This window comes from Malus domestica, chromosome 09, assembly GCF_042453785.1.
Source record: "Malus domestica chromosome 09, GDT2T_hap1".
NCBI lineage: Eukaryota > Viridiplantae > Streptophyta > Magnoliopsida > Rosales > Rosaceae > Malus > Malus domestica.
This window is the reverse complement of record NC_091669.1, coordinates 20270687-20559044: the sequence shown is the minus strand read 5'-3', so window position 1 is coordinate 20559044 and position 288358 is coordinate 20270687. Positions and strand designations below refer to the sequence as shown.

Here is a 288358-nt window from a genome sequence, read left to right as displayed (position 1 = left end):
AAAATAAGATACTAACTAAATTAGTAACGTTTTTCCAGAGAACTTAGATATGATACGCATCGGGATAGGTGTCTTTTGGACTTGAACCTTCTCTAGTGAGTACTTATCGGATTTACCTAATGAAGCAGTGAATTTAATATCTTGAACTGATCATTCTTTGTAGTAAATCGAAACAATTAGTATCACACATATCACATCTTGACACACTTCAATTCATACGATTGTGTTCATTTTGGTCCTGAACATATCCTGATTTCATGAGACCTTTAGAGAATTGTAGCCATATCAATTCTCAAAGATGCGACCCCACATCAATCTCATATAGGTAATGCTAATTAAGAATAGCCTGTAGTATTCATCTTAACCATAAGATATTAGCATTATTAAGAATATTGATTCACCCTTTACGTCTTACAGGCAACACACTGTTTTGCATCATATAAATGAGTAAGGATTGTGTGTTTCTTACTTTGAGTTTTCCTCAACTAGTTTGCCTATTGAACCTAGACCATAGAATCTCCAATTAGCTAGGTTAGGTTTCTGTCAAGTTATAACTCATTGAGGTGGCTTTAAACCTATTCCCCTCGATGTAAATGCCAGTTAATCCTTGGATAGGCCTTTTGTCAAAGGATCAGCAATATTCTCCTTAGATTTAATATAAGCAATGGAAATAGTTCCATTCTTGAGTAGTTGTCTAATGGTTTTATGTCGTCGCCTTATATGTCTCGACTTCCCATTATATTTAGCGTTTTTGGCTCGACCTTGTGCAGCCATGCTGTCACAATGTATACATACTGCAATCATAGGCTTTGGCCATAATGGAATATCTTCCAGAAATTTTTTATGCCATTCAGCTTCATCAGTAACTGCATCTAAAGCTGTAAACTCTGATTCCATTGTTGAACGTGCTATACACGTTTGCTTAGACGATTTCCATGACATAGCTGCTCCACCAAGTGTAGATACATATCCACTTGTGGATTTACTGTCTGTGCTTCCTGAAATCCAATTTGCATCACTATATCCTTCTAATACTGGGGGTATTGAGTGTAATGCAAGCCATAGTTCATTGTATGCTTTAAGTATCTTAATACCCTTATTAAAGCGTTCCAATGATTTTTTCCAGGATTACTTGAATACCTGCTTAATCAGCTTATTGAATAAGCGAGATCAGGTCTTGTACAATTCATAATTTACATCAAGCAACCTATAATTTGTGTATACTCCAATTGAGATACGCTATCTTCTTCATTTTTAGTAAGTTTATGAATGGGATCAAATGAAGTTACTGCAAGTTTTCAATCATAATGTCCAAACCTTTTGAGAATCTTTTCAACATAATGTGATTGAGTGAGAATATATGCATCTGAATTCCGTAGAATTCGAACTCCAAGAATCACATCAGCTATTCCCATGTCTTTAATATCAAAACTAGAATTTAGCATTTTCTTTGTGGAGTTAATCACATCTTTGTTTGTTTCCAGTATAAGCATGTCATCAACATATAGACATACAATAACACAAGCAATTTTTGTTTTCTTAACATAAATGCATTTATCACTTTCATTGATCACAAATCCATTTGTGATCATATTATGATCGATTTTTTCATGCCATTGCTTAGGCGCTTGTTTAAGTCCATATAATGACTTAATCAATTTGCAAACTTTCTTTTCTTGACCTTTGACAATGAAACCTTCAGGTTGTTCCATATATATTTCTTCGTCTAATTCACCATTTAGAAATGCAGTCTTGACATCCGTTTGATGTATCTCGAGATTGTACACATATGCTATAGCTATTAATAACCTTATAGATGTTATTCTAGCTACGGGTGAATAAGTGTCAAAATAGTCAATTCCTTCTTTTTGACGATATCCTTTGGCAACTGGATGAGCTTTATACCTGTCTATGGTACCATCCGGTCTGAATTTCCTCTTAAAAATCCATTTGTGTCCTATTGGTTTATTTCCAGGAGGCAAATTAACCAATTCCCATGTATTATTTTGCATGATGGATTCTATTTCACTTTGAATTGTTTATTTTCAATAAGGTGCTTCAGATGATTCTAATGTAGCCTTATAAGTTTGAGGCTCTTCTTCAGTTACAAAAGTGAGGAAATCAAGACCAAAATCCTTTGCAATTTTTGCTCGTTTACTCTTCCGTGGTTCCAAATCTTGGCTTTGAACTCTAGAAGTTGAGGCATGATTTTCGTCATCATTTCTTGTAGTATCATCATGTACTCTTTTGTTCAAAACATATGACCTATCTTTATAAGGAAAAATTTCCTCAAAGAACTCAGATTCGGCAGATTCAAGTATTGTATTTACATGAATATTTGCAATTTCAGATTTATGAACCAAAAATCTATCTGCTGAACTATTATTGGCGTGACCAATAAATATACAATCCATTGTTTTTGGTCCAAGTTTTTGTCTCTTTGGAAGAGGCACTTGAACTTTCACAAGACAACCCCACACTTTCAAGGTTTTATATGTAGGTAACCTACCTTTCCAGATTTCATAAGGAGATTGATTAGTCTTCTTATGTGGAATTCAGTTCAAAATTGTGTTTGCAGCAAGGAGTGCCTCACCCCATAAATTATGCGGTGCACCAGAACTGTTCAACATGGAATTAATCATATCCTTCATTGTACAATTTTTTCGTTCAGCCACTCCGTTTTGTTGAGGAGTATATGGTGTTGTTGTTTGATGTATTATTCCATGTGTTGAACAAAATTCTGCAAAGTCATTAGATTCGTATTCACCACCTCTATCCGATCTTAAGACTTTTATTATCTTGTCTAGTTGATTTTCGGCTTCAACTTTAAATGTCTTAAACATGTTTAAAGCTTCATCTTTACTGTGAATCAAATAGACATAACAGTACTTGCTGCAATCATCAATGAAAGAAATATAGTAGTTCTTTCCTCCACGAGTTGGTGTGGATTTGAAATCACAAAGATCACTATGGATTAAGCGAAGTATTTCATTGGATTTTTCCACTGATTTATATGAGTGTCTTGCATATTTAGATTTTGTGCATATCTCACATTTAGATACTTTGTTCATGGAACATTTGGGCAATAGGCCTAAGTTAACCATTCTTTGAAGAGAACGAAAATTAACATGACCTTATCTTGCATGCCATAATGTAGATGACTCAATCAAGTAAGCAGAAGAAGCACTAGGCTTGTTATTCTTATTAATAGCATCAGCAGAAATTACATTAAATTTGAAGAGCCCCTCAGCCAGGTAGCCCTTTCCCAGATACACCCCACCCTTGGTGATTACAAATTTATCAGATTCAAACACAATTTTGAAACTTTTGTTACTCAGAAGCAATCCAGAAATCAGGTTCTTGCGAATATCAGGATCATGCAGAACATTGGTGAGTGAAAACTCTTTTCCAGAAATGAGTTTGAGCATCATTTTTCCCTTCCCTGCAACGGCAGATGTAGTTGCATTTCCCATGTACAATTTTTCTCCACCATCAATAGATTGGTAAGTAACAAATAAATTCTGATTAGCACACACATGCCTTGTTGCTCCTGTATCAACCCACCAGTCATTGGAATTAGTCAATAAATTGATTTCAGATACAACTGCAACAAACTTGTCTTCTGCAACGTTTGCTTGATTGTAATTCTCAGAATTCTGATCCTTCTTATGGCGGCAATCCTTTGCCTAATGACCTGTCTTTCCACAAACCTAGCAACCTCCTTTGATTTTCTTGAATGTTTTCCCTTTCATAGTCGTGAGTGCTCTCTTTGAAACATCCTTGCCTTTGTTTTTCTGATTGTGCCTTGCCTTGTGTGAGTCACCTCCTTCCACAACATTGGCTTTTGCCTCCAACGATGAGACATCATACTTCTCATTTCTGCGATGATCCTCTTCCACACGCAGTTTGAGAATCAATTGATCCATGCTTATGTCCTCAGTTAGATGTTTTAGATAAATCTTAAAGTCCTTCCAATTCAAATGCAGTTTCTCTATAATAGAGCCAACCGCAAAACCTTCTTTCAGACCAAGATTTTCTTCATCTAACTCATGAACAATCACTTGGAGTTCTTCAACTTGTTTGAGAACAGACTGTGTGTCACTCATCTTGTAATTCAGAAATTTTCCAATTATAAACTTCTTGCAACTTGCCACTTCAGACTTATACTTCTTGTCCAGAGACTCCCATAGTTATTTCGCTTTCTTATATGATGAATAAACATCATACAAAGAGTCAGCTAAAGCATTCAGAATGTAGTTCCTACATAGAAATTCACTGTGAGTCCAGGCTTCTATAGCCTGCAGAATTTCGGCAGGAATATCTCCCTCTTCTGGCGCTTTAGGGGCCTTAGAAGTAATCACATGACTCAAGTTCAGAGTTGTCAAATAGAACAACATTTTCTGTTGCCAACGTTTGAAATCAACTCCCTTGAATTTCTCAGGTTTCTCAACATGTTGCTTGATGACACCAACATTTGATTGATCCATGGTTTCACAGCAAATTTCTGTCTTAGATTGTTAAAAACCAATCAAATGTCACTTATACAATATATATAATTTGCACAATTTATTTTGAATGAAAAGTTCAACAACAAATACAATAAATATCAAAATATAAACACTTAAGTAAATTGCATATAAAATCACAAATCACTGACTTGTTCTTTGAAGATAGAGGCTTGCAAATGCAATCACCTAAGACAGAAATTCGCCCCTACACCCGTGCAGTAGTTCAATGGACGTCTATTTTTCGTCCATTCGAGCCCCAAGGCCCAAGGCCCATCTTTGACATTTAATATATACATCCAAACCCTCCAAGTCTAAGGTCCAAGGTCCATGGCTTTGGCCAAATTCTTTTCAAACTATAAGCGAGTGAACTCACTTATAAAGGTGATTTACAATAAAGGTTTGGACGATGTGGGACTGTAAGTCCCTCACAATCACAAGTTCTAACAATACCCCACATCATTTAATTCACAAATTTAGTTTAAAATTTTGATCTTTCTAGTATTTGCCTTCTCCTTTCATACATCCTCACTGGCAATATTCGCAATTGACGTACATCAGAATGCTCAGAGTATTTATCCAATAGCGTGCCCTCCCGCCCATTGAGATTTAATAAACCCATACATACCATTCTCACTTATGTAAGGGCATGTGTTGGGTTAATCTTCAAGAAACCCACATGGATCTACACCATTCATTATGTACTTAGCATCCCATATTCGGCCATACATGTACACCATTCACTTATGTTTTGGTGATTAATCGAAGGAAAGTGCTATTCACACACTCATTTTTATCTTTCACATACTCTTGTTAATTTTGGTCATTGATTTTCTTCTATTCATTTCGATCTGACGGTCAAAAATTACAAAAAATATGTGAGAAATAAAAAATAAGTATGTGGATAGTACTACCCTAATTAAACCCTCTTCTTCGTCCTCCTCTATTTCTTTTCAAAAGGGAAGGCTTGATGCCTAGAGAAAACGGAAGAAAAGATTCAAACTCTAACAATGCATGTGGGATAGCACTCTATTAGCGAGACCTCCCGTCTTGCATGTCGATGAGAAATGCTTAAGCCTAGGGCGAAGTTAGAAACTTAATTGACGCGAATCATAATTAAATAGTAACGGATGTAGCTTCTTGTGGAGTTTTAAAAACAGCGATTGCCATGTAAATTTTTTATTTTATTTTAAATGAGACATTTTATCGAGCATTTGACAAAATGAACTTTAACAAAAAGCTTCTAGTACTGTTCATTTTAACGAAAAATCACATTTTTACACTAAAAAGTCAATCTTGGTACTATTCATTTTAACTTTTATTTTGTCCTTATCGTTAAAACTTAAAGTTTTCAAGCAATTTTCATTAGTTTTCCTTTTGACAAAGGGAACTTTAACGAAAAGCTCCCGGTACTATTTACTTTAACGAAAAACCATATTTTTACACTAAAAAGTTAATTTTGGTATTATTCACTTTACCCTTTATTTTGTCCTTATCGTTAAAACTTAAAGTTTTCAAACCATTTTCATTAGCTTTCATTTTGACAAAACCATAGATACAATGTGTGCCTAACGTACTTTCCCATCCTTTGTTCTATTTTAATTGTACTTTTTGGTCGATATTGTTAAAGTGAACAAAGATATAAATTATGTATGTAGAGGGATGGGAGGCCAAATTTTATAGGATGTACGACAAGAGGGAGCATTAATTGGCATTTTATTACTTTACGAAACAAAATTACTACGTTTCAACTTTTTTAGAAAAAGGTGTCATTTCCCTTAATACACAACCTATTTTCCTTTTTTCTTCTTCTTCGCCTTGAGATAGCCTACGGTAATCTACTTTGCAACTAAATTTTTTGTGTTATATAAATCACTTGGTGGTTTTGGATGAAAAGCGAGCATTAGAGTTGCTGAGTTGGTGGTGATGATGAATTAATTATTATTTGCAGTAGTCCAATTTAACGTTATATCAAGTGAAAGATGGTGACTATGATTTAAGCTGAGATTTAATTTTTATTTTGACCTTTTTTTTGGAGGGTGGGGGGATCGTGCTCTCTCTAGTCCTTAATAAGATTCCTACCTGGCTTCTGCTTCATATGCATACAAAATTAACACTATTCAATAATGTTGTTAGACACAAAATTGATTTTGTCTTGAAAACAAAAAAGATACCAAACTAATACACGTTTGTTAACATTCTCTAATACAATTAGAACTACCTAGCAGATAATATTATTTGGACATACACAACTAACGCACTTCACTTGAACACTCTATAATACACGTGAATCCTACATACCATAGTAAGGCATCCTTGTATTAGAGAGTGTCAATTATGTACGTATAAATAGGATTATTGGTGGTACGACTAAACTCTATATGTGTTAGTGCACGAGTATTATTCTTCTTATATCCATTCACTTTTCAAACAAATAAAAAATAACAATTCAAAACCTGTATAAATAGTGAGGAAAGAAGTGCCTACCTGCTCATGCGCTTTCTTTCTAGTTCTCATTGAGATATATCTTCTTCTGCAATCGACTCCTACAGAAAAACTTTGTGAGAAAATGGAGAAGAAGGGAGAGACACTGTCGGTGGCGATCGTTGGTTACTTGGTTCTAGGGTTGCTGGTGGGGCAATGTAGTGCCGTCGAGAATCCAGAATGCTACGCGGGCTGTCTGAATAAATGTAAGAGCAGCAGAGGTATGATGCTTCTCGCATGTGGTAGTGCATGCGCCCTTCAATGCCTGTTCTCAAGTCCTTCTTTACTCAGTGTCCCCAAAGACAATCACTATTTCTGCAAGCTTGGATGTTCTGCTTCCTTGTGTAACAGTTTCTTGGATGCAGAAAACCCAGGTATAAACATTCAAGGCCATATCATCGTCCATCAATATAGATTTCATTTTATTTTTAAACCCCATCGACTCCCTAATCTAACATCTAATCTAACAAATCTATTGTTTGACAAAAAAAAAAAAATGATGTGAATATTTTATGTTCTCACCTTTAATTGTGCGACAACAACAAGGGACAATACTTGCGTCCACTCATAAAAAATGTGACAAAATTATAATTTGACCTTAATTTAAAATATAGAAAATAGTATGCGTCAAAACCTTTTGATCGTTTTATTTATTTACATGAGTTTTCTTCTGTATGCAGAAATTACAGAAAAAGTTGGCGGATGTATGGATTCTTGCTCAGACAGATGCGCTACCATGAACACCATGAACTTACCACCTAATAACAATTAGGGTTAAGATAATCTTATTTTGTGAGGCTAATATGGAATTAAAATAATAAATGGCAAATCATATTAGGTAAGGCTACAATTTGTGTTGGACATTTCTGCTTCCTAAAGTCTAATCCAAACGTTCAAACGTCAATTTTATTATTTGAAATAACAACGTGTGGGCAATATGCGGGTTTATGATTTCTAAATACTAACAAAATCTAAATGAACTTATTAGATTCAGCCTACATGAATGATAGGCTGAGCCTACCTATTTCCCTTTTAGTATGGATATTAAAAAAAAAAAGCACTGTTTTTGATTAATTTGAAATCCAAAAAAAATATAAAATAAAATAAAATAAATTGTTTTTCTGTATCACTGGAGGGGAGAAACAGAGAGACTAATAATTCAACACAACCATTTTTCTTTGCAGCTTTGTAATATGGAGTGTTACTATTACAAGAATGTGGTTGTTTTATTTTAAGAAACAAGCCCGGATTAACCATAAGCACAGTAAAAGAGCGTAAACTTGTCTTAAAAACAAAATGTCTAACATTTGCTTCCACCATTTTTCAGATTTTTCCAATTCGTTTTCATGAGCATTATACTATTATTATTACTCTTCATATGCATTATGTTTTATGTTTAATTACATGATGATTTATTCATTTCCTATGTGATAAAAATATAGCAAATAAATCATATTTTTTTCAACAGTAATGTTGGTGTTTAGACTTTTTTCTTTCTTTCTTTTTTTTGGTAAACTGGAAATAGCATTCAGGGCAAAAACCAACAAAGTACAAAGATCAAGTATACACAAAAGGCCCAATTACATGATACTCACAAAGCAAAATATATGGACCTCAAAGCAAAACAAGAAAGGGCCCAAAATACACATTGAAGCCCAAAAAGGGAAACACTCCAAGAAGCTAATGGAAATACGTAACCCATTAGCGCCAATAAAGGAAAATGGAGTGAAGGTGGTAGTGTAAGCATCCGGCCGAAGCTCTACACACCTTCCGAAAGCACCGCAAGGCATGATGAAGAAAAGTGTATGCAGATCGGAATTGGGGTAGAAATGTTGAAGGACGGAGAAAAAGAGAGAAGGGTTGATGAAAGACGTAGAAATGGATGAACGGCAAGGGATGGAGTTAAAAGGGGATTTGATGTGGGGTATATAGAGATGAAATCGGCAGCAATTGAGATGGAAAGGTAGTGATAATCGAGATGGCAAACAGATGGAAAATGAGGCAGAAGGAAATAGAAAGAAAGAAAGAAAAAAAAAAGAAGGCAAGGGTGGACAGTCACCGATCCCAGCCACGGCTAGGGCCGGTGGTAACAACAGAGTTTGACAAGAAAGGAAAACACTCACACCGGAGAGAAGAACTCTCACAAAGAGAGAAATTAATAGGGACAATTTGGATGCGATCCTTGTTATCAATATTCTTTAACTGAAATCTTGTTTGTTTTTATTTTTTTATCGAAGTCTCTGACATTAATATAATAGCGTAAGTTACTATAATTTTTAAATTAAAAATTGTATTTGCTTATATTAATAAGATTTTAAATATAATCCATAATTTGTGGGATAATAAATATAAATTAAACTCTCTATTATATTGTGTGTGTGGTTACATTCATCAAAATTAACAAAAAAAATTATTGTACCAAAACGTCGTTACATTCTTCAAAACACACGCAAAAGGAGAGAAGATATTAGGCTTAATAACATTAGTAAATTTCTTCGATTAAACTTGACATAGATACATTCTCAAATCAACGAAAAAAGAATGTATCCATATGAGTTTAAAAATGGATTAAAAAATTTGAATGGAATTTGTATTAAAAAATTAGGTAAATTTTATATAAAAAATTTACATTTTATATTAAAAAAATGGTACATTATAGATATAACAAATTGGTATATTTAAGAATGGGTATATTTAAGATTAAAAAAAATTAAAAATTGTATGAATAGGTACATTTAAAATTAAAAAAAATTAAGAATCTTTTTATAAAAAACTAATGGGTACAAACTTATTCTAATTTAATTTTTTTTATTTTGAAAATGTTTGAATTGATAATTAATTAGGAGTTTAATAGAGGTATGAGTATTAAAATCCTAAATCCATTACTAATTTTTATTTTAAAAAATATGTAATAAACATGTAAATTCATTATCACATTAATGATAAGGACTTCAATCAAAATTTGAAAACTAATAAGGTCTTAGTCAATGAACATTAGTAACTAGGGACCGGATACTAATTTTTCCAAAATAATATGTTGGTGTTTAGACCTTGTTACAATATAAAGAGAGGGAGAACGAAACTGTAAAACATGGAAGTAATTCTCCCACATTTAATTTTAAATCTTTCATCAATAGACTTTGAATATATTGCATCATCCAATTCAATATAATTGTTTTGACAAAAAATAAAAAATAAAAATAAAAATAAAAATTCAATCTAATTTGTATACACCAAACAAGCACTTATGCTCACAATTATCCGAGCAAAATAACCTAATGGCTATCTCTACCTATATCATGTCATTATAAATACCAATTTTTATACAAACGGTCTTTAAAATTGATCAAACTCATTATTTTGATCGCCTAATTTTAAAATCAGTCAATCCCATCCTAAAAATTTACTATCGCATATCAATTTTGTCCTTCTAGCAATAATGCCTTTGAAAACTCTGGTAAGAGGCACATGTTGCACAAAGGTGGAACCCTCTGCTCTAATAATATGATGACATGAGGAATAAAAAAAAGAAGTGTTATACTTTAATGAAAAAATCTCAGTACTGTTCACTTTAACGAAAAACCACATTTTTACACTAAAAAGTCAATTTTGGTACTATTCACTTTACCCTTTATTTTGTCTTTATCGTTAAAATTCAAAATTTTCAAGTTTTTTTCATTAGTTTCCTAAAATAATAACATAAACCAAAATTAAAAATAAATTAAGTAAAAAACCGCCAAATCCCGAACTCAGCGAGTCGAAATCGAAAACCCAGGAAAAAGGCAAGGCATGAACCAATTCTTGAAAACCCAGAAAAAGCCAAGTCGAATTTCGGATCTCATGGACGTCTTCGCAAGCTCTCCTTCTTATTTTCCTCAAAACGCTGGCCTTCTAATGGCCTCTAAACAACTGGTGTCGCCATATGCGTAGGAATCCCAGTGTGGTGTCTTCACCGTACAGCACCATCAGCTTGCACCACTGCGCTTCTTTACACCATCGCATCTCTGAACCACGACCTGATTGTCTGCAATCCGACCCGCTGCACCTGCTTCCCATCACTGACCAAATCACTACAAACTCATGGCCAGACCTCCACCGAAATCTCCGTCGTGAACCTCCACATTTTCTTCGGTTTCAGTGAGTAACATTTTCCTCTCTTACGCTCTCGCTTTCATCTTCTTGTTTAAGTAATTTATCAATGCCTTCCCTTTTCATTCTTCTTTTGATTTGTTCAAGCTCACTCTTTTTCCAAATCCGCCACTCATCTTTTCGTTCTTTTGTTTTTATTGTTAATTTATTTTGTTATTTCAATTATAATAGGTAAAAGTGAAAGAGAGAACATTTGTTATAAATCGAAATGGAATGGGAACAATGTATCACACGTTTGAATGCAGGTAACGAGAGGGCAGGGAGATTGAATAATTTTTTTTAAGGAAAACTAATGAAAAGGTTTTGAAAACTTTGAGTTTTAACGATAAGGACAAAATAAAAGGTAAAGTGAATAGTACCAGAATTGACTTTTTAGTGTAAAAATGTGGTTTTTCATTAAAGTGAACAATACCATAAACTTTTCGTTAAAGTTTCCTTTATTTTATTGATGGGTTGGTAGGGCCCACTGTGTTTTTTATTGATTAATCTTTTTTATTTGTTTTTATCTACATGGCGTGAAGTTGGCAGCCAAACCAGCGCTAATAGAGGGCTAATGAAGTAATAGTAAACGTATGAGATTGAAATGTTTTAAAGATATTATATGAGGTTGCAATTTCACTCAAACCTGAGGTGTAACATGTAGTTATCCGAAAAATACCTACCATCAAGACAGATTATTTGTGATACAAGTTGATCATAACAAAAAGAATTTGTAATATAGTAGACAAACACAATTAACCTGTGATATATGTTGACTATAAAAATATAGAAATTGTTGTGACCTATATTTAACTGACAGGGGAAGGGGGGCTGGCGGCACAGAGAGAATATAGAGAGAGATGTGTTTGTAGGGTTGTATAGAGGATGTGTTATTCCCCATACGCAGTGCCTTTATTTATAGCAATAAGGGAGAGAAGAAATCGTTCTCTCCCAAAGAATACAAGTCCTAATATAGAGAGAGATGTGTTTGTAGGGTTGTATAGAGGATGTGTTATTCCCGTTCTATATTTATAGCAATATAGAGAGAGATGTGTTTGTAGGGTTGTATAGAGGATGTGTTATTCCCCATACGTAGTGCCTTTATTTATAGCAATAAGGGAGAGAAGAAATCGTTCTCTTCCAAAGAATACAAGTCCTAATAGGGAAAAATAACTAGAATCAAATCTAATCTAGGATTTACACAATCACACTTAAATAAGAAGTTTATAACACTATCCCTTGAGTGTGTAAATACTCAAGTAGATTCGACACCATGTACAGGTTAAGGAAGTCAACTCGTCAGCACTGATTCTGGTAACACGTTATTCTCAATAAGGTAGGAACTTAAGCCTTACAAAAAACCCTATGACTATGGTAAAAACCCGAGCAGGGACAAAGCCCATAGTCTAAGGGAAAATGCGTGAGTAATGAAAAGTTAAATGAAACATCTATGAGACGTCATCAGGAATATGATCAACCCAAGGCGGGTGCCTTTTCAAAACCTCGTTAGGTAGCAAAAAACCAGTGGGAAAATGCTCCTAATGATAGGAGAAAAAGTACATTAAGATCAAGCAAGTATACTTCATGATACTCCCCCCTGATTTTGACATAATTCCAAAAAAAAACTAGCAATGTTACAACTCATAAAGTTTATGCATACCAATTCCTTGAACAAGCTTATGAAATGTCGCATTCGATAGTGATTTGGTGAAGAGGTTGGGCAGATTGTCTTGTGAACGGATTTGTGTGACTTTAATCTTATCTGTTGAAGTGAGAAGAAGAACTTCGGCGCAATGTGCTTGGTGTTGTCTCATTTGACGTAACCCTTCTTGAGCTGTTTGATGCATGTTGCGTTGTCTTCATAGATCGTCGTGGGACATCAACGACGGGGTAAAGATTGCAGGACCTTCAAATATGGCCCACAACTGCTCTCAGCCAAAAGCATTCCTGAGTTGGTTCATGTAAGGCGAGAATTTCAACATGGTTAGATGAAGTGGCAATTAAGGTCTATCTAGTTGACTTCCAAGAGATCAGTGCATCCAACGGTAAAAACATAACCCATTTGAGAATGCGCCTTGTGTGGATTAGATAAGTATCCTGTGTCGACATAACCAACAAGGCAATAATTGACAAAGATAAGGGGGTGCGGCATTACTCGAGGATCCGTAAGGATAGAACAAGCCCAGATCTATAGTACCCTTAAGGTAGCGAAAAATGTCTTTAACACCAGTCCAGTGTCTGCATGTTGGTGCATTACTGTATCTTGCCAAAAGATTAATAGCGAAGGAAACGTCCAGTCTAGTGCATTGAGCTAAGTACAATAAAACGCCTATCGCACTTAGATAAGGAACTTCAGGCTCCAAAATCTCTTCATCATCCTCATTCGAACGGAATGGATCTCATTTTGCATTTAGCAATCGAACGACAATATGAGTACTCGAAGTTTTCGCTTTATCCTTGTTAAAGTGGCCTAACACCTTTTGGGTGTAATTCGTTTGATGTACTAAGATTCCATCTGAACGGTACTCTGTCTCGAGATCGAGACAGTATCGAGTCTTTCCTAGATCTTTCATCTCAAATTTCGACTTCAGGTGGGTGGTAGTTCTCGCGAGCTCTTCAGGAGTTCCGATGAGATTCATGTCGTCGACATATACTGCAACTATCACAAAACTGAAATGTGACTTCTTCAAGAGAATAGTTCGTTGTTCACATATCCCTGACTAGTCAAATATTCACTCAGACGGTTATACCACATTGTTCCGCATTGATTCAAACTGTAGAGTGGACGCCTCAGCCAAATTGAGAGCGTGTTCCGGGGTTTGGAAATATTTAATCTAGTCAATGTAAGTCCTTGGGGAACTTTCATATAAATTTCCATATCAAGATCCCCATAGAGATACGTAGTTACTACGTCCATCAGCTGCATACTCAGTTTTTCAGAAATTACCAAACTAATAAGGTAGCGAAAAGTAATCACATCCATAACGGGTAAATAAGTTTCATCATAGTCAATCCCAGGACGTTGTGGAAGCCTTGCGCAACAAGACGAGCTTTGGAATGCATAATTTCGTTCTTCTCATTACTCTTCCGAATGAAAACCCACTTGTAGCCAACGGGTTTCACATGTGGAGGAGTAGGAGCTACAGGTCCAAACACCTTACGTTTCGCAAGCGAATCGAGTTTGACTTGGATTGCTTGTTTTCAGTTTGACCAATCAGTTCTACGTCGACATTTATCAACGGAACGAGGTTCAATGTCATTGCTCAACATGATCTCAGTAGCTACTGCATATGCTAATGCATCGTCGACGATCATCTCATTTTTACACCAAACATTATCCAAGCTAGTATAATGGACCGAAACCTCACAATTCTTGTGAGGTGGATTCATCTCTTCAATGACGCTTCTGTAATCTAGAATTTTCTCATGAGTTGGATAGAATGAGTAGGTAATAGTCGGATTCACGATAGGCTCTTCAGGTGCCTTTGCCATGGGTTTCCTCTTCCGAGGGTGTGAATCCTTTGAACCAAAAGGTCTGCCATGCTTATGTGTAGGGGCAGATGATTGGCTTGCTGCTAATGTACGTGGATCAACCAAAGTGGCATCCCGGGCCTCCAGAAGGGAAGTTAGTCATACATTTGGTACATCCATCTTTGTAGGTACATTTGCAACCAGAATATGTGATCTTGTGTTGAAAACATCTGGCATGTTCTGATCTACACTTTGAAGATCTAATATGCCCTGCACTTCAGTCTCAGACAAAGTGGTGCGAGGATCTAAATGAGACAAAGTGGGAGTTGTCCACGATAATTCGTGTCATTTATCAGGAACGTTGACGTTCTTATCTCCCCCTAACGACGAGAAAATTGTCTCATAGAAGTGATAATCCACGAAACGAGCGGTAAACAAATCGCATGTCCAAGGTTCTAAGTAATGAATAATCGAAGGAGAATCATATCCGACATAGATTCGCATCCTTCGCTGAGGCCCTATTTTTGTATGTAAAGGCGACAAAATCGACACATAGACCACACAACAAAAAACACGCAAATGCAATATGTCAGGTTTGTATCCGATAACCAATTGAAGGGTTCTATATGGTTGAGTCGTAACAGGCCTCAAGCGAACCAACATGGCTGCGTGCAATATTGCATGACCTCAAGCAGCAATTGGGAGCTTGGTACGTATGACCAATGATCGAGCAATCATTTGTAAGCACTTAATGAATGCCTCTACCAGGCCATTTTGGGTATGAACATGGGGTATTGGATGTTCAACTTCAACTTCAACCAACATGCAATAGTCATCAAAAGTTTTAGATGTGAATTCTTCAACATTATCCAATCGAATAGATTTGATCAAATAATTAGGGTGGTGAGCCCTGAGCTTGATAACCTGAGCCAACAGTTTGGAGAATGCAGCGTTCCTAGTGGACAACAAGCACACTTGTGACCAATGTGTGGAAGCGTCAACCAAAACCATAAAATGTCCCCTTGAATCCTTTTGTAGAAAAATAGGAGGATTCAAATGAATCTTGTCATAAGAAGGTTTAATAATAAGCTTTCCCATGGAGTAGGTTTGACATGCGTTTCCTTGAATCGAACCTAAACTTCGGGTTAGTGGATGCTCGTGTGATGATTTGAGGATACGGCGCATCGTTGTTCGTCCAAGGTGTCCCAAACGATCATGCCAAAGTGTAATTTCATGCGTGGTCCCAGAGGTAGGGTTGGCCATATAGTGGCTTTCTATAGGGCGTATACAAACCACTAAGGATACACTCTATCTTCTCTAGAATAGGTTTCTGGCCATATTTGTAGGAAGTTATGCACATAAATTTAACTCCATTTTCTACATAGGTTTTAGTGTGGTAATTATTATCTCTAATGTCCTTGAAACTCAACAACATTCTTCCGGAACGTGGGGAATAAAGTGTCTCATCAATGGTCAAAATTGTACCATTGAACAACATTATACGTGCCTTACTGTATCCTTCAATCAGGTTGGATGTGCCTGAGAGGGTTGTCAGAGGTGCATTTTGAGGTATGAAGTTAGTGAAATAGATGTGTTCACGAAAAATGGTGTGTGTGGTTGAACTATCTGCCAGACAACTAACTTTCCCACTAGTCATACCTAGAATAAAAATTATTTTGAATAGGTCACATGCATAAAAGTTATAAAAACAAATATCCATTCAAAATAATTTAAGTATTCAAGGATGGTAATTAATTAAAAACTTAATATCCAAAAACAAATCACCAACAAATAATACAAACATAAAGGAAAAATTGATCAAAAATTAAACCAAAAACAAGGGGGTTCGGCCACTATGTGGAATTCGGCCCCATTGTCTAAATTTCAACTAGAAAATAGTTTATGTCTATGATTCTAATCTTCCATAAGGGTAATAGCCTCTTAAAAGTCAGAAACCTCCATCTTGGTACTCTCTGGTTCATCTACTTGCACAAAGTTTAATTCAAACGAATGATATTCAGCTACAATCTTATGGGGAGTTCGGGAAACACGGGACCAATGGTCAATTGAACCACAATGATAACACATCTGCATCGATGGTTTTAGATGCTTTGCCTTTATTCTTGAAGTTTGGGGCCTTGGGAGTAAGTTTAGGGGCGATTCTGGGTTTAGTTTCCTCTCTTAGATAGGCCTTGCCTTTGTTGACCTTGACGGGGTGGCTTCTGGCCACCCCTACCACACCTATTTTGGCGTTTTAGGTGTTTGCTTGTGCTATAATGTGCTTCAAGCATAGCAGTCATCCAGTAGGTCGAGCTTAATGATTTTTCATCAACAACTGATTCTACTTTTTAGCGAGAAGTATAAAAGAAATCAAATCTGAAAACTTAGTGAACTTATAAGCCCTATATTGTTGTTGTAGGACAATATTAGTAGTAGAGAAGGTCAAATGTGTCTTCTCTAGGAGATCCTCTTGGGTCAAGGTCTCGTTACAAAACTTGAGAAGTGATCGGATTCGACAAACTTCAGAATTATATTCATTCATAGACTTAAAGTCTTGGAAGCGCAAATGCTGCCAATCATGTCTTCCTTCAGGCAAGAAATATCCTTTTGGTGATCAAAGTGATCAGCCAAAGCGACCTAGAGTGCTCGTGGATCCTCCTCAACAAGGTACTCGGTTTGTAGTGCATCATGAATGTGTCCTCGGATGAAGATCATGGCAGTGGCTTTCTCAACTTTGCCAATCAGGTTGTTCGTTTGATCTTCAATGGCTGGACGTAAATTCTTTGCAATGAGGTAGAGCTTCACATCTTGGACCCACTTAAGGTAGTTTTTTCCAAAGACCTACAAGATGTGGTTAGTGCAATGGAGAAAAAAAAAATCAATGCATTCACATAAGAGTAGAACATTCAGGTTCTAATAGACATGTATTGATTTAAATTTGCATGAAAAAACTTTGGGTTTTCATGAGCGATGTTTTTAAGGAAAGCTTCAGGTTTTCAAACAAGGCATATTTCTATAAACTTCAAGTTTCAAAATAATTATGAACTTTAGGTTCATATTCTCCTGCAGACTAACACACACACACACACACACACACATATATATATACCAAATGGGGCGGAACTAGTGGTAATAAAAATGATGGGGACAATAATACCAACGACAATGATGATTATGATTGAATGGACTATTAAATGAATTGTTCATTGAATTATATGGAACTTGATGTGGAAGATAACCTAGATTAAAAATGCCATGAAACCAACTATTATAAACAAATAGAAAGAATTGAACAAATGATTGATCGGTCTTTACCTTGAATTTGAGATACTCGATGAATTGACTGTGAGTAAGAATTTTATGCCATTCAAAATCAGTTGTAATGAAAATATTCTTCATAATGAAAATAATGAATTTAAAGTAGTGATGCAGATATATTTGAAAATAAGTTTTATTGAAAACTTACTTAGAAACTTATAATTGATTTACTGACGATTGTGTTAGCAAATGGGAAAATAACTGATGAAAATGATATTAGTGCACGCAGGCATCCTTGACATTTGAAAATTAAAAGGGTTTACAATTTTGAATTGGGAAATTACAAGCTGAATATTGCTTCTATTCTAGGATGAGAATGCGCAGAAGATTCAGCCTTTCCTAGAATGAGACCTGAGGTTTCTTTTAATAGACTGGAAATAATTGAATGGAATGATTGAGGCCGAGAATCTCGCTGTCTTCTGAGCTGGAGGATGATAATTAAATCTGATGACTGTTGAATCATGCGACTCCTGTTGGGAAATAGAATGATGGCTTGCTTTTATTGCTGATGAATAATTAATTGTCTGGAATCTGGAATGATGGCTACTGCTTTTGGTGCTGGAAATGATATATTTCCTATTGGGGTCACATGCCTAGTTACTGTGTCTTCACATGTTTGAATAATTCAAAGATCGAATGGGTCCTGGGAATCCTGATAATATGCTGCTTGAGATTTTTGACTTGCTAAATTGGCTGGATACTGTGAGGATGCGTCCAAAGCATTAGAGTCTGAATCTTCGTTATGGAGCAAAGTTGCTTCTGCCATTAACTGTTGGGCTAAATCTTTAAGCTGGGATGATTTTTCTTTCTTCTTTGAACTTGTTGATTTGGATGACTTGGTTGTTTCTTAAAGGGATGAAGACGGACTGATGTCTAATAAAGATTGTTCTCGAATGGTTGTGTTGGAATAGCTAGAACTGGAGTGACAAGAAACTCTGAGAGGACCAGATTGATGATCTTCTGATGATTGAATTTATCCCACCACTTGACTGATCTTGCTCTGTAGACTTCACTGATTTTAACTTCTTAATTCAATTTTAAAATCCACAGGACTTTGTACTTGGCCATGAACAATAGGAGAAGTGTAATCCTATAATTAAATCGGCTTCAGTCAAATTTCTTCTAGAAACTAATTGATAAGACTTGCATGAGTTCTTTTGGTCAAAGGTTGGTTGTTGGGCCATGAACTGACCACCATTTTGGGAACCATGCTGGGAAATTCAACTTGAAACTCTTGTCAAAATTGATAAACCATGAATGACTAAAGTCTTCTATTTGGTGGAGGAAAATGTTAGTCTATGCTTGAATGTAATCAAAATAATTGTAATGGTTATTAGGAATGAGAACTTGCCGTGTATGAAGGGGTTTGGTTTGGTAGAAGGGGAGTCCCCATTCTGATTCAGTTAAAAACTTTCCAATATAAAGAGAATGGTAAAGGATTTTGTTTTCATGGGTTTTGCTGTAAACTGGTTGTATTGAAATGGATTCAGTCTCACTGAGAATGGCTTGGTAATATTTGAGAGTTTTATATGATTCGGTAGGCTGATAATGAAAATTGGGTGGAAAAACTGTTTTAGCTATTTTTTTAGGTGTTTGTTCTTGGTGGATGTTGAAAGGGATGCTGAAAAGATATTCACTAGGGTTTTTCTTGACATATGGTGATGTTTTGGTGTAACTGGCTAATTGGGATGAAGAAGATTGGTAAGTTGAAGTTGAATATGGATCATATTGACTGACTAATGCCGTTTGATAATTTGGACGGGGTGTTTGTAGTTTGGCCTGAGGTTTCCTATTGTGGAAGCTAATGGAGTAAAACGAATGGTAATGGATAAGGCCGATGAAGAATCTGGGTTTGATTCTTGTTTTACTGGTGGTGGTAGGGTAGCTGGAAGTCTTCTTTGATCAGTTCTTTTGTCTGTCATTCTTCGCCTGCAAAAATTCTCTGGTTATGAAATCAGGGATGCAATTTTGGCTGCCTTTAATATATTCAATTTCAAAATAAAAAATACTTAATATGGCTTGCCATCGTGCAAAAATCTATTTTGATGCAATGTTTTGAACATCTTTTTGTAAAACATGTTTTGCAAATTTGCAATCGACTTTGACTAAATTTTTTTGATTTAATAAATCATCTTGAAATTTGCTAATGCATAATACAATAGATAATATCTCTTTTTTAATAGTACTATAATTACTTTGTGTTGGATCCCATACTCCTGAATGAAAACGAACAATTTGTTTAAGAGATCTGGATGAGACTGACTGTTTGAGAATACCTCTGTAACCAATTTCAAAGGCATCAGTTTCAACAATTTTGAATGAATTGGGAGTTGGAATGCCAAGACAGGGCAAAGTCTTAACATGGGATTTGATTTGTTTGACAATGGAAGTATGAGTATGAGACCAAGGTGAAGGATTTTCTTTGAGGCGATCAAATAAAGGTTTGCATTGTTGTCTGAGATGGGGATAAAATTATGCAACATAATTTAAGGATCCTAGAAATCTCTGTAATTGGGTTTTGTCAGTGATTTCATTTGGAAACTTGTCTACAAATTGGATGACTCTATCTATTGGTTGAATCGTAGACTAGTGGATATTGTATCCTAAAAATCTAACTTTGGTTTGGAATAGTTTAATTTTGGTTGCTGAGACAACTAATCCATTTGACTTAATTATCCTAGCAAACATATTCAGGTGTTTCCAGTGCTCATCTATCGATTTAGAATAAATGAGAACATCATTAATGTAAACAATTGAGAAAATGCTATATTGATTAAATATTTCATTCATGATATTCTGAAATTCACTGGGTGCATTCTTAAGACCAAAATGCATTACATTCCATTCATAATGACCAAAAGGAGTGACAAATTCCGTTTTGTATTTATAATTATCATGAATCTAAATCTGCCAAAATATAGACTTCATGTCAAATTTTGAAAAAATTATTGCTTTACTTAGTCTCTTAATCAAATCTTTTTTGTTAGGAATTGAATATCGTATCTATTTCGAGACTTTATTAAGAGGTTTATAATTGATGACCAATGTAGGGGTTCTTCTTTCTAATTCTGCATTCTTTTGGACATAGAAAGCAGGACATGACCATGATGATTTGCTTTTCCTAATTATTCCTTTATTAAGAAGTTTCTGAATCTCTGTTTTACAAAATTCCATAACTTCTTGACTCATTTGAATTGGCCTAGCTTTGGTGGGTATTTTCTTTTCATCAAAATCCTTATTGTAAGGAAGTTTGACAATGTGTTGTTTTCTATGCCAAAGGGCGTTAAGAATATCAGAATAAATAAGAATTGAAGAACAATTAACAAATAAATCTTTGCTACAAAGCATTGACAACTTTAAATAGAAACTTGTAAATGCAATTTGTTCTGATATTCCTAATGCTTTTTGGCACAGAAAACAACACATTGTCAAACTTCCTTACAATAAGGATTTTGATGAAAAGAAAATACTAATCAAAGCTAGGCCAATTCAAATGGGTCAAGAAGTTATGGAATTCTACAAAATAGAGATTCAGGAACTTTTTAATAAAGGAATAATTAGAAAAAGCAAATCACCATGTTCATGTCCTACTTTCTATGTCCAAAAGAATGCAGAATTAGAAAGATGAACCCCTAGATTGGTCATCAATTATAAACCTCTTAATGAAGTATTGGAATGGATATGATATCCAATTCCTAACAAAAGAGATTTGATTAAGAGACTAAGTCAAGCAGTAATGTTTTCAAAATTTGACATCAAGTCTAGATTTTGGCAGATTCAGATTCATGAGGATGATAAATACAAAACGGCATTTGTCACTCCTTATGGTCATTATTAATGGAATATAATACATTTCAGTCTTAAGAATGCACCAAGTGAATTTCAGAATATCATGAATGAAGTATTTAATCAATACAGCCATTTCTCAATTGTTTACATTGATGATGTTCTCATTTATTCTAAATTGATAGATGAGCATTGGAAACACTTGAATATGTTTGCTAGGATAATTAAATCAAACGGATTAGTTGTCTCAGCAACCAAAATTAAACTATTCCAAACCAAAGTTAGATTTTTAGGATACAATATCCACCAGTCTACCATTCAACCAATAGATAAAGTCAACCAATTTGCAGACAAGTTTCCAGATGAAATCACTGACAAAACCCAATTACAGAGATTTCTAGGATCCTTAAATTATGTTGCAGAATTTTATCACCATCTCAGACAACAATGCAAACCTTTATTTGATCGCCTAAAAGAAAATCATTCACCTTGGTCTCATACTTATACTTCCATTGTCAAACAAATAAAATCTCATGTTAAGATTTTCCCCTGTCTTGGTATTCCAATTCCTAATTCATTCAAAATTGTTAAAACTGATGCCTCTGAAATTGGTTACAGAGGTATTCTCAAATAGTCAGTCTCATCTGGATCTCCTAAACAAATTGTTCGTTTTCATTTAGGAGTATGGAATCCAGCACAAAGTAATTATAGTACTATTAAAAAAGAGATATTATCTATTGTATTATGGATTAGCAAATTTCAAGATGATTTATTAAATCAAAATTTTTTAGTCAGAGTCGATTATAAATGTGCAAAACATGTTTTACAAAAAGATGTTCAAAACTTTGCATCAAAACAACTTTTTGCACGCAAGCCATATTAAATATTTTTTTATTTTGAAATTGAATATATTAAAGGCAGCCAAAATTGCATCCCTGCTTTTCTAACCGGAAAATTTTTGCAGGGGAAGAATGACAGACAAAAGAACTGATCAAAGAAGGCTTCCAGCCACCCTACCACCACCAGTAAAACAAGAATCAAACCTAGATTCTTCATTGGTCTTAGCCATTACCAACCGTTTTACTCCATTAGGTGCCATAATAGGAAACCTTAGGCCAAACTACCAAACACCCCGTCCAAATTATCCAACAGCATTAGTCAGTCAATATGATCCATATTCAACTCCAACTTACCAATCCTCATCATCCCAATAAGCTAGTTACACCAAAACATCACCATATGTCAAGAAAAACCCTGTGAATATCTTTTCAGCATCCCTTTCAACATCCACCAAGAACAAACACCTGAAAAAATAGCTAAAACAGTTTTTCCCACCCATTTTTCATTATCAACCTACCGAATCATATAAAACTCTCAAATATTACCAAGCCATTCTCAGTGAGACTGAATCCATTTCAATAAAACCACTTTACAGCAAAACCCATGAAAACAAAATCCTTTACCATTCTCTTTACATTGGAAAGTTTTTAACTGAATCAGAATGGGGCTCCCCCTCTACCAGACCAAACCCCTTCGTACACAACATGTTCTCATTCCCAATAACCATTACAATTATTTTGATTACATTCAAGCATAGACTAACATTTTCCTCCACCAAACAGAAGACTTTAGTCATTCATGGTTTATCAATTTTGACAAGAGTTTCAAGTTGAATTTCCTAGCATGGTTCCCAAAATGATGGTCAGTTCATGGCCCAACAACCAGCCTTTTACCAGAAGAACTCATGCAAATCGTATCCATTGATTTCCATAAGAAGTTTGACGGAAGTTGATTTAATTATAGGATTACACTTCTCCCATTGTTCATGGCTAAGTACAAAGTCCCATGGATTTTAAAATGGAATTATGAAGTTGAAACTGGTGAAGTCTACAGAGAAAGATCAGTCAAGTGGTGGGATAAATTCAATCATCAGAAGATCGTCAATCTGGTAATCTCAAAGTTTCCCGTCACTCCAATTTTAGCTATTCCAGCACAACCAACAATGGCGTTGCCAACCATTCCAAAACAATCTTTATCAGACATTAGTCCGTCTTTATCCCTCAAATGAACAACCAAGTCATCCAAATCAACAAGTTCAAAGAAGAAAGAAAAATCATCCCAGCTAAAAGATTTAGCCCAACAGATAACTGTAGAAGCAGCTTTGCTCCATGACGAAGATTCAGACTCTGACACTTCGAACGCATCCTTAAAGCATCCAGCTAATTCAGCAACTTAAAAATCTCAAGCAACACATTATCAGGATTCCTAGGACCCATTCGATCTTTGAATTATTCAAACATGTGAAGACACAGTAACTAGGTCATGTCATTTCCAGCACCGAAAATAGTAGCCATCATTCCAGATTCCAGACAATTCACTATTCATGAATAGTAAATTCATTTTTTCACTATTCATCAGCAGTAAAAGCAAGCCATCATTCTACTTCCCAACAAGAGTCGCGTGATTCAACAGTTATCAGATTTTATCATCATCCTCCAGCTCAGAAGACAATGAGATTATCGGCCTCAATCATTCCATTCAAGTATTTCCAGTCTATTAAAAGAAACCTCAAGTCTCATTCCAGGGGAGGTTGAAACTTCTGCGCATGCTCATCCTAGAACAGAAGCAATATTCAGCTTGTAATTTCCCAGTTCAAAATTGTAAACACTTTTAATTTTCAAATGTTAAGGATGTCTGCGTGCACTAATATCCTTTTCATCAGTTAGTTTCCCATTTACTGACTCAATCGTCAGTAAATCAATTGTAAGTTTCTAAGTAAGTTTTCGATAAAACTTATTTCCAAATATATCTACATCACTACTTTAAATTCATTATTTTCATTATGAATAATATTTTCATTACAACTGATTTTGAATGGCATAAAATTCTTACTCACAGTCAATTCATCGAGTATCTCAAATTCAAGGTAAACACTGATCAATCATTTGTTCAATTCTTTTTATTTGTTTATAACAGTCGGTTTCATTACATTTTTAATCCAGGTTATCTTCCACATCAAGTTCCATATAATTCAATGAACAATTCATTTAATATATACATATATATATATATATATATATATAGATGTATGTATCAGCCATGTGATCCCTTCACAGAAGACATCATTTGCAGTAGCAGCAATCATTCAGACAAGTTACTATTTATGAATAGTAAAATCACTTTTACTATTCATCCATCATTTTAGAAGCAGCCGCATATTTCCACAATGAAAAGAAAATCGTTTTTCCAGCTTTTACAAGTTAGTGGTAATTGCATTAACCCTCAAAGCCAAATAGGGTGTGGAAGTGCGACTATCTACTGATGATGGTAGAAATTTTGAGGACAACAATCAAGACTACAGTCATTATGATCATTGGGAGTGCAGATATCATACCATATGTTATAAACAGATAGGAAGAAGATAATGAACGATTGGTCGGTATTTACCTTGAATTTGAGATACTTAATGATCTGAATGAGAGTGAGGCATTTATGCCATTCAAAATTAGCTGTGATAAAAATATTCTTCATAATAAAAATAGTGAATTAAAATTAATGATGAGATATGTTTTGAACTCGATTTTAATTATGCCATTCAAAATTAGCTGTGATAAAAATATTCTTCATAATGAAAATAGTGAATTAAAATTAATGAAGCATATATGTTTTAAACTCGATTTTAATTATGCCATTCAAAATTAGCTGTGATAAAAATATTCTTCATAATGAAAATAGTGAATTAAAATTAATAAGCTTTTTCAACTGTCTTAACATGATGTTCACTTCTAAATATTACACTTCTACCATTGTTCATGACCAAATACAAAGTCCTATGGATAATGAACTGGAATTATGAAGTTGAAACCGGAGAAGTCTATAAACAATGATCAGTCAAGTGGTGGGATAAGTTCAACCATCAAAAGATCATTGACCTGGTCCTCTCTGAATTTCCCATTGATCTAGTTCCAAACCCAACAGCAGTTCAAACTACACCAACAAAGGCGTTGCCAGAAATTCCAGAACAATCCTTATCATACATTAGTCCTTCATCCTCCCTCAAAGGAAAAGCCAAATCATCCAAGTCAACTAGTTCGAAGAAAAAAGAGAAATCCTCACAACTCAAAGATTTAGCCGAACAGCTTATGGCAGAAGCAGCTTTGCTACACGAAGAAGAACCAGATTCTGACTCCGATTTATCAGACACCTCGTCACAACCTCCGACCATTTCAGCAAGTCAGAAAAAGTGGGCCGATTATCAAGATTCCCAAGGCCTGTTCGAATTGTAGAATTTAAATATGTAATAATTTGTGATCATTTCAAGTATTTTACCCAAGTAAATTCTACAGTATTAGCCATGTGATCCCTTCGCAGAAGACAACATCTGTAGTAGCAGCAATCATTCAGACAAGTTACTATTCATGAATAGTAAAACCACGTTTACTATTCATCCATAATTTCAGAAGTAGCCGCGTGTTTCCATAGTGAAAAGAAAATCATCTCTCCAACTTTTATAGCTCACATCACATGCATAATTGGGATTCCCGCTTCAGCTTCAATCATCTTCAAGACAGCGAGATTCTTAGGCTCAATCAATCAATCCATCCATCTCCAGCCTATATCAACACAACTCATAATTCATTCAGGGCAGGCTGAAACTTCTGCGTATTCTCATACGACAGAACAAAAGACAATATTCAGTCCACATTATCCCAGTTCAAATTTGTAAACACTTAAATACTTTTAATTATCATGTCAATGATGCCTACAAGCTCCATCCCCATTTTCATCAACTGTAATTGCCAGTAGGCAAATTGTAAATCTTCATTTCAAAGTTTAATAAACTTATTTTCAAAACATATCTGCATCATTAATTTTAATTCACTATTTTCATTATGAAGAATATTTTTATCACAACTAATTTTGAATGGCACCCTAAATCTGAATCGCCTAGCCACACCTAAGTCGCCTAGACCAGTATCCCCTAACCCATTATTCTTTATGCTTTGGCTTAAATCGACTCGGTCCTCCACCGCCCAACGCCTAGGTGGCCGTCTAGGTCTATTTTAGAATAGTGGATATGGATCAGATGAGTCCTAGGCAAATGGAAATTGCCAAGGACCAGAATAAAGCTTGATTAAATGCTAATTGTCCCAAGGATCAGAATTCATTCTTGATCAGATAAGAAGGAACTAATCACATAATGTGTCAATTTTAGAATCCTAGTTGGAATCAAAGAAGCCGAAACTGGATGAAGATGAGTTTAGGCTACGCAAGTAGGAAACCAACTAGGCCGAAACTGAATTAATCACATAATGTGTCAACCTTGTCTTCAAGTTCTAAAACCCTAGGGCGAGAGATGTTCCTTCATCGGCCGTAGTCGTTCAAGTGCAGAAGTCAGCACCGCATTCAACACCATCACCACATTTATTCTACTCATCAGACCAAACTCGGTTGTGAATTGGCACGCCCTCATTGATAAGAATATGACGTAGGATGACGTAGGCTTTATAATTTTTATGATCAACAAACTTATACCAATGATTTAATTAGCAAACATAAATAGAAATTGGCTTTTTGGGGGTTAGAGAAGGATGGAAGATTGGAGGGTAATTGAAGAAGCATGGGATCCGTTGTGCTTTTGTTAGATTATTTTGACTTTTGCCTAACCCAATGATATAATACCCTAGTAAAACACTATCATCTATATATAATCACTACAGATTCCGGAAGGATCTGCATCCTCACATGCTATCATCTTGTCTCGACCTTAAAACCAGCTCACGGGCTATATACTACTGTGGTACCACTTGTCCCCACTTTGGGTGTGTATTTTCAGAATATTGGTGAATTTAGTTTGTTTCGGAAGAAAAAAATTAATAATAAATCAAAGTATCACTCTTACGTTGGTTAATTCAGTTGATCAATAGTATATTCACTCTCCTTATGTACTTTGAATCTCATCTCTCAAGTTAAAGTAATTTAAAATATCATATGATATAAAACATAAAAATAAAACAACTTCAACTAAATATAATGATCCGTTTGGCCATGCCATGAATTTGGGGAAAATATATTTTAAAAGAAGTGGTTGATCATTACAAATAATAAACCCACATGGGTATTAGTAGTAGGTAAACCCGTGAACTTATAGATAACACTTTTCAAATAAACAAGTCGGATCAAGACAAATTATACAAATTGCAGGTAATGTATGGTTTTTAATTTCAATTTAGCTTCACATAATATTTTATCAATTTATGACCCATATGCAAAAATAATACCATTAATTTAAAAGAGATTTGAAACTGAAAATATAGGACTCGAATTGTATAAGCTCAACTCAATATCGAGTGAGTGTTCATTTATTTTATATATATAGGAGTACTATGGATCAGTTTGTTACATTGAAGAGATAAATACAAATAGTTGAAAGTATATCAGATAGGAGAGAGTTGTGTGGCTGATGGACTGTGGCGCTTCAATGTTGGAGATGAACTCAAACTCCAGGAGGAAGAGTCCGTTTGAATATGTGCTGACGTGGATGGAGGAATATCCGAAGTGGGCTTATCACGCCCCCGCAAGCTGACAGGACGTTGACGAACTGGCAGCTTGGAAATGAGGAAATTGAAACGCAGAGGTGATAAACCTTTGGTTAGGAAATCGGCAAGTTGATCTGTGCTAGCGACATAACCAACCTCTATTTCTTTGCGAGTGACTGTCTCCCGAACATAATGATAATCTACCTCAACATGGTGCATTCTGGCTTGATAAACAGGATTCGAAGCAACTGCGATTGCACTGATATTGTCTCACCAGAGAAAAGGTGGGGGTAACTGTAAATGTAAATCACGGAAAAGGTTGCGAAACCACGACAAATTCGCAGAAGTGTAAGCTAGTTGACGATACTCAGCTTCGGTGCTTGATCTGGAAACACCACGTTGCTTTTTCGAACTCCAGGAAATTAAATTATCCCCGACAAAGATACAGTGGCCACCAGTGGAACGACGGTCATCCGGATCGCCGGCATAATCGGCGTCAGCAAATGCGGTGAGATGAAGATTGCTGGGTTTGTAAATTAAGGCGTGATCGTGAATACCTTTTAAATACTGCAAAATGCGTTTCACTGCAGCCCAGTGTGCAGTAGTGGGAGAGTGCATGAACTGGCACACTTGGTTAACAGCGTAAGCAATATCAGGGCGAGTAAATAAAAGGTATTGGAGGGCACCAACAATACTGCGGAAGGTAGTGCCATCGGAGAGCGGCTCACCGTCATATAAACTCAAACGTCGACCACTGGAGACGGGCGTGGAGAGGGGCTTGGCGTCAATCATATTGGTTTTCTTGAGAAGATCCATAATGTACTTGGACTGAGTGAGATACATGGTAGAAGGCGTCCGTGAAACCTCCATGCCCAAAAAATAATGTAACGGCCCAAGATCTTTCATTGCAAATTAATGTCCAAGCTGTTTGATGAACTGAGACAACTGAGGACCATTGTTACCCGTGATTAAAATATCATCAACATAAATTAATAGATAAATGATGGTAGACCCATCAAAATATGTAAACAGGGAGGAGTCGGCTTGTGAAGAAACGAATCCCAAATCTTTAAGTTTGTGGGAGAAACATTGAAACCAAGCACGGGGTGCTTGTTTCAAGCCATATAAAGATTTTTGAAGATGACACACATGAGAAGGGAATTGAGGATCAATAAACCCCGCAGGCTGGCGCATGTAAACTTCCTCATTTAAGGTCCCATGAAGAAAAGCATTCTGAACATCAAGTTGACGAATAGGCCACTGAAAATGAAGGGAAATGGAGAGAATTAACCGAATAGTGGCGTGAGTAACAACAGGACTAAAAGTCTGCCCAAAGTCAATTCCCTCTTGCTGATGAAAGCCGTTGGCAACAAGGCGCGCTTTGAAACGCTCAATGGAACCATCGGACCGCTTTTTGATACGATAAACCCATTTATTTGGCAACACATTCATTGAAGACTTGTAGGGAACCAAAGTCCACGTCCCTGTGCGCTGTAAAGCGTTGAATTCATCTGCCATGGCCTGGCGTCACTGTGGAAATTTATTTGCCTGTGAGAAACAAGAGGGCTCAACCAAAGAACTGGTAACATCAGTGATGCAAGCATATCGAGGATTAGGTTTACGAATTCCCTTCTATTATGATTCCGTAATAAATTCTGTTAGTAAGCAGATATGGCACAAAAGGGGGATTCACTTCTTCAATAATATGGTTCCATGTGGAATATACAAAAATAAACTTATTAAAAATATTTTAAACAAACATTAATAAAATTTGATATATGTCCAATTTTTTAGCCAATATTAGGAATACTTCATCTTATCAAAAAAAGTCTCACCACTTGAATTAAAAATTATTTTATTGATCAATAATTATAACTTTAATGATCGCTTCCTAATAATCTATGTAATTGTTTTACTTTTTGTTAATTTTTTTCTCCCTCTCAAAATCTCATCTATATATTTTATTTCTGTTATAAACTTCTTATTTAAGTGTAATTGTGTAGATCCTAATTGATTCTAGTTATTCTTCCCTATTAGGACTTGAATTTCTGGGAAGAGAATGATTTCTTCTCTCTTACTATAAATAAAGGCATTGGGTAGAGGGAATAACACATCCTCTACACAACCCTACAAACACATTTTTCTCTATATTCTCTTTGTGCCACCGGCCCCCTTCCTTGTCAGTTAAATATAGGATACAATACGTTATTAACACGCTCTTACCGCTGCACTTAGGAATCTGATGTGGAAATTTTTCTACATCAAACCAGTTCACCAATAACATCACGCAATCAAGTTCTTTCAAAACAACAATTTTTATCTCGATATTTTTGCAGCCCTAATAGCATGAACGTTCACCATAATGCATGACCCAACTTTACGTTTTTTGAATTTTAGATTCCACATAAATTGTGTATGCATTATATCCATAATTGTTGAATTATGTGAATTTGATATTGCCATGAATTACATCAAATATATGTCCATGCATTAAATTATTTATTTTAGGGTTTGTCGAAATCAAACCCAAGCTCACGCGCCTTTGAGTCGTGAAGCACTGAAGCAAAACACTATGCTTCATCTAAGACAATGCTGTTTTGGCATTGAAAGAACCCAACCACCGCCTACAATTGGCCACAACCTTACCGCCGTCCCTGGGACATCATGACTTGCAGTCGTGTTTTTGTGACCCAACCATCATCAAAGATGATTATTTTCTTGAAAAAATATGATAACCATTGATGAATTGTTTGAAGGATTCTTCGAATCCTCACGATTTCCTCAGACCTCCCTCCTGACGTCGAAACTTAGGTCACTGTCCAAAACTAGGTTTCCAATTGAACTCATGCATCGAAATCCCACACCCAATGCCACTAGAGTGTCCTAGTTTTCTAGACCCGAGCCCTAATAGGCCTCGGACCCTCGAGCTTGCATCGCACAACACCCTCTTTTGGGCTACTAGTTGTCTTTGCTGACACGACCCAACTCTAAACAGCTTATTGGGCTGAACTGGACCCTCGACCCATAAACGCACCTGCCCAATTGGGCTTTGGTGTCCCCATGCACGACACTACACATGATCCCAACTTGCTGCTGTAGAATCGGTACATCGCACTGCGTCACACCTAATCCACGCCCATCTAGGCCTCTGGTATATTAGGTATGTTGCCCATATCTACTTACCCTAGCCCAATTCTTGAGTCTGGGCTGGAAGTTTAAACATTCTCACCCCACCTGTGGGCTTTGGTTCAAATTTTTGGGCCCCAAGTGTTAATTGCCTATTTTTTAGGTACTTTTGGGTTTTATAATTTTTCACCCAAACTTTAAATTTGGCCCGAAGTCCAAAATAATTAATTCAATTATAATTATAGACCTGAAGTTCTATTTTCACATTTTCTTGTTCCATATTTCTATCTATATATATATATAGTCATGCTTAGTGATTAAAAAAATAATAACTCAATTACTACTCACTTAGCTCTAATACCAAATGGGCGGAACTAGTGATAATAATAACGATGAGGACAATTATACCAAGGGCAATGATGATTAGGATTGAATGAACTGTTAAATGAATTGTTAATTGAATTATGTGGAACTTGATGTGGAGGATAACCAGGATTAAATATAACATGGAACCAGCTGTTATAAATGAATAAAAAGAATTGAACAAATGATTGATCGGTGTTTACCTTGAACTTAAGGTATTCAATGAATTGATTGTGAGTATGAATTTTATGCCATTCAAAATCAGTTATTATGAAAATATTCTTCATAATAAAAATAATAAATTCAAAGTAATGATGCAAATATAATTTAAAAATAATTTTTATTACAAAACTTACACTGGAACTTACAATTGATTAACTAACGATTGAGTCAGCAAATAAGAAAATGACTGATGAAAAGGATATTGGTGCACACAGACATCCTTGACATTCTGAAATGAAAAATGTTTACAATTTTGATTTCTTTGGGTACAGTGTGAACTCAAAGAAACTTTTGATTGAGAAATTGTGGAAATTCCAAACTTGAAACCTTCTCATCTGTAGTTTACTTCTTAAAGACATGGAAAAGGTCTTGGAACACTTGCTTTCACTATTGATGAATGATGACTTTGAATGATGACTCGCTTTCACTATTGATGAACAGTGAAATTTGTTGGAATAATTTACTGTGGAAGAATATTTGCTGCCATTACTGTGGAAGTACGGGATGGATGAATGAATGAATGACTCCAAACTTTGTCAAAATCATTGGTGAGAATAATTTCTGAATGCTTCACATGGCAAATGACCGTGTTCACATGGTGACTTGACATGATGACTGAAGTTTTCACTTGGCTTTAAGCAATTGGGTCCTGGGAATCCTGGTAGTCGGCCCACTTAGCTGACTATGTTTTTTGGCTTACTGAGTTGGATGGTTGATGTGAGTATGCTTCTGAAGATTCGAAGTCTGCGGCTTCTTTGTCTTCAGTATGCTGCTTTTACAAGTAATTGTTGTGCTAAATCTTCAAGTTGAGTGGCTTTATTTTTCTTTGAACCTGTCGATTTGGTAGACTTGACTATTCCTTTAAGGGACAAAGATGGACTATTGTCTGATAATGATTGATTGTTCTGGGATGATTGGGAATGATGGCTGTGCTGGTTGTGCCAGAATGACTGGGAGTAGAGTAATAGGAAATTCGGTAAGGACCTGACTGATGGTCTTCTGATGGTTGAATTTATCCCACCACTTGATTGATTTGGCTCTGTAAACTTCACCTGTTTCGACTTCATACATCCACTTCATGATCCATGAGACTTTGTACTTGGCCATGAATATTGGGAGAAGTGTAATTATGTAGTTGAATTGACTTCTGTCAAATTTTTGTTGGAATCTGGCAGAGAGGACCTGCATAAGTTCTTCTAGTAGGAGACTGGCTATTGGGCCTTAAGTTGACCACCATTTTGGGAACCATGCAGGAAAATTCAATCTGAAACTCTTGTCAAAATTAATGAACCATGAATGACTAAAATCTTCTGTTTGATGGAGAATGATGTTAGTCCATGCATCAATGTAATCAAAGTAATTGTAATGGTTATTAGGAATGTGGATATATTGGGTATAAAGAGGTTTGGTTTTGTATAGAGGGATTCCCCAATCTGATTTGATTAAAAACCTTCCAATGGAAAGAGAATAGTAGAGGATTTTATTTTCATGGGTTTTGCTGTAGAGAGGATTGATTGAAATGGACTCAGTTTCACTGAGGATAGCTTGATAGTATTTCAGTGTTTTATGTGGTTCTGTAGGATGATAATGGAAATTGGGTGGAAAGATTATTTTCACTAATTTTTCTGGTGCTTGTCCTTGATTGAGATTGAAAGGGATACTGAAAAGATATTCACTGGGTTTTTCTTGACATATGGTAATGTTTTGGTATAACTGACCGGTCGGGATGATGATGATTGGTATGTTGGGGTTGAATAAGGGTATTGACTGACTAATGCCGTTTGATAATTGGGATGTGGTGATTGGTAGTTTGGCCTAAGGTTTCCTATTATGGAACCTAAGGGAATGAATCGGTTGGTGATGGCTAAGGCAGATGAAGAATCTGGGCTTGATTCTTGTTTGATTGGTGGTGGTGGTAGAGTGGCTGGAAGCCTCCTCTGATCAGGTTTTCTTGCTGTCATTCTTCCCCTGCAGAAATTCTCTGATTAGGAAATTAGGGATGCAATTTTGACTACCTTTGATGTGTTCGATTTCAAAACAAAAAAAATACTTATTATAGCTTGCCATCGTGCAAAAATCTGTTTTGATGTAATGTTTTGAACATCTTTTTGTGAAACATGTTTTGCAGATTTGCAATTGACTCTGACTAAATTTTTTTTATTTAATAAATCATCTTGAAATATACTAATACATAATACTATAGTTAATATTTCTTTCTTAATAGTACTATAATTACTTTATGTTGGATTCCATGCTCCTGAATGGAAACGAACAATTTGTTCAGGAGATCCGGAAGAAATTGACTGTTTGAGAATACCTCCATAACCAATTTCAGAAGCATCAATTTCAACAATTTTGAATGAATTGGGAGTTAGAATGCCAAGACAAGGCAAAGTCATAACATGTGATTTGATTTGTTTGACTATGAAAGTATGAGTATTGGACCATGATGAGGGATTTTCTTTTAGATGGTCAAACAAGGGTTTGCATTGTTGTCTCAAATGTGGATAAAACCTTGCAACATAATTTAAAGATCTTACAAATCTCTGTAATTGGGTTTTGTCAGTGAATTCATCTAGGAACTTATCAGCAAATTGAATTACTCTATCTATTGGTTGAATGGTTGAGTGGTGGATATTGTATCCTAAAAATCTAACTTTGGTTTGGAATAACTGAATTTTGGTTGCTGAGACAACTAATCCATTTGACTTAATTATCCTAGCAAACATATTTAAGTGTTTCCAATGCTCATCTATCGATTTGGAATAAATGAGAACATCATCAATATAAACAATTGAGAAATTATGTATTGATTAAATATTTCGTTCATGATATTTTGAAACTCAGTGGGTGTGCTCTTAAGACCGAATGACATTACATTCCATTCATAATGACCAAAAGGAATGACAAACACTGTTTTGTATTTATCATCCTCATGAATTTGAATTTGCCAAAATCCAAACTTCATGTTGAATTTTGAAAAGATTACAGCTTGACTAAGTCTCTTAATTAAATCTCTTTTGTTAGGAATTGGATATCATATCCATTCCAAGACTTCATTAAGAGGTTTGTAATTAATGACTAACTGGGGATTTCCTCTTTATAATACAGCATTTTTCTGGACATAAAAAGTAGGACAAGACCAGGGTGATTTTCTTTTTCTAATGATTCCTTTATTGAGAAGTTCTTGAATTTCCTTTTTGCAGAATTCCATAACTTCTTGACTCATTTGGATTGGTCTGGCTTTTGTTAGTATTTTCTTTTCATTAAATTCCTTGATGTAAGGAAGTTTAACAATGTGTTGTTTTCTGTGCCAAAAGGCGTTGGGCATATCTGAACAAATTTCATTAACAAGTTTCTTTTGAAAGTTATCAATGCTTTGTAACAAAGATTTTTTTGTTAATTGTTCTTCAATTCTTTTGTAATTAATTTCTTCCTTTAAGAAATTAATTTGTTATGATTTTTTGGTAACGAAATTGATGGTTTTTGAAATGCTATCTTTTTGTAATTGTCTTAATTTTTTGAGGTCTGTTTCCATGCAGAACTTAAATGTGATTTTTTGTCCTAACATTCTAGTGGTTATACTATTATGGTGTACCTTAAAATGATATAGGAGAGCTAAGAAGAGGAGACCTAGAATGACTGGGTCTGAAATGTTTTTTATCAAAACATATGGAGTTTTAAAACAAACATTGTTTAGACAGACATGGGCTTTTGGGATTTCATATTTTAATTGCATTGGTGACTGATTTGCATCAGTAAGAATTTCTGTTGATTTATGAAAATACTTAGTGAGAATTAAACCTTCTTGAATACAATTCAGGTATGCACCTGAGTCAATTAAGGCAATTGTTTCCAACTGAAAGTCTTCAATTATTATTTTTATTTTAGAGTACCGTTTCTGGATCCTAATTTTTTGTAGTAATCCTAAAACTAGGTTTTCTACAAACTTGGATTCTGATTCTTGGTTGGAGGAAGAGTTATTGTGTTCTTCATCATTATTGCCAAGGAGTGTTTGTGTTTAGATACTACTGAGATGTGAGAATATTTCTACATTTTCTTATTTTAAGGACTTAATTTCTTCCTTAATTTTATTGACTTCTCTTTGTAAATCTTTGATTGTAATTTCTTTCGTTGCCTTATTAAACTTTTCCAAGGTTGTGCTAAGACATATTTTTTGGGCCCCTTGGGGTTGACTAGTACTGGCTTCTTCAGGAGAGACTAACTTCTTAAGTTTCTTTAAATAAAATGACTTTAATTCAGGGTCATCGACTTTGCTAATTAACTCAATAAGAAGATCTTCTTGTTCTTCTTGTTTATTGAGGATTGAAATCTTTTTACAACAAGTGTCAGTGCATCCTATTTTAATGTTGGGGGATGAAAGACTACTTGAGGAATTATTGGAAGAAGACGAATTAGAACTTAAATCATCTTCGGATTGACTATGGTCTATGTCTCTTAATTCTAGGACCTGGATTAACTGGGTTTTCTCTTCCTCAGAGATTTTCAACTGGTTGATTGTTTTCTTAACTCTACATTTATTTGCATAATGACCGAATTTGCCACACTTGTAGCAATTTCCTTTTTGTTCTTGGTTTTTGGAGTGGAATTTTCTTAAGGGTTTCCCCTTCCTCTTGCTAGGCTTCGGTTTCTAGTAAAATTTATTTGTTTCAAAATTCTTATTTTTATATTTGGGATGTCTCCTACTTGAGTACTTATTTGGGTACCTATTGTAGACTTCTGATTTTTTCTTTTTGTTGGATGGAGCAATAGGAGGTAATCCATATTGTTCACAAAATGTTCCTAATTCGTATTTGGCTATTGACTTGTCTTTGTTGACTTGTTTTGTAATTTTCATATTAATACACATTTTCAATCCTTCTTTTTGGATAATATTAATAATATTTCCATAAGTAAGGGTGTGATATGGTATGATACCTTCTTCATTCACTAAAACATTTCTAATTTTATGGGCTAGATTTGGTAATCCGTTAATGAATTTTTCTTTCCAAAATGGTTGATTACTATCCTCTCTAAGAATGACTCTAGACATGAAAACATCTTTGTACCATCTAAAGTCGCTTAGGGTTGGACATCTTAAGTTACTAAGTTGGTCATGAATTATGTAGGTGACATTACTGGGTGTCCCTATGAAATGTTCTATAATGGTGAAAAGTAATGTGTTGACTGCATCTGGGACTCCTCGTCCTATATGCTCATGAAATATGGGTGTTCCATCTTCGTCTCTTTTGACTGCATTTTAGTCCTCTCTGTTGGGTTTTTATGGCTCAAAATTCGGATGATGCAAAGAATTAGGTTTGTGTTACCTATTTGGTTTTGGTGTCCTATTTTGGTTTGGATTTTGACTTCTTAGATGGTTTCCTTGGTGGAGAGATTTTGTTAATTACCTATTTGATTAGGATTTGGATTTACTTCCTATTAGGATTCTTATTGTAACCTAAGTCCTATGCACTATAAATAGGACCTTAGGGTTAGTGTATTTTGTGTGGCTCATTCGTGTGGCAATTTGGTGAGAGTCAATTTGTGAGTTTGTGAGTTAGAGAGCAATTTGGGAGAATCTTCTCCGTTAGTTTTGGGTTCTCTACTCGTTTGGTTTAGGGTTTGTAATTTATGGGATTTGGGTTGTGAGAGTTTAAACACTCTTTTGTAATCTCCGTTTGTTTAGTGAAATTCCTCGCCGTGTTTCGCTCGTGGACGTAGGCTTTACGCCGAACCATGTAAATCTCTTGTGTTAGTTTGAGATTGTTTGTTTTAGCGTTCACCTATGACATTGATATTGGTACTTTGTTAGAATTCGCTTCCGTTTGCGCATAAAAGTACAACACTCTTTGCCAGTTTCCAACAAAAATTTGACAGAAGTTGACTCAACTACAGAATTACACTTCTCCTAATATTCATGGCCAAGTACAAAGTCCCATGGATCATGAAATGGAATTATGAAGTCGAAACAGGTGAAGTCTACAGAGCCAGATCAGTCAAGTGGTGGGATAAATTCAACCATCAGAAGACCATCAGTCAAGTCTTCACCGAATTTCTCATTACTCCACTCATAGTCATTCCGGCACAACCAACACAACCATCACTCCAGTTATCCCGAAACAATCATTATCAAACATTAGTCCATCTTCGTCCCTCAAAGGAATAGTCAAGTTTACCAAATCGATAGGCTCAAAGAAAAATAAAGTCACTTAGCTTGAAGATTTAGCACAACAATTACTTGCAGAAGCAGCATACTGAAGACGAATAAACCGCAGACTCCGAATCTTCAGACGCATCCTCACAGCAACTATCCAATTCAGCAAGCCAAAAAACATAGTCAGCTAAGTGGGCTGACTACCAGGATTCCCAGGACCCATTTTCTTAAAGCCATGTGAAAACTTCAGTCATCATGTCAAGTCACCATGTGAACACAATCATTTGCCATGTGAAGCATTCAGAAATTATTCTCACCAATGATTCTGACAAAGTTTGGAGTCATTCATTCATTCATATATCTCGTGCTTCCACAATAATGTTAACAAATATTTTTCCACAGTAAAAGCAACAATTATTCCAACAAATTTCACTGTTAATCAATAGTGAAAGCGAGTCATCATTCATCAATAGTGAAAGCAAGTCTTCCAAGACCTTTTCCAAGTCTTTAAGAAATGAACTACAGATGAGAAGGTTTCAAGTTTGGAATTTCCACAATTTCACAATTAAAAGTTTCTTTGAGTTCACATTGTACCCAAAGAAATAAAAAAATGTAAACACTTTTCATTTTAGAATGTCAAGGATGCCTGTGTGCACCAATATCCTTTTCATCAGTCATTTTCTTATTTGCTGACTCAATCGTCAGTAAATCAATTGTAAGTTCCAGTGTAAGTTTTGCAATAAAACTTATTTTCAAATTATATTTGCATCATTACTTTGAATTCATTATTTTCATTATGAAGAATATTTTCATAACAACTGATTTTGAATGGCATAAAATTATTACTCACAGTCAATTCATTGAATACCTCAAGTTCAAGGTAAACACTGATCAATCATTTGTTCAATTCTTCTTATCCTCCACATCAAGTTCGACATAATTCAATTAACAATTCATTTAACAATTCATTCAATCCTAATCATCATTGCCCTTGGTATAATTGTCCTCATCATTATTATTATCATTAGTTCTGTCCATTTGGTATCAGACCCAAGTGAGTGGTACTTGAGATATCATCTTTTTAATCACTAAGCATGACTATATATATATATATGGGTGTGTAACCTGGGAAGTTGTTTCTACTGATTTTAGTTTGATATTAATCAAATCATTGATTAATTCTTGTTGAGTGACCGAAGAACTAGTATCTACTAATTTTAATTTCATATCGGCTAATGAATTGATTAACTCTTGATCTTGACCCATCCTATCGGCTGGTATGGATCCAAAAAAAGAATTTCTGCTAGGAGCAAATGATTTGTGTGAATGGACTGACTCACAAGACCTTCTAGCTGGATGATCAAAATTAATTTTGATAGTCCCGTCAAAGTATTGTTCTATGTTGTCTAAATTAACTAGACTGTTTTGGATAGCTATTGGCTTACTTTCGTTAATCAAACACCAATCTGAAGGGAGACTGATATCTAACCACCTAATGGTTTTTAGAACTTTAATATTTGCATTTTCTTGGTTGGTTTGCATTAGAAGTGTATGATCTCTCAGACTTTTAGTTAAAGCCTGAAAGTTCATGTTTGTGCCAATGACTTTGTAATAGACTGGATATATTAATGCCAAAAGCTGAGTTCCTTCAAGGACTTGATATCTTGAAGTTTTGATGTTTAATGTGAGTGCTTTCAGCATATAGGGGTCTAAAAGACCTATGGTAAGATCTGGAAAGCAATCAAAATGGATAGGTCCATTATATAAGCTTGACTCAATCATTCCAAGTATGCTATCACTAAAGTTAGTGAATCTAGCATCTCAGAGACATAACAAAATAGAGGTATTAAGGCATTTACGTGTTAAGGGTTTTATGGCTATTTGAACTAAGCCTATGTGAATATAGTTATGACCATCTTTCCTATGGGATTTAATTTGTTCTGGTGAAAACAATTGACAAGTCTCATGTTATTTACTAAGAGCATAAGCCTTTTCAACTGTCTTAACGTGATGTTCACTTCTAAATGAGGCTACTGACCATTTCTTTTTGTAAATATTTTTACTTGAAATCTTGGGGATATTCCAATCTCCAAAGTCAACACTTTCATCAATTTGAAAATCAAGTTTTTGTTCTTCATTGACAATATCTGGTATAATGCCTAGACTAGACCTAGAGCTAGTGCTATCCTTTGAATTAGATCTAAATAATCTACTCATAGGGTTCATAAATCAAACAATCAAAATACAGAAAACTTATACTGATTCACCTTCCTCGTGCGCTGGCTAAACCCTTTCCCCGTTCATGCGATCCGCTCATGCCTCTCTTGGGTCTTATTGTTTGGAACACGCCTTACTATTTGGTTGGGGAGTTGAACAAACGATTATGAGGATTGACAGATAAGATAGACTGTAAATGGAAAGTTCAAAAATGAACTTAACTTGCAGACTATGTAGATGCTAATGCAATTACCACTCACTTGGCTTTGATACCAAATGGTACGCGGAAGTCAATATGACAATGGATAACAAGATATAACCATAATTGGTGATTATTGAATTTACCTTAACGTTGAGATACTCAATTGGAAGAGATACTATAATGGAAACTGAAGCCAAGATGGTTATGATCAAGAGAAGAAATATAAAGATAAATGAACCAATGCATTTTATAATTAAATTATTTTCATAGTTAATTTTAATGAAAATATTATCCATGATGAATTTAAATTAATGATGCAGATAAGTATTTGAAAATAATTTTATTTCAAATCGGAAACCAACTTACAATTTCGTCTACTGACGATTGATAAGGAAAACGGTGGAGTTCACAGGCATCCTTGATTGAAGATTAAAATATAAGTGTTTAATAAATTTTGTTTGAGGAATGGAGTTGAACTATGACTTCTGTCTTTGAGGGAATTCGCAGAGAGTCTCACCTGTTCGACTAGAGTCCCCTTCCTCTGTGAATGAGCTCTTCTTTAGTAGGAAGAGGTAAGATGATTGTGATCCGGGAATCCCACTGCTGATTGCCTTCTGCATGTGCCAAAGGTTGTAAAGGCTGGCGAATGATGATGCTTTTCCTGTGTAGACACACTGATGCTGGCTGAAATGATGGATAAATAGTAAAAAGTGATTTTTACTATTCATGAATAGTGCTATGTCGGAATGATTGCTGCTACTGCTGATACTGCTTTTACTGTGAAAATCACATGGCATCTACTGTGCGGTTTACATGGGTAAAAACTTAAAATGATTACAAATCATTACATTTTGAATTATTACAAATCAAACGGGTCTTGGGCATCTTGGTAATCTGCCCACTTGGCCGGTTGAGACGAAGCGTCTGATGAGTCGGAGCTGGGTTCTTCATCCTCACTATCACTTTGGAGCAAAGCTGCTTTTGCTATGAGCTTATTTGCCATTTTCAAAAGTTGTGAGGATTTCCCTTTCTTCTTCGAACTTGAAGTTATGGAGGACCTGGATGACTTTGGTTGTTTTCCTTTTAAGGATAATGAAGGACTAATGTCTAATAGAGACTGGGTATTTTCTGGAATTTCTGGCAATGCCTGTGTTGATGTTGCTGGTGGAGACACCATTGGAACAGGTACAGTTGGAAATTTTGATTAGACTAAGCTGATTATTTTTCCGTAGTCAAATTTGTCCCACCATTTAACCGACCGGGCTCTGTAAATCTGACCTATTTCATATTCATAGTTCCATTTAAAAATCTAAGGGACCTTATATTTTGCCATAAACAACGAAAGAAGAGTGATTCTGTCGTCGAATCGGCTTCTATCAAAATGCTTCTGGAAACCAGATGAAAGGAATTGCATGAGTTCTTCTGGTAGTAAGTTGGCTGTTGGACCATGAGCTGACCACCAATTTGGAAACCAAGCTGGGAAGTTTGACCCAAAACTCTTATCAAATGTAACGAACCAAGAATGACTAAAGCCAGGTGATTGGTGTAAGAATATATTGGTCCATGCTTGAATGTAGTCAAAATAACTATATTTGTTGTTTGGGATGAGATCATGTTTGGTATGAAGTTGTTTGGTATGATAAAGGGGAATTCCCCATTCTTGCTCGGTAAGAAACCTTCCAATATGGAGGGAATGGTAGAGGATTTTGTTTTGATGGGTAGTGCTATAAATGGGTATGATAGAAATGCTTTCGGTCTCATTGAGAATTGCTTGATAAAATTGGAGGGTTTTGAAAGATTCAGTTGGAACATGATGGAAATTTGGAGGTAAGATTCATTTGGCTATTTTATCTGGTGCTTGTTTTTTGTTGATATGGTTAGGGATATAGAAAAGATATTCCAAAGGATTTTTCTTAACATATGGAGAGGTTTTAGCAAAGCTAGGTGTCCTGGGGTTTAAAGGTGATGGCATTGATGAATGTGGGTCATAAGGACTAGCTAAAGTCGTTTGGTAGTTTGGTCGGAATTGACCTACAGTTGATCCTAAGGGAGTAAATCTGTTGGTGACGGCTAAGGCCGATGATGAGGAATCGGGAATAGATTCTTTTTTTGGTGGTGGAGGTGGAAGAGTGGCTGGAAGCCTTCTCCGGCTATTGTTGTTCCCTGACATTCTTCCCCTGCAGAAATTCCCTTGTTAAAAAATCTGGAATGTAGTTATGGCTGCCTTTAATGTACTCAATTTCAAAATAAAAAATACTTAATATGGCTTGCCACCGTGCAAAAATCTGTTTAGATGCAATGTTTTGAACATCTTTTTATAAAACATGTTTTGCAGGTTTGCAATCGACACGGACTAAAAAATTTTGATTTAATAAATCATTTTGGAATTTACTAATGCATAATACAATAGATAATATCTCTTTTTTAATAGTCTTATAATTAGTTTGTGCTGGATTCCAAACTCCTGAATGGAAACGAACAATTTGTTCAGGAGATTCAGAAGAAGTTTTTTGCTTGAGGATACCTCCATAACCTACATCAGATGCATCAGTTTCAACTATTTTAAAAGAGTTGGGAGTTGGAATGCTAAGACAAGGCAATGTCTTAACATGAGTTTTAATCTGTTTGACAATAGAAGTATGAATGGTAGACCATGTTGGAGGATTATCTTTAAGATGATCAAACAATGGTTTACACTGCTGACGAAGATGAGGATAGAATTCTGAAAACATAATTTAATGATCCAAGGAATCTTTGAAGTTGAGTTTTATCAGTAATCTGATCTGGAAATTTATCAGCAAATTGAATGACTCAATCTATGGGTTGAATGGTAGATTGGTGAATATTGTATCCTAAAAATCTAATTAGTCTGAAACAGTTTAATCTTAGAAACAGATACAACTAATCCATTGGACTTAATAATTCTAGCAAACAAATGCAAATGTTTCCAATGTTCGTCTATTGACTATGAATAAATAAGCACATCATCAATGTAAACAATCGAAAAATAGCTATATTGATTAAAAATCTCATTCATAATATTTTGAAATTCACTTGGTGCATTTTTAAAGCCAAAAGGCATTACATTCCATTCATAATGTCCAAAATGAGTTACAAAAGCTGTTTTGTTTCATAAATTTGTATATGCCAAAAGTTTGATTTCATATCAAATTTTGAAAAAATAACTGCTTGAGAAAGTCTCTTTATCAAATCTCTTTTATTGGGGATCGGATACCAAATCCATTCCAAAACTTCATTCAAAGGTTTATAGTTAATAACTAATCTGGGAGTTCCTCTTTCTAATTATGTGTTCTTTTGAACATAAAATGCTGGGCATGACCATGGTGACTTACTTTTACGGATAATTCCTTTATTAAGAAGTTCTTGGATCTCTGTTTTGCAGAATTCCATGACTTCTTGACTCATTTGGATTGGTTTGGCCTTAGTAGGTATCTTAGATTCATTAAACTCCTTTATGTAAGGAAGTTTAACAATGTAATGTTTTCTATGCCAAAAGGCATTGGGAATATAAGAACAGACTTCATTAATAATTATTTTTTTCTGAAACTTATCAATAGATTCTAGCAAAGATTTATTTGTTAAATGTTCTTTAATTCTTTTGTGATTAATTTCTTCTTTTAAGAAATTAATGTGTTGTGACTTATTAGTAATAATACTAATAGTTTTTGAAATATTATTTTTCTGTAAATGTCTTAATTTTTTTAGATCTGTTTCCAAGCAGAACTCAAACGTGACTTTTTGTCTAAGACTCTAGTGGTAATCCTATTATGATGAACCTTAAAAGGATATATAAGTGCTAAGAATGGGAGACCTAATATGACTGGATCAGAAATATTTTTTATTAAAACAAATGGGGGTTTAAAACAAATATTATTTTGGCAAACATGCGCTTTAAGAATTTCATAATTTAGATGCATTGGTGATTGGTTTGTAGCACTAAATATTTTTGTAGACTTGTGAAAATACTTAGTAGGTATTAACCCTTCTTGAATACAATTCAAGTCTGCGCCCAAATCAATTAAAGCTATAGTTTCTAAATGAAAATCTTCAATTATTATTTTGATTTTAAAATACCGTTTCTGGATTCTTATCTTGTCTAAAAGACCTAAGACTAGATTCTCTGTGGATTGAGAACCTGACTCGGAATTGGAGGAAGAGCTAGCAAGTTCTTCTTCATGAGGGTTTACTAATATATGTGTTTGGACTTTACTAACGTATGTTCGGACTTCTAGATTTTCGGACTTTAGAAGCCTATTTTCGTCTTTTACTTTGTTAATCTCCTGCTGGAGATCTTTGATAGTTATTTCTTTCTTAGTCTTATTAAACCTTTCTAAGGTTGTGCTAAGAGAGATTTTTGGAGTGGATTGAATTTGGCTACTGCCAGCTGAGTCTGAAGAAACTAACTTCTTTAGTTTCTTGAGATAAAATGTTTTAAGTTCAGGGTCATCGACTTTACTTATTAATTCAAGTAGAAAATCTTCTTGTTCATCTTGTTTATTAAGGACTGAGATCTTATTATTGCAACAAGAATCAATACATCCGATTTTGATGTTTAGAGATGAGCTATTGCTCGATGACTTATTATCAGAAGAGGATAATTCCAAATCATCTTCTGATTGACTATGGTCTGTGTCTTTTAATTTCAAAACTTGGATTAACTGAAGTTTCTCTTCCTCAGAGATCTTCAATTTGTTGATAGTTTTCTTTACTCGACATTTGTTGGCATAATGACCAAATTTGCCACATTTGTAGCATTTTCCTTTCTGGCTTTGGTCTTTGGGAAATTTCTTGGAAGATTTCTTCTTCCATTTAGAGTGTTTGGGTTTTTCATAAAATTCATTTCTTTCAAAAAATTTGTTCTTATATTTGTTATATTTAGGATGTCGTTTGGAGTATTTGGTTGGACACCTATTGTAGGTATCTGACCTTTTCTTTTTGTTGGAAGGAGCAATAGAAGGTAATCCATATTGTTCACAAAACGTTCCTAATTCGTATTTAGCGATGGATTTATCTTTATTGACTTGTTTTGAAATCTTCATATCGATACACATTTTCAAACCTTCCTTCTGGATAATATTAATTATATTCCCATAAGTAAGGGTATGGTATGGTATGATACCATCTTCATTTACTAAAACATTTCTGATTTTATGTGCAAAAAGATTTGGTAATCCATTTATAAATTTTTCTTTCCAAAATGGCTGATTACTGTCTTCTCTGAGCATGACTTTAGACATGAACATATCTATGTACCATCTAAAGTCGCTTAGAGTTGGACATCTCAAATTGCTGAGTTGATCATGGATCCTAGAGGTGACATTACTAGGTGTTCCTATGAAATGTTCTATGATTGTGAAAAGAAGTGTATTAATTGCATAAGGGGCACCTTGTCCGATGTTTTCATCAAAAATGGGTAATCCTTCTTCATCTTTTTTAACAACGTTTAATATTTCATTTCTGGATTGTTCAGTGACATGTTTCTCCCACCAGGAATGAAGCATTCCAGTAAATCCAGTGACCAAAAGGTCAACAATTTGGGGTTGGCTGAGATTATGATTGGTAATATAACTATTAGCAACCATAGAGATATACTGAAGTTTATTGAGAAGTTCTTATTTTGACAAACCATCTATATTCCATTCATATAGTTTATCAGAAGAGACTGAAAATTGATTTTGAATATTCCTTTCTTCAAATTGAATATCAGGAGGAGTTGGTCTAGGATACTAGTTTTTTGTGAGAGATGTTGGATTGACTCGTCTGTTATTAATTCTTTTGAGTTCAAGATTTTGAAAAAACTTGTTCAACTTTTCGAAGAGAATCCGAACCAGTTTCTGATTCAGAAGATGTAAGAGATGATTCTGTCCGAGAATCATAAGGATGGTTTATGGTTTAGACAGTTTTTTCTTTCTTTAATTCAAGTAATAACTGATCAATTTTCTGACTTGTGGAAGTCAATGATGATTTCAAGGCTACTGCCTTTGAAGAAGATTCTGGAAAATTAAGCAAGGGCTTTTCCCTGATTGTAGAATTTGTTTGAGAAATCTTATCAATTTTAATTTCAATTTTATCTAGTTGCTTATCAATGGTATGAAAACTTTGATTAGTAAAATTGTTTTGTTCAATGAGAGGTTTGGTTCCTGCATCTTCTTTCGGGATTTTAAAAGGAGTTGCTGGAATCTGCTTATTAGCAGTTGTGATGAGAATAGTTCCTTGTGGAAGGTGACCAGAAGAGACAATAGTCTTGTCTTCTTTGAGCCAATTTTCGTTGGTTATTACCTCAAGTTTTTTTATCAAACTCGTAATACTTTTCAACATAATCGAAGAAAAATACTTCGAATCTGTGTGTTTCCATAAATTTATTCCATTTTTTACATATTTCTAATTTTTCTTCTTGGGTATATCTGTTTCGAAAAATATTCCTTCGTGGAATATTCTCTTCGGCTACAATATCAGCATTGAGTCTTTTACTATTCTTTCTGAATGGTTTGTTTAAAACTAAAAGTTGGTGATGAACATGACCTGCTTTGAAGTCAGACTCTGTAGGAGAAGTTCGTCCTCCTTGTTCTTGGGTTTGGGGTTGGTAAACTGGGACAGAAATATGGAACAAGAAAATGTGCAAATAGAACTTTAGGTCTATAATTATAATTGAATTAATTATTTTGGACTTTGGGCCAAATTTAAAGTGTGGGTGAAAAATTATAAAACCCAAAAGTACCTAAAAATAGGCAATTAACACTTGGGGCCCAAAATTTTGGACCAAAGCCCACGGGTGGGCTAAGAATGTTTAAACTTGCAGCCCCGACTCAAGAATTAGGCTAGGGTAAGTAGATATGGGCAACAAACCTAATATACCAAAGGCCCAGATGGGCGTGGATTAGGTGTGACGCGGTGCAATGTACCGATTCTCCAGCAACAAGCTGGGATCGTGTGCAGCGTCGTGCACGGGGATACCAAAGCCCAATTGGGTTGGTGCGTTCATGGGCCGAGGGTCTAGTTCAGCCCAATAGGTTGTTTGGAGTTGGGTCATGTCAACAAAGACAACCATTAACCCAAAAGAGGGTGGTGTGCGATACGAGCTTGAGGGTCCGAGGCCTATTAGGGCTCGGGTCTAGAAAACCCAGGGCACTCTAACGGCACTGGGTGTGGGATTTCGATGCACGAGGGTTCAATTGGAACCCTAGTTTTGGACAGAGACCTAAGTTTAGACGTCAGGGGGGAGGTTCGGGAAATCGTGAGGATTCGAAGAATTCTTTAAAATATTCATCAATGGTTATCGGATTGTTCTAGAAAATAATCGTCTCTGATGATGGTTGGGTCCCAAAAACACGACTGCAGGTCGTGATGTCCCAGGGACGGCGGTGAGGTTGTGGCCAACTAAATGCGGCGGTTGGGTTCATGGGTTCAATGCCAAAACAGCATTGTCTCAGATGGAGCATAGGGTTTTTCTTCGATGCATCGCGACGCAAAGGGCTCGCGTGAGCTTGGGTTTGATTTCGACAAACCTTAAAATAAATAATTTAATGCATGGACATATATTTGATGCAATTCATGGCAATATCAAATTCACATAATTCAACAATTATGGATATAATGCATACACAATTTATGTAGAATCTAAAATTCAAAAAACGTAAAGTTGGGTTATGCATTATGGTGAACGTTCATGTTATCAGGGTTCCAATCGAGATAAAAACCATTGTTTTGAAAAAACCTGATTGCGTGATGATATTGGTGAACTTGTTTGATACAGAAAAATTTCCACGTCAGATTCCTAAGTGCAGCAATAGAAGCGTGTGTAAGATCCCACATCGCCTAGGGAAATGGATCATGTAAGCCTTATATGTATATTCTTATCTCTACCTAGCACGAGGCCTTTTGGGAGTTCACTGGCTTCAGGTTCCATCGGAACTCCGAAACTAAGCGAGTAGCGCGCGAGAGCAATCCCATGATGGGTCACCCACTGGGAAGTTCTCGTGTGAGTTCCCATAAACAAAACTGTGAAGGCGTGGTTAGTGCCCAAAGCGGACAATATCGTGCTACGGCGAAGTCAAGTCCAGGATGTGGTGAGGGCCCGAGCCAGGATGTGACAGCATGTTAATAACGTGTTGTGGCCTATATTTAACTAATAAGGAAACGGGGCCGGTGGCACAAAGAGAATATAGAGAGAGATGTGTTTGTAGGGTTGTGTAGAGGATGTGTTATTCCCTCTATCCAGTGCCTTTATTTATAGTAAGGGAGAAGAAATCATTCTCTTCCCAAGAATACAAGTCCTAATAGGGAAAAATAACTAAATCAATTAGGATTTACACAATCACACTTAAATAAGAAGTTTATAACAGAAATAAAATATATAGATGAGATTTTGAGAGGGAGAAAAAAATTAACAAAAAGAAAAATAATTACATAGATTATTAGGAAGCGCTCTTACTTCTATAATAAATTTTATCATTAAAGATATAATGATTGATAAATAAAATAATTTTTAATTCAAGTGATGAGATTTGTTTTGATAAGATGAAGTATTCCTAATATTGGCTAAAATATTGGACTTATATCAAATTTTATTAATGTTTGTTTAAAATATTTTTAATAAGTTTATTTTTGTATATTCCATATGAACTATATTATTGAAGAAGTGAGTCCCCCTTTTGTGCCATATGTGCGTACTAACATAATTCATTATGGAATCATAATAGAAGGACCAAATTGATATGCGTTGGAAAATTTTAAGGACGAGATTGATTGATTTTGAAATTGAAGAACCAAAATAAAGAGTTTGGCCAATTACAGTGACCGTTTGGGATAAAAATCCTTATAAATAGGCGTAAAGACATGTCCTCTGCCACGTACCTAGGTTTCATTTGTCATATCTTGGTTTTCACTAGGCAAAGAGAATAATAGTAAGATGGATAAGAAGGGATTGAGGCCAGTACCGGTGGCTTATTTAGTGTTGGGGATGTTGATGCTGGCGGGGCAGTCCAGTGCTTCTTTCAAAAGCTGCTACGAGAGTTGCTTCATCCTCTGTGTCATCACCCCAAACCACTCCGTTAGCTACTGCAGTTTTCAGTGCTTGAAAGATTGCATCATACCAAGTAGGTCTCCTTTTGATCATAGTAATATCCACAAAGACAATGTCTACTTCTGCAAACTTGGATGTGCTTCTTCCTTGTGTTCCAATCTCAGCACTAAACAAAACCCAGGTACCAAATATTCAACATTTGAAGCCCTCACTACGAATCAATATTTGAAGCCCTCACTACGAATACTTTCTTCTCCGCAATCAGTTATATATAATTATGTGTCAATTTTTGTTATTATTTAATTTAGCACGTAAAGAAAATAAACATTCAATTATATACAACAATCTTTAGAAACAACTTTTCCCTTGTATATATATATATATATATATATATATATATATATCTGTGTAGATTTAATTTGGAAGCTATTATTAGTACTCAAATATATCCTATGGCACTTCTCGTTCATGAACATATAGGTAAAAATATTCATAGATGAGTGCATGAAATCTTTTGATATTGCAAAAAGAGCAATTCCCTTTTAATTTCTTTAATTTGCTTAATGTAATTTATTTTCATTTCTTTTACATTGAGCTCTCATTTGAGTGTAGAGGTTGAGAAGGTAGGCGGCTGCGTGGATTCTTGCTCAAAGACATGTACCATCAAGAATACATGAGACCAGACGAGGATCCCTTCCGGATTCTTTTTGTGAGGATCCAAGGGATTTTCATATTCTATTCGTTTATTGTATATCGTACGATCAATTTTAGTTATGTATTGTTTTTGTTTAATTTTAAATAAAAGATTCAAAGTGATTTCTGACCCCACAATATACGATGAACGAATATGAGAAGAGGATCCAAATCCAAGCATCGAAGATTAGGGTTTGGTTAATTAATGGTATTATTTTTGCATATGGGTCATAAATTGATAAAATATTATGTGAAGCTAAATTGAAATTAAAAACCATACATTACCTGCAATTTGTATAATTTGTCTTGATCCGACTTGTTTATTTGAAAAGTGTTATCTATAAGTTCACGGGTTTACCTACTACTAATACCCATGTGGGTTTATTATTTGTAATGATCAACCACTTCTTTTAAAATATATTTTCCTCAAATTCATGGCATGGCCAAACGGATCATTATATTTAGTTGAAGTTGTTTTATTTTTATGTTTTATATCATATGATATTTTAAATTACTTTAACTCGAGAGATGAGTTTCAAAGTCATACATAAGGAGAGTGAATATACTATTGATCAACTGAATTAACCAACGTAAGAGTGATACCTTGATTTATTATTAATTTTTTTTCTTCCGAAACAAACTAAATTCACCGATATTCTGAAAATACACACCCAAAGTGGGGACAAGTGGTACCACAATAGTATAGCCCGTGAGCTCGTTTTAAGGTCGAGACAAGATGATAGCATGTGAGGATGCAGATCCTTCCGGAATCTGTAGTGATTATATATAGATGATAGTGTTTTACTAGGTTATTATATCATTGGGTTGGGCAAAAGTCAAAATAATCTAACAAAAGCACAACGGATCCCAGCCTTCTTCAATTACCCTCCAATCTTCCATCCCTCTATAACCCCAAAAAGCCAATTTCTATTTATGTTTGTTAATTAAATCATTGGTATAAGTTTGTTGATCATAAAAATTATAAAACCTACGTCATTCTTATCAATGAGGGCATGCCAATTCACAACCGAATTTGGTCTAGTGAGTAGAATAAATGTGGTGGTAGTGTCGAATGCGGTGCTGACTTCTGCACTTGAATGACTACAGCCGATGAAGGAACATCTCTCGCCCTAGGGTTTTAGAACTTGAAGACAAGGTTGCCTAGTTCACTGCGAAGTTCAGGATCACCTGTACCAGGTTCGGCTGCCTCAACTATATTCATGAGAATAGAAGTGCGTTGAATTGGTATCAAGCTATAGGGGCACAGATAATCAAAAGAGATGATCGTTTTTATGGTGAACATGGTTCGACCGTCTAAATGTCGAACTACAAAACGCACCTGAGAGTAATCAATCATAGAAAACTTCACTCCAATGGGAAGCTAATGAAGTGACCTTTTGCAGCAAAGGATTCGAAGATTCTCCTCTGAACTAAAACTTGGATAGATAATCGACTGGACTAGAAGTGATGTTCCACCGAACTGAAGGTACTTCCAGAGCGATTAGTTCTATGGCTCCAATGATGTTCTAACAAATTGAATATGTGCCGATGGAGGGGTTAGGTTGTGAGAATGTTCAATATAGAGTGAGGGTGTTTAAGTTGCTTGTTGAGTTAAAGGGGATTTTCAAGTTGCAGAACCTCTTCTATATATAGGATACCTTCGTGATAAACAAGTATGCCTAGGTAGAGTCCTAATGGGACCATGTCACTCGTCATTTTCCTGAATATTCTTTCTTTATCCCATTTAATTCCTTGAATAGCCTAAACTCATCTTCATCCAGTTTCGGCTTCTTTGATTCCAACTAGGATTCTGAACTTGACACATTATATGATTAATTCCTTCTTATCTGATCAAGAAAGAATTCTGATCATTGGGACAATTAGCATTTAATCAAGCTTTATTATGGTCCTTGGCAATTTCCATTTGCCTAGGACTCATCCGGTCTATATCCACTATTCTAAAATCGACCTAGACGGCCATCTAGGCGTTGGACGGTGGAGGACCGAGTCGATTTAAGCCAAAACATGAAGAACAATGGGTTAGGGGGTAGGTGGTCTAGGCGACTTAGGTGTGGCTAGGTGGTTCAGATCTAGGGTTCCATTTTTTTGTTTTTAAATTAAGTTAAAGGGTTTTTTTGGGTAGCCAACCCAAAAAGAACCCATATTATTTCTCTTGCCTTTTTGTGTTTCTCTTCTCCATGTCTTTCTACACGATCCTATTTACATATATTGATTCATTGAATCATTGATTAATCTATGATGAAAGATGTTGTCAATTTTAGATTACGAAGTATTGAATTTTAGAATTTGGTTTTGGATTTTTCTTATTTGTGTTGCATTAGTATGTGATAATGCCAATAACATAATGGCTTAAGTTTTAACTTTTCTAAATTCTCAATACAAGTATATTTTTTTAGAGTGTAAGTAGGCACCTATTTATATGTTATATAATAAATTTAACTAAATCTGTCTAGGTCCCCACCTAACCACCTAGGTGTCAGGCCCCAGCTTGCCACCCGGCTAGTGGCTAGCATCTTTTAGAAACTTGTCCATATCTGATATTAATCCTCACACAGTCCTATTCTCATAAGGACTCGATCAAATCAACTCTTTCGTTGGCTAAAACACTAGTGGCCTGAGGGATCTTTACTGAGTTGGCACATGTGGTATGCCCCATCTAATTGATTATTTGATTAGTCAGGGATATAATAATAAACTATGCCCTTGCGTGTTAAATTAAGAAGTATTCTAAATTGCTAGATTTTTCGTCTACGTAGATAACATAAATTTCACTAAGATTTTGGAAGAGCGTGATCAATCTGCCTTGCACCTAAAGACGAAATTTGAGATAAAGGTTCTTAAGAAAACTCATTTATGCCTTGACCTGAAGTTCATTGTTCTAACGTTATTCTGGTTCATCAATCGAACTACACCCCAAAGGTGTTACATTCTTAATATACCCATGATCATCCACGCTAGATACAAAGGAGACCTTTGAAAAAGTTGTGGAACCCGAAGTTTTGTATCTAAGTTCAACATTGCGCTTTGTTGAACTTAGCTCATTGCATCAACAAGACATCTCCTTTGTTGTTGATCTATTTACAAGATACATCAATGCACCAAAACGAACCATTGAATTGCCATTAAAGACATTTTTCTGCTACCCTGAAGGTACTACAGATTTAGGCTTATCCATACACATCCTGAGAGGATCCAACCCTCATGATCTTCAGAACGATGCTTGCCTTGCTTGTTTTGCTGATGATGATTACTTATCAAACATGCACAAGGCACGTTCCCAAATGGCTATGTTTTTACTGTTAGGGATACTGCAATATCTTGGATGTCCACAATATAGGCCTTAGTTGCGAAATCTTCGAATCATTTCAAGCTCACTGGACCTTACTACGCCACGCATGAGAGGTATGGTTGAGAGCTCTTGTTGAGCAAAATCGAAGTACCTACGATTTTTTATCCATCATTGAGTTCCAATAACAATCTATAAAGACAATGCTACATTTTATCGACCAAAGCAAGACATGATGCATCAAAAAAGTCAACATCAAGCATATTGCGCTTTCTTACATCAACAAAGCATCGGAAGATTGAAATCAAACAAATCAAAAGATAAAAGACAACCTTGCTAAAGTAGCTTATATTCTTCCCACTCAGGGCGATTAAAAAGAACCAATTAACCTCTCGATAAAGCATCCTCCTACCTCTCCCGACACATAACACAAATGAAATCAGGAGACTCTTCGAATCAAGTGAGAACATCTTAAAATACAACAAAGCGACATATAGATAATGCGCTACTTTGTTTCTTATATCATTGTATCACATGTTTCGCCTCTTACATGTTAAAAAATATTTTTAATGCACTAATTAAAAAGGTTTAACTTTTCAGATTTGACCATGCCTTCATCAACAACCCTTGATCAGAGAAACTATTTACTAACAGAATTATGATTTTTAATTTTAACTGTTACTAGCAGATTCATTAGTGATGGCAAGTGTCTTCGCCTATGAGCGGTAGGTCTCGGGTTCGAGACTTGGGAGCAGCCTCTCCATAAATGGGGGTAAGGCTAGCCGACATTCACCTCTCCCAGACCCTGCGTAAAGCGGGAGCCTTGTGCACTGGGTACGACTAGCAGATTCATTAGTAATCACATCTGCTATTCTCCAACCAAGCTTAAGCTTCTCCAGCACCATCTCGATGCACTGGATTGTGCTTTAAGCCTATTTATCTCTTATATTTAAGAGCAGTGAATCTTTCCAACTTTCGTTTTTGAGTGGCAGTTGTTCAGAGCTTAGGTGATGGTTTTTATGTTTCTTGAAGTTTGTGCACATGACAAAGGGAACAATAAGAAAGAAGCTTGATCTTTATTGGAGATAACTATCGGCGACTGCAAGACAATCATAAGGTAGTGTGGTCTTTTGCTTGTGATGCCTTTACAACGAATCTACCATTTGTAAGATTTATTTGAATGTTGGTCTTCCATGACTACTGTTCTAAAAGTTTTCGCCTAGCGCCGCCTAGGTTCTATCTAGACGCTAGATGGCTGGTCACTGTCCCAATTAATGCCTAAGGCGTTTAAAAATTAAGAAATGACGTTTAGACCTGTTAAGGCACCCACCTAGGTCACAACTTATTTAGACAAAAAATATATCACTTTCTTTTTGCATTTTATTTTTTCAATAAAATTGTAAGAGATTTGTTGCATACTTAAATAAACACATTATATTTTCATTATGTTCCAATACTTTAATATATATATATCATTATCTTTTGCAGTTTATGATGAAATTATATATATATTTTAAGTATAAGTAGACACTTTATTACACGAAATATAATAAATTTACTTAACTCCGTCTAGTCCGCCTAAGCCCCGTCTAACCGCCTAGATGCTAGGCCCCAGCCCGCCGTCCAACTAGCACCTAGCATCTTTTAGTTACAAACTAGAGTCACGTTCTCTTAGTCACCTAACTATTAAGGATTTATGGCAATCTACCTTTGAATTAGATATCTAGTGTTGAGACTAAAATAAAGCATATACATTTTATTCTTTATTGTTAGATCAAATTTAATAATGAACGATCATGTGTTCCTTGGCCAAGAGGTGACCAAACGAACAAGACTCTAATTATAAAAAAAAAGGGAAGCGCTAGAAAGGAAAATGAAAGGGTGGGTCAAGAGAAAGGAGGGTGGTAGGAGTGATCATAGATCTCCAAGAGCACAAGGTAAAACGGTAAGGGTATCTCACAGACGGCAGTTTTAACACATTACATATGAAGGGACCAACCAACTATGAAACTCTGTCGAGCATTCAACGTCCCAAAGAGCTTAACACAGTCTGACTTTAAGTTTATCCAGAATGTGTTAATACGGGTCTTCCGAATACTAGACTGAAATTAAAACTACAGCAAAATGGGCAGGACTCTATAACTCTGCTACAAAAGGGCTTCGGAACTGCCGGACTCTAAAACAACTTCGCTTTCTTCCCAAAATGGGGCAAGGACAACAACAGGGCAAAGTCGCTATAGGAAATGAAACTCAGCAAGCATTGACATAAGCTACCTTTTCAATCATCTGATGCCTTGGGAGAATTTTCTGGAGTCTTCATAGCTGTAGGTGCCTTTCCTTTATCTTTATGTGCTGTAACAGCAGCACGAAATTCCTCGACTACGGAACCATCCTTGAACTTCAAAGCAAAGGTGGAAAGCCCATCCTTCTTTTCATCGATGCTGTTCATGCAGGCAAATGTAACACCTTTCTTCTCCATGTTCGCGAGCTTCATGTCTGGGTAAAGGCTTGCATTCAGAATTACCTTTCTAATTCCCTTCAGTCTCATAACAAGTCTGGCTTTCTCAGATTCAGATACATTAACTTTCAGATCTCCCTTTCCACGTTCCTTCCAGCCTCCATCAATAAACTCAAACAACGCAGCATCAGCAGTGAAAACCACTTTCTCATTTTCTTCCCCAGTCTCAACTGCAACCTCTTGCATTTGCGGGAAGGCAGCACCATCACTCTTAGGTACAATTGAGGGGCCTGATGTGCCAAAGAGTGAAGAACTTCCATTACTCGAGAGACCAAAACCAGAAGGCTTATCAATATTTGATCCAAAAAGTGAACCAGAGCCAGTACCCAATGTGGACCCATCCTTTGAAATAAGCCCAAATGAAAAACTAGATGTGGAGAACCCGGTTCCAGAGATATTTGTGAAGGCATTTTGGCTACTCGAAAGCTGTTGGAATGAGCTCAACGAGTTACCTTCCGGACTTGGATCTACATTTTCGCTTTTGTTATCCTTGTTATCTTCATTATCTTTCTTATCTTTAATTTCAGCCTTTTCCTCTTCCTCATTTACCGTCTCACCCCCATTTGTCTTATTTTCACCCACATCTGGTTCAGGTTCCGTTGCCTCACTGGAAATTTCATTGTTCTCCTTCACAACGTTCTCCTTATCTGCTGCAGAGTCATCCCCAACTTGATCAGCCTGTTCAACCTTGCTTTCTGGCTGCTTATTATCCTCATCTGAAACTCGTGTCTCACAGGCAGGTGGTGAGCTAGCTGCAGCTTCAGCAGGGGCTGGACTTTCTTCTGTTGGAGGAACCAAGCGTATGCCAGCAAAAGGATTGGAAGTATTAGCAGTGGGGGCAGATGTAGTCTGCTGGCGACGAACCTTAACAATTCTTCTGGTTGCCAGCACCTCCTCACTGGCCCTCTTGAAAGTTCCTGCCTCTGGTTCAGAAGCATCGTCCTCGTCATCAAGGCCTGGGTTATCCCGAGAGAGTTCCCTCCCAGCAGCTCGCTTCTTATTAAGTGGAAGAGCATTTTCCAAATCCGCCATTGACAAATGAATTAAGAAAATAGGATTAACGAACCAGGATAACGAGTATTTGGGAAGCCAATATCTGCAAATCATCATAAATTATACTTGGTTCACAGAACCCAGATGAACAGAAAACCAAGGATACTAAACACATAGATTATTTACGACCAAATGCAGATAAAACTAAACGGGTAAATTTATTTGAAAGAACTAACAGCATTGAGTAAAATTGCCAAGAATTGCAATACACCGTGTCTAATCAAAGAAAGCTCCGATTATAAGAATCTTAAAGTGACAAACAAAGGAAAGAAAATTCCATGTCATTTGAAGAGTCAACCACATTTATCAACAGAACACCAGAATCTTTCCATAACAGAGTTCAACCAACGGTGGACTCCATATAAGAGGGCAATCAGCTACAAAAGAAATTCATATCAGAACAACAGAGCTCGTGACAGCTTGGGATATAATGTTTTATAATTTTTTCCAATAACTTAATAACGGAGATGCGACTTTTCTCCTCTTCACATATAACTTGAAGCAAAAGACATTAAACATACGCGATTACAAAACAATACATTTTTCTTATCCAAAATTGTTTTATCATATGCATACAGGCAATGGACGATACAAACTGAAGGCTAATAACTGAACCCAAAAACATATATCAGAACAGAATACAAGTGCACATATATTAAGATATCAAGCCAAACCCCTCAACTGAAACATCGGAATTTGAAATTTGGAAAACGCAACAAAACATCAAATGAATCGAATACATCCACAAATTCTTATAGCAACAAGGGCGCGAGAATGCTAAAGAAAAAGTCTCCAAAACTCCATTTAACTGCCCGAAAGGTACTTTACTCAAGAGTAGAAGTATTATAAAAAATAGTTAATTTGGTACTAATCAATTTTTTGGTTCGTTCCCAAATAATAAATAATTCCAAAACCTAAAATACCATAAATCCTAGCTAATAACAACATCGAATTAAAAAAAAATCTCTATCATTTCTTGGCATACTCTTTTAGCTACCGACAATTTCCTCAGCCACCAAACAGGGAGTTAACAGCTAAAACCCTACTTTCCCACAACATTCCAAAAACAAAAACCCTAATGTGCTGGGTGGTCATGATTCAATAAAACCACAAAGAAGCCATATAAGCCACCAAGAAAAATGAATCCAAATATCACAAAAAATATGAAATTACATATGAAATCCCAAAATATTACTCAGAATCTAAGTGTATCAAACTGAAATTGCAAAATCCCCAATTCAAAATTGGGAATACAAGGATATGGACTTACCGGGAGGCAAAGAGACGCAGAAGCAGAACCTAGAGAGAGAGAGAGAGAGAGATCCAGAAATAAATAGGTGATTTTAATTTGTGTGCTTTTCGAATTGCTTGTGTATATAAAATGTTGAATTGCAGAGATTTACTGGGAAATTTTTGGATACGAAAGGTTTAATTTTTTGATTCAAGTGGGAACCCAAGGGATTTTATTGTGCGTGGAGACATCTTTCTCACATGTGGTTTTATAGGATTTGCGTGTGATTTCAGGGTCAGTGCTAAGTTCTTGGTCCGAAGATTTTTTATTTGGGCTTCCGGAAACTACTGGGCCGGGAACAGCATATGTTGGAAGGCCTCCTTTTGTGTATTTTTAATATAAAGCATTAATTCACACTAAATTAGCAAAGATCAGTGATGGAAATGTGTTGAGCATGACGGCGTGTTTTCGAACTTCATTAGTGGCTAATCTAGCAAAATCTATCGTTTGACAAAAAAACAAAAAAACAAAAAAACAAGTAGTTTCTCTATCTATATTAAGCTAAAAAATGCAAGTTGCACCATTGAATAACAACTCTAATTCCACCTCCTGGTCAAATATAGGTTCGTGCTGCATAGCTGGGGAGGAACTTTAAGCTCAGGACTACGTTTATTTGCTAATATGATGGCAGTTCATAGTTCAGTAAAGATTTTAAGTGGGTTCGCTTGGACTATGCTATGTATGAATGATCTTTTATTTTTTTTATAAAAGATCATGGTCCTTTATTTATAGTTCTTGCATTAACCGGTCAGGAATTAGGTGTAGCTATATCACAAGCTCATGTTTCTACGATCTCAATCTGTATTTACTTGAATGATGCTACAAATCTCCATCAAAGCGGTTATTTATTTATAATTGAACAAAAGCGAGGTTCTGAAAAAAAAGAAGGTCTACTTCTTTTTTAGAGTTGAAAAAGCACTCAAGGAAACCGTGAAGTAAAAGAAGAAAAGGTAGACGACTCCTACTAAGAACCTAACAGAACAAGTAATGCCCCACGCCTTTCTTTAAGAGAGTCTAGTATGATTACACTCCTATTTAGGATATAGTATGTTATCATTGTTTCCTATGATAATAGATCAATAAAACGAGGTTTCGAAGCAAACAAAGTGAAGAAGTGAATAAGAAGTGAAGTGGTAAAGAGGTCGCATTAGAGAGAGCCTGAGTCCTTGTATCTAGGACTGATTATAGACTAGCTAAATGCAAATGCGAAGCTTAATGCCTAGCTCCAGGAAGATTGTTTTCCACTCTTTCCCTTGTCCGTGATCTCGGCTAGTAATTGATCTTTCCGTAACCGACCTTCCCTAATCATAATTGATTAATCTTCCAAGCTACACACCTTTATCCATCCCAAGTTAATTAAGCAGTTCCAATGTGAATTGAATAACACTAACCCTTTGAATGTTTTAGTCGCTAATGGGGCAAGAATGAAAACTAGGGGTCACACACCTAGTTTAACATTGAGTCTGTAGAACTTTCAGTGGGAGATGACTTTTTACATATTACCAATGACTGGGTGTGAAGCTTTGCTGGGAGCGACTTGGCTAAGAACATTGGGAGACATTGTCTGGAACTTTGATAAAATGACAATGAGATTCGGAATTGGAGTACAAAGTTACAAGGCATTCTACCACATGAATGCTAAGTTAGTAAGCTTAAAGAGAATACCAAAACTTCATTAAATGAGATGTACCTTATTCACCTGAATATAAGGATTAACTCTTAACTACCCACTATGAGTAGCAAAACCATAGTTTCTCTACCTTCTTAACATTATATGTTGATGCACAAAATCAGCGAGGACTTTGGTACAACAGAAAGTGTTAAGTTTGTGACTTTCGCTAGATTGCTCCAGTCACTAGTGTGGATAAGTAAGTAAATGAATAAAGACAGGGAAGCAAACACAAGATGTATGTGGTTCACCCAGATTGGCTACGTCCACGGAGTAGAGGAATTCTCATTAATTGTGAAGGGTTTACACAAGTACATAGGTTCAAGCTCTCCTTTTGTGAGTACTAGTGAATGATTTAGTACAAATGACATTAGGAAATATTGTGAGAGAATGATCTCTATTTATAGAAGAGAGTTTCTAGTTTCATTCTAACATTGACACGTGTCGTGTTATGATTCGCTTCTGATGTTGACACGTGTCGCGTTATGATTGGCTTCTGATGTCGACACGTGTCGCGCTGTGATTGGCCTCCTGGTTAAAGGGAAACTCTTCTGGGTCTTTGACGGTATAACGTTGACCGGTGCTCAGTAGTTTCGGAATTGGTCAAGTATGGTACAAACAGTGCTCCCCTAAGTTCCCGAGTGAGGGAAGCTTCTCGGTTGGGGACTTGCAAGATCCAAGCCATTGAATAATCACGAAACTTCTAAGTACCGAAGTGTGGTATCATTTTCACTTGCCTTATCTGTCTCATACGTACATGTGGCATCTTCTCTGGAAGTACTTTTCCTCTATCCAGGGGTGGTATCTTTAACCGATGAAGATGCACAAGGTAATGTATCAATTTCACCTGAAGCTTACTTGTAGTTTTGGGTTTGATCAAGTGCGATACAAAACCTTATAGTAGGAGTCCCCTAAGTCGCCGAGCTAGGAGATTTGCCGAAAGAGGTAACAGACAAGGTAAGCAATCAGACTTCCAAGCAAGCAACCTGGATCGGAGGTTCGACTTCGGCTTCCGGTTGATTGTTCTCCTTCTCCTTGTGTCGTAAACACCAACAAGGATAAGGAGAAGCAAATGGAGAAGAGATGATATGAGATACTTTTTCTTTTAAAGGAGTAACTTTCCACAGGCTTATTCTTGAACTAGGCTGGAGGGTTTTCTGGTTTCCTCCAGAGTATAAGGCCGACTCAAGAATTTGAGGGTCAAAACAAGTCCATCAAATCAAGAGTGCGTTCGACCTTGATGATATGGGATACTTTTGCTGTTGACGAAGTAATAGATGAATCAGCACGTGTTTTGTTGCGCTTGTCTCCACATGCTTCCTTGTATCCTTCTCACTTGCCCTATCTATTCCTCAGGCAGATATGGTATCTTTTTTTGAAGCATAAGATGTTGAAGATGAGTACTCGAGAGCAATGCCAAGTAAGTAATCAGGCAAGGGGTTCCAGGCAGTCAATTCCTGACTGGAAGCTTGATTCCAAGTGCTGACTGATTGCTCTCTTTCTCCTTGTCTGGCAGGTAAGAACAAGGACAAAGGAAAAGACAGGGAAAAAGCATGATATGGGATACTCTTGCTTTTGACCCTGATGATATGAGATACTCTTGCTTTGGTGTGGCTAGTTTGCATAGGTATTATTGGGGGGAGGAAAGCTGAGTATTTCGAGAGGCTTCGTTGGGAGTGCCCTCTTAGATATGAGGAAGGGTTAAGCATTTTTACAGGTCTGCCTGTCTGTGGAGGATGGAGGTCGACATATATAGGAGTTTTCCTAACAACAAGTAGTAATGTTATTTCTTTACCCTTCTTGGTCGTAGCAATGTAGTGGGAGTTGCAAGCTTCACATGTTTTAACTTTGTCAGAGCACTTTGAAAAAGTGGTATGTGGTATCTGGAAAGCTGATGTTGCGTGTGAAGATTGTAGACAAGCATTATCCAAGGAAATCTGGCTCTCGAAGTTCGGAGAGCGATGCCTCTTCGGTTTTCGAACAAGCAATCCTGTCGGGGATCTGGCTCTCAAGATTCGAAGAACGGTGCCTCTTCGATTTTTTAGAAAGCAATCCTATTGGGAGTCTAGCTCTTAAGATTCAGAAAGCGGTGCCTCTTCGATTTTTGAGAAAGTAATCCTGTTCGGAGTCTGGCTCTCGAGATTCAGAGGGCGGTGCTTCTTCGATTTTTGAGCAAGTAATAATGATATTCCTTTACCCTTCTTGGTTATAGCAATGTAATGGGAGCTGCAAGCTTCACATGTTGTAACTTTGTTAGAGCACTTTGAAAAAGTGGTATGCGGTATCTGGAAAGCTGATGTTGCGTGTGAAGATTGCAGACAAGCTTTATCCAAGGAAATTTGGATCTCGAAGTTCTGAGAGCGATGCCTCTTCGGTTTTCGAATAAGCAATCCTGTCAGGGATCTGGCTCTCGAGATTCGGAGAACGGTGCCTCTTCGATTTTTGAGAAAGCAATCATGTTGGGAGTCTGGCTCTTGAGATTTGGATAGCGGTGCCTCTTCGATTTTTAAGAAAGTAATCCTGTTGGGAGTCTGGCTCTCGAGATTCGGAGGGCGGTGCCTCTTCGATTTTTGAGCAAGTAATAATGTTATTCCTTTACCCTTCTTGGTCATAGCAATGTAGTGGGAGCTGCAAGCTTCACATGTTGTAACTTTGTCAGAGCGCTTTGAAAAAGTGGTATGTGGTATCTGGAAAGCTGATGTTGCGTGTGAAGATTGCAGACAAGCTTTATCCAAGGAAATTTGGCTCTCGAAGTTCGGAGAGCAGTGCCTCTTCATTTTTCGAACAAGCAATCATGTAGGGGATCTGGCTCTCGAGATTCAGAAAACGGTGCCTTTTCGATTTTTGAGAAAGCAATCCTGTTATGAGTGTTTTCTCGAATGTGAGTAAAGGTTGGGCATTTTTGCCAGTCTGCCTTGCCACGGAGCACGGAGGTTGACACACATAGGGACTTTCCATTTATCAAGCAGTGGTGCTGTTCCTCTACCCTTGTGGGTAATAGTAGGGTAGCTGGACCTTCAAAATTTATGTGTCTAAACTTTGTCAAAGATCTTTGGCAAAGTTATCTGTGGTACCCGAGGAGCTAATAGTGCGTGTGGAGAGTGGTGCCTCTTCGAAATTCGAAGAATGGTGCCTCTTCGATTTTTGAACCAACGGCTTTGTTACCCTTTCTTTTATAAGGACACCAATTGTGTGCAAGAAGTACATTCAGAGAGTTATTGCTTGTAGGAATTTTCCCCTTATTTTTGTACTTAAGAGATTTATTGCACCTCATTTCTCCTTCATCATTTCTAAGAATGTCTGGCCCATCCGATCGTCGTTTTGACTTGAACTTTGGTGAAGAGGCAGCCATGCCTTCTCAAGACAACATATGGCGCCCATCCTTCTTATCCCCTATTGGTCATCTTACAGTTGGGGACTCTGTGATGAAGAATGATATGACCGCTGCGGTGGTGGCCAGGAACATTCTCACTCCTAAAGATAACAGACTACTTTCCAAACGGTCTGATGAGTTGGCTGTTAAGGATTCTCTGGCTCTCAATGTTCAGTGTGCAAGTTCTGTGTCTAATATGGCCCAACACCTATTTGCTCAAACCCGCCAAGTTCAATCATTGGCGGCTGAAGTGATAAGTCTCAAACAGGAGATCAGATGGCTCAAGCATGAGAATAAACAGTTGCACAGGCTCGCAAATGACTATGCTACAGACATGAAGAGGAAGTTTGACCAGTTACAGGAATCTGATGGTCAAATTTTGCTTGACCATTAGAGGTTTGTGGGTTTGTTCCAAAGGCATTTATTGCCTTCGTCTTCTGGGGCTGTACCGCGTAATGAAGCTCCAAATGATCAACCTTCGGTGCCTCCTCCTTCTGGGGTTCTACCCAGTACTGAGGCTCCGAATGATCACCCTCTGGTGCCTACTCTTTCTGGGGCTCTGCCGACTGCTGAGACTTCTCATGAGCAACCTTTGTGAAGGGGGTGGTGAAGGGAGGGCCCCAATTGGTAGAAAAAAACCCGCAACCCCTTTCCTCTTGTTTGTTTATTTTGATTCATGTATATATACATATTTGTAACTTATCGGAGATATCAATAACCAAGCTTTGCTTCATTTCAACGTATTGTGTTAAATACACCAAGCCTTTCTTCACTAAGTTCTTTGAATTTTTTTCTTTTGTTAAAGCTTGTATGTTAAAGCTTTGGGAGTGAAGCATGTATGTTAAGGTAGTGCTCCCTTAATTTCCCGAGTGAGGAAAACTTCTCGGTTGGAGACTTGAAAAATCCAAGTCACTGAGTGGTCGTGAGACTTCTGAGTATCAAGGTGTAGTAGCATATGGTAGGAGTCCCCCAAGTCTCCGGTCGAGGGAGTTGACGAATGAGGCATTTCCTTTCTAAGTGGTAGCCCAAAACTCCTTCTTCATATATATTTGTTATGAAAGTTGTTAGGCCCAAAGAAGAGGAAGCCTGGGCAATTTTTTTTTTTCAAAATTTCGATTTTTTTTTTTCAAATTTTTGAATTTTTGGATTTCCAAAAAAAAAAAATATATATATATATATATATATATTTTAAGCTTTGGTGTTGAAGCTTTGTAAGTGAAGCTTTAAGGTTGAAGCTTTGTTGGGCACCATGAATTGATTTTGCTTCACACTATCTTGATCAAGATAGTGTGAAGCTTTTATAGGTGAAGCTTTTGTGTTAAAGCTTTGTAGGTGAAGCTTTTATGGGTGAAGCTTTTATGAGTGAAGCTTTTGTGGGTCAAGCTTTTGTGGGTCAAGCTTTTGTAGGTGAAGCTTTTGTGGGTCAAGCTTTTGTAGGTCAAGCTTTTGTGGGTCAAGCTTTTGTGGGTCAAGCTTTGTGGGTCAAGCTTTTGTGGGTCAAGCTTTTGTAGGTGAAGCTTTTGTGGGTGAAGCTTTTGTGTTGAAGCTTTTGTGGGTAAAGCTTTTGTGTTAAAGCTTTTGTAGGTGAAGCTTTGGAGTTGAAGCTTTGTAGGTGAAGCTTTGGAGTTGAAGCTTTTATTGGGTACCATAAATTGATTTTGCTTCACACTATCTTGATCAAGATAGTGTGAAGCTTTTGTGTTGAAGCTTTTGTAGGTGAAGCTTTGGAGTTGAAGCTTTGTAGGTAAAGCTTTGGAGTTGAAGCTTTTGTTGGGTACGATGAATTGATTTTGCTTCACACTATCTTGATCAAGATAGTGTGAAGCTTTTGAGAATTTGTAGTTGTCCTCCATTGATGAAGCTTTTATGTTGAAGCTTTGTAGGTGAAGCTTTGGAGTTGAAGCTTTTGTTGGGTACCATGAATTGATTTTGCTTCACACTATCTTGATTAAGATAGTGTGAAGCTTTTGAGAATTTTAGTTGCCCTTCATTGATGAAGCTTTTGTTGGCACCATAAATTGGTTTTGCTTCACACTGTCTTGATCAAGAGTGTGTGAAGCTTTTGAGAGTTGTGGTTGAACTCCTTTGATGAAGCTCTTGTTGGCACCATAAATTGGTTTTGCTTCACACTGTCTTGATCAAGAGTGTATGAAGCTTTTGAGAATTGTGGTTGCCCTCCATTGATGAAGCTCTTGTTGGCACCATAAATTTGTTTTGCTTCACACTGTCTTGATCAAGAATGTATGAAGCTTTTGAGAGTTGTGCTTGTCCTCCATTGATGAAGTTCTTGTTGGCACCATAAATTGGTTTTGCTTCACACTGTCTTGATCAAGAATGTGTGAAGCTTTTGAGAATTGTAGTTGCCCTTCGTTGATGAAGCTTTCGTTGGCACCATAAATTGGTTTTGCTTCACACTGTCTTGATCAAGAGTATGTGAAGCTTTTGAGAGTTGTGGTTGAACTCCTTTGATGAAGCTCTTGTTGGCACCATAAATTGGTTTTGCTTCACACTGTCTTGATCAAGAGCGTGTGAAGCTTTTGAGAATTGTGGTTGCCCTCCATTGATGAAGCTCTTGTTGGCACAATAAATTGGTTTTGCTTCACACTGTCTTGATCAAGAGTGTGTGAAGCTTTTGAGAATTGTGGTTGCCCTCCATTGATAAAGATCTTGTTGGCACCATAAATTGGGTTTGCTTCACACTGTCTTGATCAAGAGTGTGCGAAGCTTTTGAGAATTGTGGTTGAACTCCTTTGATGAAGCTTTTGTTGGCACCATAAATTGGTTTTGCTTCACACTGTCTTGATCAAGAGTGTGTGAAGCTTTTGAGAGTTGTAGTTGCCTTTCATTGATGAAGCTTTTGTTGGCACCATAAATTTGTTTTGCTTCACACTGTCTTGATCAAGAATGTGTGAAGCTTTTGAGAGTTGTGGTTGAACTCCTTTGATGAAGCTCTTGTTGGCACCATAAATTGGTTTTGCTTCACACTGTCTTGATTAAGAGTGTGTAAAGCTTTTGAGAATTATGGTTGCCCTCCATTGATGAAGCTCTTGTTGGCACCATAAATTGGTTTTGCTTCACACTGTCTTGATCAAGAGTGTGTGAAGTTTTTGAGAATTGTGGTTGCCCTCTATTGATGAAGCTCTTGTTGGCACCATAAATTGGTTTTGCTTCACACTGTCTTGATCAAGAGTGTGTGAAGCTTTTGAGAATTGTGGTTGAACTCCTTTGATGAAGCTCTTATTAGCACTATAAATTGATGAAGCTAATGGGTTCACCTCCTCCCTTTTTTTTTTTTTTTTTTGAGGGGGAGAGGGGGTGCTGCAAGTTTGAAATTTGAAAAGTCCCTAGCTTGTGTGGAAGTTTGAAAAGTTTCCATGTGTGGTTTTCTCATGGTTTGAATTTTGAATTTTGAATTCTTTGGCCATGTTGAACCCTATAAGAATGAGAAGTTTCCACTCTTTTCATTGTCTTCATTTGCTCATTTTGTAGTGATTTTTGGAGATAGAGTGCTCTTATAGTTGAGAGGGATTCCGGCATTGCTTTGCACCATCTTCAGGTTGGTAATCTTCTCCACTAGATCACATGCTTTCATTCTTGTTGAATTGTTTAAGTGTTCATGTATTTGGTTGAGAACATAATGAATTGATTGAGCTTTTCTCCACGCCCTAGGAATTTCCTTATGTTTCGATCTTTCATGTGGTGATAGAGTTTGTTTCTGTTTGTTGTAGATGTCAGAGTTTGGAAGTCCTAGTGATGGGGGCTCCCCTAACTCTAACTCTAGGTTTGAGCTTGCAATGTTGTAGTCTTCAGGGCCTTTGTTGGAGTCTTGTACAAAAAATTCGAGATTGGGTGATCTTCGCAATTGCCAAGCCTTAGCCAATATTGGTTCTTCCTCCTTAATATCAGTGGGTAAGGGGGTTGTTTGTGACGTCATACCCATATTTTGCTCTGAGTTAACAGCAGACCATTTAGTGCAAAACTTGTTAGATAACGAAAAGCAGCTTGAGGCCCTAAGGCAGTCATGTAGTATCCCCCGTAGTGTAGGAATGCGTTTGGTGCATCATGAAGAATTGTCCTTTTAACCACCCAAGGGTCATGTTATGTTCTATACCCAGATATTATTGACTTTAAGGGTGAAGCTGCCTTTGCACCCGTGGTTGCAACGGATGCTGTCTTTCATTGGATATGCGTCTGGGCAACTCTACCCTGGTTTTTGGGATACCTTGATCGGGTTTTATATTATTTGGATGGAATGTAGGTTAAGTGAGCCTTCCTTTCATTAATGGCGCTACTGCTATAAGATGCGCCCGGTGAAAGCATGCACTGGGTATGCCGAATGTGCATGTTGGAATGAGAGATAGCGTATTGTCTTTGGTAAGGAAAATGTGTACCGCACTTGGAAAAACCGTTGGTGCTTTCTTTATAATGATTAGGAGTATGCTAAAGGTGTCACGCCTGAGCGACGTGTTCCTACTCACTTCCAGACTGTAGGTTGTAATGTATCCATTGTTTGCATTATTTGCTATTTGTTGTGATTTTCTCTTGCTTCTAACATTTTTTCTTCGTGCAATGACACGAGGGACCATCAAGCTATCTGGACGGGAGCTAGCTGACATAGAGAAGGTGTTGAGTATGCCCAAATAGCATAGACATTTAGGCAAGCTACGACCCTTATTTCAAAAGTACGGTTTCCAGCCCCTAGTGTCAGAGTGCTAGAGACGAGCAAGTAAGTTGTGTCTTTCATTTCGCCCCCTCTTTCTTTTACAAAGTTGCATTCCTTACTTTGATTTTTCTTGTTCAGTGGAGAAAGTGGGAAAGAAAGGGGAAACTAACGCTAAGAAAGGGAAAGCACCCATGTTAGTTCCTGTAGACGACATTTTGTTTCACAAGGGAGCTCATAAGCACCGGGTGAGGCCAACCCCTAAACCTAAGTAGCAAGAAGAGGTCTTCAAGATTGCTGCCTCAAAAAAGGCTGAAGCTGAGGCCATCGAGTGTGCTGCTACCATAGTTGTAAGGGAGAAGAGACGACTGTTGCCTCATTTTCCTACCATCAATCTCATATTTCCTCCAACCATGGAGTCTACTGACCAAGAATGTGGCCCTAGCTGTAGCCGTAAGAGAAAGTACAAGGAAGAGGTTGGCAGCATTCATTGGAAGGACTTGAAGGTTGCCATGCAGCCAAGTAGTTTTAGGTATGTCAATAATTGCCTGACAGGACGTCGATCCACTGTTGATGAGCTTGGCGAGCCGCTAGATGAGAACGAATGAGATCGTGACCGGATAATGAGGCTATCTTCTTATGTAAGTGTTACTTTGTCATTTCTTTGCTTTCTCCCCTCTTTTTCCTGGTAGTGACGATTATCTTGTCATGTAGGTCATGACCGACTACGATGACAAATTACGAGAAGTCGAGCGGTACAAGGCAAAGTTTAAAGGGAATAAGCAGCTTGTGAATGACGCTAGAAAAACCAGCAAAGCTTTGGCTGATGCCATCCGCCTTAAGGATGAAAACTTTGAGAGTTTGAAGAGGCAGAATGGTGAGAACGTGAGGCTTAAGAAACAATTGAAAGCAACTAAGGAACAGTTGGAGACAACCATCCTTGAGGTTTTCAAGGTTAAAGGGGAGTTGGATAGTGCCTTGGTTGAGGTTTCTGGGCTGAAGATGAGTATCCCAACTGAGAGGGATGCTGTTGTGCATGAGTTCTTAGGTTCCCAGGCCTTTCACGATGCTTTTAGACCTCACTGCATCCGAGCGGCTAATTTTGAGAAAAGGAAATAGATGGATGTCCTTAAGCGTTATGACAATGGAAGCATTATCCGAAAGTACCGTGATGAGATGGATGAGTACCGACAAAAGGGTGAAGCCTTCATCCTCGCAGTTGATCCTAATAGTGATGATGACTCTGATAATAAGGCTAGTATCAGTGAGCAGTCTCAAGAGAGTGAGGATCGTTCTGGAGATGCTGAGGAAGGTGGTGATGACGATGGGGTTGAAACGCATAGTGATATTGTCAGGGGTTCGGCCTCAAATGAGGATGACTCATAGTACTATGGATGTACTAGTTTGTTGTTTGTGTGGCATGTGCCATGTGCTCTGGATGTACTAGTTTGTTGTTTGTGTGGCATGTGCCATGTACTCTGGATGTACTAGTTTGTTGTTAATTACCAAGTATTTGCATTATCATTGATGAATGTCTGGCTATGTTTGAGCAAATCCTTTGTTTAGATATAAGCCATAACTTGGATGTACTAGTTCTGTCCAATACTGTTTGTTTATTTGTATAGTCTTGTTGACATATACTTAGACTTGATTTCCTGTTGGAAGCATTCATGTTGAAGCTTTGAACCCGAGTGTTTCATTACTAGGAATGTAAGAGGATTAGGACCGAGTTGTCTAAATCACCTTTTTATTAAATTCATGCCAAATAGTCTTCGTTACATAGGATGTCGAACGGCTTAAGCTTAACACTTGTACAGTGTGAGTTTACTTGTAATAGTATTTTAAGTGATCAGCGTTCCATGGATGGCCAAGGGTATTGCCATCGGAGCTTCTAAGCTTGTAAAAGCCAGGGCGACTGATGCCAACAACTTCAAACAGTCCATCGCAATTTGGACTAAGTGTTCCCTCACTCAGGACTCTATCGCAGAGTAATCTTTTCTTCAATACCCAGTCCCCTACTTTGAAAGAACGAGGTTTAACCCTAGAGTCATAGTAGTTGGAGATGTGCTGCTTGTAGGCTACATTCCTCAAGTGAGCCTGGTTTATGTGTTCCTCGACTAGATCTAAGTTGAGGGTAAGTTGTTTGTCATTTTCGCTTTGCACGTAGTTCTGGACTCGGAACATTGCTTGCTCAAGCTCAACTAGGACAACTGCCTCTGTACCAAAGGCAAGTGAGAATGGGGTTTCTCCTGTTGATGTCCGATACGAAGTGCGGTATGACCAAAGAACTTGGGGTACAAATTCTGGCCAAGTTGGTTTTCAAAGTTCGCTTGATTATTTTGTTAATGGCTTCAACTTGTCCATTAGACTGAGGATGAGCTGGGGAGGCAAAACATAAGTTGATGTTGAATTTAGAGCAAAACATCCTGAACTTATTGTTGTCGAACTGTCACCCGTTGTCAGTGACTATCGCATTAGGAATGTCGAATCTGCAAAGGATGTTCTTCCATACGAAGTCTTCTATTTTTACCTCAGTAATGGTTGCCAAGGGTTCTACTTCAGCCCACTTTGTGAAGTAGTCAACTGTAACGATTGCATAGCAGACCTTGCCCTTCCCTGCAGGCATTGGGCCGATCAATCAAGTCCTCATTGGGCAAAGGGCCAAGGGCTGATCGTGGGAATGAGCAGCTTGGGAGGGGAGTGAGGAATAGTTGCATAGCGTTGACACTTATCACATGAGCGGGATATTCTAATGGCATCTTGGTGGAGTGTTGGCCAGTAATATCCTTGGCGAAAAGCCTTGTGTGCTAGGGATCGAGATCCAGCATGATCTCCGCAGACTCTTTCATGTATTTCCCGAATGACAGTTTCCGCCTCTGCGGGCGTAAGGCATCTTAGGTATGGTAGGTTAAAACCCTGTTTGTATAGTTGGTCATTAATGATCAAGTAACGGGTAGCCTTGTATCGAATCTGCTTAGCTTGGACTTTGTCATTTGGAAGGGTGCCATGAGCAAGGAATCTATAAATCGGGGTAATCCAACTATCCCCCTGTTGTAAGTTGCACACTTCTGTAGCCATGGTGTTTGGTGCTGCCAACAATTCGACTTGAATTTTTCTCCCAATCTTGTCTTTCACCGTTGAGGCGAGGCAAGCTAAAGCATCTGCATGACTATTTACCGCTCGAGGAATATGGGTGATCTGGTAGTGGAAGTGTTGGAGCAACAATTGTGTTTGTGCCAGATATGCTGCCATCGAGCTATCCTTAACATCAAAGTTGTTGGTGACCTGGTTAACCACCAATTAGGAGTCACTAAAGATATCAATTCGTTTAACCCCAAGGTGTTTGGCCAAACGTAAGCCTGCTATGACGGCTTCATATTCGACCTCATTGTTCGACGCCTTGAATTTGAAACGAATAGCATACTCCATCGCCACTTTGTCAAGGGTCGTAAGGACTAGTCCTGCTCTACAACCCTATTGGTTGGACGAGCCATCAACATATAGACTCCATGCTGGGGTTGTTGGTTCTATTTTCTCAGCTTCCGAGGGTAATGAAACCACTTCTTTAGGCATAGAAACAATGTCAACAGGATATGTGAAGTCGGCGATGAAGTCTGCCACTGCTTGGCTCTTCTCAGCTGGCTTTGGTTGGTAAGAGATGTCAAACTCACCCAATGCTATCGCCCATTTAATCATTTGCGTGGAAGTGTCAGGACTTTAGAGTATCTGTCGAAGAGGATGATTGGTAAGCACGATGATGGAGTGTGCTTGGAAGTAAGGGCGAAGTTTTCGAGCAGACATGACCAATGCTAGAGCCAATTTCTCAATGTTGGAGTATCGTGTCTCTGCATCTTGTAAGGCCTTGCTAGCATAGTAGACAGACCGTTCGACATTACCATCCTTTCGAATGAGAACGGAACTTACTGCTGAAGCCGATATCGACAGATAGATAATGAAAGTGTCACTAACCTCAGGTTTGGAGAGCAGATGGGCTTTACTCATGTAGTCTTTGAGGTTCTTGAATGCCTCAGCACATTCATCAGTCCATGTAATGTACTTTTTACTTCCCTTAAGTGCTTTGAAGAAAGGAGCACATCTGTCTGTGGCCTTAGAGATAAACCTAGTTAAGGCTGCCACCTTGCCAGTAAGGCTCTGGATGTCTTTTGAAGTTACCGGTTCCTTCATGTCGAGGATTGCTTTGATCTTCTCGGGATTAGCCTTAATGCCTTGTTGGCTTATCATGAAGCTTAAGAATTTACCATAGCCTACACCGAAGGCACATTTGTTGGGGTTCAACCTCATTTGATACCTCTTCAGAATGGTGAAAGTTTCAGATAGGTTGGTGATGTGTTGGTCAGCATGTTTGCTCTTGACTAGCATATCATCAACGTAAACTTCCATGCTCTTCCCAATCTGTTCGGCGAACATTGAATTGACCAGTTTCTGATAAGTCACTCCTACATTCTTTAGGTCGAAAGGCATGACTTTATAGCAATATAGTCCTCTGTCAGTAGTGAAGGCTGTGTGTTCTTGGTCTGGAGGGTTTATGAGGATTTGGTTGTATCCTGAGTAAGCATCCATGAAGCTCAGAAGTTCACACCCTGTCGTAGAGTCTATAAGTCTGTCTATGAGAGGAATAGGAAAACTATCATTCGGGCATCCTTTGTTTAGGTCGGTGTAATCGACACACATTCTCCACAAGACCTTTTGGAGCATGAGACTTTCCTTGGTCGGATTCTTCTTAACAAGGACAACATTTGCTACCCACGTTGGATAATTGACTTCGCGGACGAAGCCTATGCCTTTGAGTTTTTCAACTTCTACTTTCATTGCCTTGTACCGTTCAGCGTCATAAGATCTTCGCTTCTGTCCCACTGGCTTGGTCTTGGGGTCAATATTTAAGCGATGACAGATGATATCAAGAGAGATGCCTGGCATGTCCTCGTATGACCAGGCGAAGACCTCAGTGTTCTTTTGCAAAAAACGATCAATGCCAACCGAATGGGTGGTGACAAGGTGGTGCCAATCTTTACCATATGATCCGGATAATCTTTTGAGATAGAGACCTTCTCCAACTCTTCAGCGAGTTGTGCTTGCTAGGTGAAAGAGTCATCTCGAGGATCGTCGGGTTGATTGTTGCCACCGTGAAGATCCAAGTTGGCTTCGTCTGGGCTGGTCTTTATGACTTGGTCATGTATAGAAAAGGTTTCCTTGGGCACAAGCAGGTGGTGTTGCTTGACCGAAGTTTTGTAACATGATCGTGCACTAAGTTGATCTCATCTGATGTAACCATTGCCATAGGGGGTTGGAAATTTCATCAACAACATATGTGTGAATACCATGGCTTTGAGATCATTGATGCCTATGCGTCCAAAGATGACATTGTATGCCGTTGGGCAATCAACCACCAAGAAGTTAGTGGTAATGGTAGCTGTGTAAGGGCTTGTACCAATGGTGAAAGGTAAGTGTATGCTCCCGAAAGGTTGCACGATATCACCGGAGAAGCTTATCAGAGGGGAAATCGAGCGATCAAGCAAGTGTTCAGCTACATTAAGTGCCCTAAAAGCTTCAGCAAACATGATATTGACCGAAGCTCCCGTGTCTACCAGGATTCGTCGTACTTCAAAGTTGGCTATGTGAGCTTCCACGATCAGTGGGTCGTTGTGAGGGTAGATGATACCTCTTTCTTCCTCAGGGTAAAAACATATTGGATCCCAATTAGGCTTTTGATGTTTACCCCTCCTGATATCTTCCACGTGAAACACTTGGTGGCCAGACCTTAAAGCTCGTTCGCTATTTTTCATGGCCCTGTTGGAAGATTTAGATATGGGTGTGCCACCACTTATGGAATATATCACATTCACCTGGCGTTGGTTACGGTTACCCCTTGGAGGGTAAATGAGGAATTGATCAAATTTTCCTTCACGTACCAAAGCTTCAATATGATCACGAATGGTGATACACTTCTCACCGTCATGGCCGTTATGCTCGTGGTAGCAGCAAAACGTGCCTGTGTTCTTCGTGGGCTTGTAATCCGGGTGCCTTGGCTTTGGCTTCGGTATCAGGTGTGCTATGCTGGGGTAAATGGCCACGCATGTGGCATTTAAAGGTGTGTATGCCTCATACCTTGGGGTAGGGGCTGTCCTGACACGAGCTTGACCTACTATGTTGACTGCCTGAGGTCGAGGATTATCATGGCGATACTCTTGGTTATCGCAGTAGCGTCCCTTACTCCTTTTACTAAAATGAGACTGGTGAGGATGAAAATCTTTCCTTTTGCCCTGAGATTGATATGTCTGTTGACTTGGCAAAGTATTAAGTAAGGCAAGGGGAGGCATCGCTGCCGTTTGGAAGGTCGAGGTTTTCTCATTTGGTTGGATCTAGCTTCCATTCCCTACTTGCTGATAAGGGGTGGCTGTGGGGGGTTTCCCTTGATATGTCCTTACCTCGACGGAGGCATGGTTGTAAGCCTGTGCTATCACCTCAGAGTAAGTCTTCCAAGTGTTGGCATTGATCATGTACTTGAAGAAACAATCATGTAGGCCTGCCGTGAAGGCCTTGAGGGCGGTCTTGTCATCTGCCTCAGCGCAGCGAGAATACTCATTGCTGAAACGACCGTCATACTCTCGTAGTGACTCATCTGGCTTCTAGCGAATAGTGTACAAGTCATCTGCAGAATGCAAGCGATCGGTCTGGAAGATGTGTTGAGAGATAAACAGATTCCTCAGTTCCTCAAATGAGTCTATTGTCTCAGGTGGAAGACGGCAATACCAGTTTAGAGCTCCGCTAGAGAGGATGGAGGGGAAGAGAAGACATCGCTCTTCGTTGGTGTGCATCTGATATGCCATGATGGACTCAAAGAGGTTAAAGTGTTCAATTGGGTCTTCCCTTTCAGTATAGAGTTGTAAACCAAGCTTTTGTTTTGTCTTTGCTTGAAGGGGGTGTCAAGGATCCTTCTTGTGAGAGGGTCAGGCCTGGGTTGGTTCCAATCAGGTATCTCGACTTGAAGTTCGGCCTTCAACTTGTTTACTTCCTCAAAGAGTCGTAGGACAAGGGGATCCTAAGTGGAGTCATGTACCACTGGGATTTTCTTTCGTAAGTCTCCATCACCTCTTGGAAGTAGGAAAGTTTAAGCAAGGGCTTGTGATTTTTCCTTGGACTCGCCGTACTGACTTCTAGGGCGAGTCTTTCGGAATACCTCAGAGTCCCCTGTACCTTTATGTTCCTCTGGGACCTGTCGTTCCTTCCCTAGATTGGCAACTGGCCTAGGTCGTGGGAGGAGACCGAGTCTTTCAGAAAGCCTTGGGTCATTAATCTTCGAGCATATGTGGAGGGGATTCTCTCGACGTTGCTTTAGGAAGTCTTGGCAGTCATGATAAACGACTTTCGATCCTTCCAACCCTTCTGCAAGGAGGTGTCTTCCTCCACTTCTCCTGCTTCGGGTCGAAATAGCTGGGTTGAGAGAAGTCTCACGTTGATCAATGTTTTGATGATTAGCTCGCTCCTCATCAGGGATACCCATGTCGAAGGAAGGTGACCCTCCGTGTTGGAGGGCACCCAGATGATGGTTGATATCCACAGGGGCAACGAGCTCGCATGTTTGAGTACGCCTAGTTTCGTGGAGCGTCTCAAAGAGCTTCTCATACTGCTCCTGGAGGACCTCATTCTTCATTGCTATCTTGTTGTTCTGAGCTCCTAGCTCATCGACTTTAGCTTGAAGAGCAACCCTTTTTCCTTCCTTCTTTCGTTGCTTCACACTAAGTGCAAGAGGGGTGTCATTCTGTGTGTTGTGGCTTCCTTTGCTCCCCATGTTGGAGAAGGATGCCTAGTCAAAAGAGAGTGTACGAATGGTGGAAACTAGCTTGACAAAGCTGAAGAGAGTGGGAATAAGTGTCGTTCCCACAGATGGCGCCAAATGTTGATGCACAAAATCAGCGAGGACTTTGGTACAGTGTTAAGTTTGTGACCTTCGCTAGATTGCTCTGGTCACTAGTGTGGATAAGTATATAAATGGATAGAGACAGGGAAGCAAACACAAGATGTACGTGGTTCACCCAGATTGGCTACGTCCACGGAGTAGAGAAGTTCTCATTAATTGTGAAGGGTTTACACAAGTACATAGGTTCAAGCTCTCCTTTTATGAGTACAAGTGAATGATTTAGTGCAAATGACATTAGGAAATATTGTGAGAGAATGATCTCTATTTATAGAAGATAGTTTCTAGTTTCATTCTGACATTGACACGTGTCGTGTTGTGATTAGCTTCTGATGTTGACAAATGTCACGCTATGATTGACTTCTGATGTCGACAAGTGTCGCGCTGTGATTGGCCTCCTGGTTAGAGGGAAACTCTTCTGGGTCCTAAATAGTATAACGTTGACCGGTACTCAGTAATTTCGGGATTGGTCAAGTATGGTACAAATATTATCCATCTATATTATGCTGAAATTTTATAATAATAATAATTTGCCTTGATATATTTCCCTAAATCTCAGTAGCTGCTCATACCCCAAAAGTGAAAGGTCTTTGCTTGGTTGATCATTCAAAATAAAATTCTAACCAATCAACTTAGTTTTAAGAGGAAAATGACAGTGAATACCAGTTGTCCTAAATGTGGTGGTCCTGTTAAAATTTTTATTCAACTTTCGAGGGAGTGGTCTAAAGCTAGAGCTCTTTGGAATTTCATTGAAGGTCCCTAGTATTATTCTTTCTACTTTCAATTTAGACATGAAGGGATGGATTGTTATTGCTAACATACACTGTTACACTCTTTGGGCTGCGTCGGCTCAAAAGACCAAACACTTGACAGCAACCACTCTTTCAACCTTGGTGCTTACGCGCCACAGTGCAATTTGATTCCCACCGATCCTCTTCCTCCTAACAACTAACAATCTAATTAACGCGATCATCTGTCAAAAAAAAAAAAAAAAAAAGAACAAAAAACAAAACACCCACTTTGAACCGAAAGTCCAGTTATCACACCTATAGACAGATTCCATTTATTGCAAGGAAAGTGAACATTGGGAGAGCAAGATGCTACGATCACTGGCATTTCTCGAATGAATGAATGCATTTAGCGGGATACCATTTCCTCATGCACATCATTGTTTATTTATGACATTTGGATTAAACAAGTCAAAGGATGATCAAGCAACAAATAAAAAAGGACGTGCATGAGAAAAACGGTGCATAAATCATTTCCCTTCACAATAATGAACATACCAACATCGTTACGGTCTTATTTGATGTCCCCCAAGGAACCGTAACAATGTTACAAGTAGAATGCTAACAGAAGCGAGGAGCCGAAGTTGGTTGTATCATATGCTAACAATGTATATACTCTTATGAATACTGTTTTACAATACAAGTCACATGAAAGAATTCCGAAAACATGCAAAAAGGGGGCAAAAAAATAAAACAAAATAAAAGTCTTAAGGGGGAACCAGATATCTAAAATTTGAATGGAAGCGGTCGACGTTGTATCCATCCGTAGCTCAATTTTTTCCACATTCACAATGGCACAAGAAAAACTTTATGATGGGAATATGGCCTCAAAGAATATGTTAAAAAAGGGAATCGGAAAAGTAAACTAACTACAGCTATGAAACTAATTTTATCTTGTGCCCCATGACAAAATATAACTCGGTTACAAGCCACGCCACCGGGTACAAGAGAGAACCGATCTGCTACATCACCTCTTCGTCAGCCTCTTCCGAGAGGCCTGTCGGTAACAAAACAATGGAAATAGAAAAAAATACATCACCATAATGAGCAAACACATCGGGACAATTATTACAAAACGCAACAGCTTTTTCATATGAAGTCGGTGCTACGAAGTTATTTCAAATAAAAATGGAGCTGTTTCAATTCTTACCCTAGCATCAGAAACAAGAATGCGTACGAAACACACAGCACAAGTGTATTCGAATAATCTTCACACACTTGATCGGTGAAACTAATAAATTAAATTTTCCTACAACACGTCAGTTTTATGGCTGACATTGCATGGAAAAGAGCAGCGTGCCGTGAATGGCTCCTGAATACTGGGTAAAAATGTGAAGAAATTTAATCTGCAACTTGCCGAACATAACCCATCCATAACACCAGCCCATCCCTTATAGAAGGGAAACTATGATTATTATAAAAATCTGATGGCATATCCCGAGTATATATGAATCTTTTCTCACCTCTGTAAAGGATCCATACAGCTGGACCGGCAGTCTTCATAAGGACCTAGTGGTGTGGTGTAAGCACTGCAAACAATAAAATATGAGAAAATTAGGATGCAAGAAAACAACCTGAACAGAGAAAACACAGGCAAACAAGGGGAAGGCCAAAGCAGCAAAAGGAATATCAAGTCACGTGAGAACTTATGACCAAAGAAAAGGCGCCACAAAATCCAATTTGTCTCTTTAGCGCTGAATTCTATCGAGTATTTGGTTTGAAAAGAATTCGGATGTCAGATTCCCTAGTCTCTCTCCTTGTATAACCACCACCCTCCCAACCAACAAGTACAATGGAAACTTCTTTTTCTTTCAAGTTTCTACACAAAAAAGGTTGTAATGGCACCGTAACTAGAATAAACTGAGGCCCCCAAGTACATATTGTAATTATAATATTGATTATAAGTACGTATAATATCCAATAATTGTTAGTAGAGAAAGTGGTAGAAGTAGTGAAAGCATAAAGTTGTCAGAATGGGAGTCAGAGATGGCGCTTCAGAATCAATTAATCACCAGAGACAAAATTGGATTTTCACACTGGCCCAACCAATAGCTTTTTAGGCTGACGAGGGTCCTTCATTATTCGTACCCCACTCTTCGTCAGCCTCGCTCCCGTTGATGAGTACAGCATCCGTAGAATCAGCATCCACCACAACAGCCTCCTCCTGGCTACCTTCTTCTCCATCATGTTCTTCAGCAGCCCGTTCCCCATTTTCTTCACTGTCCTGTTCAGAAACCTGTATAGAAAACAGATCAAAAAGGTAAATGAAGCGCTAGAGTTAAAAAGCCGATTCATAAAACAAATTGTTTTTGCAAAGGGAAAATTCAAACTGGTATAAAATTTGCATCCACTATGTATACCCCATGATTTGCTTCCCCATTTTCAAGAAGCTCTTCATCCGATTGCATATTCCTGAAAGCCTCCACAAGGGTGATGTGTGCTTTATCAACATGGTTTACGTACTCCTCTGCGGGAGGGTAAACACCCCTAAAATCAATCACACGAGAACAATTAATACCAGCTTAAGTTACTATAATAAACCATGACTAAGAGCAACTGACATCCTAAGGGAGATATCGTGAAGCCAAAAGAGAACATTTTCAGAAGAAGATATTGAGAAACTTGTGCCAACAAATACAAACACACTCATACACAATTTGCAGAGGTACCTTGTCTCTGCAGCTTTCGATTCAACAGAAAGGGCAACTTGCCAATCATCAAACAAATTGGGATATTCTTCAGGATCAGCCAAAGACTCAGCAGCTTTCGGATTAACCTGCAGGTTAATAGTAAATCAAAGTTATGTTATTAGACAAGGACACATAAGTGGACGCATATGTATGCATCCAATCCAATTACATATGTAAGTAATTAATATGCATCTGCACATGCATATGAGCGCTTCAGTGTGTGTGTACATGTATGGTATTTTCTACCGTTTGAGCAGAGTAGCGAAGATGGGAGCCCATCTAATGAATTATACTTGAGCATACCAGCATAAAGTATGGTGAAATCATTGCCGATCAGTGTGACTCCGTTATTTAAAACAACATAAAATACCGAAGGAAATGGAACATAAGAAATCACATAGAAAGACTGAGTACTGTGAATGGACAGATGCAAACATACAAAGCTGCAAGATAAACATAACAAACTGGTCCAAGCCAAAAGATGCAACAAACCAAGTTAACCAACTCTGGAGGAAGTTAATCCACAGGGATGTTTTTTGAAACATGAGATGTAGAAAAACTGGAAATAATAACCTTTTTTTTTATGAAAGTTTGTAGATATGTGTTTTAAAATGAGTCAAGTTAGCTTTTCCAACTTTGAAAAGTAGAAGTGCCGCCTGAAATTTCCTAAAAAAAGAATATTAAAAGATAATGTTTCCTATATATTTTCGGTAGCAATTTCTGGATTCTGAAAAACAAGATAGTTAGAAAAGAAAAATAAGTTCTGTTGCATGCCAACATGGTTCTGATATGTTAAATCTCTAACAGGTGATTTGAGACTGCCATATGGACAGCCAACCCAGCATACCTATTGTATCTAACAATAAACTGGTGCGAGGTTCTGATATGTTAAATCTCTAACAGGTGATATGAGACTGCCATATGGACAGCCTACCCAGCATAACTATCGTATCTAACAATAAACTGGTGCGAGGTTTCTATACAACTGGTGCGAGGTTCTGATATGTCAAATCTCTAACAGGTGATATGAGACTGCCAAATGGACAGCCTACCCATCATAACTATCGTATCTAACAATAAACTGGTGCGAGGTTTCTATACAAGTTGCCATATCTAATTCTCTTAACATCACATGAAGCCAAAATAAGGAATGCAAACATAAGCATGCAGTGTCAAAATTAGACAAGCAAAGCAAAATCATAATGTCACCTTGCTCAGGTCTTTTCTCCAAATAGCTACTATCTCGGAAACCTTGCCTGGAATATATGATCGAGCCATCAAAGCAGCCTCAGGTATCCGATTGCTGCATAGACAATGCTTTATTAATCATTAGCTTTACCGCGTTATTCTGTGTAGTCATACTTTGAGGACAATGCTTTATTAATCATTAGCTTTACAGCATTATTCTGTGTAGTCATACTTTGAGGAAACAAATAAGCAATTACCTTTCCACCAGTAAATCAAGGCACTCTTCCAATCGACCCAACATGAATAAACAAAGGTATGCAACATTATTCTTCCCTTGTTCTTTAGCAAGGGATGCAAGTTTTGATATTCCTTCAACATCTCCAAGAGAAGAATAGAGCAATAATAAACCACTCAAGTCCATGGCATACTTTAAACATTCCTCGGCCATGTCTAACTGCAAAATGTAATATAGACAAAGAGATGTAGTCAAAAGGTGCAAGTTAAACAGGGAGAAATATCAAAAGGGCACAAGACGAATGTGGTTGTGGTTAAGAAATTAATATGCACAATATTAAGAAAGAATAAGAATAAATAACCAACATACGCTTCCAGCAGACATAGCCAATTCACCTAACTGCTTCCATTTAGACTCACTTTGCACCTCAGTGGCAATTTCCTGCAAGAAACAAATGAAAATTCACTTGGAAATAAACCACATTATTCACTTCAACGACTACAACACATAAAAACCTAACATCAAAGTTATGTCTCCTTGGACTTACCTTCGCAATTTCTAATCTACCAAGCTGTATGGCTAGTTCAAATCTGTAATCAGGATCGGTAGCCACTTCAAGTGCTTCCTCTATCATACCTCGTGATTCCAAGAAACGAGCCACACTTCAAGAACCGGAAGTTTAAATGTTAAAAGGGAAACACCAAAGAATGTGTTAAGATAGTAACAACGAAGCATCCTATATGAGATTTAACTTTGCGATTGAAATCTGGAAATAAGTAAAAAGATTGCAATGGAAGTTCTATTATACAGTAAAAAATATTCAAGTACAATATAATCAGCGTACAAAAAGAAATACTACTGAAATTGTAATTTAGTACAAAGTATCGAATTTTCCAGGGTGTGCAAAGGATATTACTATTAATTTCATTTCAGTGGTTGGAGGCTAAATTTGTGCATCAGAAGTACCGAGTGACAAATAAAGGGCTTAAATTAAAAACTATAAAACTATAAAGATTTAATACATAAACAATTTTGAAATACTTCTATGTGATCCATTTGGAACACTTTCATGGTAAGTTGTATCAAACCAGTGGTTTTCCTATTGACTGAAATGCAGTTATATTCTCATGCCACAAATACAATATTGCCCAGTAATAAGGGGACATCTGATGCCATTATGCCAAAGAAACTAATAGGTACCTGTTATGGTGCTCTTTAGGAATTGAAGGCAAAACTTCATTGGCCCTTTCAATGTCTCCGCGCATTACAAGAGTCTTATATTCAATCAAACTCAGAAGTAGTGTGTATCCCATTACACTGCACAGTTTAAATTTAATAAGAACAAACAAAAAAACATAATAGAAGTTGCTAATAGATGACTGTCTTGATTCACAAACAAAAAAGTGCACTCACTTGAACTCTTTGTCTATTAGAAACACCCGACTTTGATTGGCAAGATAACCCAACAAGTACATTGGTCGGTCTAAATGAAACATTGTGGTTACCTCGCCACCAACACAGTAATTAAGCCTCCAAGAGGAGTTGTTGTAAATGAAACAATCCCCAACCCATAAACCAGTCCTGACACGTTCATTCATTTCATGAAGAAGCTCAAAAGCATCTTCAACACCTTGTTCATCTACAGGTCTTCCGCTATCTAAGTAAGAAGAGACTATGTCCCGCTGCACCATTATCATATGCAATCTCACAAATCATTATACCAAACCATTTTATGAAATATGAATGATGAAAACTAAACAACGGGGGAAGGAAGAAGAACCCAACTAGCGAAGATGCTTACATTGTATTTCAAGATGTAGAATGATGTATCACTGGCAACAGCCACTAAATCACCACTATCAGCCCAATAGAGATTCTGCCAAGTTGCAAAATATAGAATTATAGAAAAATGAAAATACCAATTACAGGCTATTTGAGATAGGTAGGGGAGACTCACTTTAACAGTTACATCAATTCGGCGAATCAACCTACATTCAGCCCAATCATAAAAGCAAATAAAGTCATTTGAGCACATTGCCAGTAAAATTCCCCCGTAAATATGTTCAGCCGAAAATGTAGGTCGAATACTCCTCTTCTCCTGAAATATGCCATTGCCATCAATAAAAACACATGCTCCCTAACAGAGTTATCAAGATCTACAGTCATAGTAATAGTAGTTTTAAGGTGACATCTAAGAGCCCATAAAAACTATAACCCAAATGCAGTAATTACTAACAAGTTGCAGTACAAAGAAATTACAATAGAAGCACAGAACAGCTATTAGTATATTCAAGAAAAACATTTTGATACACAAAGGCAAGAAAAACAAAAAGGAAGCCAAATTCCAGCAGAAAAAAATAATAAAGAAAAAAATCTTGTGTTGAACTTTTAACATGAAAACCATACTGCACGGTTGATAAACTAGAAAATTACAAACCTGGAAGTTTTTAGTGAAAATCTTAATCTTTGAAGTACTCTCTCTAACAGCGTATTCTCCATCAGTTGACCAAGCAAATTCCAAAGCAGAACCAAATGAACGATTTCTCCAGGCCAAAGCAGTATATATAATGTACTCTCCATCTCCACAAACAACAACAAACCTCCCATTGGGATTATGCCTTAAGCTCTGTAAAACAAAAAATTGAGCAAAGATAAATCAGGCAATGCATTTATTGCACACTCACAGAACTGCAAAACAGCAAACAACATCCAACACACAGGAAAGCTTGCATCCAGCAACTTAAAGAAGGAAAACAAGATGCCAGTATGAGGATACTACAATAGAAGATTTTGAAGTCTATCACCATCCATTCAAAACAGGATTGTCTGGAAACACATCCCATCAAGATGACAACATGTAAATCTCACTTCAATTCAAGCACATCTTCCCTTACCAAGTAAGTAAAAATGATAGGCTGTAGCAGAAATTATTGAAACTGAAAGATGTAGATCTCAAGAAAGGAACATGATTGAAAAATAAGAATCAAAGAAAGCCTTACCTGAGGGTAAAGATCACATGTGCCCAACTCCTTAACAGCCAAAGGCAATCTCTCTCCATCAGTAACCTATAGAGTATAGCAAACATAAATGACTGATGTTGACTACCAAAGAGGAAGGGGGAACAGGAAGCAAAGAAAAAGAGTTAATCTGAATGTGCTCAAACCTCGAAATCAGCTCCCACACTCTTAATGTTCACAGTTTGAATTTCATTATGCTTAGCCCAAATGATCTTTCCACTATTGTCCATACTTGCCACAGGTACTTCACGGCCCAGTTTTACCATAATTGTTCCTTCGTCATAACCAAGTACAACCCTGACCAAGTTTATGAGTAGAACAGAATCATTTTGAGTACAGTTTTCTTGTACGACATTACACGTGCAGCATTGAAATTTGAAAAACATACTGCACAACCTAAATGGGTCCATTTTCTCACAAACTTCAAGCAAATAATAAAAATTTAACAAAGAATAAGGGGCCCCTATTGATGTTAGTCCAATAAAAGGGTAACTATCTATGATTTCCAAACTCACCGCCTTGAGCTCTTCATGTATCCAATAGCCCAAACTCTTTCAAGCCCATAATTCAATGTATTCTCAAGCCTGTAGATGAAGCACAAAATTATCATTGGCCTCGCCATTCAATGATTTGAAAATAGAGGAATTAGTTTGAAAATAAAACATTCAAAAAGTTGTTTCAACTTTTTAAAAGAACAAAAAAAAAAGGCTATAAATTTGAAAATTCACCCAAAGTATAGCATCCTAGGATGTGAGGTTCCAAAATGTTGCAAGGCACCAGAATTACCTGTAAGTGGTTGAATGCCATATTCGAACTGTTCCATCCTCAGACCCTGTTATTATTATAGGAAGCTCAGGATGGAAACATACAGCAGAAACATTGTGTGTATGGCCATCAAGTGTCTGGACACAACTTTTGGTTTGATAGTCCCACACCTGTTTCCATATTATTATACATGAATTTTTCCAAATCATAACAACGATATACAATCAAAGAATTACTGAAGAAAAAGGTTAACTTGTGGGAGACCTTAGCAGTGTGATCATCAGATCCAGTAATTAGATAAGGCCTATCACCACCCGTAAAGTAATCGACACAATTAACTCCTTTCTGATGGGCATCCAATGTAAAATTTGGGTCTGGGGAGCCTAGATTCCATATCTAGGAAAAACCATTAGCACAATTAGCACCATTACACAAAAAACGTAGTAGAATATGCAGGAAATCCAGACCATGCCAGCGTACCTTTATGGTGCGATCAAGAGATGCACTTGCAAATGTGTTGGTATCTTTCGGATTAAATGTCACTTGCATCACATAATGGGAGTGTCCTTCAAATATCTGAGTACAAACCCAACCCTTGTCCCAATCCCAGAGCTTGATAAGCATATCATCGGATGATGACAGCACATACGGGAGTGTAGGATGAACAGCCACACATCTAATGTAGTCAGTATGTGCCTCAAATACTTTAACCTTATCCATTGTATTGTAATTGTATACACGAATGAACATGTCATCAGCTCCGGCAACAACCCATTGCTTGCGAGCAATAAATTTGGCTGACCTAACTGCAGACCAGTGACTTAGACATTAAAGCATGATGATGATCTTACTGAGGAAAATTCCAAAAAGAATATCTATCAAGCATAAAAATTTGCAAAGAGGCAAAGTAAATACCTGGTAACTCTGTGACCTCAAAAGACTTAGCCAAGGTCTGAAACAGTATCAAGAAAATTCAAGTTAGCAATCCTTACTGCAACCAAATAAAGAAACCTAAATTTCAAAAGCTTACTTTAAGTTTAAGACAACTCTCCAAGGAAGGAATGCTAAACATATGTTTTTTTTTTTCATAGCAGAATAGCACAATACCACAAAAGATACCGTACCAATCACAACAAACGAACTTTTTCTAAGTAGATCAAAATACATTTATGTACAGCTCTAGGAAGAGGATTTGTGAAATGATCAGTGTAATTATAAAGTTTCTGCCAGTAGCTATATCTGCTCAGTGTCTAAGGCTACATCTGACAAAATAACCAAATTGAATTCTAAAATGTAGACAAATCATGTCATGGGACAGTCCAAGATCAGTAAATCACTAATTGCTTCCTTCCTTTAATTTGCCATTTGGTTCATGTACACAATTAAGGATGTGCATGTATGATCTCACAGTTGTACAAGTTCAATTACTTCATTTCTAGCTCTTTCAGTTCAACCCAAAACATTTGTTTAACAAGTGATGAAACACCGACCAACAAGTTTAGTTGTTATAGTACAACAATCACTCTTAAGATAGTTGCATATTCCTCTTAAGATCAAGCTTTACATGTACTTTCAGAAATGGTAACTTGTGGTAATAGATCTAGATCATACCTGCGTCTGGTAGTTCCAAATACACACAGTTCCTGAATATAAACTTGCCAAAATCCTGCAGTAAAATTATCATCATTAGTGGTTTATCACAAAACTACAGTTTTCACCAAATTAACTTGGATCCTATCGTAACTAAGTGGCAACTGGTAAGAGAACCAATGTGTTCATCCCAACTCCATTTCTAATGGGGATTCAAATTATAGTTAAGTCCTTTTATAAAATTAACTACAAAGACAACTTGGAATTTGAAAACAAAAATATAAGAACCTAGCAATGTCATGGCAACCCAGTCAACGGTTGCTGCCTCATGCAAAATGCAGGCCACATCCTTACACTTAGTATGAAAAATACTATGCTAAAGGAATACTGTGTTGGCACCGCTACTCTCACTAACGAGTCGTCAATAGCATATTGTAAGATGTACAAAAGAAAAAATAAATATGAGATATCAGGAAGAAGAGCTCGGGTGCATGGCATTGCTCTTGTTACTTGCTAATCTGTTACAAATTTCATTTTTTATATCAATTTTAACAGAATACTAATACAGAAGACAATGTAGTTACCATGGTTCTGTTGGATGCAGATCCACAGATTTTACTCTCTCTGATCTTTGAGCGAGTTTTCTCTGAACCAAAAGAATAAAATTAGACCATTTTCCGCACAATTCAGAATACAACTATTAGGATCATGATCTGATCCACATATCGAAACGAAATAAAAGGAATTCAAATAAAAATTACCTTGATTTCCAGTCTGAGAGGCTGTTAACACATCGCAAAAACAAAGAAAACCAATCAGTGCAAAATTAAAACACCAAATCTCAAATAATATTACAAACTCCGATATATGCCGAATTATACAATAACAACGCAGAATTGATATTTAACCACATTGAACACCAGATCTCGATGAAATTCAAGTTAAAAAAATGCCACGTTTGGTTGCCGATAAACGAAGTCAAACGAACTATAGAGAATTGTGAAAACGTCAAATTCCATGCAACCAAACAGAGTCTACGAAATTGCAAGAGTCTCAGTGAAATTGATACGCTTGGTCAAACAATGAGGAATTGGCACCAAATCGAAACGGATTTGAATCAGATCTAAGATGCAGTCTAATGTGGGCAGATTGCAGGGAAGCCGGACGAGATCAAAAGACTCACCATTTTCGCAGAGCTCCGGCCGAGATCAGAGTTGGACAAACCTAGCGATCCAGGTGATCCGAGCTCAGAGACGGAGGGGAAGGAGGAAGAGAGCGAGGGAGGGAGAGAGAATTCGGTGTTTTAGCACACGGAGAGAAAAGGGCTCTATGTCTGTAAAATACGAGAGCGAGCAAAAGCTTTGCGGTTAAGTGAGTAATTTTACGATAGTGCCACTGGTGGGGCAAACCGGTTCGCGGTGTAGGGCCGCAAAGGTTGTTGATGATGGCGGTACGTGGATTTATGAACGGTGGAGATTGCCGAGTGGTAGCTCATTTGGTGTAAAGTGTGAACAATGTGATGGAGTGCATTTTTGCCCATCATCTTAAGATATTATTTGGTAAACCGAACAAGATGAGTTATTTTCAATTAAATTGGATTTGTAGCCCATCCACGTTTGGCGAGAAAATTATAACGCGGATTGGAATGGCTACAAATCCGAAATAGGAAAATAAGACATGCGATGCAGCACATCCTCACATACAGGTTACAAGTCTTATAGTCATCCTCCAACGCTCACGTGATTTGTCTCGCATGTCTTTTGCTTTAGTGAAGCAATTTTGTTTCTTTGCCGCCTCACTCTTATGCTTATGTTCCTTTGTTTATTTTGTTGCAATCATGGTGTTTTTTAAATGCTTTAAGAGCAATACCATCATCATTCTTAAGAAGGAAGATGATTTTCAAGATAGGGGAACGACGTTGAAGCTTTGTGCGCCGTTACTAAGGCACTTGTTTTTCCTGCAAAAGACAACTTGATGCATATGAAGTCGTGATCTTCTGATGTATCTTCAAAGGTTATAGATTTTGGTCAACCAAATACGAAGAATAAGGTGTGTGCATCGAGTATTCTTATCTTGAATCATTTGCACCATGCTCGTGACAATTCACTAGCTTTGTTTGAGCTTCTTGCCGATCATGTCCGTAGCGAAGCTGCAACTTGGAATAGTACTTTGCCGACTACTGGACAAGCCGTCTTTGTTGAATTTTATTGGGAGTGGCTTGAAGATGTCTTGAGTCGATCCAAAGATGTACTTACCAATGTAGACCTTTATCATGTTGTGTACGCATCTTTGTTTAGTTATGATCACTATCCTTCCGTCCTTCATGCATTCTTTCAGCATTGGTGTTCAACGACCAACACACTTCACACAGCTCAAGGGGAGATGTCAATTTCACTTTAGGATCTCCACAAGATAGAAGGCTTGCCGATCCAAGGTAAGTTTTAAGATGAGGTTATTCTTAGCGTGGAGCAATTTTCTCATCACAATAGTTGAGGATTGCCTGGAAGTTGCCGCTATTTGTTTTGGGCGTATCACAAGCCTTCCCATGAGGCTCAAGGTAAGTTAGGTGTGAAGATTTCATGGATCCGATTTTGGTATTAGGATGCCATGAAGTACAAGAAGCCTTCGAAGAAAAGTGGCCGCAACAAGACCACTAAGCCAAAAGGAGACTCAAACCCGTAAGGTGTCATTGGTTCAGCTAGGCATCGTGCCCCTGCCGAGTTGAAAGCGTTTGATGAACTTGGCATAGCATCAGAACATGCGGGAGAATCTTACCTAGCCCATTTCTTAGCTTATTGGCTTTGTAAGTTTGTTTTCCCCAAAAACGACGTCAACTTTATCTGTCCCAGAGTCTTCAAAATGGCTAGCAAGATGGCTGCAAGTGAATTTTTCAGCCTTGCTATTCCCGTTTTAGCCAATATTTACAATGGCTTGGGTATTGTTTCGAACTCAACGAGCACTGAAGATCGTGTTGAGGTACTTCCCTACCATTATGTGTACGATTGGTTAGGTGAGTACTCCGACAGAGTGGAAGATCATCCCTGCCATGAAACCACCGTCAGAATTCTAGCAGAGGCAGCAATGCCACCTCTAGAAATCCACAGGGTTTGTTTGCCACCGAAACAGACTACCCTGCAGAAACTCCGGCAGAGGTTGGCTGACATCTTTTTCCCAGATAACCCACTTCACATATTCAATAACCAAACTTGGTTCACAAAACTGCTTCTGGGTCTCCAATTCTTCTTCCCAATCTTCCAATGGGGCCCTGAGTACCATGTTAAGCTTCTCAAGTCTGATTTCATCTTTGGCTTCACTATTGCCAGCCTTGCAATTCCTCAGGTATTTTAACCGGAGGAGGATTCTCTCCTTTCCTATTCTCATCTCCTTCCCTCCCCTCCTCTCACATTTTGTTTTGTCTTATTGTCTCTATAAAAAAAATTAATATAAGATGTTAACGTGGCTAAACCGTAACTGTTCAAATAGGATGGGAGATAAGAGAAGAGAGATTAGGAGGAGAGAGAATCCTCCTCCATTTTAACCTCTCTCTCTCTCGCATGGTAACTTCAGTGCAAAGGGCCGGCATGCCTCAATCATTGATCTAACCCATATATGCTTCTCTCCTTACTCATTTGTGGAGAAGATATATGAATTTGGGTCCATAAAACCCGGCACACCGTTATGACTAACTGACTTAATTAATATTTGTGATTTACTTGGACAAAAAAGACCAGGTTGTTGTGCTCTGCATTTATTCCAATTGTCTTTTTGGACATTAATTAAAAGGTGGTTTGATTAGTTCTAATCCTCATTGGCTTATCCCAATTGAGTTGATTTTAAATGATTTCCTACTTAATATTATACTAAACTGCATATGTTTTTGTTTTTAACCTTCATGTGAATTGTATTTAATTTTTTTTTTTCAAATGTTATTTGACTGTATATGTTTTTTTTTATTGGTAGATAACTACAAAATAAAAAAAGACAACTAATATTTTCTGGTGATCTAATCCACAATACCTGTTTTGCAGGGCATCAGTTATGCGAAGCTTGCAAGTTTGCCTCCAATTGTTGGGCTATGTTAATACCAATTTCACACTTAACTCCTATTTTACATAAATTAAAACATAATTAATTAAATAATTAACAATTTTTTTGTTTTGAACAAATCGATATTATCTACACTAAGGGGAAAGTGTGTCGCCTTTGGCGAGAGTTGAACCTAAGACCTCTCACTAATCAGTGAAGAGGAATACCACTAGACCGTAGTACTAGTGGCTATAATTAACAATTAACTAGCCTAATTTATTTATTTTTATTTGGAATTTCCATGCAGACTCAAGCTTTGTGCCCCCACTGATATATTATGTGCTGGGGAGTTCCGGGCATATTGCAGTTGGTCCAGTTTCGATAGCATCTTTGGTTATGGGATCAATGTTAAGTGAGGTTGTTTCTAGTACTGAAGACCCCATTCTTTATCTCAAATTGGTTTTCACTGCTACATGTTTTGCTGGTCTTTCAGTCTTCTCTGGGTATTCTGAGGTAATAAGTTCACTAATGTTAGATATTGACAACGTTTACTACTCGGTCTTCATCTTTTTCTTTATTTTTTTAATTACAATCGATGTTACCACTTTAAGCTACATTATGCTATATTACTTGCTATTCACTTTTTCTTTTGTAATAATATTAATAATTACTTTTTTACAATTAAAAAAAATCTACTAAACTTTTAGCCCTTTCAATATCTTATTATCGTTCACATAAAGTCAAATCATCTTTATATATGTTGGAGCTCAATATAATACGTCCAACTCTAATACGCAGTATGTGGAACAATGGATACTGTCATTAGAGCCGGACATGTTGGACTGGGCACATTCTAATATTTTTTTGTTATGTAGTTTATAATAATTTAAATAATGAATTCAAAAGGGTGATTTTACAGGTTCGGTTTTATAATTGATTTTCTGTCAAAGGCGACTTTGGTTGAGTTTATGGCGGGTGCTTCAGTGATTGTGATACTACAACAGCTCAAAGGGTTGCTTGGAATTGTTCACTTCACTACCAAAATGCAATTTGTTTCTGTCATGTCCTCCGTTATCACCCACAAAGGAGAGGTCAATTTTTCTTACAATAGCAAACAACTCAACTTTTTCTTAGAAAATGAAGTATTTATTTATTTTAGAAAAACAATAATCACATATTTTTTGTGATTTACGTGTCCTTCTGTATTTATGATTATCATTTTATATAATTTAAATGAAGACGATAAATATCTAGGAAGAGAAAAAATTCATGTGACTAAATTACCATTTTCACTGTTCTAGTGTAATTAACATTTCGAGACTTAATGGCAAGCAACATCATGGAATAAAAATCAATCAAAGGGGGGTGCTATTTTTTTTTTATAACAAAGGGATATATACTTTCTGATTGCCATCAAAGGTTCAAATATATACATGTATATTAGATTATCTTATAAAATTGGTAGATATCTAGATGATACTTTTATTTTAACCAAGCAGGTGTCTACCTTTTTCAATTATTTAATTGAAGAATCTGTCACTTGTTTGCATTATGTTTCCATTGCATTAGTTGGAGGAGAATTTCAGGTCAATTTGTACATCCTAGAAAATCAACATTTTATTAATGTTCTCTTATATATTTCTTATTTTTCAACTTCAGGACATATTTAACTGTTGAAACAACCGTTAAATTTAATCTAACTAAATTATTTAAACTAAGTAGTTAGATTAAATCCAACGATTAAATAAGTGTTGGCGTTAGTGTCTGTAGACTTTGTACATACTCGAGAGAAATTGTTTTCTCTTGACTAAAGTTAAACAAAATTGTCGAAAAAAGAATATACACCCAAAAACGTGTCTCTACAAATCACTTGCTTGTGAATATTAAAAGGTACTTAACTTTTAATAAAAAAATTATATTCCGTAAGTATTATTGAGTAAAGCACCTTAGACAAAAACATTTCCGGACAAATTCTGAATTTTGACTGTGTTTATTATAAATTTAGCGTCACTAACATTAAAGTTTTAATGGTTTGCAGTGGTCATGGCAAACTATTGCAATGGGCTTCAGCTTCCTGGTGTTTTTATTCACAACGAGACATATTGTAAGCTTCGCTACTCTACTCCATCACCCACAAGTATAGGGTAAGGGTCACCTGCGCATTATTTAAAGAAATGAAAGGTTGAGATTTAACTATAGCTCATTTAGTAAAATTTCAACCACTCATTGGTGATGAAAATAGAGAATTTTTAAACAATTAGTTGTGAGATTCACTCCACATCAAACTTCAACGACCCTAACTGTCTATTTTTAGGTCTCAATTCATACATCGTCGGTACAAAAACTCAATTGAATCCTAAACCACTTGCCCATTTATTTGCTGCGATGAAAGTTCAATGTTTCTTAGAACATAGTGTTCTTCAATTTTTTTTGAACTCAATTGGATCCCTCAAACATTTCTGATTTGACTAATATTTTGAAATGATGATCTATGAGGTGCAGCTTAAAAAATAATCAGTTCGGATTGTTAAAGTTCGATGTGAGTTGATCCCCACAACTAATTCACAATTTTTTGGAAAAAATGGAAATCTATTTCCTTAAAGAACCTGCAAGCATATATATGTCATACTCTTCAAATTATATGTTTTATTAACTGTTACTGTTATTATTTGGATACAGAGCAAAACAAAATCAAAGCTCTTTTGGGTTGCAACAGCAGCTCCATTGACATCGGTTATCATTTCCACACTTGTAGTCTTCCTCCTCAGTTCAAAAGCTCCTCGAATCTCAGTTGTAAGATCTCATGTCTGAATTTGGAAATTTTAGTTATGAACATTGCTAGGCTCCTTCCATGAATTCCTTTATGATGATCACAGTTTGACACATGCATAAATTACTAATTAAAAATGCTAGAACTTTAACTTCTGCATGTGCATCATATTGTGTTATAACGACTATAATTCTATGTCGTCACTAAATTGAACGTTTTATGTAACAGATTGGCCATTTGCCAAAGGGTTTCAATCCACCCTCATCAAACATGCTATACTTTAGTGGCCCTTACCTTGCTCTTGCTATTAAAACTGGCATTATAACTGGGATTTTGTCTCTCACAGTAAGTCACCCAAATCTTGGATCCATCTCTCTTTTAACTGTGTCACTTACTACCGTCACCATAGTACCAACACTCTTCGAAGTTTTTCTCCTTGCGAGGCAGTCCTTCACCTATAGCTATTAAACACGCGTTCGCTTATCATTCTTGCATTGTAGGAAGGGGTTGCAGTAGGAAGGACTTTTGCATCTTTGAAAAACTACCAAGTTGATGGAAACAAAGAAATGATGGCTATTGGGCTCATGAACATTTGTGGTTCTTGCTCTTCATGCTATGTTTATAGAAACAGAAAACTTCAACAGTAAGTTTTCTTGATTGTATTGAATCAATAATTCAGTTGTACAGATGTGAATATATATAGCCTTAGCTGCCTTAGGCTAATTACAAGAATACCCTCAACTACCTTGACTAACTACAGTTACTAACAAAACTGATTACATTTAGCTTTAACAAACTATTTAACAGTAACTATATTTGATGACTTGTCATTCTCCCTAATACACCCCCTCAAGCTAAAAGAGGAACCAGATAGGATTCCAATTGGAAGCTTGGAACACAAATAAAAGAATCTGCTTTTAGACAAAGATTTGGTGTGAAGATCAGCCAATTGGTCTTCACTGCAAACATAGCAGACTTTAATGAGATTTGCTAGAACCAACTCCCAGATGTAGTGATAGTCAATCTCAATATGCTTGGTGCGAGCATGAAAAATAGGATTAGATGCCAAAGAGATTGCTGAAATATTATCACACCATAGGGTAGGCAGGGTAGGGAGATGAGAATGAAGATCTTTGAGGATTTTGCAAACCCAAGTTAGTTCTGCAGCAGAATGTGCTAAGGAACGATATACAGCTTCTGTGGAGGAACGAGCAACAGTGCTTTGTTTCTTTGCACTCCAACTGACAAGATTTTGACTAAGAAATACACAATATCCACTGGTTGACCGCCTATCAAAGGTGCAGTCAGCCCAATCAACGTCAGAGTATGCTGAAAGGTTAATAGGACCTTTGGTGAACCATAAACCATGAGAAATAGAGCCTTTAAGAAATCTAAGAACCCATTTTGCTGCTTGAAGATGTTGTTCTCGGGGAGCATGCATAAATTGACATATCTGATTAACAGCAAAGGCAAGTTCAGGTCGAGTCTAAGTGAGATATTGTAAACCACCAACTATAGAGCGATATTCAGTGGGATTTGACAAGAGAGGCCCACTGTGATCCAGTTTCTAAGAACCAAGATGAGTGGAACAAGGTTTGGCACCCTCCATATTTGTTTTCTTAAGAAGATCAAGTAAATACTTGGTCTGATGAAGAAAGATGCCTTTGTTGGATCTGTGGACTTCTAACCCCAAGAAATAGTGTAAAGGACCAAGATCTTTTACTGGAAATTGAGTACTAAGTTGTTGGATAAACTGTTGACAGAGTTGAGAGTTGGGTCCAGTAACTAAGATGTCATCCACATAAACAAGGACAATAACCAACTAAGGTCCATTAAGGACAAACAAAGAGGCATCAGATTGAGATTGATGAAAGCCGAGTGTTCAAAGAGCTTGAAACAATTTATCAAACCAAGCTCGATGAGCTTGTTTGAGGCCATATAAGGATTTCTTCAGCTTGCAAACAGAATGGGGAGAGTTAGGATCAATAAAACCAGGAGGTTGTTGCATGTAAACATCCTCCTTTAAATCACCATGGAGGAATGCATTGCTAATGTCTAATTGATTCAAGAACCAATTATCTTGGACAACAAGTGTAAGAAGAATCCGAATGGTAACTGGTTTAGCAATAGGACTGAAGGTTTCTTGAAAGTTAACTTCTTCTTGCTGATGAAAGCCCTTTGCCACCAAGTGTGCTTTGTATCTGTCAATGGTTCCATCAGGATTTTTCTTAACCCGGAACACCCATTTACATCCAACAACATTCTGAGAATGATGAGAGGGAATAAGAGACCAAGTACCTGTGGTTATTAAGGCATTATATTCAGCCTGCATTGCAGCTCGCTAGTGAGCATGCTTTGATGCTTGTAAATAAGTATTAAGAACAAAGTCAAGATCAACTGGAAGTGGATGTTTTGTTGCTGCATAAGCTATAGATTTGTATATTCCAACCTTAGATCTTGTAATCATAGGATGTGTATTCCCAGAAATAGGTGGATTACTAGGCTGAATAGGTAAGAGAGATGAGTCATTGAAAGAGGCAGAGCTGGAAGAAGTGTGAGAATTATCCACTGACTGATTACAGAAAGAAGTTTCATTGGAAGATGTAATCCGATTGACAGGATGAGGTACAGAAGAACACTGTGGTGCTGAATAGGTACTGACTGGAGGATAACTAGAAAAATGTTTGCTGAATTTAAGGTCAAAGGATGGAGATGGTGTAGAAAATGAAATCTCTGAAGTGGGACTGTTGGGCGGCAATGATGTAAAAGGATAAGTTGTTTCATCAAAGACAACATGTCTTGATATGTAAATTCTATTAGTGACGGGATCAAGACATCTATAGCCTTTATGTTGAAGACTATAGCTAAAAAACACACAACTTTTGCTCTTAGCATCCAATTTGCTGTGAATGTACGATTTAAGCCAGGGATAGCATTGACAGCCAAATACTTTCAGTTTAGAGTAATCTGGATGATGGTGGAAAAGAAGTTCCCACGGTGACTTTGTAAGACCAGAAATAGGAAGTCGATTTATAAGATATATTGCAGTGGAGAAGGCTTCAACCCAAAAAACCTGAGGAACTTGAGAAGCTATAAGTAATGTGCGAGCTGTCTCAACAAGATGTCTGTGATTTCTCTCTGCACAGCCATTTTGTTCAGGCGTATGTGGACAACTAAATTGATGCAATATACCATGATCACGAAGAAATGAAGTAAAAGAGTGACTAGTAAGTTCACCCATTGAATCTGAACGCAGAATCTTGATTTTATTGCTAGTGAAGTTTTCTACATAGGTTTTGAAAGTAACAAATGTAGAAAATACATCGGACTTAGACTTCAATGGAAAAAACCAACTGTACTTGCTAAAATCATCAACAAGAAGTAGATAATACTTGAAGCCACTATTAGATGTTACAGAGGCAGGTCCCCACATATCACAATGCAGAAGTTTGAGACTGTGAGTTGTTGATGAAGAAGCCACTCCAAAAGGAAGCTTGTGGTTCTTAGCAAGTGCACAATCTGAGCAGAAAAAATCAACAATCTTCTTGCCTTGTAGTGCAAGATTATTGGTAGATATGACTCTTCGAAAAATTGAGGAGGAAGGATGTCCGAGGAGCTTGTGCCATACAATGACTGGTGTTTGAATGCTGAAAAACACTGAAGGTGAAGAAGAAGAACTGGTGGAACTGTTGAGAGGATAGAAACCATCCCTAACAGGTCCTTGCAAAAACATCTTCCCCGAAATGCGATCCTTGACAATGGATCCATAAGGGTCAAAAGTCAATGAACAGTTATTATCCTTAAGAAACTGATAAGCAGATAAGAGATTATGTTTCATGAAAAGAACATGTAAAACATTGCTCAGTTTAAAGGAAGAATGAGGAGTGTGCAAAGATGAGGAACCAATATGATGGATAGATAATCCTTTACCATCTCCAATGTACACTTTGTCCTCTCTAGTGTAAGGAGTTGGAGAAGAAATATTGGCTACATCATTGGTGATGTGGGAGGTGGCGCCAGAATCAATTAACCAAGGCTGAGCCGATTTTGCTGAATGATGCACACACATTGCAGCAAGTTTGGCTGGAGGAATTCGACCGCAGATATCCGGATTCATACGATCAAAGCAGTCAATTGCCTCGTGACTGGTAGAACCACAAATCTGACAAGGAACTTTGAAAGTAGAAGAACCTTGATAATTGCGATTGCCACGATTGTTGGTGAAAGTGCCCCTATTATTATGAAAATTGCGATTGCTGCGATTAGAGGAGAAATTACCTCGAGCTGGCTTACCACGATTTGAGTTAAATCGGAAAGTAGAGTGAAATGGTTGATTCTGAGCAGCAAAAACAGATGGAGTAGGAAGCAAGGGAGGCTGAGATTGCACTGAGAAGGCCTGAAAAGGTTCAGTTGCAGATGAGGAAATAGCAGCCTTGCGGCGAGCCATAGACAACTCCTTGGTGAGTAAAAGGCCATGAAGTTCATCAAGAGATATAGAAGAGAGCCGCAGCATGATGGAGTCAATAAAAGACTCGAATTCATCAGGTAATCCATGTAGAGTGGCAGTAATTAGGTCACGATTAGACACTTAAGCACCAGTAGCGTGCAAGGAATCAACAATTTCCTTGATTTGTTGAAGATACGCGGAAATGTACTGAGATCCTTTCTGAATTGATTGAAGTCTTGATCGTAATTGGTGAATATGAGCCTCTGAAATTCCACCAAAACGTTGTTCAAGCTGTACCCAGAGTTCTCGAGAAGAAGAAACACCAACTGTGAACGGAATGAGTTCTTCTGATAGGGTAAAATTGAGCCAGATCAATAGGTTTTGATCTTTTTCATACCAATCCTCGAAGGCAAGATTCATCGAGCGATCGGGCAAGAATGGTGAAGGACAAATCTCAGTGCCATCAATGATACCAAGAAGCTTGTATCGCCGGAAAATTGGAGCAAACAGTGCTCGCCATGGCAGATAGTTGGAACTTTTCAGCTTGATTGGAACCATACTATCGATGTTGTGAATCGTAAGAGAAGTATACGAATTCAGAGGACTCGGATTAGAAGAGGAATTAGGGTTTTGGACCGAATGAGAGATAATCGGAGAAGAAGACCCAGTAGGTTGCGATGCAGATTGAGTAGCCATAGCTTGCAGCAATCAAGATTCAAGAGAGATCGGGAACGAAAAAGTGAAGAATCAGAGAGAATCGATCAGGAATCGATCGAGAGGTCGAGTGGAATAGAAGGTTAGTGCTATAAAGCATGATGGCGTGATACCATATAGAAACAGAAAACTTCAACAGTAAGTTTTCTTGATTGTATTGAATCAATAATTCAGTTGTACAGATGTGAATATATATAGCCTTAGCTGCCTTAGGCTAATTACAAGAATACCCTCAACTACCTTGACTAACTATAGTTACTAACAAAACTGATTACATTTAGCTTTAACAAACTATTTAACAGTAACTATATTTGATGACTTGTCATACTCCCTAATAATGTTACCACAGGTGAAGATCCTCACATTCTTATTCGACGTCAAAGCAATGCAAATGCAGTAATTAGTCGAAAACCGTAATTTTCTTTTTCATTTTCAGGTTCGTTCTCTAGATCTGCAGTAAATTACAATTCCGGAGCACAAACTGTGGTTTCGAACATTATTATGGCATCAGCTGTGCTTATCACTCTGCTGTTTCTAATGCCATTGTTCTACTACACCCCCAATGTCATCTTAGCAGCAATCATCATAACCGCTGTGAGTGGATTCATCGATTACCAAGCTCAATACCGGTTGTGGAAGGTTGACAAGCTCGACTTCATGGCCTGCATGTGCGCCTTCCTTGGCGTTCTCTTCATTTCCGTCCCTCTTGGTCTTGCAATTGCAGTACAATTTCTAAGATTGTTCTGTATCAGGTTGAATGACGTTTGTCAACTTTCGATCTCTTAACATCTTGCTGTCAACTTTCAGGTTGGAGTATCGATTTTCAAGATTCTTCTTCATGTCACCCGGCCAAACACTATGGCTCTAGGGAACATTCCAGGGACACAAACATACCACAATCTCAACAGATACAGAGAAGTTTCAAGGATTTCTTCATTTCTCATACTAGCAGTTGAGGCACCTATCTACTTTGCAAATTCAACTTACCTAAAAGAAAGGTATGTATCCGGCAGACATAGAAAATAGTACAGATATGATCATCTTCTTGCTTTCATCATCTGATCTATGGGTTCTGCTACTGGAGGATAATAAGATGGGTTCGTGAGGAAGAAGAAAGGATCAAAGCAAGCAACGAAAAAGCGCTGAAATGTATAATTTTGGACATGACAGGTACGATATTTAAGAAATCATTGCTCAGTCTTAGAACATAAAAATATGGTCGCGAATGTTTTTCCGCATCTTGCTTACAGTTTTTCATCTTTTTCTCAGCCGTGACAGCCATAGACACGAGTGGTATCGACATGATGTCCGAACTTAGAAAGATGCTGGAAAAGAGATCACTTCAGGTGAGAATTAGCAAAGCACTCGATTGAGTTCTGAATTTTCAGTCAGTTCTAGACATGCTTTCTTATCTTCTTGTTTTGGGGCTTGTTTACTCTCCCAGCTTGTGTTGGCAAACCCTGTGGGAAGTGTGATGGAAAAGCTACAACAATCGAAAACTTTGGAGGCGTTCGGATTGAACGGGCTCTTACGGTTGGAGAAGCTGTAGCTGACATTTCATCAGACTGGAAGGCTCAACCATGACGCGCTTTTTTCTTTCATTTTGTTTTGAATTAAGAAATTTTGAAGTTTATTGTCCGAGTTCTGGGTAAAGATTTTAAGCGTCAACGAAGTGTTGCATGATGAAGGAAAGCTCAGCAATAAGTAAAATCACACCACAAAAAGGTAGTCAGATGTTCGGTTAAGTGGCACTAATCCAATCTCTATGAAAGGGTTCAAGATCTAGTTCTCGATATAAAAGTAGCGAAAGATTGGCCACAAAGGAAAATTTTTCATGTGCAACGGTTGCTACTAATTCATGCGTTATAACATGATCTGATGACATATTTATCGTTTGGGGGTATTAGCAAATACACACGTGTTATAAAATAGAGAACCAATAATACCACGTGGCGGTGTTACTCAAATGCTGAAATTTTCAAGGCTAAGGAATAGGTTTTGGCATTCCTTAAGAATACATTTTGCAAGCCTTTCTGTCTATTCAAATTCCAAGTTGAATGAAATGCGTATCATCGAGCGCATCGGGAAGCAAAGCTTGTGTCTGCAAATGCAATAGGTTTGGTGGAACCACATAGAATTTGTTTAAACCCTAAAGCCTAAACTTTTTGGCTTTTGGTTTTTTGTCTTCAATTTTTGCACCTGAGATATGGAGAAAGTATAAAGGAGAAAGGAGGGAAGAAAATGGGGAAAGAAATAAAGAATGAACGAAAACAAAATCTTTGAAAGTGTAGATAACTTTAGATAGGTTTTGGCTTTCTTTTTGTATACCCTTTATACATTCCGTCTACATTTCTCCCAACATCCTTACACCACTCTTCTTTGTCGCTCCTTTCAACCATATTTCCCTCATATCTCAAGCACAAAAAAATACAAACTAAAAACCAAATGGTTATCAAATGGGCCTTACAACTTTCTGATGCGGATTAATTAGAGAAACTATGACAATTCTAGAGATATGGAGTATGATAGCAGAGTTAGATATTCAAGCAACAGCCAGGAGAAAGTGAAGAGACATCTTTCAACCCTACACTTTCTTATAAACTAACCAAATTTCTGTTTGATTAATCTCATTAAGAAAATTCTTGACCTTGCAACTCGTGATTTTAGGTAAATTAGAAAGCATGCCTAAGATCAACATAAACAAACAGGGAAAGAAAAATTGCTATCGGGTTCAAGCATTCTGTATCAGAATCCTAATTTATTAATCCTATAATAGTCTGACCGCACGAAAGAATTACCCAAAAAGGGTAACAAAATAAGAATATTGCAACCAGAATTGACAAGGCGTATCATGTTTATAGAAAATAATAGAAGGAACAATGATCTCAAGAAACATGGTAAGCGTTACTCTACTCAAAACCACCTAAATTGTACATTAAGATTTCCGAACACAATGCATACCTAGTCTCATGTGCTTAGACCTCCCCATCATTTAAAGCACCGTGTCGAACTTTACACTTGTTCCCTGTAACAGCCACCGTCAGAGACAAAAGCATCCACACATAGTTTCTCTCCTCATCACAGATCGAATTTGGTATTCATTATCTTTATCCAGAAGCTCCTCAGCAACGAAAGAATAGCTGTAATAATCCCACGTGAATGTTTGTTCTTGCCTGTAGAGTTTCTCGTCAGTCAAACATCTGCATGGAGATAGTTCCATATTAATTTTGTAGATACAACGATTTGAGAAGAAAGAAGAAAAGGCAATCATGCAATTGCTTGACCAAATCTTATTTCTGCATCTAAAAAGCTATGACCAATCAAAACATTATCCAGAATACGGATTAATGCAAGCAATGGAATTTTTTTAGAATGTAAAGCAACCCACCAGCAGGCCCAACCTTCGGCAAACATAAAAGATCAACCAAAAAGACATACATAAATGGGAAGTCTAAATCGTGATTGCTTAACAACTAAATTTAGAAAGAAAAAAAAAAGGCAGACGATGTATAACTCATTTAATAAGCAGGAACGCAACCCATAGTATTATCATATTCTTTTCATCTAGGAAATAACAGAAAGATTCTTTTTGTGGAAAGAACAGCAAATGGTTAAAAACAAAATGAAAATAACAGAAAATGGAAAAGAAGTGCAAGTTCTTGATGCATACAATAAAAAATAGCAGAAATAGCACAAAGACACCACATACTTGAACATAAAATTGGCCCCACAAAAATAATCAAGGGTTTCTTCATAAAATAGCCCGCTTGCATAAGTCCATTAAGAAACTAACCCTTTTTATAGAAAGGAAGAAAATAAAAATGTTTCAGAATTGAAAGAACGAAGACAGGGAAGATGTGTGAGTCAAGATGTGAGACAAAATCTTGTGTTTCGGTCTCAACCCAAATCTCGGCTACATAACCCCCTTGAAATAGCTCATCCAAAATAGCTTCACTTTCTCAATTATGAAAAGTTTCTATTGGGTCTATCTGCAGGGGTTATGTAAAAAAACCCAAATTCTTCCAAATGTAAGTACTCCCAGACAAAAACTATATTCAACAAACAAATGAACATGACAACTTTATGTTGGTATATCTAGCTAGTTAAGGGCGGAAAACCTCTTACTTGCACGATATCGTGTTATCGGAATCTCGCGCAGTTCACGTCTAATGCAGAGATATTCACCTAGCAAAGCCATCAAGGCAAGTCCAGTAACATTCACAACCCACCATGTTATTGACGAAGGCCAACCCCCATAAGCGATGCATAGAAAGAGATGTACAATGTATAGGGTGGCTGAAAAATCTAAGCACTTCTTTGCCCTCTCAATCAGAAGAAGCAGATATCCAGCGCTGTAGACAAAAAGATGCACAATTCATAATTCACACAAGATTAATGAGCTCCATCTACAAACAGAAAATAAAATCAATTTGGTATTCTGACAATACTCAATGTAGATGCAGACACTGAACAAGATGGAAACACAACAAAATAAAATTGAACTGCAACTGAAAATAGAAGTAGAATGAGATTCTCACCCTGCAAGAGCACTGAGCAGAAATGAGCCAATGACGCACCACCCGGTGACGGTGGAGACAGTAAGAGTAGCATAGTCAAAGAAATACACAAGGCTCATTCGAGACACGCGAGTGCCAACAAGCATGGACAAGAAGAACCCCAAAGTGAGATAGTATAAACATTGAAGGCACACAATTTGGACAACAATGAGCCAAGGGTCCCATACCAATGTACCATAGAACATTGTCTACTACAATAATCAAATTCTCACACCAAAAGGCCCTTCAAACTCTCAAACCAGTAAAGACTTCTCCAAAAGCATGAATAACCCACTTCCCAATTGCTCTCAAAAAGCAAACCCAAACCCAAGTCTCCAACTTCAGGAACAATTAGAGCTCCCCATAATCCCAATGCTTAATCAACAAGGCTGAACCCTAAAAATTCAATCTGATTTTACAAAATTCTGGATTCTACACTAACATTCATGTCACTGAACCCCGAGTTGAAACCCATGAACAATAAAAAAATTGGATCTGAATTTAAAAACCTAGAATCTGAGGGATTTTCCCAGTAAAGAAATAACAAAAAAAAATGAACATTTTCTCGAGAAAATTGGGAATTCAAAACCTAATTAGAACTCGTACGAAATTACACGTGTACGGGAAGATGCAATCTGAAATCGAACAGGAGGCAGAAGAATTGGAAAACCTAGATCGAGAACAACGAAGAACTTGAAGCTGACCGTTGAGAAATCGGCGATGGAAATTGCAGTCTCTAAGGAAAGCCTTTTTTTCTCTTCTTCTGGACTCTGTTGTAATTTTACTGTTTAACGAATAAAGATATTCGTTTGTAAAAGATGCTTGCCAATTCATTCAAAAAATCCTAATTCTTTCTTCTGTTATAAATATGTAAAAGTTATAGAGATAACCTTTACTAATAACAGGAGTGAAGTAGGTGTAAAATATCACACTTAAGCTATAGCACAAGAGGATGACAAATAAAAGAGGGAGGAATAGATACTGAAGTTTTTCTTTATTCTCTGTATATTCTCTATATCCTTTACCTGCAGTCGGAGCGCTCTATTTATAGAGCGGCTCCATATAAATAGGTTCTTATAGTTTGAAATTTACATCGCATGTTTTGAAAAACAATCATTTTGTTTCCAAAGTCTATTTCAATTTGCAAGGGTATTGACAATGTGTGTGTGGGCATTCATAACTATGCCAATGTTTTCAACACTTTCCCTTGGATGCCCACATATCAACATGAGTTGCCTCGTTAAAACCTTGCTTGGAAAAATCCAGTGGGAAAAAACCATAGCGAAGGAAAAAGAGTACAACTTTTCCTGGATTGTTGATTTAGTGTTAAATATGCTTATGTTGCCTCGTTAAGACCTTGATAGGAAAAACCCAGTGGGAAAAATCCTAATCGAAGGAAAAAGAGTACAACAGGCATGTATCATGGATGTTCCCCCTGATATATATCTCCCACTGATTCCGCATTCTCCAAATTTAGCTGTTTGGTAAGTCAACGTAATCCGATACTTTGCACTAACTTCTGAAACGTCCATTTTGGTAGAGATTTGGTGAACAAATCTGCCAGATTTTCATTAGAACGAATTTGTCTGACTTCAATAACTTTAGCCTTCTGAAGCTCATGTGCACTGAAAAACTTTGAAAATATGTGTTTAGTTTTATCGCCCTTAATGAATCCTTCATTCATTTGGGCAACATAGGTTGCATTATCTTCATGAATGACAGTTGAATTGTCTGTCTCCGAAGTTAGACCACATGAATTCTAGATATAATGGATCATTGATCTTAACCAAGAACATTCACGACTTGCTTCATGTAAAGCAAGTATTTTTGAATGATTTGAAGATGTAGCAACTAGTGTTTGCTTTGTTGAGCGGCATGAGATTGCTATATCACCATTCTTGAACACATATCCAGTTTGTGAGCAGGCTTTATGCGGATCAGAGAGAAAATCAGCATCTGCATATCCAACAAGGACCTGGTCATTTGTTGATTTCTCTAAGTAGAAGAGACTCATGTTTGTTGTCCCACGAATGTATCGTAATACATCTTTAACACCCTTCAATGACGAATTGTTGGAGCAGAGCTATACCTTGCTAACAAGTTGACTGAAAAAACTATATCTAGTCTAGTACATTATGCTAAATACAATAAAGCACCTATTGCACTCAGATATGGTACTTCTGAACCAAGGACCAGTTCATCATCTTCTTTTGGACGGAATGGATCTTTATTAATGTCTAGAGAACGAACGACCATTGGCTTGCTGAGTGGATAAGCCTTGTCCATACCAAATCACTTTAGGATTTTTTCAATGTAAGCTGATTGGTGGACCAAAATTCCACTGGCACAATGCTCGATCTATAGGCCGAGACAAAATTTCATTTTTCCAAGGTCTTTCATTTCAAATTCGCTTTTCAGATATTCAATAGTTTTATTGAGCTCTTCAGGGGTTCCAACTAGGTTCATATCATCGACATATACTGCCACTATAGCAAATCCAGAGTTGGATTTCTTAATGAACACACAAGGGCAAATGACATTGTTGATATACCCTTCTTTGATCAAATACTCACTGAGATGATTATACCACATTTGTCCAGATTGTTTTAGCCCATACAATGATCGCCTTAATTGGATCGATAGCATACCTAGTGATTTGTTAGTTGTTTCAGGCGACTTAAGTCCTTCCGAGACTTTCATATATACGTTAGCATCTAATTCTCCATATAGATATGCGGTGATGACATCCATAAGTCACATGTGAAGTTTTTCTGAAACCACTAAACTTATTAAGTAACAGAACGTAATTACATCCATTACAGGAGAGTATGTCTCCTCATAATCAATTCCAGGTGTTTGCAAAAAACCTTATGCAACAAGTTATGCTTTATATCTTGCAATCTCATTTTTCTCATTGTGTTTCCTTGTGAATACCCATTTGTAACCCACGGGGTTTACACCAGGCAGGGTTTGGACTACTGGTTCAAAAACATTTCGCCTTTCCAAGGAATTTAATTCTGCCTGGATTGCATTTTTCCATGTAGGCAAATCTTGTCTCTGTTTACATTCATCAACAGAGCGAGGCTCAATATCATCGCTTAATATGATTTCAGTGGCTACTGCGAATGTGAACATATCATCGATGATTATTTCATTATGATCCCACAATTCATTAGTACATGCATAATATATAGAGATTTCTTTGCTCTCATGTACTGCTGTCTCTTCAGGAACATGTGTCTCATCAAGGACATTTTTTTCTTTCTGGAAGTCCAGAATCATGAATTGTAGATTTGTCATTCATTCTCTCTTCCTGAATGATTTCATTTGGATTCAGTTGTGCCCTTGTCTTTCTCTTTCGAGGGGCTGAATCTTTTGAACCTGGAGGTCTACCACGCTTCAGGCATGCACCAGATGAATCATTTGTTGCCACTTTATTTTGTCAAATAGGGATATCAATTCTTGCAGGTGCATTTGCAGTTGGTATATATGATTTTGTCACTTTCATAGCATCATTAAATGCATTTGTCTCATCAAAGTGACAATCAGCAAAACGAGCTGTAAACATATCACATGTCAAAGGTTCCAAATATCTAACGATAGATGGTGAATCAAAACCCACATAAGTTCTCAGTCTACGCTGAGGTCCCATTTTAGTGCGTTGTGAGGGTGCAATAGGTACATAGACAGCACAACCAAAAACTCGTAAATGTGAAATGTTTGGCTGATGCCTAAACACAAGTTGTACTGAGGAGTATTGGTGGTTGGTTATAGGTCTCAATCAAACCAATGATGCAGCATGTAAGATGGCATGTCCCCATGTAGAAACTGGCAATTTTGTTTTCATGAGCAGAGTGCGAGCTATTAACTGAAGCCGCTTGATCAATACTTCTACTAGACTATTTTGAGTATAGATATGAGGAACATGGTGTTCAACATCAATGCCCAATTTCATGCAGTAATCATCAAAGGTTTAAGACGTAAATTCACCAGCATTATCAAGTCGGATTGACTAAATGGGGTAATCTGGGAACTGTGCTCGTAACTTAATTATCTGAGCAAGAAGTCTCGCAAAAGCTACATTTCGAGTAGACAGGAGACAAACATATGACCATCGGGTAGATACGTCAACCAAAATCATAAAATATCGAAATGGTCCACAGAATGGTTGAATAGGCCCACAAATATCACTTTGAATTCTTTGCAGAAATGATGGGGATTCAGCATCAACCTTTAGTTGTGATGATCTAATTACCAACTTCCTTTGAGAACAAGCCTTGCAAGGGTTATCATTTAAGATAGCAATGTGTCTGCTTAATAATGAATGTCCAATAGAGTTGGTAATGATCCTATGCATCATGGTAGATCCTAGATAACCCAGACGGTTATACCAAAACATGTAAACTTTTGAATCAATGAATTTCTAGTTCATGACAGTATGTGATTCAACTGTCTTTATGTATGTATAATACAATCCACTCGACAAACCATGCAACTTCTCCACTTCTGGGTATCATTGGAGGTAATGCATAGATACTTCACATTTTCTGCACTTTTTGTTTCAATGTGGTATCCATTTAAACGTATGTCTTTGAAACTCAACAAATTTCGAGTAGATCGAGTAGCATACAACGCATTTTGTATGGACAATATTGTTCTATTTGGAAACATAATATGGGCTTTCCATTAGCCTTCAATTACATCTGAAGGTCCTGATATTGTTGTTACCCTTACTTTTGTAAGCATCGATCTTGAGAAATACTTTCGATCTCGAAGTATTGTATGCGTAGTTGTGCAGTCTGCAAGACAAATATCTTCGCCATTTCTCATGTTTTGAGAATGACCATAGTTTTTATCCATACTCTCTGAGTAAGGGAATCAGAGTTAGAAGCAAGTTATAACAGGAAATTTACATGCCACTTTTATTGAATCTGAAATGCTAGTTTTAAACTACAAGTTCAGCATAATAAAAGTACATCAAACATAAATGATTCAGTCAAACCGATACACTTTATTCCCCATTTCCAAAATGAAGTCCGAAACATCTAAGTGAGTTGTGTTCAATTACCCTAATAAGTCGTACATTGGATCAGGTATATCCATTGGTTTAGCCTGGTCGAGAAAATTAGTCTCGACACTCTTCTCCTTAAGGGAGACTTGATATAGATCTACCAGATGTTTTGGGGTACGACAAGTACGCGCCCAATGCCCATTGCCACCACACCTATGGCAGGCTCCTTCGGAGTTCCTGGGAGCATTGTTCATGTGAGCTTTACCTTTGTGGCGATTCACATTTTTAAAACTTGGGCCTGAATTTTACCTTGGAACCTAGTTATGAAACTGACCACCATGGTTCTTGCCTTTCTTGTTCCATCGACCTCACTTGTGGCCACGTCTTCATTTATGATTATCGCCACCAGAGGATGTGGCGTTCACTTCGAGGGAAGCAGCATTCACTTTTGGGAATGGTGCAGATCCAGTAGGTCGGGACTGATGATTTTTCATCAGGAGCTCATTATTTTGTTCAGCTACCAAGAACACATATATTAGTTGGTTGTATTCAGTGAAGCCTCGCGCTCTATACTGCTGCTATAGGAGCACATTAGAGGCATGAAATGTGCTGAAAGTTTTTTCCAGCAAATATTCCTCAGTAATAGTATCCCTATAGATCTTCATCTGAGATGTAATTCTGAACAATGTAGAATTGTACTCTACCACAAACTTGAAATCTTGGATCCTTAGGTGAGTTCACTCATAGTGAGCCATTAGAAGAATCACCGTTGTTTGGTGATTGTATCTGTTTCTCAATGCCTTCAAAAGGGCTACCGGATCTTCGACCGTTAAGTACTCGCTCTTTAGTCCCTCATCAAGATGGTGACGAATAAAGATCATAGCCTTCGCCCGATCTTGAGAGGATGAGCTGTTCTCTTCCTTGATGATATCTCCAAGATTCTCGGCTTCCAGATGGATCTTGGTATCCAATACCCAAGTAAGGTAATTCTTCCCAATAATGTCCAGCAGCAAAATCAAGCTTCGCCCAGTTTGCCATTTTCTTTTCTAAAAGAAAATGAGATGTGTAAGAACTTGCAATAATATCTATTCCTGGAGGAATATAGTTTTAGAACTTCTGGTTCTTACAAATTTTCATTTTGATCTTCAGGCCAAAATGATAAGCACTCAAAACTTCAGGCTCGAGATTTTCAAGATGAATGAGGAGGGCGATTGTATCGCACCATTCTCATTGAAATAATGTAACATAGGATGGATGATTATTCCGCACCACTCCAGTAGTAGGAAAAATTTAAATACGCATAGCAAGGTGGGCAATTAAACCGCACCACCTAAAATAGCAATGAAATTAAACAGCAGACAAATTTAAATATGCAGGGTAGGGTGGGCGATTATGCCATACCACCTAAAATTGCAGTAAAATTTGATCTGCAGTCCAAGATAGGCGATGATACCGCACCATCTTGGATTGCAGTAAGATTAAATTTGCAGTTCAAGATGGGCGATTGTACCGCATCATCTTGGATTGCAGTAAAATCAACATATAAATATTGGGTTAGTAATCAAGATCTACACCAAACAAGAAATCAAAGATGTATGTAATTGTTAGGTTGAGAACTAAAAGCAGGCATGGAGCAAATAGTTCATCGCGATGGTATATCGCGCAGTTGAGGTAGAGGAAGAAGATGAACAGTAAAATCCTTAGAGGAAACATTTTTTTCTTTCTTTCGTTCGGCAAAAAAAATGAGAAATGGTTAGGTTTTAGAGACTCGTGTTGATAACATGTTATAAATATGTAAAAGTTAGAGAGATAACCTTTACTAATGACAAGAATGAAGTAGGTGTAAAATATCACACTAAAGTTATAGCACAAGAGGATGACAAATAAAAGAGAGAGGAATAAATACTAAAGTTTTTCTTTCTTCTCTGTATATTCTCTATATCCTTTAACTGCAGTCGGAGCGCTCTATTTATAGAGTGGCTCCATACAAACAGGTTCTTACAGTTTGAAATTTACATTGCATGTTTTGAAAAACAATTCTTTTGTTTCCAAAGTCTATTTCAATTTGCAAAGGTATTGACAATGTGTGTATGGGCATTCATAACTATGCCAATGTTTTCAACATCTTCTTCTTTTTTTTTAATTTTTTGTTCCTAATTCTTTCTTCTTCTTTCTTTTTGTAATTTTTTATTCCTAATTCTTTCAAAAATCCTTTTTGTTATGTTTCCTTTTTGAACTATTTTAGTGTAGAGAATTGTGATGATTTTCATATTTGTAGTTTGATAACTAGATAACTAATAATATGATTCATACGAGATTTTTCATCTTCGAAACAATATTTTATGATCTGAACATTTCATTTCTATATTTATAATTTTACATGTACATACATATCTTATTTGAATAATTTTTTGTGAGTTGATCTAAAATTCTAGTTTGTGCCGCTTAATTTACTATACGCCCCCCGGGCCAACACTTTTAGTTGATATATGGTTAGCTTGATTAACTTTACAATTTGATTACTTTGTTTCTTGTTAAGAGAATGGAGTGAGAAATTAAGAAAAGAATATGTGGATAATATATTTCAAATTTTTAAAATCATTTGTTTTTTGAAGATCAACCTTTGGATTTAGTGTTATACTATATTATTCATCATTTTGTTTTGTTTGGTTTCTTTTATATGTTCACTATTTATTTTGTTGATTGATCACATAATTTTAGTTATGAATTTTCTTTTGATTATGATACTAATACATGTAATATTTATTTGTTTTAGTACATTTTGGTGAGATTATGTAATAATTAATAAGGCAAAGAGCAAAATGACCCATTTATAATTTCTGCACAAGACTTCCGAAATCTTAAAGACGACCCTGCATAGAACCATAGTAAAAACCTTTCGTAAAATCTCATTGTATGCAACTATTTTCTCAATTAATCGGAAGAAGCTTATCTATATTAGGATACTATTTGTTTGTACCATACTTGACCAATCCCGAAACTACTGAGCACCGGTCAACGTTATACCGTCAAGGACCCAGAAGAGTTTCCCTCCAACTAGGAGGCCAATCATAGCATGACACGTGTCGACATCAGAAGCCAATCATAGCGCGACACGTGTTAACATCAGAAGCCAATCACAACACGACACGTGTCAATGTCAGAATGAAACTAGAAACTCTCTTATATAAATAGAGATCATTCTCTCACAATATTTCCTAATGTCATTTGTACTAAATCATTCACTAGTACTCACTAAAGGAGAGCTTGAACCTATGTACTTGTGTAAACCCTTCACAATTAATGAGAACTCCTATACTCCGTGGACGTAGCCAATCTGGGTGAACCACATACATCTTGTGTTTGCTTCCCTGTCCCCATCCATTTACATACTTATTCGCACTAGTGACCGGAGCAATCTAGTGAAGGTCACAAACTTAACATTTTCTGTTGTATCAAAGTCTTCACTGATTTTGTGCATCAACATTTGGCACCGTCTGTGGGAAACGACATTTATTCCTACTCTCTTCAGCTTTGCCAAGCTGGTTTCCACCATTCGTACATTATCTTTTGACCAGGCATCCCTCTCTAACATGGGGAGCGAAGGAAGCCATATCACACAGAATGACACCCTTCTTGCACCTAGTGCGAAGCAACGAAAGAAGGAAGGAAAGATGGTTGCTCTTCAAGCCAAAGTCGATGAGCTAGAAGCTCAAAACAACAAGATAGCAATGAAGAATGAGGTCCTCCAGGAGCAGTATGAGAAGCTCTTTGAGACGTTCCATGAAATTAGGCGTACTCAAACATGCGAGCTCGTTGCCCCTATGGACATCAACCATCATCTGGTTGCCCCCCAACAGGGAGGGTCACCTCCATTCGACATGGGTATCCCTGATGAGGAGCGAGCTAATCATCAAAACTTTGATTAACATGAGGCTTCTCTCAACCCAGATGCTTTGACCCAAAGTAAAAGAAGTGGAGGAAAACACCTATTTGCAGAAGGGTTGGAAGGATCGAAAGTCGTTTATTGTGACTGCCAAGACTTCCTAAAGCAACGTCGAGAGAATCCCCTCCACATATGCTTGAAGATCAATGACCCAAGGGTTTCTGAAAGACTCGGTCCATTCCCACGACCCAGGCCAGCTGCTAATCTAGGGAAGGAACGACAGGTCCCAGAGGAACATGAAGGTACGGGGGACTTTGAGGTATTCCGACAGACTCGCTCTAGAAGTCAGTATGGCGAGTCCAACAAAAACCACACGCTCTTGCTCAAACTTTCCTACTTCCAAAAGGCGATGAAGACTTACGAAAGAAAATTCTAGTGGTACATGACTTCACTCAGGACCCTTTTGTCCTACAACTCATTGAGGAAGTAAACAACTTGAAGGCTGAACAGGCCGAGATACCTGACTGAAACCAACCTAGGCCTGGCCCTCTCACAAGAAGGATCTTCGACATCCCCCTTTGAGTGAAGACAAAACAAAAGCTTGGTTTACAATTCTATACTGGAAAGGATGACCCAATTGAACACCTTAACCTCTTTGAATCCACCATGGCATATCGGATGCACACCGACGAAGAGCGACGTATTCTCTTCCCCTCCACCCTCTCTGGCGGAACTCTAAATTGGTATTGCCGTCTTCCACCTGAGACAGTAGACTCATTTGAGGAATTGAGAAAATTGTTTGTCTTTCAACACATCTTCTAGACCGATCACTTGCATTCTGCAGATGACTTGTACACTATTCGTCAGAAGCCGGACGAGTCACTAAGAGAGTATGCCGGTCGCTTCAGCCATAAGTATTCTTGCTGCGTTGAGCCAGATGACAAGACCGCCCTCAAGGCCTTCACGGCAGGCCTACGTGATTGTTTTTTCAAGTACATGATCAATGCCAACACTTGGAAGACTTACTCTGAGGTGATGGCATAGGTTTACAACCACGCCTCCGCTGAAGCAAAGATATACCAAGGGAACCCCCATATGGTTAACCCCTATCAAAAATGGGAAGTGGAAGTCAAGTTCTACCAAGTGAGGAGATATTGGCCATTTAGACACCCATTGCATCATTTCCTGCCTCATTTAGCTACTCGCTAAGTCATTAAATGTATTTGTCTCTTGGTAAGAGGAAGGATTTTTACTCTCAGCAATCCCATTACAATAAGAGGGATAAAAGTTCGTATCAAGACAACCAGGGGTGAACGTACCGTCGACTATTATGACTATTGGGCCAAGCCTCATTCTTTCAAAGTGGAGGACTAGGTACTGAAGGAAATGCTATTATAAGAAGGCATACACATTACAAATGTTTTGACTCTCAACTGCTTGAGATCTTTTGTCACATAAGCCATTCAGCAAATATTTAAAGAAGAGGGAATTCAGACAACTTCTTCTGAGTCTTTTGCGTCCTAACACTGGAACACTTGGTCTACGCTAACCTACCCTTATACTCCAACTCAGAGCTTCAACATGCATACTTTGACACAAAATATGTGATACTAAGTGTTACAACCAACATGGTTCACTTATCAAAAGCATGGATCCCTTCATGCATAGCAAAACATTCATAAACATTACTCATATGAATCAACATAAACATCATACATTCCAACACTCATACATAAACATTATACATTCCAACACATTCATACATTCCAACACATCCATACATAAGCCAATTGTGCTTCGAAAGGGTTCAACATACTTTGTGTCTTTGACACTTGCTACAATGTGCCTCGACATCTTGCCCTTATTCTCACCAACCAGGTGATGAAATGTGAAGAAAGAACTCATCTTCATGCCACCAACCAGGTGATGAAATGTATAACCCGTACTCTCCTTCATGCCACCAACCAGGTGATGAAATGTACAACACATACTCTAATATCATTTGGCAACTTGCCACTCATGCCACCAACCAGGTGAAAAAGGAACTCATCTTCATACCACCAACCAGGTGATGAAATGTACAACCCGTACTCTCATTCATGCCACTAACCAGGTGATGAAATGTACAACCCGTACTCTAATATCATTTGGCAACTTGCCACTCATGCCACCAACCAGGTGAAGAAGGAACTCATCATCGTGCCACCAACCAGGTAATGAAATGTACAACCCGTACTCTAATATCATTTGGCAACTTGTCACTCATGCCACCAACCAGGTGAAGAAGGAACTCATCTTCATGCCACCAACCAGGTGATGAAATGTACAACCCGTACTCTCCTTCAAGCCATCAATCAGGTGATGAAATGTACAACCCGTACTCTAATATCATTTGGCAACTTGCCACTCATGCCACCAACCAAGTGAAGAATGAACTCATCTTCATGCCACCAACCAGATGATGAAATGTACAACCCGTACTCTCCTTCATGCCACCAACCAGGTGAAGAAGGAACTCATCTTTGTACCACCAACCAAGTGATGAAAGCAACTCACCATTCATTCTACCTACCAGAAGACGAGTGGTACAACTTGTACATGTGAACTCGTAGCATTCACAAATAATAAAAAACCCTCAAGCTTGACAACTCAACTAGGGGAGCACTTATGCCCAACAAGAGTTATAGTCACCAACAAAGTCTTATTGCAAGCCAACAACAACTTCAGTGCATGGCATACAAAAATCAAGCTATTCAACCCTTTTGCATCTGCTTCAGAACTTTTCCCTCTGTAACAATGTAAACACTACAACTCGTAGAAAGCTTCACACACTCTTGATCAAGACAACGTGAAGTAAAACCAATTTATGGTGCCAACAAGAGCTTCATCAAAGGAGTTCAACCACAATTCTTAAAAGCTTCACACACTCTTGATCAAGATAGTGTAAAGCAAAACCAATTTATGGTGCCAACAAGAGCTTTATCAAAGGAGTTCAACCACAATTCTCAAAAGCTTCACACACTCTTGATCAAGATAGTGTGAAGCAAAACCAATTTATGGTGCCAACAAGAGCTTCATCAATGGAGGGCAACCACAACTCTCAAAAGCTTCACACATTCTTGATCAAGATAGTGTGAAGCAAAACCAATTTATGGTGCCAACAAGAGCTTTATCAAAGGAGTTTAACCACAATTCTCAAAAGCTTCACACACTCTTGATCATGACAGTGTGAAGCAAAACCAATTTAAGGTGCCAACAAGAGCTTCATCAATGGAGGGCAACCACAATTCTCAAAAGCTTCATACACTCTTGATCAAGACAGTGTGAAACAAAACCAATTTATGGTGCCAACAAAAGCTTCATCAAAGAAGTTCAACCACAATTCTCAAAAACTTCACACACTTTTAATCAAGATAGTGTGAAGCAAAACCAATTTATGGTGCCAACAAGAGCTTCATCAAAGGAGTTCAACCATAATTCTCAAAAGCTTCACACACTCTTGATCGAGACAGTGTGAAGCAAAACCAATTTATGGTGCCAACAAAAGCTTCATCAAAGGAGTTCAACCACAATTCTCAAAAGCTTCACACACTTTTGATCAAGACAGTGTGAAGCAAAACCAATTTATGGTGCCAACAAAAGCTACATCAATGGCGGGCAACTACAATTCTCAAACCTTCGAAGCAAATTCAATTTATATGGTTCATCCAAACCTTCGACTACTACAAGGTGTGACTTGCATCATAATGTCTTGCTCAACAGTGTGGAAGCAAAATTTGTATATGTTGTCTCTCCCACATTTTCAAATTTCTAGTTTCCCAAAAAAAAAAAGAAAAAAAAAGGGAAATTCAACAAAGCTTCATCAATGGAGGACAACTACAAATTCTCAAATTGATGAAGCTGTCATATCATTCTAGCTCATCGGTTGGGAATTTCTAGTTTCCTAATCTGTATATGTTGCCACCATCGCAGCTGTCATATCATTCTTCATCACAGAGTCCCCAACGGTAAGATGACCAATAGGGGATAAGAAGGATGTGCGCTATATGTTATCTTGAGAAGGCATAGCTGCCTCTTCACCAAAGTTCAAATCAAAATGACGGTCGGATGTGCCAGACATTCTCAGAAATGATGAAGGAGAAATGAGGTACAATAAATCTCTGAAGTAAGGGGAAAATTCCTACAAGCAATAACTCTCTGAATGTACTTCTTGCACACAATTGGTGCCCTTATAAAAGAAAGGGCAACAAGGCCGTTGGTTCAAGAATCGAAGAGGCACCACTCTCCGGATTTCGAAGAGGCACCATTTTCCACACGCAACATCAGCTCTTTGGGTACCACAGATAACTTTGCCAAAGATCTCTGACAAAGTTTAGACACATAAATTTTGAAGGTCCAGCTACCCTACTATTACCCACAAGGGTAAAGGAACAACACCACTGCTTGATAACTAGAAAGTCCCAATGTGTGTCAACCTCCGTGCTTCGTGGCAAGGCAGACTGGCAAAAATGCCCAACCTTTACTCACATTCGAGAAAACACTCCCAACAAGATTGCTTGCTCAAAAATTGAAGAGGCACCGCTTTTCGAATCTCGAGAGCCAGACTCTTAACAGGATTATTTTCTCAAAAATCGAAGAGACACTGCTATCCGAATCTTAAGAGCTAGACTCCCAATATGATTACTTTCTCAAAAATCAAAGAGACACTGCTATCCGAATATCGAGAGTCAGACTCTAAATAGGATTGCTTTCTCAAAAATCGAAGAGGCACCACTCTCCCCATCTTGAGAGCCATACTCCTAATAGGATTAAGTGCTCAAAAGTCGAAGAGGCACCACCCTCCGAATCTCGAGAGCCAGACTCCCAACATGATTACTTTCTCAAAAATCGAAGAGACACTGCTCTCCGAATCTCAAGAGTCAGACTCCCAACATGATTACTTTCTCAAAAATAGAAGAAACACTGCTCTCCAAATCTTAAGAGTCAGACTCCCAACATGATTGTTTTCTCAAAAATCAAAGAGGCACTGTTCTTTGAATCTCGAGAGCCAGATCCCCGACAGGATTGCTTGTTTGAAAATCGAAGATGCACCACTCTCCGAACTTTGAGAGCTAGATTTCCTTGGATAAAGCTTGTCTGCAATCTTCACATGCAACATCAGCTTTCCAGATACCACATACCACTTTTTCAAAGTGCTCTAACAAAGTTAAAACACGTGAAGCTTGCAGTTCCCACTACATTGGTATGACCAAGAAGGGTAAAGGCATAACATTACTACTTGTTGTTAGGGAGACTCCTATATATGTCGACCTCCATCCTTCATAGCCAGGCAGACCTGCAAATAAAAAACAATGCTCAACTTTTCTTCACATCCGATAGGGCACTCTCAGCAGAGTCTCTCAAAATACTCAGCTTCTTTTCCTCCCGATAATACCTCTGCAAACAAGCTACACCAGAGCAAGAGTATCTCATATCATCAAGGTTAAAAGCAAGAGTATCCCATATCATGCTTTTTCCCTGTCTTTTCCTTTGGCCTTGTTCTTACTTACAAGACAAGGAGAAAGAGAGCAATCAGTCAGCACTTGGAACCCCTTGCCTAATTACTTACCTGACATTGCTCTCGAGTACTCATCTTCAACATCTTATGCTTCCAGAAAAGATACGACATCTACCTGAGGAACAGCTAGGGGAAGTGAGAAGGATACAAGGAAGCATGTGGAGACAAGCGCAACAGAACACGTGCCGATTCATCTATTACTTCGTCAACAACAAAAGTATCCCATATCATCAAGGTCGAACGCACTCTTAATTTGATGGATTTGTTTTGACCCTCAAATTCTTGAGTCGGCCTTATACTCTGGAGGAAACCAGAAAACCCTTCAGCCCAGTTCAAGAATAAGCATGTGGAAAGTTACTTCTTCAAAAGCAAAAGTATCTCATATCATCTCTTCTCCATTTGCTTCTCCTTATCCTTATTGCTGTTTACGACACAAGAAGAAGGACAACAATCAACCTGAAGCCGAAGTCAAACCTCCGATCTAGGTTGCTTGCTTGGAAGTCTGATTGCTTACCTTGTCTGTTACCTCTTTCGGCAAATCTCCTAGCTCGGTGACTTGGGGGACTCCTACTATAGGGTTTTGTATCGCACTTGACCAAGCCCGAAACTACAAGTAAGCTTCAAGTGAAATTGATACATTACCTTGTGCATCTTCATCGGTTAAAGATACCATCCCTGGATGGAGGAAAAGTACTTCCAGAGAAGATGTCATATCTACATATGAGACATATAAGACAAGTGAAAATGATACCACACTTCAGTACTTAGAAGTTTCGTGATTACTCAATGGCTTGGATCTTGCAAGTCCCCAACCGAGGAGCTTCCCTCACTTGGGAACTTAGGGGAGCACTGTTTGTACCATACTTGACCAATCCCAAAACTACTGAGCACCGGTCAACGTTATACCGTCAAGGACCCAGAAGAATTTCCCTCCAACCAGAAGGCCAATCACAGCGTGACACGTGTCAACATCAGAAGCCAATCATAGCGCGACACGTGTTAACATCAGAAGCCAATCACAACACGACACGTGTCAATGTCAGAATGAAACTAGAAACTCTCTTCTATAAATAGAGATCATTCTCTCACAATATTTCCTAATGTAATTTGTACTAAATCATTCACTAGTACTCACTAAAGGAGAGCTTGAACTTATGTACTTGTGTGAACCCTTCACAATTAATGAGAACTCCTATAATCCGTGGACGTAGCCAATCTAGGTGAACCACATACATCTTGTGTTTGCTTCCCTGTCCCTATCCATTTACATACTTATTCATACTAATGACCGGAGCAATCTAGTGAAGGTCACAAACTTAACATTTTCTGTTGTACCAAAGTCCTCACTGATTTTGTGCATCAACACTATTGTTAGTGTGCATGTATCTAAAGTTAATCATATATTGTCGTGTGTTGTAACATTTTCACATGACCGTGTATTGACTTTGAATTCAACCACATCAACATTCTTGTTGTAAGAGCATCTCCAATGGAATCCTACCACCATTACATCAGTATGTTTTTAAATTTAGGGACTTTACGACTTCCGATGGGGCGGAGCTCCAATCTTTATAATAGAAGGACTGGCCTAAGTTTTTAAAATTTTCCTCACATTTGAGGACTACATAGGGACAACTTTGAGTGGGAAAGGGAGCCCACCCATGCGAAAGCTTGCATGCTTCTTCCAGTTGTTGGCTTTGAGTGGTGTTGATGTAGCTCATCCACTTCCTCTGGCAATGCGAGTCTACACTAGTCGCCAGATAGCTGCTGACATGTTGCAAGCCTAGGTCCCACATGCTTTTTTTTTTTGGAAAAATTACACATAGAGTATACTTTTAATACTTAATTGTATATTGAGACAACACTTTTTAAACATTTCAAAGAGAGACAAAAGTTAATACATGTGAAAAATGATATCATTGCCTTTTTTTTTCTCTAGAGTGTAAGTTACAAAATTACCCTTTATACTGGAAAAGTCTTTTTCACACTTATATCTCTTTCCTTTTCTCTCTTCAAGAAATATTGGTTCCATTTAATTATTCAATTTAATTATTCAAATGAATGAATGAACTCGTGGATCTATGACCTCTACCCAGTTTACCATCCCATTCCCATTCCTAGTTGGACAATTAAAGTTCCCATCTAATTTTAATTATTTGTCATACGGGTATAATTCCCTTCTTTTTTCCCTTTTCAAGTTAAATGTGCCTTGAAATTGGATTGAAGGATGTTATTGTTGCTTTATAATATATGATATTCAAATCAAACACAATTTATCACAGACAACCTTCCATTGACCAATTTAAGATGAGTTTCAAATCAAGCAAATTCTGAATTAGAAGACCTTTGCCTTGCTTCTCTCCCCCAAAATTCTACTATTTTATTTCAATCTTTATTAACGAAAAAATTCTATCAAAAATTTGAATTTGTAACATGAAAAAAAATAATACAAGAACTGGATTTTGCAAATGAAAATTTATCGAACACACCTACGACTTAATAAACCAAAAGATGAATTAGTGAAATTTTGTAAACATTGTTATTTATTGAAGACGAGTTGAACTGATTCTACAAAAAAGGTCGAGGACAGGTTACACTGCTACAAAAATGGTCGAAGATGGGTACTGATTCTAAAAAAAGGTCGAACATGGGTACTGATTCTAAAAAAAGGTCGAAGATGGGTTGAATTGATTTTGTAGAAACGTTGAACTGATTCAACAAAAATGGTCGAGGACGGGTTGAACTGATTCTGCAAAAACGGTCGATGACAGGATGAACTGATTATGCAAAAACGTTGAACTGATTCTGCAAAAATGGTCGAGGATGGGTTGAACTAATTTAGCAAAAATGGTCGAGGATGGATTGAACTGCGTTGAACTGATTCTGCAAAAACGGTCGAGGGCAGGTTAAACTAATTTTGCAAAAACGGTCGAGGACGGGTTGAATTGATTCTGTAAAAAGGGTCAAGGATGGGTTGAATTGCAAGAGGAAGGGTTGAACTGATTCTGAAAAATGGTCAAGGACTGATTGAACTGATTCTACAAAAATAGTCGATGACATGTTGAATTGATTATGCAAAAATGGTCGATCAATGATTGAGCTGATTCTGCAAAAATGGTTAAGGATGAGTTGAATTGATTCTAGTAATAAAGGATACAAACTGATTATTGACACACCCCGTCCCGAAGGAGGGCGTGCTGGCCATCACGTGAGAGTGACGTAACCATTTACACAGTTCGGAAGCTTTAAAAAAATTTCCAATTACTAAGATAACACACCCGAGGGTGAGTCTTACTTTTGTGAATTCTGTCAGAACACCGTTGGATTCCTCGTGGCCACCAAAGCTCTGCTAACTTGAACCTGGAGGGGCGCAAAACAAAATTGAGTGGGTCAGTAAAACAAAGTTTTTCGAAAACTTTTCATTTAAAACATTTCTAACCCCTCACCGTAAAACCTGTATACTTTCCCAGAAAATAGCATATATATAAACATATATATAAGCAAAAATCTCAAATCTCAAACCTTTAACACTTTTCAGAAAAAAAATATATATATATATATAAAACCATATGAAATCTCAAAACTTGAATTCCAAATCTTTAACATTTTTCAAGAAAAACATGTCATGCCATAAATCAAAATATAAATCAGGTGAAATAAGGAATCAATCGGAGACCCTGCAGTTGGTCCTATACGATTAATTCAATAGCTCAATATCTCACTAAGCCGGAGTCACCACAGTGACCTATACGGCCCTACTCTGCACATCACTCGGAACTACGTAAGGTAGTCTATACGATGAAAGGTGTAAAAATACGCTCTAGTGCTTCTCTCATCATATCATCAGCGCGCATAACTAAGGTCACCCACTAGTCGGAATCACGCCTAGTGATCTATACGACTAGCATGTCGGAACCCTCACATGGTCTGTACGACATCCACCTACTTGGATCCAAGGCGAGCGTGCGGTGTGGTGAATAAAATAAGCACTAACACCTAGGGTGCAGGTATGAGCTTAAACATCTTATCAACAATCAATTAAATGAATAATGAACTCACCTGACTTACCTGTGCCTCCACCGCACCATGCAACATGTATGCATCATATATCAATCATATAACTCATACGCAATTCACATTTTTCAAATAATTCTATGCATGGCATTTTTAAAACATATTTTCATATAAATTCATTTTCTGGGAAAAATCAATAGTATAAAGGTAGTACAAAAACAAAACTGCCCACTCACCTGGAGTTCGCCCAACAACTCCCTAGCACCACACATCAAGGCGTCATGAAGATTAGCGCCTAGAACAATAATCAAACCCAACCTCAGAAATCCTGCCGATAGAATACATAACTTATATAAGACACGTCACTACGTAATTCGATCCGGATGATTTACAACTCAGATTTCAAATCCGTAACTTCCAGAGGTCCACAATATACCTCTAGGACAACATCCTAAAATTTCAGTACCATCCAACGGTCGGATCTCCGTCAATTTCCAAAACTAAGTGACTGTTAACATTCTATTTTATGAACTTACAACTTCAATTCCGGAAGATCCGTAAATCGGATTCTCAATCCGTAAATTCCTATAATCCTCAAATATTACGTATTACAACGTATCAAAGTTTGGTGACGATCCAACGGTCGGATCGTCAATTCACATTTTCACCTAACCACGAATCGTAACCAACTTAGGTTCAATTATTCAATTTACGTCCATCAATTATCAAAACAGAACCTAGAACCTTAATCACAAGCTAATAATGACATTGGCGGGCCATTGGCCACGCGCCGCCGCGCGGGCCGCCGCGGGTGGCGGTTGGCCGCCCCGGCTCGCCGGAAAATTCAACTATTTCCAAAAATTACTAAAATTTGCAGATTTGAAGATCTCAATGAGTAGAACAACTTTCATACCTGAGGCCAAGGCCAATTTGGCCTGGAAGTGCTTCAATTTCACCAAAACCGTGAAGAACCCTAGAATTGGGTGTTTCCAATTCGACCTTCAAACTTGTTCCAACGCCTCAATTACCTCTTGGGCTTTGTTTTAGGTCCTAAAGGAATGCTAATGGTGTTAGTAATTGAAAGAAAACATTTCAAAATTTGGAGAATTTAAACAAAAGGGTCGCGGCACCCGTAGGGGTGTTCTTCGCGAAATCACAACGAAATTCAATGATTCTTGGGGTGAAACGTGAAGAGGGAAGGCCTAGATGATGATTGGGAGTGGTACCTTGATTCAATTCGTCGGAAAATTGGACGAAAATGGCGAAAACCCGCCGATTGGAAGTCGCGGGTTGCACGGGTATACGGGTTGGGGAAAACCCATTTCTTCCTTCTCTCCTCCGCTTCTCGCCCTCTCTCCTTTCCTCCTTTCCTTCCTCTAGTTGGTCAGCTTCTCCCTCTCTCTTCTCCCCATTCGGTCTCTCCTCCTTCTTCTCCGATTGGGCAGCTTTGCCCAATCCCTCTTCTTTTCTGTTTTCTTCTCACGCACACACACACACACAAAACTTTCTCTCATCCCAACCATCCATTTCATTCATCATTAAATCTGGGCCGTCCATTTTCATAAAAGAATTTCTATATTTTACTAAAATTATAATTCCTTAAAATCCCAACTTCAAACTTTAATAACTTCCTCGATATAACTCCAAATCACGAACCGTCTGCGCCCACGCGTCCGTAACGACGAGTACTACGGGGATATATCAAGAAAACAAATCTTAGATGGCACGACATGGTGATTAACCTCGAATAATGCACGTACCTTCAAAGGGCATTTTTGTAAAATCCTTTATGAAAACTTTAAAAATTCTTAAAATTAGGGACGGGCTGTCACAATCTACCCACCTTAAAGAAATTTCGTCCCCGAAATTTACACAATCTTTACAATCCAGCAATATCCATAAAACAGCCCGAAACACAACTCTCTCATTCGATTCTCTGACTTTCAAGTAGTTTCTTCCACTGAAAGATTCCTCCATAAATTTTCACCAAACTCAGAGTCTTGAATATCATCCGTCCCCAATTCTAACAATTTCGAAACACAAGACATAGCTTTCAACGGCCTTATGGCGTTACTCTAGGGAACAAACTGAAGGGACCAACATACCCAAGAAGTTTAACAGATCCCAATCTCCTTTTTCCATAAAACAAATAAATAACTGTTGCGCTTATCTGGAAAGGTTGATGTTCTCATACTGAAGTAACATACGCTGACGTCACAAGTCGATCAATTATTATTCAAATTCCAACCTAACTATTTTGTATACGAGGAAGCTTGTCCACGAAATCCATAGTAATATTCTCCCATTTCCGCCGTGGAATGGGAAATGACTACATTATTCCAAAAGACTTATTTCTTTCTGCTTTAACCTGATGACTGATGATACGCCTACTAACATACTTCGCCATTCCTCTTTTCATACCCGTCAATAGTACATGAACGAATGGTATGATAAATCTTAGTACTTTCGGGATGCATTGTAGAAGTGGAATAATGTACATCGTCAAAATTGCTTTCTTTAATTCCACACCATTAGGCATAAACACTTTGTTCCCTTGCATAAGCTTGTCATCTGATTCTCTAACTCTAAGGTCTTTCTTTTTCCCGTTATTCCTTGCTTTAAATAAATTCTTGAATTTCTTCGTCAAACGCTTGAGTCTCGAGTACGATCTACCAAATGGATCCAACTTGGAAATTAGCAAATAAGGCTTCTTCTCGATTTTTCGATACCCAACTTTACTCTAGTAGATTTCAAATCCACAAGAAGATGAACATAGCAAGCGTACCAAGCATTAATTCTCACTGGGGTCTTCCTACTAAATGCATCAGCCACAATATTAGCTCGACCACCCTAGTCGCACAATCATAATCACTAAGCAACTCAATCCACCTTTGTTGCCTAAGATTAATATCTCTCAGCGTAAACATATATTGGAGACTCTTATGATTCATTAAAATCTTGCATTTCTCACCAATAATATAATGTCTCCATAACTTCAAAGTAAGAATGATAGCCGCCAATTCCAAATCACACGTAGGGTAATTCATCTTATGAGATCCCAATGGCCATGAAGCATAGGCAATCATCCTACCATGCTGCATCAATGCGCATTCAAGAACATTCAAAGAAGTATTACTATAGACCACATAATTACCACTATCGTCTGGGAGTGTGAAAACAGATGCATGAGTGAGGGAATACTTTACTTGCTGAAGCTCTACTCATAATTTTTCATCCCACTCAAACTTAACCTCTTTTCTCATCAATCTCGCCAAGGGCGAAGCAATAATTAAAATCTTGGACGAACTATCGACAATATCCTGCTAATCCGAGAAAACTCTGAACCTCAGTCACAGTTCGCAATTGTTCCAAATTCTCAATCGTTGCTACTCTTTTAAGAATCCATTTGAATACCTTAAGTAGATATAATTAATTTATCCAACATTAGCATTTGCTAAACTTAGCATACATCAACGTTCCCTCAATCTTTGCAACACCAACTTTAAATATCTAGCATGCACTGCTCTAATCTTATCAATCTCGTCAATGGCAAACAATAACAACCCGGTCCAGATATCACTGGAATACTTCCTTCAGCAAACTCATAAAAGTAGCAGGTGCATTCGTCACTCCGTATGGCATCCTAACTTGAAATGACCATAACGAGTCCTGGATTCAGTCTTTTGAACATCCTCACTGTTAATCTTCAACTAATATCATTCAGACCTCTAGTCAATCTCAGAAAGTACCCAGGCGCCTCAGAGCTGATCAAATAATCATCAATACACAACAATGGATAACAGTTCTCAATCGTTACCCGATTCAATTACCTAATATCAATGCCTAGCCTTAATGTCCACTTTCTTCCTCACAAATAAACCGAAGCTTTTCCAATGTGATATAATAAGTTGAATGGAACTTTTAACTCAACCTGAACCAATCTCTAACATAGGATTTGTACCTAAAAACAATTCAATAATGGAACCCACATCTCTGCCTGGCGGTAATCTAGGTAAGTCATTTGGAAATACACCAGGAAAATGTCTAACCATCTTTACATCTTCCATACTATTAGGATCAACATCATTTAGCACCATATGAACTAAATATCTTGGCAGCCTTTTGATAACAATCTTCTTTGCTCTCTCAACATGAATAATGGCATGACTCACTCCACTTTACTTACCCCCAAAAGTAACCTCTGGTCATCCAGGTCGACAAAAATTAACTGATTCCCCATAGCAATCTAGCTTGGCACATTTATTCTGCACCCACTTTGTGCCAAAAATCACCTCAAAATCCACAATATCCAACGGAATAAAATTCACCGACATGACATTTTTCACCATCACCGGACACCCTAAATAGCACCATACTAACGTAGGATGACCTACCTGTTTACTTGCTTAACGAATCCAACAAATAAGTTATAAATATTACGGTATGCAGCCCGCAATACAAATAACCCAATGTTGTCTCGATAAGTAAGTAACAATTCCTGAATGTGTAATATTATCTTGTTCTTCCTTAGAAATACATAAATACGCCTCGATCGTGCTCCAACATTACTTTCTTTGGCAACATCATCCATAATAAGAAATATATCAGTTGGAGTCAGCTAGAATGACCTGTGCGACTGAGTCTACAACTTGACTATCCATGCTAGCTCATAAGTCGAAGTCACATATAGTGACCTGTACGACTTACCCGTCAATTTTCCAAGTGATATGTTAAGGAAGACTGTTGGGTAACAACTGATCTCAGGGACAATTCATACCTCTATGTCCCATCCGTCCACATGAACACATTCACTGATTCCCACACTCTCCAAAGTGTCTAATATTATACCTATGGCACAAATATACATTTCCTCTACCAGAGTCATCTTGTCTCAGAAATCTGGGATCACTAGTAAATCTATCACTTCGCATCTGACCAGTGGCAGTAAAACCTAAGCTGGGAAAATTAGCTCTAATTTCACTTCCTTTGAAGCTCTGAGTCCTCCGAGGTCTTTGATATGACGAATCTTTAACTTTATCGTCTTATTCTGATTCTCATTCCTTTCTTATTCCTCTTTACTCTCGCTGATCATATTCTCAAAGTCTTTAAAGCCCAACAACATCTCGTAAACTCTTGGTAAAAAGTACAATGGATTGTGGTCGCCAAAGAACGTCACTTCTTCTTATTATCCAGCCAAAAACGACATAACACCTCGACCGGATTAGTAACAACATCCGAATGGAAACAAGGCAAGTCTGTATTCAAATTTAACTTATAACCAGTCTCAAGGTTCCTTTAGATAATAGACTGAATCACAATGGCAATAGTTCCCCCCCAAACTACTATATCAGGGAATTTAGGCTCATCCGAACTACGTGGCTCGCTACGAGGCGGTATAGTTCTGACAGAAAACACTAGGAAATTCTCAAGATGTCCAGAATTGCAACCTAGGCTCTGATACCAACTGACACACCCCGTCCCGAAGGAGGGCGTGCTGGCCATCACGTGAGAGTGACGTAACCATTTACACAGTTCGGAAGCTTTAAAAAAATTTCCAATTACTAAGATAACACACCCGAGGGTGAGTCTTACTTTTGTGAATTCTGTCAGAACACCGTTGGATTCCTCGTGGCCACCAAAGCTCTGCTAACTTGAACCTGGAGGGGCGCAAAACAAAATTGAGTGGGTCAGTAAAACAAAGTTTTTCGAAAACTTTTCATTTAAAACATTTCTAACCCCTCACCGTAAAACCTGTATACTTTCCCAGAAAATAGCATATATATAAACATATATATAAGCAAAAATCTCAAATCTCAAACCTTTAACACTTTTCAGAAAAAAAATATATATATATATATAAAACCATATGAAATCTCAAAACTTGAATTCCAAATCTTTAACATTTTTCAAGAAAAACATGTCATGCCATAAATCAAAATATAAATCAGGTGAAATAAGGAATCAATCGGAGACCCTGCAGTTGGTCCTATACGATTAATTCAATAGCTCAATATCTCACTAAGCCGGAGTCACCACAGTGACCTATACGGCCCTACTCTGCACATCACTCGGAACTACGTAAGGTAGTCTATACGATGAAAGGTGTAAAAATACGCTCTAGTGCTTCTCTCATCATATCATCAGCGCGCATAACTAAGGTCACCCACTAGTCGGAATCACGCCTAGTGATCTATACGACTAGCATGTCGGAACCCTCACATGGTCTGTACGACATCCACCTACTTGGATCCAAGGCGAGCGTGCGGTGTGGTGAATAAAATAAGCACTAACACCTAGGGTGCAGGTATGAGCTTAAACATCTTATCAACAATCAATTAAATGAATAATGAACTCACCTGACTTACCTGTGCCTCCACCGCACCATGCAACATGTATGCATCATATATCAATCATATAACTCATACGCAATTCACATTTTTCAAATAATTCTATGCATGGCATTTTTAAAACATATTTTCATATAAATTCATTTTCTGGGAAAAATCAATAGTATAAAGGTAGTACAAAAACAAAACTGCCCACTCACCTGGAGTTCGCCCAACAACTCCCTAGCACCACACATCAAGGCGTCATGAAGATTAGCGCCTAGAACAATAATCAAACCCAACCTCAGAAATCCTGCCGATAGAATACATAACTTATATAAGACACGTCACTACGTAATTCGATCCGGATGATTTACAACTCAGATTTCAAATCCGTAACTTCCAGAGGTCCACAATATACCTCTAGGACAACATCCTAAAATTTCAGTACCATCCAACGGTCGGATCTCCGTCAATTTCCAAAACTAAGTGACTGTTAACATTCTATTTTATGAACTTACAACTTCAATTCCGGAAGATCCGTAAATCGGATTCTCAATCCGTAAATTCCTATAATCCTCAAATATTACGTATTACAACGTATCAAAGTTTGGTGACGATCCAACGGTCGGATCGTCAATTCACATTTTCACCTAACCACGAATCGTAACCAACTTAGGTTCAATTATTCAATTTACGTCCATCAATTATCAAAACAGAACCTAGAACCTTAATCACAAGCTAATAATGACATTGGCGGGCCATTGGCCACGCGCCGCCGCGCGGGCCGCCGCGGGTGGCGGTTGGCCGCCCCGGCTCGCCGGAAAATTCAACTATTTCCAAAAATTACTAAAATTTGCAGATTTGAAGATCTCAATGAGTAGAACAACTTTCATACCTGAGGCCAAGGCCAATTTGGCCTGGAAGTGCTTCAATTTCACCAAAACCGTGAAGAACCCTAGAATTGGGTGTTTCCAATTCGACCTTCAAACTTGTTCCAACGCCTCAATTACCTCTTGGGCTTTGTTTTAGGTCCTAAAGGAATGCTAATGGTGTTAGTAATTGAAAGAAAACATTTCAAAATTTGGAGAATTTAAACAAAAGGGTCGCGGCACCCGTAGGGGTGTTCTTCGCGAAATCACAACGAAATTCAATGATTCTTGGGGTGAAACGTGAAGAGGGAAGGCCTAGATGATGATTGGGAGTGGTACCTTGATTCAATTCGTCGGAAAATTGGACGAAAATGGCGAAAACCCGCCGATTGGAAGTCGCGGGTTGCACGGGTATACGGGTTGGGGAAAACCCATTTCTTCCTTCTCTCCTCCGCTTCTCGCCCTCTCTCCTTTCCTCCTTTCCTTCCTCTAGTTGGTCAGCTTCTCCCTCTCTCTTCTCCCCATTCGGTCTCTCCTCCTTCTTCTCCGATTGGGCAGCTTTGCCCAATCCCTCTTCTTTTCTGTTTTCTTCTCACGCACACACACACACACAAAACTTTCTCTCATCCCAACCATCCATTTCATTCATCATTAAATCTGGGCCGTCCATTTTCATAAAAGAATTTCTATATTTTACTAAAATTATAATTCCTTAAAATCCCAACTTCAAACTTTAATAACTTCCTCGATATAACTCCAAATCACGAACCGTCTGCGCCCACGCGTCCGTAACGACGAGTACTACGGGGATATATCAAGAAAACAAATCTTAGATGGCACGACATGGTGATTAACCTCGAATAATGCACGTACCTTCAAAGGGCATTTTTGTAAAATCCTTTATGAAAACTTTAAAAATTCTTAAAATTAGGGACGGGCTGTCACAATTATGCATATAGTTTCAAAGCTGATTATGCATATAGTTTCAAAGCTGATTATGCAGGAATAGTCAAAGATGAGTTAAGGTTATGACTCATTAATTTTGTTGGAGTTATGAGGGCTGAATTCTATTAATAGCCCAAAAGCTTTAGAGGTATGATTGATATTTTAAAACATTGGGCTAGGCTTTAGTTATTTTTATGTTTTTGTCCCTCCTTGACATGTTTAAAAACTAGTGAAGTTCCTTGAAATATAGTAAAAGTTTTTGTCTCAATATATAAAGCTCCTTTTATAATAATTTATAAATTATGTATAGAAATTAAATAGAAATATCCTTAATTGACTAACAGAGATAAAAACAAGGACCAATTGGCCAAATTGAAAGCATATGAACTAAATTGACATAATGACTAAAACACATGGACCATTATAACATTTAAGCCTAATTAAAAATTATTGTTTGATATTAGAAAAAGGATAATATAATTAAAAATGAGTAATGTTAGAGAAATCATCTATTTAAATCGAATTTTGTAAACCAATATGATGTGATTGTTAATGATTATATTATTATTTCATTGTTAATTAATGTACTTATTTCATATTAATAACATGTCACTTAATTTACAAAGTTGATCTAAAAAATGGTTTATTCAGCTTATCCTTCGAAAAAGAGGAAACGAACATGAAAGTTGGATGGTTTGTGTATCTTTCACCATCAGCCATAGAGACGCCAACTGAAACCGAAAAACTTAAAAAAAAAAGAGCAAAAGCTCTGCCTGAGAGCTCAACACACTATCCCCTTAATCCCAACCAGGCCAGAGGCAAACAAATCAATCAATCAAGAAACAAAAGCAATGGACTTTCTGATGGGGAGCTCTTGCTTTTTGCACTCTCCCCTCTCCCTCTCTCCTTTCCCCTCTTCTTCTTGTTCTTCTTCTCACCCCATTTTCCTGTGTTCCACCTCTGGGAGTGCAGAGACCAGGAGGAGAAGGACGGTGGTACCAATGGCGTCCCTGCGCCAGGAGGACTCGAACGACGGTGTGTGTAGCATGAGGAGGGCTATTCTATTTGTGGGTATTTCAGTTCTTCCACTCTTGCAGCTCAGGGCCACTGCTCTTGAAGGCTTGGCCACTAGTAAGTTGAACTTTCATTGTGATTCAAATTGGTTTCTTTCTTCTTGGTGGGTGGGATTGGAGATCATGAAACTTTTGGGAAATGGAAAATGGAAAATTTTCGCTGTAATCGAATTTTTAAGGCAAAAAGCTTATTGGGTTTGTTACTTGTTTGCCATTTTAAAGATTTGGGTTTGTTGCAAATAGTCTTTTGAGAAACTTATTAGAATTTGAATGAGTTCTTCTTATTCTTTACAAAAGGATATTCTTTTTCTGTTTGAAGTGACTGGTGAGTGTTGACTCAAGATTCTGTAAATGGATTAGGGGTTTTGATAATGCAGTTTTAGTTTAAGGGGTGCTATTGCCAATAAAGATCGAAAATCTGATTGTGATTAGGCAATTCTAGATTCTAGAATGGTTATGGTGTATTGCCTTTGCACTTTATCAAGTGGGAAGTTTCTACTTGTAAACATAAGTGATTGTAATTTGTATGATTGTTTTGGGGTTTAGGGTTTAGGGTGGTAGATGAGTGCAGAAACACAGGTAAACGAGGATGTATGGTGCATAAGTGTTATGGATTGTCTCGTCCAAAATGCCCCATATTGAAAGTTTGAAACAAATAGTGTATCGTTGGATAGTTTATAAGCCCTTGGACACCCTTCCCTTACAAGATGGTTTTGTAGGGGTAAGTTCTACCCATCATTCGTGACTTTGAATGCTTAATCAGGACTAAAGAGAAAATCTGACATGTTTTAGGTTGTTTTAAGCTTGTTTAGTTTGTTAGTTAAACTTAATGCCAGGCCAGCTACTTAAATTTATTGTCGGATCAGCTGTTCTGCGAGTCAGTTTCTTCTTTTAGCAACTCAAAATAGCAGCAGAATTTGTGTAGTTTAGCAGATTAGCCAGGCACAGCACAAGTCCTGCCCCAAGTCATCCAGGTAATTTTAAGTGAGAAATTGATGATATCCCAAAATTTAGTCCATTTTCTTTAATATTTGAATACTAAGTGGAGCATTAGTGGGCCTAAAAGACACCTTTCATGTCGAGTATCTGCGATATGTGGATTGGTATGGATTGTCATGTTGGAGTTTTAGTTTCTTTGTTCATCATTTTGCCAACCAAAGTCATGTTGGATTTTTAGTTTCTTTGTTCATCATTTTGCCAACCAAGCTAAGGGAAAAGGATGCAGACAAGCAGAATTTAAGTAGAGTTCCACAAAACACAGCTCATATCCTTTAAATGTGCGGAGTTAGGATATATGTGCGGATCCTATTAATTAGGCAATAATATTTCAAGGGTAGTTTAGGGTATTTACTAAACCTTCTCTTTATATATTCTTTTTACGAAGATTCTTACAATGTGCTGCATTTTTAGTTCTTTTCTTAACATGGACTGGTGTTACTATAAATTATTATCTTTTGTAAAAAGTTTCCATTTCATTTCATGCGGTTTATGCATTAGTTCCTTTATTTCCCTTTTTTTTTAGAAGAAAGTGAGCTAAAGACACCAGATGGGAGTAAAAACACAGAGGTACGAAGTTACGAATGTCTACTAGACTCCCTAAAAAAATCTGTATATAATACCCTTCCTTTTTATTTTGTTACTTGTTTGTTATAAGGCTTAATTTTCTGAAGTGAGTTATTCATTGAACAGGAAGCACCTCAAACAAATGCAGCTCCAAATCCCGTTTTGTCTCTCCTGAATGGCATTGGTATTTTCAGTTCTGGTGTCCTTGGTGCGCTCTATGCATTGACTCGGTCAGAAAAGAAAGCCACTGATGCCATAGTCGAATCTGTAAGTCTCTATTCAATACCACAGAAAAAGCTTTTCTTTACATGCTGAGACAACACAGACATACCATAGATGCTGACGGGAGTCCAGTCTCTTTGAAAAGGAACTTCAAAATGTACAAAAAAATGTAATGCGTCTTTTAACTTGTTTCCCAATCTTGTGTTCTTAAATGCTTCCTTGAAAACAATCCCCACTCTGGCGGTCCCTTTTTCTTACCTGGTTTCTCTATTTTATAGAAATGCATACTAAGCTCTACCCGTTAATGTACGAGTCTCTGAGCTCGAAAGATCATACTCCTTTACTTTTGGGTTCTGTTCATAAAAATACTTTTAGATGCTTTGTTTGATTTAACCCACATTTACTTTGGTTGAAAATGCACAGATGAAGACCAAGCTGAAAGAAAAGGAAGCTGCTATTGTTTCATTGGGGAAATGCTATGAATCCAAGTTACTAGGTGAACAGGAAGAACGTAGCAAGCAACTTGCAAAGGCAAAGGAAGAGCAGAATTCTTTAACAAGCCAACTGAGTTTGGCAAAAAGTACAATTGCAAGCTTAGGAAAGGAGTTAAATGGTGAAAAGAAATTGATTGAGGAGCTTAAAACTCAAATTGACAGTATTAAAACCAACCTTTCAAAGGCCGGAGAAGATAAGGTAGTACTTGAAGAGAATTTGAAGGAAAAGCAAAACTCAATTGAAGTCCTACAGGGAAGGATTGATTTGCTCAATTCAGAAATCAAGGATAAAGAAAACAATGTCCGAAGTCTTGGCTCTTCTCTTGCCGAAAAAGATTTGGAGTTGAGGGACTTGAAAGCTACCTACAATCAAAGGAGGGATGAACTAACGAATGCACTTTTAGATAGTCAAATGTTGAAAGATGAACTCCTGAAAAATCAAAAGGAATTAGAATTGAAAAATTCCTCTCTCGATGAACTGAATGCAACAGTTAGTTCTTTAACTTCTGAATTAGATGATTCGAAGAGGGAGTTTGATGCTATTCAGGAGGAATACAATAATCTGAAAACATCCTCCTGTAGAAAGGCGGATTTGGATGCTAAGCTTTTGGGAGAAAGGGAAGAGAAATTTCAGCAGCTAAAGGAAAAGCTTGAACTTGCTCTGAGTGGCATGAGTAGAAACAAAGAATTAATTGCTGATTTGACCCGAGAGAAGGAAAACTTGAAGGAACTTCTGGATAGAGAACTGGAAATTGAAACGAATTTGAAACATGAACTCCAGAGCACTCAGGAAGCTCTTGCAAAATCAAGAAGTGAAGCTTCCAATCTGGAAAATCAATTAAAACAGTCAAAAACTTTGTACATGGAACTTGAAGCTGAGATCTCTAGGGTTCAGGCCAAGTTTACTGGAGTTACGGAATCACTGCAGAGAACCCTTGATGAGGCTACGTTAAGTGGTGATGCGGTTGCTGGTGAGCTTTCTGCAGCAAAAGAACTTCTGAAGAAGACAAATGAGGAGCTGCAAGTTCTGTCCCATGAACTAACAGTTGTTGCAGAAAAACGTGATAGCCTGCAGGAGGAGTTGGTTGATGTCTACAAAAAAGCTGAAAGAGCTTCAAGTGATCTAAAAGAAGAAAAGGAGCTAGTTTCTTCTTTGAAAAAAGAAGTTAAAGCTTTGGAGAAACAGATTTCGAAGGACAAGGAGTCTCGGAAATCTCTTGAAACAGACCTGGAAGAGGCTACCAAAGCACTGGATGAGATGAACCGAAATGCAATGGTGCTTTCCCAAGATTTAGAGACGGCTAATTCTCTAATTTCTAGCCTTGAAGATGAGAAAGAGGTGGTTTACAATTCCCTAACAGAGCATAAGATTGCGTCCAAAGAGGCCCGAGAAAGCATGGAAGATGTCCATAATCTTGTCATGAGACTAGGCGAGGAAAGGGAGGGTCTGGAGAAGAGAAGCAAAAAATTGGAAGAGGAATTGGCATCTGCCAAGGGTGAAATATTGCGGCTAAGAAGTCAAATAAATTCGTCAAAAGATCTTGTAAATAATCAGCAACCACCGGAAGAGGCTGAAGAGCCTGTCACTGTTACTCCAAGACGTGGTGGTAGGAGGAAAAAGGCTGCCGAGTAAAGATAGTGAACTATTTTAATTGCGGTAATCTTCTTTTCCCGATTATTTTGAGTCTTCCTATACCATCATCCTTTGAAGCCAGTTGTTCTTTGGCTCTCTTCCTCTTGGACTTCAAAAATTTTCCCCGATATCAAATGCATTATACAAGTAGGATGCTGAGGGAGAAGTGAAAATGATTTGTATGTAACACAGATCTTGAGTCCGAATGTGATTCCCTTGTACACACATGTTCAGTGTATAGTATCGATCGTGGAGTTCAGTGGATTTATAGAAGATTCAATATTCAATATGTTCTTACAAGTTTCTGCATCTCTACTTGACTATCTGTATGAATAGATTGTACTTGAGGACGAGGTTCTCGGATTATCCGTGTTTAACTTGAAAATCCCTACACAACCCTACTCATCCAATGCACGATTGTTTGTTTTCGTTTTTCCTAATTTGACATTGTTGGAAATAAATGTATCAGTACTCCGGCACCAATTCAAATTCTTCATGCAGTCAGTCAGTGACTGCACAGCACACTCAGAAAAAGAGTTGTAGTCTAATTCACTCATGTCTCTGATTGTCCGTTCTATTAAGGTCCTACATTTATGCTTAGACCAGGCAGCTCAATGCCTCAAACCCCAGAAAATTTACAAACTATTTCTTCTGCATTGTGATTGTGGAGATACGGAATTAAAATCCAATGGAAAGAATTACATCCACAAATTGAATCATGTGAGAATAAAGTGGGTGGTGAATAAACTGAACTGTAGGTAATTCACAAAAAGGTTTTTTTTTTTTTTTTTTTTTCCTTTTACTAAAATGGTCTTTGAGAATAGCATAACTTCTTATTTTGGTCATTTGACAATGAAAATAGATAGAAGTGGATCTATGAGTTTGTCCACTACAAATCATTTTAGTCATTTCGTGAACAACCATGTGACCACCTTCTTTAGGGTATTTTTATCAAACCAACTCCTTTACCTAATGGAGATATTAACAATTTTTAACGGAATGACCAAAATAATTTATGATGGACAAACTCAAGTACCATGGATTTTCAATGTAAAAAGTTATAATTTAACTAAAAATGTTTCATAAAATAAAATAAAAAATAAAAGCATGCAGATGACACAGAGTGATCCCTTCGAGTGGAAGATAAAACTAAGGTTGGAGTTGCTGTGGCACAAAGTAGTACAAAATGCTATTAAAAAAAGGGTAAATCTCTGTTTACTACCCTCATGTTTCGTGGTTTTCAACATTTAGTACATCTTTTTTCATCCCAGAGTCATACCTAAAGTGTAAATTTTGGGACAGTCTCATACATCTGTTAGTCAAATTGTTAAGTCTCCTGTTAAGTGATGATGTGGCACCCATGTGGACAATGACTGGGCACCACGTGTCATTAAGGGGTCCACATGCTTTTTTCTTTCTTTCTTTCTTTCTTCTCTTCAGAGGTGATGTGGATTTTTTTCTCTCTCTCTTTTCTTCTTCTTCTTCTTCTTCCTTTCTTCTCTTCCTTTCTCCCCAGAATCCCCACGTCCCACCAGCCAATTTGCCTTTCTAGACCAACCCATTTCTGAAACCCTACCTACGTGCCATCACTCCACCTCGCCGCCGCTCAACCTCCACCCATATGTGCAAATCCTAAATGTCAGTCGACGTCACCCATCCAGTCTTCACCCCTCGCCACACCCTATGCACCCAGCGATCCACTCAATCCACCAATCCAACTTCCGCCGCCTCTTCCTCATTCGAACATCCTTCCACCTTCACCCTCTCTTGGTGCTGCAAACTCCGCGGAAAAGACGCCGTTGTTTTCCAGCGCAAGTTTCGCGTCAAGCTTTTTGCCGTAGAACTAAAAAAACTGACTCTCCACCCTCTACCGCAGCCACCACACTTCCATCATCAAGCTCATACCTTCCCCCAACCCCTTCCCTTCGTTCTTTCCTTTGCAACCCCCACCCTCCCTCATCTCCTCTGCAACCCCCACCCATCTCTTATGCATTTATCATCATTTATCATCCATTGTCAAATAATAAATTTTTTTTTTTAAAATCTGGGCCTCGCCTACCCTCACCCACGCTCCCACCCAACCTTCCCTCCTGACCCTTCTCTGCGCCACCCAACCCTCCCTCCATCCTTTCATCCCTCTCTTTCCATGGCCGTCGCCGACATCACCTCCTACCATCCATAATAACCCGATTATCACCCCTAGATCTAACATAATGTTCAAAACAATCAGAAAGCACTCATTGATATCACTCCACACCAAGCACTTACCATTATTGGTGGTCTGCGCGGTGCCCGGAACTACACCGCTGCATTTCCATGGCCGTTGTTGCTAGGCTTTTGGATAGCGTCGATTTCCTAAATTGCCAAAGCAACGATGATTTTAGCAAATCTAGGGTTGGCTTCGAATTTTCTGGGTTTTGTCTTCTTAAAACCAAGTGTGAAGGTTTCAAGTGGAGGATTTGAAGGTGTCAGGGTTCGATTTGAGGGACATTTGAGGGACGCGCAGGTGGGGCATTCGGTGGCGTATGAGTTCGACGTGGAGGTGGACAACAAGGTCCTGTCTTTCAAGCTTCTGGAGGACGTCGACCGCTGGGACTACGTCCACTTGCCCATTTTTAGGGTCGAGGACAAAAATGGGTTGGTCTAGAAAGGCAAATCGAATAGTGGGAGGTGGGGATTATGGGGAGAAAGGAGGAAGAAGAAGAAGATGAAGAACGAGCTACCAAGTGAAAAGATTTTCTAGTTTACAAAAGATTTTACTTATTTGATTAATCAAATGAAAAAACATAAATAAACTAAACATTATGCCACCATACTTATTTAAGTTATTATACATTTTTTCATGGGAGTTTTGTTCCCACTTCAAGATTATCTCTTGTAAAAAATAATGTTTTAAAATATCAGCCATACCTTTAAGGCTTTAGGGCTAATAATAGAATTCAGCCTTCATAACTCCAACAAAATTAATGTGCCATAAGCTTAACCCATCTTTGACTATTTCTACAGAATCAGTTTTGAAATTATATGCAGAATCAATTTGTATAATTTATTACTAAAATTAGTCCAACCCATCCTCGGTTATTTTTGCAGAATCAGTTCAACCCATTTTCGACCGTTTTTGTAGAATCAATTCAACCATTCCTCCTGCAATTCAACTTATTATTGACCATTTTTGCAAAATCAGTTCAACCTGTCCTTGACCGTTTGTGCAGAATCAGTTCAACCTGTCATCGACCGTTTTTGCAGAATTAGTTCAACCCATCATCGATCATTTTTACTAAATTAGTTCAACCCGTCCTCGGCCATTTTTGCAGAATCAGTTCAACATTTTTGCAGAATTAGTTCATCCCGTCATCGACTGCTTTTGCAGAATCAGTTCAACTTGTCATTAACCATTTTTGCTTAATCAATTCAAAATTTCCACAAAATCAATTCAATCCATCCTCAACCATTTTTGCAGAATCAATTCAACCTGTCATCGACATTTTTTTAGAATCAGTACCCATCGTTGACCAGTTTTGCAACAGTTCAACCCGTCCTCGACCATTTTTGTAGAATCAATTCAACTCGTTTTCGATAAATGACATTGTTTACAAAATTTCACTAATTCATCTTTTGGTTTACTAAGTCGTAGGTGTGTTCGATAAATTTTCATTTGCAAAATCCAGTTCTTGTATTATTTTTTTCATTTTACAAATTTGAATTTTTGATAGAATTTTTTTTTCGTTAACAGAGATTGAAATAAAACAGTAGAATTTTGGGGGGGGGGGGGTGGGAGAGAAGCAAGGCAAAGGTCTTCTAATTCAGAATTTGTTTGATTTGAAACTCATCTTAAATTGGTGAATGGAAGGTTATCTATGATAAATCGTGTTTGATTTGAATATCATATACTATAAAGCAGCAAGAACATCCTTCAATTCAATTTCAAGGCACATTTAACTTGAAAAGGGAAAAAAGAAGAGAATTATACCCGTCTAACAAATAATTAAAATTAGATGGGAACTATAATTGTCCAACTAGGAATGGGAATGGGATGGTAAACTGGGTAGAGGTAGTAGATCCACAAGTTTATTCATTCATTTGAAAAATTAAATGGAACCAATATTTCTTGAAGAGAGAAAAGAGCAATGGTTGAAGAGATATATGACACATCCCGACCTAGATCGAGGCATGCTGGCCATCACGTGAGGGTGACGTAGCCATGTGCACAATGCGGAAGAAATAGAAATATAAGGGAAATGCGAATGGATGAAAACCAAACTACTAGCAGTACTAGCTAAGATAAAGTGCTAGAAAGAGATTAGGTGTGAAATAACAACCAAAGCATAAATAGTCTAAGTGCAATCAAGCAGATAAGTACTCATTATACAACACCCAAGGGTGATCCTACATTTATGATGCTCTGTTAGAACCACTGTTGAAATCGTCGTAATCCACCAAAGCACGACTACCTAAAACCTGGAGGGGCGCAAAACAGAAAGTGTGAGTGGGCAAAAACAAAGCTTTTCCAAAATCATTTCATTTATCAAAAGTTCTAACCCCTCGCCGTAAAACTTGTATAATTTCCCAGAAAATAATAATAATAATAATAATAAGATGTATCAGAAATCATACTCAAGATGAAAATCCATGGAAGTATACCATGCCAAAGTATCTTAATGCAATGTTATAAGTAATCCAGGCAAAATAAATCAATGTCAAATATCGCATCAGCCAAATCTTTCTAACTCAAACTGCATTGCTGAATATATAGCTCATAACAAATCTCAACCATATCAAATCAAATCCTGCACATGAGTTAGAACCACCTAAAGTGGTCTGTACGACAAGACTAGGTGTAAAGTAAATATACTCTAGTGTTACGATCACGTGAAGGTTGTGCGAATAATAGCAGGTCACCTACGAGTCGGAACCACCTAAAGTGGTATGTACGACAAGCCTGTGTACCTAACTTGGATCCAAGGTGCATATGGTGCGGGAGGTGAACATCACGTGAAGGATTGTGCTGTAACTTTGGGCGGGAGCACTAACACCGGGGTGCAGGTTTATGAGCTTTCAATACATCACATCATATCTCACATAACTGAAGTAATCTCATATCTTTAATTTATGAACTTACCTGGTACTTACCTGTGTGTCCGCATCACCAATCATAATTATATGCAACTACTAATGCATCAATAAAATAGGCAGATACTTTGCATGGCATTTCAAAACGCATAATCATTCAATTTCATTTTCTGGGAAAAATCTCAAGTATATAGGTATATACGGAAAACCAAAAGCCCACTCACTGATATGTCGAAGGGTCGTATCCCTCGAGCCTCGATTGATGGCGCTCGTCTTCAGGATAGGTCTCACCTATATGTAAAATAACTAAATAAACGTTATTTAAAGCACATATACAAAACTAGGAAATAACTTCTCATACAAAGCTCAAATGGGGTATTTGAATATACCACCATGACCTACTCAACCTCAGGAACATCCCCATATTTTTAGAAAAAAATTTCAACCTCTACGCGCCGGCCAAGGCATGGCCAGACGCTCCCCCACGCACGGCCAAACCCTAACTGAAGCTTAACTGCTTTTAGGAATATTCCGTTAAATCTTAACAAAAGTTAACAGCGTTACCTAATGCCGTTAGAATATTTCGTTAGACTTGATGGAATATTCCCCTTCGTCTTCCTTGGATTGCCGGAGATCGTCGTCGGCGCCGGTTTTTGAAAAAACAATCAAACCTTCATATCTTATTCGATTCTCAACCAGAAGTCACAAAATTTGTACCAATTTGAAGCTTAGGATGAGAGGAACAAAACCTTACCACTTTCAAACCTTGAAATCCACTGGATTTTGCTGGAGGAACCTCGATAATTCGACCAAACTTGAAACTTGCCAAACTCGACTTCCCGACATCCAAAACACTTCGTTTTTCCTCTCTGAGTTTCGTGAAGATGTCTTAAAGCTCACTAGCAGCTTAAAATCTTCTAAAAACTTTGAAATCACAAGTGCATGAACAGTGCTCAAATCAGAGATTATGGTTTTTCGGGTTTTTCAAGGTTTTCACGTCCAACCATCACTACCATTCGACTCCTAAGTTTGCAAGGAGTCCAAAAACATCACTCAGAACCTCGATCTGTGAAGTTTGAAAGGGTTTTGAGAGTTGTCCGTACAGGTTGTACGGAAATGGCAAGAAATCCGAGGGAGGGAGGAGTGAGAAAGGTCAACGGGAGTTTAGATGTGGGTGTGAGTGTGGTCCAATTTTGGGTCACTAATCATAACCAAAATCACTAACTTTAAGTTCCAAAAACTTAAGAACTAACTAATTTAGTTTAAAACCCAAACTCAAGCCCTAACACCACATAACGTACACGACGTCCAAGGGCAAATTAGTCATTTCACACCATCAATAACAATAATTAGGGATAGGCTGTGACATATAAGTGTGAAAAAGACTTTGCCACTATAAAGGGTAATTTTGTAACTTACACTCTAGAGAAAAAAAGAGGCAATGATATCATTTTTTCACATGTATTAACTTTTGTCTCTCTTTGAAATGTTTAAAAAGTGTTGTCTCAATATACAATTAAGTATTAAAAGTATACTCTATGTGTAATTTTTCCTATTATAAACTTATTTGATTTAAAATATTTAAAATGAAATAAAATTAAAAATTAAAAGAAAAATTATTCTCCTTCCAACTCTCCAACCTCCTCCCTAGTATTTTTACCCCCTATCTTTTCTATGTTACAAGCTTAACCATTTTTCAGATTGGAAGTTTTATTTCTTATATGTGTTATTTTTCATTGATTTGTATTTTCTGTAAAGAGAAAGGGTAATTATTTCTCATATGATTTTTCTTATGAATTTGTTAAAAGAGATTGAATGAAATGTCCTTAATTGGCTAACAGAAACAAACACGAGGACTAAATTAGCCAAATCGAAAACAATTGACTAAATTTGCCATATAGCTATAACACAAAGACCATTTTGACATTTAAGCTTTTTAATTATTTATTTGTGACGAGTTAGTGTTATTGTCTAGCACTGTTCTTATTAACTATATGTGATTCTTGAAAATAGTGAGCTCGATGCCAATTTATTGGATGATCCTGATCGTATAACTAATGTATTACTTTATCCAATTTCAAGGACAAACTCCAATTAATTTTGGTTCACTCATTATCGACTTGTCTTTGATAGGCATGCAAGGATTTTTCTCAGAGTGTTCCTTGTTTCATTTTTTTTATTATAATAAAAGAGTATCGAACACTTCACCTAGTTTTATTCTAACTCATTTTCCTACCATAAAATGGTTTTTTTTTTACCTTTCTCCCAATAAATAATGTATATCATGATAGAACATTTGCAATTGTAGTGATTTTAGGAGTTTATGTTAGTAAACAATCATGCTAGTTTTGTTTTGTTCATTTCCTTCTTCAGAAAAAGTAATAGTTTGACAGCATTGCCCGCCGTAATGCAGTGATAGCAAGTTTTATACCAATGAATTTTGAATTTTGCTATATTCTAAAAGCAATAGTCAAGCTCATTGAAAAGTTAGGTTGGTAGTTACTATTTACTTTGTAGGTGAACCGATGAGAAAATGTTAAGTAGGAAAATCTTCAATTCCTGTCACATAAGAGATGTTTTTGCACAAAACTACCAATGCGACTAGTAAGGGAGCACCCTCTCTTTGAATTGAATACAAGCAGCACCATTTTCAAAGAGAAACTGCAAATAATCAAGTAGTTAGTGACCACTTCTATAAAGACTATGCACACAAAACTGCCAATGAATATGTCAAGTACATAGAGATAAGAGCGCACCAACTTTATCATGAGATATGAACAAAAGATGTAAGCCCACAAGAAAAAAATTTGACACGATTAAAAGTATCACTAACATCTAGAAAACCCACAGTTAAGCCATCTCTTTTCCAAACCTTGAGAAAATGACATTTTTTCCAAATTTCTGAAGTTGGGAAAAATTTCAAAACAAAAATGGGTAAAAATCAAAGGCATATTTGTCAATTTGCTCCCCGAACTTGTATAGAGCTGCCAATTCCCCCTTGAACTTTAATTTTAGCCGATTATTCCCCTGAACTTTTATAAATAGTCAATTCTCCCCTTGATGCTAGATTTTAAAAAATTTCATCCAACTTTCCATCTATTTTCATCACGAGACAAACATGACAACTGTATTGGGGCAATAATGAAAAATTGGATGAAAGTGTTTAAAATCTAACACTAGGGGAGAAATCGGCTATTTATAAAATTTTAGGGGGTAATTGTCTAAAGTTAAAGTTCTAGGGGGAAATTGGCCAATTATAAAAGTTCAGTGGGAAATTAGCTAAAATTAAAGTTCTGAGAAAAAATTAACAGCTCTACAAGTTCAAAGAAACCGACGAAAACCCAAATCAAAATAAGAACTTTACTCACAACTACAAGAAGCCCAAATCCGCAAGGCCCAGCCCACCTGAATACAATAGTAAGGCATCTGCACCACAAGAAAAATAACGTACCAGGCAGTCAGGCATGCCGCATGCAGATGCATGCAGTGACCCTCTTTAATCCCCAATTCTCTCTCTCTCTCTCTCAGTTTCCCTAAAAAGACACAATTGATTGCAAATTTTTAGCAGATGTCAAGTTAAATCTCTTTAGGAAGCTTCAATTTGGCTTTCCACCCAACAAATTTATGGGGAAGTTTGGATTTTGAGGTAACAACTAAGGGTTTCATTCATTTCTTGTTTTTGAAACTCTTTGAATTTGAATTTAGCTCAAGAATCTTTGAAAATTGAATCGTGGTTTGTTTTTTATTTTAGATTTCACTAGTAATATGTTTGCGTGATGCTGCAGGACTTGAATGCACCAGCCTTAACTACATGAATAAGATACATTTAACCTGAAAAACATTCAACATAATCATGAACGATAAAAAATGATAGACCTAGGAAATTATAAAATGTTGTAAATATGGTGGATGTCTACACTTGCCACTAATCCACTAAGCTACAAGTGGGAATAATGTTTGCCAAAGCTTGCCTCATACGATTCTCATTTTCTATAAATACAATCCCACACAACATAAGAAAAGGTGGTGAGGTTCACGGGTGAGAGAGGAAGGAAAAGAAAGAAAGAAAAGAGAGGAAGGAAGAGGAAGAGAGAAAAGAGAGGAAGAAGAGATGAGATAATAGAAAAAGTTATATTTGTACTCTTATTATTTCAAATTATAATGAAAGCACCACTGCTGCCCTGAGGACGTACTCCAGTCACACTGATTGTAGAGGAACCTCGTAAATTTTGTCAGTGGAAAGCACAACGCCACAAATCCTGTTCACCTCCTTCATCTGGTATCTTACATATAAGAAATTTTTTTCATTTCATCTTCAAATCTCAGTACAATTGATTTTCTTGAAGCAACTATATATATTGTTGTATGACTGTGTATGCTTTGCAGAAGCAAAAGAGTACAGAATCAAAATTCGTAGAGAATTTGACAGCCATGTAAACAGCCTCGGAACTCCAACTTGCGGACCTCGGATTGAAATACTTTCTTCTTGAAAGTTGTTCGTCTGCTCAGTATCTACAACATATCAAAAGTTCTTAGAAAACTTTAACGGTGCGATCATCGCAGATGTCTGAAATACCAAACCAGTTTCTAATTTTCCGCAGAAAACTGGACAGCCACCTTATGAGTACCAAAACTCCATTTCAGTAGCTCAAATCAAAATTTTTTCTTCACGAAAGTTATTTGGTATCTTCTTATCCATATCATACTAAAAGTTGAACTAAATCTAACGGTTTGATCTTCTCATAAGTTACAGACACTCTTGACTTCAAAACTTATGGGAACCGTTTCAACTTTTTCGAAACTCACCGGAGGAGGAACACCAATTGGAACCTATTGTTACTATTATTTCCTGAGTAACCAAAATGACTTCAGAACTGTGAAATAAAAATAAAAATAAAAGGAATCAAACAAAAGAAGTGGCAGACCAAGAAAAAGAAAAAAGCAAAAGATGAGGACTTAATCATTGGATTTTCTGTTTTAGCATATTTATGTGCATGATGTTGGTTTAAATCCCATGTCACAAGTTATATTTATTTAAAGCAATTTATTTACAGTGGGTAGAATTATTACCCTTTGCTTTAAAGCTTTGATATTTATGTGCATGGTGTTGGTTTAAAGCCCATGTCACAAGTTCTATTTATTTAAAGCAGTTTATTTACAGTGGGTAAAATTATTACCCTTTGCTTTAAAGCTTTGATATTTATGTGAATGATGCTGAATCAAAGCCCTTGTCACAAACTTTATTTACTTTAAAGCAATTTATTTACCATTGACGGTTTTACCGCCTATTGCTTTAAGTTTTGATGGTGCTGAATTAAAGCCCTTGTCACAAGCTTTATTTACTTAAATGCAATTTATTCATTATGGCTGGAATTACCGCCTATTGCTTTAATTTATTTATTGCACTTATCTTTTGTTACAATGATCAGATCAGAACCTGTAGTTTCTTGATCCTCATCATATAAAAATGATTGGACCTGAAGTTCCATCACGCAAAAAAGATCAGGTATGAAGTCCCTTGATCATGAAGATCAGGACATGAAGTTCCTAGATGAGTACCTTAACTTAATTGTAATAAAAGCCATAAGAGTCTCAGTTTATAGACTATTAAATAAGGACTGGAAGTTCCTTATGTACATACTTAAAATGGTTTAGCAGAAGCCTTTATTAAGCGGATGAAATTGATTTCCCACGATTTGCTCATGAAAACGAAATTGCCAGTTTTCTACATGGGGACATGTCAACTTTACATGATGCATTATTAATTCGGTTGAGACATGTTACCAACCATCAATACTTCTCAGTACAAATCGGGTTTAGGAACCAGCCAAACATTATACATTTATGAGTTTTTGGTTGTGTTATTTATGTGCCTATTGCACTGCCACAACGTACTGAAATGAGGCATCATCGTGGATTAGGCATTGAGGTTGAACACCATCTATCATTCAATATTTAGAACCCTTGATTGGGGATATGTTTATCACATGGTTTGCAGACTGTTATTTTGATAAGATAATTTTCCTGCTGTTAGGGGAGAAAATATCGTTCCAGAAGAATGATGAGAAAATATCGTTCCAGAAGAATGATGAGAAAATATCGTTCCAGAAGAACGAAGAGAATTTATCTTATTTTGATTCACAAAGCAATCGATATGAAAATGAAGTAAGAATAATTGAATGATGCAACGAAAGTGATGAAATTGTATATACTTGCTGCAAATATGCCTACAAGAATTGATGTCCCTATTGGACAAAATAATATGGCAACAAATGATTGATCTATTGCACGCCTGAAGCGTGGCAGACCCTCAGACTCAAAAGGTTCAGTCATTTGAAATAAGAAGAATATTGCATTTCCGAAGCATAACTATTGCATACCAGAAGCATGACAGTCGCCGCATGGATATACGTCCCAGAAAGGACGATCCGCGGACATGGGAATGTTGATGTCTCATGTATGGAGCATAATAGACATATAGGTTCCAATGACTCAACTCCCCGGAAGTGGAGATTAAAATCCAAGCTCTATAACACTCAAGAGGAGGTTATGATCCACATTCTCTAAATTATGACTATCCTGGAAGAGATAGTGTCATGTCCTTAAAGAGGCAATGGATATCCAAAGAAATGAAAAACTTTTATGCATGCGCATGCACATGAGAATATGGGATCACTGATTGATGATAACCAATGGTAATTTTGGTTTTTACGAGTAGCTACTAAATTCATTAATGAACTGTGTTAATATTGAGTCACGTTCTTTTGTTCATCGACAAAAGGAAAATTATTGGCCAAAATGGAGAAAGGCAATTCCATTACAATTTTGTAAGAACGTGGGAAATGAACCTATATATTTGAATACAATACAAATAGCCAAAGGATGTTGAACCAAGGAGGTTACATATGGGCATTTGTAATAGAGTGTAATACACTCACATGATATGACACAAGGTTACTAATTGAAACCTGAAATTATACTCTAGTAAACACGTTCATATGAATGGAGAATTATATACGAAGGGTTGTGAGTCGCCCACATTATATCTCCATAAGTAAATCCCTCAAGTATACATGGGAGCAAATTGCTCCGTATAAATTCCAAAGGAAAATGTGTCATAAAGTGTAAAAAATCCTTGAAGGATTCAAATTGCTTGAAGTAAGCCCCCGAAAGGTAAAACATAAATTATGTACTCAATACCAATGGATGGTATAAATTGCCATAGTGAGTACTATTGATGTGAAATATATAAGCACACAAATTAAACCCTCTTTTTATCAATTGTAGCAAAGTATGTAAGTAGAGATCGTTCTAAACCGGGGATTAGGAGGGATTGCTAAACACTTGAAAACTGACTTAAAAACGTAAAAACAAAGTTTAAAATACTAAACTAGACTCAAAGAATGCAAAACTAAAATTTAAAACACTAAAACAAACCAAAAGACTCAAAACAGCAACCAAACACTCAAAACTGCCTTAAAAACACTTTCTGGACAGTTTTGAACACAAACACAAATTTGGACGAAATTGGGTTACAACTTGAATCAAAATACTTAAAAACACAAACTAAATGGATTTCTAACTAATCTAACACTTTAAAATAAAGGGGGATTTGGTTTTGACGAAATTGAAAACAAGACAAAACATTGTAATTAAAACAGATTGTAAAACGAATTGGGAGTTTAAATGGATGATGGATTAGTTAGAGGCTCTTTCTCCACACATGACACGTATGCAAACAACTCGATTTCCAGTTATTCCTTCATAGAATTATGAACGACATTGCCCCAAATTAACCGTGACATCACTAGCTAACTCTCAGATTTTCCTTGTATTATTGGATTGGATGGCATCATTCGACAACCCAATGCATTCTTCAAAGGTCCCCTACATGACATCATAACAGAGATACGATCAAAGATCATTACGTTCAATGAAAACCATAAGCAATGACAAAGCACTTGCAACTATGACATCATGTCACTCATGCTAGGAATTGAACTTAACGTGATTGTGACTAGCAACCTTCACTACATATGAACATAAATTTGTAACGATTATGTGAAACATCCTTATACTCTAGCATCAGATTTATGCATGCCAATCAAGTGTCGACCCCTAATTAACAAACACAAATAAGTTATTAATCAAATAGTTAAACCAATTGCATTCACGTTTCAAGAATTCATAACTGGAATTTATCAAATCAAATTGAACACATAGTCATGGCTTTGAAATCACCCCTAACCAATAGGGGTTTAGCCACTCATGTTCATAGCAAAACGAAAAGAAAAGAAATTACACATTGAAATCATAAAACGAATTACACCTATAATGCACCAACAATGAAGCTTGGACATCCAAGGGTCCTTCCTTCTTCCTTCTTGCTGCGGCACATGAGTGTATGTATTGTGTTTAGGGTCAGAAGTTATGGAGATTGGTGAAGGATGGGCATGGCAAAGGGAGGTTGGATGGTTTCTGCGTGAATGGGAGTGAACGGATGATTTGTGGCAGCAAAAAGGAAGTTTATATAAAAAGGGATTTCAGGAATTAAAACCCTAGGTTATTTAGGTAAACAGAAATTAAGTCAAAAGCTTCTAGAATTAGGGAAACAAATCAGAAATTTAAAAGAAATAAGCTAAAAGGTGCGGCATGGGATTAAACACAAAAGGAATGTGTTTTAATTCAGAAAATAGGAAAGAATCACTCTCCCTTGCACGGCAAGGAAGGTGGAATATGGGGTAAGTGCGGCAAAGGTCTCTAAGGGTTCTAGGGCCTTTGTTTTGTGTCCTTAAGTGCATATGAAGTCCTCAAAGTGGCTGGAACATAAGTATTTTTAGAATTAGGAAAGGTCAAACCAAAATAGGAAACCTTGGCTTAACTTTCCTACTTCAAGTAGGAATCCTTGTTGGAGTAGGAATCCTTGTTCTTCCAGGAATCCTCATGTGATTAGGAATCCATCTTCAATTAGGAATCCTTCGTTGATTAGGAAACCTAATTTCTTCAAGTCTTCAATTCATCCATTCCTTTTGCTTCAAAAGGCTCCAAATTACATCATTTTGCACACTTTGGCCTTAGAATCTGAAAACACACAAAAGTGACTTTAAACACTAAAATAACTAAAGAAACACAACGTAAAAGCACGAGAACAAGCCAATAAAGTCGCATAAATATGCTCCTATCAACTATCATTATGATATTGTTGCAACATACTAAAATCTCTTGCAAGAGTCAATGACATTAAATTAGAACTCCTGAAGAGTTGATAATATTAAATTGAGACTCCTGAAGAGTTAAGAAAGATTATAAAGTGTTGAGAGAATTATTGTCTCGAGCTGCAGATCGAACAATCTACCAACACGAATCTTATCCATAATGTTTATGATATTAAAAAACCATATGGATTGAAGATTATGAGTTGAATACTCAAATGATGTAGACACTAAGAATAATCATTTATCTTCGTGAGGGTAAAGATAAATTAATATTTGGTCTAGAAGTATCACATCTTAGTGAAATATATGCTTTATTGTATTTGGCACAATACATTGAATGAAATAAAGCTTATCTATTAATATCTCCAAGAAATTATAGATATGTACATACACATGAGTTAAAACAAACAAACAGGATGGAGCCTTCACAAAGGTTGCTCATGTGAAGCCTCAGTACTCGGAAGTACCCCAGAAGGGGGAGACACTGGAGATTGATCATGTGGCACCCCAATACTTGGCAAAACACTAGAAGGGGAAGGCATCAGTTGCTTTCGGAATCTAGCAACGAACCTCTGGTGATCACTTTGAATCTGACTTTCGGATTCCTGCAGCTGGTCGAGCTTTCTTTTCATGCTCATAGAGTAATTATTTGCAAGCACGTGTAACACTCTATTCTCGTGCTTGAGCCTTCTAATCTCTTGCTTAAGACTTGCCACCTCTGCCATCAATGATTTAACTTGGGGAGTTTGAGCAAGTAGGCGTTGGCCCGTATTGGAAACAGAGCCAGCACACTGAACACTGAGAGCCAAGGAGTCTTGAACGGTCGACTTATCAGACCGTTTTGAAAGGATTCTATTATCCTTTGGAGTGAGAAGATTCTTAGCTAACACTGTACTGGTTATGTTATTCTTCATCACAGAGTCCTCAACCATAAAAGGACCATTAGAAGATAAAAAGAACGGGCCCCATATATTATCCTGATGCTGCTCGTCTGTATCACTCCTAAGACTCAAATCTAAGTAAATGTTAGATGGGCAAGCCATTTTTAGAAAATGATGAAGGAGAAGGAGGTCAGATAAATTGAAATCTCAGAAGTGCAAAAAAAAGGGGAAAATTCTATAGGCAGTAATTTTCTGAGCCTACTCTTGAACACAATTGATGTCTCTATAAAAGAAGAGGCAACATAGCTACTTGTTCAGAGATCAAAGAAGCATCGCTCTCCGAATTTCAAAAGCCAGATTTTCCTAAATAAAGTTCGTTGGCATTTTTCAGACGCAATGTCAGCTTTTCGGATATCGCGTGCAACTTTGTAAAAAATCTCTGACAAAGTTGAAAATGCGTAAATCTTACTATTCTAATTACACAACAGTAACTGGCAAGAGTAAAGGCATAGCATCACTATCTGCTACTGGGAAATCTCTATATATGTCGACCTCAGTTCTCCATAACAAGGCAGACCTGGAAGAATGCCTAATTCTTCCTCATCTCCGAGAATGCATCTTCAACAAAGCATCACGAAATACTCAGTTTTCTTCCTCTCCGAGAATACCTCTTCAAAACAAGTCATACCAGAGCAAGAGTACCTCATATCATTAGGGATGAGAGCAATACTATCTCCTATCATGCAATCTCCCTGTCTTTTCCTTTGGCATTGTTCTTACCTGCAAAAACAAGGATAAACAAAGCAATATGTCGGAACCTCCACTCAAATTTTCAGTTAGGAACCGACTGCCTGGAACCTTTGCCTGGTTTCTTACCTTGCATTGCCCTCGAGTACTCATCTTTAGGGCAAAGGTTGCATTTCACTAAATACTACAAGAGAAGATGTTACACAAGCATGGGGGAAAACCAGGGAAAATACCACTTATGCAAGGGGAGCAAGTAAGGTAAGTGAAAATAATAAATTGAAGTATGTGGAGACAAACACAACAAAACATGTGTCGATTCATCCCAATGGAGCCAAAGATCACTTGTTACGTGGGGCTGCTCATAGTTCCATTTCATTCAAGAACAAGTCCTAAAGCCCTTAAAGGAATCACATGTCCGATTCAAGATCAAGTGTCCACCATCCTTGAATCAAATTCAGCTCCAGATAAAAGGAGTAAATTCAGACCTTTGGATCAAGTCTCGCAGAAGGTCATCCAGCCCAGTTCAAGAACAAGCCTGTGGAAAGTTAACAACAAGTAAAGCACCTCTTTCAGCAACTCTTCTCGTTAAGAAATTGAAGCAGAATGATCAACGATCAGCCTAAATGATTTGAAATCAGAGGGAGATACTCATCAGGGGAAGCATCCAAGACATATTAAGATTTAACAAGACAATCGAAGACTTGTGGCCATCCAATGGGGAATGTTGTAAATATGGTGGATGTCCACACTTGCCACTAATCCACTAATCTACAAGTGGGAATAATGTTTGCCAAAGCTTGCCTCATACGATTCTCATTTTCTATAAATACAATCCCACACAACATAAAAAAAGGTGGTGAGGTTCACGGGTGAGAGAGGAAGGAAAAGAAAGAAAGAAAAGAGAGGAAGGAAGAGGAAGAGAGAAAAGAGAGGAAGATGAGAGGAGATAATAGAGAGAATTATCTTTGTACTCTTATTATTTCAGATTATAATGAAAGCACCACTACTGCCCCGAGGACATACTCCAGTCACACTGATTATAGAGGAACCTCGTAAATTTTGTGTCCTGTTTCATTTATTCCATTGCACCCACCGTTGATTTTACAACATAAAAAGCATTGTAACCGTAAATCCAGGAAATTATAAAAATCCATCCAGTCAAGAGACAATATAATAGTAGTGGGAAGGTGAGTATGCAACAAAGAATGTAAGATATACTTGACTTGCAATTCCATTATAATTGCACACAAGAAAAAGATCACATTTTGATTGAAATATCACACAAAATAATCTCATCTGTTACAAATTGGACCAACTAAATAAAGAATCTATTAATATGACTTTCAACCTAACTATAAAAAAGAATGAGAGATGAGTACAAACTCTAGAGCTTCGTTTACCAGAATCTCCCTTGAACGGGAAGAATACCAATTAACCCCTTCTCTTCCCGCTACCATAACTCATTCTCCACCAATTTGACACTACCTTAATCAAATTCCCCAATTTTATCAATTCGATAATCCACCATTTAAACTCCGACTGTGTAAGTTTATCTTACATTGCCGGTCCCAAGCCCGGATAAAGGAGGAGGAGGAGGGGGAGGGCGTCAGGTAGTCGACAGCCGGCACTCCTCAGTTACGTCAAATCCTTATGAAAATGAATCCAGAACGAAATCACGCTAAGGCTAGGACTGTCACCTGTAAGTGGCGCGCTGTGTAGCCCGAGCACAGTGATAAGTGAGCAAGGGTCGCTGTATCTCCATCGGCACCCGGATGCAGTGTTAAATGAGCAAGGGGGCCATTGAAACTTCTTTTCGAACGACTCCACTCAAAGTTGTTTAGGAGCATATGCTCCTATCAACTTTACACATGACACACAAAAGAAGTACTTTGATCCTATTAGACGGGGGATGATGAAGAAGCTAGGACAGAAGGGTAGAGTTCAAGAGAGTAGAATGTGTTTAGGAACGTGGAATATAGGAACCTTAACGGGAAAATCTATGGAAGTAGTGGAAGTTATGGTGAGGAGAAGGATAAATATTATGTGCCTACAAGAAACTAAGTGGGTTGGTCTTAATGCAAATGATCTAGAAAACTCAGGGTTTAAGCTTTGGTATTCGGGCACAAATAGAACGAGAAATAGTGTTGGCATCATCGTAAACAAGACCTTGACACAAGATGTTGTAGATGTCAAGAGGGTAGGAGATAGAATCATGGCAATCAAGATTGTAATAGGACAATAACTCATCAATGTGATTAGTGCGTACGCACCTTAAGTAGGGTTGGATACGAGTTCAAAGGAGAAATTTTGGGAAGACCTTGGAGACTTGGTGCAAGGAATTGCTCAGACAGAGAAGTTATTTATAGGAGGAGATTTAAATGGACACGTGGGCAGGGAGACAGGTAACTATGGAGGTTTTCATGGTGGCCATGGTTTTGGGGAGAGAAACGAGGATGGGGAAGCTATCTTGGATTTTGCAATGGCATATGATCTCTTCTTAGCCAACACTTTCTTTAAAAAGAGAGAAGAACATGTGATCACCTACAAGAGTAGGTCGTCAAAAACACAAATAGATTTTCTTCTAATGAGGAAAGGGGATCGTATAACTTGTAAGGATTGCAAAGTTATACCAGGGGAGAGCTTGGCTAATCAACATCGCTTGTTGGTGATGGATGTACATATCAAAAGAGTGAGAAAAAAGAACAAGACTTGGAAGTGTCCAAGGACTAGATGGTGGAATCTAAAAGGAGAAAAACAAGCAATTTTCAAAGAGAAAGTAATCACCCAGTGTGTGGGATAGAGAGGGGGAAGCTAGCCAAAGGTGGGATTCCATGGCTAGCTGTATCCGAAAAGTAGCAAAAGAGGTATTAGGAGAATCCAAGGGTCTTGCTCCACACCAAAAGGAATCTTGATGATGGAATGAGGAGGTACAAACAAAGGTGAAGGCTAAGAAGGAATGTTGTAAAGCCTTATACAAGGATAGGACCGATGAAAATGGTGAAAGGTATAGAAGAGCGAAGCAAGAGGCGAAGAAAGCTGTGAGAAAAGCTAAGTTAGCGGCTTATGACGATATGTATAAGCGACTAGATACCAAAGAAGGAGAGTTGGATATCTACAAACTAGCTAGAGCAAGGGAAAATAAGACAAGGGACCTAAACCAAGTGAGGTGCATCAAGGATGAGGATGAAAAGGTTCTTGCTACAGAGAACGCGGTCAAAGACAGATGGAGAGGTTATTTTCATAATCTTTTCAATGAAGAACATGAAAGGAGTACTTCTTTAGGGGAGTTGAGTAACTCAGAAGAGTAGAAACTACTCATTTTATCGTCGAATCAGGAAGGAAGAAGTGGTTGTAGCTTTGAAGAAGATGAAGCATAGAAAAGAAGTGGGCCCAGACGATATACCGATTGAAGTGTGGAAAGCCTTGGGAGAGACAAGTATAACATGGCTCACTGACCTTTTCAGTAAGATTTTGAAAATGAAGATGTCAAATGAGTGGCGAAAGGGCACTTTGGTGCCTATTTACAAGAATAAGGGCGACGTACAAAATTGCATGAATTATAGGGATATTAAGCTAATGAGTCATACAATGAAGCTCTGTGAGAGAGTCATTGAGCATAGATTGAGGCAAGAGACATGGGTTTCGGACAACCAATTCGGGTTCATGCCAGGGCGCTCAACCATGGAGGCAATCTATCTCTTACGAAGATTGATGGAAAGATATAGAGATGGGAAAAAGGATTTACACATGGTTTTTATAGATTTGGAAAAAACGTATGATAGGGTCCTAAGAGACATTCTTGGAGGATTTTAAAGAAGAAATGAGTACGAGTAGTATATATCCAAGCTATAAAGGATATGTACGAAGGAGCAAAAACTGCTGTAAGAACTCATGAAGGACAAACCGAAAGCTTCCATATAACTGTAGGATTACATCAAGGCTCATCCTTAAGTCCTTACCTTTTTGCGTTGGTAATGAATGAGTTAACAGGACATATTGAAGATGATATTCCTTGGTGTATGCTTTTCGCAAACGATATAGTGTTGATAGATGAAACTCAGGAAGGGGTAAATGCGAAGCTTAACCTTTGGAGAGAAGTGTTGGAATCTAAAGGTCTTCGCCTAAGCCGATCAAAGACAGAATATATGGAGTGCAAGTTCAGTGCAAATAGAGGCCAAAATGAGTTAGGGGTGAGGATCGGAGATCAGGAAATACCAAAGAGCGACCGTTTTCGCTACTTAGGATTTATCTTGCAAAAGAACAGAGAATTAGATGGAGATCTCAACCATAGAATACAAGCTGGATGGATGAAGTGGAAGAGTGCATCCGGCGTGTTGTGTGATCATCGTATACTACTGAAGCTCAAGGGAAAATTTTATAGAACAGCAATAAAGCCGGCGATGTTGTATGGCATAGAATGTTGGGCGGTGAAACATCAACAAGTACACAAAATGGGTGTAGCGGAGATGAGGATGCTTCGTTGGATGTGTGGGCACACGAGAAAGGATAAAATTAGGAATGAGGATATCCGAAGTAAAGTAGGAGTAGCCGAAATTGTAGTAAAGCTGAGAGAAAATCGGTTACGGTGGTTTGAACATGTGCAAAGAAGGCCTACTGACGCTCCGGTTAGAAGATGCCACTACGGGACAGAGGTTCAGGGCCGAAGGGGTAGAGGAAGACCTAGGAAAACTTTGGAAGAGACGATAAGAAAAGACTTAAGAGTACTTGGATCTAACGGAGGACATGACACAGGACCGAGCACAATGACGTTCTAAGATTCATAAAGTTGACCCCACTCAGTAACTTGGATTTTTCAAGTCTCCAACCGAGAAGTTTTCCTCACTCGGGAAATTAAGGGAACACTACCTCAACCTACATGCTCCACTCACAAAGCTTCAACATACAAGCTTCAACAAAAGAAAAATTCAAAGAACTTAGTGAAGAAGGCTTTGGTGTATTTAACACATTACGTTGAAATGAAACAAAGCTTATTTATTGATATCTCCGATAAGTTACAAATATGTACATATATATGAGTCAAAATAAACAAACAAGAGTGAGCCTTCATAAAGGTTGCTTAGGAGAAGTTTCAGCAGTCGGTAGAGCCCCAGAAAGAGAAGGCACCGAAGGGGGATCATTCGGAGCCTCAGTACTAGACAGAACCCTAGAAGGATGAGGCATCGGAGGTTGATCATTTGGAGCTTCATTACGCGATACAGCTCCAGAAGACGAAGGAAATAAATGCCTTTGGAACAAACCCACAAATCTCTGATGATCATGTAAAATCTGACCATCAAATTCCTTCATCTGGTCAAGCTTCCTCTTCATGTTTGTAGCATAGTCATGTGCGAGTCGATGCAATTGTTTATTCTCATGCTTGAGCCCTCTAATTTCCTGTTTGAGACTCATCACTTCAGTCGCCAATGATTCAACTTGACGGGTTCGAGCAAATAGGCGTTAGGCCATATTAGACACAGAACCTGCACACTGAACACTGAGAGCTAGAGAATCCTTAACAACCAACTCATCAGACCATTTGGAAAGTAGTCTGTTATCTTTGGGAGTGAGAAGGTTCCTGGCCACCACCGCAGCGGTCATATCATTCTTCATCACGGAATCCCCAACGGTAAGTGGACCAGTAAGGGATAAAAAGGATGGGCGCCATATGTTGTCTGGAGAAGGCGTGACTACCTCTTCAATAAGGTTCAAGTTAAAACGACGGTTGGAGGGGCCAGACATTTTCAAAGGTGTTGAAGAGAGAAGAGGTCGGACAAATCAAGAACTTAGAAATGCAAGAAGGAAGCTTCTACTGGTGGAGATTCAAGTGTGATTTGGAACTTAATGCCAGCCTCTATAAAAATCTGCACTCGACGGAGCTTCAGAAATCAGGCGCCTGCTCAGAAATCGAAAAGGCGTTGCTTTCTTAAAAGCTGGGCTGCTCAGAGACCACGATGGCCGATCTCAGAAATCAAAGAGGCATTTGCTTTCTCAAAAGTTGGGCTGCTCAAAGACCACGAAGGCCGATCACAGAAACCGAAGAGACGCTTGCTTTCTCAAAAGCTGGGCTGCTCAGAGACCACGAGTGCCGATCTCAGAAATCGAAGAGGCACCCACTTTTTCAGCCTTGTCAGCACCTGTCATATGTACACTCAACTTTGCGGAAATTACGGGCATTCTGTCGAAGATTTCTAGTGAAGTAGAAAGCACGTGAATGTTACTGTTCAATAATCCATTTTCCACAAGCAACATCAGCTCACGGGTACCACATATAACTTTGCCAAAGATCTCTGACAAAGTTTAGACACGTGAAGCTTGCAGCTCCCATTACATCGCTATGACCAAGAAGGGTAAAAGAATAGTAAAGAAACAGCACTAACAAAGTTTAGACACATAAATTTTGAAGGTCTAACTACCATATTATTACCCACAAGGGTAAAGGAACAGGACCACTGCTGGATAATTGGAAAGTCCCTGTGTGTCAATCTCTGTGCTCCGTGGCAAGGTAGACTAGCAAACAGGCCCAACCTTTACTTACATTCGAGAAAACATTCCCAACAAGATTGCTTGCTTCAAGATCGAAGAGGCACTGCCCTCCGAATCTCGAGAGCCAGACTCCCAACATGATTACTTTCTCAAAAATCGAAGAGACACCGCTCTCCGAATCTCGAGAGCCAGACTCCTAGCAGGATTGCTTTCTTAAAAATTGAAAAGGCACCGTTCTCCGAATCTCGAGAGACAGATCCCCGACAGGATTGCTTGTTCGAAAACCGAAGAGGCACTGCTTTCTCAACTTCGAGAGCCAGATCTTCTTGGATAAAGCTTGTTTGTAATCTTCACATCGCTTTCTCAACTTCGAGAGCCAGATCTCCTTGGATAAAGCTTGTCTGTAATCTTCACACGTAACATCAGCTTTCTAGATATCACAGACCACTTTTTCAAAGTGCTCTGACAGAGTTAAAACACGTGAAGCTGGCAGCTCCCACTACCGTGTTATGACCAAGCAGGGTAAAGAAATAGCATTACTACTTGTTGTTAGGGAGATTCCTATATATGTCGACCTCCATCCTCAATGGACAGGCAGACCTACAAAAATGCTCAACCCTTTCTCATATCTGAGAGGGCACTCCCAACAAAGCCTCTCGAAATACTCAGCTTTCTTTCCCCTCGAGAATACCTCTGCAAACAAGCTACACCAGAGTAAGAATATCTCATATCATCAGGGTTAAAAACAAGAGTATCCCATATCATGCTTTTTCCCTGTCTTTTCATTTGGCCTTGTTCTTACCTGCAAGACAAGGAGAAAGAGAGCAATCAGTCAGCACTTGGAATCAAGCTTCGAGTCCGGAACTGACTGCTTGGAACCCCTTACCTGATTACTTACCTAGCATTGCTCTCGAGTACTCATCTTCAACATCTTATGCTTCCAGAGAAGATACCACATCTGCCTGAGGAACAGATAGAGTAAGTGAGAAGGATACAAGGAAGCATGTGGAGACAAGCGTAACAGAACACGTGCTGATACATCCACTACTTTGTCAACAGTAAAAGTATCCCATATCAGCAGGGTCGAACGTACTCTAGATTTGATGGACTTGTTTTGACCCTCAAATTCTTCAGTCGGCCTTATACTCTGGAGGAAACCAAAAAACCCTCCAGCCCAGTTCAAGAATAAGCATGTGGAAAGTTACTTCTTCAAAAGCAAAAGTATCTTATATCACCTCTTTTCCTTTTCTTATCTTTATCCTTCATGCTGCTTGCAAGATAGGGAGAATGAGAACAATAAGCAGGAACTCGAAATCAAACTTATGATCTAGGACTGATTGCTTGGAGCTCTGATTGCTTACCTTGTCTGTTACCTCTTTCAGCAGATCCCCTAGCTCGGCGACTTGGGGGACTCCTACTACATGGTTTGTATCGCGCTTGACCAAGCCTGAAACTACAAGTAAGCTTCAAGTGAAATTGATACATTACCTTGTGCATCTCCACCAGTTAAAGATACCACCCCTGGATGGAGGAAGAGTACTTCCAGAGAAGATGCCACATCTATCTATGAGACAGATAAGGCAAGTGAAGATGATACCACACTTCGGTACTTAGAAGTTTTGTGATTATGAGATCATTATCCCACAATATTTCCTAATGTCATTTGTACTAAATCATTCATTTGTACTCACTAAAGGAGAGCTTGAACCTATGTGCTGTGTAAACCCTTCACAATTAATGAGAACTCCTCTACTTCGTGGACGTAGCCAATCTGGGTGAACCACGTACATCTTGTGTTTGCTTTCCTGTCTCTATCCATTTATATACTTATCTACACTAATGACCGGAGCAATCTAGCGAAGATCACAAACTTAATACTTTCTGTTGTATCAAAGTCCTCACTGCTTTTGTGCATCAACAATCCGTAAGTCCTTACCTTTTTACGTTGGTAATGGATGAGTTAACAGGACATATTGAAGATGATATTCCTTGGTGTATGCTTTTCGCAAACGATATAGTGTTGATAGATGAAACTCAGGAAGGGGTAAATGCGAAGCTTAACCTTTGGAGAGAAGTGTTAGAATCTAAAGGTCTTCGCCTAAGCCGATCAAAGACAGAATATATGGAGTGCAAGTTCAGTGCAAACAGAGGCCAAAATGAGTTAGGGGTGAGGATCGGAGATCAGGAAATACCAAAGAGCGACCGTTTTTGCTACCTAGGATCTATCTTGCAAAAGAACAGAGAATTTGATGGAGATCTCAACCATAGAATACAAGCTGGATGGATGAAGTGGAAGAGTGCATCCGGTGTGTTGTGTGACCGTCGTAGGCCACTGAAGCTCAAGGGAAAATTTTATAGGACGACAATAAGGCCGGCGATGCTGTATGGTACAGAATGTTGGGCGGTGAAGCATCAACAAGTACACAAAATGGGTGTAGCGGAGATGAGGATGCTTCGTTGGATGTGTGGGCACACGAGAAAGGATAAGATTAGAAATGAGGATATCCGAGGTAAAGTAGGAGTAGCCGAAATTGAAGGAAAGATGAGAGAAAATCGGTTACGGTGGTTTGGACATGTGCAAAGAAGGCCTACTGACGCTCCGGTTCGAAGATGTGACTACGGGATAGAGGTTCAGGGCCGAAGGAGTAGAGGAAGACCTATGAAAACTTTGGAAGATACCCTAAGAAAAGACTTAAAGTACTTGGATCTAACGGAGGACATGACACAAAGCCGAGCACAATGGCGTTCTAGGATTCATATAGCCGACCCCACTTAGTGGGCAAAGGCTTTGTTGTTGTTGTTGTTGTTGATAATCCACCAGTTAGAAAAATCCAACTTACAAACCGCATAATGATCAATTACCTAGAAAAAGGAAAAAGGGAAGTTGGCACTTGCAATTAACTCTGGTAAAATTGAAGAAGAAAATATGCAAAATTTTTGCAACAAAAAATAAACAACACAGTTTGGGCAACAAAGAGCATAAAAAGGAACATAATTTCCAAGCAAGCAAAGTAATTGCAAAGCTATAAATTTTGTGCTGAGCTAAAATAGCTATCGGTTAAAGTACATACAAAGTTTTCTTAGGATTCAAACAGAAAAAACAATTAATCAAAAGACAAATTTTAAAGCTCAAAGGTACCTGTCGGGTGAAGTGCAATGAATTCGAAGATGGCGCAGGGTAGAAGGACCTTGTTTCAGAAAGGAAAGATGCCTAGGCGAGTGGGAAGCTCCACCAATTCCAACATATTTGGAAGTTGCACAAAGAGAAAAAATAAATAAAAAATAAGAATCAGAGGAGGTAGAGAATAGAGGCATTACCATATAAGTGCCTAACCGAAAAATAAAAAACTTAACACAGAATTATGGATGTTGTTGTACACCATTTTAAATGAAACTAAAAATTCATGACTACAACTTATTTTCTAAAATCTCCAAACGGAAAGTTAACCACCGAACATTTGAATAACCCGAAGAACTTCCTTGTGCACCACAAAGTTCCCAAAACCAGTCCCTTGACAATGATTTAAGGTGAAATAAAGTGAATTCAGCATAGAAGCTTCTATAAAGAAGTACCTTCCAAGAACAGAAGCGAGAGTGTTAAAACCACAATTTCCCTCTCTCCCTATACCTGCCTCAGCTATCAAACCAAACCAAACCAATTATCAATTTTGGAGTTATCAAATTTAATCAGCACAGAAAATTATAATCAAACCCAAACAAAAGTCTAAACCCAAACTGTGATTTCAATAAAATAAAACACCAAAAAACCAAATTCAAGTCGAATATAATAAAAAAACCAAACAAAACTCTATATCAAAACTCTGGAATTTTGAAACTGCTCACTTTAAATATAGAGGGCTTCGTAGAATGCAAAGAAAAGTCCCAAATCTGAAAAACCACGACCTCCTAAAGCTGAATCCGAACCCACAAACAAAATCCCCAAAATCACAACCAAAAAATTTAAACAAAAAACCCATTAAACAAACACACGTAGAATCATAGGCTACAAACAAAACCCCCAACACAATCCCAAATGGAAGAAAAGGGTAAATGCAAGAAGAAGAGGTGTGACAGTGAGGGAGAGACACAATCCCTCAACCCCACCCTCTTTCTGCAGCCCATACACTCGTTCCTTCAACCCTACCCTCAAACCGTGCACCCAATCAACTCTCTTTTTGTCCCCCTAATCATGCACCCGCCCTCACCCTCTCTCTGCAACCAACCCCTTCCCATATCTCCCCCAAATCATGCCCCCACAACATCTCATCAGTGAAGAATCAATTCCAAAAGTAAATTGCAGTTACCTATTATCACAAAGAAAAGAAAGAGAGTTGATTGGGTGCACGTAATAATAGCTAAAGGAAAGAAAAATAATAAGATAAAAGAATACATAGCTATTCGGCCATAACTGCATCCTATCTAAAACGCACTAAAATGCCAGAGATAAAGTTTGGAACTCAGCATGGTATAACATTTAAAGATGACAACCAATGTAAATTTATGAAAAGCGAAACCACCCCATTGTTTTGAATGTTGTTATTTTGGGAAACCTTGGAAATCACAATGAATAGCATCTAGGGCCGAGAATAACACGCTCCTATTGAAGAATGTATCCATTGCCACACAGCTGAACATCACAAAGAAAATTAAACACAAATTCAACATTCACAATGCAAAAATCCATAGGGGAGAGAGAGAGAGAGAGAGAGAGAGAGAGAGAGAGAGAGAGAGCAAGAAAGAGGGAGAGAGAGTACCACAAAGTCCCAATTTTCAATCCCACTGCAGAGAGAAATTGATCAGATCCTCGTATCCCTCAATAAAATGTATATGAATAATTTACAAATTTGTTAAAACTCATAAATTTCTTCCGTCACTGTAAATTTTAACCATTCATTTGAATTCACAGACCCGAAAATGTCACCAATTCACTAAATTTACATACAAATGGGAGAAGTACAAAAACAAAGACAATGGCAGAAATTATACCATACAAATTACACTACGAAAAATTTAGAGACCAAAATCCTTGTTAACAGAATTTATTCACATTAAAAGACACTTTCGGTTAAAAAACTATCAAATTTAAACTATGATATCATATGATAAAATCTTAATTTAACTCACAATCTCAAGAAGTCGAAACCATGTTAAGTAAAAGAAACAAATTGAAAAGAACATGAAGATGTAAATATTGATAAGAATAACAAAAGTGGCAATACTGATATTATACACAGATAGGACAATGAAATATTGGAACCAGCAGCAACAAATAGAATTAAGAAAAAAAAGTGTTTGGGTGGGCTGCCCATTTAAGGTTTGGGTTAGTTTGGTCGGGTTCCGGCCGGCTAAAGCTAGAGACTTGAGAGGGGGAGGTGGGTGTGTTGAGAAATAAGACAGATTGGATTGGGAATATTAGGGTTTTGATGGAGAAGAAGAGGAAGGGGAGAGAAACCCTAGACCCACCTCTGTCACTCTGCAAAGTACCCTCAACCCACTCTTATTGAGACCGATGGAACACCCTTTCTGAACTTCCGAGAAAATACAAACAGTACCTCCAAAAACACTTAATTTGCATGGTTGACAACATAAAGGGTACATATGCACCAATTTCACTCTTAAATTCAAAAGAGGAAAAAAATTAGGATTAGAGTTTCATGGCTCTCACCCGAATTTGGTTGCTATCAAGCACACTCAACCATTCAAGTTCGCACATCCTCAAACGATCACCACCCAGAGAAAGGCTAAATATGCAACACGAAAGCAGAAAAGCAATGAACATTCTAAACAGACAATGATGTAATCTATTCTGTCATTTAAACTCATACTTATTTTTGACAATACATAGTCATTTGCACCCTGATTAAAATGAGCGTCGGGTATAAGCAATTGGCTGTGCGTCCATGTGCATATTGCCAGCAGCCAATTCACCTGAAGAGAGAGGTAATAACAGTTGCTTTGAGAAAAAACAAATTGTAAAACCACGGTTTAAATCGAACAAATACCATGGTTACTGAGATTTTTAAGTGGAGACCCTCAAGGCAAATGACAGTGATAATCCCTCCTTCAAGAGTTCAGCATCGAGGAAGAACATAAGTATGAAATCCGAAAAGGTGGTGTCATCTGGAAATAACACATGAAGACGTCAACAACAAAGAGGTGCATGTATGTTTTTTTGAGGCAAACAAAATAATATTACAACATGATACTTGATTAACACTCCTCTCGAAATTGACTATGCAGACCCTAACTTTTATCTGGAAACACATAAAAACTACAAAATCACAACTCGCTTTTAGTGGATCAATGTTTCACTCTGAAATCTCTATTTTAGACTTAGTATTGAGAAACAAAAAGTCTTATATGCAAAAGATAACTCATTCATCACAAAGCAACAATACATTTACAGTAACTGTTTAAATCAGAACATATGATTATCATGAATTGTAGCAATAGCATTCTAGTGGCCATAAAATTGAACATTTCACGACCGTGTTTGATCACATTAAACAATCTGATTATCCATAATTACCTTAGCAGAAGCTTGTCTCTGGCAGTCATGTCCAAAGCAAGTGCATAACCTTACACCATGCGATTTTTGCTAATCAGATTTAAACTAACCCAAATCATTAACAGCATCATTATATTAAAACTAAACCATTAGAAGTGGCATTATTAACTGATTAATTAAACTAAATCATTAACAACAACACTATTAACTGATTAATTAACTAACCTTAAAAAAAATGGTTAATTAACAAACAACAGTAACATAAATTACAAATTTACCCACGACGTAATCCACGGCGGTGGACTGCGGAACATCGTGAAGTTTCTGAGAGATGATCACCACTAGCTCCACCTCATGGTCCAACGACAACAGAGGGTGAGGGACAATCAACAGTCTAAAATTATTTAAACAATTAATCCACATTGAAAAGCATACATTACAAATCCAAACCAAATTACATCATCCAAGAGATATTTTTAATACCTTTGTTATTGTGCCTTTAAATTGATTACAGCAAAACTTGTTTCTTTTTCCATAGTTTGTGAAGTTCAAATTTTTCAAAAACCTACAATCATTACACAACGTTGTCACATCATAAGTGTAGAAGAAATCACCGCTACCAGAATTTATAAAGACCAAAATAGTTAGCACCAAAAAATAACATTTATTGGCAAAGACCAATTTGCCAACAAAAGTTGAACAGGACTTACGCAGAAAATTTCCTTAGTTTTTACCATTCTTAAAAATATGACCTAACTTTAACTAAGACCCAAATTTTATTGAAGGATCGTGTTAAGCTAAGCAGCAAATTATAAATTCACTAATCTTCTTAATTATAGTAATTTAGAAATCAACCGATACAAAAAAAGTCACAAAGCTTAATAAAAACTCATGAAAAAAAAGTTTTATATACAACACCTGCACATGGCCATATAATTTGGCTAATTTGCAAACACTCAACGTGCTCAGCAGATGTTTAACTCTTCAGTAGTATATAAATTGAAACTAATAAAACAATCTCTTAAGTTTTCAGATATATTTAAACTGAAATGAATTGAATTTTTTTTCACCGATAATTCAAGGTTTGCTACCGAAAAGGAATCTATAATTTAAGCTTCAAAATGCATTACAACATCAATTATCCAAAGAGAGCAAGCTGACAATAACAATTTGATTAGCTTTGGAAATCTCTTTGCTTTATCACTTCACGATACTAAATTTTTCAAGCCGTCTTCTCTCTCTCTAAAACGCCTTTTTTTTTCTAGCAACTGACCTAGAAAAGACTAAAACCCAAATGCATGGGGTAGAATTTCACCCAAAATATTGGGAAAACTAAATAAACAAATAAAATTAAAAGATAAGTGCATGAAAAATCAAATCTTTCACTCCTATAAAATGAAAGCAATTTTTTTTCCTTTTTTTTGGTCGTTGATGAGTCTAAAATCTCATCCTCATAATACTCAAAAGTAAAAGAAATATAGCAAAAAGATAAGATTTAATTATGGCCCCTGATGGTGCGCTCCTCAAGAGAGAAAGACAATGCTCATAAAGAGAGAAAGACATACGGAGAGAGAAGAGAAAGATGATATGTCTCCATATGGTTTTCTGGAGCCAAAAGAAAAGCTGCAAACGGAAATAAGCTGGAAGGAATCAATTTAAGATAAACGTTCAACAGCAGAAATCAAGAAATCAATTTAAGAAAACTGACCCAGGTAAAGAGGCCCAAGAAGCTCATATGAATGAAAGGATTTTGCTTGCCGCACACGTAGACCTGTAAACTCGAGCAAATCCAACGTCAGTCAGAACATAGGCCGAAAATATCAACAACAAAAAAACTGAGGAAAACTAATGAAAAGGGTTTGAAAACTTTGAGTTTTAATGATAAGGACAAAATAAAGGGTAAAGTGAATAGTACCAGGATTGACTTTTTAGTGTAAAAATGTGGTTTTTCGTTAAAGTGAATAGTACCGGGTGCTTTTCGTTAAAGTTCCCAAAAAACTGAGCACTGTTATCCATCGTAACAAAATCAACTGTGGAGTACTAGACAGTGCAATTACAAAATCGGTATGCGTTCTCAACTACCTTCGTTGTCCTCAAGTCTGAAGACATGGTCAAACTTGAACTGCTTTTTCGAGGAATTAGAACAAATGACCTGCAGCTCGTTATCTAGGGAGGATTTGAATTCAACAACGAAAACAGATCTGCTTGAAATTGCAGTTTGATTCAAAGGTCTACATCTGCAGAAAACTCGGATGTTGCCCTTAAGCTCAATCACTTCATTGTAAAGTAAAAAAAGGAGAAGAAAAGCGTGAGAGAGAGAGAAAGCAGACCAGCAAACTGAGAATGGAGGGATAAAGAGGGAGGCTAAACCACATTTAAATACCTGATTGTCTTTACTTAGGAATATGGCATTTTCCATGATCTTTAAACATTTCAAAAGCAGAACCAGGCTCCGCATCATGGCGCTTTCATTTTCCCAAATAGAATGTGAGCTATCTTTTAGCCAACCCTGCATATTAATTTCTGGTGCTTAGTAAGGCAATTTCCCCAATAACAATTGAGCACCATATGGACCCCAGGATTCAAATGAAAAAGGTAAGTACATAAATGAAAAAGTTATATTATGTCTAAGGAATTTTGGTTATCATAACTCAATGTGTATGATGTGCACATAATAAGTAAAGAAAACAAATCAATGACTGAGAAGTGATATTGTTTGCATGCAAAACCACTCATATTACTCCAAGAAGAAAATCAGGAACTACAACGAACAATAAAGAAGATGATGCTATCCAAAGGCAAATAGATAACTGCCCATTTGTTACTATAAAACTACCAAAGTGTAGTCAGCGTTGCTCATAAACTGAAGAAATATATAGGTTACAGAACAGAAGAAACTTGTGAATCTAGATACAACTAAGGCTGCACACCATCATTTTGGTTCTTTACCATCACATGCATTATTTTTTGCACAGAAATTTATTATTTACATAGTGAACCAAGAAATTATTGTTGGAGTAACATAGTGAAGTAAATATCTCTCATAACTATTTAAAGCATTACGGTCCCTTGGTATTCTTTTAACATTTAATGAAACACACAATGAGATCAAACAAACATCTCTGAGAAGTAAGACAGCAAGGAAGCAACATATACAAAGATGCAACTCAAGAAGAAAGAAATTATTATGTTTGGTGTTTTCTTTACTACTCACAAGTACAAGATATGGAGGATGCCTTTGGCTAAAAATTCTATGAAAACCTATCGGGGATAAGAGTCCAAGGAAAAGGAGAAATTGGAAAAGAGGAAGTCTCCCTATATATTCGTAAAAGCTCCAACAAAGTTGATGATGTTTGTACAAGTATTTCGAAGATGGACTAAAGTTAAAGCAAGGGACTTTATCAAAAGAAAAGTTAAGGCATGTGTTATCATGTTGGATAAAGTTAAGGGACAAAGGATCATTCTAATTCACATCTGTCAGAGAAATAAAGCTAAGGTAACAGACATAGGAAGCCAAGTCTTATATGCAAGGTCATTCTTTGCGGTCCAATGAAAACATAGGTGCACTTATAGACAAATGAACAAAGGAAAAGAAGTCAAATACAACTTTTGTTCCCCTTAAACCGACCCATGCTTGGTCTTTGTAGAGAAAAACTACAAGAAGATTTGGGAAAAACATCACTTTGTACAAGTGTTAATGAGAAAGAATGACAAGTATCAAAGACAACACATGTATGGTAGACATGAAGAATGCGTTACTACAAATTTCAGAATGCAATTCTCACCTTTGGAGCCGTGAATCAACGCTTGTTTTCAAACGAACTCAATACTGCAAAATAGTTTATCCTACAACCATGTCAAAAACAAAGTCATGATGGTACTGAAAGCTACTAATGATAAAAGAAAAGTTAAGTAAATTTAGACTACAAAAGCTACCAACATCAAATTAGGCTTATCATCTACCATTACACAAAAAGAAGGGTTTTTACAACCCAACCAAGCTCATTACCTGAAAGAAATAGCAACAAACCAAATTGAAGAGATGCCATTGCCCGGGACTCCTTCACGAAAGAATTTATAAGTTCATCGCAGTTAGAGTTTCATTCCACTCCAAATACATAAGCGAACCCGGAACATAAGGAAAACGCAAATGGGTAACTTGCTTGATTTCTTCCCTTCTTCGTTTTGAGTTTTCGATCCAAAAAGGAAGCACACGAGCAAAAGAACAAGGCAGCAGAAAAACAAAGGTTCTCGTGACCTGCATAAAAGAAAAAAACCCTCTACGATTTAGGAGGAAAAGAGGATAAGTTGGAGCAATTCAAAAGAGTTTGAACTCCACCAATCTTACCCATTCTCCATTTGGAATTCAATGGCACAAACCCAAAAGGAATTTCAAAAAAAGAAACCATTGCGAAAGCAACGGGGAGGGCTCAAGTATATCGACATCGCTATTTAGGGAAACAAATACTGGAGCAGGGAAGATTCCTGATTGGGTTTTTGAGTTGTGCATCTCACAGGAACTTAAAGTCCCACTTTGTCTTCCAGTCTCAGCTACTTAAGGAAAAGATTGAATTGTGCGTTTCATGTGGGGCTGGGAGTCCCACTTTATGTCTTCAAATCCTAAGCTGCGTAAGGAAAGGACAAAATCAAACTCCTATTTCTCAAAGCCTATTAGGTAATTACCACAGGTTATATATGGGTTTTAAATAAATCCAAATGGCTTCTCATTTTGCCATAGTCTGAACACAAATCCAAATAAAATATTTTACGAACTACGCTGGTTTGATTTTGTTAAGGATATGTAGGTAGTCTGATATCAATTTTAGACGCAACCATGAAATCAAGACGAATCCCTGGTTTATATAAACTAATTCACTTATGCTACTTTGACCAAGTAATTACAAATTCTACGAAAAGTAAAAGAGAAGTTTGGAAGCACAGTTCCTAGATTTCCAATTAATGTATGATACTCATGCAACGAAGCCGAAGAAAAGTCTTAAATGGCATGAAGCCATGTCAAAAACTAAATGGCACAAAGCCGCTTCAAATGACATAAAGCCGGTTCAAATTACAAATGGCACGAAGCCACATCAAATTTCAAATGCCATGAAGCCGCATCAAATCCAAAAGACACGAAGTAGTATCAAATGCTCCAATAGCTTAAAGTCCTCACTTGCACGGGCTAAAATTGCACAAGGCAACAAAAGCTCCAATGGTTTAAAGTCTTCGCCCGCATGAGCTAAAATTGGTTTAAAGTCTTCACCCGCATGAGCTAAAACTGCACAAGGCATCAAAAGCTCCAATGGCTCAAAGTCCTTGCCCGCATTGTTGGAAATATGCCCTGAAAGTCAATCTTTGGAAGAAACCTTTCAGGACATTGAATGGATGTATAGATGATTCTTGTACATCAAATGGCAAAGATACTAATTAGGACTATCTCAACACACGATATATGTCCTAAATAGTGAATCCATGGACAATGGATTGATGGAAGAAGTAATCTAATAATGTTAGACGACAGAGACCTTCTTCACATAACCATCATGTCCAAAAGGTTCCTGGTCATAGGATTGTCGGAGGGATACTGACAATGCATAGACCGGTACATACTATGTCCGCTTCAATTGGAAGGATGGAAAGTCTCGTCCCATTCGTGTAGTGACACTAAGACAGGTATGTAGGTGCTCATTAAGGGAATGAGTTCACTGAACACAATCGAACGAGAGTACTTGCATAGAGGTCTACTCACATGTCAAGCAAGTAACTCTAATGGTTGGAATAATGTAAGTAGTCCTTTGACCTGAGGCATCATAGTTGTCTTGTGGTTAGGTACTTGATCTTTGATTCTGTCAAAGTCACTCCATTTGCGGGTGTCCACGGCATAGTTGGGGTTAAGCCACTTAGTCATGGAGGCAAGTGAATGTGCAACAAGGAATCTCTAATCCTCGTTAAGAGAGGATGAATACTCTAAGATATGATTCGGGAATCTTCGGCCGAAGTATCGAGCGTAATAAAGGAAAGCGTTCCTATACGACTCAAATGAATCATATAAGAAGGAATAATCACATTAGGGGTTTGACATAATATATCCATACCCTAGTAATGTGATTGAGAGTATTGTTTTAGAGAATGATCGAATTACATTGTAATTCTAACTGAATAGGTTCTCCGAACAAATTCTACATTAACTTGGGTAGCCATGATATATGGTTAGATGTCACTCATGACCTGTGAGTTCTTCTAGATGATTAAATGTAGTCGTCAAAGAAGAAGGTGAATTAAAAGTAAGTTTTAATTCACTAAGTGATTGGATTAAATATAATCAATTGGATTGGTGCTAATCACCTCACTGCCTTGCTAATTAGAACCTAAAATGATTGTTCACCAATACACTCTTGTAGTGAGTAACTAATGGATGATGGAAATAATTAATTGGATTAATTAAGTGTTGTGATTAATTAGAATGTCTAAAGAAATCATAAAAGCGATAAAAGATCGTTTTGGGCTTAAAGAAAAGTTCGGGTCTAATTGGGCCCATTGGGCCTAAACCCATTGGGCTTTTATTCAAGCATATGATGACTTGAAATAATAAAAGCCCAAAGCCCAAACAACACTAAAGGGGCCGGCCAAAGGAGGGAGAGAGAGAGTCAAATGTTGACTTGTTTCCTTTTGGTTATAAAAGGGCACAAAGTTTCATTAGGGTTTTTTGAAGTGTTAAAACAACAAAAGAGAAAAAAAAATATCTCTCTCAACGCTCAAAGGGCCGGCCACCAAAAGGGGGTTTAGCTAATCATCTTCTCACCCTTTTGGTTATTCCTTCATCCTTCTTACTACTCTAGTGGGTGAGGATCTTTAGAGGTGTTCAACTTTGGAGACTTAAGGAGAACCAAGGAGCACTCATTCTAACAAAGTGGAGGAGGCAAGGAGGGAGGCTAGGCTCAAGGAGTTCCAACAACAAAGGGCTTGGAGGTGGTCCATCCTTGGTCTAAAGTCTAGATCAAGAGGTATAAAACTACTCCTACACTTTGTTCTTCAATAAATTGTTTTTGATGCATCTTACATAAACCTATGCATCTTGAAGGGGATTTGCATGACTATAGCTTTGATATTATTTGATAACATGCTTCCGTTGCTTTCGTATATAAATTTTGAATTGTATATGCATGCTAGTCACTAGAAATCCCACATGAAATCTCACAATTTCCCTTCAAGTGGTATCAGAGCCAAAGGTTTATATTTGATGTGTCCTTTTGGATTTTATGCATATGGGTTTTAATTTTATGTATCACATGTTATTGCTTCATTCAAAGTATGTTTATCTTTTGTTTTTCAAATGTTGAAAAATATGAATCAATAGTTGAAAAGATATGTATGCAAAAGTGTTTTGGATGCATGAATGAAGATTGAGTTTAGAACAAAATTTTGGGGTTTTGTTCCAAAAAGGGGGCACGGCAAAGGGGGTTTTTTGGCTAAGTGTTTGTGTTTTATTTTGAATCACACACACACACTTTGAAGCTAGAAAGAATAGATCTTGTCACTTTTGTTTTTGGGTTTGAAAAAATCACCAAGAAAGTACAAATCTTGAAATTGTTTTCATGGTTTTGTTCTTGATGTTCATGGTTTGGTTTTTGGTGAAAATGGTTTCATTTGTTTTTCATACATTGTTTTGTGGTTTTGGATGGTAAACTTACCATCCATAACTTTCCAAAATTTAATTCAATCCTAAACTTGTCTAGATGAATTTCCATCACCTTTTACTAAAGTCCTTAAAGCAAAACCAAGTGACAAGTAAAATTTAATTTTTCTACTTTGTGTTGAATTATTGCATGATGGGTGGGACTTCCCATCCCCTCTTAATATGGCCGGCCACCCTAGTGGATTTCCCACTTGTTGGGGCTATTTTGTAATTTGAAAAAGTTGTTTTACTTTTGAGTATTTACGGTTTGACCCCTAACTTTTTCATATTTGCATTTAGGCCCCTACTATTTGAAAAGTTAAAATATTTGATTTTAATTTTATTGGTTGTTTAAACTCATAATATTATTATTATGCCCATATGCACTAAATCTAATTGTTTATGTTGCATTCCAATTGATTATTTAATGTGATTAAGTAGTTAGAAAAATGGTTGACTATGGACTTATGCCTTAAACGATAATTGAGCTATGAGAAAGGGCGCTAAACTCAAATTGTTTGAATCTTGGGAATGTGTTTTAATTACTGTTTCAATTGGACCTTGTCATGATGGACTTTAATCATTCTCTCCCTCTTAGTATGTGTAATTTGTAGGAATTTGTACAAATCGGTTTGTAATTCTTATTACTTCTTAATCTCTTTTAATTGGTTGATTCCCTCTAGTACTAGACTAGAGTTTCTTTAACTATTGGTAAGGAGACATAATTAAAAGAGGGTTTTGACATGAGATTAAAGATTAATTGGGTCCAACGCCCTAATTAGCGATGAATGATTGTCTTTCATTTCTAATGGCTCAATGAAAAATTGTTTTAATTGGATTGAAAAGCACGTAATTAAAATGACACAACCTCCTCGAGTTCTTATTCAACAATGTTGGCTCGTTGTTGCAATAACCCAATAAGTCCATGGTCATCCAAGAGCCTAAGATAACTATAAAGTCCAATTTCAAAGGAATGCAAAAACCGTAGTAGTAGTAGTTACTTCCAATATTTGAAAAATTCGTTTTTGATATTGATTTGTTTTTCTCAAAACAAATAGTGGGAGTATCATACGCTACTAAACTATAATGAATATAATTAGTAGTTATATATATCTCAAATATTTTGAAAAATGTTTTGATATTGATTTGTTTTATGAAAACAAATAGTGGGGATATCATATGCTACTAATTTCATTAACTTTGGACTAGTAGTTATAATAGGACACAATTTATTTGAATGTGATTAAATAAATAAAAATGATGAGACCTTAAAATCCCTCAACCAACAAACAATTTTAAGTTGAAAGTGGAGAGGTGCTATTGAACACTTCTTCGTGGCCTTCCACCATGGTAGGCTCCAATCGTTTATGACTTGTACACCGCCTTCACCCTATCATGGGGAAGTGCAAAGTGCATGCTTATACTCAGGAGAAGTCTATATAAACATTTGATGAGGTGAAGGTAGGCAACGAGTGTGGCCAACATCGTATCATCGTGAGGTCATACTTGAACCCCTATCTAAACCTGCATGGTGGGTCGAAACTTAACTAAGAGAAATGGTGCCAACATCGTATCATCGTGAGGCATTGTTCTCTAGAGGCCAAATAGATGGGTAATCACAAGAGGTTGTTGTGAATGGGTAAGTGTACCCTCTCATTATTATTTTTGCTAGCCGACATCGTATCATCGTGAGGTGGGCTTGGTAATAGTGAGCCTCCCGTAACCCGCTAGGAGCTTTCTTTGAAATCTCCCGGATTCCATCTTGAGGGATATGGAATTTGCCAAAAATGGTGGGTGGTGTCATTTGGTTTAAAGACCCGAATCGTTTGACTTAATCGACAATCAAACTAATTTATTTTATTGTTTATGTATTTAGATATGGTTGGAAGCACACTCGCGAAAATACTCGACAAACATTGCCTAGAGGGGCACAATTTCCCATCATGGTATCGTAATGTCAAGATTCTCCTAACATTGGAGAAGATTGTTTACGTGCTAGACAAGGCTCCACCTCACATACCTCTCGGCCCTGAGGCCACTGAGGATGAACGTGCTAAGTATGACAAGCACGTTGAGGATGACACACAAGCCAAGTGCTATCTGTTGGCTTCCATGAATAAGGAGCTACAGAGACAGCACGAGGTCATGGACAGTGCAGCTTCCATCATACTCCATCTTACGGAGTTATATGGTGAAGGGACGCGCAACCGTCGCTTTAGCACTGTTAGTGAACTTATGAAGACCAAGATGGTCAAGAGGGCTCCAATGCATCAACATGTACTGAAGATGATAGGACTCATTGAACAAATGGAGAACCTAGGTACTCCACTTGACGGGGAATTGGCCCAGGACTTCATTTTGGCTTCTCTTTCTGATTCATTCTCGCAGTTCGTTATGAACTACAATATGAATAAGATGGATAGTACTCTCTCTGAGTTACTAAACATGTTAGTAACTGCCGAGAAGACTATGAAGAAAGAGAACGTTGTAGGGACTTCTGCAGTAGCCTACAACAAGCCATCCTCTTCCAAGGCTAAGCCGCAAGGAAAAGGCAAAGGGAAAGAGAAGAAGTCTCCCACTCCTGAGCCGCAAGGAGGAGTGAGGAAAAAGAAGGCAAAAGAGCCCAAGGGGACTTGCCACCACTGTGGAAAGGAGGGGCATTGGAAGAGGAATTGCAGGTTATACCTTGCAACTCTTAAGGACAAGCCACAAGGTATGGTTTATGTTTTTATCTTCAATTCTAATAACAAAGGGCTAGGCTCAAGGAGTTCCAACAACAAAGGGCTTGGAGGTGGTCCATCCTTGGTCTAAAGTCTAGATCAAGAGGTATAAAACTACTCCTACACTTTGTTCTTCAATAAATTGTTTTTGATGCATCTTACATAAACCTATGCATCTTGAAGGGGATTTGTATGACTATAGCTTTGATATTATTTGATAACATGCTTCCGTTGCTTTCGTATATAAATTTTGAATTGTATATGCTTGCTAGTCACTAGAAATCCCACATGGAATCTCACAATTTCCCTTCACGCATGAGCTAAAATTGCACAAGGCATCAAAATGCTCCAATAGCTTAAAGTCCTCAACTGCACGAACTAAAACTGTACAAGGCATCAAAATGCTCAAATGGCTCAAAGTCCTCGCCCGCACAAGCTAAAACTGCACAAAACTGCACAAGGCATCAAAAGCTCCAATGGTTTAAAGTCCTCGCCCGCATAAGCTAAAACTGCACAAGGCATTAAACGCTCCAATGGCTCAAAGTCCTTACCCACACGAGCTAAAACTGTACAAGGCATCAAACCCCAACAAACACATAAGGAACTACAAGTGACTTGATCCCTTAACGGTGGTACGTAGGCAATCTAGGGCTCTACCTAGATACAGTCACAAAATCAAATAAACACCCAAATCCTCAAGTTACGATTTATTCATATTAGAATCAAAGGGTATTCCTTTCCTAAAAGAAGGGTTGTAATTAATAGGCGCATAGCCTAGAATAGATCGAACTCAAATTAATAAAACCCTCTTCAAAGAATGAACGAGGGTGAAATTATGTTGAGTGAATTATTTGTTTACATATTGTGTACAATTTTTGCTCAACAGGTCTTATTGAGGAAGACTTATGAATGTCATCGACCTTGCCAACTGCCTTATGAATTGATGAGTAAGTAATGAGATCATATTCAAATCCTTTCGAATCCCTTTCACCAGCTTTGTAGCCTCTTCGAGAAAACCAGCTCGGCTTAGACGACCAAGAATAGTGTTATAAGTAATTGCATCTGGTTCAATCTTAGAATGCTTCATTTTGGCAAACTTTTCCAAAGCCTGATTTGGGCCACCCGTCCTAGCCAAGCCGTTAAAAATGATATTATGTGAGTTTAGGTCGGGAATGCAGCCGTTTTCTTCCATGATTGTAAGTAAGGAATGTGCTTCATGTATCATATTAGCCCTCATCATCCTTGACATGAGTGCATTATAAGCATACACGTCTGAAGGGCATCCGATTTTCTTCATCTCCTAAAAAAGATCCAAAGCGTCATCAAGACGCCCACATTTCCCAAAATGTTTAATCATCACACCATACACCCTAGCACTTGAACGACCTCAGTTTTCTTTCAATTCTTAGAATAACTCATTTGCAGCTTCGTACAACTTTGCTTTTCCAAGACTGTTGATCAAGCTGCAATAGGCACTTGGACAAGGAGGAAAACCCTTATCTCTGAAGGTTTTTGTATATAGGCAGACACCCCTTCTCTTTGATATCCTAAGCTAGGCTTCAAGCTTGCTCAACCTTCCCTAACTTGAAAAAAAATTGCCAAAAACGTACTCTAAATCTTTGTGTTAGATGTAAACCATTATCCTTCATCTCATCAAACAACCTAATGACGGAATCATCATGACCCTATTTCCCTAATGCAGATATCAGTACACTACATGTAATCATGTCTGGGAAACAGTTACCCTTGTTACACATCTCATTGTAGAGCTCATGGACCTTGTCATGATGCCTTTCTTGCATCAGTATTAAGATCATGGAGTTGTAAGTATTTGCAGTTGGTTTGAACTTGTGGCCTTTGATCTGGTAGAAGACAGATGGTGCGTTGTTCACCATCTTAGCCCTGCCCAAGATTCTTATGATTTTGGATAGTTTAGCCGGCTCAATAACACGTGCACTCTGAGCCATTTCTTGGATAGTTCTCAACATTTCATGAAATGTACCAGCCTTATCCAAGCAGTGGATCAACGCCAAGTAGGTGGTTGAATCGTGTTGGAAAGGGAAAAACAAAGAGCATTATATCCCCATTCACCAACAAAGATTTTACCCCGACTTGAGCGGAAATGGTACGTAGTAGGAAAAGATGAGAGACCTGTCAAAGAAATGGGAGCCTTTATGATCAAGAGAGTTCAGAGGTAACACAAAGCCCACATGAACTCATTAAAAGTTTCCACTGCGTTGGAAACCTCTGAAAATGTGAAGTTTGAGAAAGTACCTCATGGGGGAAGAAATCAACTTCATTGGAGAAGCAAAAAGGAGGTAGAAAAGGCAAATAACAAGATTGAGGGGGAAATAGATCATGTGCCACAAAGCCCTCATCCTGGGAAATACAAAATCCCAAGGAGAGCTCAAGAGGACATGGTAATGATATCAACATCTAGATGGAGCCCGGAGCCAATATGTTTAGGAATTATTGATAGGAGCATATTTATGCGACTGAGTTAGCTTGTTCTCATGAATTTATGTTGTTATTTCTTAGTTAATTATGTATTTTAAGCTATTTTCGTGTGTTTGTAGGTCTATAGGCCTTATGAAGCAATAAGATGCATTTTGGTGCATTTTGGAGTAGTTTTGGGCTTGGAATGAATAGCACATGCATGGAGCAAGGTGGATGGATGAAATTAAAGACTAAAGTGGCTAGGAATGTGTTAAAGAGAAAGAAGAATTAATGTAAGAAGGATAAAGAGCTCAGCCACAAAGGGGTGTCCCTCCACCATTCACCTTTCCATCATTGTCGTGCACCACCATTGCACTCCCTTTGGATTCCTATGTTATGCATCATCATCTATGTTCCCTCCATTGACTCATTTGTTGCATTATTCCACCTTCCTTTCCTTTCTCTACCATGTGCACAATCATTCATGTTCCCTAGCTGCAACACCACTCCATTTTACCCCCATGCTTTGCATCATCACTTCACTTTCACCTTTGAATCATTTCAAACACCACTCATTGCACTCAATTGCTACACCATTCCTTGTTCTCTCCATCATTTCAGAATTCATGCATCATTACATTGAATCATTGCACTCAATTGCTACACCATTTCTTGTTCCCTCCATCATTTCAGATTTCATGCATCATTGCACTCAATTGCTACACCACTCCATGTTCCCCTCCATTGCCATGCACTTCCTCTATAAAAGGAAGTGTGTGTAACATAAATTTAGTTCATACTTAGTTAGATCATTCACTCCCATTTCAACATAACCTTCATCCAAACACATCCATTCATCTTCACATCTATTCCTCCATACAAACAAACCTTCAAACACTCACCAACACCTTGTGTCGTAGCAAAGGAAGGGAAGGAAAGTGCTTGGGCGTGCTTGCTGTCCAACTTGGATTGTTGGAGCGTTTAGGTGTTTTCTTTCTTTTGTTTCTAATGTTTAAATTCATTTCATTTCGTTTTGTTGTAAATATGAGAGTCTAAACCCCTATTGGCTAGGGGTGATTTCAAAGCCATGATTATGTGTGCAATATAATTTGATAAATTCCAGTTATGAACTCTTGAATCGTGATTGCAATTGGCTTAACTATTTGATTGATAACTTATTTGTATTTGTTAATTAAGGGTCGACACTTAATTGGCATGCATAAATCCGTTGCTAAGGAAGTTTCACATAATCGTTACAAACTTATATTCACATGTAGTGAAGGTCGCTTATAAACGATCGCATTAAGTTCAATTCCTAGCATGAGTGACATGATGTCATAGTTGCAAGTGCTTTGTCAATGCTTATGATTTTCATTAAACGTAATGATCTTTGATTGTATCTCTATTATGATGTCATGTAGGGAACTTTTGAAGAATGTTTTTGGGTTGTCGAATGATGTCATCCAATCCAATAAAATAAGGAAAATCTGAGAGTTAACTAGTGATGTCACGGTTAATTTCGAGCATTGTCATTCATAATTCAATGAAGTAGTAACTGGAAATCGAGTTGTTTGCATACATATCATGTGTGGAGAAAAAGCCTTTAGCTATCCCATCCATCATCTTATTTCTCAATTTTATTTTACAATCTGTCTAGTTTTTCATACTTGTTTGTTTGTTACAACTTCCTCTAAATCAAAACCCCCCTTTTAGTTTCTTGTTTCAAAGTGTTTCAAATCTGTTTTAATTTGTGTTTTTAAATGTTTTGATTCAAGTAAAAATCAATTTTCGTCCAAAGTCATTCCTAGTGTCTAGTTTAAGTTTATTTGGTTGTTTTAAGTTGTTTTGAGTATTTTAAGTTTGCTTTGAGTCTTGTGAGTCCTGTTAAGTGTTTTTAAATTTAGTTTTACGTTTTTGAGTTAGTTTAGAGGTTATTGGCAAGCCCTCCTAATCCCCGGTCCAGAACGATCCCTACTTATACTACAATTGTCAAAAGATGGTTAAATTTGTGTGTTAAGTTAATTTTCGCATCAATTATCTGGCTTGAGAGAGGAATGCCTCCACCGTTGCTGGTTGATACTCTCTGTGAAAACCTATTGTAGGCACATAACTTTGGCATAACTCGGAAAGAAAGGTTGCCCGAGCTGATGTTGCCAAAAGAACCTATGATGGCACATGTCAGTGTTAAAGAAATAGGAAAAGAGGAGTCGGGCAGAATAGGTTTGCCCGAGCTCACAAAGAAATAGCCCGAAAGAGTATATTTAGACAAAATGGTTTTCAGTCACCCGACTTTGACCCTAGCCAACCATCTTGAGCCTATTTATGTAACTTCTCATCTGGAAGGAGTGCCCTTCAAAAGGGTTTTGATTCATGAAGGAGTTACGGTCAATGTGTTACCATATAAGCAGATGAAAAATGTGTGTAGAAGTTAGGAGGATCTCATCCCCATGGATCTAATAGTTTCCAGTTTCTCTGGAGCCATCACTATAACTCATGGGATATTACCCCTGGAGGTTGACTTGGGCTCCAAGCAAATCATGCCAGCCTTCTTCGTTGTCGATAGTACTTCCACCTATGGAGCTTTACTAGGCCGAGATTGGATTCATCAGAGTTTCTTTATGCCTTACACCCTACACCAAGTAGCAGTTTACCATAAGGAATGAGTCGTGGGACCAGGATTTTGGGAAATGGTGGACGCTGAGTCACGACCATTCCTCCCTATTGCCAATGTAGAAGAAGCCAGCTTTTATAATCCAAGTATTGGGATTCTCTAGTGCTTAGGAGCTGATAAGAACGGCTGCCCGACTAAGGTGACAGCCCGAAAGATTATAGAACAAGGATTATTCCTCACCAAGGGAGAATGGGATGGGCCCCATATTGTCCTAACTCCCCAACACCAGTGATATTAGAACAACGAAGAAATGACCAAGTAGTTGCAGTCAGGTCCTTAATCAAAAGATTGTTATTGTATGGAAGTGAGATGAAGCAGGAAAGGGAGAGCTGTTGCCCGAGCATCCAACAAGAAGGTAAAGTTAAAGACCTTCAAGGAATGAGAGTTATTATGGAACACAATTCAGCCTTTAGGCGCTCAAGTTAGAGGCTTTGGGAAAGAGAGTCCTACTTGGGAATGACCTTTTGTTATTCGCCAAGCACTGGATAAGGCAGGATATTACTTTACTGATTTAGAGGAAAGACATCCAGTTAATGCTAAGTTTTTAAATAAATATCATCCAACTCTCTGGGATATAAGAGATTGTTACATTGAAGAGAGTTGGTGATTTCAAAGAAAAGTTAAGTTAGATGGTGCAGTAAGAACTTCAATATTATGCAATAAGTGAAACAAATAAAGGCAAAGAATAATTTTATTTCATAAAAAGAAAGTTACAACGGCCCTAACCTAACAAATTTACATCTTCACCCAGAGTGATTATTTTGGAGTAGTAAGTCTGCATAATTGTAAAAATTCTAGTAGACTCGACCAAAACAGTGTTGCTATTAACAAGTTGAGACTCAGCATGTTCTAGTTCCAGATTTTCCTTTTTCACTTCTTCGATCTGTTGTTTGAGTGTGCCAAGGAGAGTCGCTTGTTCAGCCTTTAGCACAGCAAGTTGCTCTTCTATCACCACCTTGATCCTCTCCTCTGTCATTGAACCTTTATCCACCAACTATTGAATATGAGTGGAATACTGGATTGTTTCTCCTTAAAGCACCTTACTCAATTGGCTTACCTCTTAGCTCTCTGATGCTGATCCCTAAAAGCCTCAAGTTCTCAAAATATGAGAGAAATGACTCATGCTGAACTCTTGATAGTTGATCAACCTTAAACAAATATGTTGTGGCCTTCTCTATGACATGAAGAGCCTTGAGGCTAAATGAAGATGAGAAGTCCATCTTCACCCACTTTTGAAAGACTCGGTGTTGCTCTTGAAAACCATAAGATTCAGAGGGATGCCTTGAGGATTTCAGCTTTGTCTTGAGTTGCCTGAACTCTTTAAAAAGCTTGGGTAAAGCTGCAGTTGTGGAAATAGGTGAGGGAGAAAAAGGCAGTGGTCCAGCTTCTTTAGAGGGCGTAGCAATCGAGGAGGTATCAACAGAGGGAGCAACCCGATAAGGGGGAACATTGATGATTGTAGGAGCAGTGGTGGTCTTAATCTTCTTCTTAGGCCTAGGGATAAGAATCCCTATAACCCCAAAAGCTAAAGAAGGTTGAGGAAGTTCTGTCTTGCACACCATATGTGGAGGAGAATTGATCAAGTCCTCTTCAGGGCCTTGTTGCAAAACCAAGAAAAATAAAGTTAAGAGAATGACTACAATTCATAATAAAGGAAGGTAAGATGAGAAAAGTCAATATACTTGAATGGAGCCCAAGGCCTTGGAAGGAGGGGTAGTGACTCCTGGTTGCTTGGGGGGGGGGATCACTCCCACTAACTGGAGAAGGAGGAATGGTGCCCGAACCCTAACCAAAGGCCTATAAATATCAAAGATAAAGAGCAAGTGTCAGTAACTAAGTTATGGAAAAGAAGATAGAAGTAAAGGTACTTCTATACATGAGCAGGATCTTGACTAGAATGAAGAAGCTCCTCCGTAATGGTTGCTGGATGAAGAGAAGCTCGTGGGCTAATTACCTCTAAAACCACGGGGATCTTAGGGACTATAGGCTCCCTAAATGTTGTTGTTAGCTCTTAAACACAAAATGCAAGTAAGAAAGACAGGTTGAAACAAAATTCACTTACTGAAGGCTTTCTGTTTTCTTTCTACGCATGCCCACCTCAGCTACAGAAGCAGAAGACTTGGAGGAGTTAGCGGCATGTGCCCTTGTTCTTTTCTTTGTAGGGGTTACCCGCAGACCAGGGATGGAAAGCTGAGCCTGAGGTCGTTCTTTGGGCTCGGACTCTAAACATTCTACTACCGTTACCCTTGTCTGCCGTGTGGTCTGGGTTTCCAAAACACACTCAACCTTACCCTCTAAGTCTCCAAGTGGCTCAGAGACATCCCCACCTGCTCCAACGCCTTGTCTCTTTACCTCAGCTGCAGCTTCTTGAAGGACAAAGGCATTCCCAACCTCTTCATCCTGCCCGACGTCCATTTCTACGGGGTTGCCTTAGGCTGCAAGTGTGAAGAAACCAAGGAAAGGATTAGAAGAGGGCAGATTCATGAAAATGCCATAAAATTACAAGTTAAAGGTAAGAGGTACCTATCAGAAAGAGTTGATTCTTCTGATGAATCATTTCCTTCCAATCTTCAAGCTAATTTGGCTTTGGATAAGACTTGATGGATAGTTGCTTGAAGAGGCGGTCATGAGCTTCATGCAGGTCTTCTCTATACTTCTTAGTCCATTTTGCTTACCACCAAGATGAGAAGCTTGGAGTGCATTCGAAGTTCAGGGCCATGGGCTTTCGGGCAACCTTGCTCAGTACCTCGAGACTTCGTCAGGCAGCTCGGAATGTGACTTCTTATGGAGAGTGAAATTGATAGGAGGTACTGTAATGAACAGAGTCTAAGAAGGACACCGGGATAGCTTGTCTAAACCCCAATTGTCTAGCACAGAAATTAAAGTGGTAAACCTCCAGCTCGCGCTTATAACGGTCACTCCTTACTCCCCAAGCTATGTCATTTTGTTGGATACAACTGATAAATCTCTCTCTGCAGAAGGGACTAACGTCTTATCCAAAGACGTCTTGAAAGGTTTGGTCAGAAAACTAGGGGTATCTTCTCAACATTGAAGTTCCTCAATCCAAGTTTGCTCGAGTTCTACAGACAGCGAATGTAGAGTGATTGGTTGGAGAACCTTTGGCTAGAATTCGGGTAGGAGCATCACCCTTGGGGAATTCAAGGTTGGGAGTCCGAAGCTCAGGGAAATACCATTAAAGCCACAGTTAAATCATCCAAGTTTGACCATTAAGGTTGGTTTCGAATGGTTCACCCTTGGTATAATCTCATACAGGAGATGGTAGAGATGAGAGAGAAGGAAGAGGCCCATGGCCACATCGTCGAAGTTATGTAGTGCTTCTACCAGAGGGATCCATTCAACTTTTACTCCCTTGGACTTGTTTGGGAAGACGTGTTTATTGAGCCAATACAGTACAAAGTACATATGCTCTTGGTCTCTATTGGCGTTGGAGGAAGAGGGGCCAAATTCCTTCTTGGCAAATGGCATAAAACTCGTGAAGGAGTTCCATAACTCTTAAAAGTCGCAGAGTTATATTCCAATTGAATCATAGGACCAGAGCTGCCCAAGCTCTCAACAGTCAGGCTAGAATGAGGAGCCCAGTCATGGGTAACATCTACGACCCTGCCCGAGGGCATTATCAGTTCATAAATTCCATTGTTCATCCACTTCTGCTTGAAGGTGGGCTCAAGCTCGTTGACCCATTGCATCCATGCCTCATCCTTCATGAGTGGCAAGCTGCAATGGTTTGACCATTTAGAAGACGAAATGCCCGACTTAGCCTGAAATGGGTTGGGGGTATACCAATTCTCCTTGGGCATATTGTTTTCTACCACTATCACCATCTCGCACCATCACCAAATTCACCCATTACCCTCAACATGACCGCTACCACCTCCACCATCTCTACATCTCAACCACTATTTTTACAACCATCCCTTATAATCGTTGTTAATACAACCACCCTCAACATGACCGCTACCACCTCCACCATCTCTACATCTCAACCACTATTTTTACAACCATCCCTTATAATCGTTGTTAATACAACCACCATCTACCGCTGTAACAATTTAATCTCTTAATGAGCGTTCCCGTTCTATAGGTAGCCTTGTCCCTATTATAGAAACATGATCACCAACTTCTGATTAAACCTACTTGTAACGGTGGATCTTATCTCTATTAGAAAGATAATTCAGATACAAAATGTAGTTTTACTAGCATCCACTGCGTGCTCCATCTTCAAAGTTCCTGCTACAATTCTCATCTCATCACTCAGTACTACAGAAATCATCATTGCCGGTGAGAACGGAAATAAAAAATCCAGGCTCAGACCTAAACCCACACTTCCACCGGGCGACGATGAAAGCGCACTGAATGTTGCATCGACGAAGAACCTTGACGCATATATTCGTATGCCAACAAAATGCTACTATAAATTTCAAATCCTGTCCTCGAGCATCAATGCAAAATTCGCAGAACAATATCGAGCAATTTTGGAGGTAAGTTCAAAGATAAAGGAAAAAAGAGTATCAATGACGTGTAAAACAAGATTAGAATGAAAACGTATCGGTCTCCATCCCATCATAAGGGGGGAAAGAGACCCCGAGGGTAAAATTTCTCTTCAAAAAATCCGGAATTCTAGAGACCGATTGTACCAATAATTAAAAACTGACAGACCACAAGCAGATAAAAGGCTTTACACCTACAGGTATATCATCTATTTAGCACACCACGGGCTTCTCCCTCTCCGTCCAAACTGTGTTTTAAGGCTCAAAATGGAAGTGTATTATGCTAACGAATCAAATCCGGACCATAAGAACAACCGAAACGCCATAAGAAACATAGAAAGGCGGATACTCTACAGAACTACGCAGAACTTTGGGGAGCTTCTGGCTTGTCGGTTTCCATTGGTTCTGTAGAAGCCTGTGGGGCCTCATTGTTGCCATCAGCAGGATTCTCCGTGGGGCCAGGATTGGCATTTGCATCTCCCCCCTGAGGTTGCTCACTTCCCTGAGGAGGTGGGGTTGGTGGAGTTTCAGGAGCAGCTGGCTTGGCTGGTGCTGGTTTGGGTTTCGTCATTATCGGTCTGCAGAACCTGTCAACAAAAGTGGATATAAGAAAAGGTTACCACTGTCAGATATCCCAAAGGCTTCCAAAAGACTTTATGAATAAGCAATAGGTTCTTGTTGTCTAAGACAACCAGTTCGTCAACTAACCAAAGAAAACAAATTTATCAATGCAAGAAATAGTACCTGTCAACTGCTTCAGCCTTCCGTCTCACATCAGCTGATAAGAGTACTGGGTTGGCATATTTGGGGAGCAGATCCTGTAGCTGCTTTTTCTCTCTTAACCAGGCCTCGGCTTCAACACACTCATTCAATACCTAAACAACACAAAGAATATTGTGAGTTGAAAAGGTGGAGACTGGGGAAGGGGAAGACAGCTCATCGAGTCCCTTACCTTCTGTTTATCGGCCAGATCAATGTGTTCAAATTTTGCATCATTTGATGCTGCAGCTTCTCTGTAACTATTGACACAGTAAGCAAGTTGATCAACCACTGTTCCCCTCTCCGCATGCTCCTTGACTCGCTCTTCAATGGGGTCACCTTGCTGAAATTTGAAAAAATCACCAATGCTCAAAAGAATCAAAACCAACGACATCAAGTTGGACAAGAGAAAATAGAGAACTTCGCACCAAAACACATTAAAAGAAGAAAATCCTCACCTTCTTCAGCTCCTCAAGTTTGGCAATGTAAACTCCTTTGGTTTCGTCTTCACCATCTTCATACAGCCAGTCCTCCACCTCCTGAAGTCTAGCAATAAACGCTTCCCTCTCAGATTCAGTGACAAATTCATGATACTTGTCATTGAGCTGGCAATACAAAAGAGAAATTTAGTAAAAAAAAATGGTAAAATAAAAAGGAAAATGTGTCACGAACATACAAGCAAACTACCTTGTTTCTCATGTCATAGACGTATGCCTCTACAGCATTTTTCTTGTCTTTTGTTTCTTCCATAACACGGTCTTGTAAGGCCATTTCAAACTCCTTCTCAATTGCCTTCTGCACTTCATTTGGTGGCATCCCTCCATAAACTAACTCTGTCACAGGAATGTTTGTTTTCCTTACCTTTATCTTTTTAGCATCAGCCTGCATTGCAAAAACCAAGACATTAAGAGTACAGAACCCACAAATAGAACCAAATAAAACCACTGATAACATTTGACCATTCCAAAACTGAATTTTTAAACAACACTTGGTACAGTCCATCATCCCTTATCTTCTCTGTGGTGACATTAAATGTAGATTATATAAGTTAAAGATTATGATGACTTTTGACAACCCTTCCCTGTTGTTAACGTGATTGAACATGAAAAGAATGATCACGGAAAAGCTTAGCACTAGTGGACTATATCAAAGCAAAGCGTAGAAAGTTAGGCATAAGTCATTCATTTCCTTAGTCCCACATATAGCTGACTCAAATTGAGTAGCTAAACACTATTGCCCCCCCCCCCCCCCCAAAAAAAAAAAAACAAATGTTGCGGTCCAGGAAAATTACAAATGGAAAAAACACATGAATCATGAAAACTGACCTTCGCATCAGTTTCCATTTGCACAGGCTTTTCCCCGGACTCGGGAACAACATTTTCAGCACCTGGAGCATCAGCAGTGTCCTTAGCATCTTGCATGCTCACATCAGTCTCTTTGGTACTTGGGGGAGCCACATCACTGGGTGCCTCATCTGTCTCCATCTTAGCAGCCTCCTTTGTTTGCTCTTTTGTGACAGGAACCTCAATTTCTTCTTCTTCCAAAAGCTACAGCATGTGAAGAAAAACAAATAGAATTAGAAAGATAATCAACCAAAGACATCTAGAAGCACAAAATGCTTTTAACAATCTTACAGTTGCTGAATCTACAGACACAATCCCATGCAGATTTAGGCGAGCCTTGACCTTTAGTTTTGCTCGCTCACTTTTAACAGACTGGAAAGGACCAATCTGCACATGTATAGTGTAGTAGAATGTTAGGAAATATCCAGCAGATGACCTAATAGCGTTGAGAGAAATTAGAGGGCACAAGTTTAAGATCCAATATTCATTCTGCCACTCACTGTATATGTGCTGATTTTTGCAGGTGCCTGCAAATCACTAACATCAGCATACTGCACATCAACTGAAAAAGTGCCCGATCTGTAAAATGTAAGGGCCTTGATACTTGGGATAGGATTTCCCTTGGGGAAAACAAGGGTATTTTGGTTGTTCTCAGCTGCTCCATTCTGAGCGTCTGGACCAGAACCTTTCCAGGACAAGGAAATTGAAAATGGGAAGCTCTCATTAACCTTCATATTAAATGGGATAGCATTAGTTAATAACAAAACATAATTTTTTGCAAAAGCCAGCAGGTCAGACAATATATAGATTGGTTCAACTAATGGAAACAAATTCACAGACAAAGCAAGAGTTAAACTCACCTGAAACTCTCTAACTTTGAATGTTGGACTAAGAATTGCACATTGCAAAGCACAACCCCTGGCAACACACTCACTTGCATTCATAGTTCGCCTAGGCTCCTTTTTAAAGAAATCTGTCAATATCTTGATTATAGCAGGAACACGAGAGCCTGAACCGACAACCTCAACTGTGTGAATGTCCTCTATTGAAAGCTGTGCATCAAGAAGGGCCTTCTCCAAAGGTCCCTTCACACGTTCCAAAATAGGAATACTAATCTGCTCAAATTCATCCCGCTTAATAATTCCCCTAACATCCTTCTCTTCCATTAAACACTCTATATTCAAGGGTACCACAGGATTTGCACTAAGCATCTTCTTCAACTTCTCACAAGTGGTACGAAGGCGAAGGCAAGCCCTTGCATTCTGTAAAACATCAATTTTGTACTCTTCCTTGAATTTTGCTGCAAAGTGGTGGAACAGTACTTCATCAAAGTCCCTACCTCCCAAAGACTGGTCAAAGGAATGAGCCAATATTTTCAGCTGCCCTTTCTTAAAACCAGCAATGCAAACTTGCATGCTAGCATGCCCAATGTCAACAAAGGCAACATTCAATTGGTCATTTTCTGGTAAATCCGTCTTGTAAATACCATAAGCCAAAGCAGTTGCTGTAGTTTCATGGAACAAGCGAAGAGGGTTCAATCCAGCAATTTTTGCTGCATCCATAACAGCTCTTCTTTGGAGATCAGTGAAATACACTGGAATCCCAATACAGCAATCTACAACAGCTGCATTGAGATTCTTCTCAGCTATGATTTTCAGATCAGAAAACAGCATTCCAAGAACTTGGGTAGGTGTAAATGTCTTTGCTTCTCCCAAATAACGGGCATGAATCAATGGATATCCATCAGGCCCTTCAGAAACAGCAAAAGGCAATGACTTGATATCCCTCTGCAACACAGGATCAGAGAATTGCTTACCAATCAAGCGTTTAATCTGGGAAATTGTGTTCTTGGGGTTCATCAATGCGGAAGCAGCCCCAGCTGTCCCAATGAACCGCTGCTTCTCACCGAAACAAACAAGGGCCGGAGTTTCACGTTTGGACTCATCATTGAGCACAACGTCAATACCCCTCTGCCTGGCTACGGCCACAATGCCGCTCTCATTGCCAAAATCAAACCCCACCACACTCATCCTTGCAGAATTTTATGTCTGGAAAATAAATAATACCCACATTTAGTAAACAACGGAAGCTAAAATTCCAAATCAAGTAAGAACCCACATTCACTAAACAACTGAAACTGAAATTCCAAATCAAGCAAGAACCCACATACACTAAACAACTGAAACTCAATTCCAAATAAACAACACCAGTTCAAACAAAGCACAAGGGAAACTACCATTCAATCATAGAAACAACCAAAAATCGGACGATGAATATCTTCACCGTCCTCACGGTGATTACAGTATCAGAAATAAATAATACAGTAGCTAAAGGAAACAGAAAAATAAGACCACAAATTAAACCTCCGCAAATCTTGGATAAAAACCCCTCTGTCCCCATTAAAGTTACATAACATACAAAACAATAATGTTTTAAAAAAAAATTAAAATTAACCAATCCTAATTGCAAATTCCAACCAACGCTAATCACCCAAGCAGTCTATAAACCCCATGATTATCAAATTACCAGAATCTGCTCAAACTAATGTAATCATATATTCACCGAATCTAGCTCAAACCCAAATATAGACACCCCAAAAGATTTAAGCAAAAAATTGAATCGAAGCAGAAAGTGAGGCAGTTCAACACTTAAAACCCCACGGAGGCTAAACCCAGAGTAAAATATCCAAATCGGGAAACAGTAAAATCTACATCAGATCTAACAACATTTTCACATAGATATCTGATCCGATGCAAAGGGTTTTAGGGAGCGTACCGTACCTCGAAGGAGATCTACAGAGAGTCTGAGGACGCGAGGAGCGAGAGGGAGGAGAGAGAGAGAGCTACGGTAGGGTTTCTCGAAGCCTCTGCGGGAACGCTTGTGTGGAGAAACGGAGAAGGTTGCGAGAGAGAAAGAGCTTCGGTAGGGTTTCTCGAAGCCTCTGCGGGAACGCTTTTGTGGAGAAACAGAAAAGGTTGCGCGCGAGAGGGGCGGAGAAGAGGAGAGATGCTCAACTTGATGAGGGTTTTTTTTTTTTTTTTGAAATTAATGAAAATGTTTAAAAATTTTGAATTTTAACGATAACGATCAAATAAGTGAATAGTATTATGATTGATTTTTTAATGTAAAAATATGTTTTTTCATTAAAGTAAATAGTACCGAAAACTTTTTGTTAAAATTCATTTTTTTTCTTTTCCGTTTTTATAATTTTCACATGTTATATATTTTTTAATGTTAACAAAGGAATCTCAGATTAATTAGTCAATATCATGTATTGATATTTACTTTCCTATTTAGTTATTAATTAGCCTTATTTGTAGGCAATAGAATAGGATAGTATCTAGTTGTTAATTAGCCTTATTTGTAGGCAATAGAATAGGATAGTATCATGGTAGTCTTTATATAAAGCTGTAATTCTTGTTTGATGAATATATACGGAAATTCATTCCTCAAATCTATGCTTCTTATGATGGTACCAGAGTGAACGATATCTGGGAAAATAAAAAGCAAAGAAACAAACACAAACCCTAGCAAACATAGCCATAGGCGACAAATTAGACAAGTCAACCTCTTCAGGCATGACTTCGCATCAAAAGTTGGAAAATCCCAATCACCCACTTAACCTCCATCACTCGAATCAACCTGGTGCAATACTTGTGCCACAGCCTCTTGTGGAAGATAACTACAGTACATGGGCTCAATCCTTGACCATGGCCTTGACGGTAAAAAACAAATTAGGGTTTGTTGATGAAGGGATCAAGAAGCCAAGTGAAGAACACTTTGAAGAATTACAACAATGGAATTGATGCAACAACCTGGTGAAAACGTGGTTACTCGGTTCCATGTCAAAGGAAATCTCTAAGGCATCATACAGTGCAAGGATGCATAACAGATGTGGCTGGACCTACAAGAAAGGTTTTCTCATGTGAACATTGTCCAATTATTTCACATAGTAAACAAGATTCATGACTGCATACAAGGCAATATGACGGTTAGTTCGTATTTCACCAAACTGAAAAGCCCTTGGGATGAACGAGACGTGCTTTATTCTATCCCGACTTGTGGCTGTGACACGAAGAAGGAGATCGCCTCCTACATTGAAACCCAAAAGACGATGAAGTTTCGCATGGGTTTGAACGAATCTTACTCTATCATTCATAGCAATACTCTCCTTCTTGAGCCTTTGCCCAGTGTAAACAAGGCTTATTCACTTGTTCTTCGCCATGAGAGGCAAGCCGAAGTCTCAAATGGAAAGAGCACTGCCCAACCAAAAGTTGTTGTGTTCACTGTGAAGGGTATAGGTCGAGAGACGGAATTCGAAAAAGGTGGTCTATTGTAACACCCCAACCCCCAATTATATGTATAATTTCGTTGTTCCCCAAAATGTAAACGAAATTATCAATTTAGTCCACATTCCTTTACCCAATTGAGCTGCCACGTGGCAGCACCCTATCAACCCTCATGTTCTCTCTATGTCTCCTACCTCGTAACCCCTTATTTCTTCTCTCTTTCTCTGCACACTCCCTTTCCTCTCTCTTGAAACCCTCATCTCGCTCATCTCTTCCCCATGACCACACACGCACACACCTAACTGCATACCCGCTTGAGGAAACCCATCATCATCAAACCTCGTCTCTCTCTCTCTCTCTCTTTCCCGTGGCTATGAGGGCAGCGAATCTCGGAACTCTCCGCGAGATTCCTTCAATTTTCTAGTTAGGTAAGTTCGATTTACCTTTCTTTTTCATTCTAGTGTGAAGTTTAAATGAGATTTATTAAGTTTATCTCGTTAAATTACAAGGTTTTAGAACAAAATCGACTCCGGGGAAGGCACACCCATTTCCGGCGAAACCCTGGGCGTCGAAGGATTTTCTGGTCACCTCCGAACGTTCTACGGCGAACCAAAGGTAGTAAACTTCTCCTCTCACCTTGTGCTTTTGTTTGGTACCTAGATCGGAGTCTAGGACCCTCGTTTTCAGTCAGTCGGAGCTGTAGAAGTCGTTGTGAACCTCTGACCGTTCTACGGTGTTCGTTCTCGGCGAGATCAGGCCTTCATGCCATTTTCAAAACCCACGGGCTTTAGGCCCGTTGTGAACCATTCCAATAACCCAACCCGTTCTCTTTTTATTTTGATTTTAATTGATTTAAAAGCTCAAAAGGCTTTCGGGCCATGTTCTTTAGAGCCTCTGGCAGTTGGCCCAACCCAAAACCCATTTTCTTTTATTTAATTTGTTTTAAATCAAATAGGGCCCCTTGGGCCATTTTCTGATAAGGGTTTTAAGCCCAATCTCTAAACTCTTGGGCTTTTGGACCTAACCCTAATTCGAATCCAAGCCCAAAACCCGTTGACCTAGTTTAACCCAATTGACTGACCCGTTGACCTTTGACCTGGTCAACGTTGACAGTTGACCATTAACTTTGACTTTCAGGTTCACTTTCAGTTTTCGTCCGAGACCTTTTCTAGGCTAATTTCGACGTCCTGAATCCGTTTCCAATGTCCGTTTTCTCAAATTAAATCGTTTGAGTAGAGTTTGACTAAATGTGCTATTTATGTGCTTAGGGGCAATTATTGTGACATTTCCATCTTCGCTAGTGGCCCAATTTTTGGTAGCTAAGTACTGTGAGTGGACCCCTTCTAAAATTACATGATTTTATAGTTCAATTGCATAAATGAATAGCATGCCTTACGAGTTTATGATTTGATTTTATGTTAAGCATGATTATTGAATATGTTGATTTTCGTCTCGTGTTTTTGATGAGGAATTAATTGTTGGCCTATTTTGAGCTATATTTTAATATATAGTATTTTCTAGAAAAACCATGAACTGGTATACTATCCGATGGATTACGATAGGATGCTAGAACATGTTTTCGAAACCCCTCTTTATAGTATAGACGATGGATGACTTTATACTATGAAGTGATTATTTTGAGAGGCGTAACTATTTGTGCGTACCCAATGGACACTATGCCGCCTGGGGCGAGGATATGGTGTTAGCAGTTAAGCCGGGAGAAATAATCCCTAGCGAAAGGCTGAGGGACATGGAGATAGGCATTGGGCCGGGAGGGAGTTATCTCTGGCTACGGGCACAGAGACTTAGGTGCAGGCATTGGGCTGAGAGTATTATTATTCAGTGATCCTACTGGCAGCACACCGCGCTTACGAGACAATCTGTGAGACTATTGATGTTTTGGTTTCCATGATGTTTTCTGTGATATGTCTTTTGAGATGTTTATGGCATGCTAGGGTTTTCAGAGATACCTATCATTTATTACGCTAGTAGTTTTCATTATTAAAACATTGGGGGTTAGTATGTTTATAACTGTTTTTGTATTATGTATGTATATAAACTTGGTCCACTCACCCTTGTTTTGCGCCCCTTTTCAGGATTTAGAATCGAGGCATACAATCCCAACGTCAACGCTTTCGCATTGGCATATTCGAGTCCTCTTGGTGTAGGACCCACATCCTCTTATTTATTCAATTTTATATTAATTCTTTTAGAGCTCTAGTTAGTTGTAGGCTCTGAACACGTTCATAAATTATTAACTCATTGTATTTAAATTCATAACCCTTAATTACTTCTTATTCTTAGCTTTTGTATCAATTAATGACTTTCGTCACCCTCAAGTGTTGGCCAACACGTGTCTATCCTAGTATTCAGGGCATATCAGGGTCGGGGCGTGTCATCTACGATGTGGAAAGTGCAACAAGACGAACCACAACACAAATAACTGTTGTGCCTATCTCAAATGCACTTTTTGTAGGTGGAAAGGCCATTCATATGAGTATTGCCGCAAAAGAAAAGCAGCTGCAGAAATCGAACCAAGTCGTTCTTCCAAGGGAAATCAAGTTGTTATGACCAACAAAGAGGTGATGTCCAATTTTCCATTCTCTCAAGAAGATTGTAAACAAATCCTCCAAATGTTGAATAAGCACAAATCATATTTTGTTAATCACGTTGGTAATTCCTCACATCACAAAGACCTTTCAGGTAAAGCTTTTTCATTCATACATCATGGCAAGAATAATGTTTGGATCTTGGATAGTGGTGTTACAGATCACATAGTTTGCAGCCTCGACTCCCGTACGTCCTCAAGGCCCATTAAAAATCACACCGTTGAGTTACCCAATGGATCCCTTGCCGCGGTCACTCATGTTGGCCAAGTTATTTTTTCTCCTGACCTAATTCTTGACAACGTCCTTTGTGTTCCACTTTTTAAGTTAAATTTAATCTCTATTAGCAAATTAACCTATGATTCCCTTTCCATTACGATTTTCTTACACCATTTTTGTGTCATACAGGACTTTATGCTTAGGGAAGATGATTGGGACGGGAAATGAATGGGATGGACTCTACTACCTTGATCCACCAAAGAAAGGAACATGCAATGCCGTCCAAACCACTCCTTCCAGCTTTTGGCATCAACGCCTAGGACACCCATCCCATAAAGTTACCATGTTATTTCCTTTTGTCTCCAATAAAACTTGTGAGACAAGTCAATGTTTAATTTGCCCTTTGGCAACAAACAAGGTTGCCTTTTTCTTAAATTTCCATGTCTACCACATCATGTTTCGAATTGATACATGTTGACATTTGGGGTGGTTACCAAGTGTCTTCTCTTTCCGGTGCCAAGTACTTCCATACCATTTTTTATGATCATACTAGGTGCACATGGATCTATTTGATGAAACATAAGTTTGACACCAAGGGGCTTCTCACCCAATTCATTCATATGGTTGAAACACAATTCAACACTAAAGTCAAAATAGTTCGTCGTAATAATGGTCCCAAGTTTAAACTTGACACGTTTTATGCCTTACAAGGAATCATCCATTAAACTAGTTGTGTCAACACACCACAACAAAATGGTTTCGCTGAATGCAAGCATAGACATTTGCTCAATGTTGCTTGAGCATTGCTTTTCCAAGCTCATTTACCTCAACGATTTTGGGAGGACGCCATACTTGCTTCGGCATATCTCATTAATCGTACACCAACACCCATTTTTCACGGGCAAACACCATATGAAAAGTTGTTTCACAAACCATCCAAATACTCACACTTACGGGTCTTTGGTTGTCTTTGTTTTGCATCCACTCATGCAAAAAAACCTTCCAAGTTTGATCCCCGTGCATGTTGTTGTATTTTTCTAGGGTATCTTTATGGTAAAAAAGGTTATAAACTATTTGATCTTCATCTTCAAAAAGTGTTTGTCTCCACGGATGTCATTTTCTTCGAAGACCAATTCCCTTATCAACACTTAGACAATTCCGCTACCTCTACCACTCCACTTGTCACGCCCCGACCCTGACCTATGCCCAGAATCGACATGTGACGTCACTAAATACTTGAACATCCAATATACCCTGCTTCTAGGACATGAAATAAAACCATTCAAGGTTCAAATTTCATAATAATTTTTCGTAAGCTTTATGGCTGCATCTAACCTTCTCGTTAGACTGCCTACGTACCCTCAATAGGGATCAAGCAATTCGTAGTTCACCACTCACAAAATCAAAGGTTTACCACACTCAATTCAGGCAGAAAAGTATAGCATTCCTCCATCATTTATTATAACATGACAACATGCCATTCCTGGACTCAGGCTACATAACAAACCCCCATGAAAATCATGATTTCTCTTCCATCCAACATATAAATCATTATGTCTCATCACATCGCCATTCACAACATACGTCATATTTAAGAACCGATGAAGCACAAAACCATTCTCTAGCCACATTAAATAATTAATCTGGTCTAAATAATGACAATCATTCCCATATTTTCTAAATTCATACTTGATGAAATCATAATCGAATCGTAGAAAATCTTGAAAGAGTCACCCAAACGTCCAACATCTTTTCTAAATCAATTCACAAGATTCTCGAAACCATTGTCACAAATATATATAAAACTAAGGCTAGAATGACACTGTTAGGCCAAGCCTACTTCTCCAAATAAGGGGATTCCAGACCACTCTACGAAATCCAACAACCTCAGGTTCTGGACCACTCAACGGAACCAGACTAAATATGAGCGCCAATCAAATGTATCAAGTACATCTAATCATCATCACCTCTAGAATACGTATGGGCTCCCATCGCGGATATACCAAGTAGGACCACTAGTGACCCCCTAATGCGGATTAACCAAGCAGGACCATATATTGTGGGGTCCCCCAATGGGGATTAACCAAGCAGGACCATATATAGTAGGGTCCCCCAATGCGGATTAACCAAGCAAGACCATTAGTGACCCCCCCAATGCGGACTAATCAACCAGAGTCACACTTAAAAAAGTAATCAAATAGGCAGTGACCCCCCAATGCGGATTAACTAAGCAGGGTCATATTCCACTACTAGCCCTCAGTTTACAAAACATTTCAATATGCAATTCGAATCACTTTTCCAAAAATATTCCCAATCCATGAATCAAATCACATTTTAACATAAAACAGTCTATAAAACTATATCATATCCACAAAGGATATTAATATTAAGAATCGAGTAATCACCATATCACATATATTAAAGGCATTCACCGAGACAAGTCCGCAAAGCTTCACCGAGTCTCTAGAAATACTCATTTTAGTAATTCAAATGTTTCAAGACCTGTTGACCAAAAGTCAACGGTGGGGTCCACACCCTAGCAATTTAATTCGGAAGATCCGTATATCATAATCTAGATCCGTAACTTCCTAAGGTCCACATTATGCTCAAAGAACAACATACTAAAATCTCCTCATGATCTGACGGTTGGATCTCTGCCAATTGCTAGAATTAGGTGGCGGTTAATAATTAATTTTACCAACTTAGAAATCTAATTCGGAAAGATCCGTACATCGGATTCCCAATCCGTCAGTCCAGTTATCCTAAAATATTATGTTCTATAATGTATTAGAGTTTGGTGACGATCCAACGGTCAGATTGTCGATTCATATAATGTCTAAGTGGAGGTCTCCATCAAATCTATAGCCATATGATGAGATTTCGTCAATTAGACTTCACATAAGGAATCAGTGTATCTAAATTAGTCTAAAAAGGGCAGGTGGGGTCTCAGCCCATGCACTGCTGCACGTGGCGGTTGGCTGCCCTGACTCACAGGAATATTCAACTAATTCATGTAGATCTCAATGAGGGGAGTAATTTTCATACCTATGTCTAAGGCCAATTTGGCCGGGAAAAGCCTCAATTCTCCATGAACCTACCAGAACCGCAGAAAATGGTGTGCTTCGATTCAGCTTCCATACGAGCTCCGACGCCTCCACCACTGCTTGGGCTTTGTTCGTGGGATTGAGGGGAGTTTATTGATGATGGTAATTGGAAGAGGTAGCTTCCAATCGTGGCGGAATGGAACCCAACCCATGCGCCTCCTTTTGTACGGTTTTACCCAAAATTCACCAAATTTCCACCCAATTTTCACGTGAAAATGGAAGAGGGATCGGTTGGCCTTGTGGTAAGGGTCATTTTGACATTAACCTTGTCGTCCAAGGTGGCCGAAGATCGGAGAATCCATCGGGTCAAGTCATGGGTTGAGGGAAACCTGGTTTCCCCTTTTTCTCTTCTCCCTTCTTTCCCTTTCCTCTCCTTTCTTTTTTTCTGATTGGGCTGACCCCCCATTTTCTCTCTCGCAATCTCTCCTTTCTCCCCTCTCCTTTAATGCCACTTGGTAGCTTCTAAACCTTTCTTTATTTATTTCCCAACAACTAAAACGTCTCTAATTTCCTCGTTATAACTTCATTTCATGAACGGTTTTCGCCTATGCGTTCGTGAGATAGATCTCTATTCGAAAATATAACTTGTGACCTCGAACGGTCTACGAATTTTAAATAAATAATTTCCAAACTTCAAACTTCGAAACTAATTTAATTAAAATCTAATTTCAAACAAATTAAAATAAATTCTCGAAAAATAATCTAAAATCTCAATAATACAAATACGTAGATTATAACAGTGAAATCCAAGAATAGGATTTCACACCACCTCACCCTCCGGCCTCCTTGCTCCACTTTGACATGGATCCTTCCTTTGCACCGTCTTAACCTTTCTCTTCCTCCAATGATTCCCCTTCACCTTCAGATGCTACTCATACCTCATCTCACATGCCTTCCCTACCTTGACTTTCCAATCTTCTTTTAGATGATACCACCACCCCACCTCCTATGCCTTTACCTCCAGATCCCACAACACCTTCACCTACACCTACCCTACCCCCACCCCACCACGGTACCTGACTCACAAAACCCTCATCCTTTTTGCAGGACTTTCATGTTGAGGCCTATCTCTATTCAAGGACTGCTCCCGCATCTTCAACGAACGTGGTTAAGTCAGGTTCCTCTCATCCTTTCGCTACTTACTTATCATATGATTATCTCTCATCCATATATAAAACCTATATTGCTAATCTCACCCTTTTTAAGGAACATACTAGCTTTTCCCAGGCTGTCCAAGATCCACATTGGAGTGCTGCCATGCAACATGAGCTTGCTGCCCTCCATGCAAATAACACATGGACGTTCATGCCTCTCTCTCCTTATAAATGCCCCATTGGATGCAAATAGGTTTATAAGGTGAAGCTTAAACCCGATAGGACGATTGAACGGTACAAGGCACATCTTGTTGCAAATGGGTACAATCAAATCAAGGGGGTTGATTACCGTGACATTATTGCTCCCGTGGCTAAGTTGACCACAGTCCGTGTCCTCCTCAGTGTTGCAACCTTGCAAGGCTGGCACCTTTATCAACTAGATATGAACAATGCCTTTTTAAATGGTGACTTGGAAGAGGATGTTTACATGACTTTGCCTCCTGGTTTCAGATGAAAGGAGGAGACTCGAGTGTGCAAGTTGCACAAATCTCTTTATGGTTTAAAGCAAGCTTGAAGTCAATGGTTCATGAAATTATCCAATGCTCTCAAAATGAAATTATCCAATGCTCTCAAGGCTGCTGGGTTTCAACAATCTTTGTTTGATTACTCATTGTTCGTCCGAAGTCATCAAGGTACATTCATTCACTACTTTATTAGTCTATTTTGACGACGTAATATTGGTAAGGAACAATTTACGTGATATTGAAGAGACTAAATAGTTTCTCTTTCACCATTTTAAACTGAAAGACTTAGGGGGTGCTCAAGTACTTCTTAGGGATAAAAGCTGCATGATCAAAACATGGAATCACTCTATGTCAACACAAATATGCGCAAGAGATATTGGACGATGTTGGGTTTCTAGGCGTGAAACCTTTTTGGTTTCCCTTAGTCCAAAATTTGGCCCTTATGCAAATGGAAGGACGATTATTGGATGATCCTTCCTCATATAGAAGACTTGTGGGTAGATTGATATATTTGATAATCACAAGACCAGACTTGGCCTATTCCGTGCATGTGTTGAGTCAGTTCATGGAGAAGCCACGGCAACCATATCTTGATGCCGCACACAAAGTACTTAAATACATTAAACAAGCATTTGGGCAAGGTATTTTCTTTCCTTCCACAGGATCATTATAGTTACGAGCATTTTGTGATGCTGATTGGGCCAGATGCAGAGATACTAGACGATCGATAAAGAGTTATTGTGTTTTACTTGGCCAAACACCAATTTCGTGGAAAATTAAGAAGCAAACCACTGTATCTCGCTCTAGCACAGAAGCCGAATACCGTTCTATGGCCACTATGTGTTGTGAGATTACATGGCTGAGAAATATCTTAAAGGATTTAGAAGTAAATCATCAACAACCGGTTTCATTGTTTTGCGACAATAAAGCTGCCATACACATTGCTTCGAATCCTATTTTTCATGAACGAACAAAGCACATAGAGATTGATTGTCACCTAGTGTAAGAGAAGGTTAAAAAATGAATGCTATGTATGGTCTACATACAGACAGGTGATGTCACATCCTGGCCCAGGCCCCCACCACTTCCCGGGCTCGACTCCACCGTAGCACGATATTGTCTGCTTTGGGCCCCAACCATGCCTTCACGGTTTTGTTTCTGGGAACTCACACGAGAACTTCCCCAGTAGGCCATCCATCATGGGATTGCTCTCGTGCGAACTCGCTTAACTTCGGAGTTCTAATGGAACCCGAAGTCAGTGAGCTCCTAAAATGCCTTGTGCTAGGTAGAGATGAGAATATACATATAAGGCTTACAGGATCCTTACCTCTGGGCGATGTGGGATCTTACAATCCACCCCCTCAGGGCCCCGACATCCTCGTCGACACACTTCTGGCCAAGGATTGACTCTGATACCAAATTGTCACATCTCAGCCTGGGCCCCACCACATCCCGGGCTCGACTTCGTCATAGCATGATATTGTTTGCTTTGGGCCTCGACCATGCCCTCACGGTTTTGTTTTTGGGAACACACACGAGAACTTCCCAGTGGGTCATGGGATTGCTCTCGCACAAACTCGCTTAACTTCAGAGTTCCGATGGAACCCGAAGCCAGTGAGCTCTCATAAGGCCTCGTGTTAGGTAGAGATGAGAATGTAGATATAAGGCTTACAGGATCCTCACCCCTAGGCTATGTGGGATCTTACAGGTGATCAGCTAGCTGACATATTCACCAAACCTTGAGTTTGACACAGTTTGAAACGTTGCTCAGCAAGTTGAGTGTCATTAACATACACTCCAACTTAAGGGGGAGTGTTAAGGAAAGAATCTCATATTAAGTAGTCAATATCATGTATTGATATTTACTTTCCAGTTTAGTAGTTAATTAGCCTTATTTGTAGGCAATAGAATATGATAATATTGTGGTAGTCTTTGTATAAAGCTGTAATTCTTGTTTGATGAATATATACGGAAATTCATTCCTCAAATCTATGCTTCTTATGATTTAATTTAATTTAATTTAATTTTTTTTCTTAATGTTGGGAATTGGTGTTGGGTTTTATAGCGTGCAAGGTCAAGTGGTGCTAGAGGCTTTTGGTGAGAGACTTGTTTTTCTAGAAAGATCTTTTGGACTTGCGAAATGAGAGAGAAAGAGGTAGAGTATTCTTTATGTATCTGTTGTGGGAAGTGTGACGTATGCACATACTTGTACCAGATCAGACATTAGTTTTGTAGTTGAATCCAAGATGGATGCACAAGGCCCCCTCACCTGAACATATATAGTAAAGCTGTCTAACTAACTCAGATCATTAACGTTTAATTGAATACAAGGCCCCTTTCACCTGTGCACGTTACCTTATCCTTTATAATGGCTTGATGTGAATTTAGAACGACCACAACGAAGAATACCAATGAGAAGAAAAGTGCAGAGCAGACAAGTATCTCCTGCCTACTTGGTTCTCCCTATTATCTCTATGAGTGAAAATCAACATAGATGCGAGTTGGAAATAAAACTCAAGGGTGTCAAGGGTTGGAATTATGGAAACTTCATTGCTCAAGTTTTAATTTCGTCAATTTTTAGTTGATAGTGTGCATCTAAACCTCATGTCATTTAATATATACTAGAATGGGTCACATGCGCGTTGCCAGAGTTTGAAAACTGTATTAAACATTGTGTTTGAAAGATGTAAAAATGGTGTCACAAAACATTAACATTATTGAGAACATAGAGGTTGGAAAAGGTTTATAGATGAAATGTTTAATTTGTACAATTTAAACATAAAAGGTTGAAAGCTTTTTGTTTACAGACATACACAAAATATTACAGCCATCCACTGCACTTTAGCAATTGCATCCACTTTTCAATCCACTAGTGTAAATAAAGGTTCGTACAAAGACCATACAAGCTCAATTCCTAGATCCCTATCTACAGAGCAGTTTTACCTTTGTGCAATTTTTCCTTACACAAGATGGATTCCTTCTATCTTCACGAAGTGGCAACTCCTCCTAAGCTCTTCACCTTGTGACACCGAAATAATGTTGTCTTCAGTCTTCACAAGATGACAGCTCTTCTTGAACTCTTCACCTTGTGGCACCGAAACCAACACACAAACTATGCATATGATGATATGACAATGATATGCAAATCTAGATTCGATGTCTAGTCAGTTTCACCAGTCAAACACTTGAAAAATGAAACTGATGAGAATCCAAAACAGGCCAGTTCATAGATTTAAGACTTGGAAAAACTTGACCTAAAACAAAAATCAAATTCACAAAAACAATGCTACCCTAATATGCAATGATGTGGGTATTTAATGCATAAGTGTGATTTTGTAGCTAGGGTTTTCAAGTAAAAACACAAGAGGTAGCTCAAAACTAAAATCAACTCTTTTCTAAAAGTGTAAAACTCCTACCCAAAACAAATGAGCATATAAAATGAATTTAAGCAAGCAATTCAAAGATAGGTTTAGAAATATTCAATGAAGAACATTACACATAAAAATATGCTTGATGCTTCTAGGAGATCTTAGATGAAGATTAAAAGAAACTCTAAAAACTTTTCCAATCTCAAAATCCCAACAACAAATGAACCCTAGAATGACTTTATAAAGATGGGTAAGTTTCAGACAAAGAGAGGGGATGAAAAGCCATGTGTCATGTGTAAAATCAATATGGAAAGATCTAGGGCTGAAAATCCATTTTTGGGAAAAAGCGTCAGATGGCCCATGTGGGCTATCTTAATTTGTGTGCCTTGACAACTGGATAACAGACAAAAAATTTTACTAGACAACTGCACTAAACAAAAGGAATCTAGAAAAATAAGTCTGATATGCAAATGCAAATGTATGATTCAAACCTTTTGTAGTGTATAAGGCTAGTGCTTTGACAAGTTCAATCTCAACAGAAATCCCAGATCAACATTGTATCCTAACTCTAAATTATGAGCATGTGTGGTAACATTTACAATTTTTGACAAGGGAAGCCAAATAATATATTTAGACTTCACAATCTCCCCCTTTGGCTCTCCTTGACAAAATACCCCAAGCATATAAGTAATTTCACTCAACACCCACACTCAAGAGAACATCAATCAACAGAAGAAGACCAAGTAACAACCAAGTAACAACTCCTGCAAAAGAACAACTCTTGACAAGAACAAGTGAAAGTCATCATTGGTAAAAGGCTTGCAAAGGTAAGAAACACACAAAATTTTACTCCCCCATTTTGTCATGGCAAAGACCAAGGATTTAAAATGAATGATGTGCCAATTAAACAAAATAGATGATATGTCAATTGAGATCTTGAAAGAAATGTCCAAGCACAAATGAAAAGCCAATAATGACACGCTCGACACCAATATCCTCCAAACACCCGGGTAAGCACGTGCTGGCCAACACTCAAAGGTGACGAAGCCATACTAATATGCATGAGAACCAATGAATATAAATAAGAGTTACAAATTTAAATACAATGTATATGTAAATAAGGAATGTGTTCAGAGCATACAACTAATCTAAAACACTAAAGAGAAATAATATAAAATTGAATGAACAAAGGAATGGGTCCTACACCGAGAGGACTCAAAGATGCCAATGTGGAGTGCCTTGACACCAGGATTGTACGCCTCGATTCTATGTCCTGAGGGGCGTAAAATAGAAAAGGTGAGTGGACCAAGTTGATAAATAAGTAATACTAACATAATTATTCATCAACGTACTAACCCCCAGGTTTAGAAAACTCATATAGCATAATAAGAAAAAGGTTTTCCGAAAACCCTAGCATGCCATAAAATCTTCAATAAAACATAGATCATATATAGGGTGCTAAATAGTGGTATCAGTATCACTCGAAGGCAGGTCAGTCGCCCGTAGGCAGATCATACGCCTCTTGGTAGAACATACGCCCGTAGGTAGAATATAGTGACCACTAGATAAGCACAAAAATCATTGAACATAATCTTTCCAGAATATAAGTATATATATCTCAACAGAGCTTAGTAGCTCAAACATCATATCTTAAATCATCTTCATAGTATATAGTCATCCATCATATATACCACAAAGAAAGTAAATTCGATAAAGCTTGAAATATCATAAAGAGTAAAAATAATTTACTCATAAACGTTTCATAAAACGTAACCATTAAATCATGTTTTGCATGTATGCATTTCTAATAGTAAAATTATGCATTTTGGAAGGGGTCCACTTACAGATAATTTGCCGTCGAAAAGCCATGTAACTAGTGAAGACTGAAACATCACAATAAATACTAAGCACATAAAGGGTCTACTTAATAAAACCATACTCAAACGATTGAATTTTGGAAAAGAACGTCGTAAATGGATTCAGGATATCAAAAAACATAAGGGAGACCTCGGGTACCCCCACACTCTGCCGCACGGGCCCTCATGCACCGCCACACGCCATTTTGGGTGGCCGAAAAAGTCGTTGGCATCGCCGTGGATGGTGGCGGAGCACAGTACCTCCGGTGGAGGCACATGTGCTCCACATGCCGACCAAGGTAGGCACCCACGCGCACCCATGCGCAGGCTCACACGTGGCCTGGGATATTGGGATCCGACTAGGTTGGGCTGGATTCAAGTCTGGGTCTGGGCTTGGTTCCTGGGCTTGGGCCTAATGGGTTTCACAAAACATAGTTCATATCCTTGAAATGCGCAAAGTTAGGCTATATGTGCAGATCCTATTAATTAGGCAATAATATTTCAAAGGTAGTTTAGGGTATTTACTAAACCTTCTCTTTATTTATTCTTTTTACGAAGATTCTTACAATGTGCTACATTTTTAGTTCTTTTCTTAACATGGACTGGTGTTACTATAAATTATTATCTTTTGTAACAAGTTTCCATCTCATTTCATGCGGTTTATGCATTAGTTCCTTTATTTCCTTTTTTTTGTCAGAAGAAAGTGAGCTAAAGACACCAGAGGGGAGTAAAAACACAGAGGTACGAAGTTACGAATGTCTATAAGACTCCCTAAAAAAATCTGTATTTAATATCTTTCCTTTTTATTTTGTTAATTGTTTGTTATAAGGTTTAATTTTCTAAAGTGAGTTATTCATTGAACAGGAAGCACCTCAAACAAATGTAGCACCAAATCCCGTTTTGTCTCTCCTGAATGGTATTGGTATTTTCAGTTTTGGTGTCCTTGGTGTGCTGTACGCATTGATTCGGTCAGAAAAGAAAGCCACTGATGCCATAGTCGAATTTGTAAGTCCCTATTCAATACCACAGAAAAAGATTTTCTTTACATGTTGAGACAACACAGACATACCACATATGTTGATAGGAGTCTAGTCTCTTTGAAAAGGAAATTCAAAATGTACAAAAAAATGTAATGTGTCTTTTATCTTGTTTCCCAATCTTGTGTTCTTAAATGCTTCCTTGAAAACGATCCCTACTCTAACGGTCCCTTTTTCTTTCCTGGTTTCTCTATTTTATAGAAATGCATACTTAGCTCTACCCGTTAATGTATGAGTCTCTGAGCTCGAAAGATCATACTCCTTTACTTTTGGGTTATGTTCATAAAAATACTATTAGATGCTTTGTTTGATTTAACCCACATTTACTTTGGTTGAAAATGCAAAGATGAAGACCAAGCTGAAAGAAAAGGAAGCTGTTATTGTTTCATTAGGGAAGAGCTATGAATCTAATTTACTAGGTGAACAGGAAGAACGGAGCAAGCAACTAGCAAAGGCAAAGGACGAGCAAAATTCTTTAACAAGCCAATTGAATTTGGTAAAAAGTACAATTGCAAGCTTATGAAAGGAGTTAAATGGGGAAAAGAAATTGATTGAGGAGCTTAAAACTCAAATTGACAGTTTTAAAACCAACCTTTCAAAGGCCGGAGAAGAAAAGGTAGTACTTGAAGAGAATTTGAAGGAAAAGCAAAACTCAATTGAAGTCCTACAGGGAATGATTGATTTGCTCAATTCAGAAATCAAGGATAAAGAAACCAATGTCCGAAGTCTTAGTTCTTCTCTTGCCGAAAAAGATTTGGAGTTGAGGGACTTGAAAGCTACCTACAATCAAATGAGGGATGAACTAACGAATGCACTTTCAGATAGTCAAATGTTGAAAGATGAACTCCTGAAAAATCAAAAGGAATTAGAATTGAAGAATTCCTATCTCGATGAATTGAATGCAACAGTTAGTTCTTTCACTTCTGAATTAGATGATTCGAAGAGGGAGTTTGATCAGGAAGAATACAATAATCTGAAAACATCCTCCTGTAGAAAGGCGGATTTGGATGCTAAGCTTTTGGAAGAAAGGGAAGAGAAATTTCAGCAGCTAAAGGAAAAGCTTGAACTTGCTCTGAGTGACACAAGTAGAAACAAAGAATTAAATTCTGATTTGACCTGAGAGAAGGAAAACTTGAAGGAACTTATGGATAGAGAACTGGAAATTGAAACAAATTTGAAACATGAACTCCAGAGCACTCAAGAAACTCTTACAAAATCAAGAAGTGAAGCTTCCAATATGGAAAATCAATTAAAACAGTCAAAAACTTTATACACGGAACTTGAAGCTGAGATCTCGGTTCGGGCCAAGTTTACTGGAGTTAGGGAATCACTGCAGATAACCCTTGATAAGGCTACGTTAAGTGGTGATGCGGTTGTTGGTGAGCTTTTTACAGCGAAAGAACTTATAAAGAAGACAAATGAGGAGCTACAAGTTCTGTCCCATGAACTAATAGTTGTTGCAAAAAAACGTGACAGCTTGCATGAGGAATTGGCTGATGTCTACAAAAAAGTTGAAAGAGCTTTAAGTGATTTAAAAGAAGAAAATGAAATAGTTTCTTCTTTGAAAAAAGAAGTTAAAGCTTTGGATAAACAGATTTTGAAGGACAATGAGTCTTAGAAATCTCTTGAAACAGACCTGGAAGAGGCTACCAAAGCATTGGATGAGATGAATCGAAATGCAATGGTGTTTTCCCAAGTTATAGAGAGGGCTAATTCTCTAATTTCTAGGCTTGAAGATGAGAAAGATGTGGTTTACATTTCCTTAACAGAGCATAAGATTGCGTCCAAAGAGGCCCAAGAAAACATGGAAGATGTCCATAATCTTGTCATGAGACTAGGCGAGGAAAGGAAGGGTCTGGAGAAGAGAAGCAAAAAATTGGAAGAGGAATTGGTATCTGCTAAGGGTGAAATATTACGGCTAAGAAGTCAAATAAATTCATCAAAAGATCTCGTAAATAATCAGCAACCACCAGAAGAGGCTGAAGAGCCTGTTGTGGATACAAATTTCTTCCTCCTTGATCTTGGACAAAATTGCACCTACAAAACAATTAACACCTTTGGTTAAGGCCAAAGGCCTCTTGCGCGCACGATGAATGAGGGGCTTTTGTCGAAGAACCTCCGATGTCAAAGTTAGAATTTAGAGAGAAAAGTGTTTAGAGAGTTTTTGAAGTTTTGCAAGAGTATGGACTTAGCTTTTTAGAGAAAATGGGGTTCAATATATAGAGCATGGCCGACCCTCTTGGGAGAGAGAGTGGTCGGCCTTTTGGGTAATTTTTTAGTGTAATGGGTGATTTATTTGGCAATTAACTCAATTTATAAGGAATGTTTTGAAGGTTATGAAATAATTACCTTGTGGAAAATATAGGATGAGGATGGATGAAATAACTTTGAATTTGTTACCTATTTTGGGCACTCTTGGCTTGATTAACGGATGATTGTCCACTGCTGATAAGAGCATATTTATGCGACTTAATGAGCTTGTTCTTGTGCATTTACATTGTGTTTTCTTATTTAAGTTAGTCTTTTAAACCATTTTCTTGTGTTTTCAGGTTTTAAGGGCAAAGTATGCAAAGTAGTGCATTTTGGAGCCTTTTGGAGCAAAATTGAGCTTGGAATGGATATCACATGCTTGGAGCAAAAGGAATGGACGAAATTGAAGATTTGAAGATGTGAGGAGTCCTAATTGAAGAAGGATTCCTAATCAAAGATGGATTCCTAGAAGAATGAGGATTCCTACTCCAACAAGGTTTCCTACTTAAAGTAGAAAAGTTAAGCCTAAAGTTTCCTATTTTGGGTTGATCTTTCCTAAACCTAGATGGCCTTAAGTTCCAGTAACATTGAAGGTTTCCTAAGCATTTTTGGACACAAAGAAAGGTTCTAGAACATTTCCCTATCCTTGCCGTGCATCTCCTTGGGTTTGTGGGATTCTAGAAGCCCTATCCCTTCATTTCCTATCCTTGTTGCACAAGAAAACCAATCCCTTTCAGATTTAGGACCTTTGCCACACCAATTTTGGCAAGGAAACCCTTTTTCCTTGCCTTGCAAGGCATTCTAGAAGCCTTATCCTTCCTTTCCATATCTGCCGCACTTTACTATACCTTTTCCCCTTTGGATTTTGATTGTTTGGGCCCTAATCCTTATTTTATGCTAAGTCCAAGTCCTGACCTGATTTTCCTAGGGTTTTATGTGCCTATATATATTTATATTTCAGCCTTGGCCGAACCACCACCTCTCATGTTCACAATTCAGGCCAGAAATTCATCACCCTTCTCTGCCGCAGCTATCACCACCAATTTTCCATAGTTCCTGACCTAAATCACCCCTTACCGCACCTTCCATCCATCCTAAACACTACCATACCATCTCCCATCCATTCTTCCATACACATAACCCCCAAAACTTGTTCCCAAGCCTTGTGCCGCAACAAAGAGGAAGGAGGAAAGTTTGTGGACGTGCTTACTGTTCAAGTTGGAGCGTCTAGGTGTTTTCTTTCTTTTGTTTTTAATGTCTAAATTTGTTTATCTTTGCTTTGTGCATATAAGGAACTAAACCCCCATTGGCTAGGGGGAATTCGAAACCATGTTCATGCTTGCTATATGATTTGATTACTTTCAGTTGTGTTTCATAAGTTGTGAATTCAATTTGCTTATCTATATGAATTAAAACTGATTTGTGTGTTGGTTGAGAGTGCACGCTTAATTTTCATGCATAAATCTGATGCTAGGATATAAGGGAGTTTCACCTAATTGTTATGAACTTATATTCAAGAGTAGTAAAGGTTGCTAATCACAATCGTGTTAATCAAATTCTTGGCATAAGTTTCATGCAATTCATAATAACAAGTGCCCCGTCAATGCTTATGATTTTCATAGAACTTAATGATCTTTGCTTGTATCTCTATTATGCAATTCATGTGGGGAACTTGTGAGGAATACTTTGGGTTGTCGTATGCAATCATCCAATTCAATAACTTTAGGAAAATCTGAGGGTTAATTAGTGCAATTCACAGTTAATATGGGGCGTTGGGAATTCATGGTTTATTGAAAAGCAATTGGAAATCGTTTTGTATGCAAGTGTGACATGTGTGGAGAAGAACCTCCTAGCTAGCCAATCATTCATTTAATTCACCCAATTTCGTCTAAAATCTGTTTAAGTCTTTCTTGTTTTATTTTACTTAGATTTTCGTCCAAAACCAAACCCCTTTTTACTTTAGAGTGTCTAACTAGTTGAAATCTGTTTAGATTGTGTTTTTAAATGTTTTGAGTCAAGGAAAACCCAAAATTCGTCCAAAATTGTGTTTAGAGTCCAAATCTGCCCAGTTTGTGTTTTTAGGCAGTTTTGAGTGTTTTTAGCTTGTTTTGAGTCTTTTGAGTTTGTTTTAGTGTTTTATAGTTTAGTTTTGCATTCTTTGAGTCTAGTTTAGTATTTTAAACTTTGTTTTATGTTTTTAAGTCAGTTTTAAGTTTTAGCAATCCCTCCTAATCCCCGGCCTAGAATGATCCCTACTTACATACTTTGCTACAATTGATAAAAAGAGGGTTTAATTTGTGTGCTTATACATTTCGCATCAAATTTTTGGCGCCGTTGCCGGGGATTAGCAAAGTTGCTAATCCATTGGATCTTTTATTTTGTTTTAATTGATTCCAGATTCTGACCTTGTTTTGTTTTCTTGTTTTTAGGTACTAGTTTATGACTCGGAGTTCTCATCCGATTCGTGAACATATCTTGGACTTTGACGACGATTTCGAGCAAGAGTTGAGACGAAAGAGGAAGAATCCAGAACCTAGTGAATCAAGTTCAAATTCAAAGGCCGAATCTGAGTTTGAGGAAGAAGAACCCACGACAAGGGTGGGTGAAGTAGTGCAAGACATGGCATCGGACAACCGAATAATCAAGGAGCTTTCCGCTTCAGGATTAGACAATGCCGCACCCCTATGCATCCAATACCCCGCAGCTGCTCAAGGCAAGACCGAAGAGTTTGAGTTGAAGTCAAGCTTGCTGCACCATATTCCAAAGTACCATGGGTTGTCCATGGAGGATCCCAACAAGCACTTGAAAGAGTTCGAGGTGGTGTGTTCAAGCATGACTCTCATCAACGTCGGTGGGAGCATATTGAAGATGAAGGCCTTTCCCTTTTCTCTATTGGAAAAGGCGAAAGATTGGTTGTATGAATTAGCTCCCGGAACTATCACATCTTGGGAGAGCATGAAACAGGCTTTCTTGGAAAAAATTTTCCCAACTTCTCGAGTTATTCTTTTACGAAAAAGGATAGGTGGAATTCAGCAAGATGAAGGTGAATCATTTCCTACTTATTATGAACGTTTTAAATCTCTTGTTGCTTTATGTCCACAGCATTAAATGAAGGATGAGCTTTTTCTACAATACTTCTGCGAAGGGCTTCTACCAATTGAACGTCAAATGCTAGATGCCTTAGCGGGAGGAGCCTTGGTGGATAAGACCCCCACGGCTGCAAAGACTTTGATTGCTAATCGAGCGTTGAATGCTTAACAATACGAAGGTGTTGGACAAAGGAGCACCCCACGGCAACACCAAGTGAATGAGGTAAGTGCCATTCTGAACTTCAAAATCAAATGGCTAACCTTACTACTCTTCTTTCTCAGGTTGTGGAAGGACCAAAAGTACAAAATGTGGCTGCTTGTGTTGTGTGCTCCATGCAAGGACATCTCACGAATAAGTGCCCACAATTGATTGAGAACGGAGGGTGGGAGACCCTCAATGCCGTGGGTTTTGGGAATCAATACCAACCAAGGAATGGTCTATTTTCTAATACATACAATCCGGGATGGAGAGATCATCCAAATTTCAAATGGAGAGAACCCCAACAAGGCCAACAACAAAGTGCATTTAGGCAACAACCCCCGGGTTTCTATAAAAAATCGTTTGCACCCACACAACCTCAAGCACAACCTGCCCAAAACAAATCAGGTTCGTCTATTGATAATGATCAGATTTTTCAATTACTAACTTCTATGGCGCAGGGTATGCAAACTAGGGACAAAAAGGTGGACGAGTTGGAGAAGCAAGTAGGGCAAATTGCGAAGTTCATGGGGCAATTCCGAGAACAGGGAAAACTTCCTAGTTCAACCGTTGTGAATCTGAAATGAGGCTTTGAATCTGCCAAGGCAATCATGCTAAGGAGTGGAAAAGAAGTTGGAGCTGACCATAGACCATCCAAATCAAGTGAAAATGAGGATGAGAAGTTGCAATTCGAGGAGGAAAGCCAAGACAAGGCCACGGTAAGGATTGAGCAATCTATGCCACAAACCCTTACACTCTCTCCACATCCTAATCCGTCCAAATCAGGTAAGATGGGTCCAATTTCGGTTAATACTAACCATATTCCACCCAATGTACCTTTTCCTCGTAGGTTTATGCAATCAAAGAAGAAGGAAGCTGAAAAGGACATTTTGGAAACGTTTAGAAAAGTTCAAGTCAATATCCCCCCCTTGGGATACAATTAAGCAAGTCCCGAGGTATGCCAAGTTTTTGAAGGAACTTTGCACCACTAGGAAGAGGATTTCGACCAAGGAAGTTGTAAAAGTAGGTGAAAACGTCTCAGCCATCTTGCAACGCAAACTGCCCCCTAAATGCAAGGATTCGGGTAGTTTTACAATTCCTTGTGTCATTGGTAATACTCGTTTTGAATCTGCCATGCTAGACTTAGGTGCATCTATAAATGTCATGCCATATTCAATTTATGCATCTATGAATTTAGGAGAGTTGAAAAATGATGGTGTGATTATACAATTGGCCGATAGATCTAATGCCTATCCAAAGGGAATTTTGGAAGATGTTTTAGTGCAGGTTAATTACTTAATCTTCTCGGCAGATTTCTACGTGCTTGAGATGGACGAGTCGGACCATGCCCTTTCATTGCCCATCCTCCTTGGAAAGCCATTCATGAAAACGGCCGGACAAAGATTGATGTGTTTAATGGAACGTTGACGATGAAATTTGATGGGGAAGTTATTAATTTCAATCTTTCTGATTCTATGAAGTATCTTAGTGAGAATCATTCATGTTTTGCTATTGATGTAATTGACTCTTTGGCGCAGGACCATTTTGACAAATTGAATGAAGATGCACTTGAATGGGTCATTGCACGAGGAATGGACATGCAAAACATTGAAGCAGCAACCATGCACACCCACGACATGCATGAACTTGCCCTTGCCGTGCCCCCTAGTGATGGTGTCATTGAGATGGTGGCTGCCCTTGAATCATTGCCACCACAATCTGGTAAGTTGTTGGACCTAATTTTAAGTTCAGTTTCGGCTAATAAGATGCTTCCCTCAGATGTGCAGCCATCTACACTTGAACTTAAGCCATTACCTAGTCATTTGAAGTATGTTTTCTTGGGAGATGATGAGACGTTGCCCGTCATTATCTCATGCTCACTCACGGCACAAGAAGAAGGCAAGTTGGTGAGGGTGCTAAAGGAGTACAAAACGGCAATTAGATGGACATTAGCCGACATAAAAGGAATTAGCCCTACTACATGCATGTATCGCATACTTTTGGATGAGGGGTCTAAAACATCTCGAGAGGCTCAACGCCAACTCAACCCTCCTATGATAGAAGTTGTGAAGAAGGAAATCATCAAGCTTTTAGATTGTGGAGTAATCTATCCAATCTCGGATAGTAGGTGGGTTTCGCCCGTTCAATACGTTCCAAAGAAATCTGGAGTGATAGTGGTTACAAATGCCGAAAATGAGCTTATGCCTATTCACATGCAAACCGGTTGAAGGGTGTGTATCGACTATAGGAAGCTAAACGTCACAAGGAAGGATCACTTCCCCTTGCCATTCATTGATCAAATGCTTGAGAGGTTAGCAGGTTATGCTTTCTATTGTTTTCTTGATGGTTATTTTGGTTATAATCAAATTGTCATATCACCCGAGGACCAAGAAAAAACCACGTTCACATGCCCTTTTGGTACATTTGCTTATCGTCGCATGCCTTTTGGTTTATGTAATGCACCTACCACATTTCAAAGATGCACGATGAGCATATTTTCTGATTATGTTGAGAAAATAATTGAAGTTTTTATGGATGATTTCAGCGTTTTTGGTGATTCTTTTGATGGTTCCTTGCATAATCTCAGTTTGATCTTAAAAAGATGCGTTGAAACTAACCTTGTTCTTAATTGGGAAAAATGTCATTTCATGGTTAAACAAGGCATAGTTTTAGGTCATATCATCTCTGAAAATGGTATTGAGGTTGATAAGTCAAAGATAGATCTTGTACGTCACTTACCCTCTCCTACTTCGGTTAGAGAGGTTCGTTCTTTTCTTGGCCATGCAGGTTTCTATCGTAGGTTCATCAAAGACTTCTCAAAAGTTGCCTAACCTCTTTGTCGACTCCTACAAAAAGATGTGGCGTTTGATTTCAATGGGGAATGCACGGCATCATTCAACCAACTCAAGGAGTTGTTGACCACGGCACCAATCATTGTCCCACCTGATTGGAGCTTACCTTTTGAGCTTATGTGTGATGCGTCCGATTATGCTTTAGGGGCTGTTTTAGGACAAAGGAAAGACAAGAGGCCGCATGTCATCTATTATGCCTCACGGACGTTGAATGATGCTCAATTGAACTATTCCACTATGGAAAAAGAACTTCTTGTTGTTGTCTTTGCTTTAGATAAATTTAGATCATATCTAATTGGTACTAAAGTAATTGTTTTCACTGATCATGCAGCTTTGAAGTACTTGCTCACCAAAAAGGATGCCAAGCCACGGTTAATTAGGTGGATGTTGCTACTTCAAGAGTTCGCCATTGAGATTCGAGACAAGAAGGGAAGTGAAAACGTGGTGGCTGACCACCTAAGCTGAATGGTGCATAATGAAGAGCCCCTACCCATTGCTGAAACATTCCCCGATGAACAATTGTTGTTCATAAAGGTAAGTGAGCCTTGGTATGCCAATTTGGTAAACTTTTTGGTGTCAAAACGAATTCCAAACACTTTCACTGAAGGAAAATTTTTTTGTCCTAGCTAAGAACAAGTATGAACATTTGAATACATATGCAAGCTATTAACACTTTAAAGTAGACATGCATTCAAAAACAATTCATAAAACCTATGACTTTCAAAGCCTAGTATATGGTGAACCAATAAACTCTTTAACAACATTAAAGAGAAGTAAAGATTTAGAGTTTCTTTACCCTTGAAGCTCATCCTTGTTTACACAAGGGATTCACCCAAGTGGAGGGCCTTCAAGTCACCTCCAAGCTCCTTGAATATTCCTTGTGATTTTCCTCCTTTTAGTGCTCCTTTGATTCTTTGAGGATTTGAGGATTTGTTCTCCAAAACACCAAAAGTTTGATGTCTCTAAGTCTCCACACCAAGGATGTATTTTGTGAAGATAATATGGATGACTTAGGGAAGAAGAGATTGCTAGATATCCCTCCCCTAAGTGGCCGACCTCTTTAGAGAAAAAATGAGAGAAAGTCTTTCACCCAATTTCTTTGAGAAAACCCTAAGTAGAAATAAAGCTATAAAGTTGATTTTATACTTCATTTCAAGTGAGTGGCAAACTTGTAATTAATCCAAGTTTGCTACCCTCACCCTTATGGCCGGCCTTACCTTTGTTATTGGGCTAATTGCCCATTTTGTTTTAGTTGTCATACAACTTAAACATAATGGGCCTTATGGACCAAAACGCTTTTGAGCCCCGAAGCCCAAAACCAACTTAAAAGCCCAATACGAACCTTTCGTAAAATTAATTAACTAATTAATTAATCTTGACCATTCTTCAATTAAACCATTTAATTGCTTATCCATTTCATTTAATTTCCTCACATACATCCTTACTCGGTGTACGATCCATTAGGTTCTAATTAGCAAGGTAGTGGGCGATTGTTACTCTTAACGATCGATTGTGAAATTGAAACCACATTTCAATTCTCCTTTAATGATTAGTGTTTGCTAATCATTTAGGGCTTCCACAAACCATGAGTGACACCTAGCAGTATGTCATGGTTACCCAAGCTAAGTAGAATTGGTTGGAAAACCTATCTAGTTGCAACTACAATGCAATACGGTCCTTCTCTAATACAATACTCTTAATCACATTGTTTGAGTGATAGTTTGTTTCATGTCTACTATCCAATGTGATACATCTCTATATGATTCCCTTGAATATGATTTGGAACAAACTTCCTAAGTCATATTCATATGCTTTGGCCAAAGACTTTAGAATCATATCTTAGAGTATTCTCCTTCCACCATGGAAGGTTAGAGATCCCTTGTTGTGCATTCATATGCCTACATGACTAGATAGCTTGACCCCAACAATGCCGTGGACACTCCGATGGAATGCCGTTTGACATGATCAAAGATCAAGGACCTAACCATTAGACATCTATGATGCCTCAGGTCAAAGGACTACTTTGCATATTGCAACTTTAGAGTTCATACATGACATGTATGTTCAAACTCTCTTTTGATCGTAGTTCAGTGTACTCGATTACTCTTTCGAGCACCTATGTGTTTGTCTTAGTGTCCAACACCAAATGACTTGAGACTAGTCATACTCACGCTTGAGTCAACATAACACATACTAACCTTAGCGGATTGTCAATGCCCAATTGGCAATCCTATGGCTAGGAACGTTTTAGGAATGAACATAAGAGAATGGTCTCGATAATCTAACTCACTTAGATCACTTGTCTCTTAGATCAAATACATCCCTTGGATTCCCTTATTGCTTAAACACATGATACAATAAATAATGATTAACAATAAGCTTTGCCCTCCATTAAACATATAAAAGTTTAATACATTAAGTATTCCAAAAAGCTATTACATCAAATGAGTGGCTTTGTGGGCATACTTCCAACATTCACTTGGCACCAATGTGATAAGTTAAGACATAATGCATGGTTTTATGTATGGGATGATCCATATTTATGGAAATTTAACCCTGATCAGATTGTACGTCGATGTGTGCATGATTCTGAATTTCAATCAATTCTAAGTTTTTGTCATACATATGCATGTGGTGGGCACTTTGGCACACAAAGAACAACACTTAAGGTGTTACAATGTGGATTCTATTGGCCTAGTATCTTTAAGGACGCTAGAACTTTTTGCTTAACATGTGATAAATGACAAAGAATGGGTAACATAGGTGCTAGGGATCAAATGCCACAGGTTTCTATCCTTAATGTTGAAATTTTTTATGTTTGGGGTATTGATTTTATGGGTCCCATCCCTTCCTCGTATGGTTTCATGTTTATTTTTCTTGTGGTTGATTATGTGTCAAAGTGGGTGGAAGCAAAAGCCACCCGGACTAATGATTCTAAAGTGGTTGCAGATTTTATTAGAACTAACATATTTGCAAGGTTTGGCATGCCACGTGTAATCATAAGTGATGGAAGGTCTCACTTTTGTAACCGGACCATTGAGGCGTTATTGAGGAAGTACAATGTCAACCATAAGGTTTCTACACCTTACCATCCTCAAACTAATGGCCAAGCCGAGGTGTCTAACCGAAAGATCAAGCAAATCCTAGAGAAAACCGTGGGTCCAACAAGGAAGGATTGGAGCTTACGCTTAGATGACGCACTGTGGGCATATCGTACGGCGTACAAAACACCCATTGGGATGTCCCCATTTTGGCTCATTTATGGCAAGCCATGCCATCTCCCCATAGAATTGGAGTACAAAGCTCATTGGGCCGTCAAAAAGTTCAACATGAATCTCGATGTAGCGGGAAGTCATAGAAAATTCCAATTAAATGAACTTGATGAGATAAGGCATGAGGCGTACGAGAATGCTAGCATATACAAGGAGAAGACCAAAGCTTTCCATGATAAAATGATTCGTGGAAAAAAATTCTCCATAGGGCAGAAAATGCTATTGTTCAATTCCCGTTTACGTTTGTTTCCCGGTAAGTTACGTTCTAAGTGGATTGGACCATTTGTTATTACTAATGTTTTTGTTCATGGTGCAGTCCAAATCCAAAGCTTGAAAACAGGACACGAATTCAAGGTGAATGGCCACCGTTTGAAGCCCTATTATGAGAACTTTAAGAAGCATGTCGTGGACCTGCATGTCGTGGGCTCCAATGGGGAGTGAATGTGTTCTTCGTCCGAATGCACGACGTTAAAGCAAGTGCTACTTGGGAGGCAACCCATGCATTCAACAAAGGATGACCTAGGAATCACTCCAATTCCAGATTTGCGTTCTTCAAACCCTTCTCTTTGTTGTTATTTCATTTTTGCCATGTTGAGTTGTTTAGTTGTTGTTTGTTTGTTTATGTGTTTTTGGGTGAGTTTATGCTTGAAACATTGAGGACAATGTTTGATTTAAGTGTGGGGGGTAAATAAGTGCTTTTGATGCAAATTCGTGGGATTTTATCACCCATAACTTCCAAAGTTGTTCCTTGCTGTTTTTAAGTGTTTTTAAGCTGTTTTGATGCATTTTAGTGTGTTTTGACATAAAAATCCGAAAATCTCATAAAAATTTGAAAAATTGTTTTGAAAAACCCAAAAAAAAAGTTGTTTTTTAGTTGTGTTTGTGTGTTTGTTTGTGTCTTAGGGTCCAACACAATGATGAGGATTCGGTTTTTAATTGCATGACTGTTAAAGAGAGTTATAAACATGGATGAAAGTTGATTTACTCTTTGGCTTATGCTTGGTTGTGGTTATAACTTATGAATTCACATGCAATCATAAAGAAAAAAATCAGTTTTTGTAACATGCTTGAAGGAAGGAACTCAAATTAAGCTACAACCTTGTGAGACTTGAGCCTAAACGTTTATTTGGAGAGTTAATAATCTGTGCATTGTTGTTTTCTAAAGTCGTTGCATGATCTCATTATTCTATGCTTGGTTACTACTTAGAAGGCGTTTCATCATTTAGTTCCAAATGCTAGAACTCATGCCCATTTCATTCAAAGCATGCTATTGATTGCATAACACATATTCAAGATGAAGTTGTGTAGTGACCACCAAAGCCAAATTGTCGTGTGCCCTAATTCATTATATGTTTAAGTTACCCCCATTGAGCCTTGTGTAGCCTATGTTCTTTGTTAACCCACACTATCCTCACCTAGCCTAGATTAGGACCATCTATACCCTTGTTCTTGAAGCATAGTAAAGCATGACTCAAGATGAATTCCTTTTGATCAATGTATTGCAGAAAACAAGGGTGGGGGAAGGGATTTGTTGTGTGTGTGTGCCAAAGTCTTTCATGTGGCACGGGTAGAAAAAAAAAGGAAAAAAAAAGAGAGAAAAATTCGTGGAAAATAGAAAGAAGAAAAGAAAAGTTGTGAAAAGTATGGAAAATAGCTGAAAAAAATGTGAAAAAGAGCTCTAAAGTGTTGTTTGTTGAAGATAGGGTCCAAAACATTAAATTCGGCCCTAAGTGTTGTATGACTCTTTCCTTTGTGTCAAAAGTTGATTTCTGCGGTCGAAATTGAATTTGAAGTTTCGATTTCATTACTTTGCTTGCTAGTGCTTTAAGAACGTTTGTTATCCCTATTATTCTTTGTTAACCAATACCCCAAGCCCCATTACAACCCTTGACTTCAATCTTGAGTGTTGTGTGTTTCAATTTGTGGAGTTTGAATTTGGTATGAGCATATGGTGTCACTGGTTCTCGCATCTAAGTAGTAGCATTCCATTTATGAGATCATATCTAACATGCTTACTAACTCAAGAAATTGCTTTCTTTGTTATACATATATGTGAGCGTTCGTTTTCATGTCTACATCAATCTTCTCACATATAACTAGTATAGGGTGTGTAGTAAAAAAATCTGAGTGAAAATTGAGTGCATATCTTGTAAGGAATTGACCGAATTCTCTAAGGCATGTTACTACATTCAAAACATCGTTTTAATTGGTTAAATGTGAACTAGTAAGTGGTGATTATGATTAAGTATGTGCTTGTGTGTGAAGATGACTAAAATCTGTGGGAATAATGATTTTTAACATGTCATGTGCATTGGAAATCCCTGAGGCAAATGTTGGAGGGTTTAGGTTGTGTTTTGTTTGTTTTGTTTCGTTTTGTTTTCTTTTGTTTCTTTGTTTTGCTCGAGGACTAGCAAAAGCTAAGTGTGGGGGAATTTGATAGGAGCATATTTATGCGACTTAGTGAGCTTGTTCTTGTGCATTTACGTTGTGTTTTCTTAGTTAAGTTAGTCTTTTAAGCCATTTTCTTGTGTTTCATAAGTTGTGAATTCAAAAGCTATATGATTTGATTACTTTCAGTTGTGTTTCATAAGTTGTGAATTCAATTTGCTTATCTATATGAATTAAAACTGATTTGTGTGTGTTGGTTGAGAGTGCACGCTTAATTTTCATGCATAAATCTGATGCTAGGATATAAGGGAGTTTCACCTAATTGTTATGAACTTATATTCAAGAGTAGTAAAGGTTGCTAATCACAATCGTGTTAATCAAATTCTTGGCATAAGTTTCATGCAATTCATAGTAACAAGTGCCTCATCAATGCTTATGATTTTCATAGAACTTAATGATCTTTGCTTGTATCTCTATTATACAATTCATGTGGAGAACTTGTGGGGAATACTTTGGGTTGTCGTATGCAATCATCCAATTCAATAACTTTAGGAAAATCTGAGGGTTAATTAGTGCAATTCATGGTTAATCTGGGGCGTTGGGAATTCATGGTTTATTGAAAAGCAATTGGAAATCGTTTTGTATGCAAGTGTGACATGTGTAGAGAAGAACCTCCTAGCTAGCCAATCATTCATCTAATTCACCCAATTTCGTCTAAAATCTGTTTAAGTCTTTCTTGTTTTATTTTACTTGATTTTCATCCAAAACCAAACCCCCTTTTACTTTAGAGTGTCTAACTAGTTGAAATCTGTTTAGATTGTGTTTTTAAGTGTTTTGAGTCAAGGAAAACCCAAAGTTTGTCCAAAATTATGTTTAGAGTCCAAATCTGCCCAGTTTGTGTTTTTAGGCAGTTTTGAGTGTTTTTAGCTTGTTTTGAGTCTTTTGAGTTTGTTTTAGTGTTTTATAGTTTAGTTTTGCATTCTTTGAGTCTAGTTTAGTGTTTTAAACTTTGTTTTACATTTTTGAGTCAGTTTTAAGTGTTTTAGAATGATCCCTACTTACATACTTTGCTACAATTGATAAAAAGAGGGTTTAATTTGTGTGCTTATATATTTCGCATTAACTACTCACGCGTAGGAAATCTGGTGTGACTCTAGGGTAATTTTGTCCTCTTTTGTCCAAAATTCCACATGTCGCCTTGTGATTATTTTTGGCTCCACAAATGCCCCCACACCTGTTGGACTGCTAGTAGGAAAGGGCAGCAGGTGTAGAGATCCTCTTGCTTGAGGAAACATAAGATTTTTTTCTATTTTGATGTTGATTCTCTCTTTAATTTGAAATTAAATCCTTCTAGGGAAGGGAAATAAATTTCTCTCAAAGCCTATTTAAGTCCACCTTAAGTGGGTTATTAAATGAACTTTGGAGAGCAATTTATTCTACCCTACAAGAGAGAGAGGGAGAGTTTAGAGGATATTTATTCCCCCTCCACTAGCAATCTTCTACATCTTGCCCGTGCAAAAGACTGTCTTTCGTTGTTTTCTTCGTCTTCTTCGCGCCGCACCGAAGTAAGAAAAAATTAATTTTCCTTGTCTTCTTCTTGGATAGTGCGGTCGCGGGGTATCCGTTGGGGTGGTGCGGCACGTCAGGTGGTAGGGGCCAGGAGTCGACTCGACATGGGCTAAGAAGGCTTTGTGGTAGGGACCACTGCTTAGGCCGCTTGGCTTGGCTAGTGCCAAGGGCATGGCTAGTGCCAAGGGCAGCTTATGCGGCTGGGGCCGAGAATTGAGGCACTGGGCCGCAGTGCTAGGCGAGTCGCATGGTTCTTGTCCTTTGGGCTCTTGGTCCTAACGCGGGCCAGGCTGACATTGAGAGAAATGAAAAGGTCGCGAGCCTCATGGACTGCTAGAATGTTGGGCATGTAAGCCTCCTGCTTGCTGGTCTGAGAGAAAAAAAAAATGAAGGAAAAGTCAGTATAGGTTGAGCTCCCTTCGAGAGAGAAGGTAAATAGGATCGAGGCAGATGCATTGGCTCGTCTGAATGTTGTCATGAAGCCTATTATGAATGAAGGTGGACAGACGAGATCCTCCTTGCCTGCTCAAGAGATGTCGGTTGAGAAAACTGAAAACTTCCTTCGCTGTTTGTAAGGGTCCACCTGCTGCCGAAAGTCCTGTGATTGGCATGACTTCTTCCAATGGGAAGAAAAATGAGGCTGTGAGATCTGAGCATATGGCGCCTACCATGTTGAGAATGGCCTGTACGATTGTTGATAATGTTGCTCAACGTAAAGGTCATATTATGCCCTTAGTGCCAAAGTCTGTACCAAGACGTCCATTGAGAGCCAAGTCCGGTTCACCTTTGGAAATGCTTACTATTATGAAGAACGATAAGGTGGTCTCTACTGCTAAAATGGCGATAAGGCCCACTCCTTTTACTGCTAAAACAGATTCGCCTGCTGGGAAGGAGGAAACTGCTCGCGTGGGCAGCTATGAGAAATCTACTAAGCTTGCTTCTGGGGAGGTTGCTGAGATCTGTGTGCTCTTGAAACCAGATCTGCTTGAAGACATAGACATTTGTGCCAAGTTTTTTTATGGCGTTTAGAAAGGTTTGTTTACCCAAATTCCTTGGCGAAGTATACGACCCAATATAGAGCGACTGCTCTACTTGTTATGATGTAGATATAGTAAGGTTACCAATGAGGTGGCGAAAACTATGGTAGCTGAAGCTTATACCTCAACTGAGGAGATCAAGAGGCTGAATTCTGAGCTCGTTGCTTTAAAAGGGTCTAATATTTCTGCCCTACTTCTCTGCAGCTTGAGACCGCTCGCTAAGATATTGTTAACTTGAAAACTAAGCTTGACGCAATCCAAGTTAAGTATGAAAGTGCAAAGAAGGAGATTGGATGTTGCATACCTTAGATTCAAGATCTTGAGTTTGCAGTTTCTGAGCTTCGTTTCGCTGTTTATGCAAATGATGAAGAATTGATTGCTTCTTATAATCAAGTGATCCACTTCAAGAGAATCGTCGATAGGCTTGAAGCCCAAGTGCTTGAACTTCAAGGTGTACTGAAGATCAACGAAAGTCTGAAGAAGGAAGTGGATGAGTTGCAGCGCGTTCGTGTTGGACTGCTCGAGGAGGATGAGCAGCTAAAGGGTGAGACGGATTGGCTTGAGGTTTCTAGACCTTCTCTATTTCTCCGGAAGACTTGCTTACTTTTACTTTTAGAGTAGTTAGAGAAGTTGGTGCCCAGGCTGGGGCAGCCATGGGTGAAGCGCTGGATGATGCCACTGCTAAGAGCGTCGTGGCTGCTGAAGGTGTGGCGACTGAGTAGTCGTGGGATGTCCAAGCTGCTGAAGTGTAGTCTTCTAGGTAGCCTTTAGGATTTTCTTTGTTTTTCCTTGTAGCTTTTGTTTTGTTTGAACTCATTCGGCCTTTGCAAGTTGTTTACAAACATGTTTCCTTAGCTTTTCTTCATCTTCACTTCTTTTGTTCATGCCCTAACCTTTAGACTTTATAGACCAGTGGCAGATGTGATACTTTTCTATAAGCAGATAGGCCCACGTAACCTATGCAGTTGTAGGTGTTGTAGAACTTTGCAAAGTTGTTAGCCATAGCGTTGGCAACCAGATGCCTTACTTACAGAAGTAGACAAGTTTGCGTAACCACTAGGCTGTTAACCTTAGTTTTCTCCAATTCCATCGGCTGCGTAGCAAGTATCACAAAACTTTAGGACTTGGTTTAGGTTGTTTTCCGCTTGCCAGAGGTGAAGCTTATCGACTATGTAGCATGTCAGTAGTGGATAAAGCTTCGTATATGCACGCTAGCTTGTTTAACCTTTCACAAGAATGTGCGGTTGTATAAGTCTAGCATGGTTTTACTGCTCGAAAGGCAAGCCGTAGGTAATCTTCCGAAACCGTAGGCTACCTTAGTGCACTCGGTAGCAACTTTAGGGTTCTAGGGCAGTCGTCTGTATGGCGTATTGTGTAATGTGCCCCCTCCGTCTCTAAGGCCCGATTCCCCACGGATTAGGCTAAGAGACCCAAAATCCTTCAATTAGTTAAGCCTTGAAAAAGACCTTTGTGGCTACTTCTAGGAATCCCAACACAAGCCATCATGCATCTAGTTATACTAGGGTAGCCAAGCTCATCCATATCTAGATATTCGAAGTGTAAAGTTTATCCTCCCGTTTTAGAGAGCTGGCCCATGTGGGTGTCGGGGAATTGGTTTACCCTGTAGCACTAGAGAGCATGGTTGGTCCCCTCGGGGGGTGCAATTCCTGTGATGAGTCCCTAAGAAGGGTGCAGTTTTCTTTTGAAGTGCATGAATGATCAGTTGTTGTAAGCATGCAGCTGAGCCAAGTTGTGATTACTTCTGAATTCCTCATTGAAAAACGAGTGAAACGAACAAGAACTTAGTTGTAAGGTAGGAACTACATAACAACTGGATAGTCCTCGGCTTGTGAAGTGGTGTCCGTCTAGCTTCTTGAGTCTTCGAGCTTTGATTTAGCAAGAGGTCACACATGTTACTTCCTCAGATTGTAGGCGCTCCACTACTTTTCGATCTTTTTATTGTTTCATGGTGGCGATGGTGTAATTACTTTTGCCTCCTACTCTACTAATCTTATACGGACCTTCTGATGTGAAATATTCTAACACACAAATTAAACCCTATTAAGATAGTTGTAGTATATGAAAGTAGGGATCGTTCTAGGCCAGGGATTAACTAGGGCTGCTAATCTACACAAATATGACTCAAAAACACAAAACTAGACTTAAAAACACTTAACTAGACTCAAAGAACTCAAAACAAACTAAAAAGACTCAAAACAAGTTCTAAGAACTATTTGGACGAATTTAACACTAGTGAGACTCAAAACACTAAATTAGACAGATTTAAATACTTTTTTAACTAATCTAAGACACTTAATTGAAAGGGGGGTTGATTTGGACGAATTTGATTAAACTAAATAGATTGTAAACTAAAGCAAACTAGGTATGAAATTGGGTGAATTGAATGGTGAAAAAGGCTAGTTAGAGAGTCCTTCTCCACACATAAACATATGCAACATAAATCGATTTCCAGTTTCTTTAAACCATGAACGACAATGCCGCAAATTAATCATGAATGCACAAATTAACTCTTAGATTTCCCTAAATTCATTGAATTGAATGGACAATGCATCACAACCAAATTATTCTCATCAAGTTCCCTATATGAACAACATGATAGAGATACATTCAAAGATCATTAAGTTCCATGGAAATCATAAGCATTGACAAGGTAATTATAACTATGAACTGCATAATACTCTTGCCAAGAATCTACTTAACACGATTGTGACTAACAATCTTCACTACTTGTCATTATAAGTTCCTAACGATTAGGTGAAAGTTCCTTATAATTTAGCATCAAATTCATGCATGCAAACTAAGTATGCATCCTTAATCAACACACAAGAATAAGTTATCAATCAAATAGATAAGTAAATCACATTCATGTTTTACGAAACAATAATTGAAAGGAATCAATTCATATTAACATATGTCCATGGCTTCGAATTCACCACTAACTAATAAGAGCTTAGTTACACATGTTCACATCAATTGAAAAGCAAATTGAAATAAACATTGAAACTAAAACGAGGGAAGAAAGAACTCTTAGAACTTCTAAGGATGCAGGTGGCTTGTGCACAAGGTCCTCCTTCATCAATGGAAGGCACGACTAGACTCATTCTTCTCCAAAGTTGCAGAAAAGGGTTGTAGAATGGTGTTTATGGTGCGGCAGGTTGTGTTTCTAAATGGTAAGGGGTGGTTTACAAAATTGTGGCTGAAAACACTTATTTATAGTCTAGGGTTTTGACAAATTCTGATGGGAAAAGGCTTAAGATTTTCGGCAAAGGCTTGGGCCTCAATCCAAGGGGGGAAACAACTAGGGTTTTTGCAGATTTTAGGGTTTCTATAAGGGTTTGGGGCGCCACTTTTGTAGGGAATTCTAGAAACAATGTTATGTGGCTGATTTCTAGAAGAACAAGGCCTAAAAACATGCAACACCAATGTAGGAACATATAAGGTCTTCTAGAAAGGTTTCTAGGTGATTTAAATAAGAAATTAACTCCCCCTTGTAGTAGGAATTAAGTTAGGAAAAGATTAGGATATGATTGATGCGTAAAATAACTAAACACACAAAATTAAACCCTCTTTTTATCAAATGTAGTAAAGTATGTAAGTAGGGATCGTTCTAGGCCGGGGATTAGGAGGGATTGCTAAACACTTGAAAACTGACTTAAAAACATAAAAACAAAATTTAAAACACTAAACTAGACTCAAAGAATGCAAAACTATACTTTAAAATACTTAAACAAACATAAAACTCAAAACAGCAACCTAATGACTCAAAACTGCCTAAAAACCACTTTCTGGGCAGTTTTGAGAACCTAACAAGAACTTGGACGAAGTTGGATGAAAACTTGAATCAAAACACTTAGAAACACAAATCAAAACACTTTCTAACTAATCTAAGACTTCAAAATAAAGGGGGATTTGTTTTGGACGAAAATTGAAAACAAAACAGAAACTTTAAAACAAAACAGATTGTAAAACGTTTTTGGATGAAAAGGATGGATAAAAGGCTAGTTAGGAGGTTCTTCTCCACACATGACACACTTGCAAACAAAATGATTTTCAGTTGTTCTTTCAATAAATTATGAAACTCAACACCCCAAGTTAATTAGATATGCTTAAATTAACCTTCAAGTTCTCCTTAAGTTAATGAATTGGATGGAAAAGCGCATACAACAATTCAAAGCATTCCTCAAAGGTTCCTTACGTGATGAGCACAATAAAGATACAATCAAGAATCATGAAGCACAATGAGAACTATAAGTGTTGACGAGGCATTCGTTACTATGATGAGCATGAAACTAGTGCCAAGAATTCATTCAACGCGATCGTTTTCAAGCGACCTTCACTACTTGTGATTATAAGATTGTAACTATTAGGTGAAACTCCCTCATAATCTAGCATCATATTCATGCATGAAAACTAAGCGTGCACTCTCAATCAACATACACAAATAAGTTATCAATCAAGTAGATGAACGAATTGAATCCGCAACTTATGAAATAACAACTGAATGTAATCAAATCATATTGCAAGCATGTACATGGTTTCAAATCACCCCCCAACTAAGGGGGTTTAGTTCCTCATTCTTGCAATACAAAGATACATAAAATTAGACATTAAAATCAAAGGAAAGAAAACACCTAAAATGCTCCAACTTGGAAAGCAAGTGCATCAATGGATCTCCCTTCCTCCTTGTTGCGGCATGAAGCTTGTGGACAGATTTTTGGGTGGATTTATGGTGTAGAATGGATGGGGAATGATATGGAGGGGTTTAGGGTGAGTGTGGAAGAGTGTTTGATGGTTGGAAGGTGGTGGAGAACTAGGCAAAGAGGGTGGAAGAAGGTGGAGTGGCTGTTATGTTTTCTAGGCACTAGAATGGTGTTTTTGGGGTGTTTTGCTTCCTAGGGTGTGTATGGACGAATTTCTGTGATAAAATGATGAATATGGGGGATTGTTCTTTGGCCAAGGGGTGTAAACATGTATTTATAGGCCCCAAAAACCTTAGAAAATAAGGTTAGGTTAAGGATGAAATGCATGGCAATTTGTGTGTGTGGTGTGCAATGGTCCAAGGGTGAAAATGAAGTAATGATGCAAAGTGTGAAGGGTAAAATGGAGTGGTGTTGTAGCTAGGGAGCATGAATGATTGTGTACATTGCATAGAGATGGAAAGGGAGGTGAAATGTGTCAACAAATGGGTCAAAGGTGCAACAACATGTGTTGCACATGGCATTGGATTCCAAATGTGAATGATGGAGCATCAATTGGTGCATGTAATGGATGTAAAGGTTGTCTAAAATCTAATGGGTGAAGGGAACAAGAGGTATCAAGCAATTGAGTGAAATAATTAAATGAATTAAAGCATGAAATCAGAAATTATGTAGGGGACAAGAGTGATCAAGCATGGCATGGAATCCAAAGGGAATTCTATGTGGTTTGCATGGCAAGGAATGCAAGTTGGGGTGACAGATTTTTGGGCTGTTTTCTTCATCTTTTGGACCATAATTCTTCATATTCTTGGCCTCTTTAGTTCTCAAATTCGTCCATCCACTTGGCCCATGCATTTGCTATCCATTCCAAGCCCGAAACATGCTCCAAAGGCCTCCAAAATGCATCTTCTTGCATACTTTGTACTTAGAGTCTTTCACTTTGCAAGTGGGCTTCTTTGCATGTGTATGAGTTGTCATTGTTTATCCTTGCAATTACACACACACACTTGCACACACATATGCCCAAAACGTCCATCCTCATGCATGCAATCCATTTGAGCCCAATATTGATCCAACATGCACCAAAATGCACTTTTCTTGCCAAGGTTGTTATTAAGACCTACAAACAAATGAAAATGGCTTTAAACACTAAAATAACTAAAGAAACACAACGTAAACACACAAGAACAAGCCAATTAAGTCGCATAAATATGCTCCTATCAAATTCCCCCACACTTAGCTTTTGCTAGTCCTCGAGCAAAACAAAGAAATAAAACGAAACAAAACAAATAAAACACAACCTAAACCTTCCAACATTTGCCTCAGGGATTTCCAATGCACATGACATGTTAAAAATCATTATCCCCACAGATTTGAGTCATCTTTACACTTAAGCACATACTTAATCATAGTCACCACTTACTAGTTCACAATTAATCAATTAAAACAATGTTTTTGATGTAGTAACATGCCTTAGAGAATTCACTCAATTCCTTACAAGATATGCACTCAATTTTCACTCAGATTTTCCAACTACACACCCTATACTAGTTATATGTGAGAAGATTGATGTAGATATGAAAACGAATGCTCACATATATGTATCACAAAGAAAGCAATTTCTGGAGTTAATAAGCATGTTTAGATATGATCTCATGAATGGAATGCTATTACTTAGATGCGAGAACCAGTGACACCATATGCTCATACCAAATTCAAACTCCACATATTGAAACGCATGACACTCAAGATGAAGTTAAGGGTTGTAACGGGGCTTGGGGTGATGGCTAACAAATGAAGGATAAGGATAACAATCGTTCTTAAAGCAATAGCAAGTAAAGTAATGAAATTGAAACTTAGAATTCACTTAAATTGCAGAAATCAGCTTTTAGACACGAAAGGAAAATTCAAGCAATAATTAGGGCCGAATTCTATGTTTTGGACCCTTTCTTCAACAAGCAGCACTTTAAAACTCTTTTTCGCATATTTTTCAACTCTTTTTTTTTTTTTTTTTTTTTTTTTTTCAACTCTTCTTTTCTTTTCAACAAGCATAATAACTCACACTTCCCCCACACTTGTTTTCTGCCATACATTAATCAAAAGAAATTCAATTTGAATCGTGTTTTACTATGCTTCAAGAACAAGGGTATGGATGGTCCTAAACTAGGCTAGGTAAGGATAATGTGGTTTAACAAAGAATGTAGGCTATCAAGGCTCAATGGGGTTAACTTAAACATATAACGATATGGGATACATGGCAGTTTGGCTTTGGTGGTGGTAACTACACAACTTCATCTTGAATATGTGTTATGCAAATCAATATCATGCTTTGAATGAAATGGGCATGAGTTCTAGCATTTGGAACTAAATGATGAAACGCCTTCTAAGTAGTAACCAAGCAAAGAAAAATGAGATCATGCAACGACTTTAGAAAACAATAATGCACAGATTATCAACTCTCCAAATAACGTTTAGGCTCAAGTCTCACAAGGTTGTAGCGTTAGTTTGAGTTCTTTCCTTCAAGCATGTTACAAAAACTAATTTTTTTTCTTTTATGATTACATGTGATTTCATAAGTTATAACCACAACCACGCATAAATAAAGAGTAAATCAAACTTTCATCCATGTTTATAACTCTCTTTAATAGTCATGCAATTACAAAACGAATCCTCATCATTGTGTTGGAAGGTACCCTAAGACACAAATAAGCACACAAAAACAACTCTTTTTTGGATTTTCAAAACAATTTTTCAAATTTTTATGAATTTTCGGATTTTTATGTCAAAACACACTGAAACACTCCAAAACAGCTTAAAAATACTTAAAACAGCAAGGAACAACACTAGAAGTAATGGGTGATAAATTTCTACGAATTTCATGCAAAACAATGGTTACCCCCCCACACTTAAATCAAACATTGTCCTCAATGTTTCAAGCATATACTCACACCAAAAACAAGCAAATAACAAACGACAAATAAACATGACAAATATGGCAAAGTAAAAACCAGACAGAGTAGAGTTTAAGAACGCAAATCTGGTTTTGGAGATAGTTGATCTTGTTGACTTTCCACAGCTTTGATCTTGAACTGGATTGGAATTGTACGGCGAAGCTTTGCTCTTTGGTGATGTTGCAGTTCCTTATTTGTTTTCCAAGCAGATGTGGCAGCTTCTCTAGTTCTTCAGCTCGGACTCCTTCCGCTGGGATGATTGTACGAGCTGCATTCTTCTCTGCTTGTTTCTTCTGCACAACGGGCAGGCACGAGGGAGAGGTGTTGGTCTGTTTCTTTCTTCAATCTTTCCAAGTGCCCACCTCTTGCTCTCTTTCTCCTTGTCCTTAGTTGAGGATGAATCAGCACGTTGTCTCCACATGCTTCGAGGTATCATCTTCACTTCCCTTATACGTGAGAGACGAAGCGGAAGCATAAGATGATGAGTACTCGAGAGCAGGTGCTGGCTGGAGAAAGGACAGGGAGAAAGCATGATATGAGATACTCGTGCTCTCAACCTTTATGATATGAAATACTTGTGCTCTGGATGGGTTGTTTGCAGGGGTATCCCAGGGGATGAAAAATACAGAGTGACTTGAGAGGGTTTGTTGGAAAGCCATTTCAGAGAGGATGAAGGGTTAAGTGAAGCTGAAAGTTGGGTGAGACTGCTTCACTTTGAAGTTCAACATTTATAGAATTTTCTTAATGGCTGGGAAGGCATTGTTCCATTACTCGTGTCGGCAAGCCTGGGATAATTTAACAGTAGTTTCCACGTGCATTCCGCTTCTCCAAAAAATTTCGACAGATTGCGCGTGATTTACGCAACGCAGATGTGCAAATTGACAGATGCTAACACGTCTCGATAAAGCAGAGGTCTCTTTAATATCCGGAATTTACGCTTCGAGTTCTGAGCTTCGTTGAGGGCAGAGATTGCATGTGACAAGTGCTGACGAGGCTGAGAGAGACGGATGGTTGAAATCGGTGCTTCGACAGACTGCCCGTGATTTTCGCAAAGCTGAGTTGCGTGTGATGGGTGCTGACGAGGCTGAGACAGTTGACACTCTTCGGTATCTGGAATTGGTGGTTTGTGAGCAAGCCCAACTTTTGAGAAAGCTGGCGCCTCTTCGATCTCCGAATGGCTTCTTCAATTTCTGAGCTCACCTCTTCGATCTCTGAAATCCCATCGCGTGCTGATTTTTATAGAGGTATGCAGGACGTTCAAAGCACACTTGAATTTCTGCCTGAAAAAAAACTCTCGTTTTGCACTTTTACGATCTTGACTTGTCTGATCTCCTCTTTCTTTAACACCTCTGAAAAATGTCTGGCCCTTCCGACCGTCGTTTTGACTTGAACCTTAGTGAAGGAGCAGCCCCTCCTTCTCCAGACAACATATGGCGTCCGTCCCTCATATCCCCTACTGGTCCTCTCACCGTTGGGGATTCGGTGATGAAAAATGACATGACCGCTGCGGTGGTGGCCCGGAACCTTGTCACCCCCAGAGATAACAGACTGCTCGCGAGACGGTCTGATGAATTGGCAGTTAAGGAGTCTCTGGCTCTTAGCGTGCAGTGTGCGGGTTCTGTGTCCAACATGGCCCAACGCCTATTTGCTCGAACCCGTCACGTTGAATCGTTGGTGGCTGAAATACAGAGTCTCAAAGAGGAGATTAGAGGACTCAAGCATGAAAATAAACAATTGCACAAGCTTGCACACAATTATGCCACAAACATGAAGAGGAAAATTGACCAGCTGCAAGAAACTGATGGTCAGATTTTACTTGATCACCAGAGGTTTGTGGGTTTGTTCCAACCGCATCTGCCTTCGTCTTCTGGGGCGGCACCGCGTAGTGAAGCTCCAACTGATCAACCTCAGATACCTCCTCCTTCCGTGGCCCCACCGACTGCTGAGACTCCGCCGACTACTGCAACTCCGCCGACTACTGCGACCTCTCCCAAGCAGCCTTTGTGAAGGCTCTTCCTCTTGTATTATGTTATGTTTCTTTATTTCCCAGATTCCTGTTCATTTCATGAAGTTTAATGTAAAAAATCCCTTGCATATTTGTTAATATTTCAAAATAGAAAATCATAACCAAAAATAATTAAACACGTAATAAAATTGACAATCAAGCAGAATAAATGGGTTGCCTCCCTTAAAGCGCTTGCTTTAACGTCTTCCAGCCGGACGATGAACACCTTCACTTCTCCTTGGAACCCACGACATGCAGTGGGATCTCCTCCACAACATGCTCCACAAAGTTCTCGTAGATTACATCCTTGAACGGAAATGGATAGTGATGTTTGTTGATGGGTGCGTTGTGTTGCCTAAGGTTCATGTTCATACGCCCACCATCGGGGATTTGCTTGGGTACCTGCACCAAAGAAGGGAACCACCTATCAACTTTAATGGAAATTGGATTTGGATTAGGTGGCTTACCTATGTGTTGTGATGAAGTGGCAGCAATGTGAACATTCTTCCCCATGGTGCGTTCGGCCAATTTGAGCATTTTGAGAGCAGTGGTCGTATGGTCCTTGTGCGCCACTCCAATTCCCTCGTCTTGCATGGTTCTTGATGCATCCTTTGTGCCTGGTGCTGAACGGTCCAGTCCTATCTTTTCAATTTTATCAATGGCACAACAAGAATGAACAACATTAGGAGTCTCAATGGATTCAGAAATTTTGAAACTAATCATGTCACCACCAAATGCCATAGTGACTAATCCTTTGGCCACATCAATCTTCGTTTGAGCCGTTTTCATGAATGGCCTTCCAAGGAGGATGGGCAATGAAGGGGCATGGTCCGATTCATCCATTTCGAGGACATAGAAATCTGCTGGGAAGATTAAATGATCAACCTGCACTAAAACGTCTTCCAAAACTCCCTTTGGATAAGCGTTAGATCTATCGGCCAATTGTATGATTACACCATCATTTTTCAATGCTCCTAAGTTCATAGATGCATAAATGGAATATGGCATAACATTTATAGAAGCACCTAAATCAAGCATGGCAGATTTGAAACGGGTATTACCAATGACACACGGAATTGTAAAACTTCCCGGATCTTTGCATTTGGGAGGTAGTTTATGTTGCAAGATGGCGGAGACATTCTCGCTTACATGTACCACCTCTTTCTCCCGGACACGTTTCTTTGTTGTGCAAAGCTTCTTTAAACACTTGGCATACTTCGGGATTTGCTTTATGGCATCAAGGAGGGGAATGTTGACATGCACCTTTCTAAATGTCTCTAGAACATCTTTTTCCTCCTCTTCGTTCTTTGATTGCAAAAATCTGCTAGGAAAGGGGACATTGGGCAGATTAGTGTTCGAAATCACAACATTTGGAACATTCTTACCTGAGGTGGACGGATGGGATGTCTTAGATAGCTGCGGCATGGGTGATGGTACCCTTGCCGTGGGGTAGGTGTTCTCATCTTCTTCGAGTTGTATCTTCTCATCTTCCTTGTTTCTCACCTCTTTTCCACTTCGTAATGTGATAGCCTTTGCAGATTCGAAGCCACCCTTTGGATTGACCACCGTAGTGCTTGGTAACTTACCATTTTCACGGAATTGCCCCAAAAATTCGGCCATTTGGCCCATTTGCTTCTTCAGCTCATTAACCTCCTTTGCTTGGTTCTGCATTCCCTGCGCCATGGTGGTTAGTAGCTGATATGTTTTATCATCATTCATAGACGTACCTGGGTTAGTTTGGGAAGATTGTGCCTGAGGAGGTGGTTGTGGTTCCATTGGCCTTGGAAAGAAACCCGGGGGTTGTCGGAATCCACTTTGTTGGCCATATTGTGGTGCATCTCTCCATCTGAAATTGGGTTGGTCACGCCATCCCGGGTTGTATGTATTGGAGAAAGGATCATTCCTTGGTTGGTTTTGATTCCCATAACCTACAGCATTGGCCGATTCCCATCCTCCATTCTCAATTAATTGAGGGCATTGATCAGATTGGTGTCCTTGAATGGAGCATACACCACAGATTGTAGTTCCTTGCGTTTTGGGGCCTTCAACCAACTGCGATAACATAAACGTAAGGTTAGCCATTTGGGATTGTAACTCAGAAATAGAACTTACCTCATTGACATGATGTGGCCGTGGGGTGTCTCTTTGCCCAACACCTTCATATTGTTGTGCATTGAGTGCTCGATTCGCAATGAGGGTTTTGGCATCCCTAGGTGTCTTATCCACTAGAGCTCCTCCTGCGGAAGCATCCAACATTTGCCGTTCAAGTGGTAAAAGACCTTCGTAAAAGTATTGAAGAAGTAGCTCCTCCTTCATCTGATGCTGTGGACAAGAAGCAACAAGTGATTTAAATCGTTCATAATAAGATGGGAAAGATTCACCTTGGCTTTGCTGAATTCCACTTATTTTTTTACGAAGAAGAATGATGCGAGAAGTTGGGAAAAACTTCTCCAGAAACGCCCTCTTCATACTCTCCCAAGATGTAACTGTACCGGGAGCCAACTCGTATAACCAATCCTTGGCTTTGTCCATTAAAGAGAATGGAAAAGCCTTCATCTTTAAAATACTTCCGTCAACTGTAACCGGAGTCATACTTGAGCACACCACTTCAAATTCTTTCAAATGTTTGTTCGGATCCTCCATGGACAGCCCATGGAACTTTGGAATGTGGTGGAGCAAACTTGACTTTAATTCGAACTCTTCGGTTTTACCTTGAGCAGCCATGGGATATTGGATACACAATGGTGCGGCATTATCCAAACCCGAGGCGGCAAGCTCCTTGAGCGTACGGTTGTCCATGGCTATACCTTGCTCTTCTCCACCCACTTGTGTCGTGGCCTTCTCTTCAACCTCAACTTCTTGCTCTTCTAATTCAGGCTCGGGACTAGGAGGATTAGACTCTTGCAATTTCTTTTTCCTTCTCAAAGTCCTCTCAAAATCACCGTCAAAGTCGGAGATATGCTCGCGAACAGGTTGTGAGCTACGGGTCATAAACTAGTACCTAAAAACAAAGAAAACAAAACAAATCAGCAACTTAAACAGAAACTTAAACAAAATACAATAATTCGAAAGAAAACAATCCAAGAGATTAGCAAAGTTGCTAATCCCCGGCAACGGCGCCAAAATTTGATGCGTAAAATAACTAAACACACAAAATTAAACCCTCTTTTTATCAAATGTAGTAAAGTATGTAAGTAGGGATCGTTCTAGGCCGGGGATTAGGAGGGATTGCTAAACACTTGAAAACTGACTTAAAAACATAAAAACAAAATTTAAAACACTAAACTAGACTCAAAGAATGCAAAACTATACTTTAAAATACTTAAACAAACATAAAACTCAAAACAGCAACCTAATGACTCAAAACTGCCTAAAAACCACTTTCTGGGCAGTTTTGAGAACCTAACAAGAACTTGGACGAAGTTGGATGAAAACTTGAATCAAAACACTTAGAAACACAAATCAAAACACTTTCTAACTAATCTAAGACTTCAAAATAAAGGGGGATTTGTTTTGGACGAAAATTGAAAACAAAACAGAAACTTTAAAACAAAACAGATTGTAAAACGTTTTTGGATGAAAAGGATGGATAAAAGGCTAGTTAGGAGGTTCTTCTCCACACATGACACACTTGCAAACAAAATGATTTTCAGTTGTTCTTTCAATAAATTATGAAACTCAACACCCCAAGTTAATTAGATATGCTTAAATTAACCTTCAAGTTCTCCTTAAGTTAATGAATTGGATGGAAAAGCGCATACAACAATTCAAAGCATTCCTCAAAGGTTCCTTACGTGATGAGCACAATAAAGATACAATCAAGAATCATGAAGCACAATGAGAACTATAAGTGTTGACGAGGCATTCGTTACTATGATGAGCATGAAACTAGTGCCAAGAATTCATTCAACGCGATCGTTTTCAAGCGACCTTCACTACTTGTGATTATAAGATTGTAACTATTAGGTGAAACTCCCTCATAATCTAGCATCATATTCATGCATGAAAACTAAGCGTGCACTCTCAATCAACATACACAAATAAGTTATCAATCAAGTAGATGAACGAATTGAATCCGCAACTTATGAAATAACAACTGAATGTAATCAAATCATATTGCAAGCATGTACATGGTTTCAAATCACCCCCCAACTAAGGGGGTTTAGTTCCTCATTCTTGCAATACAAAGATACATAAAATTAGACATTAAAATCAAAGGAAAGAAAACACCTAAAATGCTCCAACTTGGAAAGCAAGTGCATCAATGGATCTCCCTTCCTCCTTGTTGCGGCATGAAGCTTGTGGACAGATTTTTGGGTGGATTTATGGTGTAGAATGGATGGGGAATGATATGGAGGGGTTTAGGGTGAGTGTGGAAGAGTGTTTGATGGTTGGAAGGTGGTGGAGAACTAGGCAAAGAGGGTGGAAGAAGGTGGAGTGGCTGTTATGTTTTCTAGGCACTAGAATGGTGTTTTTGGGGTGTTTTGCTTCCTAGGGTGTGTATGGACGAATTTCTGTGATAAAATGATGAATATGGGGGATTGTTCTTTGGCCAAGGGGTGTAAACATGTATTTATAGGCCCCAAAAACCTTAGAAAATAAGGTTAGGTTAAGGATGAAATGCATGGCAATTTGTGTGTGTGGTGTGCAATGGTCCAAGGGTGAAAATGAAGTAATGATGCAAAGTGTGAAGGGTAAAATGGAGTGGTGTTGTAGCTAGGGAGCATGAATGATTGTGTACATTGCATAGAGATGGAAAGGGAGGTGAAATGTGTCAACAAATGGGTCAAAGGTGCAACAACATGTGTTGCACATGGCATTGGATTCCAAATGTGAATGATGGAGCATCAATTGGTGCATGTAATGGATGTAAAGGTTGTCTAAAATCTAATGGGTGAAGGGAACAAGAGGTATCAAGCAATTGAGTGAAATAATTAAATGAATTAAAGCATGAAATCAGAAATTATGTAGGGGACAAGAGTGATCAAGCATGGCATGGAATCCAAAGGGAATTCTATGTGGTTTGCATGGCAAGGAATGCAAGTTGGGGTGACAGATTTTTGGGCTGTTTTCTTCATCTTTTGGACCATAATTCTTCATATTCTTGGCCTCTTTAGTTCTCAAATTCGTCCATCCACTTGGCCCATGCATTTGCTATCCATTCCAAGCCCGAAACATGCTCCAAAGGCCTCCAAAATGCATCTTCTTGCATACTTTGTACTTAGAGTCTTTCACTTTGCAAGTGGGCTTCTTTGCATGTGTATGAGTTGTCATTGTTTATCCTTGCAATTACACACACACACTTGCACACACATATGCCCAAAACGTCCATCCTCATGCATGCAATCCATTTGAGCCCAATATTGATCCAACATGCACCAAAATGCACTTTTCTTGCCAAGGTTGTTATTAAGACCTACAAACAAATGAAAATGGCTTTAAACACTAAAATAACTAAAGAAACACAACGTAAACACACAAGAACAAGCCAATTAAGTCGCATAAATATGCTCCTATCAATGATAGGATAAGATAATGTTTGTTTGGATAAGATAAGGTTGGATAAGATTTTGGATAATATCTCCTTCTTTTGAGCTGATTCCTTATCTTCTCTGTCTTTAATTTAATTTCTTCATCTCCTTATCAGATTCCTAGCCTTTTGAACTCCAAAAACATCCATCCATCTTGGCCCATACATGTGCTATCCATTTAATGCCCAAAACTGCTCCAAATTGCACTTTCTTGCCAACTTTGTCATTTGGACCTATAAACACACGAAAATAGCTTAAATCACTACAATAAACACAAACTAACTACGAAAACGAAAGAAAACAAGCTAACTAAAATGGTCTCTGAGATTGGCATAACTCTTTATTTTGGTCATTTGACAATGAAAACATATAGAAGTGGTTCTATAAGTTTGTCCACTGCAAATCATTTTAGTCATTCCGTTAATTTAACTAAAAAAAGTTTGATAAAATAAAATAAAAAAATAAAAGCACACAGACGACACAGAGTGATCCCTTTGAGTGGAAGAGAAAACAAAAGGTTGGAGTTGCTGTGGCACAAAGCAGTACAAAATGCTATTAAAAAAAAGGGACATGCGACTGCTATTAACTTGGTCACTCGTTGTTTTATTGTTTACTACAATAATCAAAGGATTTTATTCATGATTATAATTTCTGGTTCTAGTTTAAAAAAGATTTTACTTATTTGATTAATCAAATGAAAAAACGTGCATAAACTAAACATTATGCCACCATACTTATTTAAGTTATTATACATTTTTTTCATGGGAGTTTCGTTCCCACTTTAGGATTATCTCTTGTAAAACCATATAATTCAATTTCTCTAACTTTATTCTGCTAAGGTTAGAAACAAAACTAACCAACCAAAATAAAATCATACAAGAGGTAGAAGTGATGGATGTCTTTCTTAGAGCATCTTCAATGTAATGGAAAAGTTTCTATAATATAACCTTCAATTTGAGGACTATATAATAAGAAACTCTAAATTAAATTTGGACCGTTTATTTATAATAGAAAAAAAAGGACCTATATAGAGAGACAATACTATATTTCAAGGAACTCCACTAGTTTTTAAGCATGTTAAGAAGAGACAAAAATATAAAAACAACTAAAGCCTAGCCCAAAAACATGGAAACAATGTTTTAAAATACCAGTCATAGCTTTAAAGCTTTAGAGCTAATAATAGAACACAACCTTCATAACTCCAACAAAATTAATGTGCCATAAGCTTAACCCATCTACGACTATTTCTGTAGAATCAGTTTTGAAACTATATGCAGAACCAGTTTGTTTCAATTCAATCATTCATCGACCATTTTTGCATAATTAATTCAATATGTCATCGACAAATTTTGCAGAATCAGTTGAACCCATCTTTGACCATTTTTGTAGAATCAATTCAACCCATCCTTGACCATTTTTGCAGAATCAGTTCAACGCAGTTCAACCCATCCTCGACCCATTTTGCTAAATTAGTTCAACCTGTCCTCGACCATTTTTGTTGAATCAGTTCAACGTTTTTACATAATCAATTCAACTCGTCCTCAACCATTTTTGCAGAATCAATTCAACCTGTCATCGACATTTTTTTAGAATCAATTCCCATCTTCGACCATTTTTGCAGCAGTTCAACCCGTCCTTGACCATTTTTGTAGAATCAGCTCAACCCGTCTTTGATAAATGACACTGTTTACTAAATTTCACTAATTCATATTTTGGTTTATTAAGTCATAGGTGTTTTCAATAAATTTTCATTTGCAAAATCCAGTTCTTGTATTATTTTTTTCATTTTCCAAATTCGAATTTTTGATAGAATTTTTTTTCGTTAACAGAGATTGAAATAAAACAGTAGAATTTTGGGGGAGAGAAGCAAGGCAAGGATCTTCTAATTCAGAATTTGTTTGATTTGAAACTCATCTTAAATTGGTAAATGGAAGGTTATATGTGATAAATCGTGTTTGATTTGAATATTATATACTGTAAAGCACCAAGAACATCTTTCAATCCAATTTCAAGGCACATTTAACTTGAAAAGGCAAAAAAGAAGGGAATTAAACCCATCTAACAAATAATTAAAACTAGATGGGAACTATAATTGTCCAACTAGGACTGAGAATGGGATGGTAAACTGGGTAGAGGTCGTAGATCCACAAGTTCATTCATTCATTTGAAAAATTAAATGGAACCAATATTTCTTGAAGAGAGAAAAGCGCAACGGTTGAAGAGATATAAATGTGAAAAAAACTTTTCCACTATAAAGGGTAATTTTGTAACTTACACTCTAGAGAAAAAAAAAGGCAATAATATCATTTTTCACATGTATTAACTTTTGTCTCTCTTTGAAATGTTAAAGTGTTGTCTCAATATACAATTAAGTATTAAAAGTATACTCTATATGTAATTTTTCCTATTATAAACTTATTTGTTAAATTATAATTTATTTGATTTAAAATATTTAAAATGAAATAAAATTAAAAATTAAAAGAAAAATTATTCTTCTTCCAACTCTTCGACCTCCTCCCTAATATTTTTACCCCCTATATTTTCTATGTCACAAGCTTAATCATTTTTCAGATTAGAAGTTTTATTTCTTATATGTGTTATTACTCATTGATTTGTATTTTTTGTATAGAGAAAGGGTAATTATTTCTCATATGATTTTTCTTATGATTTTTTAAAAGAGATTGAATGAAATGTCCTTAACTGGCTAATAGAAACAAACACGAGGACTAAATTAGCCAAATCAAAAACATGGGACTAAATTTGCCATATAACTATAACGCAGAGACCATTTTGATATTTAAGCCTTTTAATTAATTATTTGTGATGACATAGTGTTATCGTCAAGCACTGTTCTTATTAACTATATGTGATTTTTGAAAATAGTGAGTTCGATGCCAATTTATTGGATGACCCTGATCATGTAACTAATGTATTACTTTATCCAATTTCAAGTACAAACTCCAATTAATTTTGGTTCACTCATTATCGACTCGTCTTTGATAGGCATGCAAGGATTTTCCTTAGAGTGTTCCTTGTTTCATTTTTTTATTATAATAAAAGAGTATCGAACACTTAACCTAGTTTTATTCTAACTCATTTTCCTACCATAAAATGGTTTTTTTTTTCCCTTTCTCCCAATAAATAATGTATATCATGATAGAAAATTTTCACTTGTAGTGATTTTGGGATTTTATGTTAGTAAACAATCATGCTAGTTTTGTTTTGTTCATTTCCTTCTTCAAAAAAAATTCTAGTTTGACAGCATTGCCTACTATAATGCAGTGATAGCAAGTTTTATCCTAATGAATTTTGAATTTTGCTATATTCTAAATGCAATAGTCAAGCTCATTGAAAAGTCAGGTTAGTAGTTACTATTTACTTGGTAGGTGAACCAATGAGAAAATGCCAAGTAGGAAAATCTTCAATTCCTGTCACATAAGAGATGTTTTTGCACAAAACTACCAATGCGATTAGTAAGGGAGCACCCACGCTTTGAATTGAATACAAGTAGCACCATTTTCAAAGAGAAACTGCAAATAATCAAGTAATTAGTGACCACTTCTATAAAGACTATGCACACAAAACTGCCAATGAATATGTCAAGTACATAGAGATAAGAGCGCGCCAACTTTATCATGAGATACGAACAAAAGATGTAAGCCCACAAGAAAAAAATTTGACACGATTAAAAGTATCACTAACTGTTACAACCCATCCATAATTTTATATAAAAAATAAAAAAATAAAAAAAAATAAAAAAAGAAAGAAAGAAGAAAAAAAAAGAGAGGAGAGGTGGAGAATGTGACAACCCGTCCCTAAAATTTCATTTTTTATTTATTTCAATCGAGGGAATTGACGAAAATGCCTAGAGGCAAGGATTTTGATTTCTGTTGACCATCGTCTAGAGGAACATATGACTTATTCTTTTGGCGTATTTAAGTAGTACTCATTGGTACGAACACATAGGCGAAAGCCATTTGTGAGTCCGGATTATAATGGTATAGTTACGAACGTTTGAAGTTAGTTATTTAAAGTTAATTAATTGGTTAAGGAGGACCAATTAGATAAAAGGTAGAAAAAGGATAGCAGCCCAATCAGAAATCAGAGGAAAAAAAAAAGGAGAAAGCTCCCAACTTTCCCGTGCACGCCACCACCATGACCACCCAACTTCCAAGGCTGATTCCAGCCAACTACGGTGGAATTATTCGACACCACCACTGCCATCTTGAAGCTCTCATTCCCCTCTACAAAACCCACCCAAGAACCACCTTGATTATCCTCTGTATGTGGCGGTTTGAGGCCACGAAAGTTGACGGTTCTCACGGTGCTCCGGCCACCCTTTTTTATTTTTCCCGCAAATCGGCAAAGCGATGGACGATGCCACCACTTGGGCTTTGTAGCCCATCATCCCAGGAGCAAAACCCAACCAACCTTGACCCCATTGGACCACTGTAGACGACAAATCGACATCGGGAAGCTTTAGGCACCCGCCAGCTTCATGGGAAAAATTGACCATCTTCCATCCACTTTTGGACTTCGTCACAGGTATAAAAGTTGTTCCACTCAATGAGATCTTCATTTATGTAAATTGTGGTAATTTTTGGAAATAGTTGGATTTTCCGGCGAGTCGGGGCGGCCGACCGCCACCCACAGCGGTGTGTGCGGTGGCGCGTGGCCAGGGGGCCATTGATGTTATTCTTAGGCTAATTAGATGCCTTGAGTTCAGTTTTTGTAATTGTATGACACGGGTTGATTGTTGGGATCTAAATTATCTACGTTACGTTAATAGGTCATTGTATGAATCGACGATCTGACCGTTGGATCGTCACCAAACTTTAATACGTTATAGTACATAATATTTAAGGATCATAGGAACTTACAAATTGGGAATTCAATATACGGATCTTCCCGACTTGCATGCTAGTAGTGGTTATAATGTTTTATATGGTTTCTATTAAAATTTTATTTCTAGGGTCACTCACCCTTGTTTTGTTTTCACCCTCCAGGTTTTATTAGCTGAACTTTCTTATCATCGAAGATTTGTGGCGATTCTTATTATTGGAGATTCTTTCGAGAGTACGATTTTTAATTCACTCTACTGTACTTACTTATGCTCTAACGTTACGTGTGAAGTGGGTTCATTCCCGCTCACCAGCGCACTTTGGGCACTCTTAGGTTTAAATTTATTCACATTTTTCCACATCATCACTTTATGGCTTCGTCACCTTCTAGGTGTCAGTCAGCGCAGCTTGATTAGGAGTCCTAGTGGACATTCCGGGTCAGGGTGTGTCAGAGAAGGATCGGGAAAGAGGAAGAAAACAAAATAAAGGAAAGAAGGGGGAAAAAGGGAGGAGGAGGAATCAAGAAGGAGAGAGAACTTCCCACAAAAATATCTCTATATCATTGTTCTGGGTTCCTTAATCTAGCTTGCTACTCTCTCTCCCCCTATTGCGTTTCTTTCTCTCCAAAATCAGGAGGTAGGCAATTCTTCCTTTTCCCTTTACTTTCCTCTCAAATTAATTGATAAATTTTATTATTTGGTTTAGATTTTTAGTATGATGATCATTTGTTTGCATAGTTCACTTGATACTGACAATTTCAACTATATGGGTTGGTGATCATTCTATTTTTCCTTTCGTTGTTTTCTTTCTTAGACGTGAGTATATAGAAATTAATTGTTTGATTTTTCAGTTGTTCGTTCCAATTATGCATAGCAAGTTTGAGAGTCTTTTACCATTTACATGAAGGAGATATATATCATATTTGATCATCCTGTGTAAGTCCAATAATTGATCGATTCTCTGACAAACTAATGTAATGTCAAGAAAAATATGGCGAAGTGCATTCAGTTTTCGCATGGTTCATTGATAATTAATATACATACTACCTTCATGACTAACAAGGTTTATTAGAGTTAGAATTTAATGTTATTACAGCTTGGCGGCATGACTTTTGGTAACTTGAAGAAAACCACCAAAAGAAAAGGAAAAGATTGGTAGTTTGATTAAAAGTAGTGTGTTTAGCACTTTGAGAACGTCTTTTACACTCTAACCTAGTTTATAAAATAAAATATATACGTTAGTGAATGTGGGTTTAGGACATCGAATTTGGAAATCAAATCCCGTTTAGTAATTTTAGTAGAAATCGATTAGGTTGCTAATTTAAGGTTATGGAATTTTGGCTGTGATATTGGTAATTGTGGTTTCTTTTTGGATAGACAAATTAAATAAATAAAAATGTGAACTACGAATGGCTTGATCCCTATTCAGGGTATGTAGGCAATTTAACAAGGAAGTTAGATGCAGTCATAAAGCATATGAACAATTACTATGAAATTGGGACTTGAGTTGTGCTTTGTTCATAGCCGGAGGCTAGGTAAGTTAGATATATGGGTATTTGGTGGTGTCACGTGTCGATCTTGGACGTACGTTAGGATCGGGGCATGGCACTAACATCTAGAAAACCCATAGTTAAGCCATCTCTTTTCCAAACCTTGAGAAAATGACATTTTTTCCAAATTTCTGAAGTTGGGAAAAATTTTAAACCAAAAATGGGTAAAAATCAAAGGCATATTTGTCAATTTGCTCCCCGAACTTGTATAGAGCTGTCAATTCCCCCTTGAACTTTAATTTTAGCCGATTATCCCCCTGAACTTTTATAAATAGTTAATTCTCCCCTTTATAAATTTCATCCAACTTTCCATCTATTTTTATCACGAGACAGCACATGACAACTGTATTGGGCCAATAATGAAAAATTGGATGAAAATTTTTATAATCTAATGCTAGGGAAGAAATTGGCTATTTATAAAATTTTAGGGGGTAATTGCCTGAAGTTAAAAATTCTAAGGGGAAATTGGCCAAGTATAGAAGTTCAGTGGGAAATCACTAAAATTAAAGTTCGAAGAAAAATTAACAGCTCTATACAAATTCGGAGACAAATCGACGAAAACCCCTAATCAAGATAAGACCTTTACTCACAACTACAAGAAGCCCAAATCCACAGGGCCCAGCCCACCTGAATACAACAGTAAGGCATCTACACCGCAGAAAAAATAAAGTACCAGGCAGTCAGGCGTGCCGCATGCAGATGCTATGACCCTCTTTAATCCCCAATTCTTTTACTCCCTCTCTCTCTCTCTCTCTTTGCCTTCTTGTCTTTCCCTTCTTCCCATCTTAGTTTCCCCAAAAGAGACAATTGATTGCAAATTTTTAGCAGATGTCGAGTTAAACCTCTTTAGGAAGCTTCAATTTGGCTTTCCACCCAACAAATTTCTGGGGAAGTTTGGATTTTGAGGTAAGAGCTAAGGGTTTCATTCATTTCTTGTCTTTGAAACTCTTGGAATTTGAATTTAGCTCAAGAATCTTTGAAAATTGAATCGTGGGTTTGTTTTTGTTTTTAGATTTCACTAGTAATATGCCCACGCGATGCTGCGCGACTTGAATGCAGCAGTCTTAACTACATGAATAAGATACATTTAACCTGAAAAACATTCAACATAATCATGAACGAACAAAAATGATAGATCTAGGAAATTATAAAAAGCATTGTAATTGTAGATCCAGGAAATTATAAAAATTCATCCAGTCAAGAGACAATATAATAGTTGTGGGAAGGTGAGTATGCAACCAAGAATGTAAGATACACTTGACTTGCAATTCCATTATAATTGCACACAAAAAAAAATTAAATTTTGATTGAAACATCGAACAAAACAATCTCATGTGTTACAAATTGGACCAATTAAATAAAGAATCTACCGATATGATTTTCAACCTAACTATAAAAAAAGAATGAGAGATGAGTACAAACTTGAACTCTAGAGCTTCGTTCACCAGAATCACTTCCCATTCCTAAAATTAGGTAAATTCCCAACAATAACAACAAAAAACCTCTTAGATTTCACTTTCACTTAATCATAGGCATCTCACCTTGAGACAACAAAGAGTCCACTGTTGTTGCCTCGGCAACATCTTGAACGGGAAGAATACCAATTAAACCCTTCTCTTCCCGCTGCCATAATTCATGCTCCACCAATTTGACACTACCTTAATCAAATTCCCCAATTTTATCAATTTGATAATCCACCAGTTAGAAAAATCCAACTTACAAACCGCATAATGATCAATTACCTAGAAAAAGGAAAAAGGAAAGTTGGCATTTGAAATTAACTCTGGCAAAATTGAAGAACAAAATATGCAAAAAATTTCCAGCAAAAAATAAACGACACAGTTTGGGTAACAAAGAGCATAAAAAGGAACATAATTTCCAAACAAGCAAAGTAACTGCAGACCTATAAAGTTTGTGCTGAGCTAAAACAGCTACTGATTAAGGTACATACAAAGTTTTCTTGGGATTCAAATAGAAAAAACAATTAACCAAAAGACAAATTTTAAGGCTTAAAGGTACCTGTTGGGTGAAGTGTAGTGAATTTGAAGAAGGCGCAGGGTAGAAGGACCTTGTTTCAGAAAGGAAAGATGCCTAGGTGAGTGGGAAGCTCCACCGATTCCACCTAATTTGGAAGTTGCACAAAGAGAAGAAGAAGAAAAAAAAAAAGAATCAGAGGAGGAGGTAGAGAACAGAGGCATTACCATATAAGTGCCTAACCCAAAAACAAAAAACTTTACACGGAATTATGATGTCGTTGTACACCATTTTAAATGAAACTGAAAATTCATGACTACAACTTATTTTCTAGAATCTCCAAACGGAAAGTTAACCACCGAACATTTGAATAACCCGAAGAACTTCCTCGTGCACCACAAAGTTCCCCAACCAGTCCCTTGACAACGATTCAAGGTGAAACAAAGTGAATTCAACATAGAAACTTCTATAAAGAAGTACCTTCCAAGAACAGAAGTGAGAGTGCTGAAACCACAATTTCCCTCTCCCCCTATATCTGCCTCACCTATCAAACCAAACCAATAATCAATTTTAGAGTTATCAAATTTAACAGCACAGAAAATTATACTCAAACCCAAACAAAAGTCTAAACCCAAACTGTGATTTCAATAAAATAAAACAACAAAAAACCAAATTCAAGTCTAATATAATAAAAAAACCAAACACTCTATATCAAAACTCTGGAATTTTGAAACTGGTCACCTTAAATATAGAGGGCTTCGTAGAATGCAAAGAAAAGTCCCAAATCTGAAAAACCACGACCTCCTAAAGCTGAATCCGAACCCACAAACAAAATCCCCAAAATCACAACCAAAAAATTTAAACAAAAAACCCATTAAACAAACACACGTAGAATCACAGGCTACAAACAAAACCCCAACACAATCCCAAATGGAAGGAAAGGGTAAATGCAAGAAGAGATGTGACCGAGAGGGAGAGATAAAATCCCTCAACCGCATCCTCTCTCTGCAGCCAACACACTCGTTCTCTCAACCCTACCCTCAAACCGTGCACCCAATCAACTCTCTTTCTGTCCCCCTAATCATGCACCCGCCCTCACCCTCTCTTGGCAACCAACCCCCTCCCCTATCTCCCCCAAATGACGCCCCCACAACATCTCACCAGTGAAGAATCAAATCCAAAAGTCAATTACAGTAACCTATTATGGTAGGATTAAAATAAGAATCTCCAAATAGAAAGACAAAGGATATAATACAACAGATAGCTCACCAAAAAGGTGCAGCCTTAAAAAAATGGTTAATTAACAAACAACAGTAACAAAAATTACAAATTTACCCATGACGTAATCCACGGCGGTGGACTGCGAAACATCGTGAGGTTTCTGAGAGATGATCACCGCCAGCTCCACCTCATGGTCCAACAACAACACAGGGTGATGGACAATCAACATAATCTAAAATTATTTAAACAATTAATCCACATTGAAAAGCATACATTACAAATCCAAACCAAATTACATCATCCAAGAGATTTTTTTAATACCTTTGTTATTGTGCCTTTAAATTGATTTCAGCAAAACTTGTTTCTTTTTCCATAGTTTGTGAAGCTCAAATTTTTCAAAAACCTACAATCATTACACAACGTTGTCACATCATAAGTGTAGAAGAAATCACCACTACCAGAATTTATAAAGACCAAAATAGTTAGCACCCAAAAATAACATTTATTGGCAAAGACCAATTTGCCAACAAAAGTTGAGCAGGACTTACGCAGAAAATTTCCTTAGTTTTTACCTTTCTTAAAAATATGACCTAACTTTAACTAAGACCCAAATTTTATTGAAGGATCATGTTAAGCTAAGCAGCAAATTATAAATGCACTAATCTTCTTAACTATAGTAATTTAGAAATCAACCAATACAAAAAAAGTCACAAAGCTTAATAAAAACTCATGAAAAAAAAAAAGTTCAGTGCATGAAAATATTGGGAAAACTAAATAAACAAATAAAATTAAAAGATAAGTGCATGAAAAATCAAATCTTTCACTCCTATAAAATGAAAGCAACTTTTTTTTGTCGCTGATGAGTCTAAAATCTCATCCTCATAATACTCAAAAGTAAGAGAAATATAGCAAAACGATAAGATTTAATTACGGCCCCTGATGGTGCGCTCCTAAAGAGAGAGACAACGCTCATACAGAGAGAAAGACAGATAGAGAGAGAAGAGAAAGATGATATGTCTCCATATGTTATTCTGGAGCCAAAAGAAAAGCTGCAGACAGAAATAAGCTGGAAGGAATCAATTTAAGATAAACGTTCAACAACAGAAATCAAGAAATCAATTTAAGAAAACTGACCAAGGTAAAGAGGCCAAGAAGCTCATATGAATGAAAGGATTTTGCTTGCTGCACACATAGACCTGTAAACTCGAGCAAATCCAACTTCAATCAGACCATAGGCCGAAAATATCAACAACAAAAAAACTGAGCACTGTTATCCATCATAACAAAATCAACTGTGGAGTATTAGATAGTGCAATTACAAAATCGGTATGCGTTCTCAACTACCTTCGTTGTCCTCAAGTCTGAAGACATGGTCAAACTTGAACTGCTTTTTCGAGGATTAGAACAAATGACCTGCAACTCATTATCTACGGAGGATTCGAATTCAACAACGAAACCAGATCCGCGTGAAATTTCAGTTTGATTCAAAGGTCTACATGTGCAGAAAACTCGGATGTTGCCCTTAAGCTCAATCACTTCATTGTAAAGTCAAAAAAGGAGAAGAAAAGCGTGGAAAAGGTAAGTATATAAATGAAAAAGTTATACTATGTCTAAGGAATTTTGGTTATCATAACTCAATGTGTATGATGTGCACATAATAAGTAAGGAAAACAAATCAATGACTGAGAAGTGATACTGTTCGCATGCAAAACCACTCATATTACTCCAAGAAGAAAATCAGGAACTACAACGAACAATAAAGAAGATGACGCTATCCAAAGGCAAATAGATAACTGCCCATTTGTTACTATAAAACTACCAAAGTGTAGTCAGTGTTGCTCATAAACTGAAGAAATATATAGGTTACAGAACAGAAGAAACTTGTGAATCTAGATACAACTAAGGCTGCACACCATCATTTTGGTTCTTTACCAACACATGCATTATTTTTTGCACAGAAATTTATTATTTACATAGTGAACCAACAAATTATTCTTGGAGTAGCATAGTGAAGTAAATATCTCTCATAACTATTTAAAGCATTACGGTCCCTTGGTATTCTTTTAACATTTAATGAAACACACAGTGAGATCAAACAAACATACAGGTTCACACCTCCAAATTGGAATGGCAATCCATGGTCACCTCAAATACAGCATCAAGACCTCTACGCTCTCGTAATTTTTCCCTAAAGTTGCCCCCCAACTTCCTTACTGCACCAGTGGTTTCTGAAAGTTCAGGCCAAAAGCTTGAGATCCTGACTAAATAATGCATAAAAATATGTATCATAACCAGAAAACCATAAGCTTCAACAGACTCAGACCTTCAAGAGAGATAGTAGATAAGCAAGCTTTCTCCATAGTCAGCAAAGCTATCCATTTTGGGCATAACTCCGGATTTTCCATTTCTCCTTCATCCGCACAACTCAGTTCAGTAGCAACAATTCCTAATTTTATTACAAAATTAAAAGGGCAAGAATTGCAGAGATTACCCACCTTTGTCGCTCACATCACTATCCACCTCGCTTGCAATCATCTTAGGGTTTTAACTGAAGAAAAAGAGGGATGCAATCAAATTAGAAAATCTCCAAATTCTACATTTTCTTGGACTGGAAAATAAAATTAAAACTACAAGAAGCAGTAATCTTCGAATCCGAACCTCAAATTCAAACTTTTCTTGTAATTCAAAAATTTTAAAAAGGGGGAAATGAAATTGTTTACCTTGAGCATGATAAAGTTTGTTTGTTTAGATGTTTTGGTTGATAGTTTGGATCGGTTTCTTAGCGTTAGAATAGCAGAGAATGGAGAGGATTTGGACATGTGATTGACGGCTTCAAAGGCTGTGTAAGAAATGTAGCAGCCATAACTTCATTAAGTAGAGGAAATCTTGTAGGGTATGGTGCATTGCCATGACTGCTTGCTTAAGGTAGTGATTGACAAAAGACTTGAACAACTCTTTTATCCTTACTCCAGATTAAATCCTAGCCCTTCATTTGAGTTTTAAGTGATCTAATCTGGAATGTACATTTGTCACTCACACACTTACACATACATTTAAACTGAAAAAATAGCCGTTGGAGGCTAAAACCCTTTCTTCTTCTTTCTTCTTCATGCAGATAGAAGTCATGCTCGGGAGCTCCATGCTGCCTTTGATCCTTCGACTTCAGAAGTTGTTTAGCTTCTAACACTCCCTTCTAAACTGCCTTTGGGAGTCATTCCAAGCAATCCCCTCAAGTAATTGAATCTCTGATTCGGTAATGCTTTTGTGAAAATATATGCAATTTGATCTTCTGTGTTGCAATAGATTAGCTTGATTGTGTTGTCCTGCAATGCCTCCCTGATGAAATGATATCTTCTTTTGATGTGCTTTGTTCTCTGATGAAATACTAGGTTTTTGGTCATGGCAATTGCAGAGGTGTTGTCACATAGAAGTGTGGCTTCAACCTACAATTCACCAAAGTCTAAATATAAACCTTAGCCAAATAGCTTGGGCCGTTGCTTTTGATGCACTCACGTACTCTGCCTTAGCTGTGGACAATGCAACACTTTGTTGCTTCACAAAAGCCCATGAAAAAACCCTTGAACCAAAGGTGAAAGCATAGCTCGATGTGCTTCTGCTATCATCTTCACTGCCACCCCAGTCACTGTCACAAAATCCAATTAGGATAGTTGACTTCCCCATTTCATACTTGATGCTATAATCAAGTGTTCCTTGCACATATCTTAGAACTCTCTTTGTTGTCCCTATGTGTATCTTGCTAGGATTCTGCATAAACCTAGAGAGTAGGCTTGCTGAGAACATTAGATTCGGCCTTGTTGCGGTTAGGTATAATAGACTCCAACAATGCTTTTGTAGAGACTAGCATCCACAGGTTCACTTCCATCATCCTTCTTAAGCTTCTCATTTGCAATTAGAGGTGTAGAGACCAGTTTGCAACCCTTCAAACCAAACCTTCCAAGCAAGGTTTCAGCATACTTCCTTTGATGAATGAAGATGTTGTTTACCTCTTGAATTACCCCAATGCCAAGAAAATGATGCAAGAGGCCTAGGTCAGTCATACCTCTTCATCATTTCTTCTTTGAACTCTTCAATCATTGCAGTATCATTTCCAGTGTAGACAACATCATCCACATAGATTGAGACAATGAGTGTCTTGTTAAATAAGAATCAATCTCACTGTACCAACCCCTTGGAGCTTGTTTTAGGCCACAAAGTGCATTCATTAGCTTGTACACCTTATTTAGAAATGCTTCACTTATGAACCCTTGAGATTGTTCCACAAACACCTCCTCCTCTAGCACTCCATTTAGAAATGCAAATTTGACATCCAATTAATGCAGCTTCCAACGCTTCTTGGCTGCTAAGGCTATCCAGGTCCTTATGGTGTCTAACCTTGCTACTAGTGCAAAGGTTTCATTGAAGTTTACACCAAGCTTCTGTGAGTAGCCTTTAGCTACCAATCTTGCCTTGTTCTTCTGCACATAACCATCTAGGTTTAGCTTCACTTTGTACACCCATTTCACTCCAATCACAGGCTTATCACTTAGTCGATTTACAAGTTCCCAAGTGTCATTATTCTCTATCATTTCAAGCTCTTCCTTCATTGCTTTCTTCCAAGCTTTGTCTTTCTCAGCTACTTCATATGTTTCTGGTTCCACTACACAGTAATTACATGTAGCATATATCTCATCCAAGCTTCTCAACCTCACTGGAGTTGAACTTGGAGTTGTTATCCATGATTGACTCGGTTGTGAACTCATGTTTGCTTGATGTGGAGTCCCTTGCGTGTCACCATTCTCTATGGTTTCTTCTTGAATTGAGGTCTCCATAGGCTCTCATGTTTGCCCATTGTTGAGGTTAAGTTGTAAAGAGACACTATCTTTCTCTGCTACACTTGTTTCCCAATTCCATGTTGAGTCTTCATCAAAGATAACATCCCTTGATAGGATTATCTTCTGAGCTAACAGATTATAAACTCTGTGCCCTTTCTCTTTGGTACCATAACCCACAAAAACACCCTTGTTGCTTAATTTCTCCAACTTGTGTCTTAGTTGGTGAGGAATGTGAGTGTAGCACACTGAGCCAAACACTTCAAATGGAGTCTTCTTGTCCAATGCTTTAGTAGGGCACCTAATCAATAAGTACACTGAGGTGCTCACAACTTCACCCCAAAATGTATAGGGCATGTTCTTCTCATGCATCATAGATTTAGCCATTTTGACTATAGTCCTATTCTTCCTTTCTGCAATGCCATTACGTTGTGGTGAATATGCCACTGTGAGTTGCTTCTCCAATCCCACATCTTCACATAATGCATTGAACTCAAGAGAGGTGTACTCTCATCCTCTATCACTTCTTAGTCTTTTGATTTGGTATCCACTTTGCAATTCCACCATTGCCTTGAAATTCTTGAATATTATGAATACCTCATACTTAAACCTCATGAAGTACACCCAACACATCCGTGAGTAGTCATCAATGAAGGTTAGGAAATACCTGTTTCCACTGATTATTGTTGTTTGCATTAGTCCACACACATCCGTGTGAATCAATTCAAGTAGCTTTGTTTCCTTCCAAGCCTTTCCAACTTTAAATGAATCTCTATGATGCTTTCCAAACACACACCCTTCACAAGTTTCACTACATTGATCCAACTTTGGTATACCTTGTACCATTTCATGCTTTTGTAGATTTTCTAGACTTGTCATGTTTAAGTGACCAAGCTTCTTGTGCCATAACTTCATAGAACTTGTCACACTTGCTTTCCTTGCCACCTCTTCTAGGTACTTCAACATAAGTGGAAAGCTTCTGTTTTTCACTTCCACTCTAGTCACTAGGTTTGATAGGGACCTGTCATCATAAATCTCGACCACAGTTCCCCCAAAGAGTAGGAAAAACCATGCTTCATCATTTGACCCACACTAAGTAGATTATCATCCAATCCAGGCACTAGCATCACCTCCCTTATGCATCTTCTTCCTTTCTTGGTGTTATTTTGACAATGTTTCCATCTCCCATTTTCATTTTTCCAATAAAGTTTGTGTCAATGTCAATGAGTAATGACTTATGTGCAGTCATGTGATTACTGCAGCCACTGTCAATGTATCACACTTCAGTGTTTTTCTCCACTTGGTTTACAAAGTTCACTTGCTGCACATTCTTTGATCTACAATCCCTCATGATGTGCCCGAACTTGTTTCATTTGTGACATCAAGACTTTTCCTTGAACCAACACTCCCTAAAATGGAATTTTTTACAATGCTTGCATTGCAGCTTGGTTCTTGGAACTTCATTTAAGTTGCTGCCTTGGTTAGGCCTAGGGTTTTGATACCCATTTCCTTCCTTCTTTTTTTTTTGTTGTTACCCTTCCACTGTGGTTTTCGTTTGCTTGCATTAGCTTGACTACTAGATCCAACATATAGTGGTTGAAATGCTTTCTCAGTGGCAAAATCTGCATGCCTTTCGAGCCTTTGGTGAAAAGCTATTAAGGGTGCCATTACATCTTGCACACTAGGAGTTTCAATGTCTTTGGTTTCTTCAATGACACTCACTATTGAATCATAGGGCTTAGTCAAACTGATCAACAGTTTCTGGACAACTCTCTCATTAGGCAATTCCTCACCATGTGTTTTCATCTTATTTACAACATCAAATAGCCTAGTAAAGTAATATTTCAATAGCTCATTTTCCCTTATTCTTGTATACTCGAAATCTCTTATAAGGGATTGAAGTTTTACCTTTTTGACTTTGGTGTCTTCTTTGTACTCTTGCTGTAAAACTTCCCAAGCTCTCTTTGAATTGTGTTTCTGTGAGGTCTTCCTATAAAGCATCGACCTCCATCTCAAGTAGTTCATACCCGTGTTGAACCATATCCCATATATCATAGGACTTGAAAATGGTTGTCATTCTTATTCTCCAAAAATCATAGTTCTCCCCATCAAAGACTGGAGTTTTTAGCTCATTGCTACTGCTTGATCCTTTCATTTGCAGGGTTGTTTATTGATTGTTGTTGTTGAGGACACTATGTAGGTGCTCCTAAAGATCTCAACTTGCACAAATTATGCCCATAAAGTTATAAGATCATAAACTAAGCTCTGAGGCCATGATAAAGTTTGTTTGTTTAGATGTTTTGGTTGATAGTTTGGATCGATTTCTTAGGGTTAGAATAACAGAGAATGAAGATGACTTAGAGATGTGATTGACAGCTTCAAAGGCTGTGTAAGAAATGCAGCAGCCATAACTTCATTAAGTAGAGGAAATCTTGTAGGGTATGATGCATTGCCATGACCCATGCTTGCTTAAGGGAGTGAGACAAGAGACTTAAACAACTCTTTTATCATTACTACTCCAGATTAAATCCTAGCCCTTCATTTCAGTTTTAAGTGATCTAATCTGGAATGTACATTTGTCACTCACACACTTACGCATACATTTAAACTGAAAAAACTAGCCGTTGAAGGCTAAAACCCTTTCTTCTTCGATACAGATAGAAGCCATGCTCGGGAGCTCCTTGCTGCCTTCGATCCTTCGACTTCAGAAGTTGTTTAGCTTCCAACAGGGCATAAAGGGCTTCTTACAACCAATTGTCAAGACTTGTGTTTGATCTACATACATGTCAAGAATAAAATTTAAAACTTTATTACATAAATACATAAGCAACCAAGAATGGCAAAAAAAATTCATCAATAAATGAGCAAAACAATAAGTAAAATAGCCTTCTAACATCCTTATCACACAAATACAGAAGCAACAAAGCATGGAGAAACAATCTAGCAACAGAGGGATATTCAAAGGATGTAAAGCACGACTAAAACCCAATCTTGCTAAGAAGAAAACAGCAGCAAAGCATGAAGAAACACATAAATGAGCACAGTGCAACCCCCTAAGTAATAAAGACACAAACGTGACTCTAAAAATGTACGAAATAGTGCACTAAATAGACCAATCTTCCTAACACCCAACTAAACAGCTTATAAACATCCATTACAATTTTATTAAAAAAAAAAAAAAACTGTCAATCACAGTTTTAACAAAGCAAATGGGAAACCAAACAATAAAAAATGATTTCTGAACATTCTTTTACCTGTTGAATCAGAGGACAAAAATGAAAACCCACTTTCTCCCATACCTCCCTCAGACATCCTCTCTTCACCAACCTCGTGGGGTAACCCGTTAACCCCAAAAAATGCACGGCATGCTCTCGGCCCTCTCTCTCTCTCCCTGTCTATCTATCTCTCAAAAAGTGGGAAAAAAAATCTCTAAATATCTCTCCCACTCAATTGAAACCATGCTTTCTGCCCCCTCTCTCACTCTTCATCCTTGTCTAAAAAATTCAACAAAATCCCTAAATCTCTCTCCCACCCAGTCGAAACCCCTAGCTTCCATCTCTCTCCAACCTGTCAGTCCCTCTGCCCCCCTTCTCTCCTCCCCCAATGACCTTATGACGGATGCATCACCTACAGCCACACCCACCAGCCCCTGAGCCAAAATTCCCGACGATCCTCTCCCTCCAACATGACAACCCTCCCGTCCTCTTTTCGTCTCTCTCCATGAGTGAAAGGTCACATCTAGCCCAAAGACCCAATAGCCTTTCTGAAGCCTAGCACCAAAAGACCTAATACCCTTTCTGAAGCCCAGTGGCAATTTTGCAAATAACGTTAAATAAGGAGGCAGAAAGACTCAGTGGCATTTTCGTAAATAAAATGAAATCGAGGCAAAATTGCACACTGCCGTTCCCCCTTCTACTTTAGACTAAAGTAATGCATTTGGGAAGATAAATTTGGTAAATTTTAACTAGAAGGATGGGGTTTAGGTTTACTTCCCAATTTTGTTGACCTAAGTGTGATATATTCTCTGATTGTGACTTTCTTTGGGCAATAGTTTGTTTTGAGGAAGATTTTGATGTTGGGTTTGTTGTTTTTGTGTTTTTTTACAACGAAATGCTGATTTGGAGCTAGTTTAGTTCTATGAAGGAGTAGAAGTTGTTGGTTAGATTTAGAATCTAGAAGGGAAAAAGAATAATGGGGGTGTATGGAGCTTAATCCCGAAATGGCAAAACTGGGTTATCTTCTTTGTATTTGTTTTGTTGTTAATCTTGAGTTCATGCTAAAATGGATGACATCGAAGACGACGTAAGGTATCCTCTAAACCTGTATGGTGGGATCACTAGCAGAGTTATGGTTCTTCGCAACGCCAAAAGCTCCATGCTGGTGGTGGTGTTCCATATCCTAGGCCAGTCGATACTGACTATGCCTATGATGAGGAGGAAGATGAGACTGATGATGATGAAGAAGAATTGGGTGAGGAAGAAGAAGATAACAATGGTCAAAATGGCTATCCTTCTGTTCATAAAGGTGTTGGGGATGATGATCACGAGGATGATAGTGATGATGAAGACGATGAGGATGATGAAGAGGATTATAAGATGATGGATGATGATGATTTGAAAACGCACCCAAAGAAGTGTAAGTTAAAGAGTTTGATTTCAAGTTATGAATTTGCTCCTCGTTTGCTAGTTCCTCATCCTCTTGCTGCTGCACCTTCTGCTCCAAGACATTCAATTGGTGGTCAGAATGGGCTTATAGATTGGATTGAATGTGAGACTTTTATGTTACAAGATGCTTGGGGTGACCCGTTCCTTCAACGTGGAAAAAAAGTCTTTGCTCTGAGGAGTGGCAAGAGGTTGCAGAGAAAGTATCAGAGGTGTCTAAGATTGAAAGGATAGACACACAATGCCGCAATCGGTTGGATACGTTGAAGAAAAAGTACAAGAAGGAGAAGGCCAAGTTCACAGAGTCTGGTGGTGCCACTAGTAAGTGGGTTTACTTCACAAAGATGGATATGTTGATGTCATCACTACAACAGCAAGCCGGCCTCTCTTATGGTTTAGACTCACGGGAGTAATGTTTTCATGAACCCTAAAGTGTATTTAAACCGTGCAAATGGGTTGGATGAGATGAGGAATAGTCCAGGAAATTCTTAATCAGCTGAGGGAGGGAACGACGATTCAGATGGGCTACCACCCAAGAAGAAAAGGTATGGAAGGGAGAATGATGATTGGGGTTCCTTTAGATTGCTTGCTGATTTCATTCAAAAGTTCAGCGACATATATGAGAAGATTGAAAATAGTAAAAGGAAGTAGATGGCGGAACTAGAGAAGAAGAGGATGGATTTCCACAGAGACTTGAAACTGCAAAAAAAGCAGATTATGGAGAGAGTGCATGCTGAGATAGCGAAAATACAGCAGGGCGATGACGCGGAGAATGATAACTCTGTCGAAAATGATAGCGGGTAATATCGGTATCTATCTGTAATATTAATGGGTTATATTAACTGCAAGTTGTTGTTGTATCAATTGGGGAAGATGTTATCCCCTTTCTATTTCTTTTAAGGAAATAAGTTGTTGATTTTGTATCAGATATGGTAATTAGAAATTAAATGTTTCGTATTACTACTGGGTTGCCTCCTTTGTTTCCCTTTTATTCCAATTTGAGTTGGAAATCATGGGATTGGAGTAATATGATAAGGGCCTATCGAAAAACAATTTTGTTTTTAACTTTTAGTTTTCATTCGTCTTCAAGATACATGGGAGAAAGAGTGTCGGTGAAAAAATGAGAAAGGAACGTATATGTAATGATGTGAAAATTTGAAAACAACCCATTTTCACGTGTTTGTTTTCATATAGCATCTTTCAGTTCTCCTTTTCACCACCTCCCTTCATCCTTCTCTATTCTTCATTTCTCCCAACTATTTCTTTATATCTTTAGCACAGAAAATAAAAACTAAAAACTAAATGGTTATTAAAGATGAAAATTAAGGAGTAAGCGATGTTTGAAAGGCTTGTTTTTCTGACACTCATCGGGCACCCGGCTGCACTCCATGCTTGTGAGAGCACAAAAAATTCTAAATATTTAGTTAGGAGTATAGATAGCTTGAATACGAAAAATTGCAAATACTCGGTTTGGAATGTTAGATGGCTTGATGAGGAGCATCAAAATTGCTACCCTTTTCAGCTGTAATGAGCTAAATTTGTCCAGCTCCTGTATAAGTAACATGAGGCCGTGCAGATTATGAAGCCAAACCACAACCCTTATTCAGGTCGTAGTAGCTTTTGAATGTGGTTTTCTTTCCACTTCCTGATAGTAGGCCGGCATCTTTTCCAATTTCGGTACAAGAGGAAGTTCTATAACGCGTCATCTTTATAACGACCAGTAGTTTTTTCCTTTCTTTACCAAGTTCCAACCTCGACGATACTAAAACTCTAGAGGATGCAATGCTGCTAAGCTGTCAATTAATAGGGTGTATGACCTGCGTAAGAATTAGTCACTCATGAGTGAGTTCACACTCTGCTTGTTCTTAAGAAAGTCTCCAACCATCCTAAATCTGAAACAATCATTAAAATTGGCTGTATGCAGAGTGCAAGTGCCTCGACACTAAACTATAAGAACAATTTTACTAGTGAAAGAAGAGAAAGTAATATCATACCAGGTCCCATTGAGGAAGACTTATAAACATCATCGACCTTGCCAACCGCTTCAAGAATTGATAAGTAATGAGATCATATTCAAATCATTTCGAATCCCTTTCATCAGTTTTGCAGCCTCTTCGAGCAAACCAGCTCGGCTTAGACGACCAAGAATAGTGTTATAAGTAACTCATCCAGTTCAATCTTAGAATGCTTCGTTTTGGAAAACTTTTCCAAATCCTGATTTGGACCACCCGTCCTAGCCAAGCCATTAAAAATGATATTATGTGAGTTTAGGTCGAGAATGCAGCCGTTTTCTTCCATGACTTTAAGCAAGGAATGTGCTTCATCTATCATATCAGCCCTCATCATCCCTGAGATGAGTGCATTATAAGCATACACGTTTGAAGTGCATTCGATTTTCTTCATCTCGTAAAAAAGATCCAAAGTGTCATCAAGACGCCCACATTTCCCAAAATGTTTAATCATCACACCATACACCCTAGCACTTGAACGACCTCATTTTTCTTTCAATTCTTGGAATAACTCATTTGTAGCTTCGTACAGCTTTGCTCTTCCAAGATTGTTAATCAGGCTGCAATAGGCACTTGGACAAGGAGGAAAACCCTTTTCATCCATCTATTCGAGAAGCAACAAAGTGTTCTCCACTCTATTTGTTTTGCAAAAACCATCAATAAGAATTGAATAGGTAAACGAACTGGGAACAATGCCATTAACTTTCATCTTCTCAAACCATGTAGCTGCCTCAGAAGCTGGAGCTCTGGATTCGAATAACGCTTTGATTACAATGTTATAGGTCACCACATTAGGTGTGCAATGCAAAGATGACATCTCGTTGAAAATCTTAATAACATCTTCTATATGACCTTCCTTTCCCAAAATGTTTATCAAATTGTTCATGAGCACAACATCAGGCTTACAACCCTTCTCTCATAAGGTTTTTGTATATAGCATAAGCATCGCCTACCCTCCTTGTTAGGAATGTCGGTACTACAAGATAGAGAATGCACAAGGTAAAGTAGAAAATGGACGCCAAGAATTTATGTGGTTCGGCAATTTATGCCTACGTCCACCAAACAAGGATCAATCTTCACTATATGAAAAAGATGAATACAACAAGAGTAGTCTTACCAAGCCAAAGACAAGGCTTGATGGATACAAGAAAGTATAACACACACTTTCTATCACTCTAAACTTCACTCACACAATGTGTAGTGGAACACTCTCACTCTCACTCTTGGAGTGGAACTCTAGCTTTGGACTTGATCCTTTGCTACTCACTCTTGGTTCTCAATTGGTTACATCACACCCATATTTATAGGTGAGGGCTTGGCATTCTACTAGTTTCTAGTTCCTTCTTCAAACCTCTAGTATAGAAAAATCTAGACTAGCCACATACTTGTAGCTTCTAGATCTTTCCATTTGCAACCAAGGAAGCTAGTACTCTCTAGCTTCTTCCATCAACTTAATAACATGCTAGAATTGTCTAGCAAGCTCCAGCCTCATCTCTTGCTTACTAGAATAATCTAGAACATTGATCATGGGCTGGACCATATACCAACAATCTCCCCCTCCAGTCCATGAGGGAGGAATTCCGATCATGACTCCAAGTTACCTGGAGTTCATCCCAGCAGCCTTAATGCAGAATTCCAACTTTGATTTTGTGACTACCTTTGTCAACATGTCTGAAGAATTATTATCGGTATGAATCTTCTTCAGCTGTAGCAACTTGTTCTCGATAGCGTCTCTAATCCAGTGATAACGAATATCAATGTGCTTAGTGCGTGAATGATATGTAGTGTTCTTGCTCAAATCCAGAGCACTCTGACTATCACAATAAACGCCATAATCACTTTGCTTCAAACCCAACTCTTGGAGAAACCGCTTCAGCCACAACAACTCCTTGCATGCTTCTGTAGCGGCTATGTATTCAGCCTCGGTTGTGGACAAAGCAATGCACTTTTGTAACTTGGATTGCCAAGACACGGCTCCCCCTGCAAAAGTAAACAAGTACCCAGACGTAGATTTTCTACCATCCAGGTCACCTCCCATGTCAGCATCTGTAAATCCTTCCAAGATTGGTTTGGAACCGCCAAAGCACAAGCACATCTTAGAAGTCCCCTTCAAATATCTGAGAATCCACTTAACGGCTTCCCAGTGGTCCTTCCCTGGATTAGAGAGAAACCTGCTCACCACACCTACTGCATGAGCAATATCTGGTCGTGTGCACACCATTGCATACATGATACTTCCTACTGCTGAAGAGTAGGGAACAACTGCCATTTTCTCCTTTTCTTCATATGTTTTTGGACACGACTCTTTGCTCAACTTGATATGATTGGCTAAAGGTGAGCTTACCGGTTTGGCTGCTTTCATGTTGAACCTTTCAAGCACCCGTTCAACATACTTTTCTTGTGACAGCCACAACTTCTTGGATTTTCTGTCACGAATTATCTCCATGCCCAAAATCTGCTTGGCTGGCCCTAAGTCCTTCATGTCAAAGGACTTAGATAACTCTTCTTTGAGCTTTTTAATCATAGAAGCATCTTGTCCGACAATCAACATGTCATCAACATAAAGCAATAAGATGATGAATGTACCTCCAGAAAATTGTTTGATATAGACACAAGAGTCAGCATGAGTTCTCTTGTACCCATTACTCACCATGAATGAGTTGAACTTCTTATTCCACTGTCTCGGAGCCTGCTTAAGACCATATAAACTTTTCTTGAGCTTGCACACCAAATTTTCTTTACCTTTGACTTCAAAGCCTTTGGGTTGCTCCATGTATATCTCCTCTTCTAAATTGCCGTGGAGAAATGCAGTTTTAACATCTAACTGCTCGAGCTCAAGATCCATGCTTGCTGCCATACCAAGGATAACTCGAATGGAAGTCATCTTCACCACCGGTGAGAAAATCTCATCAAAGTCAACTCCTTTCTTTTGACCAAAACCTTTGACAACCAAACGAGCCTTGTACCTTGTCATGTTGTCGTCTCTTTTCAATTTGAACACCCACTTGTTTTTCAATGCTTTCCTGCCCTTTGGAAGCTCCACCAGCTCATAGGTATCATTCTTTGATAAGGAATCCATCTCCGACTCCATTGCCTTCATCCATTTGTCACTGTCGTTATGAGCTCTGGCCTCCTCATATGTTTCGGGCTCTCCATAATTAGTCAACATGATATACTCTGATGAAGAATACTTGGTAGACGGTCTTCGACTTCTGATGGATCTTCTGACCTGATCTTCATTCTCTTGTAGGGCTGGAGGCTCCCCCTGATTGGGTTCTCCTTGAATATGCTCTTCTTGACTAGGCTCCCCCTGATCAGCAATCTCATGGTTTGGCACATCTTGATCAGGCTCCTCTTGATTAGCATTATCTGATTTTGCAGGCACTTCATTGGCAGTTGCTTCAGGGATGTCATCGTGACTTTCTTCATCTGAAGCTAATGGATCAACTCCTCTGACTGCGCCATCTGGTTGTGCCTCTTTATCCGAATCCCCAATTGTTTGTTCTTCATAAAAGACCACGTCTCTACTTCGGATAAACTTCTTCTGGTATGGGTCCCATAATCTGTAACCAAAATCTTCACCGCCATAACCAAGAAAGATGCACGGTGTAGCTTTGTAGTCTAACTTCGATCTCTGCTCTTTGGGCACATGCACAAAAGCTTTGCAACCAAACACCTTCAGATGAGAGTAAGACACATCATTACCAGTCCATACTCTCTCTGGAACATCAAGACCTAATGGTACTGATGGAGATCGGTTGATCAAATAGCAGGCTGTCCTTACAGCTTCACCCCAGAACTGCTTAGATAACTTTGCAGTCCTCAACATACACCTGACTTTCTCCATGATGGTTCGGTTCATTCTTTCAGCAACACCGTTATGTTGTGGAGTTCCAGGAACTGTCTTCTCATGACGTATGCCATGTTTTACACAATACTCTCTAAACTGGTGAGATGTGTACTCGCCGCCGTTGTCGCTACGAAGGCACTTGAGAGGTTTCCCAGTTTCCCTCTCCACCATGGCATGGAACTCCTGGAATGTCTGAAACACCTGGTCTTTGGATTTCAACAAATACACCCACACCCTTCGTGAAGCATCATCAATATAAGTAACAAAATATTTATTTCTTCCAAGTGACTCGACTTCCATGGGACCACACACATCTGAATAAACAAGATCTAACAAGTTTCCTTTCTTTGTAGATGAAACAGAAAAACTAACTCTTCTTTGTTTTCCGAATAAACAATGCTCACAAGAGTTTAACGACGTACCTTTGGCAAAGGGAATATGAGACTTCTTTGCCAAAACTTGTAGGCCTTTCTCGCTCATGTGGCCTAGCCTCTTATGCCACAAGTCTAGAGATGAGTCTTCCACAGCATTCAACTCACCTTTCAAAACCTTGGCATTTGACCGGTACAACGTACAACAAAGTCGTGCTCTTGCTACCACCATTAAGCCTTTAGTAAGCTTCAATTTTCCTTCGCCAATATGGTGATAATATCCTTGTCGATCAAGGGTACCGATGGATATCAGATTGAGACGTATATCAGGAATATGTCTCACATCTTTCAACATCAATTGGCAGCCGAGATTAGTTCTTAAGCAGATATCACCAATTCCAAGAATTTTGGAATAGCTTTCATTCCCCATCTTCACTATGCCAAAGTCACCTTCTTTGTATGTACTGAAGAACTCCCGTTTGGACGTAGCATGGAAGGAAGCTCCATTATCAAAGATCCATTCAATGTCTCTGTCAGAGTTGCCTATATGCAGACATTCACCAACAGACAATATTTCTGGTACATCACCACATATGACAGCGGTGGTATTGCCAGTATCATCTTTCTTCTGATTGTTTCCTTCCCTTTGCTCTCTCTTCCAAACTCGACAATTTTTCTTCATATGGCCTTCTTTGCCACAATGGTGGCATGCACCCCTGAACCTTGACTTGGATCGGCTAGGACTCCTGCCATGACCTCTAGGCCCTCTACTCTTGCTTCTTCCGCGGTTCTCTGTGACAAATACTTGGCTGCTATCTGTGCCAGAAGTCTTTCTCCTTGTTTCTTCATTGAGCATGCTATTTTTAACATTATCAAGGGTAAGAACACCATTAGAAGCAGAGTTACTTATACTCACCACAAAGGTCTCCCAACTGTCTGGCAAGGATCCAAGTAACAAGAGCGCTTGTAGCTCGTCCTCGATCGTCATTTTCATAGTAGCCAACTGGTTGATGATATTCTGGAAATTGTTCAAGTGTTCTGCTACACTTAAACCATCCTTGTACTTCACATTGATGAGCTCTTTGATCAAGAAGGCTTTCTTAGCTGGAGTCTTCTTCTCGAACAAGGACTCAAGCTTTGTCCAAAACTCGCGAGCATTGGTTTCATTAGACACATGGTGAAAAACACTATCGTCCACCCATTGTCTAATTGTGCCAATAGCCTTGCGATTCATCTTCTTCCACTCGGCATCGGACATGCTCTCTGGCTTAGCGGCATCTCCTTCAATTGGCTCATGCATATCCTTGCAATAGAGAATGTCCTCCATCCTTGGCTTCCATGTTACCCAATTGGAGTTGGTGAGTTTGATCATAGTGCCACTTCCTTCCATCTCGCAGTACGAGCCAACCGGGCTCTGATACCACTTGTTAGGAATGTCGGTACTACAAGATAGAGAATGCACAAGGTAAAGTAGAAAATGGACGCCAAGAATTTATGTGGTTCGGCAATTTATGCCTACGTCCACCAAACAAGGATCAATCTTCACTATATGAAAAAGATGAATACAACAAGAGTAGTCTTACCAAGCCAAAGACAAGGCTTGATGGATACAAGAAAGTATAACACACACTTTCTATCACTCTAAACTTCACTCACACAATGTGTAGTGGAACACTCTCACTCTCACTCTTGGAGTGGAACTCTAGCTTTGGACTTGATCCTTTGCTACTCACTCTTGGTTCTCAATTGGTTACATCACACCCATATTTATAGGTGAGGGCTTGGCATTCTACTAGTTTCTAGTTCCTTCTTCAAACCTCTAGTATAGAAAAATCTAGACTAGCCACATACTTGTAGCTTCTAGATCTTTCCATTTGCAACCAAGGAAGCTAGTACTCTCTAGCTTCTTCCATCAACTTAATAACATGCTAGAATTGTCTAGCAAGCTCCAGCCTCATCTCTTGCTTACTAGAATAATCTAGAACATTGATCATGGGCTGGACCATATACCAACACTCCTCGCTCTGCCAAGCCCCTTCATCAATTCTGTATAAGTAAAAACAGTAGGCGGACACCCATTCTTTTTCATATCCTGAGCTAGGCTTCAAGCTTGCTCAACCGTCCCTAACTTGAAAAAAATTGCCAATAAGGTAGTGTAAATCTTTGCAGTTGGATGTAAACCATTATCCTTCATCTCATCAAACAACCTAATGGCGGAATCATCATGACCCAATTTCTCTAATGCGGATATCAGTGCACTGTATGTAACCCTCGTTACACATCTCATTGTAGAGCTCATGGACCTTGTCATGATGCCCTTCTTGCATCAGCATTAATACCATGGAGTTGTAAGTATTTGCAGTTGGTTTGAACTTGTGGCCTTTGATCTAGTAGAAGACAGATGGTGCGTTGTTCACCATCTTAGCCCTACCCAAGATTCTTATGATTTCGGATAGTTTAGCCGGCTCAATAACACGTGCACTCTGAGCCATTTCTTAGATGGTTCTCCATATTTCACCAAACGTACCAGCCTCTTTCAAGTAGTGGATCAACGCCATGTAGGTGGTTGAATCATGTTGGAAATTCCTTCTTTTCCTAGCCCACTTGAAAAACTGAACTTTAACATTCACTTCCACTGTTCCACATCAATCATGAGGACCGTGAGAACCAATCGTTGATCCACTCTAAGCTTCAGAACTTCCAGCGCCTTTTCTACATCAGGTCCCCACTTGAAAATTTTCAAAATCTTTATGAAACTCGCATCTAACATCCTAACTGAAGGGTCCTTCCTTGACATGTTTCTACTCATGGGAAAGTTTGCTCTAGGCAACTAGAACATTTTAACTATCTCACTTTTTACTTAATCACAACACAGAAATAGGTTATCACACAACATTCAGTAAGAATATTCAATCAAAACCCAATTGCACCAAAGTTCGAATCCCACTCCTCGTATTTTAGATGAATTTAAAGTAGATTATTCTGACGTTTGTATAAAAAAAAAATCGAAGAAACAAAACACAGAAAAAAGGTTATCACACAACATTCAGGAAGTATATTCAATCAAAACCAGCTGCACCAAAGTTCAAAGCCTCCCCCCTCTCATATTTTAGATGAATTTATAGTAGATTATTCTATCGTTTGTATAAAAAAGAAATTAAAAAAAAAAACAAAACCCAATTGCTAATATAGCAAAATCTTATCAACCAAATAAAAAACACAAACAACAAAGAAAAACAAGTTGCAGAAAATTAAAAAGGAAGCAAATGCTTCACATAAAATTAAGCTCAAATGGAAGCATAGACAATGTAGATTACCTGTTTGATTAATTCTGCCAGAGAGATGAGCAGAGGTTGATATGCATCGTGTTTGGGTTAATATTTGAACATTGGACCTAGATGATGGAAAGCCCAAGGATGCCAACAAAATGGGACTTGCCCGAAGCCCAGATACAAGCCACGTGCTTACCACTAAAGTGACAAGTGATGAAGACTATCCTACTACCAGCCAAATAACACTTTCTAGTGGCATTCCAAGTAAAAAGATGATGGATGACTCACTACCCTTTAGATGCTTTCGGGCAAGAGCAATGTTACAGCAGTCGAGCTAATTTGCCTATAAGAGGAAGAAAAGGCCCCAGAGATAAGGACACTCAACTAATCAAACAAACAAACATACAAACTCTCCTCTCAAGCTAGATTTGCATTCAAAAGCTGAAATCAACCCAAATTAAGTCCTTTTAAGCAACAAGCTATCTCTTGTCTAGTTTAGAGCTCTGCTATCTCCCTCAGTGGTGTAGTATCGATTCCCTCGTGTAAACTTGTTTACCATCCATCCCTTTTTAGCATATAAACCCTGTAATTTTAAAGAGAAGTAACTGCAAAAAGTTCAACCTTACTATACAAGGTGAAATCTTGCCCGAAGCTCTTTGTTTGTTTTCTAAGTTAATAGATCTATTACTTAATGCACTATCCAGTATGTATTCAAGTCATATCCACCTGTTCTACTACTTTAAGAGTCTCATTTGTATCTGGATCCGTTTAGTTTAATGGATATGTTATCATTAAAAGCAATCTAGGATCACTTAAGGGGCTCTGGACTCCCTTTATTCGAACATACAAGATCATGAAAGAAAAAGAACTTAATGTAGACTTAACCCATCTGCGACAATCCTTTGATAACAATAAGTCAGAGTAACTTGGGGCACATGTAATCGACTTAAAACACTCTTGTTCTACATCTGCTATACTAAGATAGCAGTGGCATGCCTAGCACTCAGTTAGTTTTGATTGCAAGTCTCAAGGCCTACACCTAAGGCCCCACAAAGGCACTTTTTAGAACTAACTTTATCCTCTTCTTATAGCACATCAACAAGAGCCCGACTACACATCCAAAGTGTCAATCCCTTGGGGAGTTGTGCTGTGGTCCGAGGATCCTTCTCTAGAGAAATCTTCGCCCGACCACATCGCTCCAAAGCAAACAAATTCGCAACCAATTTTACTATAATGCACGATGTTTTGCAACCGAATTTACACCTCCAGATCAGAGTGGATGATTCCACTCATGCTAACTAGTGCAATGATTCGTCTAAAATAATGTTGTTCTGGACGGCCATCAAACGAAAATCTTGAGACAGGAGCTGCTGTTTCGGAGTTAGAGTGAAGTAACAATCGCGCCGGTGTCGTTTGAACAACGACAAGAGAAGGACAGAGGAGGTAGGAAGGAGTGAAAGCAGATAACAGAAGAGACAGGAGAGGGAAAACCCCAAGACAAGACAACGGGAACTATCGTTGATGTTGTTGTTGCTGCCGCTCTCTAGTCTCTAATTACTTTTAATGTGATTTCAATAGTGTTATGCAACGGTATATCACTACCACCACCACTATATTATCCACCATCTCACCATCACCACCCCTTGGACCACCATATTTGACACCACCACCTCCCACCACCGTTGTCATACTACCATATCCTCCACCGCCATCCCTCTAGCCACCATAGCCTGCCACCACCATATCCACCATCTCAGCATGGCCACCATATCCGCCACCACCATCACCACCCCTCATATTATCTACTGCCATAGCCCCACCACCATGGTCATCACCACTTCCATCGTCTCACCATTGTAGCCACCACCACTGTCACCATCTCGCACCATCACCAAATTCACCCATTATCCTCTACATGACCGCTACCACCTCCACCATCCCTACATCTCAACCACTATTTTTACAACCATCCCTTATAATCGTTGTTAATACAACCACCATCTACCGTTGTAACAGTTTAGTCTCTTAATGATCGTTCCCACTCTATAGGTAGCCCTGTCCCTATTATAGCAGCGTAATCACCAACTTCTGATTAAACCTACTTGTAACGGTGGATCTTATCTCTATTAGAAAGATAATTCAGATACAAAATGTAGTTTTACTAGCATCCACCGCATGCTCCATCTTCGAAGTTCCTGTTACAATTCTCATCTCGCCACTCAGTACTACAAAAATCATCTTTGGCGGTGAGAACGGAAATCGAAAAGCCAGTCTCAGACCTAAACCCACACTTCCACCGGGCGACAACGAAAGCGCACTGAATGTTGCATCGACGAAGAACCTTGACGCATATATTTGTACAACAACAAAATGCTACTATAAAATTCAAAGCCTGTCCTCAAGAGCATCAATGCAAAATTCGTAGAACAAAATCGAGCAATTTTGGAGATAAGTTCAAAGATACAGGAAGAAAGAGTATCAATGACATATGTAAAACAAGATTAGAATGAAAACGTATCGGTCTCCATCCCATCATAAGGGGGGAAAGAGACCCCGAGGGTAAAATTTCTCTTAAAAAAATCCGGAATTCTAGAGACCGATTGTACCAATAATTAAAAACTGACAGACCACAAGCAGATAAAAGGCTTTACACCTAGAGGTATATCATCCATTTAGCACACCACGGGCCTCTCCCTCTCCGTCCAAACCGTGTTTTAAGGCTCAAAATGAAAGTGTATTATGCTAACGAATCAAATCCTGACCATAAGAACAACCGAAACGCCATAAGAACCATAGAAAGGCGGATACTCTACAGAACTACGCAGAACTTTGTGGAGCTTCTGGCTTGTCGGTTTCCATTGGTTCTGTAGTAGCCTGTGGGGCCTCATTGTCGCCATCAGCAGGATTCTCCATGGGGCCGGGATTGGCATCTGCATCTCCGCCCTGAGGTTGCTCACTTCCCTGAGGAGGTGGGGTTGGTGGAGTTTCAGGAGCAGCTGGCTTGGCTGGTGCTGGTTTGGGTTTCGTCATTATTGGTCTGCAGAACCTGTCAACAAAAGTGGATATAAGAAAAGGTTACCACTGTCAGATATCCCAAAGGCTTCCAAAAGACTTTATGAATAAGCAAATAGGTTTTTGTTGTCTAAGACAACCAGTTCGTCAACTAACCAAAGAAAACAAATTTATCAATGCAAGAAATAGTACCTGTCAACTGCTTCAGCCTTCCGTCTCACATCAGCTGATAAGAGTACTGGGTTGGCATATTTGGGGAGCAGATCCTGTTGCTGCTTTTTCTCTCTTAACCAGGCCTCGGCTTCAACACACTCGTTCAATACCTAAACAACACAAAAAGAATATTGTGAGTTGAAAAGGTGGAGACTGGGGAAGGGGAAGACAGCTCATCGAGTCCCTTACCTTCTGTTTATCGGCCAGATCAATGTGTTCAAATTTTGCATCATTTGATGCTGCAGCTTCTCTGTAACTATTGACACAGTAAGCAAGTTGATCAATCACTGTTCCCCTCTCCGCATGCTCCTTGACTCGCTCTTCAATGGGGTCACCTTGCTGGAATTTGAAAAATTCACCAACGCTCAAAAGAATCAAAACCAACGACATCAAGTTGGACAAGAGAAAATAGAGAACTTCGCACCAAAACACATTAAAAGAAAATCCTCACCTTCTTCAGCTCCTCAAGTTTGGCAATGTAAACTCCTTTGGTTTCGTCTTCACCATCTTCATACAGCCAGTCCTCCACCTCCTGAAGTCTAGCAATAAACGCTTCCCTCTCAGATTCAGTGACAAATTCATGATACTTGTCATTGAGCTGGCAATACAAAAGAGAAATTTAGTAAAAAAAAAAAATGGTAAAATAAAAAGGAAAATGTGTCACGAACATACAAGCAAACTACCTTGTTTCTCATGTCATAGACGTATGCCTCTACAGCATTTTTTTTGTCTTTTGTTTCTTCCATAACACGGTCTTGTAAGGCCATTTCAAACTCCTTCTCAATTGCCTTCTGCACTTCATTTGGTGGCATCCCTCCATAAACTAACTCTGTCACAGGAATGTTTGTTTTCCTTACCTTTATCTTTTTAGCATCAGCCTGCATTCCAAAAACCAAGACATTAAGAGTACAGAACCCACAAATAGAACCAAATAAAACCACTGATAACATTTGACCATTCCAAAACTGAATTTTTAAACAACACTTAGTACAGTCCATCATCCCTTATCTTCTCTGTGGTGACATTAAATGTAGATTATATAAGTTAAAGATTATGATGACTTTTGACAACCCTTCCCTGTTGTTAACGTGATTGAACATGAAAAGAATGATCACGGAAAAGCTTAGCACCAGTGGACTATATCAAAGCAAACCGTAGAAAGTTAGGCATAAGTCATTCATTTCCTTAGTCCCACATATAGCTGACTCAAATTGAGTAGCTAAACACTATTTGCCTCCCCCCCCCCCCCCAAAAAAAAAAAATGTTGCGGTCCAGGAAAATAACAAATGGAAAAAACACATGAATCATGAAAACTGACCTTCGCATCAGTTTCCATTTGCACAGGCTTTTCCCCGGACTCGGGAACAACATTTTCAGCACCTGGAGCATCAGCAGTGTCCTTAGCATCTTGCATGCTCACATCAGTCTCTTTGGTACTTGGGGGAGCCACATCACTGGGTGCCTCATCAGTCTCCATCTTAGCAGCCTCCTTTGTTTGCTCTTTTGTGACAGGAACCTCAATTTCTTCTTCTTCCAAAAGCTACAGCATGTGAAGAAAAACAAATAGAATTAGAAAGATAATCAACCAAAGACATCTAGAAGCACAAAATGCTTTTAACAATCTTACAGTTGCTGAGTCTACAGACACAATCCCATGCAGATTTAGGCGAGCTTTGACCTTTAGTTTTGCTCGCTCACTTTTAACAGACTGGAAAGGACCAATCTGCACATGTATAGTGTAGTAGAATGTTAGGAAATATCTGGCAGATGACCTTATAGCGTTGAGAGAAATTAGAGCGCACAAGTTTAAGATCCAATATTCAATCTGCCACTCACCGTATATGTGCTGATTTTTGCAGGTGCCTGCAAATCACTAACATCAGCATACTGCACATCAACTGAAAAAGTGCCCGATCTGAAAAATGTAAGGGCCTTGATACTTGGGATAGGATTTCCCTTGGGGAAAACAAGGGTATTTTGGTTGTTCTCAGCTGCTCCGTTCTGAGCGTCTGGACCAGAACCTTTCCAGGACAAGGAAATTGAAAATGGGAAGCTCTCATTAACCTGCATATTAAATGGGATAGCATTAGTTAATAACAAAACATAATTTTTTGCAAAAGCCAGCAGGTCAGACATTATACAGATTGATTCAACTAATGGAAACAAATTCACAGACAAAGCAAGAGTTAAACTCACCTGAAACTCTCTAACTTTGAATGTTGGACTAAGAATTGCACATTGCAAAGCACAACCTCTGGCAACGCACTCACTTGCATTCATAGTTCGCCTAGGCTCCTTTTTGAAGAAATCTGTCAATATCTTGATTATAGCAGGAACACGAGAGCCTGAACCGACAACCTCAACTGTGTGAATGTCCTCTATTGAAAGCTGTGCATCAAGAAGGGCCTTCTCCAAAGGTCCCTTCACACGTTCCAAAATAGGAATACTAATCTGCTCAAATTCATCCCGCTTAATAATTCCCCTAACATCCTTCTCTTCCATTAAACACTCTATATTCAAAGGTACCACAGGATTTGCACTAAGCATCTTCTTCAACTTCTCACAAGCGGTACGAAGGCGAAGGCAAGCCCTTGCATTCTGTAAAACATCAATTTTGTACTCTTCCTTGAATTTTGCTGCAAAGTGGTGGAACAGTACTTCATCAAAGTCCCTACCTCCCAAAGACTGGTCAAAGGAATGAGCCAATATTTTCAGCTGCCCTTTCTTGAAACCAGCAATGCAAACTTGCATGCTAGCATGCCCAACATCAACAAAGGCAACATTCAATTGGTCATTTTCTGGTAAATCCGTCTTGTAAATACCATAAGCCAAAGCAGTTGCTGTAGTTTCATGGAACAAGCGAAGAGGGTTCAATCCAGCAATTTTTGCTGCATCCATAACAGCTCTTCGTTGGAGATCAGTAAAATACACTGGAATCCCAATACAGCAATCGACAACAGCTGCATTGAGATTCTTCTCGGCTATGATTTTCAGATCAGAAAACAGCATTCCAAGAACTTGGGTAGGTGTAAATGTCTTTGCTTCTCCCAAATAACGGGCATGAATCAATGGATATCCATCAGGCCCTTCAGAAACAGCAAAAGGCAAGGACTTGATATCCCTCTGCAACACAGGATCAGAGAATTGCTTACCAATCAAGCGTTTAATCTGGGAAATTGTGTTCTTGGGGTTCATCAATGCGGAAGCAGCCCCAGCTGTCCCAATGAACCGCTGCTTGTCACCGAAACAAACAAGGGCCGGAGTTTCACGTTTGGACTCATCATTGAGCACAACGTCAATACCCCTCTGCCTGGCTACGGCCACAATGCCGCTCTCATTGCCAAAATCAAACCCCACCACACTCATCCTTGCAGAATTTTAAGTCTGGAAAATAACTAAGACCCAAATTTAGTAAACAACCGAAACTAAAATTCCAAATCATGTAAGAATCCACATTCACTAAACAACTGAAACTGAAATTCCAAATCAAGCAAGAACCCACATACACTAAACAACTGAAACTCAATTCCAAATAAATAACACCAGTTCAAACAAAGCACAAGGGAAACTACCATTCAATCATAGAAACAACCAAAAATCGGACGATGAATATCTTCACCGTCCTCAAGGTGATTACAGTATCAGAAATAAATAATACAGTAGCTAAAGGAAACAGAAAAATAAGACCACAAATTACACCTCCGCAAATCTTGGATAAAAACCCGTCCCCATTCAAATTACATAACATACAAAACAATAATGTTTAAAAAAATTAAAAATAACCGATCCTAATTGCAAATTCCAACCAACGCTAATCACCCAAGCAGTCTATATACCCCATGATTATCTAATTACCAGAATCTGCTCAAACTAATGTAATCATATATTCACCGAATCTAGCTCAAACCCAAATATAGACACCCCAAAAGATTGAAGCAAAAAATTGAATCGAAGCAGAAAGTGAGGTAGTTCAACACTTAAAACCCCACGGAGGCTAAACCCAGAGTAAAATGTCCAAATCGGGAAACAGTAAAATCTACATCAGATCTAACAACATTTTTACATAGAGATCTGATTCGATGCAAAGTCTATGGTTTAAGGGAGCGTACCGTACCTCGAGGGAGATCCACAGAGAGTCTGAGGACGCGAGGAGCGAGAGGGAGGAGAGAGAGAGAGAGAGAGAGCTTCGGTAGGGTTTCTCGAAGCCTCTGCGGGAACGCTTTTGTGGAGAAACAGAGGAGGTTGCGAGACAAAGAGCTTCCGTAGGGTTTCTCGAAGCCTCTGCGGGAACGCTTTTGTGGAGAAACAGAAAAGGTTGCGAGAGAGAGAGAGAGGGGGGGGAGAAGAAGAAGATATGCTCAACTTAATGAGGCTTGGGGTTTTTTTTTTTTTTTTTTTTTTTTTACACTAATGAAAAAGTTTTAACGGTAAGGACCAAATAAATGATAAAGTGAATAGTATCATGATTGACTTTTTAGTATAAAAATGAGGTTTTTCGTTAAAGTAAACAGTACTGGAAGCTTTGCGTTAAAATTCCTTCTTTTTCTTTTTCGTTTGTATAATTTTCGCATGTTATATATTTTTTAAAGTAGGAAGAAATCTTAGATTAATTAGTCAATATCGTGTATTGATATTTACTTTCTTGTTTAGTTGTTAATTAGCCTTATTTGTAGGCAATAGAATCGGATAGTATCATGGTGGTCTTTGTATAAAGTTGTAATTCTTGTTTGATGAATATATACGGAAATTCATTCCTTAAATCTAAGCTTCTTATGATGGTACCAGAGTGAACGATATCTGGGAAAATAAAAAACAAAGAAACAAACACAAACCCTAGCAAACATAGCCATGGGCGACAAACCAGACAAGTCAATCTCTTTAGGCATGACTTCGCATTAAAAGTGGGAAAATCCCAATCACCCACTTTACCTCCACCACTCGAATCAACTTGGTGCAATACTTGTGCCATAGCCTATTGTGGAAGATAACTAAGGTACATGGGCTCAATCCATGACCATAGCCTTGACGGTCAAAAACAAATTAGGGCTTGTTGATGGAGCGATCAAGAAGCCAAGTGAAGAACACTTTGAAGAATTACAACAATGGAATCGATGCAACAACCTGGTGAAAATGTGGTTGCTTGGTTCCATGTCAAAGGAAATCTATGGGAGCGTCATGCACTGCAAGGATGCACAGCAGATGTGGCTTGACCTGCAAGAAAGGTTTTATCATGTGAACATTGTCCAATTATTTCACATAGAAAACGAGATTCACGACTACATACAAGGCAATATGACGGTAAGTTCGTATTTCACCAAACTGAAAAGCCTTTGGGATGAACGAGACATGCTTTGTTCTATCCCGACTTGTGGCTGTGACACGAAGAAAGAGATCACCTCCTACATTGAAACCTAGAAGACGATGAAGTTTCTCATGGGTTTGATCGAATCTTACTCTACCATTCGCAACAATACTCTTCTTCTTGAGCCTTTGCCCACTATAAACAAGGCTTATTCACTTGTCCTTTGCCATGAGAGGCAAGCCGAAGTTTGAAGAGGAAAGAGCATTGCCCAACCAGAAGCTATTGTGTTCGTTGTGAAAGGTGCTAGTTGAGAGAAGGAATCCGAAGAAGGTGGTCTACGATGTGGAAAGTGCAACAAGACGAACCACACCACAAAGAACTGCCGTACCCATCTCAAATGGACTTTCTGCAGATGGAAAGGCCATTCATATGAGTATTGCCGCAAAAGAAAATCAGCCACAAAAATCGAACCAAGTCGTTCTTCCAAGGGAAATCAAGTTGTCGTGACCAATAAGGAGGTGATGTCCAATTTTCCATTATCTGAAGAAGATTGCAAACAAATCCTCCAAATGTTGGATAAGAACAAACCATCTTTTGCCAATCACGTTGGTAATTCCTCACATCACGAAGACCTTTCAGGTAAAGCTTTTTCATTCATACATCATGGCAAGAAAAATGTTTGGATCTTGGATAGTGGTGCTACAGATCACATAGTTTGCAGTCCCGACTCCCTTACGTCCTCAAGGCCCATTAGAAATCACACCGTTGAGTTACTCAATGGATCCATTACCACGGTCACTCATGTTGGCCAAGTTATTTTTTCTCCTAACCTTATTCTTGACAATGTCCTTTATGTTCCACTTTTAAAGTTAAATTTAATCTCTATTAGCAAATTAACCTATGATTCCCTCTCCATTATGATTTTCTTAAACCATTTTTGTGTCATACAGGACTTATTCTCGGGGAAGATGATTGGGATGGGAATTGAACGGGAGGGACTCTACTATCTTGATCCACCAAAGAAAGGAACATGCAATGCCGTCTAAACCACTCCTTCCAGCTTTTGGCATCAACGCCTAGGACACCTATCCCATAAAGTTACCATGTTACTTCCTTTTGTCTCCAATAAAACTTGTGGCATAAGTCAATGCTTAATTTGCCCTTTGGCTAAACAAACAAGGTTTCCTTTTTCTTTAAGTTCCATGTCTACCACATCATGTTTTGAATTGATACATGTTGACATTTGGGGTGGTTACCAAGTGTCTTCTCTTTTCGGTGCCAAGTACTTCCTTACCATTGTTGATGATCATACTAGGTGCACATGGATCAATTTGCTGAAACATAAGTCTGACACCAAGGGGCTTCTCACCCAATTCATTCATATGGTTGAAACACAATTCAACACTAAAGTCAAAATGGTTCGTAGTGATAATGGTCCCGAGTTTAAACTTGACACGTTTTATGCCTTAGAAGCAATCATCCATCAAACTAGTTGTGTCAACACACCACAACAAAATGGTTTCATTGAACACAAGCATAGACATTTGCTTAATGTTGCTCGAGCATTGCTTTTCCAAGCTCATTTACCTAAACGATTTTTGGGGGACACAATCCTTGTTTCAGCATATCTCATTAATCGCACACCAACACCCATTCTTCATGGGCAAACACCATATGAAAAGTTGTTTCAAAAACCACCCAAATACTCACACTTACGGGTCTTTGGTTGTGTTTGTTTTGCATCCACTCATGCACAAAAACCTTCCAAGTTTGATCCCCGTGCGCGTCGTTGTATTTTTCTAGGGTATCCTTATGGTCAAAAAGGTTATAAACTATTTGATCTTCATCTTCAAAAAGTGTTTGTCTCCAGGGGTGTCATTTTCTTCGAAGACCAATTCCCTTATCAACACTTAGACAATTCCGCTGCCTTTACCACTCCACCTCACCCTCCTGCCTCCTTGCTCCACTTTGACATGGATCATTTCTTTGCATCGTCTCAACCTCTCTCTTCCTCCAATGATCCCATTCACCTTCAGATGCTACTCATACCTCATCTCTCATGTCTTCCCTACCTTCACTTTCCAATCCTCCCTTAGATGATACCACCACCCCACCTCCATGCCTTTACCTTCAAATCCCACAGCACCCTCGCCTACACTTACCCCACCCCTACTCCGCCGCGGTACCCGACCCACAAAACCCTTATCCTTTTTGCATGACTTTCACGTCAAGGCCTATCTCCCTTTAAGGACTGCTCCCGCATCTTCAACGAACGTGGTTAAGTCAAGTACCTCTCATCCCATCGCTACTCACTTATCCTATGATCATCTCTTACCCACATATAAAGCATATACTGTTAATCTCACCCTCTTTAAGGAACCTACTAGCTTTTCCCAGGCTGTCCAAGATCCACATTGGCATGCTACCATGCAACATGAGCTTGCTGCCCTCCATGCAAATAACACATGGACGCTCATGCCTTTTCCTTCTCATAAAGGCCCTATTGGATGCAAGTGAGTTTATAAGGTGAAGCTCAAACCCGATGGGACAATCGAACAGTACAAGGCACATCTTGTTGCAAAGGGGTACAGTCAAATCGAGGGGGTTGATTACCATGACACTTTTGCTCCCGTGGCTAAGTTGACCACAATCTATGTCCTCCTCAATGTTGCAGCCTTGCAAGGTTAACACCTTTTATCAACTAGACGTGAACAATGCTTTTTTAAATGGTGACTTGGAAGAGGATGTTTACATGACTTTGCCTCCTGGTTTCGGACGAAAGGGGGAGACTCGAGTGTGCAAGTTGCACAAATCTTTTTACGGTTTATAGCAAGTTTCGAGGCAATGGTTCATCAAATTATCCAATGCTCTCAAGGTTGCTGGGTTTGAACAATCTTTGTCTGATTACTCATTGTTCGTCTGAAGTCGTCAAGGTATATTCACTGCTTTACTGGTCTATGTTAACGACGTAATATTGGCAGGGAACGATTTACGTGAAATTGAAAAGACTAAACAGTTTCTCTCTCACCATTTTAAACTGAAAGACTTGGGGGTGCTCAAGTATTTCTTGTGGATAGAAGTTGCACGATCAAAGCATGGAATTGATGTGAGAATTACTTGACACACAAATTAAACCCTATTGATGACAATTGTAGTAATGATGCAAGTAGGGATCGTTCTAGACCGGGGATTAACTAGGGATGCTAATCAACAAATATAAGACTCAAGAATATAAGAAGAAACTTAAAAACACAAAAGTAGGTTTTAAAACACTAAACTAGACTCAAAGAGTTCAAAACACTTTAAGGCACAAACTAAACAAACTTAAACACACTTCGATACAAGAAAGTAAATGGGAGGTATTGGTTTGGATGAGATTGAGATAACAACAAAAAGTAAAACTAAATAGATGGTTGATGGATTAGCTAGAGATCCATTCTTCACACATGACACACTTGTACATGAATTGATTTCCAGTTGCTTTTCAATAGATTATGAAACTCAACACCCCAGATTAACCGTGATGCACTAATTAATTCTCAGATTTTCCTTGATTTATTGAATTGGATGAATGCATACGACAATCCAAATTATTCTCCAAAAGTCCTCTACATGAATGCATAATAGAGATACAATTAAAGATCATTACGTTCTATGAAAATCATAAGTGTTAACGAGGCATTCGTAACTATGAATGCATGATACGTTTGCCAAGAATTCAATTAACGCGATTGTGACTAGCAACCTTCACTACCAATGAATATAAACTTGTAACGATTAGGTGAAACTCATTTATATCCTAGCATCAAATTCATGCATGAAAACTAAGTATGCATCCTTAATCAACATACAAGAATTAGTTTTGAAGAAAGTAGTTAATTGAATTGCATTCACAACTTATTAAATCACAATTGGAAGAAATCAATTCATATCTCAAACATGTTCATGGCTTCGAACTTCACCCTAGCTAAGTAAGGGTTTAGTTCCTCATACTTGCAATTAAACAAAAACAATTGATATTAAACATAGAGAAACAAAGTAGAAGACACCTAGAATGCTCCAACAACTCCAATGGAATGGCTAGCACAACTCCAAGCACTCCTCCTTCTTTGCAAGCCTTGGAACTAATGGAAATGTGTATGAATGGCTGTGTATCATCCTTGAAGGCTGAATGGTGCTTATATAGAGGTTGGAAATGTCAAGCAATTGCAAGGTAATGGACAAGGGAAAAAAAACCCACGGCAATGAAGGAAGATGCTGCCAGCTTTTTGCCTTGTGTGTGTGTGCTGTCTTTGTGCTCTTTCCACCTAGAAATAATCATGCCAAAGCCACCCAAAGCTATAAGTGGGAGACCAACAAGAAATCCACTTCATAGTGGTCCAATTTCCTTGCTTTTCTGCTGTCCATTCACTCCCCTTGTTTTATTTCTTTTCTTTTGTTTGCTTTCAATTCCAATCTGCAAGTTGTCGTCAGCTAGACCTTCCCTTACTCAAATGCCTATAACTTCTTCTAGAAAAATGATATTAACAATCCGCGAAATGTTCTAGAAAATAGACATCTGTAGCTTTCCAAGCATATAAGGCTCATTCTCTAATTCATTCTGAGCTGTTCGCAATTTGCTCCCAAAGTCAGCTGATCAAAGTTGTAGAAATCTGCCAACTCCATTCCATTGCCGTGTGTGTGTGTTTGTGTTGTCATCATCACTTCCCACTCTTCCATGCTTTAATTTCTGATTCCTTGCTGCCCATGTGGTGTGTGTGTTGCTGTTTTCTTTCCTTCTTGCTGCCCATGTGGTGTTTATACTTGCACATGCATGTTCTTCATCCATTTAGCTAGCAATAAACACATTTTCTGCCATCACATGGCAGCTATGATGTTTGAAGTTGTAGGCCAACACTTTGCACACACACATGTAGATTTCTAGCCCATTGAATCATCAAATTCGTCCATCCTCATGTCTCCATGTTTGCACCATCCAATCTTGGCCCAAAAATGCTCCAAAGTGCTCCAAAATGCATCTTCTTGCATCCTTGGCCCATAGAACCTACAAACACACAAAAATGGCTTAAACTACTAACATAACTAAGAACTAAGAACATAAATGCACGAAAACAAACATACTAAGTCGCATAAATATGCTCCTATCAAATTCCCCCACACTTAGCTTTTGCTTGTCCTCGAGCAAAACAAAGAAACAAAACATAAGAACAAAACAAAACCTAAACCTTCCAACATTTACCTTAGGGATTTTCAATGCAACATGACATGCAAAAGATCATCATAACCACATATTTTGGCCTTCCCTACCCTTGAGCACATACTTAATCATAGTCACCATATACTAGTTCACATATAACCAATTAAAACGATGTTTTGAATGTAGTAACATGCCTTAGAGAATTTGCTCAATTCCTTACAAGATACACTCTTATTTTCACTCTGAATTTCTGACTACACACCCTACACTAGGTGTATGTGAGAAGATTGATGTAAACATGAAAACGAACACTCACATATGTTTAAAGCAAAGAAAGCAATTTCTGGAGTTATTAAGCATGTATAGATATGATCTCATGACTGGAATGCTACTACTTAGATGCGAGAACCAGGGATACCATATGCTCGTACCAATCCCAAACTCCACATATTGAAACACATAACACTCAAGATTGAAGTTAAGGGTTGTAACGGGGTTAGGGGTGATTGGCTAACAATGAAAGGTAAGGAAACAAACGTTTTTTAAAGCATAATAAGCAAAGTAATGAAATTGATGCTTAGAATTCCTTTTGAATGCAGCAACTAACTTTAAACACAATGGGGTTATTCATTCAACTTTTTAGGGCCGATTTCAACTTTTTGGACCCTTTCTACAACAAACAACACTTGTGAGCCTTTCCTCACTTATTTCAAACTCTTTTTTTTTTTTTTTTTTTTTTTTAACCCGTGCCTTATTACTTTCTTTTGGCACACTAAACACAAAACTCTCATTCCCCCACACTTGTTTTCTGCATAAGGACAATCAAAAGGAATTCATTTTAAGTCATGCTTCATTATGCTTTAAAAACAAGGGTAAGGATAGTCCTAATCTAGGCTAGGTAAGGGAAATGTGGTTTAACAAAGAAAACAGGCTAAACAAGGCTCAACGGGGTTAAACTTAAACAAATATGCACGGGATAAGCTTTTTGGCTCTAGTTCACTACAGAACTTCATCTTGAATATGTGTTATGCAAATCAATGTCATGCTTTGAATGGAACGGGCATAAGTTCTAGTATTTGGAACTAAATGATGAAACGCCTTCTAAGTAGCAACCAGGCAAAGAATGATGAGATCATGCAACGACTTTAGAAAACAAAAATGCACAGATTAATAACTCTCCAAAGAACGTATTAGGCTCAAGTCTCTCAAGGTTGTAGTGTTAGTTTGAGTTCCTTCCTTCAAGCATGTTACAAAAACTGATTTTTTTTTTTTTTTTTTTTTTTTGTGATTACATGTGAATTCGTAAACTATAACTATAACCAAGCATAAATCAAGAGCATATCAAACTTCCATCCATGTTTATAACTTTCTTTAACAGTCATGCAATTAAAAACCAAATCCTCATTATTTGTGTTGGAAGGTACCCTAAGACACAAACAAACACACAAAAACAACTCTTTTTGGCTTTTTCAAAACAATTTTTTTTATTTTTTTATTTTTTTTTTTATTTTTTTTTTATTTTTGTCAAATTTTCGGATTTTTATGTCAAAACATACTAACATGCTTAAAAACACACTAAAAACACTTAAAACAGCAAGAAACAACATTGTAAGTGATAGGTGAATAAAATCCCACGAAAATCATGCAACAGCAACTTGTTTACCCCCCCACACTTAAATCTAACATTGTCCTCAATGTTTCAAACATAAACTCACAAAAAAGCAAACAAACAAACAACGAGGAAACATGATAAACATGGCAAAGTAAAAGCAACAGAGAGGAGGGTTAAAGAACGCAAACACCTGGTTTTGGAGTCGGAAATTCCTAGGTCTTCTCTATTTCCATGGGTTGCCTCCCAAGAAGCGCTTTCTTTAACGTCGTGCAGCCGGACGTCTATCATTCATCAATGATCTTTGGTGCCCACGGCATGGAGGGATAGATCCTCCACCACATGCTCCTCAAACAGGTCGTAATAGGGCTTCAATCGATGCCCATTAACCTTGATTTCATGTCCTGTTTTCAAGCTTTGGACTTGGACTGCACCATGAGGAAAGACATTAGTAACAATAAATGGCCCAATCCACTTGGAACGTAACTTACCGGGGAATAACCGAAGGCGAGAGTCAAATAGGAGCACTTTCTGTCCCTTGGAGAATGTTTTGGTACGAAGCATCTTGTCATGATACGCCTTGGTCTTGTCCTTGTAAATTCGAGTGTTCTCATAAGCGTCATGCCTAATCTCCTCGAGTTCATTTAGTTGGAGCTTTCTATGCACCCCGGCTGCATCTATGTCCATGTTGAAGGTCTTCACAGCCCAATGCGCCCTATGTTCCAATTCAACGGGCAAATGACATGGTTTACCATAAATGAGACGAAAAGGTGACATACCTAGAGGGGTTTTGTAGGCCGTACGATAGGCCCACAATGCATCGTCCAAGCGCAAACTCCAATCTCTCCTTGAAGGCCCCACGGTTTTCTCAAGAATTTGCTTGATCTCCCGATTTGAAACTTCCGCTTGCCCATTGGTTTGAGGATGATAAGGGGTGGATACCTTATGCGTCACTTTGTACTTCTTGAGCAAAGCTTCAATGGTTCGATTACAAAAGTGAGAGCCTCCATCACTAATGAGAACTCTAGGCATGCCAAACCTAGCAAAGATATTAGTTTTCACAAAATCTGCAACAACCTTTGAATCGTTAGTTCGGGTGGCTTTGGCTTCCACCCATTTGGAAACATAATCAACAGCTAGCAAGATATAAGTGAAACCAAAAGATGGAGGGAAAGGACCCATGAAATCTATACCCCAAACATCAAAGATTTCAACACTAAAAATGGGGGTTTGCGGCATTTGTTGTTTAGGACCAATATTGCCCGTTCTTTGGCATCTATCACAAGACATGCAAAATGTTCTAGCATCCCTAAAGATGGTAGGCCAATAGAAACCACATTCTAACACCTTAAGTGCTGTTCTTTGAGTGCCAAAGTGTCCCCCACAAGCATAAGTGTGACAAAAGGTTAGAATTGCATTAAACTCAGAATCGTGTACACACCTACGTATAACTTGGTCAGGGCAATATTTCCATAAATACGGGTCATCCCACACATAAAACCGTGCCTGTTTCTTCAATTTATCACATTGGTGTTTAAGTAATTCACTAGGAACATGTTTAGACACCAAATAATTCACCAAATCAGCATACCACGGTTCACTTACCTTGACGGACATCAGTTGCTCATCTGGGAATGTCTCTATGATAGGCACGACATCCTCCTCATGCACCATACGGCTCAAGTGGTCAGCCACCACGTTTTCACTTCCCTTCTTATCCCGGATTTCGATATCGAACTCTTGGAGAAGAAGCATCCAACGAATAAGTCGTGGTTTGGCTTCCTTCTTGGTGAATAAATACTTCAATGCTGCATGGTCAGTATAAATAATAACTTTAGTACCAAGCAAATAAGAACGGAATTTATCTAAAGCAAATACAACAGCAAGAAGTTCTTTTTCAGTGGTAGAATAATTCAATTGTGCATCATTTAAAGTCCGAGAGGCATAATAGATAACATGCGGCCTCTTTTCCTTCCTTTGCCCCAAAACAGCTCCTAATGCATAATCGGAAGCATCACACATAAGCTCAAAAGGAAAGCTCCAATCTGGTGGAACTATGATAGGGGCCGAAGTTAGCATTTCTTTTAGGTGATTGAACGCCTTCTCACACTTCTCGTTGAAGTCAAACGCCACATCTTTTTGGAGGAGACGGCAAAGAGGGTTTGAGATCTTGGAGAAGTCCTTGATAAATCGCCTATAAAATCCTGCATGACCAAGAAACGAACGAATCTCTCGAACCGAAGTAGGAGAGGGTAAGTAGCGTATAAGATCTATTTTCGATTTATCCACTTCAATTCCTCTTTCTGAAACAATATGCCCTAGAACTATGCCTTGTCTAACCATAAAGTGACATTTTTCCCAATTAAGCACAAGGTTAGTTTCTACACATCGTTTCAAAATTATTGTGAGATTTTCCAAACAACCATCAAATGAATCACCAAACACACTGAAATCATCCATAAATACCTCAATAATCTTTTCCACAAAATCTGAAAAGATACTTACCATACACCTTTGAAACGTGGCCGGAGCATTGCATAAACCAAAAGGCATGCGACGATAAGCAAAAGTACCAAAGGGGCATGTGAAAGTTGTCTTTTCTTGGTCATCCGGCGCTATGACAATCTGATTATATCCAGAATAACCATCAAGGAAACAATAAAAAGAATGACCGGCTAACCTTTCAAGCATTTGATCAATGAACGGCAAAGGGAAGTGGTCCTTCCTTGTGGTGGCGTTGAGCTTCCTATAATCAATGCACACTCTCCAACCTGTTTGGATACGGGTTGGCACAAGCTCATTCTCGGCATTTTTCACCACTGTCACTCCGGACTTCTTTGGAACACATTGCACCGGTGATACCCAACGACTATCAGAGATCGGATAAATTACTCCACAATCAAGAAGTTTGATAATCTCCTTTTTCACAACTTCCATCATTGGAGGGTTGAGACGGCGCTGAGCCTCTCGAGTTGGTTTAGCCCCCTCCTCTAGAAGTATGCGATGCATGCACGTAGTCGGGCTAATTCCCCTAATATCGGCCAAAGTCCACCCAATGGCCGTCTTGTGCTCTTTCAACACTCGGATCAACTTCTCCTCCTCTATGGCCGTGAGTGATGAGGAGACAATGACGGGCAATGTCTCGTTATCTCCCAGAAAGGCGTACTTTAAATGATCGGGCAACGGTTTAAGCTCAAGTACGGGTGCCTGAGTTACTGAGGGTAACAACTTATTAGTGGAGACTGAAATTGAAATTGGGTTAGAAGGCTTACCATGATATTGAGGTAGTGACTCAAGGGCAGCCACTATCTCGGCCTCCTCCACACTTCTAGGCACAGCAAAACCAGATTTTTGCCCAATTCCTTGTGCAATTGTTGTTTCAAGTGTATCCCTCTCCAAACAATCGAGAAAATCCTGCGCCAAATCATCAATTATATCAATAGAAAAGCAAGAATGATCGTCCTTAGGAAATTTAATACTTTCAGAAAGATTGAAATCAATGACTTCCCCATCAAATTCCATCGTTAAAGTTCCTTTAAACACATCTATCTTGGTGCGGGCTGTTTTCATGAAGGGCCTCCCTAATAGAATCGGCAATGGGGTGGAATGGGGTGAATCTTCCATGTCAAGCACGTAGAAATCCGCTGGAAAAATCAAGTCACCAACCTGCACCAAAACATCTTCCAAAACACCCTTTGGATATGCATTAGAACGATCGGCTAATTGAATTATCACACCATCATTTTTAAGCTCACCTAAGTTCATAGATGCATAAATAGAGTATGGCATAACATTAATTGAAGCCCCTAAGTCTAACATGCATTGTTCAAACTTAGTATTACCAATAACGCACGGAATTGTAAAACTACCCGGATCTTTGCATTTAGGGGGTAATTTCCTTTGTAACACGGCAGAGACATTTTCACTTACTTGAACCACCTCTTTGTTCGAAATCCTTCTCCTTGTTGTACAAAGTTCTTTTAAAAACTTAGCATACCTCGGGACTTGCTTAATCGCATCAAGGAGCGGGATATTGACTTGAACTTTCCGAAAGGTCTCTAGAATGTCCTTCTCAGCTTCTTCCTTCTTTGATTGCCTAAACCTGCCAGGAAAGGGCACATTTAGTGGAATAGAACTAGAAAAAGTTGAATTGGGACTTACCTTGGTGGTTTGGGATGGTTTAGGAGGACTAGATGAATTCGGCAAGGTTTGGTCATCCTTGGCCTTGGGCTTTTCTCCCTGTGCTTCTTCTTGCAGCAACTTGTCCTCCTCGTCTTGACTTGATTTGGATGTATTTGAGTCCGTTCCAACCTGTTTACCACTTTTTAACATGATGGCCTTAGCGGTTTCAAATCCTCCCTTCGGGTTCATAACGGTTGAACTAGGCAATCTGCCTTGTTCTCTAATTTGCCCCATAAATTCTGCAATTTGACCCATTTGCTTCTCCAAATTGTCCACCCGTTTGTCTTGGATTTGTCTCTCCTTATTTTGAGTTTGTACTTCCTGCGTCAAAGTAGTAAGTAACTTAACAATGTGATCATTATCCAAAGACATACCTGAGGTTGTTGGGGCAGATTGCACTTGGTTTTGATTGGGGACGAATGGCTTTGTATAAAAGCCCGGTGGTTGCTGCCTAAATCCTCCTTGTTGTTGGGGTTGTTGAGGATCCCGCCATTTGAAATTTGGATGGTCTCTCCACCCCGGATTGTAGGTATTAGAGTATGGATCATGGCGTGGTTGATTTTGGTTCCCAAAACCCACGGCATTGGCAGATTCCCAACCCTCATTCTCAATCAATTGAGGGCATTGATCATTTGCATGTCCTTGCATAGAGCACACGCCACACACACTTGGTCCATGAATCTTCATTCCCTCGGCCAACTGAGAAACAATAGAAGTAAGGTTAGCTAATTGGGATTGAATTTCGGGCATAGAACTTACCTCATTCACTTGTGGCCGTGGGTGGTCTCTTTGTCCAACACCTTCGTATTGTTGTGCATTATGTGCTCGGTTGGCAATTAGAACTTTTGCAGCCCCCGGAGTTTTATCCACCAGCGCACCTCCCGCCGAGGCATCAAGCATTTGGCGTTCCATGGGAAGGAGTCCTTCGTAGAAGTATTGAATGAGCAGCTCCTCCTTCATTTGATGTTGTGGACAAGAAGCAACAAGTGATTTAAAACGTTCATAATAAGAAGGAAATGATTCACCTTGATTTTGTTGGATGCCACTAATCCGTTTCCTCAAGAGAATGACTCTTGAAGTTGGGAAAAACTTCTCCAAGAAAGCTTTTTTCATACTATCCCAAGATGTAACCGTTCCGGGTGCTAACTCGTAAAGCCAATCCTTCGCCTTTTCCAAAAGTGAGAATGGAAAAGCCTTCATCATCAGAATGTTCCCGTCGACATTTATGGGTGTCATGCTCGAACAAACAACCTCGAATTCCTTGAGATGCTTGTTTGGCTCTTCCATGGAAAGCCCATGGTATTTCGGAATGTGGTGCAACAAGCTTGACTTCAACTCGAATTCATCGGTCTTGCCTTGGGCAGCCGCGGGGTATTGAATGCATAATGGTGCAGCATTGGTCAACCCCGAGGCCGAAAGCTCTTTAATGGTCCGATTGTCTGCTGCCATAACTTCTTCTTTCTCTTCTTCAAACTCAGATTCGGCCTCTGAACTTGAACTAGGTTCACTAGGTTCGGGATGCCTCCTCTTTCTTCTCAAATCACGTTCAAAATCGTTGTTAAAGTCCAAGATATGCACAGTTTGAGAACTCCGCGTCATGCATTAGTACCTAAACCAAGAAAACAAAACAAAATAAGAAACTAGGTAAATTACACTAAAAACACACGGCAAAAACACAAGGGATTAGCAATTTGCTAATCCCCGGCAACGGCGCCAAAATTTGATGTGAGAATTACTTGACACACAAATTAAACCCTATTGATGACAATTGTAGTAATGATGCAAGTAGGGATCGTTCTAGACCGGGGATTAACTAGGGATGCTAATCAACAAATATAAGACTCAAGAATATAAGAAGAAACTTAAAAACACAAAAGTAGGTTTTAAAACACTAAACTAGACTCAAAGAGTTCAAAACACTTTAAGGCACAAACTAAACAAACTTAAACACACTTCGATACAAGAAAGTAAATGGGAGGTATTGGTTTGGATGAGATTGAGATAACAACAAAAAGTAAAACTAAATAGATGGTTGATGGATTAGCTAGAGATCCATTCTTCACACATGACACACTTGTACATGAATTGATTTCCAGTTGCTTTTCAATAGATTATGAAACTCAACACCCCAGATTAACCGTGATGCACTAATTAATTCTCAGATTTTCCTTGATTTATTGAATTGGATGAATGCATACGACAATCCAAATTATTCTCCAAAAGTCCTCTACATGAATGCATAATAGAGATACAATTAAAGATCATTACGTTCTATGAAAATCATAAGTGTTAACGAGGCATTCGTAACTATGAATGCATGATACGTTTGCCAAGAATTCAATTAACGCGATTGTGACTAGCAACCTTCACTACCAATGAATATAAACTTGTAACGATTAGGTGAAACTCATTTATATCCTAGCATCAAATTCATGCATGAAAACTAAGTATGCATCCTTAATCAACATACAAGAATTAGTTTTGAAGAAAGTAGTTAATTGAATTGCATTCACAACTTATTAAATCACAATTGGAAGAAATCAATTCATATCTCAAACATGTTCATGGCTTCGAACTTCACCCTAGCTAAGTAAGGGTTTAGTTCCTCATACTTGCAATTAAACAAAAACAATTGATATTAAACATAGAGAAACAAAGTAGAAGACACCTAGAATGCTCCAACAACTCCAATGGAATGGCTAGCACAACTCCAAGCACTCCTCCTTCTTTGCAAGCCTTGGAACTAATGGAAATGTGTATGAATGGCTGTGTATCATCCTTGAAGGCTGAATGGTGCTTATATAGAGGTTGGAAATGTCAAGCAATTGCAAGGTAATGGACAAGGGAAAAAAAACCCACGGCAATGAAGGAAGATGCTGCCAGCTTTTTGCCTTGTGTGTGTGTGCTGTCTTTGTGCTCTTTCCACCTAGAAATAATCATGCCAAAGCCACCCAAAGCTATAAGTGGGAGACCAACAAGAAATCCACTTCATAGTGGTCCAATTTCCTTGCTTTTCTGCTGTCCATTCACTCCCCTTGTTTTATTTCTTTTCTTTTGTTTGCTTTCAATTCCAATCTGCAAGTTGTCGTCAGCTAGACCTTCCCTTACTCAAATGCCTATAACTTCTTCTAGAAAAATGATATTAACAATCCGCGAAATGTTCTAGAAAATAGACATCTGTAGCTTTCCAAGCATATAAGGCTCATTCTCTAATTCATTCTGAGCTGTTCGCAATTTGCTCCCAAAGTCAGCTGATCAAAGTTGTAGAAATCTGCCAACTCCATTCCGTTGCCGTGTGTGTGTGTTTGTGTTGTCATCATCACTTCCCACTCTTCCATGCTTTAATTTCTGATTCCTTGCTGCCCATGTGGTGTGTGTGTTGCTGTTTTCTTTCCTTCTTGCTGCCCATGTGGTGTTTATACTTGCACATGCATGTTCTTCATCCATTTAGCTAGCAATAAACACATTTTCTGCCATCACATGGCAGCTATGATGTTTGAAGTTGTAGGCCAACACTTTGCACACACACATGTAGATTTCTAGCCCATTGAATCATCAAATTCGTCCATCCTCATGTCTCCATGTTTGCACCATCCAATCTTGGCCCAAAAATGCTCCAAAGTGCTCCAAAATGCATCTTCTTGCATCCTTGGCCCATAGAACCTACAAACACACAAAAATGGCTTAAACTACTAACATAACTAAGAACTAAGAACATAAATGCACGAAAACAAACATACTAAGTCGCATAAATATGCTCCTATCAGGAATCACTCTATGTCAATGCAAATATGCGCAAAAGATATTGGATGATGTTGGGTTTTTAAGCATGAAACCTTCCCGGTTTCCCTTAGACCAAAATTTGGCCCTCACGCAAATGGAAGGACGGTTATTGGACGATCCTTCATCATATAGAAGACTTGTGGGTAGATTGATATATTTGACAATAACAATACCAGACTTGGCCAATGCCATGCATGTGTTAAGTTAGTTCATGGATAAGCCTTAGCAACCACATCTTGATGCCACACACAAAGTACTAAAATACATTAAACAGGCACTTGGGCAAGGTAATTTCTTTCCTTCCACAAGATCATTACAGTTACGAGCATTTTGTGATGCTGATTGGGCTAGATGCAAAGATACTAGACAATGGATAACGGGTTATTGTGTTTTACTTGGCCAAGCACCAATTTCGTGGAAAACTAATAAGTAAACCACTGTATATCGCTCTAGCGTAGAAGCCGAATACCGTTCTATGGCCACTACGTATTGTGAGATTACATGGCTGAGAAATATCTTAAACGATTTGGAAGTAAATCATCAACAACCGGTTTCATTGTTTTGCGACAATCAAGCCTCCATACACATTGCTTCGAATCCTGTTTTTCATGAACGAACAAAGCACATAGAGATTGATTGTCACCTAGTGCGAGAGAAGGTTCAAAGAGGAATGATACGTACAACCTACATACAGATAGGTGATCAGCAAGTTGACATATTCACCAAACCATTGAGTTCGACATAGTTTGAAATGTTGCTCAACAAGTTGACTGTCATTAACATACACTCTAACTTGAGGGGGAGTGTAAGGAAGGAATCTCAGATTAATTATTCAATATCGTGTATTGATATTTACTTTCCTGTTTAGTTGTTAATTAGCCTTATTTATAGGCAATAAAATATGATAGTATCGTGGTAGTCTTTGTATAAAGCTGTAATTCTTGTTTGATGAATATATACAGAAATTTATTCCTCAAATCTATGCTTCTTATGATTTAATTTAATTAAATTGAATTTATTTTTTAATGTTGGGAATTGGTGTTAGGTTTTATAGCGTGCGAGGTCAAAT

General features: G+C 38.3%; 9 protein-coding genes, 5 long non-coding RNA genes and 3 pseudogenes across 31 annotated transcripts; 5 read left to right on the top strand and 12 right to left on the bottom strand.

Moving 5' to 3' along the window:
- Positions 1-7001: 7001 nt before the first annotated feature.
- LOC103436764 (uncharacterized) lies at positions 7002-7839 on the top strand. Its single transcript, XR_011571637.1, has 2 exons — positions 7002-7363; positions 7670-7839. It is a non-coding gene; the product is annotated as an uncharacterized lncRNA (long non-coding RNA).
- Positions 7840-28501: 20662 nt separating this feature from the next.
- On the bottom strand, positions 28502-29101 carry LOC139187822 (uncharacterized mitochondrial protein AtMg00810-like). Its single transcript, XM_070804426.1, has one exon. The coding sequence runs from the start codon at positions 29099-29101 to the stop codon at positions 28502-28504; it is 600 nt and encodes a 199-aa protein (XP_070660527.1).
- Positions 29102-55496: 26395 nt separating this feature from the next.
- Positions 55497-58651, bottom strand: LOC103417381 (nuclear pore complex protein NUP50A-like). The gene is made up of 2 exons (XM_008355602.4): positions 58400-58651; positions 55497-57172 (listed from the first exon to the last, which is right to left on the bottom strand). Exon 2 carries the CDS (start codon positions 57106-57108, stop codon positions 55837-55839), a length of 1272 nt encoding a protein of 423 aa, XP_008353824.1. The 5' UTR covers positions 57109-57172; positions 58400-58651; the 3' UTR covers positions 55497-55836.
- Positions 58652-77430: 18779 nt separating this feature from the next.
- Positions 77431-87676, bottom strand: LOC103420783 (coatomer subunit beta'-2-like). 5 transcript variants are annotated; one of them, XR_003776253.2, is made up of 25 exons: positions 87515-87676; positions 87093-87113; positions 86916-86977; positions 86353-86407; positions 85657-85693; positions 85222-85547; positions 85006-85137; positions 84763-84911; positions 84492-84560; positions 84123-84273; positions 83959-84024; positions 83397-83585; positions 82917-83057; positions 82761-82835; positions 82373-82641; positions 82160-82276; positions 81507-81621; positions 81329-81400; positions 80982-81178; positions 80746-80839; positions 79516-79622; positions 79207-79333; positions 78859-79082; positions 78310-78375; positions 77431-77843 (listed from the first exon to the last, which is right to left on the bottom strand). XR_003776253.2 is itself a non-coding variant. In XM_029108394.2 (25 exons), exons 1-24 carry the CDS (start codon positions 87515-87517, stop codon positions 78356-78358), a joined length of 2742 nt encoding a protein of 913 aa, XP_028964227.2. In that variant the 5' UTR covers positions 87518-87672; the 3' UTR covers positions 77431-77843; positions 78310-78355. The 5 variants fall into 5 exon arrangements, 3 of the variants coding, with proteins under 3 accessions (XP_028964227.2, XP_028964228.2, XP_028964225.2); XM_029108394.2 differs by having other exon boundaries at positions 78935-79082; positions 87515-87672; XR_003776254.2 differs by lacking the exon at positions 77431-77843 and adding an exon at positions 77912-78236 and having other exon boundaries at positions 87515-87672.
- A 1736-nt stretch (positions 87677-89412) lies between these two features.
- LOC103420688 (probable sulfate transporter 3.4) lies at positions 89413-100073 on the top strand (annotated as a pseudogene).
- A 1051-nt stretch (positions 100074-101124) lies between these two features.
- Positions 101125-103997, bottom strand: LOC103417146 (uncharacterized). Of its 2 annotated transcripts, none has more exons than XM_008355428.4 (3): positions 102827-103997; positions 102414-102640; positions 101125-101488 (listed from the first exon to the last, which is right to left on the bottom strand). In XM_008355428.4, the coding sequence occupies exons 1-3, from the start codon at positions 103048-103050 to the stop codon at positions 101481-101483; spliced, it is 459 nt and encodes a 152-aa protein (XP_008353650.1). In that variant the 5' UTR covers positions 103051-103997; the 3' UTR covers positions 101125-101480. The 2 variants fall into 2 exon arrangements, with proteins under 2 accessions (XP_008353650.1, XP_008353589.1); XM_008355367.4 differs by having other exon boundaries at positions 101125-101461.
- Positions 103998-120402: 16405 nt separating this feature from the next.
- Positions 120403-122755, bottom strand: LOC139188190 (uncharacterized). 2 transcript variants are annotated; one of them, XR_011571464.1, is made up of 4 exons: positions 122539-122755; positions 122226-122362; positions 121549-121640; positions 120403-120658 (listed from the first exon to the last, which is right to left on the bottom strand). It is a non-coding gene; the product is annotated as an uncharacterized lncRNA (long non-coding RNA). The 2 variants fall into 2 exon arrangements; XR_011571463.1 differs by having other exon boundaries at positions 121549-121607.
- A 4032-nt stretch (positions 122756-126787) lies between these two features.
- Positions 126788-129066, bottom strand: LOC139188189 (uncharacterized). 2 transcript variants are annotated; one of them, XR_011571462.1, is made up of 4 exons: positions 128850-129066; positions 128537-128673; positions 127860-127951; positions 126788-126969 (listed from the first exon to the last, which is right to left on the bottom strand). It is a non-coding gene; the product is annotated as an uncharacterized lncRNA (long non-coding RNA). The 2 variants fall into 2 exon arrangements; XR_011571461.1 differs by having other exon boundaries at positions 126817-126969; positions 127860-127918.
- Positions 129067-130136: 1070 nt separating this feature from the next.
- LOC103435049 (MAR-binding filament-like protein 1-1) lies at positions 130137-134749 on the top strand. 2 transcript variants are annotated; one of them, XM_008373451.4, is made up of 4 exons: positions 130137-130586; positions 132051-132094; positions 132218-132358; positions 132737-134749. In XM_008373451.4, the coding sequence occupies exons 1-4, from the start codon at positions 130307-130309 to the stop codon at positions 134438-134440; spliced, it is 2169 nt and encodes a 722-aa protein (XP_008371673.2). In that variant the 5' UTR covers positions 130137-130306; the 3' UTR covers positions 134441-134749. The 2 variants fall into 2 exon arrangements, with proteins under 2 accessions (XP_008371673.2, XP_008371681.2); XM_008373459.4 differs by having other exon boundaries at positions 130154-130586; positions 132054-132094.
- A 25586-nt stretch (positions 134750-160335) lies between these two features.
- LOC103426403 (uncharacterized) lies at positions 160336-163494 on the bottom strand. Its single transcript, XR_011571460.1, has 7 exons — positions 163366-163494; positions 162839-162956; positions 162662-162764; positions 162502-162577; positions 161591-161615; positions 161387-161463; positions 160336-160473 (listed from the first exon to the last, which is right to left on the bottom strand). It is a non-coding gene; the product is annotated as an uncharacterized lncRNA (long non-coding RNA).
- A 1988-nt stretch (positions 163495-165482) lies between these two features.
- LOC103406213 (wings apart-like protein 2) lies at positions 165483-247921 on the bottom strand. 6 transcript variants are annotated; one of them, XR_011571457.1, is made up of 11 exons: positions 247720-247921; positions 247495-247547; positions 247323-247409; positions 247105-247227; positions 246344-246534; positions 246134-246195; positions 245321-246048; positions 245114-245231; positions 244259-244322; positions 243824-243926; positions 243084-243546 (listed from the first exon to the last, which is right to left on the bottom strand). XR_011571457.1 is itself a non-coding variant. In XM_070805376.1 (6 exons), exons 2-6 carry the CDS (start codon positions 247532-247534, stop codon positions 165576-165578), a joined length of 372 nt encoding a protein of 123 aa, XP_070661477.1. In that variant the 5' UTR covers positions 247535-247547; positions 247720-247921; the 3' UTR covers positions 165483-165575. The 6 variants fall into 6 exon arrangements, 1 of the variants encoding a protein (XP_070661477.1); XR_003776251.2 differs by having other exon boundaries at positions 247115-247227; XR_011571458.1 differs by having other exon boundaries at positions 243084-243462; positions 247115-247227.
- Positions 174154-175237, bottom strand: LOC139188062 (pentatricopeptide repeat-containing protein At3g16010-like; annotated as a pseudogene).
- On the bottom strand, positions 183397-188503 carry LOC103435038 (heat shock 70 kDa protein 15-like). 2 transcript variants are annotated; one of them, XM_029108390.2, is made up of 10 exons: positions 188232-188503; positions 186317-187504; positions 185957-186184; positions 185748-185843; positions 185439-185660; positions 184801-184995; positions 184572-184718; positions 184307-184456; positions 184099-184229; positions 183397-183941 (listed from the first exon to the last, which is right to left on the bottom strand). In XM_029108390.2, the coding sequence occupies exons 2-10, from the start codon at positions 187484-187486 to the stop codon at positions 183713-183715; spliced, it is 2568 nt and encodes an 855-aa protein (XP_028964223.1). In that variant the 5' UTR covers positions 187487-187504; positions 188232-188503; the 3' UTR covers positions 183397-183712. The 2 variants fall into 2 exon arrangements, with proteins under 2 accessions (XP_028964223.1, XP_028964224.1); XM_029108391.2 differs by having other exon boundaries at positions 188237-188503.
- LOC139188188 (uncharacterized) lies at positions 239824-240788 on the top strand. Its single transcript, XR_011571459.1, has 3 exons — positions 239824-239959; positions 240421-240490; positions 240647-240788. It is a non-coding gene; the product is annotated as an uncharacterized lncRNA (long non-coding RNA).
- A 6188-nt stretch (positions 247922-254109) lies between the features above and the next one.
- Positions 254110-254723, top strand: LOC139187821 (uncharacterized). The gene is made up of 2 exons (XM_070804425.1): positions 254110-254130; positions 254172-254723. Exons 1-2 carry the CDS (start codon positions 254110-254112, stop codon positions 254721-254723), a joined length of 573 nt encoding a protein of 190 aa, XP_070660526.1.
- Positions 254724-256337: 1614 nt separating this feature from the next.
- LOC103436088 (pentatricopeptide repeat-containing protein At3g16010-like) lies at positions 256338-263516 on the bottom strand (annotated as a pseudogene).
- A 2897-nt stretch (positions 263517-266413) lies between these two features.
- On the bottom strand, positions 266414-271625 carry LOC114827020 (heat shock 70 kDa protein 15-like). Of its 4 annotated transcripts, none has more exons than XM_029108387.2 (10): positions 271331-271625; positions 269413-270600; positions 269053-269280; positions 268844-268939; positions 268535-268756; positions 267900-268094; positions 267668-267814; positions 267406-267555; positions 267196-267326; positions 266414-267037 (listed from the first exon to the last, which is right to left on the bottom strand). In XM_029108387.2, exons 2-10 carry the CDS (start codon positions 270580-270582, stop codon positions 266809-266811), a joined length of 2568 nt encoding a protein of 855 aa, XP_028964220.1. In that variant the 5' UTR covers positions 270583-270600; positions 271331-271625; the 3' UTR covers positions 266414-266808. The 4 variants fall into 4 exon arrangements, with proteins under 4 accessions (XP_028964220.1, XP_028964219.1, XP_028964221.1 ...); XM_029108386.2 differs by having other exon boundaries at positions 271326-271580; XM_029108388.2 differs by having other exon boundaries at positions 269413-270611; positions 271331-271556.
- Between the last annotated feature and the right edge of the window lie 16733 nt (positions 271626-288358).

Excerpts from the sequence above, each read along its gene's own strand:
- LOC139187822 (XM_070804426.1), bottom strand. The coding sequence starts at position 29,101 with ATGGAGGTTTCACGGACGCCTTCTACCATGTATCTCACTCAGTCCAAG.
- LOC103417381 (XM_008355602.4), bottom strand. The coding sequence starts at position 57,108 with ATGGCGGATTTGGAAAATGCTCTTCCACTTAATAAGAAGCGAGCTGCT.
- LOC103420783 (XM_029108392.2), bottom strand. Across the intron at positions 86,408-86,915 it reads CTGCATCCAACAGAACCATG|GATTTTGGCAAGTTTATATT; the intron begins GTAACTACATTG and ends ATTTTACTGCAG. Across the intron at positions 84,025-84,122 it reads GTGTGGGAGCTGATTTCGAG|GTTACTGATGGAGAGAGATT; the intron begins GTTTGAGCACAT and ends TATACTCTATAG.
- LOC103417146 (XM_008355367.4), bottom strand. The coding sequence starts at position 103,050 with ATGTTCTATGGTACATTGGTATGGGACCCTTGGCTCATTGTTGTCCAA. Across the intron at positions 102,641-102,826 it reads CTGCTCAGTGCTCTTGCAGG|CGCTGGATATCTGCTTCTTC; the intron begins GTGAGAATCTCA and ends TTTTGTCTACAG. Across the intron at positions 101,462-102,413 it reads GATAACACGATATCGTGCAA|GCAAGAACAAACATTCACGT; the intron begins GTAAGAGGTTTT and ends GAAACTCTACAG.
- LOC103435049 (XM_008373451.4), top strand. The coding sequence starts at position 130,307 with ATGGACTTTCTGATGGGGAGCTCTTGCTTTTTGCACTCTCCCCTCTCC. Across the intron at positions 130,587-132,050 it reads TCTTGAAGGCTTGGCCACTA|AAGAAAGTGAGCTAAAGACA; the intron begins GTAAGTTGAACT and ends CTTTTTTTTTAG. Across the intron at positions 132,359-132,736 it reads CTGATGCCATAGTCGAATCT|ATGAAGACCAAGCTGAAAGA; the intron begins GTAAGTCTCTAT and ends GAAAATGCACAG.
- LOC103435038 (XM_029108390.2), bottom strand. The coding sequence starts at position 187,486 with ATGAGTGTGGTGGGGTTTGATTTTGGCAATGAGAGCGGCATTGTGGCC. Across the intron at positions 184,719-184,800 it reads TCTATGACATGAGAAACAAG|CTCAATGACAAGTATCATGA; the intron begins GTAGTTTGCTTG and ends TTGTATTGCCAG. Across the intron at positions 184,457-184,571 it reads AACTTGAGGAGCTGAAGAAG|CAAGGTGACCCCATTGAAGA; the intron begins GTGAGGATTTTC and ends TTCAAATTTCAG.
- LOC103406213 (XM_070805376.1), bottom strand. The coding sequence starts at position 247,534 with ATGATTGCAAGCGAGGTGGATAGTGATGTGAGCGACAAAG. Across the intron at positions 247,410-247,494 it reads TAGTGATGTGAGCGACAAAG|GAGAAATGGAAAATCCGGAG; the intron begins GTGGGTAATCTC and ends GTGCGGATGAAG. Across the intron at positions 165,854-247,114 it reads ATTGCCATTCCAATTTGGAG|GGTTGGCTAAAAGATAGCTC; the intron begins GTGTGAACCTGT and ends ATTAATATGCAG.
- LOC139187821 (XM_070804425.1), top strand. The coding sequence starts at position 254,110 with ATGGATGACATCGAAGACGAC. Across the intron at positions 254,131-254,171 it reads TGGATGACATCGAAGACGAC|AGTTATGGTTCTTCGCAACG; the intron begins GTAAGGTATCCT and ends GATCACTAGCAG.
- LOC114827020 (XM_029108387.2), bottom strand. The coding sequence starts at position 270,582 with ATGAGTGTGGTGGGGTTTGATTTTGGCAATGAGAGCGGCATTGTGGCC. Across the intron at positions 267,556-267,667 it reads AACTTGAGGAGCTGAAGAAG|CAAGGTGACCCCATTGAAGA; the intron begins GTGAGGATTTTC and ends TTCAAATTCCAG. Across the intron at positions 267,038-267,195 it reads AAGGCTGAAGCAGTTGACAG|GTTCTGCAGACCAATAATGA; the intron begins GTACTATTTCTT and ends TTTTGTTGACAG.